Genomic DNA, 253,869 nt, shown 5'->3' on the forward strand with positions numbered 1-253,869 from the left:
GAGTGGAGACAAAAGAGTCTTCTGCTTTAATCATCAAGCCTCTATATAGCCAATCTATCTACCTCTTCCCTCACCATTTTTCATCCTTCAGCTTTCACTCTCTCTCTCCTCTCTCTCTCTCTCTGTGAGTGCGTAGTTTGGTTGAGTTGTGTTACATAGATGTATTTGCTTATGTTTTAAGCTGGAACTGAATCACTGATAAACATGCCTGCTCTGGTCCTCTTCAAACAAAAAGGAACCCAATAAAATGTTTATATGAAGGAAGTGTGACATGTCTGTAATATATTTATTAGCTACAAGACTAAAACTATTTTCACGACAGAACATAGAAAGGGGAGAAGTAATTAATGAGTGAGGTTTGAACTTTGTTGCAGTGAAACAGAGCCCTGAGGAAAAAAGAAAAAGAAAAGGTATCACTAAAAGGTTTTCATTAGTGGCACTTGCGTGTGTGAAGGCCCAACAATTAAAAGATGAGCCAAAAGCTTGTACTACAATTGAATTATGAAGGAACAAAAGAAAATTTACAAAGCCGAATTGGGAAAGTACAAAGAAATGGGTTACAAAAGACTCATAATAATAGTGAATGAGGTTTGCCTTCCCTTGCTTATCTCTTTCTTTTAATCTTTCTCATGATGTGTAAAGATAACTTGTAAATTCTCTTCACTTTCTTCTCTCTCTGTCACATGCTCTTTAATTTTTCTGTACATTGCTCCAATAAGTGATTGGAATATGAATAACATCAAATCAGTGCTTATTTTCCTCCCCTTTTCTGAGCTATTTTACAGGCACATGACAAGATGTAAATTTAAGAATAAATTAGGAACAAATAAACAAAAAGAAGAAGTTCGTCATAGTGCATTCCACATCATTTTCCCTCTAAAGAACCCATATCCATCCCCACCAAAGAAACACAGAGCAATTGATGTGAAGGAGCTTGAAGATGAAGACTCTAAATTTTTTTATGGGTTAAAGGGGATCATGAATGATGATGAAAGCTTGAGGACTTGTTAGGTTTCATCCTGTTCATATTTTACTATTCGGACTGCTAACTAAGATTTATATTAGTATAAAAATAATGAAGCTAAGGCTGGCTACTCAATGGCATTCACAAAATATCTTTATTCACTTGCAATGTGGCCACCATCCCTACTTTGCTTCTCAAATGGGAAAAAAGAATCATTTCATTAGAAAAAGATTGATGTATGAAGAACATATCTAAAGCACTACTTAGCCAAATTGTTTTTAAAAAGGCACACTGTTTAAATAACTTTATAATACACACGCACACCAGATTTGCAACTTTACAAACTTGTACTGTTATATAAAAGGGTTCTTTCTATCTTTAACGTGCTTTATGTGTGTGTGTGTGTGTCCATGAATTTTTTGGTTACATATATAATGAAATTTGGCCCATCATTTCACAATATATGTAAAATAAATTTAAAAAAAAAGGGAGAATCACATTCTATTCTGTTAAGGTGAACAGTAACATAAAACATTCCCTTTTCTGGGTTCCTTTGTGTGATAATGAGATTTTGTTCTAATCTTTCAAATGATGCCAAAGTTTCCCCTTTTCTTTTAAAATTCTAGGAGCAGAGTGCCTTCTTCATGTCCCTGTTTTTTTTCTCTGTTAGAGAGGAGATGCAGGGGAAGAAGATTTCGTTCACACCAATGTTAGAAATACAGAACATGAGTATATATGAACTGAAGCATTTTTTTTTTTTGTTCATTTTGTTTGAGTTATAATGAGAAAATTGAGGCCCACTTTCCATATTCCCTTCTTTTTTTTTTTTTTAAGATTCAGCCCATTAAGGGTTGAAAATATTTTTCTTGAAAAGCATTGAAGATGGGCCGTAAAAATCTAGATTAATATTTAATATTGCTTTTCGGCCCCCTAGTTTCGTTTTCTTGCTATTCCATTTCATTTCACATTTTCTCAAATGGATTTGCACTTGTTTTTGTTTGGAAAATTTCAAGGAAGCCATTTAAGGGCCCAAGTTGGGATGAAGATGCATGCAGTTGGCAATATCTGGCCTTCAGCAAGATCTTCTAGTTCATTCTGTTAGTTATGAGTCAAAAGGCTGAGGCCTAGAATAAAAAATGGACATCAATTTGAGTTCTGTTTTTTCTTTTTTTTGGTCAATCATCAATTTGAGTCCAATCACATGAGAATCGGCTTCCAGGAGACCTCAACCTATTTAATGGTGTTATAACTTCTAATACATCTTGTCATCAAGAACTTTAAAAACAAAATCAAAACATGAAACCCTTTCCACAATTTCAAGTATAAAGACTGAATTAAGAACTTGAACAAAATATTGAACATACTATACAATCTGACGGTCAAAAGAATTTTTTTTTATAAAAAAAAAAAGAAAAAAGAAATATTTTAATAGTCTTTGTGCTAGCCAAGTCTTGTATGTTCTCATATGGAACAAATAGGGAGGTACTAGTTGAAGTGAGTGCCTATGATAAAGAGAGATAAGATCAACGATGCTTTATATTTTCCTTATAACGTGATATTATATCTACTCCTGTGAAAAATTTAGAGAGTGTTTGAGTGAAAAACAAATATAATTTTAAAACTGATTTTATAATATATAAAGTAAGTATGTAGAAGCAAGGAACAAAAAACCGGACTTGACACTAACCGGTTGAGGTAGTGGTTCAAGGGTTATTTGTCAGACCGGGGTCAACTCGGGATCAAACCGTCATATTAAATAATTAATTTAATTAAAAATGACAAAATATAACAATAATAATAATATATAACAAAATATAAAGAAATACAATAAGAATTTGATTGTAATAATAATAAAGTACACAATATTGAGAATTTTGATCTTTAATAATTTTTTCAATAACTAAATAATATTATTGATGCCAAACTCATCATCAAACACAATTCATTTAAATCTATAATAATTGAGATATTAGGAGTTAAATGAGAAAATAGGATAAAATCATATATTTATTTAAACCGGTTCATACCGTTTTACCGGTTTTCACCGGTTCACACCGGTTTGACCGTTTCATCCGGTTTGAACCGTCCCCTCCGGTTTTAGCTTATGAACCGACCGGACCAACTGACCGGTTACCGGTTTACTGGTTGAACCAGCCGGTCCGGTCCGGTTTTTTTTATACTGGTAAGAAGTTTTATCTGAACTTGCATAAAATATTTTTCTGGAGTTACCAAACACTCCCGGAATCTATATTATATATTTAGATATAATATATTATTAAAAAAAACCATAGCATAACTTAAATTTTTATTTGCCAGCTAAATTTATAATTTGATATTCTTTAATGCCTTCATAATTGTAAACTTAACCAGATTATTGATTTAATTGGGGGTTATGGTGGCTGTAATTCGTTACGAGATGAAAAATTAGAACAACGTACTACCTTTTTAATTTAGACTTGCGTAGTTTCATCTCATAAATATAATCGTTGAGAATTGAGATCAATCAAATTATAGTATACTGCAAATAAGATGTTATAATTAAAGCCTAAGTTAGTATAATCTATATGAACTGCGGCTTCTTCAATTTATAAAAAAGATAAAATTAATTGAACTCGACCGTCAACCGAGAAAGAAGGGAAGATCCAATCCAATGGTACTCAGCACCTTTTCTCCGGTATCCCACCCATCAGCAACGACTCTCTCTCCCGCGAAAATTCGTTTCTCAAACTCAAATCCTCTTACACTATGCCTTGCCCGCCACTACCTCTGTCTCCTTCTCTCTGCCTGAAGTTTGTCTCCGGAAAAATACCTTCACTTGTATCCTCAGTGCTTCCCCGACCCAGAATCACATTTACCCCGACCCAATACCCGAATTCGCGGAATCTGTAAGAGTGAATTCTGACGACTGTTATGTGTGAAATTTTCGAGTTGAAAGCTTGTGTTTTTATTTCATTCTATGGGCTAATGCAGGAAACGCAGAAGTTCAGAGCTGAGCTGTTTGAGAGGCTATCTGAGGACAAAGACGAGTTCGGCGATGATCTTCATGCAGTCGTCGATGTTTGTGCTCAGGTGAATGCCGTTTTCTTTCGAAATAATACGAATGTATGTTGTTGAGATACCGTGCGTCATATAAGAAATCAATGTATTGTTCTAGTATTCTATTTCTCGTGTTGGGATAACGTCGAAAAATGGTTATGGTTCACCCGGTTGATGCATTAGTTATGAAGTCGGTGATTGAAGGTGTGTCGTTTGTGCTTTGAGCGTTACATGCTCGAGAAAATGCGTGAACAAGGATAAACATTTCTGTTGTGTCAACGGTGAAAGTTTATGTCACTTGTAATTTTATGTTGCCCACAGAAAAATGATTATTTTGATTTTTCACACCGATTTTGCGCCAAACCCAGTTGGATTTTTATGAAAATTTGATCGTTTAAGTGGGTTTTTAATGTTGAATTGATTAGTCTAATACGAATTTTTAATCTCTTTTATCAATGCTAATTTTTAATTGATTTCGTGCCAAACCCGGTTGGATTTTATCCAAATTTGATCGTTTAAGTTGGTTTTTAACTTTTTTTCTTTGTTGGCCTTTAATGTTGAATTGATTAGTTTAATACGAATTTTTAATCTATTCGCCTAATTATTACAATCTTGGACCTGGTGTTCTCCTGAAGAGAATAAAAGTGTCAAGTCTTCCCAATTACCTATCACCTTTTTATCTAAGGATGTTTTAACTTCTGTTATATTTGATATTGATAGTAGGGGTTATGAAAGAATTCATTTTTTAAGTTCACCTGGAATGCAAGTAATTTTTCATCTTCAATCTTTAGTATTGATTTTATTCCCCGTCTTTTTAATTTTTTTAATTCATGTTACGGTTGTTGTCCTGCCCATGAAATTGATGTTTGGATATAAAATAGGGAAATTAATTGCATGATGATCACTCCGTATCGTTTTCATTGACAAATGGAAAATGAGAGATAAAGTTCATTTAGTTAAACATTAAACGTCATATTACATATTTAGACTTTCTTTTCACTTTGCTTATATTGATGACTTGTCTCGGAAATAATTTAAGATATGCATACTTCCTAATATGTTCTTCCTCATATTTCCCTATTTTAGTTTCAATGCTGGTGTTGTTAACACGAAAAAAGAAAGAACTCTACGTCAGATGTTCACAGCATTAACCTACGGTTTATCTTAAAGAATTATTTGTGAATTGAGTGGATTTTCATCTTGATTGGAAAATAATTGATCTCTTATATTGATTGATCAAGTTTCCCTGTGATCTTCAACATCTCTTTTGAAGCAGCACTGAAATGCAATATTACGGGTTTTATCCTTCCAGCAATATGTATTTCATCTATATCTGAGTTATAACATCCAAAGACAGCTTTGGTTACTCGTATACTAGCCTTGGAAAAATCATCTGCTGTTAAAGAGAAGCGAAAAGGAAAATAGTTCTTTTTCTTCTTTTTTTCTTTGGAAGGATAAAGAATGAAAGAATTTCACCTTTGCTGCTGCAGATATTCTTACAACGAGTCTGAAGCCTGATTTAAATGTAATGTTAACACCCTCATTGATTAACACACCTGAACGTAAAGAACATTCCCAATCATAATTCATTGCTGTGATTCTTGCATTTAGGGGAGCTCGTTCACTAATGCTTGCGGCCAACATTTGTTTCCTGCAACATCAATAAGAATATCACAGATTCTACTGAATAGTGATGAGTCACAATATAGTCCCAATTGGAAGTGATTTCATTTTATATGGACCTTTTCTTTTGCATTTCAGAGTTAATAAGAATTTATTCAGGATTTGACATGTATGTGGTCCATTGTTCACTGGTTTATATATGACAAATTTTTGGGAAACCTAACTTAGGTCTGCCTATTTATGGCTGCATTCACCATTCCACAAGATGAGACAATTTCAAAAGAAAGAAATCATTTCACTCTTAAATCGTTCCCGTTTTCCCCTTATTTGACATTGATTGTCTGGGGCCTGGGCGGACTACTAATTTAGACCTCAATAGGTAGAAATTCCCTTTAATGGGTCCATTCATGTGAGATCCAGCCATATCTGGAAGGGTGAGATGAAGAAAAGTGGCGCTGGACATTATTGATCATTTAAAACGCTATTGAATAAAGTGTGGCTTTCTTTGTTTATGCACCTGTATGTGCTGTGATGTATTATTTCAACACTCCTGGTAGAGAGATACTGTAACAATGGTAAAATTTATTATGAGCTTCAGAAAAGTGAAATTTGCATGCTGATTTTATTTTTATTTTTTAAATGGACGTGCTTGGTGACTACTCCTTACTATATTGGACCCCTGGTTCTTAGCTATTTCACAGCTATTAATCTTGCTTGAAGTGGAGCATGGAAGATGTTGGAGATACGCGGCTAATACCTAATATTTGCTATCTCAATCACAATGAGCTTCAGGTCCTAGAATTCAAAAACATAGAATATCAACGTCTAATTAATTTGAATTGACTTTTAATTTGTCATCTATGAGCAAGCGTTGGATTTTACTGGTACAATCATATCGGAGGCTGAGTTGGTTAATAGCAACATTGCTTAAAAGTCTCCTGATGCACTAATGGTGATATGTCAGTTTGTGTCTTCATTTTGTTGCTATAATGGTATATTGAAGGAATCATTCTCTCTCAGACTTTAATTTTGCCTCCAACAATTAAAAATAGAATGTTGGCCATCCCATTATGAGGATTTTGTGGTTCACAAGACTTTCAATTACGGAAAAACTCACTAATTTCAGCGGCCTAGTCTCGACTAGAGTTACTTATTTCCTTCTACAATGAGCAAATCTTTTCTATCAGGAGGTCTGGCCTGGCCTAAAAGTTTAAAACGGTACAATAATTGAAACGCCTCCTAGGCAAAAGGACTAGAATCTACGCAAATTTCCAGACGTCATCTATCAATCGGAGGGAGTATTTCTAAACTGGCAATGTTTGTATGTGGGCTCTAGTTTGATGCTTGGAGCTAAAAAGTAGAATGGTACTATTTTGAATTCCGTGTTGAGCTATTAGTTGTCATGCTAACTAGCCTTGGCTGGAAAACAGATATATTCAGTGAATTCATGCACAAGGAGTATGGAGGCCCTGGGACATTATTGGTGGAGCCCTTCACAGATATGTTAATTGCTTTAAAGAAGAAGAAATTGCCCGGAGCACCTCTGGCTGCAAGAACATCTCTTTTGTGGGCTCAAAATTATGTTGACGATGACTGGCAAGTTTGGAACTCAAAATTATAGTGACTTCCACTTTATATTTCTTTTCCTTATTATTAGTATTATTATCATAATTATTTTTTTTTCACAAGCTTTTTCTGAGTTGTATGTAAGAGAACCAAGTAAACTGCGTATCTTGCTAAGTAAAAGGAAGATTTGGATTCTGTAACTATATCAATCACAAAACTCAGTTTCACTATTTTTTTTTCAATTTTCATTGCTCTTTTTTTTTTCCCATCTTGGTGATGCTATACAAACATTGAGCCACTGCACCATCTTGTTTCAAACCTCTGTTCTATTTTCTTTACCCTCTATCAGGATTTGAGCTAGGTGAAACTTCTCACACGTGAAAGAGGCAGTCCAATAATGGTGTGAACCACTGTGCTCGCCACACAACTTAGTAGGCACCGTTCAACTTGCAGACTCTGAGATGCTCTGCAAGGAAGGACGCCATGATTTTGACCTAAAAGAAGCAGAATTTATTACTGCCCCTCTTTGCCTGTGCCTCTCTGCTCTCATTGCCTGCAAATCATTATGAAGAAGAATTTACTCACTATTGAAGATGAAGATTTAAAAAACAAAAGCTGCATCAGAAATTGGTTTCTACTAGAAAACGGATCAAAGCATAAAATTATATTCTATTTGGTAGCGACCACTCTGGTATTCTCTCTGTTACATACAAATAGCTGTACTTTAAGGAATGGATTGTGCCAGATGTGCTATGAGACAAGATAAAACTACCAGAGAGGAATAGAATAAGCAGTGATGCAGTAGTAAGGTGAGAGATCAAAGCCATGGTCAGACTCAGATGGGATTAAGGAAACACAGGATATAATTATAATTATATATTGAACAGCAGTGTATCAAAAAGTACTATTCTGATGGATACCTCGCGTGTGTTTCCAGCGTCCTGCTTCTCTCCTTCTGCCTCACTCACAGAACGCTGCTTCTCCTGCACAGTACTCTTCTCCACCGACTCTGCCTGAGACTTCTTCGTCTTGGCAAGCTTCTTTGCCTTCAAGACCTTCATAACCTCTGCAACCAGAAGCGCAAATTATCATCAGAAATCAGACCATGAAAAGAAAAAGAAGCTCAGAGGAACAGAAGTTTCACTTCCACACACACACCTTGAGTGGTGATGAGCCTATAAGCATGGCCGAGATTGAGAGTGTCATTAGGGCGAAGCAGCTTGACACGAGTGAAACGAACAGTCTTGTGTTCTTGGCTGTGTTGTTGTTCATCCTCAGAAAGAGGCAATGGAATAATCAAAGAGACATAATGACCAGGGTTCATCTTCATGATCTCACTCGCAGTCACAGACCAATACAACCTCTCTATCCTCCCACACGGATGCTGAATCACCAGAGCAGCTGCATCCACAGCCTGACAATTCCCCATCTCTCAAAGAAGATGATGATGAAGAAGGGAGATAAGGGAAGGAGGTAAAATAAGCAAAGGTCCCTATCTGGACAGCTTCTGCAACAACCCCACAGATAGAGAGAGTATTAGTAGTAAAACCAGAGAGAGAAGGAAGCAGGCGTTTCCCAACTCACTTGTGCAAGGCAAGTCAAAATTAACCAAAATTGACATAAATAGGATAGGGTAAGGGAAAGGAGCGTGACAAAAACTAAAGCTATATGATTGAATGGATGATTAGTAAATAACTGGGCAAACTAAATTAAGATAATGCCGGGATTTAAATTTAATTTAATTTTTCAAATCTGCAAAATAATTGGCGTGTACTGATTGGCACCGGCACTTGTGTTGGGGTCCGTGCAGGTGCCACGTGGAGAGAGGAGAAGCGCAATGAGATTGGACGGATTTGTTCGGCGATGTCGCCGGGGTCAAGGATTCAATTTAACGTTTGGGTCTCTTAATTTTCTTCACCAACACTAATTATATTATTTTTAATTTTCCGGCCGAACTTTTCTTAATATAAATAATGTCTGTTACATTATTTTTTTCCCAGCTGAAAGTTCATCCGTCACTTCAGTGAAAATATGTGATATTCTGATATTTCTTACTGTGATTCTGTGAAAATTAACGCATAGTTTCAGGTAAAAAAAGAGGATAGTATTAGATTTTTTTAATAAAAAAGTTATATTTTCTATTAATATGATATATAAAAAGTAATATCTATATTTAAATTTTAAAAGAAATTAAGTTCATTTTAAGAACAAACAAATATTATTAAAGTATAATTTTTAACTGCATGGTTTATATTTATATTTTGAAGAAATTAATATTATTTTTGTTTGTCTTTTGAAAACTTCAAAAAATGTATGCATATACATGGATACATATTTCATAATCCAGGAAGTGCTATAAATTAAACATGAGTGAGAGAAAAGAGAGTAATTATTGGTCCAAAAGGAATAAATTAGTCATAAAAATGTGATAAGTAATTTTTTTAAGAAAATGAAATTTTAGAATCTTTTGTCACAAAAATATGACACATCTGGAACATGCAAGTTGTTAAAGGATCGATGACAACATGTTATAGTAATATTCAACTGAAAAAAATATTTATTTACCGAGTTTCAAACTTCGAAGCTTTTACAAGTTCTTATTCGATATTGTTTAAGACTATTTAACTTAAGGGTAATCATATATAAAAGTATCTTAAAGGAGTCTTATCTGCATAAAAAAAGCAAATTAAAAAGAGACAAGAAGGTTTAGAACCAAAGCGTGGGAGTGAATAAGATTCTTTTGGGTGGAAAATTGGACGGGGACACGGCACCATCTTATCCGCGTCACAGAAGCTGCATCACTTGAGTTCCCTGTTTGGTTACCGAGAAACTGCGAGAAAAAGAGAGAAAGACAAGCAACAAGCTTTAAACAATTACGACGTACCTTGGTATTTGTACTTCTTGTTGTGAAAGATTGATGTGAATTCAGTTTGTGATGCATATGCATATACATATATAAACCAGATGGGCGCAACTTTTCTTGAATGCTTCAAAGTCCAATGCAATTCTAAAGCAACCCAAGCTGTGAGAAAACCATGACGCATTTATATATATATATATATATATATATATTTGAGATTGCTGTATACGTTATTGAAGTAAGAATACGTATTGATTTATCAGTTCATATAATGTCTATATCACTATTTTGGAATAAAGAACGAGCTTGAACACCAACAATTTAGGGCTTACGTCAGAGTAATACATGTTCTATCCTAATCTATCCTATCACTTAAGCTCTTCAATAACCAAAGTTATCAAATGGGGTTGTTTTACATGAGGTGTATGGTGTTATTATGATGCGTAGTTTAGTTTCTTACAATTTTAGCAAGGAAAATATCCACTTTTCCTTTTAATGAAGCAAAGTTGATAGATTTTCATGACAAAAGATCAGTGTGATCAAGTACTATATAAAAGATCAGTGTGCTCAAGTACTACCTACGTAGTTCGATATAGGAAAATAAGGTTAATGTCAGCTTATAACCCCACAAGAAGAAGCAAAACAAGGAGAGAACATAACGTTATCGTTTGGTTTTGTTTTTCTCTGAAAAAGAATATCTGCACACATCAGTGTTCTTGGGATAATGACCGAAGGTAATCTTTGACTCTTGCAATAAATCTGCTATATCAATATTAAATAAATAAATAATATTAAAACTGAAAGAGAACAAAACGAGAAGGGGAGGAAGAAGAAGCTAAGGTTTGAAAAATAGGCAAATGATTCAGAAGGAGTAAACATGAGTAAGAATAGTGTCAGTACGTGTAAGCCATGTGAGGTGTTGGAGAAGATAGGTAGATATAATTAATGAGGCATGGACTATTTTTCTTGTTCAAACATGACTCATGTAGGGGACTACATGCTCTTTTATTAATAATTAATTATTTAGGGTCCTAATAAGCTTCTGACTTTTCTATATATACATAAATACACAAGCAAGTTGGATATATATAGAATTCGAAAAGTTCACATTATATACAAATGTTGAATAATGAATACGTGTGGGGGAAAGCCAATTTAAGTTTTGCATCTACATATATAGGTACCCATAGCTAGCTAGATATTATTGGCTTTAATTAAAACATTCTTGCCTTTTTAATTCAAACCGTTCATATCAAACATTAAAGTGCAGAAGGTTTTTAGCTTCTCTTCCATGGTGGTGGGGACTATATATCCAGACCTAGCTGGCTGCTTCTTCTTCTTTTGTTGTTTTGAAGGACATTATCATATCATTGCATTTATATTTACTTTTCTTTCTCCACACTCTTCAATCTCTTATATCATACAAAAACTTTTAACAGTACATCTGTACTGTCTTCCATAATTACATGTCTGCGTCGGCAATATACATACACAATATATATATATATATGTATGTATATAGTCCTTGAAATTATTGAACATGGATATAGAGAGATCTAGAAATAAAAATGAAATTTTTTTACCTGTGAATGTTTTCAAATTTTCTTAGTCCCGACATGGTTGAAAAGTTGAAATTTAGAGACATCGTTGTGTGAGCTTAATTAATCTACATGGATTTGTCAATTAGTGTCTATTATTAGACATGATAATTTAATTAGGATATGTAACATATTTATTTAAGAAGCAATGGGATGGATGGAGTCTTTAAGCAGTGTTTTGTCTGAGACAAGTTTAGTACATTCTTTTGACAAAACCTGCAATCTTCTGGGTAATTTTATTCAGAGCATTTTGGGTTGCGAAACCTGGTCTTCAAATCTTACTTAAGACCCTGTCCTCTTCTGCAAGAATCTCTCTAAACATGTCTTAGATTGCTCTCTATCATTACACCTTCACACGAGTTCTTTAATCAACATTGTTTTAATTAAATTAAGCAGGCAGTACTAATAAAAGCATGGTATTACAAGCTTCACTTACAGAAAAATTCTCATATATGTCAGTAGACTAGCTATAAGATTAATTTCCTTAATCAATATTCTGAATCACAACAGAGGAACCTCTTTGATTGCATCACCAAAAGAATCGTGGGTATCTCAATTATCTTTTATAATTCATTTATTTAGTGCTCATGAAAGTAGCATGTCAACAACATTTCATTTATACAAGTCACCTAATCATTAGAAGAAAATCTATAAACAACAGTGGCGGCAATATATATACCTTCAATGTTTGAGAAAGAGAATCATATTAGAAAGGGAGATTTCATCCTGCAATGGCGACCTAACTTGAATGATTGAAAATTTCTAGAGAATATTAAAATATAATTTGTGCAGAGATTGATGTTTAATTGTCGTGTTGCTTAGGGAGGCACATGATTCCAATATGTTATTCTGTTTTCATCAGTGACGGGTCAACTTAAGTGCATGGGTTATCTGCTCCATAAAATTGTCATGTGTACCTTGAGGCCTTGAAATCGTAAAATTAAATAACAAATATTAATTGAAATCAAAGCCTTCATATGCACACACACACACATGAAAAATTAAACCTGATTTCTTATTACAATTTATCTTGATGATCTTAAATTAAGTTTTTATAGTTTATTTTATTGTAATGGGGTTCATATTTACTTATTTAGGATGAAAATGATTAAAGCAATAATATTAATAATTTATTAATTTCTCAAACCGTCCATCACATCATTTAGAACAGAGACTAATTAATTCAACGGACCAAAAAAGATACAAGTACTGTTATCGAAGATTTATTGATCTTCCTTCTCTCTCTCTCTCGCGCGGTCACTCTGCATTATTGGTTGTCTTTTATTCATTCATGGCGTCGACATATATATAAAATTTTAAAATAAAATGTGCAGAAGGCAAGTGGATGGGATGCCTGAGTTTAGCATGCATGCAAAGATAAGACGTCTTCCCAGGATTCTTGCTTTCCCATGTGGTCATGGTGCCCTTAGCTCCACAGCTACCTAATTGCCCATATGATATGTATAGGTCAAGAAGACTCTAGCATTCAACTTTGTTACTTTCCTACACACATCCCAGGAGCCTGCCAAAGTTTGTCTTCTTCTATCCATATATGAATTTATGTTATTAATGCTTCATCCAATGTTAATTAAAGAATTAGCTAATTCATTTGCAGAGAATAGGAAAAAAATAATTAATTTAGTTCTAATTCTTTTAACTGTTTGCACATGAAACTATTCCCTTAATGAAATACTAGCCATCTTGATATATATGTGTAATCAGTTAAAAAAAAATTAAAAAATTACAAATTTAAAAATAAAGTAAGTTGGTGTCTTATATTTTAAGATTAAAATAAACTCATTTAGTAGTTCTTTTAGGATGGAAGGGAGTAATATTCATATTAATTCAAAGGCACACCTTGTGACCTTCAAGCAACATATTGGCATAATTAATTCCTTAATTAACAGCTTGCGGGTTTTTCTGAGTCTTGATTTCTTCATATTACCACAAAATAACTGTATCTTGTGTATCAGCTTGGAACTTGAAGACAAACTGCATATCCATTATTGATGATGGCCCTATATAGTTCTTGTTTAGTCTGATCTGTAACTGTAGGAGGAAATGTATATTAGCATATAAGAGATCCAACAATTGACTACTTACAAAACCCCAATGATTCTAATGGAAACTTAACCCTTTGGTAACTTATATATGATCAAAATTAAACCATGATTCTGGTTTTGACAAACATGTTTCCAAACACTTAATATGATATACAAACTAAATCAAAGGTTTGAGGAAGGTGTGGTAATAAGATATGAGAAAGCGAAACAGTAATTGGTCCGAATTCAAAGAACGCTGTGTTTGGTCGGATGCAGAAACATGCAAGATTCCTTTATCCGACCACACCACACGACGGATGTGAAAGCCCCTGGTTGGTGCAATGTCCATCCCAAAAGTCCTTCAATTATATATATTACTTGCTCTCATTCATATCAATTAATATATCACAAAAATAATTAATTTTCCTCTATCATCCAATCCCATATCATCACGAATTAAAAGAAAAGAAATGGATCATCACAACCATTTCGGCATAGTTATATAACTGATTAAGCACTTTATTATCACAATACATATGTATAAAGTCGCTGTCTCTGTGTGTTGTGTGTGTGTTTTTCTACTTTTTGACGTGAATTCGACAAATTCATGCACGAGTGGCTAGAGATTTATCAACTTTAATTTCCCTTTCACTTTTTGGTTCGTCCAGTGAGCAAGAGTTTGGCTTTGTGAATGTTCCCTAATGGCAGAAGCAATTGTAGAGAGAAAGATTAAAGCAAAGTTGATTGCAATTATTTGGGTCGACAAGAATAAAAGGAGGATACTGATCGATTAAATATTATGTGAGAGAGATATCAGAAATGGACACAACGATTATTGAGGAAGGTCAACTTTGTCTCCCACATCAATTAGGTTTAATCAAATCACAAGTGGGTCTGTCTTTGTTTTTGGGGACATTTATAAGGTGCTAATGGCATCATTATTTGCCTTAATAGAAAAATAAAACCCATCCTTTAAATTGTTTATTTGGGTGTGTCAATTTTTGTGGCAAAAGCTTTTTGTCTTTTTCCTTAATTAACCCACTTTTTCCATATTTTTCCCCTGGGTATTAATCATCTGTGCTAAACTCTTGGAGATGCTTTTTCAAGATGAACTCAACGTCAAATGGGTAAAAGATTTAAATTGTAAATGAATCATATACGTGTAATTAACCTCTCTATCTTCATATAAGGACAAACTTTTGTAGTTATGCTTTCAATTTCACACTGATAATTACTCATTCATTAATTAATAATTAATAAACTAGTGAAAAAAGATGACGTGTCGTTAATTAATAAATAGACTTTCAAAGTCATTTTTTATTAATTGGTTGAGGATCTCTGGACATGTCATGCTTCCATTAATTGCTTTAGGAATTCATTGCTAATTTAATTAGGAACTAGTAATTTAATTAAAATAAGGGCACTTGCGCAATAATGCACATGATCTCAAATCTAGGAAGTCATTGTAATTAAATATTCTGAGTAATTTCAGTGTGAAATTGAAAGCATAACGGCAAAAGTCTGTCCTTATTTGAAGATAGAGAGATTAATTACACGTAAATGATTCATTTACAATTGGGAAAATCCCTTAAAAAGACGGTTTAATAACCCAAATCCCCATTTGGGCTATTAAATTTCATTAATTCCTAATTAGGTTGCATAGCCCAAATAAGGATTTAAAAATTTAATAAAATTACTGTAATGTCCTTTTATTATAAACCTAAAGAGATGTATATTATTTATCACTCCTGCCTAACGTAAGAGTTCTGAAGGAGCGAACTTGACGTCTATCATTCCAAAGTCGAAAAATCAAACAAGAAAGCAAAGGTAAGTTAGTTTTTTATATTAAGTCTTTTCATCTTAATCCTGAAAATTTCATCATGCTATCTTGGTCCTTCCTTTTCTTAGTATGGATTGTGGGCGATGGGGTTTTTGTAGGGGAGGAAGGAAAATTTGCCGTACAATAAGAAGTGCATCATGAAAATAGCTAAATGAGAGTACGGAGTGTTGCTTTTAGGATGAGTAGGAAGGTTGATGTATCTGTGTGATGCAGCGTTTACAATGAATAGATATGCATGATGACTGATTATATTTGCTTGATCGTAAAAGTTTAATAGAAAAATGCTATGAGGGTTGTGTATGTTGTTAATAGCTAAGTATAACGTGTTAAAACATGATTTGAAGTTGTTAAAATTTGAAGGTGGATTATGTTATGTTATTGTAAGAAGTGATCATGATCATAACTATAAGGGCTATGTTTTATGTCAATAGCTAAGTGAAATGTGTTAAAATCTAAGTTGAAGTTAATAAATTTTGAAGGTAGGTTCTGTTATATTGATTGTAAAAGGTGGAAATTATCATGGTTATGAGAGACACATTAGTGCTAATAGCTAAGTGAAACATGTTAAGATTTAAGTAAAAGTTGTTAATTTCAGAAGCTATATTCTATTTTGTTGATTGAAAAAAATTTATATTATATTTTGTTGATCGAAAAAATTGATAATGATTATGACTAGTTAGTAGTCCCTTTTTTATTGCAGGTTGGCATAAAAAATGGCATCTACTTCAGGATTAACATTAGCAAAAGGATTATTTTGTTATTTTCATGTTGGTGGACAATTTGTCAAGAATCTTGAAGGTGAAATTCAATATGATGGGGGGAGTGTTAGGGTAAGAAACATAAGAGAGGGTATGACACTTGAAGAAATGAGAGTAATAATATATTCATGGATTGGAAATGACATTAATAATAGTGAGATGAAATACACAGTGTCTTTTGATCAAAAGACTCTAATAGATCTTGTTGATGATGAGGAACTTGCAAATCTTTTTCAATATAATGAGAGGAGTGGCCATGTCTATATAGCATGTAAAAGGAATGGCAATGCAGAAGAAGCAAGTGGTGATCCACAAATGTAAGTTAGTTGTTTTTCTCAAAAAAATAAGCTGTTATTTGTTAGAATATTCTTGTTAATAAAATAACAAACGTTGTGGTCATATAATGCAGCATGCATACAAGCGTGAGGCAGCCAGAACAAAGCTCTTTTTCTCCAAGAAATTTCAATAATGAACCTGAACTTGCATCTCATCAAAATGGTGTTACTTATGAAAGCTGTGGGGGACCTAGTAGCACACCATGTGGAGTACAAAGTGCACCCACACCTTTTCCTGAGTTGAACTCATTGAAATGGAAAGAGATATTTTCAGGCTTATCACAAATCTTTCCGAACGCTGATGCTTTCAAACGGCTGCTACACAAATATAGTATTGCTAACAAGTTTCAATACAAGTTTGTGAGGAACAACAAAGAAAGAATGTCTGTGAAATGTAAAATCGAAGGATGTCCTTGGAAGATAACTGCAAATGCAGTAGGAAAGAATACCCCTTTCCTTCATGTGACGCGATTCAATAATGAGCATGTTCACCATGCACAAGATTGTCTTCAAGTAAACCATGGGGGAAGAGCTGCTCTAACATTATCTATTATTATTGAAGATGTAAGATCACACATAGATAAGCGCCCTAGTGAAATTATGAAGACATTACAGAGAGAATATGGAGTAAATCTGACATATAAACAAGCATATGCTTCTAAATTAAAAGCAATGGAGGATATTCAAGGCAGACCAGATCAATCTTATATGCTTATACCATGGATATGTCAACGACTAAAGGAAAGTGATTCGACAACAGTTGCTGAATGGGAAGCTTCAAACAATTACATATTTGAGCGTGTTTTTATAGCATATGGTTGTTGTATTGAGGGGTTCTTGGTTGGGGCAAGACATATATTATATATAGATGGTACTCATTTAAGTGGCCCATATAAAGGAACCTTGTTGTCAGCCTCCACATATGATGCAGACAATGAGTTACTACCATTTGCAATTGCTATTGTGAATGGGGAGATATTAGAGGACTGGACATGGTTTTTATCCAAGATTAGACAGATAACAGGGTCAATTGAGCTGACCATAGTTTTAGACCGTCATAATGCTATAATAGGAGCTGTACGAGTCATATTTGGTAGTGATAGACATGCATTTTGCTATTGCCATGTGAAGGAAAACTTTAGTTCAGAATGGTTGAAAATAAATAGAGGAAGGGGAAGGACAAGTGCTAAGAGTAAGGTTGATGCACTAAAGTTGCTTGATGATATTGCTTATGCAAGACTTGAAACTGAGTTTGATAAGGCAATAGGACATATGAGGGATATGTCTCAAGAGTTATTTGAATGGCTTGTGAATCATGGTGATATTGATAGGTGGGCTTTAAGTCAATTCCCATTTAAACGATGGGATAATATAACAACTAATATTGCTGAGTCATTCAATGCATGGATGGTGAAGGAAAGAAGGCATAATGTTGCACAGTTAATCCATGAACATCGAGAAAAAGTAGCAAAGAAGATGCACGCATCAGCCATGGCAATCAGTAAGTGGAGGAATGGTGTTGGGCCAAACATCGAGGCTGTATTGATGGAAAATGTGATGAGAACTGAACACATGTTTCCTGTATCTTATGGAGGGAATAGGGCATGTGTTCATACAGCTTATGGAGACTTAGAAGTTGATCTAGGTTTACATGAATGCAGCTGTGGAGCATGGCAAATGTCAGGGATTCCATGTGCACATGCTTGTGCAGCCATCAAGCTTGCCCATGGAAATGTGTATGATTATGTTGAGGAATGCTATAAAATTACATCTCAACAAAAGATTTATAATCGGAGCATGATTCCAGTTGTGACAATTGACATGCCAGATATTAATGACTATAGGATGGAAAATATTTTAGGCCAAACCTTCCTCCAACCACCCCGCACAAGTCGACCTCCTGGACGGCCAAGAATTAAGCGACGTGAATCACAATTCCAAAATAAGAAGACTTACTACTGTGGAACATGCCATGAAGCTGGTCGCACAAGAAGGACGTGCAAAAATCCAAACCCATGTTGAAATTTTTTTAGTCAAAAACATATTGCAAGTATGCTATAGGAATAGGGAAGTTGTTAGTTTAGAACTTAAACTTGTTAATATGTAATTGAACTTGTTATTTGTCAAGATTTTATTGTGATCAAGTTTTAGCCCAAGACTTATTGCAAGTGTATCATGAAGACATAAAGTTGTTAATTTAGAATTGAAACATGGTAATTGTGAAATCGAACATGTTAATTTTCGAGGATGCAGTGTGATATGGTTTTTGTCAATACTTACTACAAGTGTGCTATAGAGATAGGAAAATTGTTAACTACGTAGTTGAACTTGTTATTTGTCAAGGTTGTATTGTGATCAAGTTTTGGTGAAAAACTTATTGCGAGTGTGTCATGAAAACATGAAGTTGTTAATTTAGAATTGAAATATGTTAATTATGAAAGAGAACGTGTTAATTTTCAACGATATAATGTAATATGGTTTTTTGTCAATACTTACTGCAAGTATGCTACAAGGATAAGGAAGTTGTTAATTTAGAGCTTAAACTTGTTAACAACGTAATTGAACTTGTTATTTGTCAAGGTTTTATTGTGATCAAATTTTAGCAAAAGACTTATTGTGAGTGTGTCATGAAGACATAAAGTTGTTAATTTAGAATTGAAACATATTAACTGTAAAATAGAATATGTTAATTTAGAACTTAATTGTTGGTATGTTATGTAACCATAAATTGTTAATTTAGAACTTAAACTTGTTAACTATGAAATAGAACATGTTAATTTTTATATACTATGTGGCATCTAAAAAACTACAGCAAAACAATATATCAATCCAATAATTCCAAGAGAAAAATGACAAAAATACAAGGCAAAGTGGCTCCTAAACAAAGCTATCAACTTCAAATACTTCAAAACGTTGCCACCTAACCTATCAGCATACACACAGACAAACCCCTACATCCTACATTCCAAAACGCCTCCTTTTCCCAGGAAACGGGTTCTTTGGATTTGAAAGCAACTTTATAGCATCTTCACGTTTTGAATTTTCATGATGATTGACAAGCCACCACAAAAGATCCCTCCTAAACTTGGAAATTTCTTCCTGCATACGAGTGAAAATTACATGTTAATTTACCAAGTAACATACACATTATAAAATCAAATCAACATTACAAGTCCATAATTGTACGTCTGTGTAATTTAATACAGCGGATGGGTCCCACGATCTCAACCAATATAACACATGGACACCACAATCTCTACTGCACACATAAACCAATAAAAAGTATTAATTCTTCTACTCATAACCACATGCAAAATATCTGTTAAATGATGTAAATCATAACACGTACAGATTATTTTGTTGTGGTACAGCAGCCCAAATTATATCACTCATTGGCTTCTATCATGGAATCTATCTCTCTGCAAACACAATCAATTCAATAATTAGACTACAACTTATTCAAACAAATATATTATCAAAAAATTAATAAAGGCATAAAATATCCATACACATGCTTTCACCTTAGTGATCCTTGGATCTTCTGTGATACTCTCTTTCTTCCGCTTCTTCTTATGTTGGTCATTTACATGACCTTTCAATGAATCTAATACATAAAACTTCATAGTCCTCACCTCAAGAACATAACAAAACTAGTGATTGTCTATAAGAGATGGACCGAATATCAAGTCACAATCGCCTAAATTATATCCCAAATATGTAGGCAAAATTTGCTTCTCATTGTCTGATGCTTTCCAATCATAGGGGTTGATCAACATTTTCATCTACAAACATTGCACATCATCTAATTACAAAAAAATGACAAGATAAAAACTAAAACAAGTGATGGAATAAGATCAAAAACCATGAAGTCAGCATCAAATATGTGTCGCCTAAGTTGTCCCTTGGTTTTCATTTCGCCCATTAATGTTTTACACACCATTGACATCACCTGTGTTTGATGAAAAACATGTTCATATTCATAGGGATAATATATCAATTATCAAAAGTTCATTTCACAAGTAAGATACTGACCCTATTATTTACTTTTTGAATACCACCCAAACATCTAAGGTTGTCGCGAGTCAAGCTGTCATCATACATTTCTACCAATATCTTTTTACCCTCTTCAATCGTGCATGTATGAGAGACCAAGATGGAAAAGATGTCCTTCTCATCCATCTTTGTTTTTGTCCTCTTAATCGGCTTTGATAAAACCCAAGGGGACTTAATTGTTGGCCTTTTAGTCCTCATTGATCTCCGGGGTTGATCTCTGTGCTTAATTTGGTCCTCTTCTTCATTTTGAGATTCTGTACTTGATCTATCCCCTCCATCTCCACTAAACACATCTTCCACATTGATATTTTCCTGGTATGATGCTTCTTCTTCCTCCTCATTTTTAGCTTTAGAATCTGCACTTGATTCATCCCCTTCATCTCCAATAAACTCATCTTCCACATGAATATTTTCATCATCTCCATATCGTACATCTTTATCTTCATCATTTTCTTCATGTCCATGCACCCTTTGCTCTGATTTTTGGTGTCTCTCCCTCTTTAGTTGTACCTTCATGAGTTTCTCCTCAACTACACTAATGAGCCTTCTATGGTTTTCTTCAATCGCATTCATCAAAGTTGAGTGTAACTCCTTCAACTCCTACACAAAACAATTCAAAGTATCAGACGTAACAAGAACTAACACAATAATTATAATAATCATTTCTATACCGGGTCTAGATAGGCAATTGTTGCTCTTTCCTCTTTCCTAGTCCTCATTTCAACACCACTTCCTTCATACAAAATGCCCATACAGCTTGTACTCTCTTTCTTACACATATTCCATACCCTCTCATTAGTCCAAAACGCAACTGCATCCCTAGGCTCATGCTCATCAGCTTTAAGCAGTGGGAAATACTCCAAAAAATAGATCTGCATCATTAATCATACAACTTTAAACAGTATCTTATAGACAAAAAATAGTAGAAAATAGCATAATTGGATATATATATACCAATAATTGGTCAAAAGAAAAATGCATACCAATAAGAAATAGAGGCACCCACCCACGTTGAACTGGCCATCCTTCTTCTTCCTCATCACTTTAACATAATCTTCTATTTCCTTGCATAGCTCATTCATCACATAGGTTGCCCAATCATACTGTTGAAATGCATTATTTGTGCACCACACAACCATTCACTGACTCTTGCACTCGCAGTGGGACATAAAAGAGTCCCAAGAGTGTATAGCACAAACAAAAATTCAAACTTCTCATTATTTACACCAGATTTGATCATGGCCAATATTTTGTTATATGGCATTTTAAAATATTACCCCTTGACCTCCTCATATGCTGGATCATGATCACCTACTTTCATATTCACCTTTGCCCCGCTATGGGGTAGGCCGAACAAAATGTGCACATGTTGCGGTCTCATTTCTTCTATCTTCCCCCGAATACGAAATTGATATGTTGGTGGATCATATGCTCTTATCAAACTTACACAAATGTCACGGGGGAGTCTATCACACAACACATCAAGCAACCTTCCAAATCCAATTTTTTCCACCCTCTCCCTTAAATCATTGTTCGCCTTTACAAATTCAGCCAGATCCTTGAATTGTCGGAGAGAGGTACGCGTTTGAAAAGCTGACTTACAATTCCTTCTGATCTTTTCAGGCCTTAATTGCTTTCCCTTCTCAACATATTTTTCTTTTTCCTCATTGTGCATTCCCTTCCATGCCTTTAACACATCGTTATGTCCTTCCCTCAATCTCTTATACTTCTTTTCAGCTTTATCATAAAAGTCTTTCCTAAACAATGCCAACCCAGTCTTTCCGTGTATGAGTTTTGATGAACCTTCCTCATTCACCATGTTTCTTCTCCTACCAAAACCAAAAATTTAAGAACTACTAATGCTATCTAATCAAACAAAAATTTAAGAACTATTATGGCTATCATTAACATCACAACTTGAATAAAGAATGAACTGGATATTATATTCGAAACTGAAGAACATTCTAGTAGCTAGTTTTTTGGTTTCTTTAAAATCTATTTAGATGAATGATACATTTTGAATATAGGATAAAATCTACGAGTACTAATTCCCAAGAGATTGTGGCATGTTTACCATTACTTTGTTTAAGCAAAATATTTCACGATAAACATGAGAACGCATACTGCAAATATATGTGAAGTATAATGACAAGACGCTTATCATAAGAATGGACCAATTTGGATTTATGTTTATTTACATACTCTCATGTAATTCGATATTGCAATATCAGCTTACATGAATCCCAATATCAGCTTAAAGATCATTCATCCATGTCTGGATTGTGATACCTCAAAAAAGAAAGAGCAAAAGAAAAAAGACGTAGTTCTTTATTTTAAAAGAAGAAAAAAACATATTTAAAATTCAAACAGGCAATATCTAACCATATAATGCATGCTCGCCTAGGCGATTTTCCTTCCAATAACACAATCAAAACCCAATTGATACCATTTTCTTTGCATGTCATGAGCTTATAAAGAAAATCAAGTCCTCTTCAATTAATCCCCTATGCACTCAATTCCTATTTTCTCCTATTTTCTTTTACTATTACCAGAGGTAATACAAGGAAGGAAGGAGTGAAGAACTGAACATAAATAGCCCTTCTATATTTCTAAGACTTTTAACATTTATCTGCAACATACGGAGATAAATACCCATCTTTATGAATATGGGAGAGGACAGGACATATGCAAAATTACAGTAAAGCTTTTGTAGGTCATTCTGTTGTATATTTTCAATATGTTATAGTCATTGGTGTTGTTGAGAGAGCAAGAGTGAAAAAAATTAAAGGTTGGAGGTAAAACAAAGGGAAACTTGAAGCTAAGAGTCTGAATCTCAAATTTCCGACAAGTGTTTGAAATTTTGAATTTTCTCTTTACTTTCTCCTTCAGTAAGATCTGAGAGATAGAGAGAAACATCAAATAATTCAGACATTGAGTTTTGAAGTCTTACCCTCTCTGCTAAAATTTTCACGCTGAAGTGGCCACTTGAGTTTTAAAGCTCCTCTGTATAATGGCAACAACGATGGCGACTCCTCGCGTCTTCTGAGTTTTAAGTCTTCCTAATCACGTTGAAGTCTTACCCTCTCGCATCTTCTGATTTCTAATGGCAGCAACGATGGCGACTCCTTGCGTCTTCTGAGTTTTAAGTCTTCCTAATCACGCTGAAGTCTTACCCTCTCGCGTCTTCTGATTTCTAATGGCAGCAACGATGGCGACTCCTCAAAGCTGCGTTGTGATTTGCAGATTCAGACGATGGCTATGGTGGCTACTCAAGGCTGCGTTGCGTCTTCAGATTCAATCGATGATCTCTCCCTTGATCTGCCTTTTCTGTTAGGTTTAATAAAAGGGCACTACAGTACTTTCATTAAATTTTAAAATTCTTATTTAGGTTATGCAACCTAATTAGGAATTAGAAAAATTTGATGACCCAAATATGAATTTGGGTTATTAAACCGTCTTTTTAAGGGATTTTCCCTTTACAATTTAAATCTTTTACGCATTTTGACGTTGATTTGCATATATTGTGACTACAAATTAAGAAGAGTGTGGTCAATGCTGCATTGCAAGATAATAATATGATTAATAATAATGAAACTAATTATAAGTGAAGAGGGTGTAAAACATATTGTGAATTAAAAAAGATTAAGTATATATGGACGGATAAGCTGACATACTACCACACCTTCATTCACACAAACTCTCTTTGGTTAAGTCCACAAAAAATACACAAATCACTTTGTAAATAATAGATCTTTTACGATTATATCACGGGTTCTTATATAAAATCTAATTTATAGTTATTATATATCTATTGTTTAATGAAAAGGTTTGAAAGAGCGAAGAAGGTGAAAAATATATACAAATAGCATTAATCTGTACACAAAAATAATGTGAATATGGGTGTATGATAATGTGAAAATACGCACACATTTCGGATGTGAATTTAGTGAGAGGTAATGAGATTCTATACATTTGGAGTATTTTCTTTTCAGTGTCCAGTTGAAGGCTAAAGAAGTTATGATTTGCAAAGTAAAAATAGTTAAATAAATATGGCTAATGTTATACTCCTCCGATTCTTAATACATGACCTAATTGTTGAGTTTTTTTTATTATAAATATAAGACATATTTCTTATATTTATTAATTTTTTCTAAATTAGCCTTATTAATACTCCCTGAACCATAATCAAGTAGAAGAGGAGGGAAGATATTAAGGAAACTGATTATAATGTTTTAGAAAAAACATGTCATATTTTTTTAATTAACTAGCTTACCTAACTTCTTTAATCTAATCAAATTAGTTAAATAGGTCTTATATTAAGAATCGGAGAAGTATTACAAATTAACACGAAGAGGATTTTCAGGACAGAGTGGAGAGAAAATGAAAGAGAGGCCCAAAGCTTCCTCTGCAGGTCTGTCTTCATCTGATACTTGAACCTCCTGGAAAGAATCTAAGTTTAAGCAAGCCCAGATACTTTTATTATGCGAGGATTAAGTTTTGGAGTTAAAAAAGATTGATTATTTTATACACACACACACACCCATAAAGAGCTAGAGTTCCCATTGACTGGTAGATTTTGATCATATCCTCACAGGCATATCCAGGAATCCCACTGAGTTGAGTTTCACCAAAAATGAGCTGTTTGGATCAGCTTAAAGAAAGCGCTTTTATATTTTTTGAGACAGATTTACGAATTTTTTCGCATTTAATCCAAACCAAATTTGGTATCTCAGTTAAATCATCGTCTTGAAAATGAGTGAGCACATACCAATTGTAGAATCTCATGATTTGCGATTTGAATCTTACAATTCGAGACAAAATAGACAATAAAATATTCAAATATTTTATTGTATTTTTTTGTGGTCTAAATCATGCGACTCACACTAGAATTGTGCGATTCACATTAGAATCATACAATTCAGGAAATGTTGAGTGGCGCTGGATCAGACTCAACACGTTAAAAAACTTTTTCATATTTATTTTTCTGATTTTTTTGTTATTTATAGGAGAAAATCTGTCATATAAATACTCCATAATGCACTTATCACTTCTAGCTTATCAAATATCAATCAAAACCTTAATTTTTCATTCCTTAATTGATTTTGGGGACTGTTTGTCATTGAAATTTGATATATATTGGCTTTTTTTATTTTTTGTGAGGTGTATAGAACCTAATATCTACAAACTTTTGATGTTTACTTCTATAAAATTACCTATATGTCATTTTTAATAATTATTTATGAATCTTACGATTCATGATAAGTTTCAATTCAAGATTCAAAAAATAGACTTTTTGATTCGCAATTCGTACCATTTTTTCTTTTGTCCGCGTCCCCTGCGTGTATTTCAATTCCCACAGTAAAAATAAATAATGAAATATGGGGTCCCCCCTCGTGCGGAAGGAAAACAAATATTTTTGCGTATAGTCTCTGGATCGTGATCTTGTGAAAACGATCCCCCCAGAGTGAAAGAAAGCTCTGAAATATTTTCATCCATTAGTATAAATTATAATGTACCTTGCATGCCCATCATTGATGACACACAAACATGGCGCAATATGGATTTGCTTTCTTCTGTTACATTGCTCTCAGGCCCTTAATCATTCAGTCCTTTACCTTCTTAAAAGCCACAAATATTATAAGATACACAGTGTTATAGAATAATTTAAGGAGGAATATCTTAAAATGACTTTAGTTGGGTGATGTTAAGTACTAATACTTCACAGTCTCATCATCTTTTAAATCAGAATACTAATGAGCAGATGATGAGATGATTTAAACTTGCAACTGGATTTTATAAAGCAGTGTCATAGGAGATCAATAGAGAGGCAAAAACGAAGATAAGCATATTCTGCCACATCTGATGAGAAGATTAAGGATTTTCTGAGATATGAATCAGATGCAGCAGGGCCCGCAATTAGATAGAGATTGAAGCAGGCTTACATAATAACTAATCTTTGTTTGAGAATCAAACAGATGGGAAAAACTTGTTGAGATTGAAAGGAAGAGAGTAGAATTCCTCACTCCTCGTATCTGTCTTGTATGATCTGAATCTGTCCCACCAGTGCATCCCCCTGTCTTTCCGGGTCTGATTGTCCTTCTTGTGCAGTGTCACGTCCAAGAACAGTGCCAGCATACCAGCCACAAATGCTTCTGATGAGAACGGAACGTTGATCATGTCATTGAACTGTCATTCAAAAGCAAAGATTTCATGAATGAGGAGAAGATATGGTAAACAGAAGGATTCTTATGTTCCTATATTCAAGAGAATGCCTAATATATTTTGGCTATGCTTTTGTGTTTTTATGATTGATTGAGTCTTATTTATTATTTTGGTCATTGGATACATACCCATCTAGCATGGGTGTGGACAGGGCCATAGCCTTTGAATGCTGTATACTCATTGAAGTACTGAGGAACGGACAAGCCCATGTAAACAGAAAAACCTAAGATGAATTTGGTTCTGAAGCTGTTCAGGTTGCAAAACTGAAGGAAACTGAGGCCTGCAGAACCTGTGTGTTGTTGGAGCAATGAAATTAAACAAAGTAAACAATCAATTTTAATGGAGCTATAAGTGACAAGATGAAACTAGGTTCTTAAGTTGAGAACACTTACCCACATAGGCAAAGAAAAGGCAGTACAATGCTGCAACAATTGGTGCTGGGATTGAAGCAAAGACAGCTCCAAATTTTCCTGCATGGCAATCACGTTCAGTACATACGCTTAACATGAAAGAGGCAAATAATTGATTATAATACAAGCATACCGAGTATTGAAAAGAAGATCATGAATCCAGCTGCTATTTGAGCCACCCTTCGGCTACCAACACGTGTCAGAGCCAAAAGTCCAGCATTCTCACTGGGAAAAGCCAAGGAGAGTTTTCATAACAGTAAATATACTGCTAAGAGATAGGTGTTCATAAGAAAATGTTGAGGTTTTGAACTAGAATCTCACACAGAAACTGATGATCCATTCCCAGTCCCAAAGATCCCAGACAACAAAATTCCCACTCCCTGATACAAGGAAAGCCACAATCAATCATGATGAATGAGAACAAGAATGCAAAGATAACAGACTAATTTAAAAGCATTTATATCATATTAATGGAGGAGGATTAAACTATAAATTGGAAATACATTCTGATTTGTTAAGAGAACTCAAATCATCTTAACTGGGAAACTATTTAAAATTCATAACCTATGTTACCTGCCAACCAACACCACGGCTAAGAACTGAAGGTGGTATGGGAGTTGCACTTGCATATCTCGACACAGCAATAAAAGCACCAGTCGACTGTTAAGATGGGGAAAAAAAATTTCATGAGAAAAAACCAATGACGAATCCCATTGGAAAGAACAATTTGCCCACTCAAAGTTGCTCAAGGTCAAACATATATACATATATCGTTCATTGGCTAATCCGAGCAAAATAAAAGCCTGCATGAAAATAGGCAAACCTCCACTAAAGCAACGAATGCAGTAGCCATCATAGCAAAAGTTTCTCCAGCATCAAATGTAGGAGCTCCCCATTGAAAAGGATATGGGACTCTTATCCTGCATAAGATTTTAACATTACTGCAAGTTAAACCACAATTTTTCTGCTAATCTAGGTACAAATTTTAAAAGCATGATCGCTCTTGTACTGATCATGCTATTATTGATAAACTGCACATCCGAATTTTAATAACACGATCCTTCTTACCAAGGGGAACCACTAATAATTCCAGCACGATCAGTTCTGCAAGTCAGTTGAGTTTTAGGTGCTGCATTTTTATAGGCTCCACCCACAGTGAGGAGATGAGCATAAACCCACACAATTGCAACTGAGAATATAACCGCGAAGCGATCAAATATAGGTCTGTCTCCTTTTATCATATGAGGAATGTACTGCAAAAGCACACCACTACTTGTAAATTTAATGTAGAAGACAAACAAACATGGCAAGAATTGACTCCAGAATTAAAATCCTCATGCATGGTGGGTGTTTGTTACTACGAGAAATATGTGCAAATATAAATCTAATGTTGCAATAGCATGAAGACAATCGTGAATTACCTGTGAAAATATTAAAAGCATGACGATTTCTGGCAACCCAATCTCCACGCATTTCGCAAGCTAGAATTACGCAAGATGTAGTTACGTATAAGAGGAAAGTAATATAGTGAGTACTAATGACTGTTTAAAATATACATACCACAGGAAACCCGAGTTCATACAAGCCAAAGCCTGATAGAGCAACCAAGGGAACAGCAGAGAGTGGACTTAAGAACCTAAGCAGATGAAAACCAGATTATTCACCAAGAGGCTGAAAACGAATATATAACTTTCACAAAAATTGATAATATGTAAATCCATTATTAAAGCATAACATCTCTTGACAAGCAGATGAAAAGGAGAAGAGTTACTGAATTGTACAGATAATCTGACAAAGGAAATGCCAAAATAAGTTTGCAAAACTCTGCAGGGGCAAAAACAATGAAGAAGCTCAGAGTACAAAGTTTCAATCAACCTCACTATATTGCGCCAAAGACCACTGAAGCCAAGGACAATTTGGACGGTCGAAGCCACAATGAGAGTACCCTGTGTTGCTCTCATTATCTTCTCAAATTTCTGCATTTTCACCAGAAATCAGGTAAGCAACGATAATGATACAACATAAATGGTTTATAGCCAGAAGCAAGAAGGCAATCCCATGAACGAACCAACCGACCAACCTCGCTAGGATCCACAGTGTCACTGTAGCGACCTGCTAAAATAATTGAAATCGTAGCAGGGACAAAGGTGTAGGATCCTCCAATAATCGCAGGTAGACGAGTCCCAAAAAATGTCTGGAACAAGGTGTTTATTCCAGCCACGAACTGTAGAGTCTGAATCACTTTTGCTTTCTCTTCCTAATGAACCACATTTGCAATTTCTATCAAAAATTGAAGAAGCACATAATCGAACAGGACTAGTCAACACTTGATTTTTTCACTTTCAAGACTTACATTGCCTCCTCCCATTTGAGGAACTAAAGAAGAGGGTATCAGAACAGTTGTGCCCAGCATGACCAGATAATGCTGGAAACCCAGTAGAATCGCCTCCGCTTCATTAATAAAAATTCTATACTCAATTTTCCCATAACTTAAAAAAAGGTGGGTTTCCCCGAACCAAAAACAAGAAAGGAACAAGCATCACATTACTAAGAAAATGATCTTACGCCATGGAGGAGGACTTGTTATGCAGTAAGAAACATTGGGCAGCTGTTCTTTCACTGGGTGTGGCAAGAGCTCGTCCTGCTTCGGCGGTGGCGCAGCTCCTCCTCCGGCCATTCTCCAGTACTCTCACTAACCCCCTAGCTTTCAGAACTCAAACGGAGGTAAAACAAAAATATTTACAAGCCCAGACGTAGAAAAAGAAAACCCAGTTTGAGTTTTTTCTTTTCTCAGTGAAGCACAGAAGGATGATGATGATGATGACAGTGAAGAAGAACTAGAGAAAAAGGTGGAGAAAACAAGAGAAGTCACGCAAAATGAAAACTTTCTTCGGTTAGACTCCTTGGGAAATTCAAAGAAGAACGATAACAGTAGAGAAGAAGGGTGGAGGGTGTGAGTGACGAGTGACGCCTTGTCTGTAACGTTATGCAATGCAGTTGTATTTGGCTATTTTGGCAACCCAAGAAGACCACTTGGAGGCCAAGAAACATAAAACGTAAAAGTGAGTGTGAAGATGTGGAAAAAAGCAAAAGAAGTGAGAAAAGAAACCAAAATCTCTCAGAGAATCTCTCAGTTTTGTATTTCTTTTCAATATTCTAATCCCAACTTTAATACTGTTATTAAGTCCCTGCCTTTCTTTTCCTCAGCACGTAAAAGATAAAGCTTGCACAAAAGCATCTTCACCTTACCTTTATTAACCTCAGATTTGCGATTTAACTAATGCTATTAGTTGTCAAAACTCAAAACCACGAATCACACGCAAATAGATTAAACAATGAAGCTAACACTAATTTCAGAGTACAAATTTGACAAGACAGAAAGCCAGAAAGTTCATCTTCTCCACCCCTTTTGGCCCCGACTTCAATGCTGCTCATACTAACTACTGCAAAAATGATCAAAGGCTCTTGTTTTTTTACCTTGACCACCCGGAATTTGCCGAACTTGAACATGAATCAGGAAGGAAAGCTGCTTGCTACTTCATATGGCTAGCTATACAGGCCTGTTTCTTTTTATAATTGAGGAAAAATGACACCTGTTCTCATAACTCTCACTGAGTTGCCGAATTGGTGTCACACAATGTTCATGTGATGATCAAATAATGACAAACAAAAAAAAAATTGCATAATGAGGATTTGTTTAAGAATCATAAAAGCTTCCCATTTTGAAAGATGAAATTAAAATTTTCATAATATACATAATTTGGCTTTTATTCATTTTGGTCAAGAGTAATTGATTAGTGAAGGCCTTTAACGTATTAATTCTGAAGCATGCACGCAAGCCTCGCGGTGGTGTCACGTTTGTTTGGAGGGTGAATCTGCATTATGCATGTTCACTGAGCTGTCTATATATTGGCACCTGGCAGCATGACCTGTGAATCTGGATTTCTCTCCGCAACTTCCATGCCAGCCAAGATTGCTTGCGCTGATGGAATTTCTCCCTAGTTTTAAGAGTCCAGTATTTTTAATATTTAATATAAAAATTAGATAACTAATTTATAAATATTAAAAAAAATTAGTTAAATTGGTTATCAATAAAAATGTGTCTTGTTTTATGCAAAATCAGTAACTCTATGGAAACTCTCATTTTATATATGTAATTAGTGAGTGATAAATATGTGTTGGTTTAATGCCATCAAGACCAAAGCAAATATCTCAACTACTAATGGTGTGTTGGGTCTAGCAAAGGACTAGTTTTTTATAACGTGACGATTTAAGGTTCGAATCCGAGAAACCACATATTTTGGCATTGTCTCGAATATGAATGGTTTCAATAAGCCCTGGAAAAAAGATGAAGCAAATATCCCAATTAGCTTCTCTATTTAGAATGAGAGAGTAATATTCATTTAAATAAACTTAATAGCCAAGAAAATTCTCCACTTGTGTTTGTCTTACCGTTGGTCACAGTACATGTTATCAAAGAGTTAGTACTAGAGATATGTGCCCTATAAAAAATAAAAACATTTAAGTACTAGAAACGTATAACTTATCTGATTTAGGTATATTTTATTTTGTAAATTTCACTGTGAGTTTTCAAATTATAATACTCCTCCAACCCTCAACATAAGATCTAATTGTTAAGTTGATTTTTATCCTAAATATAAGACCTATTTTTTATAGTTATCATTTTTTCCTAAATTACCCTTATGAATATTCTTTCAACCATAGTCAAATAAGTGAGGGAAAAAGAATATTAAGAAAAATGATTATGGTGTTTTAGAAAAAACATTTCATATTTCTTATAATTAACTAACTTACCTAACTTCCTTAATCTAATCAAATTAGTTAAATAGGTCTTATATTAAGGATCAGAGGATATCTGAAATATTCTAATGACCTTTTTTTCATTTCCTTTGAGGCGAGTTGCTATTAAAATATAAACATCCATATCCTACTCAAGATCACGAGTCGGTAATCTTTGTGAAGAAGCAACGAACTGCATTATTAACAGATTATTCTGGTTCTCTCCTCTAGCGCCGCATGATTAAAAATAAAACTAAATGAATGAGCACAATATAATCTAAATTAACTATTTATCTATTTATATAGTGCCTTTTGGGCTTTTTATACTCTTTAATAAATTTGTTGCTTAAATTCAAGAAATTAAAATAACCTTGAGAGTGTAGAACTCAATTGACTTAAGTGGGTGTTTTGTAACTATGTTAAAAAATGATTTTACATTTTAGTATAATGTAAAATTAATTGAAATAAACTAATCGAAATAAGACTATGGAATAAGTCTCACACTAACCTTGCATAGTTGCATGTATGAAGTATAATATAAAATCCAAAAAAATTTTTTTTGTGAATAATGTATAAATTAGTATTAATATTATGCCATAATAATATATTAATCTTGAAGATTAACGAATCTTAATGACATCTGTTAGAAACAAAGAGAAAGAGATATCAATTAATAATCTTAAGTGGATTGACGTATGTTCATTAGTATAATTATTAATTAAACAACATAATCTAAATTCCATATGATAAGAATAAGTGGAAACTTTGTCATGGTTTCATAAAGATTTACCGAGTGTTGCTGAGAAGTAGTAACATTGACTCTTCTTAAATTGTGGCATCATCATTCTTCAGTCTATATAACATCAAAAAGTATTTATTCTTCTTGGCCCCATTTAATTTGATCTTCTAGAAATATGTGTTTAAGGTTCTAGAAATGTTCTCGATCGTTCTCCCCCTTTGTAATAGTTTTAACTACAAATTTTCCAGCATATATAGCAAACTGAACTTGTAATCTTTCTAATGAGTTCCCATTCAGTTCTTGGTTTTACTAATGCCATATCATTCCCTCCTTCTATAAAAGTGATGATCATAACGTGTGTGTGTGTGTGCCAGGAAAAAATATAGAAGAAAAATATTTGCAATGTAATTAGTCCCCAGAAGTATCATATTATTATAAATAGCAAGGAAAAATTATCTATGAAACTCAATATATAACATTTAAACCATAGGTTATGTAGTGGTGTGACATGATTGAAATTTAGGATGTGTTGATTTCATTCACATTCATATTGTTTGCTATGAATAGAAAATCTAATAAAAAAGTATCAATGTATGCATAAGAAAATAATCAATTAGTGCATTAAAGGACATTTTTCTTTTGAAAATATTTACGCGAAGCAGCTGTGGATATTCAAAACTTTTTTGTTACTCAATATCACATTGAAAGTATTAAAAATAGAGCAATTTCGCCCATGCCATTGGAAAGAAAAAGATAACAGTCACGTTAGTTTAATCTTCTAGTAGGTAGGGTAAGATTGCTTTGTTTAATACTCTTTCATTCCTAAATATAACACCCATTTTAAATTACACTAAAAAATAGATCTTATATTTAGAATTGGAAGAGTACTTTTGAGATGATGCTGAACAAAAAATTTCAAATACTTGACAAATATTTTTAGGACGAAAATAACACAACCCATGATTAGTACAAAGTACAACGGTAGGCATGCACTTTGATTTCGTCTTTCTCGTTTATCAAGTGCGCAATGATGCTCCGTCTCTTTCAGACGCGTTTCTTCCGTGTTGTAAGACCAAAAGCGTCCATTTTCATTTGTGAACACTTCATTAAGAGAGAGTTTTAAATAATTTTGTTTTAAAAAAAGAATATACACAGAAGAAAATTGCGTGGTTTGGTCCAATCCAAGCACAGCTAATAATGTGGAAAAAATTGCCTAGGAGGTAGTAGAAGCCAGAAACCCATAATTTAATTATCCAAAATAATGTAGAAGATGAATCTCCGATATAAATGGACGCAAAATCTGGTGTGCCTTTTGACTTGATAAACTGTAATAAGTAATGAAGAAAGACATGTTAAATGATGAACCCTACAAAGCCTCAAACCGACACACCTAGAAATTTGAAGGAAGGTTGATACATTAAAACACAAACATAAGCTTTTACTAAAGCCCCTTTAGGTTTTGCTTTCGGCTGTTTTGTTCCTTCAAAATAAACTATTTCTCTCGTTGACCCATCATTCCTTCACCCATTACCTTGTAATTTTTTTTCCCAAAAAAATAAGAATATCGAATCATTCAACATTGTGTGTCAAAGAATACCCATGTGGTCCTGCCTCTTTGATCCTTATATTTCCGTACCTCTATTTTATCCTACCTCGAATGCTCAATATAAAAAGTAGTTGACTAATTTAAGTAAATTAAAAAAATTTGTTTAAGTTAGTTATTTATAATAAATATGTATTGTCCTTCACATAATACTTTTGCTAATTATTTATTTGCTAGAACTACCATTTAATAAAATCTTTAACATGTGTGACATTATAAGAACTATTTTTTTTAAAAAAAGGTTAAATATGAGAGATAAAGTAGATTTGGATTTTATATTTAAAACCAAATTAAAAGTCAAACTAATTTTTTATATTAAGGACCGGAAATAGTAGCATATAATATGCTACTACCTATATATGCTTTTTCCCTTCTCACATGCAACTATTTCTAATTCCATTCCTTTTCTTCAATTCCTTATATAAACTATTCACAGATCTCATATCTGGTACCCTTTCTCACTGCTTTACCTTCTTACATGTTATTCCTTTGATTCAAAACAAATTAATACTGGTTAAGGTTGAGCTAAGATTATTATTCTAAATTTTAACATCATATTTTGCCAAAGTTTTAACAACATCCAAGTAATGACGGGTGATAAATTGCACGTATAAAAAAGAATCGTGACGTGACGAGAAAAAGGGGTGAATGTTATTTGGGATGGTGACAAAGTAGAATATGGAATTAAAGCGTTGCATATGGTTTGTTGCGGAAGAAGAATGTTGAGTTGGATATTCAAATACTATTGGATGGCACATGATTGGATTGGGACGTCATTTTCTCAGCAAATAAGAATAAATGAGATCAATAGTTAGATGGTCCCCATCTGGTCCTCCCAACATTAAGTTCCATGTCCCAAACCCCTTTTTTTGTTGTCCAAAGAAACCCTTTTAATTCAAAACACACCTCTTTTCGCAAAATGGGACACATGCTGCATCCACCTAATAAACGTTTCATGTGCAGAATTATAACATCAACATCGCTCTTAGATTATTCTTTTCTTGTAAGCCATCAATTTATCATCTCAATTGTCTTGCACTTATGAGATCACACAAGCTAATGTTTAAAGGCTTGTTTAGAATGATTTATAAACAGCTTTTTAATAATAATTTATAAAATATAAAATAAATACGCGATAACAATTTTATCACAATTTACATAAAAACACTTAATGCACTCAAAATAAGCAGGTACAAACAAGCCTTTAAAGCTACCTGCACAACACGCAAAGGGTAACAAGCCCTAAGAGCTACCCGTAAACCACACAGTGTTGACATTCTAACTTGTGTTAATATTCTAGAACAGTGGCTACTGACTAGTGTGCACAAATCCTGTTTTATTAAAGTCATTAACAACTGTTACCATAAAAAACAAAAGTCATCAACAGCTGGCGAGGCATCCTCATTTGCGGTTTGTGAGATTATTAGCAAAATTTAAAATTCTTCGAAAAGTGTTGCCTGCCTACCAAAGCAAAGGATCTTTCCAAAGGAAAGGCAGGATCCCAAACGTCATATGCACACTATCACCTGTTCCAAACACTTGATACGTAGAATGATGAAACCAAGAATTCATAATTAATTTATATTCATCACAGATCTCAGAAACCAAACTTCTTCTGAGAAAAGCATACAATAGTACTTCCTTTGAAATTATCACTCATGTTCTTTCTCAATAGCTATAATTTGATCTGTCAAATACTACAAAAACTCGCAACCATCATATTTCCTTGATATTGTTACTTACAAAATGATAGATCATTAAACGACCTTTAATATGCTGTGGTTATTTCAGGTCAATCATTCTAATTCTCCACCGCTAGCTCAGGAGACAATCCAAGTATTAAACCTGAGCACTGGAAATTCCTTAATCTATTCGATAAAATCTTGTTTACCCTCCATGACCATGAATCAACAGGACACTACTTTTCATCGTTATCATAAACTTGGCATCAAATACCAATCATGTTATACTCCCCTGCAAGCTCAACCATTAGTTACTCCAAGAAGGAGCAGATCATATCATCTCACAAAACTCTAAGGAGGAAACTAAATCTTAAACAGTTCATTTCATCAATAAAAAAAACTAGCAGCCAACTTCAAGAGAATACATTTTCTTAGTGCCTAAGAAATCTGGTGCTCTTACGAAACTCATTGTAATTCTTTAACCTTCACCATGATAAACCTGCAAATAACATGATAAACCCAATCCCTCATTTGGGTTCTTAGCCTCTTACTTCCAACAAATCACAAATTCGATTTTAGCATTTGTTCTTGTGAAGAAACTAGAGGAAATACCCCAAATGAACTCCACAGCAGCAACAACTCGAGAGCTCAAGAACCCATTCAACAGATACCAATAATCAGAAGGATGCCTTGGAAAATCCACTTATTCAGGGCTTGCTAAAAGCAACACAACCCATCATGCTTCCTCCGATGACAACAAGCTTTTTGTGACAGGAAATAGATGCAATATCAAACCTTACTGACCACTGGTACTGCGCAGTTGCAACCTCTTCCTCTCAAGCTCAACCTACAGAGTGTAAATACATAGAATCAACAACAGGCAAGATTCAAGTACTAGAAAGGCATAAATACAAAATTGCTGGCTCTAAATTTATATACCGAGAAGAAGAATGACACCATCTTTCTTCTTACAGTTTAATATCATCCAAGAAGAATTTACAGAACATATATATTAATAGATACCAAAACCAAGATTCGTGAATTCAATATTCGACAAAAATTGGTTTAGGTACCAGAAAAAAGATTGTCAGATACTAGATAGAGGAGAAAAGTTCATGGTGAGCATAAGTTACCTTGCCTAACATACGTTATAAGGCACAATGCCAAACACACATAATGCAGTGCAAAACTTATAATCCACCCGGAAAAAAAAAAGGGAAAAAAAACTGAAGAAAGAAAAGAAAAGCTTCTAACATTAAAGAAAAAGGTTGTTTGAAATGACAAATTAGCGTATCGAATCAAACTACAAGCAAATAGTGAACGTCAGGTATAGTTTTAAGACCATACCACTTTTTTCACTCGCTCATTTGCAGCAGGAGTGCCTCCAATGACAGATTCAGGGAGATATGGGCTGCTGATGCGCACCTCATTCATCACAATTATTACAGTCTTGTCCCAGCGGACTGGAAGCCTGATTAAGTGTTTGTTCCGTCAGTTGAAAAACTCAAGGAAGGCTGATGAGTAGTTCATAAATGATAGCCTCACAAATACATAATTGAGGGATTGGTATCATAAAAAAGTTGAAAAGGTCAAAAAAGCCACCTCTGTTTGAAATTTTAGATACTGCCTTCCCGGTTTGAACTAATGATCCAAGAAGAAATCATTAGACGTAGGAAAGATGGATTAAGCATCTTGCCAACTAAAGTCATTAGTTGGTTAGCTCTTGCTTTCTTTCATATAAAAAGTCAAAACGCCATAAAACTCTGACCACAGAATGATTACATAACTACAGTTGCTCGGTGAAACAGTATCATATTTGTGTGTGCGTGTGTGGGTGCAGGAAATTAACTTGTAATATCATAATTCATTAGACATCAAACTGTAACTTTGATGCAACAGCAAGACAAGAAACTTGAGTCATGTCCAGGATATACTACAATGGCATATGACATAATTTACTACTCACAATTGGAAAAGCACAAAAAGAACCACGGAAACATATCGAGTCTTTGACTAACTAACACCACTAAACGTACAGATGGACCTTTCAGAGTTAGGAATAGATTTATGGATAAAATGAGTGGAGCATCTAAAACATACGGTTACATCAATAATCTAGCATCTATACAACACTAGGCATATGCAAAGTAGAATAAGAAGCTTTTCCCCCTCCTTTTCTTTTGTGTAGAAAATAGGTTTTCTTTGTCTCTTTACTGGGCCATCCTTTAAATTTTAACACCCACTCGTCCCAGGGCCAGAAAAGAAAAAAGCTTTCTTTCCCTGAGACATACAGGCTGCACTGCATGCTGTTCAAATTTTACGGAGATGTTAGAACTTAGAACCTTTTCTTTGGCCAGAACATCAAAAATGTATGATAATTCATGATTTTCCATCTTCTTGCGTGACTTATAAACTTACAATATCCAACAAAACAAAGCTAAAGGAGTTAAACGGGGTAAGACGGTGACTAATTTTTTTTCCAATACTTACGTTTTGGACAAAGCATCAAAAATGCTCTGAGCCTCGCTGGTGACACCAACCCCAATTCTCTCAGCCTCCGCTTCTGCTTGTCTAAAAGAAAAATCATGCTGGCGTAAGAATTATTGTCGTAAAAAACATGGCAAGAATGAAGGTGAGTCGAATTGAATAGGGAATGCAGAAGGCAAAAGAAGAAGAACCTGATGGCGGCTTCTTCCCTGGCTCGAAGAGCAGTGAGGTCAACAAAACAATTGTTTGGATCAAGAGGGTCATCTTCCTGACCCAAAAAGGTGAATTCTTTGATATAATTAGCCTTCAGCATCCTAATATTGCGACGAGGGGCTGATGGCTTGGAGGGCTCCTGAAGAACGAGGATGTTAGAAGGGCGATCAAATGTGATGACCTGAGCTTCAAATTCATCACCAAAGGTGGTCTTGATCGATAGCAAGCACCCCACGCCCAAGTCTTCAGGGTTGCCGCCATCCATCGCCATCGTCCTCTGCAGTCACCGGAATCTGGGAATCTGAATCGCGGATGTGGTTTTATTACATCACTCCATGGAGCCGCTTCACTCCGGTGGGCGGGCTGCACCAGAATTCGGGTTTGCATATTGGGATCTTGGTATGGGCTCGTATAAAGCATTGATATTTGGGCCGGACGTCCATTTATTTTGGGCTTTTAATTAAATGGAAAATATGACCCAAGAAAAAACCTTATAAACGATTTGCGCTTTCAATCCAAGGCACTTCCTTCTTTGCTTTTTTTTTTTCCTGCCATCACCAACTCCAAGGCACTTCACATGAAAAAAGCCCATTAAAACCAACATTTCGATTAGGGGTATTCATACTTGACTCGTCTCGGTCCCGGTCTTATTAGAACGGGACGAGTCCGTTCGAAATTTTTTGGAACGAGACAAATAGGACGGGACAGGACACCGGACGGGGTCGTCCTGTCCTGGTCCCGTCCTGATATATATATTTTAAATATCTTATATTATATGTTAAAAAGTTAAAACAAATAAAATATGAACCGGAAGCCCTTAAGCCCCCCTAACCATCTGAGTATCTGAATTTGACCTGACCGTCTTGCCTCTCTCGGTCTCTCCAGTCTCCATTCCAGTATTCAATTTTCAGTTTTCACTTTCGTTCCCTTTAGATTTCAGACAGCGACGGCCGATGGAGCATTGAACCGTGTCCGGTGTCTCGCACTCTCACCAATCGGCAGTCGCCTCTCAAAGTCTCAGTCTCCGCTCTCAGCTATTCTCTGATCTGCGAAGTGCGAAAGAGGCCGTCGACTATACTCACTCTGCCTCTCTCGTCTCGGCTTCGACTCTTTACTCACGGAGTCACGGTCCCTAGTCCATTGAAGTTGCAACCTTCGCAGCTTCTCTCCAGCCCCCAGTCCATCGTCGGCATCAGTCTTTGTTGTAGAGTGTAGATTGCAGACTGGCCTCATCTCGTCTCCAACCATTCAATTTCATGCTTTCTCTGTTTCTTATACCCGTGAGTTTTCATCCATGCTTGTTGATTTCATCTTAATATCCAGCACGATATTTTGCCTCTTTGTATGAATATGGACTATGGATTGGCTGATTGGGATTTGTCTGATATTCTTCACAAACGAGATAGAGAAAAGAAAATCTTTTGTGAAATGAGTAAAACCCACCGAGTTAATTTGCCTCATTCGCTGGTTCTCTGAATTTTTCTGGTTGTTGAATTCTTTTATAATTTGTATGTATCATTCGGTTGATGGTTTGTGAAGTAGTAATATTAATATATATAATTGTAGATTCAGTGTTTGATTTCTAGATGATGCTATTAAAACTGTACGAAAATTTTACTATAAGTTCTTGAAAGCTAATTGAGCCTTTATGATCATTTTGAAGAACTTCTCTTTGTGAAGAAAGATGAACTCTGTCACAAACACTGCTGAAGGAAACACTCAAACAACTAAAGAAAACACTGAAACACAGTCACAAACTGCTGAAAGAGGTTCAGGACAAGCAGATAATGAAGATCAAATCACTACATCACAAGGTGAAGAAGAGGGGGATGAATCAAATGTTGATGGATCAAGAAAGAGAAAAAAATCTTTAGCTTGGTTACATTTTGAGAAGTTGCCTCCAGAGCAGTGGAAAAATGGAGAACCAAGGGCAAAGTGCAAGTATTGCCCAACGACAATTGCCTGCCATCCTACCACACATGGGACAAGTGGACTTGTTAAACATTTACAGAGGTGTCTTAGAAATCCCCATAAGGCTAACAAGTTGAAGCAATGCATGTTCTCAACAGGGGCTGGTGGTAAAAGTTTGACTCATCATGTCTTTAGTCAAGACTTGTGTAGGAGAGCTCTAGTCAAATTTTTAATATTGGAAGAACTGCCTTTTCAAACAATGGAGGGTGAAGGTTTTAAAGAGCTATTAAGGACACTAGAACCTCGCTTTCAAATTCCCTCAAGAGCAACAGTGACTAGGGATTGTTTAAAGCTGTATTATGAAGAAGCAAGAAGGTTGAAAAGGTATTTTAAAGCTTTAAATGCTCGTGTTTCTCTTACCACTGATACATGGACTTCCAATCAGAATACCAACTATATGTGTCTAACTGCTCACTGGATTGATGATCGTTGAGCTTACCAAAGGCGAATCTTGAATTTTTACGTGGTTGAAAACCATAAAGGTGATACTATTACAGCAGAGATTGAGAGATGCTTGTTATTCTGGGGCATTGATAAGTTGTTTACTATAACAGTGGATAATGCTTCTTCAAATGACATTGCAATATCAACTTTGAAAGATGTGTTGAAACATTGGAATGGTCTAGTACGTGATGGAGAGTTCTTGCACTTGCGTTGTTGTGCACATATTCTTAATCTTATTGTTTCTGATGGTGTGAAGGAGATGCATAAGTGTATTGAAGCCATTCGGAATGCCATTAAATATGTAAGATCCTCACTTGCAAGGTTTCGTAAGTTTAAGGATCTAGTGGAAAAAATGAAAATTGATTCGAAGAGTCTATTAAGCATGGATTGCCTAACAAGGTGGAATTCAACCTACATGATGCTGGAAAATGCTATTAAATTTAGCAGTGTTTTTGAAAGAATGGCAAAAGAAGATAGGGATTACACAAACCACTTCTTGAAGAAGAATTTAATTGGTCCTCCTGATGCATTTGATTTGAGACAAGCTAAAGTCTTCTGTAGCTTCTTGTAAGAGTTCCATGACATTACATTGCAATTTTCTGGATCAACCACTGTCACCTCAAATATATGCTTCCAAAATATAGTTGATGTGTTTACCATTCTAAATGAACATGCAGAGGATCCTAATTCTTTGCTATGTGAGATGGCTATGAGGATGAAGATTAAGTATGATAAGTATTGGGGTGACTTGCAAACTCTTAATCCTCTTTTGGTGATAGCAGTGGTACTTGACCCAAGGTATAACATGAAATATCTCACCTTTGTCGTTGAGGAGATGTTTCAAAGCCAAGCACAACGTGAACACATGTCAAAAATAGTCTCAACCGTCTTGTATCAGTTGTATGATTGTTATTCGAGTGGGCTTGACACATCTCAGTTTCATATGCAAATTCAAAGACAAAGGAATAGACAAGTTGTAAGTGAAACTATTAGTGCATCTACCTGTGCTTCAAAACAATTAGGCTCAACTATAACTTTTGTGCATCCTAAGCAATCAGCTCAGAGGTTTGTTGCCTGATTTGAGACTGAGACTCAATCAGACAAGTTGCAGAGGTGGAGAAGTATTTGCAAGCTGAGTTAGTTGAAGCACATGAGCTTGACTTTGATATTTTGGCCCGGTGGAACCTTAATGCTATAAAGTACAGAGTCCTTTCAATGATTGCACGTGATGTTTTAGCCATGTCCGTGTCTACCGTGTCTTCAGAATCTGCATTTGGCACGGGGGTCGTGTGATCGATGACTTTAGGAGTTCTTTATCCTCAAAAATGGTTGAGGCATTAATTTGTACACAAAATTGGCTATCTCCATCAACAGTGAAGCTGAAAGGACTAAACATTGATGACTTCAATGAAACTGAGATTGTGGCACAGGATAATATCTATCTTTTAGTAGCGTTTGATTGAAGCCAAATTTTTTTTTAACATTTGATATAATTCTCTCATTTTGGTTTGCTGTCCAAATGGGCAACTTCCAAGCCATAACATTAAAAAACGTGGATTTTTTTTCATATAGAACGTGGATTTTTTTATAGTAGTAGCATATAGAACATGGATTTTTTTATTTAGGAAATAAGGTAACTTCCAAACCACCAAAGCTGTGAAAGTATTAATCAATAGGGATATCATTTCCCTGTTCTTTTTCTGTTGGCATATTTTCAGTTCTGAAATAAGAGGGATAGCCCTCTCCAACGTTAGGATTAGTTGCTGATTTATCGTTGATTATTATCTTTGGATTTTCAACTGATTTTCTCTCTGTAATTTATTATAAAAAGGCTATATGGCTGCTGGAATAAACATGACAATTCTTAAGAGAGTATATTTATATTGGAGATCCTCCATCGGTCCTTTAGAGAGAGTGCTGTGAGATCCTTGCTGCTCTTTTTATTGGAATTCTTTGCTGTTACTTTGTTTTTCTTTATTTCCATTAGATTAGGTCCCTACCATTAGCTATTTTTCAGGACTTGCGAAATAACATTAAAAAAAGCAATAACTATAAAGGTTAGTTATGGACTTATGGTCATTATATATTTGGATGCCTTCTCAAGTCAGTGGCACCGGTTGAAATGTTGAATAATTGAATGGTTTTCCAAATCTAGGCATTCCTTCATTTTTCATTTTCATAATTTGTTACGGACAGTTTTAAAATTCCTTTTCTATCTGATTTATTAACTTCATATTAACAATTTTTCTTTTCTTTGTCTTCATTTGTAGAAGAATCAGCTGCCTGAAATTTATTACATGAAGAGGAACAACCAAATAACCCGTAAATGATGGATTGTGTGCTGCTGGATGGATTTGGTTTTGTTATTTTCTGGCTTATTTTTTGAATGAGTGTTTTTGATGATGTAGTGTTGTCATTTGATGATGGACTTATTGCCTCATTGGACATTTGGACTGTTTGTTATGTTTCTTTACGGTTTGAGACCATTTTCTAGTCAATGGATTTGGTTTTTTGTTATTTTCTGGCTTATTACTTGTTAGTTGGTTGTGTTTTGACCAGCACGTTGAAGAGGATGACAGGGAAGGGATCGGTTGATTTGCTTTTGACCTGTTAGCTTGTCATTTGGTTTCTTTTCCCTTTATCTTTTATAGTGAACTATTTCTCCTGGCTCATTTTAGTTAATGAGGTTCCTTTGCTGGTAAAAAAAAAGAAAGATATAAAGCTGTCTGTTATTATTTAGATTGTAAAATTGTTGATATATGAAAAGTATATCTCCTATTGAAGGCCCAACTCATTTAAAATCTCCTATTAAAAGGCCCACAGCATTTTTAAGAGGCCCACAGCATTTTTAGAAGGCCCACAACATTTTTTTAAAAGCCCTAAAGTGTTTCTTAGAAGCCCACAGCGTTTTTTCAAAAAACAAAAGGTATCAAGACGTCCCGGTCCCGTCCCATCCCCGATCGAGACCGGGACAATATCGGGACGGGACGGGACACGGGACAAATTTCTTGTCCCGTTACTATTCATCGGGACGGGTCCGTTCCGATCCCGTCCTGTCCCGTGAACAGCCCTAATTTCAATCTTGCAGCATCCACTAGTGGGCTGCATTTCATTCCTGACTTTAGATTCTAAGGTGTTTGGATAAGAACAAAATAATAATTTTAGAAGTGTTTTTACGATATACGAAACCCGTTAAAACCAACATTTCGATCTTGTAGCAACCACAAGTGGGCTACGTTCCATTCTTGACTTTAGACTAGGGTGTTTGGATAAGAACAAAATCATAGTTTCAGAAGTGTTTTTACGGTATACGAAACAAATATGTGGAGGAATTTACTTCGATTTGTGAAAAAATGCTTCTGAAAAGTAATTATGGGATTACCCAAATACCCCCGAATAAACTCAAGACTTTGTCTTGCCCAAATAAAAAAAAAACCAACATTTTGAAATAAAAACTCATAAATTTCAAACGTTTTATTAAATTTATTCCTTCTTTAATTCTGTTACATACTTTTTATTCCAAAAATTTACCTAGATAATTTTTTACACGCAATAAAATTCAATATTTTATCCCACATGAAACAAGATTTTTTTTTTCAATAAAAGGGGTCCCCACCACAAATATTACTATAGTCAAAGAAAATAGAAAAGGAATCTTCAAGGTGAGTAGTATAATATGCATAAGGGCCTGTTTGGCTAGCCTTCAAAATCATGGTTTTGGTTCCAAACTTGCCAAACGGGGGAAGAAATTGACAAACCATGGTTTCAGAAGAAATGAATTCATTTTGCTTCTGGCTCAAATTAGAAAGTATGATTGTATCTGTTAGAGTAGATCTCAACAATAATATGACTTTAACATCCCTCAATTATTTTTTTATAAACATATTTAATCTCATAGCTTATAAATATATACACTATTAATTATTTATTAATTATGTTGGTAAAAAAATATATTATTAATAATTTTATTCTTTCAAATTAAAATATATTATAAAATCTATCTTTTATGTAACTATTATATTCACTTATGTTTTTTTTAATAATTTGTGTATATAAAAAGTGCTTCTGATAACAACTATCCAAACAGTCTCACTTCTCAGAATCACTTTTTCACAAAAATTTATTATCCAGAAACTATTCTTCAAACTATGATTTGGTTTCATCCAAACACTCTCTGAATCGATGCACCCAAGTGGAGCTGAGCCTATTGCCCCTTGCTATATTTAGATCTGCGAATGCCATAGTCCAAACAAATAGCCAGCCACACTTTTTTATTTATTTATTTATTAACCATATCATCTTACCTCCTGTCCTGAATATAACGTACCCTTCAACGTGATATCTTTAGACTAGAAGTTATATTTGTTAGCAGATATACTTTATCTGATTCTAAATATAAGACCAATTTACATTACAAATATTTAGGACTGGAGGAGCACATTACAACCAAAATTTTATATTTAGAATTAGAAATAATATAAGATACAAACAATATTATATGTGCGCGCTGAGCCTGGGTGTAATAGGTGCTCAAATTATTCACCGGACACCGTTCCAATGCCTAGGAATGAAAATTTTATGCAAGATATATGAAAATACCACATTAAATAAGACTATAAGGGTATTACGAGAATGAAACAACTAAAATTTAATACAGAATACAAACATATTGAGCTTTATAATAGGATTTTTTTCAATTTTAAATATAAGACAAATATTTGGGAGCCAGAGAGTATTTTATACTACGAAAGAAAGAAAGGGAGATGGACTTTTTAACATGCATATGCATTTATAACCTCAGGCGACGAGGCAACGCGGGTGTCCTTTCCCGTGTTCCTCCCAGTTTTCTTCTTTCTTCCTTTTAGGTGGCACGTCTCAGTAAAGTGGTTCAACCACTTGGCCATGCTTTAAATTCTCTTTCCATTAATTAACCTTCAAATTTAATCTCAAGTATAACACATGAAAATAAAGTTATTACAATTATGGGCGAACATCACCGTCAACTTCAATAATGAACGTGAGTCCCCAGTCCGATATTTTGATGCCAAGTGGGCAAATTTTCTTAGATTTGTTTTTATACGTAAGTCCAGTGAATCTCAGTTTAATAAAATGAATCAAACTTTACAGCTTTTTAGTTCAGGATTGGATTAAGTAACCCAAACCCGACGGAAATGTGTGTGTTTTTCAGTATCAATTCCCCCCCTCCCCCCTCTAAAGAAGTAGTACATATAGCATATACATGTCTTTCACTTCTCCCTTCGCAGTTTCACTTTCGGAAGAGATGTTTCTGTGTGATTAACTCAGACGGATAGAGAGAGAGGACAAGAGTGGAAGAACAATGCTTCTGCGATAAAAAGATAGAACATATGTAGCGGAATTGCTGTTACTGTGAATCTGGAGCTCATTCGCTTTTCAGCGCCACCCTAGAGAGTAGAGAGACACCAGAGACCCACATTAAAAAGTTTGAAAAATTGCAGAAGAAAAGGGGAACGAAGCAAGAAGGCCTTGCCTTGGCGAAAAATGGTAACACTCAACTCATTCAAAGATCAAACCCTTCATCTCACCAAGAAATTGCTTCCATGGGCTCTCTATATTCTGCTTCCCATTGCTATCCTTCGCTTATTCTTTTCCCCTCTTCCTTTTCTGCCTTCTCCAACCACCGACCTCCCTCACTCCACCCTCTTCATCGCTTCCTCCCACTCTCCTCCTCCTCCACCACCATCTTCTTCTTCAGGTACAACTATTTCATCATTCATGGGTTTCCCCCTTCCTTTTTCTGTTTGTCTAAGATTCTAATCAGAAAGATGTTTGTTTTTTTGGGGACTATATTCATTGCAGAAGCAGCTAGAGCTGAGCAAGCTTCGATTTTTCCATGTGACTACTTCAATGGCAAGTGGGTTCGTGACAGAAGAGGTCCTCTGTATAATAGTTCGACTTGTGGTACAATTAAACAAGGCCAGAACTGCATCGCCCATGGAAGACCAGATCTGGGTTATCTTTACTGGAGATGGAAACCCACTCAATGTAATCTCCCCAGATTCGAACCTACAGCTTTTCTGCAACTTCTCAAGAACAAACACGTAGCTTTCGTCGGAGATTCCATGGCCAGAAATCAGCTAGAGTCCCTTCTTTGCCTTCTTGCCACTGCGTCAACCCCTAACCTCGTATACCGAAACGGTGACGACAACAAATTTCGCAGGTGGTTCTTCCCATCTCACAATGCGAGTCTCTCAGTTTACTGGTCTCCCTTTCTTGTGAAAGGTATTGAGAAATCAAGCACAGGACCAAATCATAACAAGCTATATCTGGATATTGTTGATGAGAGATGGGCAAGCGAAATGGATCAAATGGACATGATTGTGCTGTCTATTGGGCATTGGTTCTTGCATCCTGCCGTTTACTACGAGGCTGATTCGGTCTTAGGTTGCCATTACTGTCCTGGTCTGAACCACACAGAGATAGGGTTCTACGATGTGTTAAGAAAGGCCTTAAGAACTGCCCTTAATAGCATCATTGAGAAGAAATCAGCAAAAAGGGAAGAAATTGATGTGACAGTGACAACATTTTCGCCTTCACATTTTGAAGGTGAGTGGGATAAAGCAGGCGCTTGTCCAAAGACTCAGCCTTACCGAAAGGGAGAAAAGGAACTAGAGGGAATGGATAGTGATATGAGAAAGATTGAGATAGAAGAAGTGGAAGCTGCAAAAGAAAAAGCTAAGAAGAATAACCATAGAGGGTTTAGATTAGAAGCATTGGATGTGACAAAATTAGCATTGATGAGACCAGATGGGCATCCAGGTCCTTATATGAATCCTTTTCCGTTTGCAAATGGAGCTCAAGAACGTGTTCAGAATGATTGTGTTCATTGGTGCTTGCCAGGTCCTATAGACACATGGAATGAAATTTTTCTGCAAATGGTGAAGAAATGGGAGAATGAGGACAGTATGAAATGAGGTATTCTATTTCTCGCTTGTTTGCTGATTTGGCTCTGTGATTATTTATGAATGCTTTCCTCCATGTAGGGGAGAGGCAATTCTTTTTTTCTTGGGAGTGAATGATTCATTATTGGTTTATTGATTCCTCCGTATGGTGGAAAGGAAAGGAAGAGGATTTGGAAACGCCTGTATTTGATTTTAAAGAGGGAAATTGGAAATGGAAAGGTAGGAACCAGTTTCTACCAGGAGGCAATGATAGTATTTTCGGAATTTATTATGAGGTTGGTTGGCTGATCTCCAAACGTACAAAATGCTTTAAATTAGGAATGTGAAGCTGGATTGCTGGAAGTTGCCCAAAGTGCTTGGCCAATTTTTCTCTGTCTTGCTTCATTGGGTAGTCGTCAATGTTGGGTACTGTTCGTTTTACTCACAAAAATTCCTCCAGGTTGTAAAGTACCCAGATTTCACAGGAGCTTAATCTGCTTAAACCTTAAAAAATTTATTTTGCACAGACTAACTAGAGATATTGTGCAAAATATTAAATTTTTCTTTCTTTTTTGTTTTTTGGTGTTTTTACATATTGTAGTTTTCCATATATTTGTGGGGGCATGATGGTAAAATTCAATTTCCCAAAAAATGAGAATGGATTCCAATACTTGGCGCAGGAATGTAAAAGAGATTCTCATCTCTATTTCTCGCTTTCAATTCCAAAATTATGGGGAAATGGATTGAAGGAAAAAAAATATTTATACTTTGTACAGCATGAGAAAAGTTCTCTTAGTTTTAAAAATAATTCTTATTGTTTTTAAAATAATATTTGTCCTTACTAGTAATTGTAAGATTTAAGCAAATTTAATTACGCACGCATTAAATCCTTGAAACTACCAGTTATTATTCTGCTTTTTTTTGTTTTCCTGCTGTCTATGCCCAATAATATCACACGAATTTGGATTCTCTTGATATACATAATTCTAATTTCTACCCGTTGAATTAATCTGGCGTTTTACATTGATATAAAAACTGATTTTAGTAATTTAGCAGCCTGAGAATCGAGACTGTTTAGTTAAAGTTTTCTGAAGACAAATCCTTTATGCATCTCCAAAGATGAAAAATTATATTGCTTTTGATTTCTTTAAATTAAACTAAAATATTTATATTTTCTTTTTTTAAAATAAAACAATGATCACAATTATAATTTAAACTATATGTATTTTTTTAAAAAAATATTAAAGCAGAATATAATCAAATCGAAATTGTATAATTATGTATAAATTGACAGTATCCATATCAGTCATGAATTTTTTTTTTTCTCCGCCAACGAGACATCAATCTATGTATATAACAAAATCAAGTTCACAATAAAGCATAAACTATGGTTGGGGGTGAAAAAAAACATAACTGTGGAGTTAATAATCAGCTTAGATTCGTGCTTTAGATTATGAGCAGGGAAGGCATATCTGATATCTCTTCCGTTTTTCGATAACACAAAGAAAGGTATATCTCTGCTTAACGGAAGAAGAGAGCAAATACATCTCTGATGAAGATATGCATGTTTGCGTAAAGATATCTGTGAAGATGGGCCGTATAGTCACCTGTCTGGTCATAAGTAGGACTTGGATGGATCCAGTGTCGAGTTAAATTAGGTGGTTGGATTTCGTTCACAACCCTGCTTTCCAGTTTCACCACTTCTCTTTTATCCCAAGATGACCCATGAATGGTGACATACGTTTCTGCTGCTGTTCTCATGACTTCGCATCCTTTCTGAAATCTAATTCTGCTACCCCTGCAAGCAACATTCCCATTTCACTCCATGGCTGCAGCTATTTCACTCTCCCTTCCTTTGGATCCACAAAATCTTCTTTGTCCCTGTCGCCTCCGACCCACTACTCTCTCTAGACCTCTGCAATCTCGTTTCTTTACTCGGTTATCACCCATCTATAAATACCCACTTACTACGTTCCATAGAGAGGGCTTGTGCAGCTTCAAGTCTTCTTCCTCTTCCTCTTCCTCCCACTCTTCAACAACACCCACAACCCCAACCTCTTCGCACCACGATGACCCCTTTCGCACCGGGCGATTTCTGAGTAATGAAGAGCTCGAAAAGCTCAGATTCCTTCAAAATTTCCTATATTTTAAGGAATTGGAATCTGGGTCTTTGTGGGTTCGGGTAATGGGGGCGGAGGAAATGGACATGACCATTGGGTTGCTTGCCGAATCCTTTGCTGAGTCAATGGTATTACCCGTGGGTTATGTTTCTGTGTTGAAGTTTTTGGTGAGGCAGTACTTGATGGAGAGAAAAATTCAAATGCCGCACATGGCTACACTTATCGGTTTTTACAAGGAAACTGGGGAAGGTGGTGAAGAACAAGAAGTGCAGTTGGCAGGGACCGTGGAGGTTTGTTTTAACAAGATGGGTGCCAATGCTTCTCCTCCAACACCAACGCCTCCCAAAGATTCGCCTTACATAAGTAATATGGCCGTAAAAATGTCTTTTAGGAGGTATTCTTTGCCTTAATAGTTTATCAATTAAATAAGTTACCTGTTGGGTCTCTTTTGGATTAATGCTCTTTGTCGAATTTATCACTGTCACAGTATGTATGCTTGATCCTTGTCTAGAAAAAGGGATTTTTTCGATTTTTCTTCTCTGGGGCCTTCTAAACTTCCGACTGCAATAATTTAAAAGCGTGCTGGGCTTATACTTTGTTATTGGAAAATCGGTATCCCGGCTCAGACAAGGCTTAAATTGGTGAAGTGATGAACTAAGTCACTTGATTGATAGTGATTCATACTGTCACGGTTGGAAACATTGAACTGGGCAGAATCTTGAGGGCTTGTTCGTTGATTTATCTTGTGCAACACATAGGCCTAACAGTCGTATATGGAAAAGTTAGTTTGTTATTGTCAGCTTAAGATGCTATTTTGTGTCTTCTACTTGACTTCTGTAAATCCCTCCATGCACTGTAATTTGAAACCCCCCTCCCCCAAAATACACACAAAAAACCCCAAATGAGATAGTTTGAATACGTTCTAATCATTAAAATCTTTATCGAATCGTGAGAACTTGAAATAACTAGTCTTTCAGTCCATGCATTTATTCATTGAGTTTATCTTATATCTCCATCCTCAACTCGTCTTTCAATCTATGCATTTTTGTATGTCCATTCTCCAATTCTAACTTGGGTGTACTTGTCTGCGGACAGATAGAGGACAAAAACAAGTATGACTTGCTCCTGGCTTAGTTCCAGATGTGTCTTTTATCTGTAGCAATTCGAAATTTGAATTAGGAAACATGCAATTCAAACAATAAAACTGCTCATGCCATCACCCACTATGGTGATAGTAATATCATTATCGCAATCATCAAATGGCATCATCCCCAGGGTCATGCCTTTGTCAGAGTATCAGCCCACATGTATATGATTTCCTGTTTCCAAATGTTGGATTTCAAGAAGTTGAGTAAATTTGCAATTCCATGGTCGTGCTGCCACTTTTGCATGTGATGATGTGATCCCTTTAAATTGAAAACAATAGATAATGTAAGCAAAAAGCCCGAGATTCTTGTCATCAATGTCATCCTTCTTTCTTCTTTCTTTTTTAGATGGTTTATTCTGTAATTTTCAAATCAATGTGTTGTTTAATGAGTCTTATACATTCCATAGCATGTACACTCTGAACAAGAAATAGGAATTTTTTTTAGTTTTAATTTTTTGTTTGAATTCATTTCTGTACCATTTCTATCAACTTTGTTCCACGATGATACACATGCTGTGGAACCTAGAACATAATGTTATTCTCAAAAGTCCCAAGCAGTCCTCCTTTTAAACCCTTTAGTTCGTCTGATTAAAGTTTTGGATGACACTGTATTTGAAGTTTGCATCCTAAGTTTTTTTGTTTCTGATATTTCCTTGCAGGAGGGGCATTGGTTGGCATCTTCTAAAGGCAGGCGAGGAGCTAATTTCTCAGATGAGTTCCTCAAGAGAAGTTTATTTGCATTGTAGAATGATTGATGCAGCTCCGCTTAACATGTATAAAAAGGCAGACTACAAAATTGTAAAGACAGATAGCGTATTAGTTCTGCTGATGTTGCAGAGACGCAAGCACCTGATGCGCAAGAAACTTCCTCTCTTGAGTAACCCTCCAGAGTCAGCCGCATCAGAATCTGATACAGAAACGTTTGCATGAGGACAGGCAAGGGTTTAAATTATTTGGTTAAAGCCATACTGTCGTTGTCAAATTTTGGTTGGAAGCTCTGTTTCTTTTTTTTTTTTTTTTTAATTGAACTCCCTCAGTATTATATGCTTGAATGTGCCCTGTGATAGATTTTCTTATTTCCGTGTTTTTCATATTTCAGAAGCAGTAGCAACAATCATCATGGTGGGTTGAATTATGAATAGGGATCAAATAAGTGGTTCAGGGATCCCTACCTGAATCCCCCTATGTATAGGGCTGAGAAACTATGTATAGCAGGTAAATCACATTTAGTCTTCTGGGTTTCCTCCCCTTTAGTTTGGCGAATTACACTTTCTTCTTAAACAGTCAATATTACTTAACTTTTTAATACAAAATAATAGGTTTTATGGTGTTGATCATCTTGTAATGTCCCTCCTCAAAAAAATATAGTAATTGAGTTAGGGACATGTTTCTTGATGAAACTCAGTAGTACTAGAGCGCATGAAGTATGGAAAAGCTAATCACCTTGAATTTTTTTTGATGCAATCAAATATTGATATTATAAGTATGTCTCTACATTTGAGTAATGTTCTTCCAATCTGTGGAATCAAGTCAGTAATTCCAACGCAGCAAAATGGTAATGTTAGTAGATGGACATTTTCCAGAAAAGTGGTTTGTTCTTGTATTGGTCCGGTGGGTACTATTGTCCTGTGACAGAGGGATGGGAGTGGGAGAACAGATGTGGAGAGGCTCCTTTAGGAACATCCAGATTAGCAATGCATCATATATAATTATGCCAAATACTTCTTCCTGGCCATAATTTAGCTTCTTGTCTGAATGATAGCTGTCTTTATTCTCCATAGAAAACCATCATTTACCTGGTTGCTAAACATCGGATTTCACTAGATCATTCTCAAACTATGCATAACCATTGCCAAGCCTTTTGAATTAGTATAGATTATCATTTGCAGCTCTTTTACACATTCTGCCATAGAAGGCCTCTCACTACTGTCAGTACGGATACATCGTGATGCAAGATTGGCAAACATAGCTACGGACTCGATGGTATAAGAATTTCGAGCCATTTCTGGGTCTATCACCTTGCGGAGCCTCTTGCGGTCATTCAGTATGTTCCTCACCTGTATGTCAATGTGAACAATATCAACCCGAACCCTTTTAAAACATGTAAACCAGAATGTTTTACGATGAGAATGCAGACAATTGCCACTCATATTTAGGGATGCAAGGACAAAATTGGGTTACAAAGGAAAGAAAGTCACGAAAAATAGCTAGTTATTACTAATGGCAAATGTTGTGGAATGAATGAAAGTAATAGCGCCGATGACTCTCTAGGTTGATATGTTGCTTTGACATCCTCAAGGAAACATTCAGTATGTATATTTTCTTTTACCTGTAATACAAGGTTTTGATCATTTGGACCTTGGTTTAAATCTATAGCTCGACGTCCTGTCAAAAGCTCAAGAAGAACAACTCCAAAAGCATAAACATCACTTTGTAGAGTGAGTTTCCCCGTCTGTTGTCAAAGGAAATAAATTAATTGTTAGATGCTGTCAAATCTTGGGTGGCAATATCTGGACACAATACTGCTTCATTGTCCCTGGACATGTAGGCTTTTGAGTGATAGGGCAATGTTATGTTTCATTGAGAGAAAAAGAAATAGATAGGTAATGTCAAGTTTACTACCATTACGTGATAAAAGGTACCACTTGTCGTCGCGCCACTTATTTGGATTGTGTTCAATGAAGCTCATATTCAAGCATCACAACAACTGCATGAAACTTTAAACTGGAATCTTGATTATTAGATTTTGGTTGTGTACTGTGAACTACTTAATCAATGATCAGCCAAGTTTTGATAACATGCCTAAAAACCTTTGACGTAAAATCTTGAGCTATTTAAAAAGGTTCTGAAAATTGTCTCTTTTCACTCTGAGTCTCTGAAACAAGGGGATTTTCCACAAACCTTTATTGAAGGCTTTTATTATTATTTTATCCATCTAAGGTCTGAATCGATGGCATTGGAGGGGCACTTGTAATGTAAAAAGAGAAATGAACAAAGCAACTTGGTTTCAAGATCGTCTACAAACAAGATACATAAGGTCCTCGTTGCTTAGACGTGATTTTGTTTAGTCCAAACTGATGTGTTGAGTGAGACATATTTAAGCTCGTCATTCAAACTGACTATTTCCTACGAATTGAAAACACCATTACAAAGATAACCTACTTGGTAAAAAGACTCATAAATTAGAGATTTTGTGGGTATAAAATTTCTCTGTGCCCCTACTTTATAACAACAACAAGCCTTATCCCACTAGATGGGGTCGGCTACAAAAAAAATTGTTGAGTAATAATTACAAAGGCAAAAGATTGAGTGAATGGGAACGTCTTCCCTTGCCCATGCTAGAGGGGAACTGTTAACCTGACTTATCTGCAATAGTGAAAAACTCCTGTTATTATTTCATCCTTATACTTCTGAAGTGGACCGCAATTTTAAAAGTTGACCTATTTCTGCTCTCTATCAGTTGGCGTAATGTATTGGCATTGAGGTTCGGTTTGGTTTTGCTGGCTAATACTTAAGTTGGCACTGTATTTATAGTGGACTTAATCAACACAGCCGCGATTAACAGTCGTTCCCCTATTGTTCATTCATTGATAAAACTCACTTAGAGAAGTTTGGAAATGTTGATATACAGCCTTAATCAGTTATGATGAAACGATGAAAAACTGAATTCCTGGATATTCTGTGCATATAATCCTGTTTTGAGGCATCATTAAATTCCTAAAGATATGATTTAGATGTGGGAAGTCTATTGCATTACAACTATTAATGAGTATTTTCCCCCTTTAATGTTATGTATTGGAGTATAGTTTCATCCTCAATTGTAGGTCTCACTTAAAAAATCCAGCAGAAACTTAATCTAAATAGTGTTGAATCAAGTGGAGAAATGCATAGAAGCATACCGATGTATACTCAGGGTCAAAGTAACCAAATGTCCCAAGCACTCTGGCGGTCACGTGTGTCTCCTGTCCCTCTGGCATTAACTTAGCTAGCCCAAAATCAGATATCTACCAAAAGAAAAAGAAAAAGAAAACAGCTAATTAATTTTATCTCGGTACATAGTATTTTTAGGAATATTGCGAGTCGCTTTGGTTGGGAGCGTATCTATACCTTGGGTTCAAAATTGGCATTTAAGAGAACATTGGTGGATTTGAAGTCTCTGTGAACAATAGGAATTCCAACAGCAGAACTTGAATGGAGATATGCTAAACCTCTTGCTGCTCCCAGTGCCACTTTGAGTCTTTGAGGCCAATCCATTTTTCTCTGCCCAATTCCTAAAATGAGGCATGCATTAGTAGGAGTTTTATATTAGGATTTTTGACATGAATATGGGTTTGAGCACATGACACACCATTCAAATGATCTTGCAGGTTCCCGTTATGCATATATTCATACACCAGGAACCGGTGCTTTCCATCAGCGCAATAGCCTATTAGAGAAACAAGATTCGGGTGGTCAAGTCTACTCAAGATGTCAACTTCAACACGGAACTCTCGCTCTCCTTCTGCTTCTTTAATTGCTGGCAGATCCATTTTCTTGATTGCTACAACCTGTAGAGGAAGACAATAACATGTTAACATGTCTTCGCATGTTGTTACAAAATCTTGTTGGTTTACTTTGCCATGAATTACTGTTTTCTACTGTTTATATTAAATGGTGGTATCACTAACAGTTTAAAAGCTCTAAAGCCCGATTTGTTTATTGAATCAGTATTAAAAGAAGTTCAGGAATCATGATGAGTTTCCTCTAGCTAGGAACTTATATCCAGAAAATATTACCTCTCCAGAACGCAAAGCGCCTCTGTACACTCTGCCAAATCCTCCCTTTCCGAGCAGATTATCATCACTGAATGATCCTGTTGCCTCTTCCATCTCCTTGAGTGTGTATACTGATGACCCATGCTGCCTTTTTGTGGGCCGGGTTGCTTGTTCTTCAAGTTGCCAAAACTCCAGAGGTTTGTAAATCCCTGAAATGAGTATCTAAATGTTAAGGTTGTTGCACAAAGAAACAACACTCTTGGCACAAGTAGCATTAGAAAAAGAGTAGAAAAACAGGAGAAAACAGAAACATACAGGGGTCTGTATGGTCTTGAGACTTGCTTCTGCGACGCTTGTTCCAGGCTGAGACCAACCCAAATGGCATGATGAAACTACCTTCAATGTTTCTTTCTCTGTTTGAGGGTTTTACCTGCAGATTCTAACAGAGGAAACAGGTAATTGGATGGAGATGTTTAATCCCATAACACCCTCATTGATACAAGTAAGATCACACTGGAATGTTTTACATGCGTTTTGGAGAATATCCCATATAAGGATTTGGATAGCAAGGGAATAATTTAAGGAGTACGTATGGAGCAAGTGAAGTTCAATTAGAATAATACTCAACAACAAATCTCACAACAACCTGGCATTTTTTCTGGGACAGAAGCAGCACAAGGAGGAAGAGAGAGAAACAGAGATATGTGCTTTAAGGAAAAGAGAAGGCCTGAGAAAGGAAAAGTAGGTATGGGGCTTGCTTACCTATAGGTGGTGGGAAGAAGTGGTGGTGGGCTGTGCTTATAGTATGAAAAGGAAATGCAAACTGCAACCTCATTCTCCATTATCATCACTTATTACGTCTTACCGTTTACAAGGAAATTGAAAATGAGGTGAGGGTTGGCAGGGCCTTTTCATTTGTTCTCTTCACTGCAGAAAAAAATTATATTTGAAAACACCGAGATCTTGGTTTAACTAATGGGAATTGTATTAACTTAATCAGAAGTCTTGAGTTCAAATTTTAAGAGCGTAGCCGTATTAAATACTAGTTCACAGATTTTTGCGGTTTTTTAGTCCTACCTAATTGGATTCAGATCAGTTTAGGTTTCGTTGAATTCTTCATAGTGATGCATGTTTAGAATACTATATGAACTAATAAAAGGGAAGCAAATGTTTGAACCTGTTTCTATGTTCTCTTTCTTCTTATGTATGGTGTAACTGTCAAGTGTTATCAATTATGTCTACCCTCCATCGTCAGCAATTGACTATGACTTTGCCTTGGACACCGAATAATAAACCATACACCATGAACGTGGGACCCAAGGTCAGTTACCATCTGGAATCGGATCCGGGTCGGGTACCATCTCCAGCGAGTCTACGTCAAAGGAAGGTAAAAAGATATACAGAAGAAAAGGGAGGAAGCATATAGTATATTTTATATAGCTGTCAAGCCAAAAGATTGATTAAACTTGCAGGCAAACTAATAGTGAAAATAAGGTCGGAAAAGTCATGCATGCGTGGAATAACATTTATGAGGGGTTGTAGAAAATAGGGAGGATGATGAACATTTCTTGGTAGAAAGAATTAACTCTGTTTCTTATACTATATGTCATTAATTACTTGCATTGAATGAAAATATAAAATAATAAAAACGTTTGGTTGATGTTAATGGTCAAAGGTGCATAATTATGTATTTGTGGCTTGTTTGTTTGAATTTGAAATGGAGTTTTGGGGAAGCAAAGGACATAATAGAGAATAAAGGCTTTTTTTCCCTGAAAGAAACGAATGGAAGCTTACTCCCGAATTGGAACCCATTGCCTCCGGAAAATGCGATGAAGGAACTCCAAACCATGTGACCCCTTGGGGTTGGGATCCATATTCCAGAACAAAAAGCTATTGCTGCTCTTCCCCTAAATTGGCGTACTGGAATGGATTATTTAAAAAAATAGAAATGATAGTCTAGTAATTGACTAAATTACCCTTAACATTAAAATATGATTATAAATGAAATTCCCTATAAGGTTCTGGCTTATCCTTCCTATTCCTTCCATGAACAGTGTTAAGATGTCAAATGTGAGTAGATTTGGCTTGATTTGTGGAAAAGTATTATATCGGTGGACTAGAAAAGAAACGTACAAGTGAAAAGGACCTATGCAATCAGTGATTTAAGATTTGAGTTAAAATATGGTGTCATATCCACTTCGATGTTTTTTTTTTTATGGCTAAGTGCAGATAGTTTTTTATTGGAGGTAATCTTGCTTGAAGTATTATCAGAAACTTCTTTCAGTACGAATTCAAACCTCGATTTGTTACATTGTGATAGACTAGCTCTTTTTGCTAAATTTAAGGGTATTTGGGAATCAAGAAAAGTGCTTTTTTAAAAACATTTTTTCACAAATCAAGATAAACTTTCTCACATATTTATTCCGTATATCGTAAAATCACTTTTAAAACAATAGTTTTGATTCCATTAAAACATCTTCTTAATTGTTTTGATTACTTCTATGTTTCTTTTTCTTTTTTCTTGGTTACATAAGAGGGCAACGCCCAAAACAAAGCAAATTAAGTAGGCAGGGATCTAGATCCCAAACACTCTTCAGAAACTAACGCCCTCAGATGAGAAGGACATGAAGCCAAAAAGTAGATTTGGATAACCTGTCCTTTGCAAGAGAGTCTGCTACTCGGTTTTACTGTCTAGTGATTTTCACCTCCCAATGAAGCTTTAGCATATTCATAATCTGAATGATCATGAGACTGTAGATGGACTTGTTCCTATTTCCAACAATTATGTCTACCGCTTTTTTTGAATCAGATTCAAGAATTATTTTTTTAAACCCCATATCCTGGCTAATTTGAGACCTTTATACACAGCCCATTCTTCTAACTCAAGAACGCTGCACAAACCAAGAGCTTGTGAAAACCCTACAATCCAATTCCCATATTCATCTCTTATCACTCCTCCACAGCTTCCTCTACTTGTTGATGCTGACATTGCCCCATCTACATTGACTTTTACCCAATCAACAGGGGGAGTTGCCATTTAATAGAGCTACTAGACAGTGATTGATTCCCCATAGTAGGGATTTCATTTATCTACACAAATAATTTCCAAGTTTGCATAATAGTGAAAGCGGGATTTTTTCTGGTTTCACAAAATCATCCATAAAGATAGTATTGTTTCGCCATAGCCAAAGTGTCCAGCAAGCAACTTCACAGATAAGATTCCATCTTGAAGACAAATGTCTTCCTAATTTCTTTTAAGATTCAAGGTAATCCATTCTCTCAAAGATACAGCAAAGAAGGCATTATGAAATTTAGAATCCACAAGTTGTAACCACATCTATGTAGCATATTGGCAATCTCGAAGCACATGTAAGATATCCTCAACCTCTAAATTAGAAGAATGACATGAAGCGGATGTGGCAGACCACTTACTATGTGAAGCATCAGTGGGTAATCTATTATTATAGACTAACCACATAAAACTCTTATTTTTTCAAACTCCTGGCCAATGCCAAATCAATTTATAAGTAGAGCTATATAAATTAGGAGGGTTCCTCTCAATCAAGAAATAAGCACTTTTCACAGTGAAATTACCATGGTTAGTACCGTTCCACATCATCACGTCATTTCCAACATTTGATAATGGTGGGAGTCTAGCTATAAGGCGTTGTTTCAGTACCAAGCCTCGTGGAATCCCATGACCCATGAGCAACCCAATCAACTACTGTCGAACCATTCTCCTCCTTTGATAAAGGTCTTAAACACAACTCCTTTATTTTTTAATCTGGAAATAACCACTTATCATTGAAGAAGTTGACATAAATTCCATTTCTGACTTGCCACTGTATGTATCTTGTTGTTGCAGAGCACAATTACCGTTCAAAATGTTATCTAGGCCTAAGTAATTGCTAGCAAAAGTAGGATTAGCTGTTATCCCCTCCCTTTTGAGATACTCTCTGGACCCAAAAAGTGGTACAAAAGTTTTTTTTGTTCGGGGGAGGTGTTTAGGAACAAAAAACCTGATTGAGTACTAAATCGGTTGAGATAGTGGTTAAAGGTTAATAGGTCAGATTAGGGGTTGAACTGGGGTCAGACCGGTAATTATTTAAAAATAAAATTTAAATAAAATTTCAAAAATATTCATTTTTTATTATAAAAATATTTTAATAAAAATAATATTTAAAAATATCCTATTAAATGAACATAGGGAGTGGATGACTGAGCTTTGGAGAATGAAAAAAGGAAGAAAAAGAGTACTAATACTACCTGCAACACGTTAACTCTGTCATTATTGCCTTGTCCATCTTTTCATTTTCATTTTGAATCCTAGGACTGTGGCCTTATTGGAGCTTCTTCCTCTCTCAATTTTCCGATCTTCATCTCACACAACGACACTTGAGTGCTCACCTCCTGAAGCATATTCTCTTCCCTCTTCCATGCTCTTTACCTTTTAAAAATTTCACTTCATTTTTCATCATGATTTTTCAGGAGTTTTCCCTTCCAGTAAGTTATTTTTTGTATCTCTTCCTCTATTTTCCTTCTCTTCTTTCTCACCCTCTTTTCTCTGTTTTTCAGATGGACTTTCTTTTATTTCTCATGGCTCTTACATGTGAGTAGGGAGCCTTGCCTTTGATTTTGACTTGGCTGTCTGATTTTTTTTTTCCAATGTTAAACGACATCCTTTCGTAGGATTGGAGGTTTTAAAAAAAAAATTACGAACCAAGCAACCCATCTAACCGTCCACCTACTCGATTTTGACCGGCTATTATCGTCGAATCGGTTTAAAAACGTTCATCCCAGCACTAGTTTTTTTAGCAAACCAGACAACCAACCACCGTTCACACGATTTTCCGGTTGAACCGGCCGGTCCAGTCTGGTTTTTTTCCTTGGGTGTTTGGGTAGCAGAGGCACCTCTCCCTGTGTGCAGGCAGAGGAAATCATATGAATATCTCTGTTTTTGCTTTTTTGGGCAAGTAAGTGGATTGAAGGAAAAAATAATTAGCCTAAAAAAATCGTAACATAGAGAAATTTGAGGAACCGTAAAAACTTGTGTACGTCCTCTACTTCATTCTCTCTCTTTCTCCCTGCGAGGATGATAGATGTAAAGCCTCTAATGAGAGTTTGATATCTCATATATCTCTGTATTTCATTGATTCTAGTGTGATTTTTATGAAATTATATGTTTAATTTTGAAACTAATTGTGATGAAATAGTAATAATTACTTGGAAGGAGCGTTTTGTAATTTCATGAGAATTCAGGTTCAGAAATCAAAGAAGGAACATTCAGGGACTTAGTGTGCAAAAATGGCAGACTTTCTATAAAAGGTGCCACGGCGGATTTGAATAAGCACCGCGGCGAATTTGGTTCAATAGGCAGCTCAAAGTCACTCATCTAAATGACACAGTTTTGGACGTGCGCCGAGGAGGATGATCATAGGTGCTGCAATGGATGACGGATATCAGCAATTTAAACCAGAAGAACGTGCGATAGATTCTGGAGAAGGAATGGAACTGGATCTTGGAGCTATTTTGGTTAGCATGCGGATCCTGAACTAATTTCAGTTGGGAGGCATTAGTTACAAGTGAGTGAAGTATTTAGGGAGGATTATTCAGTTTTTCAGAGAGAGGTTTTTCATCTTCATCTCTATTTTTTTTTCTCTCAGAGAATCCTTTGTACAGATCTGCCACATTCCATTCATCACCATTGCTGCGATGAAGTTTACATTCACCAACTTGAATCTTCCACCTCCATGTCTAGCTAAGCTCCAAGGATTTCTAGGACCTATAATGGAGCCCAAGCTATAGTTTTAACAGGGAAGAGTTTAGAGTTTGTAGGTGTTTAATTTCAGTGACATTATGATTGTGTTGTCAATCTTTGTTTCTGGATTCAGACTCATGTCTATCTACTTTTGTGATTTGAGATTTGGTTAATTGTATTCAAAGGTTATTTTCTTGATTTAGAGTAATGATGTGTGATTCTGTAGCTAGGTCTAGTTATGGATTTATACATTGTGATTGAGTTCTTGAGAAGTATTGGTTGATATTTCTTTTGGAAGTAGCTGAATCTCCATTTAATCAATCTCATCTCATTAGAAATCAATTCAATTAAAGCTTTTAAACTCTAATTAATGCAAAAAGGCTGTGAAGGCAAAGTTATATCTCCTAGGAATCATTCATCTCGTTGATTTCCAAGCTCAAAACATTCTCTGCTCTGAAGTTTTGAATTTCTGTTTAGTAGCATTTGATTCAAGTTCCAGAAATGATTTCATATCAGTTGCCAATGCATTCACCTAATTTCTACCCTAATTTGTGACTCAATCACTTAACAACACTATTAGACATTTGAGTTCCTTGAGATCGATCTCTGGTTAAGCATCATCTACTGCATTAACAAGAGTAATTAAATTTGGTTTTAAGTGACATAAGATCAGAGTTGCAAAGTAAAGAGCAGTCCGGGGGTGAGAGGGATGGATGAAATATGAGGTGACAAAAATGCGGCTAATCATTCATCCAATGATACAAAGCTCCAGATAAGTATGTGAAAAGAGTTTTACTTTTACTTGCATAAACATATTTTTTTTAAATGCTTATATGGGATGCCAAACTCCCCCTACTGTGCCTGCAGTAAAAAATAAAATCACTTTTGTAAATCGTAAAATACACACGATTGTATGAGTTTGCTCGAATGACTATTGGAGTCTTTAGAAGTCGTTTTTTATTTATGATTTATGTTTTACAGGATAAAGGTGTGAAATAAATTTTGTTTGATTTACGTAAACATATTTATGATAAGCAACTTTGGACAAATACTTTACTTTTGACCTTTTAGTTTTACAACTCCCAGAAATAAAATAAATTGGTCAATCACACCGGGCTTCGCAATAATAAACACAAGATCTACATTTCAAATAATGTGATCAACCGCTGGCAAAAAAAATAAAAGGAATAATATGATTAACTTATATTGTTAAATACTACCTCTTGTGAATAAGGTCTTATAATTAGGATTGGAGATAGCAATAAAAATGGTGGTCAAAAATTAAAGGAAAAAAAACACTAAAATATCTTCAAAAATATTAAAGGACAAATGAAGGTAAGGAATTTAAAATCCTAATTCTGACCCCAGGTATCATTTTGAAATTTTTGAATCTTGTAAAATTACACAACACTATTTTTTTCCTATTTTTTTTAATACTGCCCTCTCAGCACTTTAGCCGCCAAAGCTCTGGCGACATGTCATCAGAACTCCAGTGACTGCTCTTTTTTTATGCATTGACTACTTTTTTTTAGTTTTGATTACATTTATTTTTAGAACTATAATAATTACTCTTGTTAACTACTGATTACTCTCATATTGTGATTGACTATTTTATTTTTAAAATTTTGGCGACTACTCTTATTTAGCTATTGACTACTCTAGTTTTGCTATTGACTATTTTGTTTCAAAAATTCAAAAAATACATTAAGTATTATTAGAGATCTAGTGACTATTTTTTGTTTAGTTATTTACTACTCTTATGTAGTCAATAGCTATATAAAAATAGTCACCGAAACTTTGAAAACAAAAGTAGTCAATAGTTAAACTAGAGTAGTTAATAGCTATATCAAAGTAGTCACCGAGAATAAGAACAATATTGGTACATAAGAACAATATTGTCACTTCACTATTTTAAAATTTTAAAATAGTACCTTAGGTCTAATTTAAAATTTTAAAATTCACCTACTCTTATTTATTTTTTAATATTTTTGAGGGTATTTTAGTTTTTTTTTATAAATAAATTGAGACCGAAATAAACTACGAGAAGTAGTGAGATCCTCGATGTCACACGCCTGTCACATTGTAAAAATTAATTTGGATGGCCCATTTGCTATTTCTCGCTAAATCTAACGGACTGTATTTCACCCCAAAAACGAAAAGGGGACTATAATTTATATGGTCATGGCCACGTCACCGACCGATGCCACCATGCAATTGCTCTTGCACCAACCTCACATTGTTACGCTTAAATAATGAAATCACACCTATTCAGACTCTTAACCATAATCAATTATAAAATAAGAAATATCATTATTTCACGGTCGACCAATTTTATATTATCAGTATATTTTAAAAAAATTATCATTAACTTCAATATGAAAACTTCATGTTTAGCAAAACAGAAGGCACTGCACAAATAACTCAACGATTTTATTGCATAAAAAATATAGATTATATAAATATTTGTTTTCCCATCAATATCAACATGTAATGTAAAATGCATAACAAGCTGTTCAAAACGCACTTTCTTTGTCAAATTCCATTTAAAATATGGGGCTTGTGAGCAGCAGCAAAATAGTAAATGGAGGGGGATACATTTCTATAGCATCAATTAAATGAAAAGAAAATATTTTTGAAATAAAAAGATATCACATATAAATTAATAAAAAATTTGAAAAACCCAATATACATTACTCTTTTCACAACTAGACTAGTGGAACGTATTGCACATAGCTCAAAGGGAACTATACTATTTTCCCCTGGTAAAGTTATTGTCGTTGCATTAGCATATCACATTTTTTTTTCCTTATTTAATGTATTATCAGATATTAAATGTAATGTCCCTCTTAGCGGGGATTCAAATTTTGATTCGTTACCCTTCCTTTCATTAAATCTAATCTCTGTTAGTGGAACAATATTCTACTTATTCTTGAATATTTGACGCGATTCATGCACTTACAGAATTACAAGTTTCATATCAATCATACAGTTAGGCCAACACACAATCAACAGGCCAGTGCCCAAAGTTCACGTTTTCCTTTTCTTCTTTATTTTTGCCAGGAAAAACAAAATCAAGTCTTCAGTAATTCTAATTACTACCTTTAATCTTTAATACAAGAACTAGTTGACTAATTTGAGTATATTAAAAAAATTAGTTAAGTTAGTTATTTGTAATAAATATGTGTTGTTTTTCTTAAAATATCTTTGTTAATCAAGTATATTGATTGGAACTTTTATTATCATAAGGACAATCTTGAAAAAAATATATAGATATAAAAAACAAAGTAGATTGAGATCTTATATTTAAGATCAAAATAAAAATTACACAAAATTTTATATTAAGAATAAACAATGAAAAAGTGCTTTAAATATGATACAAAACTCTCAGCTACCCGTCTCTTGACAACATTACTTCTGGGGTCTTAACTATCAATTTCTCATGAGGACCATCTTGTAAATTAAGATTTTATATTTAAAATTAAAATAAAAATTACACAAACTTTTATATTAAGAATCAAATAGCATAAACAATGAAAACGCTCTATAAATATGATACAAAACTCTCAGCTACCCGTCTCTTGACAACATTGCTTCTGGGTCCCAACTATCAATTTCTCACAACCAATTTTACCTGCAAAATTCAACTTTTCCCCCCCCCCCCACCGTTCCACAAAGTGGTAGTTCAACTACTCCTTATAGTCATCATAAATTCACACGTATCGATAAAAATCGTTAAAATTATTAAATTTGTTATAAAATTCAATTTATTTTTAATATTATCCTTATTAACTATTACCTCCAATCTTATTTATAAAACCTCATTTGTAGACTACAAATAAAGTCTTATAATTACAACCAGAAGTCTTATATTCAATTCCGACATCATATTACTTCCTCCGTTCCTTATTATAAGAGACAAATAACCGAAGTACATTGATAAAAAAAAAGTTAAAATTAGTTAAGAACAATTATTGTGTAAAAAGTATAATTTTTTTCCAAAAATGCCCTCATTAATAAGGAGAGAGAGCATGAGAGAGAACAATTAAATTATTAAAAGAAAGAGAAATGGGAGAGAGGAAGAGTGTGAGTTGGAGATAATAAATATAGTAAAATAGGAAATCAACACAAAAAAGTAGAGACAACTTTTAAGTGTCTCTTATATATAGAAATATGTCATAAGCATTAAATGTCTCTTATAATAAGAAACGGATGGAGTAATTTTTACTCTCTCTCACTACTCTTATTAAATATAAATATATACGGAGAAAAAATTTAATGCTAATTGAAATTATCACAAGGCCTTATGAAAAGGATGAACTTTTTTTCCTCTAGAAGATGTCTTGTACTCCTTCCGTCCCTTTTTATAAACAACATTAAACTCCATTACATAGATCAAAAAGTTAGTTAAAAACAATAAATAAGTAGAAATTAGAAGTTTTTCCCTTGAATATATTTATTTTGGGGGGGGGGAGAAGAGTATAAGAAAGACGATAAGAAATTATTATAAAAAAGAGAATTATAAAAGGAAAAAAATGTGTGATAGAGAAAGGTAATAGTTTGAAAAATGAGATAATAAATATATCGAGTCTTAAAATAAGTAATTAACGGGATAAGATAAGAAATTTGCTATAAAAATTTAAGACAACTTGTAGATATTATTTATATCTAAAATAAAGAGAGGAATGGTAGTTATTACTTATAAACTGAAGACTAGGGAGTGATAAGGAGCAGAGAGAGAGAGTAGCTCCTAATGAATTTATTATGCCTCTTGTCCTCACGCACCGCGTCATTCCTATTTATACTTCGTCCTCATTTTTCAATTCCTAACATTCTACATTGTGTCTCTTTTATTTCTTGATTCCTTTCTGCTTCACAGAATTCCATGGCTACCGCTGGAAAACTTGAGGTAGAAGTGCAGGTGAAGTCTCCTGCAGACAAGTTCTGGGCAACCATTAGGGATGTAACTATCTTCCCCAAGGCCTGCCCTCAGGACTACAAGAGCATTGAGATTCTTGAGGGTGATGGCAAGTCTGCTGGTTCTGTCCACCTCGTCACTTATGGTGAAGGTAACATGAACTTACATTCTCCTCTTGTTAACGTAGTCATCCTGTTTGTTCATTGGTCTCTGAGAAAATCATGCTTCAAACAGCAAAACCTTCATTTCCCTATCGGTGCTAAAGTAAACCCTAGTCACAGGAAGGATTATTCTTATCTGTGTTTATCTTTGGTGAGTATCACATCTAGCTATCATGTAAGCCTTGTTTGAGTCTACATAAAAGGAGTATAGATCCAACATTATTATTGGACTTAGTCTTCATCATGCAAGTCTTCATCATGCAGGTTTTAATAGTGATCAGTAGGCCTTTTGCCCAAAATGGTTGAAGCTTTCCTTAACTCTTTTATAGCCTTCTAACTTCTCTTCTGCCACCAACGTGGGACATTTCCGACACATACATGCGCAATTTGCATCTTAAACCTTCTTTTTTTTTTGGATGGATTATGTTTATGTTTCAGGATCCTCACTTGTCAAGACATCAAAAGAGAAAATTGAAACTCTTGATGATGCTAAGAAGACACTGTCCTATAGTGTCGTTGGAGGAGACTTGCTGACGTACTTCAAGCTTTTCAAGGCACACATGAGTTTAGAAGCCAAGGGGGAAGGGAGCCTGGTGAAGTGGTGGTGTGAGTATGAGAAGGCAAGCGATGAAGTTCCCGATCCAGATATGGTCAAGGACTTTGCAATCAAGAACTTCCAAGAGGTGGATGCCTATATTCAGAAGGCATAGAGAGGGTAGATATGCCTTTGAAGGACTATTAGATGGATTGATAAATAATGTGGCTGTGCCACTTCCATTTGATGCTATCTTGGACTTGGTTAAAATCACAGGACATGGCTTTCTTCATGCTTCTGTATTGTATTGATGAATTGTTTCTCCTGTTTGGTGCCTTTTATCCCATTATTGATGAGTTTCAGAATAATAACAATGTTGCAAATGAGTAATGTCTAAGAGCAAGTTTGTGTTACTTCTTCAATCCTAAATATAAGACTCGGAGGAAATATATTTGAAAAATGGATACACAAACATATACTAAGTCAAGTCAATAGTTGAGATTTGATAATATATATTTAAACTGCTTGATAAGTCGCTTATATAGAGCAATGAAAATGACAATATACTAATAGTAATTAAATTATGATTATAACCCTAATAACTCATACGATATGTTAAATGAGTTGCGCTGTTCATATGAATGATATGATTTCTTATATAGTTTATTCCATAAATATGTAACAATACTTCTTTAAAAATTCCACTTATGACAAAATAACTAGTAATTATAAATAAAGATGTACAAAAATGACAAGAACAAGAACAAAAAGACGGAGGGGGAAAAAACAAAAGCAGAGCAAATGAAACATCACAAGTTCAATCTAATTATAATTGGCCGGCTCTTCCATTTTTATTTTTATTTTCCTTCTCTCTTAATATTGTCTGCTTCATTCACTCTTTTCGTGCAAACACATCACAAGTTCGTTGATCAAACACTCTGTTCATTTTCTCACTGGGTCCATTAATATGTTACTGCTTTAACACTGTTTCTCTTGATTCTTTTTTTTTTTAAAAAAAAAGAAAAATTACAAGTATTCTCATCCAGGTTTTTCTTCCCATTCAATTAAAAGAATTTTCCACTAAATTTAGCGCCATGATCAAGTGGGTCAGTTTTTTTGTTTGGACAAAAGAACTTCATATGAACACTTAGATCTAAAACTTCAAAATATTTACATGTTACAGCAAATGAAACCTCAAAGACAATCCCTTTGCGTATATATACACAGACAGACAGACACACACACACACACAGAACTCCAATTACAAGGGAACAGAGGGGAAGCTTCTGGATAATAATTGACTTCCTCTAGCGTTCTGAAGCTTTGTTTATACTTGCATTTCCTTATTTTCTTTTAACAGAGGAGCTTTCTTGTCCAAGGAATCTGAGCTCTCGTCACAACCAATTTTGTCTTCATCTTCCTTGATTTGTCCCCACATGACACTATAATACCCTATTCCAGTTATAGTTGTTCCTACCACACTGAAAACACATATTTTAGTACCAATATAAAAATAGCATTGAACATGAACATATACTGATATACATACGTACAAATGTAGAATATAATATATTAAATGAGAAAAATCTAAGGTACCTTCCAAAATGAAGGCTATTAGGAAAGAAAGTGACCCCAAATATAGTTGCATAGGCAATTCCAAAGGGTTTGAATATTTGAAAATAAAATGGACCCTTCAAGCGTGTGAACCAGACTTGGATGGTGGGACGAATCACACCCCCAAATAAAGCCTATATAATGATTTTAATATGCCATACAATCAGATTCCTGGTCAGTATGTGTTGGCCTGTCATTATGAAAGAGTTTCTGAATCTAAATGATAAATAAACTAATGCTTACAGTCAACACAACGAGAATAAGCTCCATCTTATGCTTCAGCTTCCATGCATCTGAGTCTCTCTCAACCATTATCGATACAATTGCACTTGAGATTGTCCCAAGGAAGTTATAGTAGCAGATCACCTTCATTGGTTCTGGGTAGAGTTTAACAGTTCCCTTCTGAAGCAAAGAACGAAGTTTGATCATGCAGAACCAGAAATCAAGATATGCAGATGAAAACAGGTACAGTAGTTGAAACTTGAAAGGTGCATTCCTATGAGTTTCTTGGAAAAGGATTCGCACCTGCATAAAGTTCCAAAGTGAAACTGAGAAAGAAGCAGCAGCAAGCAAGAGTCCACCAAGAACCCAGAACTCTGGGGTTGAGGAGAAGATGAAAAAGTGCTGAGCATGGCGAAGTTGGTGAGAAGAGGGCCTTATGAGTGGGCCCTTGAAGAACTCAGCTAGAGCTGCTCCCATTATTGATATCAGAGTGCCCATCACTTGGAATAACGTAGCAGAGCTTCTAAAGTTTAAATTTTTCTTCCTTAAATAGTATCAATTAAGTCGAATCAGGAAGATTATCATCAGAAAATAAAAAGGAGCACCAGAAAATGAGTGTTAGAAACATGCAAAAGCCACCTGAGAAAGAGAGAGAGGAGGAAATTGAAGGAGGGGATCAAAAGACCCATCGCACATACGAGTATCGGTGAACTATAGCCAAGACCCAGGAATGAGAATGTCTGAGACAAAGTTATCCTGCAAAACCCATCAATGGCGGGGGGGAGAAAAACAAGAGAAAGATGATAAATATTCATTTCAGAGCATATTCAAATGGAACAGTATTGATTCTTAAAACTGGGAAAGAGAATATACCCTGTAATTCCCAGGAACAAGAATCTCATAAACATGGAAAAAGAAAAAGGTGGCAGCACAGATCTGTCATTAGAGTGTATTAGATAGGAAAAGAGGAAGAGTATTAAAGTGGCCAGAGAATTGGTATATACAATGAACACAAAAGGACTCATTCCATTAGTTAATGCACTTTTGGCGAAAATAGTTAGTCCAATAGTGCATCCTTCCATGATCACCATCACTATAAATGGCATCACTTCCCATGTCTGAGTCTTAGCCTCCATTAATCTTCTGTTTCTTTTGCTGACAAGTTATATGTCAGTGATAGAAACTGAACAGAAGTCTTCTCTTATAATAGCCAGAGAGACTTCTGAGGCTGAGAATCTATACCCTATGATTATGCGAGAAACCTGATTGATTCTGTGTGTTTGATGATTCTCGTCAAGATATAAAAACAGAGGGATGAAAAGAAGATTCATGAGGAATTGGGATAACCCTTCACAAAGTGGGGAAGCTACTCTTAAGAGAAGCAGCTACTCGAGTGTCCCTAGATATTAAACAAGGGATCAAAAGCTGACGTCTGAACTAGTTTTTTTTGCTTTTAAATCATCAAATATTGATCACACATGTCGTGAACGTATTTCCCGCTTAGGTTTACTTATAATTTTGGGTTTTTGTTATCTTTCTTTTATAGTCAGGTTCCAAGAAATTTAGTGGTGATGTATTTAAAATATATGCCACACCGTGGCCTATTCAGACGTTGTTTTATGAATCTAAGTGACCCCACAGAAAAACAAATGATTAATTGTGGAAGGGTTTTCTGATATGAGGGAGAATGCTTTCGTGGTAGGCATTAACAGAGGGCCTACCTTGAAATGATTAGTTTAACATATCAATGGAGCTCACTCTTTTAGTTGGCGTGTAATGAAGAAGCACTTTAATTAAAATATTTTTTTTCAAGATATATGAAGCGTCTATCATGCTTCTTGTGTCATTTAATTAAAATATCAGAGTCTGTGATTTTCAAATTGAATCACCCTTATCGGGATTAATTTTGTAAGATTTGTTTAGAGGTTGAACTGTAGCAAATTAGCAATTGTGCCAGTACTAATTGAGTTGAGGCTGAAGACTCACAAATTGAGGTGATTGGAAGGGATTTGGTTTCACATAATTTTATAAAGTGCTTCACTGCAACGTATCCAAGGAGAAATCTATTAGTAGTATAAGTAAGATAAAAATATGAAAACAATATCTTAGCTTTTGATCTTGGTAAAATGAATATTTGAACTTTGGAGACATCCAATTATCCAAACACAATCCCCTGGCTGCTTTTGATCCTCAGCAATTTGAAACTTGAGACGTCCCAAGCATATTAATGTGACTAAGTTGTGAATTTCCATTCTCCTTGTATTTCCTGATATAGGAGATTAGATTCCCCCCAAGATTACAATCTCTAATACTTAATATAAAAATTCACTTAACATTTAATTTGGTCTTAAATAATAAGATTACAATTTACCTTGTCTCTCATGTTTATCTAATTTTTTTTAAAATAGTTCTTATAGTAGTTATACATGTTAAAAGTTTTATTAAATTGTAATTCTAGCTATGATTAGAAATGAAATGCTAAGAAACACAACACTTAATTATTATAAATAACTATCTTAACAAACTTTTTTAATTTATTCAAATTAATTAATTAACTCTTATATTAAGGATTGGGAGTGATATTCTTTAGCTTTTGTAGTTTGTATCATTAGAGTTATTAGTCACTGAAATTTCTTTTTTTTTTTTTTTTTGAGCAAACATTAGTCACTGAAACTTAAAACTGTACGTTAACGGAGTTAAATTTCTTTGGTGGAGCAAACAACTGGATGATATTCTCCTTTTGCCTCCTTCCACCGCAACGCCATCTCTCTCCTCTCTCGTTCGCTCATTCATTTTCTCCTTCCCCACCACCAACACTGAGAATTTAGTTTGGATCTGAATGGAAGAATTTTCTTGATTCGACCTGCTCCATTGAAGCAATCCCCATTCAAAAGTCTTGCTGAGTCACTCAAACAATAAATTTAAGATGATATAAAATGAAGTTGATAATTTTATAATGCTGTTTTAACAAAGCATATCCATTCACTATTACATTCATACAGGCATGCTCCTCCGGTTCTCGATATAAGACATAAGGGTTTTATATTTAGTACCGGAGGAGTATTGATTTGGAATGAAAATGAAAACTTGGCACAGCGAGCAGCTGCTCTGTTCTCGGTATTGAAAGACCAAATTTCTTCATGTCCAGATCTTTTGGGGTCATCTCCGGCGGAAGCTCCCGCCGGAGACAATTGATCAACTGAGCGACCACCAGCTTCACCGTGCACAGCTCCAACTGCATCTCTGGACACCCTCTCCGACCAGTCCCGAACGGCATGGACATCAGACTATCTCGTCCTCGAAAATCCACCTCCGTCTCCAAAAACCGAAACTCCTCCGCCTTAGGATTTCGTCCCAATGCCCGCATGTTCACTATGATCAGAGAAGTCGAATTTAAGGATGGCTTTTAATGTTGGGGAAGGAACGGTGAGCCATTTAATGGTGGGGAAGGAGAAGATGCAGGAACAAGTGAACGAGAGAGCAGAGAGACGGCGTTAGGGTGGAAGGAGGCAGAAGGAAAATATTCTAGCTGCGTGCTTTCTAACGAAAATTTAACCGTCAGTTCTCATCAAGGGCAAAAAGTTAGGGAATTCAATATGGGGGGGGGGGGGGGACAAATCAAGGGCCTAATTCAAAATCGAAAGAAATTCGAAGATCTCCACATTAATTTGCCCCTGATAATTTATAGGTTTTCTCAGAGGTTGCGTCCGCCTTTCCCCAAGATTTAAATTCTATTAAAATAAAATATGCGGAGCAATATTAGAGTAACGAAAAAAAATAATTAAAAAACGTCCATGGTTTGCTTTTTATCAAGTATGAACTGTCCACCAAAGGATAATAAGCGCATTCAATTACAACATGCACGTAACGATATTATAATAGACCAAAAGTACTAGATAATAAAATAAGAGACTCAGTTATACAACTTAATACTCCTCCGGTCCTAAATGTAAGACCCTTATACTAGTGTGTATAAGGGTCTTATATTTAGGACCGGAAGAGTATTATTTTATTATCAGATGGACTTCATTTTGTTTGATTTAATTTTTTTTTTATTAGACAGCAAATATTTAAGAAATTTTTCTACCTCCATTTTCTTTTCATTTTAAATTTAGACACATCACCACTAATGAAAAGTCACTCAACCATCATGAATCTCTCTCAAGATACTAAAGGCAAAAACTAGAACCCTGTTAAGTGCTAACAAATAACATCATACTTTTAAATGGAGAGTGCTATACTTGGTGAAAGATTTGGTAAATAAATCATATTTACAACTTACAAGCTTGAAGTTGAAACCAGAAATTATGTTTCAAATGTCCCAGTCCTGGCACCAATGCATGAATAAATAGCTCTAGAGCTTACTCTTCACTCTGTGCAGAGCAATACTACATTAGAACATCCCACTTTTTCGTGTGGCAATATGAATTTGAATAAATCCAAAGCCTCTTCTATATCCCTTAAGCTGCTTATTTTACTTTAAAAGAGGAGTGTTTTCGCCACTTGATTCTGAACTTCTCACGCCAGCATCGTCAATATCTCTGGCTTTCCCCCATAACACAGAATAGAACCCAACAACTATTACAATAGCACCAACCAAACTGCATTGGAATTCAAAAAATACTGTCTTAGAGACAATATCCTCAGCAACACAACCAAACACCAGGAAAATATTTTCTACACACACACACGCACACACAGAGAGAGAGAGCCTACCTTCCAAGATAGAATGAATCTCCAAGGAAGATGACACCTGCAATCACTGAGATAACAATGCCCAAGGGCTTGAACATAGAGACAAAAACAGGTCCTGTCTGGTGGAGGCACCATATAGTAACACCAACTTGAAATGCAGAACCAAAAACCCCCTGCAACATGTTCACGAGGTTTAAGGCTTTTTAAAGGGAATGTGTCATGTGATGTGGTAGTTATCATTGCTAGTAACATTTAGAGTCATTTATAGTTAAATTACCGAGTATAAAACTGCAAGCAATCTCAACATGGGCTGTAAGCTCCATGCACTTGCATCTCTTTCCAGAAACAAGCAGGTTGCGCCGGATAGAATGGCCACAAAGAAACAATAAAAGAATACTATAATCAACTCTGCCGGATATTTCTTTACAATTTTAGCCTGCAAAATCATAAATTGTGGTTAAGAGTTTTTAGAAACCACTGATCATGAAAACTTCATAATCCATAATGATTTTACCTGCATGATGATGTATGCTGAAGCCATCACACAATCTGCCGCAAGAAATAGTCCTCCAAGCATGAAATTAGACTCTTGCGAGAAAAGTTGCAGTCGAGAGGAGCTTGCAGGAGATGGCCTAGCCAGAAGTGGAGGGCCTTTGTATAGAGTTGCAACAAATGCACCAGCAATTGATACTACGGTTCCTAGTGATTTAGCAACGCTACTATAGCTTCTCCAGTCTAACCTCTCCATCCTGAAACCACCAAGTTCAATCAGTTCAGTTTAGCTAAATGAATTGCTTTAAATGACTGATTGAAAACACAACTATATCATCCTTTGCTCTACAATTGATTTTAAGCGCATATTGGACTATATGATTTCTGAAGCTATTTTGCTGTGCGTGCTTATATATGTAACTTGAAAACCAGCGAAGCTCATTTTTATCTTATAAGCAATTGAATAAAGGGCTGTTACAGTACACTTCTCTTCAAAAAAGTTTCTGTCTGAACAACAACTATGTTATTCAAACTCATTTCAAAAGCAAGGCAAGCTTTCAAGAAGATTCAACGAATTTTGTGCGTAGTAGCCACAAGGTGGCCACTAGTATAAGTAATTTATTAGCAAGCCTTGCAAAACTGTACACGGGCTTGCAGTCTATGCAAGTTGTGAGTGTCAACATATAAGAGTAACAAATTACCCCAGTGAAAGTGGCAGGAGTGTAAAACCATATATCATAACTGATTAACGCAAGAGAATCATTTATCCTATGAGAAAAATATAGAAAATGATGCTGCATTATTTAGATGATAAACCAGTGGACAATAGCGAATTGGCATGCCTTAATCAAAAGACAAGCACAACCATTTTAGAGATCTTTAAAATCCACATTTTGCTATTTTCAACAGCCATGAACCTTGTCAGTTCACCAGCGCACACAAGATCAATATGGTCCTATTTTCTCATGCCTCGGTTTGAGGCAGCATGCATCAGCTAGGAATAACAATATAAAAACAGCAATAAAAAATACAAAACCAGAATTTTCAAAAGCATGAAGGAGACGACTAACCCAAAAGCAACAGCAAGGATGAATGTAAAACCAGGGACAAGGTTGAGCAAGGCCGAGCTGAGCGTAGCAGAGCTGTAGTAAATCCCAGCATACCCAAATACCTGCGCCAAATAGCTGGGACCAAAAAGAAATACTGGTTTCAGAGCCCACAAAATGACATGCCTCAGAAATTAGAAATCAAAACTGCGACCAAAATTTACCACATTTGAAGTTCGATATTCATATGGAATAAAGCTGGAATCAAATTACCCGAGCAACCCGAGTGAGAAGAAACCACAGAGAGTAGAAATTGTGATTGGGGGACGCTCAGATCTGCTGAAAATAAGAATCAAAATTTACCACATGTGAAGTCTTGAAATAGTGAGGTTCAATTCTGCAATATCCAATATAACAAACATGATGGGTATGAGAAGAAAGAAAAGGTACCTGTGGAGGAGCAAGGAAGAAGGAAGCAGAAGGAGGGCAGCGAGGGAGTTGGAGAAGAAGACGAAAACAAGGCTGCTCATACCTTGAGACATGACTACTTTGCTGACAATGATTAAGCCAACCTGGGCACACTCCGCCATCACCATTCCCAGAAATGGCAGAACGACCATCCCCATTCTCGTTAACTCTGAGTCGTAATGGAACCAAAACTCAATTCCGGGATGTGGTTCATTCCAAAGGCTTGTGAAACTTGCAAGTCAACTTCCCATCCATCATCCCTATCTCCCTTGCCTACCCTTATCGTCCAGATTCAGACGACGACCGCTGCGCTCTATAACTGTCGTGTTCGTATTGCAGTTTGATTACCCCTCATGTAAACTTAAATAAATAGATATACATATATTACGTTAACATTAATATTCAAGAATTAGATGTGATCATGTGAGGATGAGAATCTCTGGATAACTGGATCCTTTGAATTTGAAATATCTTCATTTTTTTAATTCTAATTAAATAGAGAGAGAAAATAAATTATAAATTCTTTAAAATTTTGTGAAGAGATCATGAGTGTTTCTTTAAGTTCTTTAATTTCATAAATAAAAAAAACGTGAGAAGGAGGTTTTCCTACCGTTTTGGCATGTTTTCTAGCAAAGTTTGTGTGGCAGCAAACTGTGATATTTTAATAATCATGGGGGTGTTTGGGATTGTACAAAAGAAAACACTTTTTTGCAAAATGAGACAAACTCCTCCACATATTTATTTCGTATACCATAAAAGCACTTTTAAAATTATAGTTTGGTTTCTATCCAAACACCCTTATAGTGTGCCATATGTCTGAATGTTTTTCTTACGCATATAAAGTCAGCAAGTATGATGCATTTTTTAATATTAAAACTTGTTAAATCATTGAATTGATAATTTTGAATAAAACTTAGAAAATTAAATTAATTGCTAATGATCTTATAGCCTAATCACATGAGAATTTCTTTGTAAGAGAGATGTCACAGATAAAAGACTAATTATAACTTGAAGTCTTGAACTATACAAACCAACAAAAAAAGAAGAAGAAGAAGAAGTTGCGCGTATGCTAACTATACCTCCATTAATGATGAAAAATATAATAACAGTTCATATTGATATTTCACTTTCACACGCACTGGTTCTGTAGAAGAGGCACTGCATTAGAAGAAGAAGACACAGAGCTACAGATTACTGTTGTCTGGAAAGCCATCTTTTCCTGTTGAGCCTGACCCCATAAAACGCCATAAAACCCAATAGTTATCACTCCACCCCCTATCACGCTGCGTCATCAAAAGGAAATTAAATACAAAAATAGATCAGTTATCCATCATCATTTTATAATTACGCTGTAAATCATGAAAAATTATCCGCTAGCGGAATAAGGCTTGTTATCCGCGGCACTAACAAGTCTAAAAAATATTCATCTTTTTTTACCAATTTGATTTGTCAATGCAATTCGATTCGTAAATATATTCAAGTTTGGCTAATAAACATAAATCGTTCAATTTCACTTTTGAATGACGCAATTCAATTTATAAACATAATTTTTTAAAGCATATATATACATACATATATATATATAATTTTGATACCTAAAACTCTTCACACGTACCTGCCAAGAGAGAGAGATTCGCCGAGAAACACAAGTCCCATGGCCAGTGCGATGACCATTCCTAAAGGAGTAAACATGGCCACGTACACGGGTCCCTTCCTTCCGCATGCCCATATATTTGTCAAGCTTCTCATTGATACCACAATAATCCCCTATATATGTACACATATATTATATATCACTAATTGATCAGTACTATATGCGATACTCCTGCATCACATCAAAAACAGATGCTAATTGGGATTCTTGATAGAAGAGTTTAAGAGTTAGATTTTATCCTGAGCATAACATATCAATTCACCTAGTCTCTTATATTTTTTTTCCTAACCTGATTTACCAAATCGATATATAATCTAATAATGTTACACAAAAGTATTTTAGAGACACCACGCCATACTACCTCCAATTCTTAATATGAAAACTAGTTAACTAATTTGAGTAGATTAACACTATGTTTGGTACAGGATTTTCAGAGGGGAGGAGAGGGAAGTTGCTCCCCTTCCTTTGTTTGGCTAGTGTAATTTTTTAGGAGGGGAGGGGAGTTGGTTAAGATATTTTTTAAAGAAGGGAGGGGCTCTTCTCCCCTCATCTTCCCTTCTACCTTCCCCTCCAAAAGTGGGGTTTTTGGAGGAGAGATGCAAGATAATATTTTAATTCCTCATATACCCTTTTGATTTGTTAACCCTTAATCAGTCGTAAATATTTCTACATAAGAGAGTTCTTTTGAGTATCTAGCAAAAGGTTGTTGAGATAATTGTCTCCAAAATTACTAAGCATTTATAAACCTTTTTTTCTCTCCTCTCCTTCTAATTCCAAGAGGCCGTCAATATTTTCTTTCACCTTCAATGTCTTTTCTCTGATTGAAATCTATCACTCATGACTTTTTATCTTGATATTCTATAAGTGTGTGACTGTGTCTTGTAAATCAAAATTGGTGAATTGCATTATATATATATATAGTTATATCTTAACAAAATAAAAAAGTGAGAAAATTCATTTAAATTTTATGAGGTTAAAATAGTCAATTTTCTATTAGAACAAAATAAGGTATTATTAAAATTGCTCCCTCCTCTCCCCTCCTCTCCAATCAATCCAAACAGGAGATCATTAAAATCCCTTTCTCTCCTTCCTCCTCCCTCCCCTCCCCTTTGTAACTACCCTCCCCTTTCCTCCCCTCTCCTTCCCTTGATTAAAATCCCTCCCCTCCCTTTCCCTCCATCAAGCCAAACACAGCATAAGAAAACTCGCTAAATTATATTATGTTTGGTATGGGAGTTTTGAAAGGGAGGGGAGGGAAGCTGCTTCCCTCCCTTCGTTTGGCTAGTACATTTTTTAAGGAAGGGAGGGGAGTTACTTCTCTCCTTTTGTTTGGTTGGGATATTTTTTAAAGAGGGGAAGAGTTCTTCTCCCCCCTTTTTTCCTTCTAGTCTCCTCTTTAAAAGTAGGGTTTTTGAGAGAAGAGATGAGAAATAAAATTTTAAGTTTCAAAATTAGCCTAATTAAAATAGTTTAATTCCTCATATTCCCTTTCAATTTGTTAACCCCTAATTAGTTATAAACATTTTCTATGCAAAAGAGTTCCCTTAAATATCTACCAAGAAGCTGTTGAGATAGCTGTCTCCAAAGTTGTGAACGTTATTGGACCTTTTCTTCTAATTTTATTGTTTTATGCCATATTTTCTTTCACCTCCAATACCTCTTCTCTAATTGAAACATATCACTCGCAGCTTCTTATCTTGATATTCTATATATGTCTGACGGTGTTTTGTAAGTCAAAATTAGAAATTGCATTATATATATGTATATCTTAATAAAATAAAATGTGAGAAAATTCATTTAAATTTCATAGACTTCGTTATTTTAGAAGGTTTAGCCAATTCCCATTGGGAACCATAAAACAACTAACACCCTATCTTCTACTCCATACTATGAGCTAGAGGCAATAAAATTGTAATTGTAACGCACCATTCGGTCCAACCCCAATCTCCTTTCATTTTTGAAGATGCTTTCTTCATTGGTAACGAAAATCAATTTCTTATTAGAACAAAATAAGTTATCATCAAAATTCCTCCCCTTTCTTCTCTTCCAAACAAGGGATCCTTAAAATCCCTTCCCTCTCTTCCCCTTCTCTACCCTCCTATCTGTAGCTACGCTCTTCTTTTCTCCCCTCCCTTTTCCTTAATTAAAATCTCTCTCATTCCCTTCTTTTTATCAAGCCAAACACATCGTTGGTAATTTGTAACAAATAGATGTTGTTTTTCCTAAAATATCTTTGTTGATCAAGTATATTGACCAAAACTATCATTATTACAAGAACAGTCTTAGAAAAATAAATAAAAGTGAATTAGAATCTTATATTTAAGATCAAAATAAAAGTCAAATGATCTCTTATATTAAGGATAGCAAGTACTATATGTTGTAAGGATTAAGCTGCAAATTGCCTCGGAAATTTTTGCTCAGGAGCAATGTTGTTTAGGAAGTTGTTCTGGGTTAAAGGTTGTCCCCAAGTATTATAGTGGAGAAATGTTATCCCTTACTGATAAATTTTAATGATCAATGTTAGTTTTTTAACAGTCGGAGGTAATATTGTTATGAATTTAAACTTTTAAAGTGACACCAAACTGGGGGGGAAAAATTTCAAGTACCTTGCGCTCATGAATGAAATTAAAACTTCCCATACAAATTTGAACTTAATCCTTGTTATAGTTAGTAAATTTATATCTAACTCCTTTAATATATTCAAATTAATTAATTAATTAGCTTTTACGGTAATAGAAAGTAATAAACAATCACATCAGATTTTACAAGTTTACGTCAAGACTCTGAAAAAAATATTTATGTAGTGTTTGGTTGTGGCATGCTTACAGAGTATAATATAGCAGCCAACTCCATATCAGCGCGAAGAGTCCATGCTTGAGCATTATCTCCCTCAGCAATAAGAGAAACCATGGCGGATAACATCGCCACGAAGCCGCATGATATGGTTGCTATCATCATAACCTCAGGGTACTCCTTCATTATCCATGTCTGCATTTATCAAGCTAAGTGCGTTTTAATTTTCAATCAAATCAGAGTTTGATGAAAGGCACAAATCTTTTTAAAGTGGTGGATGCACCCAGTAAAGCGTAATTATAAGCAATAATTATGGAAGGGTAACAATGAAAGCAGTCCCACATGATGAGATTGGGAAAGAAAATTGCAGCTAGCAACCAAAAAATGAAGAACCAAGGACTTAACCCTACCTTGACGTTAAACACGACAGAAAGACAAAAGCTGCCGAGTGCAAGGAGAACGCCCCCTAGAAGCCACTCATCTTGTGGCAAGACGATTGCCTTATCGTCTTCCAGATTGGAATCTCCACTATTTGCCTCCCCTCGGTACAGGGTCACCATTAACGCTCCTGTAGTGGACAACACTGTCCCTATACACTTTGCATGACTGCTCACTTGCCTCATCTCCACTTTTTCATATCTGCAAATAACTTAGTCTACCAAACATCTCAATCCAGGTTTCACCCCATTCACTGCACAATAATAAAATTATCTGATATATATCCACAACTTTTGGATTCTTTGCGTTCATACAAACATAAATTTAAGAACTTATGCTTAAATAATGGTCGTGGCCAGTGAAAGAAACTGCGGCCAAAAGGATGCGGGGTATGATACCTGAAAATGATGGCAAGAAGGAAGGTAAAAGCTGGGGAGAGGTCACCCATGACTGAAGAAAGAACAGGAGAGCTATATCCAATACCGACATATACCATTGTCTGCGCTGCACAACTACCACAAATTCCACTGTTAATCCATTAAGTTTCTCTACAATAATTTCACACATAAACATCAGAATTAAGATTGATATACAAATAAGTAATCAAAACAGAGCCTTTTTCTTCATAAAGGATAATATATATACATGAGCAAGCTGAGAAGAAATATTCTGCAGATGATTGAGAAGGTGATGGGGGGAGAAGGTCGGTTTCTATAATAAAAGAAGGAAGATGGAAGAAGAAGAGAGAAAGCCACGGCGTTTGAATAGACAACGAAAACATAGTCGCTCATCCCTTCGTCGGTGGCTGCTTTGATCAGAGTGTTCAGCACTACTTCATTCACCTGAACTGCCACCATTAATATTGTTACTTTCAGATCCTCCATTGATCCTCTCCTCTGTTTTTCTCCGTCCCTTCCTCTGCTTCGCTTTCCTGCGTATTGTGCTCTTTCTTTCTACTTTCACACTCTCCCTTTATTGTTTCCAGACTACTCTATCCAATCCACTTTGCCCGTTTTCAACGATGGAATCATTTATTCGACATACTTTTAATGCACTGACATTGTCTGCTTCTTCATGATTCTCTTTGTGATAAATAAATGAATAAAATACACCGCATTAGGACATGCATCCAGTCGTAAGAAGCACTTAAGAAATACCTATAGATCATCTATTAACAAAATTCTCACGTTAGCAATAAGATTCAAATTTATGATTTTGTGAATAAATTATATATAAATAAATTATTGTAAAAATATCATGTTGAAACGGATTGAAACTTATTTGAATTATATATTAAAAAGTAAGTTTATATATAAAATAACTAAAAAATTGTTATAAAAATAAAAAGAATTAATGCATCATTAAAAAATTTATAAACACAAAAAAGGATATATTTAATGAATAAAAATATAAACATATGTAAATATAAAATTTATAAAATAATATTAAAAAAAATAAAAACATATTTAAAAATTTATTCTACCTTTTTTTCATGACTGAAATATAAGTATCGGTAAACATAATTTATAAAATAATATTAAAAATTTAAAAATATTAACATATTACTCCCTCCATCTCTTTTTATAAGTAATAACTAACTACCATCTCCTCTTGTCCTTAAATATAAGCAATATTTGCAAGTTATTTTAAATTTTTGTAGCAAATTTTCTGTGTTGTTCCCATTAAATTTTTATTTTAATACTCAAACCATCATCTTTCTCTATTACACATTTTCTCTTTTTTATAATTATCTTTATTATAATAATTTTTGAATTCTCTTTTCTCATACTTTCCCTATAAATAAAGGTATTTTTGCGCAAAATTTTTTATTTCTATTTTTTTATTATTTTTAATTAATTTTTTGATTTACATAATGAGATTTAAGGTTGTTTTACAAAAAAAAAAACATAGAGGGAGTAAAGAGTTATTCTACCTTTTTTTTTTTTTGGGAAAATGGCTTTAAGGTCCCACACAAGCATAAATACAACAAAAAAATCCCATGAAATCTCATAATATTTCTGAAGTCCCAAAGGGACTTGTGTACAATTTTCAGAATCATCAAATGACACTCTTGTCCTAACTATCCTCTTGCCCTAACTATCAAAAACAAAGACGGTGGGTGAGGAGTTTCCCGATCAATATGGTTGAGAGAGAAGACATTGGGAAAGAGGGAAGGAGCCATTAATGATGAAGTATCTTCTCCATTATCATTAGTGAACTCCAAAGAGCTTCCATGTGAATCTCCACAGATCTTCAGGTATGGAACTTTCTTTCCTCTCCTCTCCTACCTTTCTTGACAGATTGTGCATTTGTTTGGGAATGAGAAATCAGAAAATCGTTTTTGCCTTTGGTACTGCAAAGCTTTTGTTTTTTGTCTAGGATTCACAAGTTAATCAATAGAGAAGCTGTGTTTTTTGTTGGTGTGTGTTGGTGATTTAGGTTGGGTGTGTAAGATGATCATGGGTGCCCTGTTTTTGGGTTGCTTGTGGGTGGTTTTGCTCTGCTCTGACGTTAGTTTAGTGGCAAAGGAAGAAGAAGATGAAGGTTAGTGTGGGTAGAAACCCTTAGCACGAAATGGGATATTGTGTTGTCAATCAGGCCGCGATAGTTGTCAATGTGTGCCGCAACACTTGTCAATATAGCGCCTTGACTTGTCAATGACAGTTGCGTGATTCTTGATGTAGGTTCAAATTACTGATGGTGAGTACATCTGTAAAGTATCTATTTTGCTTTGTTCACATAGGGGAAAATTTATAAATGATAGAAAAGATGATATGAGATATGTGGGAGGTAGTGTAAGAACAACAAATATAAAGGAGGGCACAAGTTATGAAGAATTGAAGGAGATAATATCATCAGTTGTGTTTGTTCAAAAAAAAACTTTTGTGGAGTTAGTAGATGATGATGGGGTAGAACATTTGATAAAGCTCAATGAAGAAAGTGGTTATGTGTATGTAGAAGAGAATGGAAATAAGGACCACATAGAAGCAACAAGGGATAATACACTGGAGGAACAAGATGTGTAAGTTTAGTTTAACAAAACTGTTATTGTCATTTCTTCATATGTCAGTTGTTACTGTCTTACTACCAACTTGTCAATGTATGCATCTTAACTTGTCATTTCCTGCAGGATTGATCAATCATTTGGAGGTGTCAATGAATTGCTTATATCTCCACCTACCTTATCTGATGTGATTGGAGAGCCACCATCAATTCCTTACGCTGTTGAAATGATCCCAATACTTACACCACAAATATATTGTCTATATCTTCACCTACCTTATCTGATGTTACTTGTCACTGGATGCTCTGTTAGTTGTTAGTGGATGCTGTGTTACTTGTCACTGGATGTTCTGTTAGTTGTCACTGGATGCTCTGTTAGTTGTTAGTGGATGCTGTGTTACTTGTCATTGGATGCTCTGTCCCTTGTCACTGGATGCTCTGTTAGTTGTTAGTGGATGTTGTGTTTTTAGTCACTGGATGATGTGTTACTTGTCACTAGATGCTGTGTTGTTAGTGAAGCCTTTTGATTATATGTTTTTTTACAGATGAACTGTTTCCATACGATGTTGCGTGCTATTAAGCCAGAATTGTTTGCCAATGAGGACAAAATTGACAACGAAGTGAAATGGGCTAAAGTTTATGTGCAGAATGATACGTGACTGTAGTTGTTTTGTTCGATTGTGTTATGTTGTTTTTGTTCACCATAACAATTGCATGGTGCTAACATATTCAATTTCCTTGGCAGTGATTCATGTGGAGTTCATATTCTCTCTTTGCTACAAGAGTGGGATGGCACTGTTCGTGATGATGCAGGATATACAATGCTATGATACTCCAATGGTGAACTACAAGAGTTGAAGGTTGGCTGTTTGTGGTGGTTGGTTACCCATCCAAATAATGAACATGAAAGTGAAGTGATGTCGATGTTATCGAACTACAATAAGAGCAAAAAGAGGAGATAGAGTAGTCTATTAATTTTTTGTTTTGTTAGCCATGATATGTGTTGTAAGATGATTGGCAAACAGGTCATTTTGTAACAAACTAATCAAATTATGTTTATAATATTATTACCTTTGTCATCACATGTTGTAATACTAATTTCTTAGGGTTTTATTACATTTTTAATTACATTTTTGTTTTATATGTGCAAAGATATTAAGGGACAGAGTTTTATAAAATGTTCTAATTTAATGACAAGTGATATAAGAATTTCATAACAAATGAATATATGGATATTAATAATTGATATTCAAAATTTTCACCACTAAAGGTGTCTATATAAATTATGTTACAATGCTCCATTGACAAGTCATACTGTGAACATTGACAAAAGACAGTGTTCTCATTAACAAGTCACAGTGCTCCATTGACAAGTCATAGTGCGACCATCGACAAGGAAGTGTTCTTACTAACAAGTCACAGTGCTCTATTAACAAGTCATAGTGTGACCGTTGACAAGGGACAGTGTCTTCACTAACAAGTCACAGTGCTCTATTGACAAGTCATAGTGCCATCATTGAGAAGGGACAGTGTTCTCATTAACAAGACACAGAGCTCCATTGACAAGTCAGTGTATTACTATTGACAAGTCACAGTGCCACCATTGATAGGGGATAGGAAGAGGTAAGTTTTTGCCACTTCATTAATAATGATTATATATGACAATATAACTAAAATATAATATGACAGAGTGATTGAAAATATCATTTGATGGTAAAAAAGGTTATGTTACTTGAATTCATATTGTTGACAATTTACATCAGCAAATTTATTGACAAGTCATAGTGCAATGATTGACAAGTCATAACAGGTCTTATGACAACGCAGGGTGCAGGTAATGACAACTGAACTGACAGCAGAATCTAACATGCCAATTCATAGTCAACTTTCATTTACACCTTCATATACATGAAACTACACCTATTTCACAACCCATCCCAAAAAAACATAGGGGTTGCATGTAATGTCAAAACTAACCAATGGTGTTTATCTATTTACAAAAAAATTCCTTCACACCTATTTACAAAATATTCTCTTCACATCCATATACAAAAAATAGCTGACTTCAATATGTTCTCAGCTGGGATTTAGGTTCTTGCATGTCTTGTACAATGTTTTTCGGAGAGCAGTGGCATTTGGAAATATTTGTCCTTCTCCAATAATCAAATCCTTCCATTTTGTAAAATTTATTTGTGGTGTAGGTGTTGGGATCATTTCAACAGCACAAGGAATTGATGGTGGCTCTCCAATCACATCAGATAAGGTAGGTGGAGATATAAGCAATTCATTGACATCTCCAAATGATTGATTAATCCTGCAGGAAATGACAAGTTAAGGTGCATACATTGACAAGTTGGTAGTAAGACAGTAACAACTGACATACGAAGAAATGACAATAACAGTTTTGTTAAACTAAACTTACACATTTTGTTCCTCTAGTGTATTATCCCTTGTTGCTTCTATGTGGTCCTTATTTTCATTCTCTTCTACATACACATGACCACTTTCTTCATTGAACTTTATCAAATGTTCTAGCCCATCATCATCTACTAATTCCACAAAAGTTTTTTTTAGCAAACACAACTGAAAATTTCAAAAGAAATGAATTGCTTTCTTTTCCAGCAATTGATGATATTATCTCCTTCAATTCTTCATAACTTGTGCCCTCCTTTACATTTATTGTTCTTACACTACCTCTCACATATCTCATATCATCTTCTCTATTATTTATAAATTTTCCCCCTATGTGAACAAAGCAAAATAGATGCTTTACAGATGTACTCGTCATCAGGAATTTAAACCTGTATCAAGAATCACGCAACTGTCATTGACAAGTCAAGGCGCTATATTGACAAGTGTTGCGGCACACATTGACAACTATTGCGGCTTGATTGACAACACAATATCTCATTTCGTGCTAAGGGTTTCTGCCCACACTAACCTTCATCTTCATCTTCCTTTGCCACTAAACTAACGTCAGAATAGAGCAAAACCACCCACAAGCAACCCAAAAACAGAGCACCCATGATCATCTTACACACCCATCTTAAATCACCAACACACACTAACTAAAAACACAGCTTCTCCATTGATTAACTTGTGAATCCTAGACCAAAAACAAAAGCTTTGCAGTACTAAAGGCAAAAATGATTTTCTGATTTCCCATTTTCAAACAAATGCACAATCTGTCAAGAAAGGTAGGAGAGGAGAAGAAAGAAAGTTCCACACCTGAAGATTTGTGGAGATTCACATAAAAGCTCTTTGGAGTTTACTAATAGTAATGGAGAAGATACTTTATCATCAATTGCTCCTTCCCTCTTTCCCAACGTCTTCTCTCTCAACCATATTGATCGGGAAACTCCTCATCCACCATCTTTTGTTTCTAATAGTTAGGGCAAGAGTGTCATTTGATGATTCTGAAAATTGCACACAAGTTCCTTTGGGACTTCAGAAACATTATGAGATTTCAGGGAACCTTTTTGCTGTATTTATGCTTGTGTGGGACCTTAATGCCATTTTCCCCTTTTTTTTCAGTTGTTGCCCAATACTGTTCTGTGAGGTGAGAAAATTTCTATCTCAACAATGACTAACTGCCCGAAGGGAAGGATAAAGGGCAGAGGAGTAAAATTAACACCGCAACGCAATACAGCGGGGCATCAAAAGTCAAGAAAAATTGCTTTGGCTAATCAACGTGGCATTTGAGACAGAGTGGACATTTTTTGAATAGAAACTATATTTATCACAAAAAAGCAAAATCAAGGTCACAGCAAGAAAGGGAAGCTTATCTTTCATTAAGAAAGATGAAATGTGATTAAAGATACAATAATTTTCTTTTATCCTATATGATAACTTGATAAGATGATTAGTCATAAAATTATTTTCTCTATGGTACAGAGTAACTGTAAACTGAGGGCAGCTGACGCAAACAAGTGAAAAGTCATTTTCGCTAACGGCTGAACCAACATAGGCTGTGTTTGGGATTACGTTTTGTGACCTAAATGTACATTTTCACCGGCTACTTTTTGGATTTTGAAATTGTTGGATTGACTTCTTTTTGTGATGGACTTCTAGGTCTAATGAGCTTTTGAGTAGAAGCTATTTTTTTGCGCTTTTGGGGTAGGGGACGGTGAGGTGTGCAAGACAGAAGGAAAGAAGAAAGAGAAGATATGATACTGGACATGAACAGTTTTTTTTTTGGACATTCACATGTTGTAAAAGTTGAACAATAAATTGAGGATAATATTTTTTTTAGTAAATACTGAACATAAATTATCAAAAAAAAAGAGTAAATAATGAACGTAAATTGGGGGGGATAAAGTACCATGCCATTTATTTACTTAATGTTTATATTATTTTTTTGGTTTTTTGTATAAAAAAAAGATATCTTTTTGTTTTTATTTTATTGCTTAGAACTTACTATTATAATATTATTTAATAAAATTTATGTCTTTTTCAGTCATTTTGTATCTAAACTTATTTTTTTATTATTCATTCAAACAAGTTTCAACTTCTCAAACTAACTTTTCTACAAAAGTTAATACAAAAATAAATAACATCATCCTATCTGACTTTTATCTAATCTGATTTTTGCAAAAATCATATTGAAAAAAGATGACTTCTCCCACCGTTTATCTAAACACACCCATAATAGCTAAGTGAACAAGATGAATTTGACGTTTGGCGAATGGGGCGTCAAAAAAGGAGAGTTTGAATTAAAAATTTTATTAAATTATATTATTTTAGCTATTATTTGTTCTCCTCGGAGTTATATTACGCATAAAAAGTGAGCAAGTAGGATGCACATTTTTTAGTATTTTAACTTGTTAAGTCTATTTAAATTGAATTGAATTGATAAATTTGAATAAAACATAGAAAATCACTTTAATTGCTAACAGTCTTATACTCTAATGACATGAGATTGAAGAGTGTCTGGATAAAAATCAAACCATGATTTTAGAAATAATTTTATAATATATGAAATAAATATGTAGAAAAATTTGTCTCCATTTACTAAAAAGTGTTTTTAAAAAATACTTTTGGAGACATCCAAATACCTTCCGAAAATTCTTTTGTGAAAAAAGGTCACAGGTTTGATCCTATGTATAACCTTATGTTTTTAGTGCCTATTCTTTTAATAAGGAAAAAAAAAGGAAATCAACTAATAAAATTAGTTTTATTTAGCCTCAATGATGAAAAATATAATAACTGATCATATTAATATTTTTATAATAACTGATCATATTAATATTTTTTCACTTTCACACGCTCTGGTTCTGCAGAAGAGGCTCTGCATTATTACAACAAGAGGAAGAAGATGAAGACACATAGCTACAAATTACCTTTTTTTTGTTACTCAGAGTATCTTCCCATCCGAACAATAAGAGACTAATATCTTGGGGTATTGTCAAGTACCGTAACGAGAACCCCCTCCCACTAGTGTTTGTTTCATACACACCATTCTAAGAACCAAACCTAAAATATGGTATTTAAGGTGTCTAAGTTCCTTCGGCTTGGACTTGTTGGTAGCTACAAATTCCTTCTGTCTCATAATTTAATGTGTCTAAGTTCCTTGGGCTTGGACTTATGCTTATAGAAAAAAATTTGGTTTTGGTATTCGGTTGGGCTAGCAGAAAAAAAATTTTACTGGAAAAATACTAAATTCTACCCTAAAGTCATAATGGAATACATAAAAGCAATAAGGGTCAGAGGCGAACCTAAAGGAAAACCCATAAGGAAATTTTACTGGATTTAGGCTATAGATTTAGTATCATCCTTTATGACCAAAACACACAAACTTAGGAAACTGAGGAAAGCAATGCTTGATTACCTTTATGTTCATATCAAATGATATAATATTTGTATTCGCTTTATTAATGTTTGTTATATTAAGTTTTTGGTTTCATGCATTGTAAACAGACTAAGTGTTTACTTCATTTAATGAAATTACTTAAATTATTGTTGAATGATTATTTTGTGAATAATATTTGTATGCTTTTTATAAGTGGGAGCTTTTAGAAGATATGACTTCTAAGAGTCACAATTTTTGAAGTGTTTATATAAAATTCTTGATAGGACATAATGATTATTGCCTGTATCTGTGTGATGAGAGGTACAAACGTATGCTCTTGATCATAGATCTTGCAGTGTCATTACTTTCTGATCAAGGATGACAAAAGTACAAGACATTGTATACTTCGTCGTGCTATATTACTAAAATTTTCTATTTTTTCACAATAAAAAAAAGTAGGATGACAAACGTAATGATACCTAGTTTGCAATAAATAAAAAAAATCTATCCTAACAGTGACTAACTGCCCACAGTGAAGGATAAAGGGTGGAGGAGTAAAATTATGACCTCAATGCAAACAAAGTGAGTAAGGGTGAGCAAAACTGAACCGTAACCAAACCGAATTCAATTTCGATTTTTTGGTTCAGTTATTTTGGTTTTCAGTTACACATTTGGTTTTTATTTTTTAAACAATTTGGTTTCGGTATTCGGTTCGACTAGTAGAAAAAAAAATTTGGTTATAACTGAAAAACTAAAATAAATATATTATATATTTATATTTAATAAATTTTATTATAATAAATATATATGTCGGTTTATGTAAACTCTTTAAATATATTTATATTCAATAAATATGATTATAATAAATTAAATATTATTATAATAAATCACATTGAATGATGAAATATTTATTAATTAATGGTTGTAATTGTGTTTTATTATTTTTTTAATTTAAAATCATTTTTTATATTTATATATTTTGGTTAATCAATTAACCGAACCGAAATATTTCAGTTAGTTCAGTTTTAGTTAGTTCGGTTAATCAATTTCGGTTCGGTATTTAAAATTTGCTCTATTCAGTTATTCAATTAATTTGGTTATCACCGATAACCGAACCAAAAAACTGAATACTCATCCCTAACAGTGAGGCATCAAAAGTCAAGACAATTTGCTTTGGCTGATCAACGTGGCGTTTGAGACAATAACTTTAAACTGAGGGCGGCTAACCCAAACAATAAATGTCAATATAAAGGTCTACCATGCTTTTCACTCAAACAGTAATTTTAATTAAGGCGCGTTTTCTACTTAGTCAAGGGAGTATTTGGATGACAACTAAATTATAGTTTTAAAAATAATTTTATAATATACAAAATAAATATGTGAGAAGAGTTTTGTTTTAACTTGCGTGAAAGTACTTTTAAGGAAACTAAACACCCCCTAAGTGAACAAGATGAATATGACGTTTGGAGAATGGGGTTTCAAAAAAAGAGTTTGAATTAAAAATTTTATTATTTTAATTATAATTTGTGCTCCTCAAACTTATATTACGCATATAAATGAGCAAGTAGGATGCAAATTTTTTTTTAGTATTTTAACTTGTTAAATCTATTTAAATTGAATTAAATTGGTAAATGTGAATAAAACATACAAAATCACTTTAATCGCTAACAGTCTTATACTCTAATGACATAAGATTGAGAACTCTTTTGTAAAAAGAGATGGCAGGTTTGATGCTACGTATAACCTTATGCCTTTAGTGCCTATTCTTTTAATAAATAAAAAAAGAGAAGAAAATCAACTTATAAAACTAGTTCAATTTAGGCCTCAATGTTGAGTTTCACATATTCCCGTTGAGTCCGTTAGATATTATTGGGGGTATGATGCTGACTATACTTCCATTAATGAAAAATATGATAACTGATCATATTAATATTTTTTTCACTTTCACACGCTCTGGTTCTGCAGAAGAGGCTCTGCATTATTACAACAAGAGGAAGAAGATGAAGACACACAGCTACAAATTACTTTTGTCTCAGAAGCCATCTTTTCCTGTTGAGCCTGACCCCATAAAACGCCACAAAACCCAATAGTTATCAGCCCACCACCAATCACACTGCCTCATCAACAAGAAAAACAGAAATAGACGAATTATTCATTATCATTTTATAATACACTGTGACTACATATCGACAATAAGTACCAACAAGTCTCGAAATTTATTATTACTATTTTTTTAAAATTGATCGATGAAGAACACAATTCCACTTGTAAATATGTAAACTTGACTTGTGAACATAAATTGTTAATTAAATTTGGTTTATCAATAACGCGATTCAGCTTACGGATATGCAATGCAAGTTTAATTTATACGTATGGAATTTTTTTGGGACCTAGGTATATTTACTCTCTTTTTTTTTTGTTACCCGGATCTAAGGATAATTTTTTGTCTGTTTGTTACCCACATAGTTACCTTCCAAGAGAAAGAGACTGGCCGAGAAAGACAATTCCCATGGCAACAGCGAAGATCATTCCTAAAGGAGTAAACATGGCGGCGTGCACAGGTCCCTTCCTTCCGCATGCCCAGAAGCGCGTTATTTTTCTCATCCATAGCCCAATAATGCCCTATGAATAAATGTGTATTAGAACAAATAACAAATACTGGTATATTATTTTCAGTCCTTAATACAAGAACTAGTTGACTAATTTGATTCGATTAAGAAAATTAGTAAATTTAGTTATTTATAATAAATAGTTGTTGTATTCCATAAAATATCATTGCTAATCATATGTGTTAGTTAGAATTACCATTTAATAGAATATTTAACATGTACAATTACTACAATGACAATTTTAGGACAAAATGGATAAATATGAAAAACAAAGTGAATTAAAGTCTTATATTTAAAATCAAATTAAATATTAAACTAACTCTTATATCAAGGATCGGAGATAGTATCAGGTTTTATGAGTTGATTAACTTAATTTGTTTGTTGTATGCTTCTTACAGAGTATAATATAGCAGCCAGCTCCATATCAGGGCGAAGAGTCCATGCTTGAGCATTATTTCTCTCAGCAATGACAGCAACAATGGCGGATAACATCGCCACGAAGCCGCATGATATGGTTGCCACCATCACAACTTCGCGATACTCCTTCATTATCCATGTCTGCATATATACATATAAAATCGAGCTAAGTATGTGTATCATTTTTCGTTTATTCCGCACAAAAAAATTATCGGTCCTCTAAAAAAAATCAGAATTAAGGTTTATCTAACACTTTTAAGTATTTTTTTTTCAGTTGCAACTAACACTCTAAACTATTTTATAATTTATCTGACATTCTGAAATATTTAAAGTATTTTATGAGTCCTATCTCATTAACTAGTCCTTGTATATGAAAAATTCTTGCATACTCGGATGTACCTACCACGACTACTATCGATACAATAATAACTTACGTTGGCAAAAAAAGAACTAACGATTTAATTGTTCTTTAACACTCACTTAGAATATATTAAAAATATTTTGAAATGTTAGATGAACATTAACGCAAAAAAATTATTCCAAAGAGAAATTTAATTTATACTTGAATGAATACAAGTATGCGTTGCAGCTTCAAGCGTAATTGCAGACCATATATGTCTGGGTAATTTCTTAATGCTTATCCTCCAGTGTTTAATGTAAGACTTAATTAGAGAATTGATATTGATTCTATATGTAAGACCTATTTTATATGTTTACCAATTTTTTTTCCAAATCAACCCTATTAATATTCTCCAACAATAATCAAATAAGAGAGAGGGGGAGAGAATTAAGGAAAAATGCTTAAATTATTTTTTTAAAAAATGATATGTTGACTAATTCAATTAATATTTTTAATCTGCTCAAATTAATTAATTAAGTCTTATATTAAATATCGGAGGGGTATAATTTTTTATTTTTTTTCTCCTCCCAATCAAAACACATAGAGTACATGATTAAAAAACTACAAAGGTTAAATTGCAACTTTAACAACTAAGTTTACCTTGAAGACCATAAAATTTATCTGGAGAACAACTAAGTTTAACAACTTCCCATTCCTTCCCTTGAACAACCTTCCCTATCATCTGTCTCTCAAACGTTTTTTTCAGTTTCTCTTTGTCACCTTGACCGGCCTTCCTGCCTCCCATCTTCTCTCTCTCTCATAGATTCAGGCCAGACCATGAGGAAGAGATCTTTGTAAGGAAGAGGAGAAATAGAAGTTTGGAGAAGTTGCGCTGAGGAGGACGATGCCTGGAGCCTGGCCTCATTGAAATTAATGGCAGTTGAGGAGGTTGGTCGCGTCATTGATGGAGGATGGAGCAACCTTAGGCGCGGAAATATTGTGGAACCCACACAAAATAAATAAACGGACGTTTAACTCAGTCAACCAAGTGAGAAAATTGCTCCCTTCTAACTTCATGCCCTCAAATAAATTTTATGGGGTCCAGTGGTCCTTGAAAAAAATGTAGTGGTTGTTAAGATTGTACCCAAAACACAAATATATAGAAGCGACCGAGGTGGTTATGAAATTACATTAAAGGTCAAGTGTAATTAAGCAATAATTATTGAGTGGTTATGAACGCAGCCCCACATGATGAGACTGGGAAAGAGACGCGGAAACAAAAATAATGGGAAAGCCAAGGGTAGCTACCTTGACGTTAAAAATGACTGAAACACAGAGGTGGCCAAGTGCAAGTAAAATGCCTCCGAGAAGCCACCCATCTTCTAACTTGGAATCTCCCCCATTTGCCTCTCCTCTGTACAGTGTCACTATTAATGCTCCTGTAATGGACAACACTGTCCCTGTACACCTTGCATGGCTGCTCACTTTCCCCACCTCCACTTTTTCATATCTGCAAATATGCCTAACATCTGGTTTCACTTTTTCATTATCCCATCTCCAGCACTGCTGGATCAGAATTGTCGGGTCTAATTAGGGGTTTATTTTCCCAAGAACGTTCTTCGCATTCGTACAAACATAAACTAAAGTTCAAAAGATGGTGGGTGATATACCTGAAAATGATGGCAAGAAGGAAGGTAAAAGCTGGGGAGAGATCAGACATGACTGAAGCGAGAACTGGAGAGCTATATCCAATACCTGTATATAACAATGTCCGCGCTGCACAACTACCACAAATTCCACCATAAGTGCATCAAATTTCTCCACAATTTCACACACATCATCAGAATTCAGATTGATGATATGCAAATAAGTAATCAAAACAGAGCTTTTTAATTTCTTCATAAAGGATAATATATATACATGAGCAAGCTATGAAGAAATATTCAGCAGAACATTGAGATGGTGATAGAGGGAGAAGGTCGGTCTCTATAATAGAGGAAGGAAAATGGAAGAAGGAGAGAGAAAGCCATGGCGTTTGAGTAGACCATGAAGACATAGTCGCTCATGCCTTTGGCGGTGGCTGCTTTGATCAGAGTGTTCATGCCTACTTCAAGCACCTGAGCTACTAACATTAATATTGTTACTTTCATATCATCTATTGATCTTCTGCTCTGTTTTTTCTTGCTCCTTCCTCTGCTTTGCGTTCATACAAACATAAACTTAAGAACTTATGCTTAAATAATGGTCGTGGCCAGTGAAAGAAACTGCGGCCAAAAGGATGCGGGGTATGATACCTGAAAAGGATGGCAAGAAGGAAGGTAAAAGCTGGGGAGAGATCAGCCATCACTGAAGAAAGAACAGGAGAGCTATATCCAATACCGACATATACCATTGTCTGCGCTGCACAACTACCACAAATTCCACTGTTAATCCATCAAGTTTCTCTACAATAATTTCACACACAGCATCAGAATTAAGATTGATATACAAATAAGTAATCAAAACAGAGCCTTTTTCTTCATAAAGGATCATGTATATACATAAGCCAACTGAGAAGAAATATTCTGCAGATGATTGAGAAGGTGATGGGGGGAGAAGGTCGGTTTCTGTAATAAAAGAAGGAAGATGGAAGAAGAAGAGAGAAAGCCATGGCTTTTGAATAGACAACGAAAACATAGTCGCTCATCCCTTCGGCGGTGGCTGCTTTGATCAGAGTGTTCAGTCCTACGTCAAGCACCTGAACTGCCACCATTAATATTGTTACTTTCAGATCCTCCATTGATCCTCTCCTCTGTTTTTCTCGCTCCCTTCCTCTGCTTCGCTTTCCTATGTATTGTGCTCTTTCTTTCTACTTTCACACTGTCCTCTTTGTTGTTTCCGTACTACTCCATCCATCCACTTTGGCCGTTTTCAACGATGCAGTCATTTATTCGATATACTGTTTAAGAGTTAAGGTGCGACTAGCATCCTGAACTATTTATCCAGATGTGTCCAGTGGCCTAAAATAATTTTAGGTACATCTAATGTTCTAGACTAATTAAAATGGTGCGTCTATATCCCAGACTAACAGAAATGTTATGTTTAACTGTTACTTTCCTAACTCAACTTAAAGTTGACTCCAGATATTCTACATAGTAGACACATAGGCACCCAATGTGTATTACTCTTACTCAAAAGTCAATTTATTTAGAAGAAGAGGAAGGAAATAAATTCAATTTTGAGTAAGAATAATATATATCAAATGTCCATATGTCTACCATTTAGAATATATGGAGTCAACTTTAAGTTGAGTTAGAAAAGTAACAGTTAAACATAACATTTCTGTTAGTCTGGAATATGAACGCACCTTTTAATTAGTTTAGGATACTGGATACACCTAAAATTAGTTTAGACCACTAAACATACCTGGATAAATAGTTCAGGATGCTGTAAGCACTTTAGCCCTACTTTTTAATGCTCTGACATCGTCTTGCCTTTTCTTTCAGGTACGCTTCGTCACGATTCTCTCAGCAACAAATAAATGAATAAAGCAAGGGAATCAGATAGGCTTTTTTATTGGGAAAAATGATAATAAAATCCTTTCTAAATTTTAAAATGACAAATAAGACATCTAAATAAATAAAATCATAAATAAGGTATGAAGTACTAATTTGAAATTTTGATTTTTAGTCTCAAAATATGTTACAAAATCCATTAATAAAGTAGTGACTCTCACTATAAAAATTGTAAATCCCACTATGTATTTTGTAAAATTCAGCGTGAAATTATATTGTTTTTAACATAAAAGTTACCCAATCCCCCAAAACAGGGTGCAAAATCCATTGACCAAATAATAAATCTCATTATAAAAGTTGTAAATCTTACTATGTGTTTGTAAAATTCTGCGTGGAATTATATTTTTTTACAAAAAACTTGCCAAACCCTTCAAAACAAGTTGCAAAACCCATTGACGAAGTAGTAACTCTCACTATGAAAGCTGTAAATCCCACTGTTTGTTTTGTAAAATTCAAAATCAAAATTCCATATTAGTACTTGGTGCCTTCTTTATTATTTTGTTTATTTGGATGCCTTATTAGTATTTGATTGTCATTTTCTCTTTTTATTGAGCGCGGTGAAAGTGACTTTTATGGCAATTGATTTTTGTAAATTTGAGAATACAACATGTTTGGCAAAAAATAAAATAAAAGAGAATACAACATGATTTATGTTTGTGAATAACCAATTTTATCCGCACTCACAATAAATATTAAATTAAATTAAATAAACAAAAATAAAATAAAAGAATAATAAAATATTAATATCTTCTTTTATTTTTGTTTGGAAGCTAAGTGTGAAAAATTCACTATATGTCAAATTAAAAAAAATTAGATAAGAATATCCCTCTTATAATAAATAACAATAAAATAAAAGATAAGAATTAAAACCAATTAACCTCAAAATTAGGAAATAAAGGCTGGAGTCTTTAAAAAGAATAAAATAAAAAAAATTCAAAAGTCAAAATCAAAATTTTTTTAGAAACATCTTTTGGGGTCATAATTATAAAAAATTCAAAAAAGAAATATTCATAATTTGATAATAATTTGATGTTTAAATATAAAGCTATATTATGAGTTATAATGGAGAGAAATTTTAAAAAAATTAAAAAAAATTTACAAAACCTTAGTTGGAGTCTATAAATAAGAGAGTAAATGTTGGGAAAAAAAACACTCAGAATTTTTTGATAAAAAAGGAAGCAAGTTAATTGATAAGGGGAACATCAAGTATAGACTTCAATTCTTATCTACGATGTTTAACTTGAATTTTGATAAAATATTTTTGGGTATTTTTTTCTCTATTTTCAAAAGTGCTTCTTCTTTATATCTGTACTGTCTGAGGTTTTTAGAATCTCCGCTGCTATCTAAATTCATTAGTAAACCATATTTATAAATAAATAATAAAATAATGTGATTTTACAAATTTTCTATTTGAAATAAAAGAAAAAAAATAATTTTGGGCTCATGTTTATAAATAAATAATAAAATAAAAAGTCTTTTTTAAGTATGTATATATATAATCTTAAAATGTTTTTCAAAGCCGTGTAAAGTTTTTAGAACCCTATAAACTTGAATGATTATTCTCTAGTGTGAAGTTATTAGAACTTCCGTTGAAAGAATTATCCAAAATTTCTTTCAAAAAATATTTTCTAAATAAAAATACAAAATTTGCTTTTATATATTAAAAAATACCAACCCATCAAAAAACACTTTTTTAAACTGAATAGATTTTTTTAAAAAAACACCAACCAAGTAACATGTATTTTTACCCGCGAATTACATGAGTTTTGATTCCTCTAAAGGATACTTAAGCCTTAGGTTTTTATCCTAAATTAAGTCCGGTTTTATAAATAATTTATTTTTTTGTAAATAAAAACTTGTTTTTGTTTTTATCTTTTTTTTTTAGGGTAATTAAAACATAATAAAAATGTCATATTAATTTTGAGTAGTTAATTTAGAGTAACCGTTCTCTTAAATCGGTGTTGTGAGATGCCTAATACCTTTCCCACACATAATCGACTCCGGAACTATATCTCATTTTTGTAGACCACTTTTTTTTTTTAGATTTTTAAAATTAACCTTTTAAAATTTTGATTGCAGCTCCTCTTTTTTTCCTTTTTACGTGATGACAAGGATTCGAGCACGATATTATTTAAATAAACTATGTAAAAATATGAGTTTGACCTATTAAAACTTGTTTAAATGATATATTGAAAAGTAGATTTATACGTAAAATGATTAAAAAATAGTTATTATAAAAACAAAAAGAATTAACGTATTATTAAAAAAATTATAAGCACTAAAAAGGGTATATTTAATCAAATACAAATATAACTGTATGTAAATATAAGATCCATAAAAAAATAATATTAAAAATGAAAAATATCATAAAAACACATTAAAAAAGTTACTGTACCTTTTTTAATGACTATAATATAAACTATAGGTAATTATAATTTATAAAACAGCATTAAAATTTAAAAATATTATAGAATACATACTACTTCCAGTCCTTAATATAAAATCTTATTTGATTTTTATTTTGATTCTGAATATAAAACTTCAATCCACTTTATTTTTCATATTTATGTATTTTTTCTAATAATCGTAATCCTAGCCAATAGAGTTTCTTAGTAAGGATATTTTAGGAAAGACAATACCTATTTATTACAAATAATTAATTTAATTTTTTTTTAATCTTATCAAATTAATTAACTAGATCTTATAATTAATATCTCAGGTACTATTAAAAAGTTATTCTACCGTTTTTTTTTTTTCCGGGTAGTGAGGCGACGATCCTAACAGTGACTAACCATGCGAAGCGAGGGATAAAACGCAGAGGTTGGCATTAAAAAAAAAAAAAAAAGAAGGATAAAGGGTAGAGGAGTAAAATCATCGCCGCAACGCAGCACCACGAGGTATCAAATCAAAGTCAAGAAAAATTGCTTTGGCTGATCAACGTGGCGTTTGAGACAGAGTGACTTTAAACTGAGGAAGGCGGCTAACCCAAACAATAAATTTTTGGAGAATGGAGTGTCAAAAAAGAGGGTTTCAATTAAAAAATTTATTAAATTATATTATTTTAATTATAATTTGTTCTACTCAAATTTATATTGGGCACATAAAGTGAGCATGTAGGATGCAATTTTTTTAGTATTTTAACTTATTAAATCTATTTAAATTGAATTAAACTGGTAAATTCGAATAAACCATTGAAAATCAACTTAATTACTGATAGTCTTATACTCTGGTGGCATGAGATTGCGAACTCTCTTATAAAAAGGAGGCCACAGGTTCGATCTGCGTATAACCTCATGTTGTTAGTGCTCATTTTTTCAATAAAAAAGACAAAGAAAATCAGCTTATAAAAAATTAATTAGTTTGATTTAGCCTCAATAATGAGTTTCGCATATTCCCCTTGAGTCCGTCAGATAGTACTGGGGCTATGATGCTGACTATACTTCCATTAATGAAAAATATAATAACTGATCATATTATTCCTCCGATTCTTAATATAAAGCCCATTTAACTAATTTGATTATATTAAGGAAGTTAGGTAAATTAGTTAATTATAAGAAAAGTGACATATTTTTTCTAAAACACCATAATCATCTTTTTTAATACCCCTCTCCCTCTTCTACTTGGTTATAGTTGAGAGAATATCCATAGGGGTAATTTAGAGAAAATTGATAAATATGAGAAATGGGTCTTATATTTAGGATCAAAACCAACTCAAGAATTGGGTCCTATATTAAGGACTGGAGGAGTAATATTTTTTCACTTTCACACGCTCTGGTTCTGCAGAAGAGGCGACTCTGCATTATTACAAGAAGATGAAGAAGATGAAGACACAGAGCTACAAATTACTTTTGTCTCAGAAGCAGCCATCTTTTCCTGTTGTGCCTGACCCCATAAAACGCCATAAAAACCAATAGTTATCACCCCACCACCTATCACACTGCCTCATCAACAAGAAATACAAAAACAGATTAATTATTCATTATCATTTTGTAATTACACTGTGACCACATATCGACAATAAGTACCAACGAGTCTCGAAATTTATTATTACTATTTTTTAATAAAGAACATAATTCCACTTGCAAATACGTAAATTTGACTTGTGAACTTAAATTGTTATTTAAATTTGGTTTATGGATAACGCGATTCAACTTACGGATATGCAATGCAAGTTTAATTTATAAATATGGAATTTTTTGGGACCTATGTATATTTACGTTGCTTTTTTTTTTGTTGGTTATCCGAATTAAGGATCATTTTTTGTCTGTTTGTTACCCACATAGTTACCTTCCAAGAGAAAGAGATTGGCCGAGAAAGACAATTCCCATGGCCACAGCGAAGATCATTCCTAAAGCAGTAAACATGGCAGCGTACACAGGTCCCTTCCTTCCACATGCCCATATATGCGTTAATGCGTTATGTTTCTCATCGATATCCCGATAATGCCCTGTGAACAAATATGTATTAGAACAAATAACAAATACTGATATACTACTTTTTGTCATAAATATAAAAGCTAGTTAGTTGACTAATTTGACTCGATTAAAAAAATTAGTAAACTTAATTATTTATAATAAATAAGTGTTGTATTTTCTAAAATACTATTACTAATCATATGTATTAGTTAGAATTATCATTTGATGAAATATTTAACACATACAATTACTATAAGGACAATCTTAGGGGGGAAATAGATAAATATAAGAAACAAAATGAATTGGAATTTTATATTTAAGATCAAATTGAATATTAAACTAGCTCTTATACCAGGAACCGAAGATAGTATCGGGTTTTATGAGTTGATTAACTTAATTTGTTTGTTGTACGCTTCTTACAGAATATAATATAGCAGCCAGCTCCATATCAGGGCGAAGAGTCCATGCTTGAGCATTATTTCTCTCAGCAATGACAGCAACAATGGCGGATAACATCGCCACGAAGCCGCACGATATGGTTGCTACCATCACAACTTCACGATACTTCTTCATTATCCATGTCTGCATATATACATCAAATAGTGCGTATCATTTTTTTTTTCCCTTTTGGTATATACCCCACACAAAAATATCGGTTTTTGAAAAAATGGACTAAAATGCAATTTTGTCTAAGAAGTTTGTGCTTTTTGTTGGATCAGTATTACACCAAAAAAGGGTGCAGTATCACCTCTGACTATTAAAAATGTTAATGGTCGGTGTTATTCTGCTAATTTTTTAACCCTTTCAAGAGATGGCATTGATCCAACAAAAACTTTCAAATAGTGGCACGTATGCACTGCAACTTTAACTGAGTAGTTTCCTACAGTGTCCCCCCCCCCAAAAAAAAAAACCAAAAAAAGTCAAAACATCACTATTTGGAGTTGATGAAAGACACACAGATCTTATCAACTTTAAATAAATGGCTAAACATACAAGTTTATAATAACACGGCAAGCAAAAACATGTATAAAAGCAAATATAGCGGAGACAAAGGTGGCCAAGATGAGAAAGATGAAGAAATGTGTAGAGATTGGATTAAACGTAAAGTGTAATTAAGCAGTAATAATTGAGAGGTAGGCCCACATGCGATTAACGTAAAACCTAACCCTACCTTGACATTAAGAATCAGTGAAACACAGAAGCTGCCAGCTGCAAGTAGAATGCCTCCAAGAAGCCACTGATCACCTTGTGACCCCACCATTGCCCGATCGTCTTCCATCTTGGAACCTCCATTATTTGCCTCTCCTCTGTACAATGTCACCATTAAAGCTCCTGCAACGGACAACACTGTCCCTATACATTTTGCATGGCTGCTCACTTCCCTCACCTCCACTCTTTCATATCTGCAAATATATAATACTACCTCCGGTCCTAATTATAAGAGCCAGTTGACTAATTTGAAGAGATTAAGGAAGTAAGTTAAATTAGTTATTTGTCCTAAATAAGTCTTGCCTTTTCTAAAATATCCTTACTAATCAAGTATATTGATTAGAACTCTTATTATTAGAAGGGCTACTTTGGAAAAAATATATATAAATATGAGAGACAAAGTGGATTGAGGTCTTATATTTAGGACCAAAATAAAAGTCAAACTGGGTCTTATATTAAGGACCGGAGGTAGTATAATCTACCTCACATCTCAATCCAGGTTCCACTCTGATCCATTCGGGAAGTTGAATAATATATAATTAGCTGATCTCCTGTACCTCTAAGTTAGATTCAAGTATTGTCGAGTGTAATTAGAAGTTCACTCTCCCAGAAATTAAACTCTTCTTTTTGCATTCATACAAACACAAAATCATGAAGACGTTATGCTTAAAGCGTCATGGCCAGTGAAATAAACTGCAGTTAAAAAGATGGTGTGGGTGATACCTGAAACCGATGGCAAGAAGGAAGGTAAAAGCTGGGGAGAGATCAGACATGACTGAAGCAAGAACTGGAGAGCTGTATCCAATACCTGTATATGTCAATGTCTGCGCTGCACAACTACCACAATTTCCACTATATCAAACCATCAGAATTCAGATTGACGGGCAAATAACTGATCAAAACACAGCCTTTTTCTTCCTGTGGTAAGTTTACGGACGGTTAATTAAAAGATGTGTAGATAAATAACCTGATCAAGCTGAGAAGAAATATTCTGCAGATGATAGAGGGAGAAGGTCGGTTTCTGCAATAAAAGAAGGAAGATGGAAAGAGGAGAGAGAAAGCCATGGCGTTTGAGTAGACAACGAAAACATAGTCGCTCATGCCTTTGGACGTGGCTGCTTTGACCAGAGTGTTCAGTCCTACTTCTACCACCTGAGCTGCTACCATTAGTATTGTGACTTTTAGATCCTCCATTGATCCTCTCCTCTGTTTCGTTTTCCTATTATGTGTGTGTGTGTATTTATTGTGCTCTTTCCACCTTCACCTTCTCCCTTCATTGCTTTCGGACAATTCCATACCCTACAGACGTTTTCAACCATGCAATCAATTTATTCAAAGGTTTAATGGACTTCGTGCACCCTATTTTGTTATTTATCCAACAACCTAAAGTGTCTTAGATTATTTTGTAATATCATTTTATCTTTAAAGTATTACCTCCACTCTTTAATATAAGAGTTACCTGACTAATTTGAGTAGATTAAAAAAGTTTATTAAACTAGTTATTTTTTGTAATAAATAAGTGTTGTCTTTCCTAGAAAATATATGTATTAGCTAAAGTTACCATTTAATAAAATTTTTAACATATGCAACCGCTACAATTACTACTTTAAAAAAATAATTAAATATCAGAGACAAAATGGATTATGGCCTTATATTTAGGACCAAATTGAAAGTTAAACTAGCTCTTATATTAAGCACTAGAAATAGTATTAACTTTGTCAAAAGCATTATGCTCTTAAAGTATTTTTTTAAAAGCAATTTTAATAGAGGCATTAACTCCTCAAATAATTGTTTAAATTTAAAGAAATATACATCAAGTACTCTAAAGTTTTTTTTTTAGTATTTTTAATGGTAAAGGATGGACCTGAAAAAAATACTACAGGTGTTGGATGCATATGAAAAAAATACTTCAATATATTGGATAAACCATAAAATATTTTATAGTGCTGGATACAAACCAATCCTTTATTCAACTATATACGTTTTATTTTTTTGTCACTTCTAACATGTTTGATTTGTACCAAGCAAAATTTTGAATTTTTTAACTGTATTTCAGAATTTAATAATTTTTCAACTTTTTTCTATGAGAAGTACAAAAGAATAAAAATATATATAACAATAAATTAAGAGTGAAATTATACATTGATTTATGTTAAAGACAAAGAAATTACTCTAGGTGGTAAAATTAACCCAAAAAAATTATTATACTCACAATTGTCTCTTAGCATGGGTATAATAATCTATAATTTGGCTGGCATAAAAAAAGTATAACCGTAACTTGGTTTATTTTAATCTTTTTAGATCCGCATATGACGACATCAATTTAGTTGTATGTTGAGTGAGAATTACACTATCAGCTACTAATGCAGCTTCTCGTACAAATTGAAAAATTATGAGTATAGGAAGTAATACCTATAATTGAAAAAATTATAAAAAAATTAATTAAAAATGAGTTAAAATTTCATATACACAAGATGTTGTAAAAATTATAATTGAGAAAATAGAATGGGGCTAGAATTTTTGCTGTGCTTTTTGCGTGACATAGGACCCATGTAATTGTGGCAAAAAAACAAGGACCCGTCTTTTGTTTTTTTTTTTTTTGGTCCAATAATTTACATAACGGAGGTTTGGTACTGGAAACTCTCCCCGTCTCTCACGTATAGTCATGCTTTTTCTTTCTGGTACACTTCTTCATGATTCCGTCTGCGACAACTATAAATGAACAAAATACTCTTCCAGTCTTAAATATAAAATTTTTATACAACACTAATATAAGTGTTTTATATTTAGAATAGAAAGAGTAAGACAACTCGAGTTGCCCGAGCTTTAGTTAAGTGAACAAGGTGGATTTGATGTTTGGAAAATCAAGCGTCATAAATTACTATTATTTTAATTATAATTGATTATATTTAAATTTGAACTAATAACTATTAAAACTAATATGTCCCATGATGGAAGAGTTTTGGATAGAAGTGGAATTAGAATGGAGAGTGGAAGTGGGACTTAAAATGTGTTTGGTATGTTTAGGAAACTAATGTACTCCTCCAGTCCTAAATATAAGATCCCTTTTGTAGTGTAATTACCTAAATATAAGACTCTTTTTGTAGTGTAAATTACACTACAAAAGGGGTCTTATATTTAGGACCGGAAGAGTATTATTTCTAATTTATATATGTAAATAAAATATGAATGAACAAAATTGCCCCCTTTAACCCCAAAAAAAAAAAAAGGAAGCCTCCTTTCCATACCTAAACTCGTCCACCGTGATAGCGCATAGAAAAAAACTTCACCGCTTGCAAGCTCAAAATCTAGCCCCAAAGCAGTCGCAATACAGCAATTAAATTAAAAAGAATAATTTCAATGAAAAATAAATGCCAATTTATTCAGATCTAATCCAGATGTTAACAAAAATTAGGCGGGGAAAAATTAATCCCATTTTCACAACCATTCCTTCATTATCGGAGATGAGCTTCATTCCCATCAAACTTCGCCACTGAAGATTTGCTTATCGTTGCAGAAAGAGAAATGTGACATCATCATTCCTTCACCTGTTGCTAAAGATTGGGGCGGAGGTCGTGACCTTCGTATTCAAAAGCGGTGATGAAGGGCGTCAAACCAACGGGGAAATGTCGTCACTTTCGTATTCTGCAAGTGGATGCTAGAGGGAGATGTGTGCAGATGAGTGTCAAAGACAGAGACAATGGCAACTGTGGGTGTGGACGTCGGTGACGGCCTTGGAGGTAGAGTGATGACTAGCAGAGAAGAAGAGTGTGAAAGATGATGGGTCGAAGTGTTCACAAATGCCAGAAGAATTGAAGGCAGAGGTAGAAAATGGGAAAAGAATTGAGGTAGGAACTCGGTTCCATGGGTAGGAGCATGGAATCAAGTTCTATCGTTTTTGATGGAACTAGGTTCCATGAGGAAGTCGATTCCAGGACACCAAACATGCATATAAGCTGGTTCCACTTCCACTTCCAATTCCTTAATTCCAGTTCCCTAGTACCAAACAGGGCATTACTTCGATACTGTGATATCTAATCATTATGATAGTGTGTCATACCTTTATATGTTTTTCTTACGCACGTAAAGCGAGCAAGTAGGATGCAATTTTTTTAGTATTTTAACTTGTTAAATCTATTTAAATTGAATTAAATTGGTAAACTTGAATAAAACATATTAAATCAACTTAATCATGGTTGGTCTTATACTCTAGTGGCATGAGATTGAGAGCTTCCATGTAAAAAGAATGTTGCAGTTTCGACCCTATCTATAAGCTCGTGCCGTTAATGCCTATCTAACACGATTGATGATTTGGTTATATTCCCTTTGACGTCCGTTAAATATTATTGGACATTTTGATTTCCGTACATCAACAGATCAGTTAAGTAGACTATTTGTGAACACCCTCATACAAAGAACCAAAGAATTATAAAGTTGCGCGTATGCGGACTATACTTCCATCAGTAATGAAAAACAACTGATCATATTAATATTTGGATTAATGTGCAAATTTGTCTCAAAAATTTTCGTTCATGAGTTCCAGGTGTCAGAAAATGTTTTTTGAAATAAATTTGTCTTAAAAGTTTAAAATTATAGCAATATTATCCCTATTTGTCAAAAGACTAACGTTGACAGTTAAAATAATGACGTTAACTATCAATATTTTTAACGGTAAAAGATAATATTGCTACTATTTTAAACTTTTGGGGCAACTTTGCTCTCAAAAATACTTTTAGATACCTGGCATTTGTGAGGGAAAACTTCCAAAACAAATTTCCACCCTAACCCTTAATATTTCACTTTCACACACGTTGGTTCTGAAGAAGAGGCCCTGCATTATTAGAAGAAGAAGACGATGATGAAGACACACAGCTACAAATTGCTTGTTTCTCAAAAGCCATCTTTTCCTGCTGAGCCTGACCCCATAGAACGCCATAAAACCCAATAGCTATCACCCCACCACCAATCACACTGCCTCATCAACAAGAAACACAAAAATATTCGTTATTATCATTTTATAATTATCCTGTAACTATACATATATTTAGGGGGGGAAAAGTCTCAAAATTTAACTTATAAATCTGAAATTTTTGGAACTTATAGGGTACCTTCCAAGAGAAACAGATTCGCCGAGAAAGATAAGTCCCATGGCAACAGCGAAGATCATCCCTAAAGGAGAAAACATGGCGACGTAGACAGGTCCCTTCCTTCCGCATGCCCATATATACATCATGCTTCTCACTAATCCGACAATGATGCTCTACATATGTGTATTTTATATCAATGATATTAGCGATTACTATGGAACATGAATATATATATATATAATGTGCAAGTAATATATATGTGATATATAATGTGTTAGTATTAATTATACCAAATAATGATATCAGATTTTATAAGTTAAATATATGATGCATCTGGTGTTTGTTTGTTGTATGCTTCTTACAGAATATAATATAGCGGCCAGCTCCAGATCAGGGCGAAGAGTCCATGCTTGAGCATTATTTATCTCAGCAATGACAGCAACAATGGCGGATAACACTGCCACAAAGCCGCATGATATGGTTGCCACCATCACAACTTCAGGATACTCCTTCATTATCCATGTCTGCATATATATATATATATATATATATATATATATATATCGAGCCAAGTATGTGTGTATCATTTTTTGTTTATTCCACACAAAAAGAAATATCGGCCCTTTAAAAAAATTAGGATTAAGGTTTATCTAACACTTTTAAATTTTTTTTCAGTTGCAACTAACACCCTAAAGTATTTTATAATTCATCTAACATTATGAAATATTTAAAGTATTTTATGAGTCCTAACTCATGAACTTAGCAGACAAACAATCACTCATGGTCTAAAGGGAGAAAGAGATTGCCCTAACTTCGAAGAAAACTTTAAGTGTTTTTTTTTAAGCCAATACTATAAAGTACTCCTCCGATCCTTAATATAAGACTCATTCAACCAATTTGATTATATTAAGAAAATTAGGTAAGTTAGTTAATTATAAGAAATGTGACATGTTTTTTCTAAAACACCATAATCATCTTTCTTAATACCACCTCTCCCTCTTCTACTTGATTATGGTTGAGAGAGTGTCCATAGGGGTAATTTAAAGAAACTCGATAAATATAATAAATGGGTCTTATATTTAGGACCAAAACTAACTTAATAATTAGATCCTATATTAAGGACCGGAGGAGTATTTTTTTATGGTAAAATTTTATCTTCATAGTATATTAAGGTACTTGGCTCAGGGAAAGAAGTATTTTTTCTGATGCGTCATGTAGTTTTCTGCTTTGAATAAACCACATGGCATGAGTTCGAGCTGATGCCTGTGAGATTATGAAGCACTGAAAGATAATGCCCGGGTTCCTTGTATATGAAAAATTCTTGCATACTCGGATGTACGTACCATGACTACTATCAATACAATAATAACTTAAGTTGGCAAAAAAAAAAAAAAGAACTAATGATTTAATTGTTCTTTAACACTCACCTAGAATATATTAAAAATATATTTTAAAATGTTAGATGAATTATTGCAAAGAGGAATTTAATTTACATTTGAATGAATGAATACAAGTATGCGCTGCAGCCTCAAGCGTAATTGCGGACCCCATATATCTGAGTAATTTCTTAATGCTAATCTTTCAGTGCTTAATATAAAACCTAATTAAAGAGTTGATGTTAATATTATACGTAAGACCTATTTTATATGTTTACTAATTTTTTCCAAATCAACCCTATTAAAATTCTTCAACAATAATCAAGTAGGAGAGAGAGGGTCAGAGAATTAAAAAAGATTCTTAAAATATTTTAAAAAAACATGATATGTTAACTAATTTAACTAACATTCTTAATCTACCCAAATTAGTTAATTAAGTCTCATATTAAAAATCAGAGGAATATGATGTTTTGTTCAATTAAGTTTACTTTAAGAGATATTGGCAACCATAAAATTTATTTGGACGCAAAGATGTAGGGAAGTTGACAAAAGGGAGTAATTTTACCACTCTCATTAACAAACCTAAACCGTGGTTACTTTTAATCTGGTGGTTCTCACATAGTCTCCATGTCATTCATACTCTCCAATAAAAATTCTCCACTCCTTTTCTGTGAGCCCCACAAATTTTTCCCATTCCTCCCTTTGACCAAGCTTCCCTATCATCTCCGTTTCTCAAGCATAAAATATTTTCATCTGTCTTTTCCGTTGTCACCTTGACCGGCCTTCCTGCCTCCCATCTTTACCTGTCTCTCATAGATTCAGGTCAGACCATTCTCAACGACCATTTTCATCTCTCTTTTCAGTTGAAGCTCTTGCTGTTCATCAAGTCCTCTTGTAGCAAGTTTAAAGGATTTGATGCATCAGTAGTTTAAATACAATTTTTCATGAATGGAAATGCCAAGTATTTCACCTAGCCGAAACTAATTTTTAGTTGATAAATGTTTTGAGTCAAGACAAAACCAAAGAGCTCATCTTGATATCAGCATGATCTCCCCCTCCGGCGCGGGTTAGTGCCACCGCGAGCCATCATAATGAGACAGAGAGCGAGATACTCTTCCTAGGCACGACGAAGGATGGTCGAGACGGGGGCTCTTAGTCCATCGCTGCAAGGAATAAAAATTGGAGTCTAATTCGAAAGGGAAGGAGGAAGGAACAGCGGTGGGGGACTTGAGAGCTTCTAGAGCCATGTGACCTGACGTCAAAGTAAGAGAGGGCAAGTTTGAGAGAGAGAGAGAGAGAGAGAATATTATTCAGAAGGCGTTGGTTAATTAGAGTTGAATGGTGAATGAGTTGGAGTGATGAGAGTTGAAGAGATCTTTATAAGGAAGAGGAGAAATACAAGTTTGGAGAAGTTGAGCTGAGGAGGACGATGCCTGGTTAATGGCAGTTGAGGAGGCTGGTCGCGTCCTTGATGGACGATGGAGATACCTCAGGCATGGAAAAATTGTGGGACTCACAAAATCCCCAAACGGACGTTTAACTCAGTTAACCAAGTGATAAAATTGCTCCCTTTTGTCAACTCTATGCCCTCAAATAAATTATACAGGGTCCAGTGGCCTTTTAAAAAAATTGTACCCAAAATACAAACATATAGAAGCGACAGAGGTGCTTATGAAATTAGATTAAAGTCAAGTGTAATTAAGCAATAATTATTGAGTGGTTATGAACACGAAAGGGACGCAGAAACAAAAATAATGGAAAAGCTAAGGGTAGCTACCTTGACGTTAAAAATGACTGAAACACAGAAGTTGCCGAGTGCAAGTAAAATGCCTCCGAGAAGCCACCCATCTTCCACCTTGGAATCTCCCCCATTTGCCTCTCCTCTGTACAGTGTCACTGTTAACGCTCCTGTAATGGACAACACTGTCCCTATACACCTTGCATGGCTGCTCACCTGCCTTACCTCCACTTTTTCATATCTGCAAATTTGCCTAACATCTGGTTTTACTTTTTCACTATCCCATCTCCAGCAGTGCTGGATCATAGCTGTCGGGTCTAATTAGGGGTTTATTTTCCCAAGAACGTTCTTTGCATTCTTACAAACATAAACTAAAGAAGCTGAAGTTCAAAAGATGGTGGGTGACGCACCTTAAAATGATGGCAAGAAGGAAGGTAAAAGCTGGGGAGAGATCAGACATGACTGAAGCAAGAACTGGAGAGCTATATCCAATACCTGTATATAATAATGTCTGCGCTGCACAACTACCACAAATTCCACCATAAATCCATCAAGTTTCTCCACAATTGCGCACACATCATCAGAATTCAGATTGATGATACGCAAATAAGTAATCAAAACAGAGCCTTTTGATTTCTTCGTAAAGGATAATATATATACATGAGCAAGCTGAGAAGAAATATTCTGCAGAAGATTGAGATGGTGATGGAGGGAGAAGGTCGGTTTCTGTAATAAAGGAAGGAAGATGGAAGGAGGAGAGAGAAAGCCATGACATTTGAGTAGACCATGAAGACATAGTCACTCATCCCTTTGGCGGTGGCTGCTTTGATCAGAGTGTTCATGCCTACCTCAAGCACCTGAGCTACTACCATTAATACTGTTACTTTCAGATCCTCCATTGATCTTCTGCTCTGTTTTTTCTTGCTCCTTCCCCTGCTTCGCTTTCCTCTGACTCTTTCTACTCTCAGCTTCGCCTGTTACCTCAGGACACGATTCCTCTTGCCCTGCCCCGCCCGCTTTAGTCGTTTTCAATTTTTTTATTAAGAAAAAGAAACATAGGTGCTCCATGCCCCACTTTCTTTTTAGAACTAGGACCCTGTTTGGTTCAACAAAAGAGAGGGGAAAGAAATTTTAACGGCGGAGGAAATGTTTCTGAACGATGAGCACCCAAGCAGTTTAGATCTATTTCTTAAAAAATATTATAAGGTGTACAAAATCGAAAATAAAATTAATTTTTAATTAAAAATATTTTTTATTCAAAATTATGTGCTAAAAATTTGAAATTTAAATTGTCCAAACTGTATTTAAATAGTATAACCAAATCTTGTTTTTTTTTAATTGTAATTAAGTTTCAAAGAAGGAATTTAATTACCTTAAAGTCTATTGACAACATAAAGAGTATGTAGCGACAAGTTCCACCGAAGGCAATGACAAGTAATTTTTGCTATTCACTTATTATTGGTATTTTAAGGTAATTACATCCTTTTTTAGCATCTAACTACAATTCTTCCTTCTTCTTTTTTCTTTCATGTTTGAAAATAGATAGGAGCATTGCAATAGAGAAAAGTGAAACAAAAATTTCTTGCCCGGCCCCATTTTTTCACTCACTGCATCAGAAAGGAAAAGACCATATAATTCAAGTTTAATGGAAAGATCCGTCTACTTTTTATACCTTGGTGGTCGAATATTATGTAGTGCATCATTTTATGAATTAAAATATGCTCCACTAACCATCAAATTTAGCCAATAATTTATTAAGGCACTCATGAAAGATGACGAATTTTTTTAAAAGATAAGGAGAAAGTAAATTTTCACGGCACACGTTTCAAACATGATCACAAACGAACAAAATCTCTGAAAGCACTTTTTTTTCAAATATTATAAACAAAGGTTATTTTTTCAAAAAAAAAAAAACTATCAGGGCTTCTGTGTGACCCGAGTCCGATATGCCATGGCTGGAAATCGAACAGAGGGCTAGATGGGCTTGTCGCCCAATCGGGGCCTTTGATCGAAGCCCATCAACCCTTCCATCTTTTACAGTTGATAGCGCCCCATCAAATCATGGTGGGTCATCTGTAGGCATACATGATCCAGTCCACGGATTATGGAATTAATCACCAACCATGATGATGAATAGAATGACGCACCAATTTAGATTACGAACTAGTTAAACATTTGGTAATTAATAAACACTCCTCTCCCTTATAGAAAGAGAGTTCTTTTTGTTATTAATATAAATCGCTCAGCTAAATTTATTATATGAATATACAATTTTATTCCCTAATTTATTGTTTTATAGATTATTAACTTCTTAAAAATTATATATATTAAATAACAAATAATAGTAAATTTAAAAAGTTATTTAATTTTATAAATAGAGTTAATAAAATTAAAAAAAATAAAAATATATTAGAAATACCTTATAAATAATATCAAGAGTATTAAATAGTTTTGGGGGACATTCTTTTGCTGCATACAACAAGAGAAAAAGACGGGAAGGAGTGGGATTGATCATTTGATGGGACTTATTAATATATCTCCCTTGCCCCTAAATTAATTTGATTAGATTTTATGACTATGCTACTGTTTTTTTTTTTTTTTTGGGTGTGTGTGTGGGGGGGGTGGGAAGAGATAGCATAAGGAGGCCCATGGAGAGAAGTGGAGGGACTGGGGGGTTAGGGACAGGTGGCAGTCAACCCGGGTTTTCGAGGGGAGGACTGAAATGGTGGCTGTTTGTTTTTTTGTTTGATATTAGGAGTAGGAATACCATAATGTGCGTCCAATTGTCCAAACATGTACGATGTTCCCTCCCATCCACCTTCCACGCCTTTCATTTTGGGACACTCACCCTTAGCTACCAACATTTTCCTACTAAACTCCCTCCTTCCTTCAACATATTACCCCCCCAGCTGTATCGGAACAAAAAATGTATATGTTACCCCCAAAATTGAAATGTTATTAAATTTTAAAACAAAGTCAGTAAGTTTAATTTAAAGTTTTTTTTTAAATTTTGTTAAAACATTATTTTAAAAATGGTTCATGAATAGAGTCAGAAAAGTATATGGTACTCTTCCGGTTCTAAATATAATATTTATTTTGTAATGTAATTCCTTCAATCCTAAATATAAAACTTATATTTTAATGTAATTTACATTATAAAATAAGTCTCATATTTAGGACCGAAAGAGTATAAAATAAGAAAAAAAACAACAACTATAAATTAAATATATTATATTAATTTTGGTGAGTTATGAAAGAAAACAAAAATATGTGATAGGAATGGGCTAGAGAGGCTCCATCCATAAATCTCAGTCGCTACTGAGTCGAGGCACAGCTGTGGGAAGGTACATGACACGCCAATTCTATCCCACTCTGTCCATCTCACGTCCCTTTCACACGCTTCCTCTCTTCCCTCTCATTAATTACCCTTTACCAGACCACCTTCCACACTTAACAACTGACACTAATATTTTTTTCTCCGATATTATTTAATTCCCACAAAATCATTGTTGCGGATACATGAACTCGCTTCCCACATTCATTATTTGTACTTGTATTTTAATTTTCATCTATTTATTATATATAATTAATTACTCCATTTGGTGTGTTTCTAAATAGAAGAGTCAAATACTCTATAGTTACAATTTTTTTTTGTCGGAAAACCTACAATGTTAAACTAGCCTTTCAATTTTTATTATCAATAAATATATGTTATTTATTATCTCTTTGTAATAAATTTTTATTTATATTTTTTATATATTTTTTGTTTCTAATTAAATTTAACTAATATCTTGAATTGTACGATTTTAATGGTTTTTTGAAAAAATGGAGGGAGTAAATAATTTCCAAATTGAAGATCAAAATCTGTCCTCATATGCAATTTACACCGGAGATGATGAAGCAAAATAAATGATTAACGCATTAAGGATGCGTGCCGTCTTTTCAACTTTACTTGACATGACATATTATGAACGCATGCTGTTAAATAAGTCCCAGTTCCCCAAATCACAAGCCTACCCTCTCGTACCTATATATTCACTGAAATCATGAACTACAAAGCATCGTGTTTGTACCATAACGCCACACACACTCCATGCCTAATGCCTTCTTAATATCGGTTAAAAAAAAAAATTCGACTTTCATCTTAACTGATTCTTTTTAAATTAAAATTTTGGCAAGAATTTATTTAAATAATATAATTTATATTTGGACAGGATTTTATAAAAAAAATTATTAATATAAATATAAAAAAGTCGGAAATAAAAAAAGTTACTTCAACCTAGATATGATTTTTAGCCAAAAATCATTTGTCTGGAGAACCATACGAACCATAAATTTTTTTTTTAATTTCAATTAGCTTTTAGGGTTCCAAAAGTCAGCTTGGAGGGAGCTTCCTAGCTGCATTCCAAACAAGCCCAAACGTAATAAACCAATTATTATTTGCAAGCTCTTTGTTGTGGCGAACAGCAGGTATGATGTCTGTTGCATTAAAAAACAAAAACAAAAAAAACACAATCACAATCACAACGTTTTAATTAGTGGATGGATGTCAAAACATTACAGGCTAGACGTGTGGACCTCTCATGTCCAAACGTACGTACGATAACTCTTTGTGTGTAGTGTTTGAATTTTGATGCAACAACATGTCTGTGTGTGTGGGAGAGAGTTGAAGATGGCTGTATATCACACACGCACACACACACAGACAGCAGATAAGGAAACACCTTCATGGGATGAGACTTGAAGATATAATATTGTGTTTGGGGGGAGTGGTAGTGGATGTCACTTGTCCATATTAAAGAGCTAAGCTTGATCAATCGCTTTCAGTTTGACTTTTGGGCTGCATTTAATTAATTTTGAAGTGCATATATATGAATTTTTCTGAAATATATATGTATATATATATATACACTTATACAGTTCACTGTTTCTACAGCACAATATTATATCACAGTGTTAAAAAGAATTTACTAGCTAGTAACTTTGACAGCACGTAATACCAGTCCGTGAGCAGGGCGCATATAGAATTAGTATTTGCGACCCCTCAAATGCTTTTCACTGTAAAATTGAAGTACGTCCGTAAATGCATGCTGCCATTTAGAGGACCAACACTCATTTAGATATATTAATTTTCGTTATTAACTGTAAATTAAAAACGTGTATATAATTATTAATTGAGGGTACTTGATTTGATTAATCAAACATATATAGTATCTTTGTAATGTGCCTCTTCATGTATGCCGAGGATCCAGAGAAGAGTGAGGGTTCAATAATGATAATAGCCTGGTTCTTAATAAAAGAGCTAATTCATTAATGTGAGTAGATTAAAAAAATTTGTTACCTGTTTGTAATAAATAGGCATAGTCTTCTTTAAAATAGCTCTACTAATCGTGTGTGTTAGTTAGAACTATTATTTAATAATTTTTTTTACAACTATTACAAGGACTAGTTTTAAAAAAATAGATAAATATGAAAAACAAAATAAATTAAAATATTATATTTAAGATTAAATTGAAAGTCAAATTAATTTTAATACTAAAGATGTAAAGTAATAGTCGAAAGAAGTCGAGCCGTGTGGCATCCAGCTTCTTCGTTTATTTCAATGTTGGGGGTTGGCTTTCCACTTTAATTTTACAGCTTCTTTCCACCCATATTTGTCGGCTGCAACAACTACTGGTAATAAAAGTGCCCATATATAATTCCCTCCACCCAACACCTAAAATTATTTTTTAAAAGTTTTTTTTGAATTTTTGCACGTGTAATTCATTTTCCATTTAATTATGTATTAATCATATTCGTATTAGTTTTAATCCTATCTTGTTTGTGAAGGCTTAATTTCAATAGTAATTAATATTCTTTGTTTCTCATAAACCATTTGGGAAATGGGAATAAGCCCGACAGGATGAAACTAGAACTTGATATAGGGTCTTCGTCATCATATTTAAATATAATCAGTGCCACCGACAAATACTAATTATGCATGTGTGACGTACGTAGCACCATATTAAAGCAGATTAATACTTATAGTTATATATGTCAAGTGGATTTTTATCAGAACCTTCAAATTTTTAAAGCACCGTACGCGTGGGATGTGTGTGCGTAACCCCAACCATTATCCCAAAAAACTGCCACCAAATTAATTAAGAGACACAACGAGTTGCCGGAGACATTTCTGAAAGCCAGACTTTGTCAATAAATGCTTGTGTTTGGTTTCCCAGAGACACTTTAGCTTTGATGAGTATCTTGATGATTGTATCACTGTTATACTTTCAACACGCAATACTCTTGACCAATTCGATCTCTTCCCGTGGCCTTCTTAATTAATTTGTTTTTCCCTCCCTTGGACTTTTTGTGATTAAATTTTCGTAGTGTTTTCTGAATATATATAGACGTTATGTGTGTGTGACACAAATAATTGATAAACACATCACAAGGCAAGAGTGGAACACAGCTTTCTCCCAATAAACATCCAAAGAGCATTTCAACTGATAATGTTAATGCTTACATCACCTTCTGTAGAATTTGTCTGTCTTGTCCACCTTCATGCCCTTATGATCATCATCCCGTTCGAACCAAACATGATTATGGCAAAGAAAAAGAGCCATAGCTTCACTTTAGCCCTTTTTAACTAAAATCGTTCATTATTATTAATTTGCGCATAGTATCTCGTACGTCTTCTCAATTATGTGCGCCATTTCAATCATTCATTCCTCTCTCTCTCTCTCTCTCTCTCTCTCTCTGGTGCAAACAAACATAATACACAGGCGGAGACAAAAACGAGAAAAACATCTTGTTTGATATGTCCGTATAGTAAATCATGGAGACATATATATAGCAATATATTGTTTTTTACATGCCATGTATATAAAGAAAGAAGATGGTAAATGATAGGTTGTTTGTTTAGGTAATCCGTCTTTTATATGTTATGAATATGAGTTGATGTGCAAAGTCTCATATTAAGTACAATTAAACTTAATTATAACAAGCATCCAGGACAGACCAGTACGTACACAAGGCGCTCACCAAGTGAGACCTGAGAAGGGACAAATATATGCAAACTTACGCTCACAAACGAAGAAGTTATTTTGAGGACTTGAACCTGTGACCTCCAAGTCACATGATAGCAACCTTATCGTTACTTCAAAGCTCATCCTCAATTAAACATCCATGAACATGAATAGGAATTCCACAAGAGCATGCATCTAGTAGGCTAATTACTTTGTCGTCCTTCTTTCAAGCAATGAAATCCTTTTCCAATGAAAAGAAATTAAGAAAGGACGTACTATAATGGCATGCCTAGGTTTTCAGTCATTAAGAACTAAGAAGCTCTCAAGATTCTGCAGATGGCAGTGTGTCCTGAGTATGGATTCGCGTCAGTGTAATATATATATATATATATAATGTGACTATCGCGCCCACCAGTCTAGCTACTTGATTTAAAGTACTAATTCTGATGAATCCAGAACTGTTTATAGAACAAAAGCTTTTAACAATCTCTTTTTTTATGAATCAATTTTTGAAAACATAGAAGTAGCACAGAATCAAACAAGGCCTACGGCCTATATATATTACCCTATGCAAGGTGACCACAAGTTCCCCAGCCAGTCATTCATATTCTCTTGCATTGTGGCATCACAAAGGCCACCAGTACCTCTGATGGATGAAGCAAAAAACAGCAGTGAAGTAAATATAATGACTTTATTTCTGATGCTATTATATTGACTCAGTAATTATCATTATTACCTGCAACTGCAATAATTAATAGAGCACTATATCACACAGTTATCTATGTATGGCTGATACTTCGCTTTCGCCTACTCTCCTTCTATACATATAAGGTAATAATAATTATGGTAATATATAGTAATAGAAAGGAAGGGGGGAAAGAAAAGAAAAGAAAAAAACAGATGCAAAGATTATCATCCTCTGCAAAATTTATGACCTGCAGTATTGATCTGTTTGGATTGAATTTGATACATGGTTGCGGTTCAGGAACTTTTTCTGGTACTAGGGTCAGTAGCTACCTTAAACAGTGTCGGAAAACTGAACGTTAAACGACACACAGAAAAATCACACACACCCCCATTTCATATTTATGCAATGCCTTGAACTAAAAGACTATAAAATACTAAAATGATCTAATAAAAATATAGTTGTTATATACTCCTTCAATCCTAAATATAAAATCTTTTTACACACTATAAACATGATCTTATATTTAGGACCGGAAGAGTATATTATTATGTGAGTAACATTGGCTATTTTGTTTCTGACAGCTGTACATGAACTTGGGTGAATATGAATTTCAAAGAAAGATGAAAACTGAGGTCTTATAGGAACTGAGAAGGAAGCAGACTGGTGGGGTCCCAGAAAAGCATATAAGATATTATATTAGCTCCAATTTTCACCCTCTATACCCCACAAGAAAATGCGAGCGTGATGACTGATGAGAGAGAGATGGAAGAATAAATGTGAACTTTCCTAGTTGGTGGGTTTATATAAACGAGGATGATGAAAGTGAAAGTGAAGAAGAAAGATCAGATAGAGCATCTGTAATTGGTTGTATAACTGAAGGCTATGGAAGAACATGTCAGTCCACTGGCTGCTACACATATTCTTCAACACACACTGAGAAGCCTGTGCATTCATCAAAATTCTCAGTGGGTATATGCAGTCTTCTGGAGGATCTTGCCTAGAAACTACCCACCACCCAAGTAAGCATCAGGATTTTGTCACTGAAATAAAAACACAAACATAGTATTAGTTCTGTGCTAATGATTGTGTTTGTTGCATGGTCGGATTGGTAATAGATGGGAGTGGGAAGGTCAAGGGACTTATGACAGATCAAGAGGAAACAGAAGGAACTGGTACCGGGGCTTGGTTTCTGAATTATGTTATTGTAATTATATACTGTTTAAACTCGTTATAATGCATAATGCAGGATATTGGCGTGGGAAGATGGTTTCTGCAATTTTGCAGCTTCATCATCTGTTTATAATGGGAATTACTATCAAGGGTTGCAACCTGAGCTGTTCTTCAAGATGTCGCATGAGATCTATAACTATGGAGAAGGGTAAGTTTGTATAATATCCATTACTAACCTAATTACCCAACTATTGCACTGTACTACTGCATTACTCCTTACTTCTTTAACTGTTTTAAAAGAGTTCTTAATTAGCTTTCATGGACCAGCAGGTTGATAGGAAAAGTTGCTGCAGAACGCAGCCACAAGTGGATATACAGCGAACCTACTCAAGATCAAGAAATCAACTTGGCCTCCGCGTCTGCAGAATCGGTGAGAATTCAAAAACCCCACATATGTAAACATGTTCTTCCTCAATCCAACACAATAAAACCATAAATTTAATGTCAAATCCATCAACTGTTCTTTTTTTTTTTAAACAGTATCCAAGGACATGGGAAGCCCAGTTCCAGTGTGGTATAACGGTATGAAACTGTTACTTTCCACTTCATCATTTAGAGAGAGACCCTCCTTCATAAGATTCAGTGAGATCATCGATCGATGAATATATGTATATATTTTGCAGACCATAGCACTGATTAGTGTGACAGAAGGTGTTATTCAACTGGGAGCAGTTCAGAAGGTGATAGAAGACCTGAACTACGTGGTCCAATTAAGGAGAATGTTGAGTTACATAGAGAGCATCCCAGGAGTGCTATTACCACACCCATCATCATCGTCTTCGTCTTCTTTTTCTCATGGATTGGGTTGTGGAGTTTCAGATCAACAACGGCCAGGGCCTGAACTTCTCTATGACCCATACTTGAATTTAAGTCCTTCAATGAAAAGCCTTGAGGCCTTGCTGTCTAAACTACCTTCAGTGGTGGTGCCGCCGCCGCCACGGCCACCACTTCCGCCACAGTCAGAGTCTCTGTTTTTATCATCTCAGGTGATGAAGGAAGATGTTGAGGATGAATATAAGCCTCAAATGATGGAGATGGGTGAGACAAGCAACTCCATGCATAAAAGGAATATGATGGGCTAGTAATTGAAGAGTACTGATGGGGGATTTTGAGTAAGTAATTAATTAACAAACCCATGTTAGTAAACATAAATTTAGGCTTCTCAATCATGGGAGGGATCAAAATTAGTTCTGAGTTCTAACGTTGTTGTAAGTAGTTAAATTAAGTATTATTGGAATTAATTTTGGCATCTTGTGATTCTCTGCATGCTCCTTAGTTATTCTTCCTTCATAATTATAAATTAGTTATCCAGAACGCAGTTAGAGAGGTATACAAAATAAATATAAAAAAAAATTAGTATCATATACAATATCAGTTATTTCTATCGTTTTCATTACAAATATTCCATGACAATAATAAATTTAATTTGATCAAACCTTAGATGAGGTTTAAAAAAAAAAACAATTTTATCATTCTTTATAGTTAATATATAAGATTTTAAAAATTAATTATGATACCCACGCCTCATATCACGTTCCTCATGTCAGAGTACCAATCATATTTTTTTAAAAAAAAGTACCGTACATTGTGAATCCCGAAATTGGAAGTGAGGAAAAGGATCCACAAAATTAAAAGGGAGAGATATTAAAATATTTTTTTTCAAAATGGGAAATCCTTTAACTTAGGAGTCAGGCAGGTTATATAGCGTGGCGCTTTAGGCTTTAAACGTTGGATGTGGTCAGGTAATTATTCAGATGAAGATACGTTAAGTTAGAATGATTTGGGATAATTTTTTTTCAATACCCCGATTATTCTATTGACTCTCTTTTTTTTTTGCCTGACTATTGACTCTACTCTTATGATTTTTTACAGGTCAATTTCAAAGTCTTTATTAAAATTTATTAGGTCTGTTTGAAAACTAATAAAATTTTCAGATTCATCCTTGCTAAACCCATCTTTTAGAATCGAAAGGGCCAAATTTAGAATATATAAATGGACATTAATAAAGGTAATTTTAAAAAATATAATAAATATTTCATATGATACCTTATAAAAAATATCAAAAAAATTCTCCTCTAAATGCCTTATAAAAAGAATTGGATGGAAGTGTTAATTTCCTTTTCAGTGAAAACATTGTAAAATAAATAGGCATAGTAAAAAAAATAACTAATAAAAAAATATACATTAATTAAAAGCTTATATTTAAAATAAAATAAATTCTTAGTTAGTTCCTGCAAACAAAAAAAGAAGCACTACTAAATTTTACGCTGAAAATAACATTGATTGAAATTAAATATGAAATCATAACGCTAACCAAACACATGAATCATCAATTCAAATAATTTCGGGATGATTCTGCCAAAAAGAAAAAGAATTTTGGAATAAAATTTTCTAAACCTTAAATCCTGCCTTTAAAAAGTCAAATCCGGTGGAGCATGTGATAGATTTTCAATCAAATTTTGTTACGTAGAAATTCAGTTTTATATTATATGACGAGTTTTAGATACTTGGCTATTTGCTAAGCTTGCAATGATTTGATTTAATTGTTCAGTATTTTCCAGAAGTCACTTTTTTTGTTGGTACAAAAATTTTAGGAAAGGGGTTGGACTCACACACGATCTAAGGACAGAGCACCTAACGCTTAATCTATTAGGCATATCCCTTCCGGCATGGGAGCATAACAAGTAAGTTTTTTTTTTCTAGCTCAATAGGTAAAATTCTCTCAACTTCACTACGCTGTGGAGATACCTCTCTAGCGTTGTGACTAGAGTCACAACAAAGTGACACTCCTCAAGATCGAACCCCTTCTTTTTAGTGAGAAAGCCTAACCCTTTCGCGAGCTGAACCTATGAACAAGGGTTCCAAACGTCACCTAATTGGTAACCATTACGTCACTTTATTAGTGGACTTTCAGCCCATGAGGCCCAGAAGCCTGATGAATCATATAAGTCAGAAAAGCTGAAAAACCCAACTGTATTCCGCTTGATTTCTGATAATAAACCGACCGGGCCCTGTTGGCCCATTGAAGCACTTATACTGGGCTCCCAAGAGCTTTTTATATGAACCATCAGATAACCGAGTCTGTGGGCTTTGTTGTCAGAGTGGGGGAACAGAATCTGCAAGCTCAAAAGGTTCCATCAAACTCAAAGGTGTCATCATAGGTTGGGTTTAATAAAAAGAGAATTCCTTCGCAACGTAATGGATTAATATTTAAATTTTTGTTAAAAAAAATTCACATTTAATGACCAACAATACATTGAATATAATTGTCTCCAATAACAAAATACCTATGCGTAGTCGAAAAAAGGTATCATCATGAAAAACGTTCCGAGTTCTTTAAAAAAGTGTAAAATTGAACTAATAAACCAAAAGACTAAACTTAAAAGCTTTCGTCAAAAAAAAAACTTAAAAGGAAAAAAAAATCCTCTAGAACCATACATCAGGAGACGGAGATGAAAAAAAAATTGTTTTAGTCCACGCCTCATAATTATAGGTGCCCGCTTTTCTATCTATTTCTCTCCTAGTGAATCATATACACTGTGGGTAATGTATTAAGATATTGAAAATCACTTTCATAAAAAAGTTTATTTTCTTGATTGGGGCCTAATATGACTTGAATTTGAATTAATCACTAGTATTAAATATTAGACGAAACTACACCATCTCCATTTACTTTTGTGTATATGGAGGACATCAGCTGAAAATGTTGGTCACCTTGATTCAATTTTATTAAAAAAAAATATTTTTTATTAATCAATGCAAGTTGTCCAGTGGGATATACTACTTCCGGTCCTTAATATAAAACCTTGATTGACTTTTATTTTGATCCTAAATATAAAACACCAATCTATTTTGTCTCTCATATTTATGTATTTTTTTTCAAAATAGTCCTCCTAACAATAATATCTCTAGCCAATACAATTGATTAGTAAGGATATTTTAGGAAAGATAACATCTATTCATTATAAATAACTAACTTAACTTCTTTTCTTAATCTTCTTAAATTAGTCAATTAGCTCTTATAATTAGGACTATAGGAAGTATATCGTATGCAGGGTGTGTGCGCGTGCGCGTGTTGTGTTGTACTCATATGAGATATAGTGATATAGCATATGCATTGTGTCCCATCTGCTTCACTTCATATTAATTTCGACAGTAAAATAAATGGGATTCTTTTTTATCTTTAAGGGAATGGGAAAAATGTCTTATAGATGCTGTGGTGACGGGACATTTTTGTATCTTTCATTCGATTATATTTTTTAAATAGTTAATTGAGAAGAAATATCGAAAATTTGTGTCACTGTAGATATTTTATCCATGCACGTAATTTTATTTTATAATCTTATGTTTGCTTTTTATGGGTTGGCTTTGTGTAAATAAATATATATACATATATGTTTCCCCCATCATGATGGAAGATTATGCATATAATTAAGTAGTAGGTTTGACTTCACGCATTTCAATTCTAAAGCCAACTCTATTTAATATCACATCTGGTCCTAATTATAAGATTTCGTCATTAAATCTAATGATTCAAGCTTTTATATATAACTAAGACCAATCTAAACGAGTTTAAACGATCTACACATGACATGCAAATTTCTTCACACACAAGTACTTATTGAATCACTTTTCTTTAAGATTAGTGACTTATGAGTTATTTCACTCGTCATATATATGGATGTGTGTGTGTTTTATTAAGCTCAATTCTATCCGATATGAGACTTATCATCTCAAGTGAAATCCACACACTTTGACATATCTTAACATACATATTGAATGAAAGGAGGGTAGAAAGCGTATGAAGTGTAGTTGAGGGGTGAAAGAAAGAGCAAGGAAGGAGGAAAACAAGGGAAAAGCATGTGCGTAAGGTTGGAACAACAAGATCCAGCTAATATGCAACTTCCCTCACTCTTATCACACGCAATATACCAACATCTTCCTCTTCTTCTCACCATATGTATCCATATATATCTCATACGTCCAAATCCAACCAAATGATATTATATACCCAGACCATCATTTCCAACATCCACAAATAATACCCTGCCTCACTCTCTAGTTACCTTCCTTTTCTCTTTTATGAACTCAACACTTTTCACACATATGTGACCTGAAAAACCAAATAAATGCCTGCACACAATTATGAATTAATGATTCTGCTGCGCATGCTCACAGTAAAAAGATACATAAAGCCTGTGCTCACCGGCCGGACAATCCACGTACGTATATCCATGTGGTTGATCGAGAATGACAGAAAATGACACATGATTTATATTATAGCTGCTATCACTTTATATGGGTGTTCACCATTTTTGTACAATGATGAGACTCTGCGCCTGTTTACGTTTCACCCTTTGCATATATATATAATTTATGATAGTACATTTTGTGATCAGGTTTTGTAGGTCAGAAACTTACCAGAAGATATTACTGCTCCCTCATAAATTCTCTCACACAGATGTACTAATAGCTAGCTAGCTCGCAGCCACGTCTCTAAAGTTCATTTCCACCATTGCGTACGTTCCCGCTGCATGGTTTCATTAAATTCATCGCAAACTTCCATCGATCAGTGAACCTCTGATAAAAAGTGTTTGCTCGGAGCTCAAGGCAAACCCTAGCTAGCAATATGGGTGAGAGAAGAATAGGACTGGTGTGAATAATTAAAATCTTATATTTGAGACTAAATTGAATTCTTCAACTAGATTTTATATTGCAAGAGAGTAGTTAATTAATTAAGCTGAGTTAAACTTGTGTGATGAGTGATTAATGAATGATTGGGGCGTGATGACGGATAGGAAGGAGGGAGACAAGGCGTGGAAGTGAAGAGTGTGATGAGTTATAAGAGATGGACCCAAATGGACCACACAGGCATATGAGCTTAGCCATGCTTCCGCCCAACACGCTCCCAAATATCCAGCTTCACTTATCTTCCCCATCATCTCTTCTTTTCTTCTCCATTAAACTTTCACCACCAACCATCCATATATTACGAATCTCACTCTCTCCATTCATGTCGCTTTAAATTCTATATTATTATACATGTTCTAATCATGATGTTACTGTTTCCTGTATGGCCATTCTCCAAATTTGCTCTGTTATCAATCATATTATCTCACTTAAATCTCATAACACATTGTTTGTTTTCTCCAACTATATATATGGATACACTATTTGTGAAGGAATGGTAAATTTAATTTAATTAATTATATCGTTTGTGTTTAAGCAATTAATTAATAGCTTCAGTTAATTAATATCAAGTGATTAGACGTTGATATATATAAGCAATTAGGTGAAAGCGTTAAAAGTTATCCAGACTTTTCATGGCAACTATATATATAACATTAAGGGCACTTAGCTTGATGTTGATTTATTTTATACTTTCTCTTGTGCTAAATGTATGGGTTAGTTAAGAGGTTTGTTTTAGTTATAAATGTAGGACTTCAATTCAGTGATTAGCTTTTAAGTTGTTCCTTTGCACGCATATAAATTAAAGGGAATTTTTGCCAATGAGACTAATAATTAAAGGAGATGTTTTGAAGAAATCAATAAGCATTTATTATAAATAACTAATTTAATTATTTTTTTAAATATTTATAATTATAAATAAGTTATCTGACTCTAACATTAGGATTAGATGAAGTGTACCCCCACGTAGGGTCCAAGAAAAGAGCAGTTTCATAACAGCGATTAGGAAAATTATATTGAATTGGGCTGAAATGAGCTGTACAAAAATGACATGCAGGCATGCATGGGTTAAATAATTCATGATTGGCTTATTTGGTCGGCTCCAATATCGGTCGATATGTCTCATCGATCGTTCATATGCCACAAAATCTTAATAGTCCAGGAGTATTTCTGAAACAATTTCAAGGCCCAGAACCTTCTATAGCTGTGATCGATGAAACACAACATAGTGCCACACGTCTGCTTAGTATTTGATGACTTTCATAAACTAAAATTGGATCATCTTTTCAAAGGTGTGGTGCTGGAACCTAACCGAGGAGAGGGGGCAAAAATAAGTGAGACAACGCACGTGAGAGATATAGGGAAAAGTGGGCAAACCCCACATGCACGAGGAAGAACAACATGATCATCACAAAGACGACAGTGCAAGTACCTATAGCTCCACCCATAATCACTAATAATAACATGACGTATATAAGGGCGACCCAGTGCACAAGAGTCTTAATAGATGAGGTCTCAAGCTAGATAAACATACATAATCTTAGCCCACAAATGCAGAGAGACTGTTTTCAGAATTTGAATCCGTAATCTCCAAATCGCATGACAACAATTTTACTGTTGTTTTAAAACTCACTCTCAATAACACGACTTGCATTTATAAAGAGGCAATAAATATATGAATGTGAAGCTCAGGTACGAACGCACCTGATTTATGAGTCTCTTATAATCTGTCTAAACAAGTCGCCATCAGGCCCTCACATGGCATTGAGGTTTCAATAACTCTCTGCAACTTTCTCAGCCTTCAAATAGGGGACCCCCCATTATTTGAGTTTGCTTTTCATTGATATAAACTCATAAATATTGTGGATCTGTTTACTTAATATATATATAGCTGTAGCTATATATATTGCTATAGCTAGTTATAGCTAGGGATTGAGTGTGTGAATGGGGGAAAAAAAGTGAGTAAAGGTTACATTGAATTGAATATAGAGTTACTAGATTAATTTCGCAAAATAAAATGCAACATAACATCAGTACTATTGTTCTAGTTTTAAATGTAAGACTCATTTTATAATGTAATTTATATTATAAAATGAGTATTATATTTGGGACCGAAAACTAATTAATGATGTTTTAAGAGCACTTTTCATTATTACATGATTGATTTCGCGAAACACTAGTCATTATGTGAAAAACTTAAAAGTTGAGATTTAATTCCATCTTTCGTTTTTACACTTCACATTTGTTATAAATAATTAACTTAATTATTTTTTTAATTTTCTCAAATTAGTTAACTAGCTCAACATATCATAGTATAGATATATAATATATAATGATTTTATTAACAACGCCATTTATGTCCAATTCTACACAATGCAAGAAATTAAAACAGAGTGGAACACCCAATGCGGTTTTTTTTCCCACGCTTAAACTAGGCTCCTTCTGCGTTTAATGAATTGGAAAATATGTTGGGAGGCCTTTACGTACGTGTATATACATAAAGTCAAAAAAATGTAAATAAGTTCTGAATAAGGAAATTAATTATTGACAAGTTTTTCGGAGAATGACGCTAAAATCCCAAAAGATCAATTTAATACTAGTTATATGTCCTAAAATTTTGTTGGGAATTGAGTTGCAAATACAAACATAAACACAATTGTAAATCAGCGACTATATTTAAGTTGTACATATTCTGATATACATGGCTTCTCACTGTGATGTTAAAATGAGGGAGAAAATGAAAGAAATCAGAGAGCAAGAAGAGCAGAGAAGAGGGAATAGAAAGAGAAGGCAAGAGAAAAAAAACTAATAACTGCAATGTATTTTAAATTTTCAATCCAAGGATGCCCTCAAATAATAATAAGAAGTACTTATAATAAAATAATAATAAGAAGAAAATGAAAATGGCAACAATAATAACAATTAATTCTAATAATGAAAAATACTAAATTACTGATAAAAATAAATCAAATTAAATCAGATACGGCTGCTTCACATTATCTGTGATCAATTCATGTGGTTAATTTCATGATGGATTAATTAAATCGATTTTAATAATATATGATTAAGGGCGTGGGGAAATATCGGTACGCGCATATATATGTATATTAAAAAAAAAATTGAACCGACAAAAAGTCATGATGATTTACGTGCAATAATATGATAGCTTATCTCATGCTCAATGTTGGGATATGGGAACATGCATGTTTCTTGCATCCTCAAATTACATCACTTTGCCATCAATTTCTCGACAGCTAATAATTATATTACTATTTTAAAAAAATTAGATCAAGCATATATATATATATATATATCTATAGACTTCAAATCAAATCATCGAATATATATATGTAAGCCTCGTCCCTATGTTTGATTTTGTGGACTTTATACCAACAGTCAACATTTGACCCCAAAATTAAAAACATTCCCTTTTAAGAGGCAAATTCTATATTTATCGCAGTATATACCGCACCATAGTTTAGTGTAGCTCCATTTTCCTCCCAAATACTGTTCTCTGGATTTCTTTTTGTTTTTCGGTTTAATTTTCAGAATTTGATATAAAACATTCCGTAGGATATATATCTAACGGTAGAAAATATTTGAAAAAATAAAATAAAACATTTATTATGTTATGGTTGATAACATGAGGTATTATTTAGAATGCACGCCCCTGTATTACTGATAACAAAAAAGAATTGGATTTTCATAATTATAATATACCCATTTCTGAGTACAACTACTCCTCCGTTCCTTAATATAGGACCCAATTGTTAAGTTAATTTTGGTCCTAAATATAAGACCAATTTATCATATTTATCAATTTTCTCTAAATTACCCTTATGGATACTCCCTTAGCTATAATCATGTAGAAAAGGAATATGGAGTATTAAGAAAGATGATTATGGTATTTTAGGAAAAACGTGTCACATTTCTTATAATTAACTAACTTGTCTAATTTCCTTAATCTAATCAAATTAGTTAAACAGGTCTTATATTAGGGATCAGAGGAATATTATCTATTCACATGCGTGAAGCAATATTTGCAGTAATTGGCAAAAATCTTGCCCATACCCTCTCTTTCGCTCACACACACTTTGATATTTTAGTCTAATAATCTCCATATGATATAGTTACATGTTCTGACTCAAATATATCACATGGATGGCCCATGTATACCCATCTTCCTATTTAATTAAAGCCAAACTTAAACGCATATAGAAGACAGAATAAAATATATAGGACTTGAGATCAAATTAAAACCAAATAGACGTTACCAGGGGGAGTATATAATTATGAAATTGGACAAATAAAAAAACAAACGTAATTGTTAATGAGATACTTTTTACATTCAGTACTTGTAAAATACGAGTCTCTTCTGGACTACCAGAATTCTTTACAAATCTCGTTTGGGATATAAAAACCTTGTGAATTTTGGTGTGAATTAATCTTATTATATTATGCACAGTCCTTTAATTTATTTTAAAAAGGCCACACTTGATGAAAGACATTCTTCATGAGTTCATGTATATATGTCTGCAAAATAATACTACCTCTCTTAATTATAAGATTTTATTTTTAATCTATAAACAGGATCTTATAGTTATGACCGAAATTGCTATAATAATACTCCTCCGGTCCTTAATATAGGACTTAATTCTTGAGTTGATTTTGGTCCTAAATATAAGACCTATTTCTCATATTTATCAATTTTCTCTAAATTACCCCTATGAATACTCCCTCAACTACAATCAAGTAGAAGAGGGAGATTGGATATTAAGAAAGATGATTATGGTGTTTTAGGAAAAATGTGTAACTTTTTTTATAATTAACTAACTTACCTAACTTTTTAATCTAATCAAATTAATTAAATGGATTTATATTAAGGACAGAAGGATTATAATAATAACGATGACAATGTTAGGATAAGTCTATCCAGTTATGCCAGCTAATTAAACACAAATAATAATGATGATGATGAAGAATATGAGGATGAGGGAGGGAAATCCCAAAGGGTCAAAAAGCTGTCCCAAGTTGTGAAGGTGGGCCCCGTCAGCTTTAAGATTTTTGAAATCTGATCACATCACGCACCGTGGATGCAGCTAAGCTCTCTTCTGGAACCTGGTTGGACCTCACCACCTTCGGAAACCGCGCATGTGGCCCCGCACGTGCCTCCCCCACCTTTCCTCCTGTGGTCCCTCCATCCATCCATCGGCCGCCACATTTACTGCTACCTTCGATCTTCGGTTACCATGGACCGTCACGCAACAGATCATATTCTTTATCTGGAATCATCATAGTCTCTCTGGAGCTTCTTTCTTAATTTTTCTTTTGAAAAAAAAAACTACTTATAATTTTAATTATAAGTACTAATTGAGAAGATTAAAAAAATAAATTAAATTATTTATTTGTGATAAATAGGTGTTGTTTTTCTTAAAATATTTTTATTAATCAAGTGTGTTAATTAGAACTACTATTATTAGAATAATTATTTTAGAAAAAAATACACCAATATTATAGATAAAATGGATTGGAGTCTTATATTTAGAATCAAAATAAAAATCAAATAAAGTCTTATATTAAAAATAAAAGATAGTAGTACATTTTGTTGTTTGTAGATTATACAGATAGTAATATTATAATAATAAATTAATAAAATGAGGAGGTCGACACGTGCGGGGGAAGAGCCACTGTCCGGATTCGAGGATTACTAGGACACGCACGATTGTAACAGAGAGAAGGTAGAGCCAGGAAGCCATCTGGCACGTGCTTGTGGGCCCTCCTGAGCCCTCATGATCGGACCCCACCTTTCCCCTAAAGCGCCTAGACTATACGACAAGCAAGCCATACGTGCGATCGACTCAAATTTTCCCTTCTCATTTTTCGGCTACATCTTCCTTTTTTTTTTTAATAATACTACTTCTGATTTTTAATATAAAAATTGGTTAATTAATATGAGTAAATTAAAAAATTAGTAAAATTAATTATTTATAATAAATAAGTATTATCTTTCTTAAAATATTCTTATTATTCAAGTATATTAGCTAAAATTATCATATTACAAGGACTACTTTAAAAAAATTAGATAAATATGAAAAACAAAATAAATTTATGTCTTATATGTAGGACTAAAATAAAAATTAAATGAGTTTTTAAATTAAACATATGAGATAGTAATAATAATGCAATGACAGACATATTTATAAATCAAATAATGACGCATTTTGAAAAGTCTGTGTCTGTTGTATTTACAGTAATATAAATGTAACAAACTGTTTAGCATCTCTTCTCTCTCTTTTTTCATTTAAAGGGGTGAAATTAAATTCATAAATAGTTATTAAGTTGTTTTAGTTTCTAATAAAATTAAGCTATATATAGTGCATTGGTCTTGAGGGAAGGGATTTTGTATGCTTAAACAGAAATTACAGAATGTCTCAAGTTCATGTGAATGCAAAAAAAAAAAAATTAGAAAAAAATCCCCACCTATACCGGACAATGCTTAAATATAGCGCAATTAAATAGTCATATGTAAAAAAATATTAAGTTATATATCAATCATGATCACTCACATGTGTTTTATTTTATCCATGCCCTTCATATTTCAATTATATTGAGCAAGAAAAGTGAAAAGTGAAAAGTGAAAAAGATGGAGTGGGATACATTGTCTAAACTTCCTTAATATAAAAAGAAAAAATGAGCAGTAAAGTTGTTGATCACGTCTTTAACGTAAAAATTTTCAATTGAATATAAAATATTTCCATAATTTAAACACCTTAACATATATGCGTGTATTATATATAACTTAGAGAAATCAATTTTATAATGTTGCAGATATTAAATATCTATATATCATAGTCCAATTAATCAAATCAACAGCAGTATTATTTAAATGATGGGAGATGTGGATAACAGGAGAAGGGATGATGTATGAATAAGAATTAATGTATAATTATTTATGGAAATGAAAATCCCCAGTGCATCTTGTACAAGATATTATTGTGGTTAAGTATAAATCCAAGAAGCCAAGGAAAAAAGAACTATATTGCGGCTCGGCTCACATGGCCACACCAATAACTCAATAACTCCCCAACTTGGTCTTCCCTCATCATATCATTTATAGCCCTCTCATTTCTCATTTCCTCTTTACAACGTCCACCTTCTTCTTCTTCTTCTCCTGCTCCTCTTCCTCCTCATAACCTTCTCTTTCCTACGCATTATTGCTTCTTCATTTCCTATTCTTTCAAGTTACATAATAATTCCTTTCGATCGGTTTGGATCCATTATCAATGGGTTCCAAAGATGTATCGAAAGCGACGTGGAGGAGGAGGAGGCAGATGGAAGGCAGGCGGAGTAGTCGTCGCTCCACCGTGAACAGGAAGATAAAGAAGTTGCAGAGGCTGATTCCCGGCGGCAGCCAGCTGAAGGCGGACCTGCTGTTTCTCCGGACGGCAGAACACATTTTGCAGCTGAGGCAGCAAGTGAATATGTTGAAGGCTCTTTCCAAGATCCTCAAGCCAAAATAAGCAGAGATAAAAGGTTCTTAATATGTATTGTTCATTTTGTAATCCTTTACTTTAGTGCAACCGTATCCATAATCTTCTTTCTAAATCTCTGTAAGCTCTCTCTCTCTATATAGAGGAAACCCTTCGTTCTTAATGGATATATCTTCGATATTTATCTTGCCAGTGCGAATAATTTAATCCAGAATAATGACAACAAGAGTTGCAAGCAAAAACTGCACTTTAATTAATTGAATGAAATGGTAGTATCTGTGTTCCTTTATTCCTCGTATAATTACTTTTGTTTTTCACTCTCATATATAAGCCTTATATTTGCAGATTGTAGAGTCAACACCCCCTCTCTCTATTTTCCCCCTTTATTATATTCTGGGTTGTTAACTTCAAAAGTTACAGTAATATATTATCAATTACTAGGTTTTATATAACATCCAAATGTTTACTGAATTACACAAATTCGTATGAAACTAGAAGCTGGCCGATGACCATTTTTCCGTACTTAATAATGCACATATCGCAGAGAGCTTCGTCATTTTGAGAACAAGTCTGTTTATATGTATAATTGGTTTGTGTTAGTAAAATTGGCTTTTTGATGCTGTAAAAGTTGGTTATTTTTAATAAGGCTATAATGGAAACATGTTTTGCTTACCAGTCAACCCATAGGATCAGTAGATAAACACAAACCCTTAACAAACACACATTATTGTAGTTTCGCATCATCTCCACCTTTTTGTCCTGTCTTTAGCTACTGTATATATTATCTCCCATCATTAGATACAAGAGCCATGGATAACTAATTTGATTATTTGTAGTAAATATATTTTATCTGTCCTGAACAGCGTCATCTAATCATATGGGAATTCTTTATAATTAATGAGGATATTTTTTTAAAAAATTATAAATTGAAAAAACAAAGTGAATGGAGGTCTTATATTTAAAATCAAATCTAAACCTTCAATTAACTCTTATATTAAATACTAGAGCTAGTATTTATATATATACGCACACCTATATTTTTGCTGTTACTTGAACACGGCACCAAACTCAGCAAAGTCACCCCGACCTACGTTCAGTTTTTTTTTTTTTGCTCACTTTTGGCGATTCAAGTCAATTAATTGTAACTTAATTATTAATCATTTGACTTTCGAATGTATAGCGTTTATATCCCTCTTAAGGAAACTTATAAATATGATGAATATAAAACTATATATATGTACAATCACCGGAAAGAGTAATCCCTATATATCTGTACAATCATCACGCAGCCTAGGAGCCCAGAGCTCCTACGCTGGTTAATTAAGTGGGGTCTGGTGATAATTAAAGCGTGCATTTAATTATAAGCTCGCAAAACATTTGATGGGCACCATGTTGCACCAAACGCTTAATAAGGTTAATTATCAATTAGGATTATATCCAAGGCTTGGATCAAAGTGTGCTTAAAGGTTATTATTAAACTTTGAAGATTTATTAAACTTTGAAGATTTATTAAACTTTGAAGATTTAAGGCTACATCCTCAAGGCATTAATAAATTTGTAAACCTTTTTCTCCCCCCCCCCCAAAAAAAATTTTAGAAAACCTTTTCATTTATACAGTATCTGTCGACACTTCATACATATACATACATGTGTGTGTGACTTCGTCTATATGTTATTTTCTTTTTGGTCGGAATTACCACGTTTCACACAAAATATTATGATATTATAACCTTACCATTTGTAAAGAACAACACAGCATCAACTTCCTTGATACGTGACAAAGGGCAAAAAATCCTGCAAACAAATTTAATGCAAGTAATGGCTATTAGAAAGCTGTTCTAATCGAAGAGATTGAGGCGCATGCTAAATACTATCTCTGGTTGTTAATATAAGAGTTTGTTAACTAATTTGAGTATATTAAAAAAACTAATTAAGTTAGTTATCTATAATAAATATGTGTTGTTTTTCTTAAAATATCTTTTGTTAATTAAATGTATTAGTTAAAATTACTATTAATACAAGGATTATTTTAAAAAAATAAATAAATATGAAAGATAAAATAAATTGAAATTTTATATATATTTAGGAGTTAAATAAAAGTTAAACAAATCAGAGGCTTAAATTTGATTATATGGCATTTCTCTTATAAAATATGTTGCGATCTCGATTCTGATAAGACGTTGGAAAATAATGGAATAAGCATATTCAACAGCGAGTCTTAACTTTGGACCTAGCCAGCTTTAACCTGCCGCTAGGTGGGCTTCAAGTAAAGAACAATTTGATGATCACAGCACATTGCAGTATGTCTATTGGTTTCCTTATTAATTGGTGGTAATTACATTATATTATTGGACCAAGAAATTTAGTGATAACAGATAATGCCAAATATGTTCCTTTCTCTAGGTTAATTAAAAATAAAAATTACTACTATTTCTTCGCAGCGGACAAAAACTCAAGAGTTCAGCCACAGCCAATCTTAAACCAACACCTTGTCCAATCAAACCACGTCCACGTCCACAAAATGACAGGACCAAACAGCCCTTTGATGAATGGCATCATGGGGCCCCTTATTAATTTGCCTCTCTGTTGAAGATTAATCAAGTGCCACTATTTACCATAAGTTTATTTTATATTTAATTTCCGAGCGACCAATGAAATGTAATGAATAGATAACTCATAAATTTATTAAAAGACTAGGTTCATTTATGATGTTAATAAATACTTAAATCAATGCAAAAATATGATGGCAAAAAAAAAAACAAGAAAAATAAAATCCACAGTGATAATAGATGTGGTGTGTGTGTGTGTGTAGACCTTGAAGTGATACTTCCTGAAGTAAAATAACTCTTCAATTAAAAAGCCATATTTTTATGTTATTTCATGAACAAATATAATTCTCATAACTACTGGCTATTTAAAATATTTTGTTATGAAGAGTAACATTAATTTAATATGTTCAAACAGTGTTAAAAATGTTCAAAGACGAAATCAGACAAGCAATTAAGTCAAAAAAGTGTGTTTCCTTGACCTTTGCAGATATATTCTATAATCACATGGTATATCAGATTCGATTAAAATCATATGGAAAAGACAATGACCACTCATCAACCCATAACAAGCAAATCATCATCATGAGCCTCATAATTTGGTGGAGTTGCTTTTTATTACTAACTCGTATTCTAGATATAAAGATTTACACTATAAGTTAGATTTTATATCCAGAAGAGGAGGTAGTATTTTGTGAATTTATGAAGACATTTTGTACATATATGGAAGCATCATTATTACGTCTTTTAATTTGGTTGTTCGTTTACGCACACTCTGTCAAGTAGTCTCTCTGTTATTTCTAGACTCTACTGAGATGTGAGTTATTACTTTATCTTTTTTTTTTTTTAAAATTTGGTCAAAATGATTACTTTATTCTTGATTAAAAAACGATTAATCAGTCGTATATGTGGTGGAATATGAATTCAGTCCCATCCAACCGGGCCATACAAGTTTTCACTATTTTTTTTTTACCTGTACTTTTCTGGTATCCATATTCAAATTATCCATTAATTTGTGGAACAATATGCAGATATACGAAAATAACCTAATCTCTGAATCGTTTAGTTAACTATTTTATCCAATATGAGGATATATGAAAAAACCCATCGTTATAGTGCAGCTAAAATAAACAAGTAAAAGGTAATACTTAAATATTATCGTCTTGTTAAAATCGATACGAGAAAAATAGGACACATGACCGTGCTTAGTTGGAGCATTTGCCATAATAAATATAGAACACTTGATCTAAATATTATTCATAAATAAAACTTCTTGGCAAAGACAATACACGTCCTTATTAACTTTTTTTTAAATACTACATCCGATCGTTAATGGAAGAGTTAATTGACTAATTTGAATAGATTAAAAAAATTAGTAAGTTAGTTATTTGTGATAAATTGGTATTATTTTTCTTAAAATATCCTCACTAATTATATGTATTAATTAGAATTATTATTTGTTGAAACCTTTTAATATGTACAACTATCACAATGGCTATCTTAGAAAAAAATGAATAAATATAAAATACAAAGTGAAATTAAAATCTTATATTTAGAATTAAATTAAATATTAAACTAGTTTCTATATTAAAGACATGAGATAGTAGGAATTTAGTTAAAAGGGAGAGAGAATGGGTCTCAGTGGGCTTCTTCTAGGGCCATCACCTTGGCAAATATTTGTCAATGTTTGGGCCTGTACTTACTATTGATATGGGCTCTCTCTCTGGGCTATAAATTGATCCAATACGTTTTCACGAGAGGAATCCCCGCCTTGCATCTGTGCATACAGTCACACACATTTGAAATTTGCATATTGGTGCGTTTTCACTTCAATTACAACAAACTAGTCTGGACTGTCATTTTTTCCCTTTCCTCCATATTTTTGTTACGTATGCTTTAGTTGTAAGTTTAAGATATTAATATTTTTATTTCTCAAATTTATAATTTTTTTTAAATATCTTTATTCATTGTGTATATTAAAGGGGCATTTTAAGAAAATTAATATATCTTTACAAACACTTAAATTTTCTTAATACTCACAAATTATTTAACTTCTACATATAACACGTGAGGAAGTATTATAAAGGCATGCAAGAATGGAGATAGTGCTTTGTTTAGGGTAAAAGGATAAATCATTTAAAAATTTTATTTTTAAAAAATACTACTTCTTTTGGTCCTAAACATATCAGCTAATTAAACAGTTTATTTTTTATCCAATTTTTTTTCCTCAATATTTTTATCCTAAATTTCTTGGGGATTTCATGGGCTTACTTCTCTCCTCTTTTCACCCAGGCCCATTTCACACTTTGAAGCAAGATTCATAATAGTGATCGGGCCTTCGTTCATCGATCTCGTTTCGTTTTTCAATTTTTGACAACAAGTCTTGGGCCTTATATCGGCCCGACATTTTGGTTCATTAAAAAAAAAAACAGTTATTGGAACCTTTTAGGTTACATGACAACCAATATTTGCTAGTATAAATGTCTGTTCTTTAAGAATGCACGTTAGGGCTCAGAGAGGCAGAGGCCTTAATATTTTGAATATACAATTAATTGTCTTTATTATTCTGGCCAAAAAAAAAAAGTCTTTATTATTGTTCACAGAGACACAACCAGCTAGTCTGAACAGATTTTCCAAGGCCAGAGATTCTCACTTCTTTTTATCTCTTACTACTTTATGTCCAGCTACCTAAGCATTACTAAACGAACTCTATCTTATTTTTATTCTAGTAAGAATTAAAAACATTTAAAAGTTATTAGTTTTTTTTTTGGTGACACATTTGAAAGCTATTAGTGGAAACAGCGTGGCAGTGAAAGTTACAAGATTTTGCTTTTGTCCTTTCTAATATGTCCTTTGTGAGCCATTGTCGCTTCTCTTATCATATTCAAAAACAAAACAAAAACAAAACAAAACAGAAAATAGCAGTTAAAATATTAAAATCAGACTAGAAGCTTTGAACATATTCATCCGTATGGAACAGTAATTTTATCCGCAAAATGAACAAAGATTATGTTTTTTTCCCTCAAATAAAATCAAGTGTTTGAATTTTATGAATAAATAAAACATATTAAAATAATTTATATAATAATTTATCTTTAATTAATTTTGACCATGCATAAATTTAATATGATAATAAAATATATTTTCTTCAAGTTTTTTTTTTAAAATACAAATAACTGAGATTCATTGACTCATTGATAAGTCAATGACTACCAGTATATCTAATAATTCAAGTGTCGGTGATTAGGTAAATTGTCAATAATCCAATTGACCTTTTTGGGGCTTAAATTTTTCAAACTAAAACGATTTTTCTTTTCAATTTATTTTCCATCCAAAATATGAATTGATTGAACATGGGAAAAATCTCGGAACTAGCACAATCCAACTTGTCTTGAGAAAAGAAAAATTAAACAATTGGGACTCTTTTCTTTAGATGATTCAACAACTTTACTTGCTGATAATTTTTTTTTAAATAAAACAAAAGATATGACAAAAGGAAAAGAACATCTTGTAAGGCCAAAAAAAAAATCAGGATGTAAGAGTGAGACCAGTCTCCGACTCCCTTAATTAACAAAAAGTGACACGTGCTAAGCTTTAGGGCCAGCTTTTTTTTTGTTGTCCAAATGACAATTTTGGCACTACCATTTTTGAAACAACAAAGAAAAACTTTTATTTTCTCAATATTTTCACTTACTAAATTGATTTGAAGTAATGATAATTTTAAGTAATACTCTTTCGGTTCTCAATATAAGACTCATTTTGTAATGTAATTTTAACTGTAAAATAGGTGTTATATTTATATTTATAATAAGAGGAAGTCATTTTTTTAACGATATAATTGTTTTTGTTTTAATTTTTAAATTTGAAGTTTCAAAGTTTGGGTCTTTCTGGGTGATTTGCCCTTGACATGTTGCTTCTTCTGGGGCTGGAGGGACCTACGAGCTTGGATTTTGGAAGCTTTACGCTTTTACCTGTGGCTCTCCTCTTCACTTTTCAGTTCATTTAGAAAGAGAGTATTGGGAAAAAAAAAAATCCATAACTTGAGTGCTTAGGGTTTCTTTCACAGAAAACACTAATACACGGAGAGGACCATCCCATTCCCAGGTGGGTTCAACCAATACCTGATTAGTACCCGAGATTTCATCAAATTGAGGTAGGTCAACCTCAACCTTGACGTTTCTGAAACCCCCACTTTCTTTTATGTTTAGGCCATGAAACTCCGGCTTCCTTTAAATCCTATTGTTTCACTCGAATCTTGAGCTTTATCACACTGGAAGAGAGGATTTTGACTGTAATTGGATATTTCTTTTCTGTGAAATCATCCTTTGGGTTTCTCTGAGGTTCTTGAAATAATGTGGGTACTGCTTGTTTCCCACAATGTACGAGGGGGTGATTCCCAAATGAAGCAAGACAGGTGACGCTCTGCTTTGAAATTCAAAATTGACAGGTTGTAATTTGAATGCCATATTCTGCAATGTCTTGGGTTCACTCTCAAATTCTGCAGAATAATGGTGACATGGCTGGCCAGCCTATTCTTTCTCCATCTCCTTCTTCTCCTTTGCCTTACATTTCTAACTTCCAGAAGCAAATAAGCCCATCTCCAGTTTCTTCATCTGGGAACAAAATAAGTCCAGCAGTGCTGTTTATCATAGTTGTTCTAGCTATTGTGTTTTTCATTTCGGGTCTCCTTCACTTGCTTGTTAGATTTCTCATAAAGAACAGGTCTTCCTCATCAATTTCTCAATCCAATAGATACCCGGATATGTCTGAATCAGATGCTTACCAGAGGCAGTTACAGCAGCTGTTTCATCTTCATGATTCAGGGCTGGATCAGGCTTTCATAGACGCTCTTCCTGTCTTCTTTTATAAGGAGATAATAGGCTTGAAAGAGCCATTTGATTGTGCCGTTTGCCTTTGCGAATTCTCAGATCATGACAAGTTGAGGTTGCTGCCCATGTGCAACCATGCTTTTCACATTGACTGTATAGACACCTGGTTGTTGTCTAATTCAACCTGTCCTCTCTGTAGAGGGACTCTGTATACACCAGGATTTCCCTTTGAAAACACGGCTTTTGACTTTGAAGACCCAAGGGAAGAAGACGGGGTTTCGACAGGCACTGTTGCAGGTGACGCTGCTTCTGTTCACAAACATGCAGAAAATCACATTATGAGCGGAAGAAGGGTGTTTTCTGTCAGACTTGGAAAATTCAGAAGCTCAAATACCAGACAAGAAGTAGAAAAAAGTGAAGGAGAAAGCAGTGCTAGTAGTAGTAATTTGGATGCAAGGAGATGCTATTCAATGGGGTCTTTCCAGTACGTGGTTGCTGATTCAGATTTAAGAGTAGCTTTATGCCCCAGTAGGGGTGATGTGAGTAGTGGCAGTATGAGACAGTTGAGAGTGCGAGTAGCTCAGAATGGGAATAATCCTTCCGCTGATTCTGACTTTGAGGGCAAAAAACTCAACATTGCGAGGAAAGGGGAAAGCTTTTCTGTTTCCAAGATCTGGTTATGGTCTAAGAAGGATAAATTACCAGGTTCTTCAATAACCCATATGGGAAATTCTACTAATGTCACTCCAAATTTGCCTTGGATGAATAGAACTAGAGGTACATGAGGCTACCACTCAATACTTTGTATTTTGATCACTTATATATCAATAAATCTATTTGTTGAGTTCCGGCTTTCTCTCACATTTTAGTTAAATTTCTTTACTGGTGTCTGGTAATAACCTTGTTGATCATGGTCAGTGCTTCAAACATTAGGTGAGCTATAACCTTTGAGTGAGAATTATAATGTAGTGTCAGATAGGCAAAGCCTCCTTTTCAAACAAAGTATAGCACGATTTGTAGCTTGTACTGTATAATTTCTGCTATTTGGTAATTTCGTTACAATGTGACCAGAATCAGAACCTGTTCTGCTCTTTCTTATCGCATGTATTTCTGGGAAAGACATATACTTTGCAGAAGCTATAAGCAAAAAAGAGAAAAAGGAAAAGTTATGTAGTTTTGCACCAGATGATTTTGAGCTTAATAACTAAAGAAGGTGGCCCCGTGATGCCATGTGAGTTTCGTTTTAGTGACTAAAGTGGTTCTTATTTGCAACTTCTGAGTAATGAGTACGAAGATTAAAGGAAGGTCAAATCAGGGCTGCTTTTCGTTATTTTGGATGCTTTGGAATTCTGTGGAGATTGGCTTTTTCCCACTTTCAGGTTAAAAAGAAGAAAAAGTAAAAGAAACAATGAGGGATTCCATAGTCCATCTCCTCCATTACTTCTCCTATCTTGCTTATGACACTCTATTGAATCTGTCTTTTCCTTTGTTGATGGGATAGCGTTTAGGAAGCTAGAAAACGAGAAGGGTAAAAAGCGGGCGTGTAGGAGTTTTCTGATGAGGACTCTGGTCAGTGTCTTGACATGATGATGATGAATCGGCTGGTGGATGGTGGGGTCCTGCGAGAGCGCTCCCAGTCTCATTATTACGGCATTGCTACGTTTCTCTTTGGAAAACTTTCTTTTACCATACATGACATAACATCAGAGAAATAAGGCTACCATATAAGAATTTGGAAATGAAGTTCCTCATCGTGAAATATTATCGCTCACTGTTTTTGCTACCAAACTGATAATAAAATGTCACTATTGAAGTAACAGTCTATAACTTATTAACAGAGCCTGAAAAGAGAAGATAAGCTAAAAGATCAGGGAATTTGATATGCAGTCATATTTTCATATTACTCTCTCTTTCTCTCTTAATGCCTGATTATGATTCTGGTCATAAAATATTCAATTTGGTCCTTAAGAATCTGAATTTCTTACACTCCCATGGGTCGTTACAAATCTGTAAAGTATACCAATACGGTGGGAGCCAACGCCATAGTGAAAGATTAAGTTAACTGTATGTATTTCAGGTCTCTAGATGTGATGATTACTTGCTATATACTCCTCCGGTCCTAAATATAAAACCTATTTTGTAGTGTAAATGGGTCTTATATTTAAATTGAAGGGAGTAATAATTACCCTGGCTAACAGCAACAGGTACAAGGCCGAGCTATAGTATTCAATATTTTGGTTAATTAAAGCATTTGAAGGCGTGTTTGTGGGAAGGTAACATGATTAGGAGATGAAACAAACTAACATGTGGTTAGTCATACATTTTGAAATATTGAATTGTATTTTAAAGCCGTATTAGTGGGCATTTAGCTCACAGATCTGAATATGATGGTGCAAATGAATTCAAATTCTTTTTCGTCTATAGTATAAATTTGACTTTTTTTATCATCGTTACCAAAACATAATGAGACAGCTGAGTCGCAGATCTTAATTTTTTTTTTAATAGCCATTTTTAAAATTGCGTTATATTTGACTACTGCGTCAATGTAAAGTCCAAATCATTAGTAACAATGTATCCCTGCGGCATCTATATAAAATCGCAATATTTGTATATAAAGAAATCACATTGTTCATTAGTTATGAGTAATGTTATTTATTTTAAATTTTGTAAAATAATAAAAAAAACATGTATATTTGATGTATAATACATCTGAAATTTTTTTAGGGTTAATATTATCTTTAATTGTTAAAATTTAATTTAATTTTAATTTTAATTTCTGAAATTTAAAAGCGGTGGTTTTCGCCTCTAAAACCTTGTTTCAAGGACCAAAAACACTATTTCAAAGATAAGAAATTTTTTAGATAAATACAAAAGATATACAATTTATGGACCATCAAACTTCAAAAACTAAAAAGGTACTAGTATATAACAGTATATTTTTAGATTTCGGAAACCTTTTTTTTTTTTAAAGGTACTAGTATATGGCAGTAGTATTGTTGTGAATCATGGGGGAATTACATCAAAGTGAAGAAACTGTTGTGAAGGTAGAAGGGAAGCAGGAAGATGAGAAGGTTGTGGAGTTTGTGATGATTGAACACGGGCTGCTTCTCTCCAAAAGGACAGACAAAGCTTAGGATCCATAACTCCTAAAGATAATCTTTGTTTATTCCAGCAGGTAGTTGCTTATCTTCCATACACAACATGCCAGATATACACACCTCTATTATCTTTTTCTTTTGGAAAGATTGTCTAATCTCTAAAATGGTATCATCAACTTCTTGTTCTTTTCTTTTCTTTTTAATCAAGCCGACCAATATCTGAACGGAAAAATCACCCAAAAAAAACCGTGGAATTGGAAAAATTAAAAATCATCATAACATTAGTATAGGTTTTGACAACAACTTTTATGAACCGTTCTTGTATGCAATTTTCTAATTCTTTTTTTTTGATTTTTCCTATCAGAAAAGGTATATTAAACTAATTTACAGGTTTGTTGTATTATCAACTCTACGTATATTGTAGCAAGAGATTCAAAGACAGAAGAAAAATAGTCTTCACTCAAGTGTATATCACTATACATGTACTTTTGTTGTACTTAATATAAAACTTATTTAACTAATTTAATTAAATTAAGAAAGTTAGGTAAGTTAGTTAATTATAAAAAATATGACATATTTTTCCTAAAACACCGTAATCATCTTTCTTAATATCCCTCTCCATTCTTTATTTGATTATGGTTGAGAAAGTATTCACAAGGATAATCTAGAAAAAATTGATAAATATGAAAAATATGTCTTATATCTAGGACCAAAATTAACTTAACAATTAGGTCCTATATTAACGATAGGAAGAGTATCTGTAACCTATTTTCTATGAATATTACTTGTAAATTTTATATTACATATAAAATTTTTGTTTCAAAATAGATAGATGGGGAAAAGTCAAAATATAAACTAATGATTAAGGGCGATTAAGAGCAAAGAGGTGGTTAAACATAAATTAAAGGGGGCAGTTGAGTGAATTAGGGTTGGATGACAGCACTGATTTGGTAAAGTATTAACTCAGCAAGATCACGTTGTTGCTATATAATAATGAGACTTTATGTGTCAGCAATCTTTCTGGTAGCCTAACATATGTTACTAACTCAACAACTACAATCATCTCCCCTCTTACCACCCAAGCTGCCTGCCAGCTCATTACATTAGACTCCCATACCATTGATTAGTCTTGGTCATGTTATAATTCACCTTGGATCTGTAAATTTTTTATTTTTATTTTTAATGGAATTTATAGCCCCCCATGTGGTACTCCTAAACGGTCTTGGTCTTAGGCATAGGACAATGAGATAGCAAGCAGAAACCATTTAAAATAGTGGTCGATTTTGAATTCTTCACCGTAACAGTTTTGCAATAAATATTGTAAAAGAGAATGATGTGAGTGAAATAAATGCATAATTTTTTCCCTTTTTTATTTCTATCTTGCAATATCATATGTTGAAATTTATTCATGGTGAAAAAAATAAAAAAAATAAACTAACACGTTTTACTACTCAGTTTAATCTGTTCTATTGAATGTCGGTTACGAATATCATTACATTTAGTTTGAATTTTTTCTCTCTTTTAAATTTTCAAGTTCCTGGACAGAATGAGAATCTTACAACAAATCTAATAAGGAAAACATTATCCTCATTCTCTTTTTTTTTTTGTAAAAAAAAATTACATGAAACGGATTCAAAAACCCACAAGAGCCATAACACATACTTATGCTTAAAAGCTTTTTCACAATTTTACAAGTTATGAGCCCACTCCTTAAATAAATGGATGAATAGTCAATTTTGAAATGATGGGAGAAAAAGATACTGTCTACTGTCACAGATCGAGCAGAAAAGCCGGTAACATAATGAGACTAAATTTTACTGATGTCGCGGGGGAAAATGTTACAACAAATCAAATCATATATAATAACATAACAGTCTTCCAGTGCCTTTGCATTCAACAGCGCTATAACCTCAGACAGCATGATGACCATCGAGAAAAAAATAGTGGAAAGCACAAGTTCTCAATGTGACACATGATGAACTCTTCTCTGTGCCCCAAAAGGCAAAATTTGATTTCCACATTTTCATACAGGAACAAATTGTACTAATGTACACAAATCACCTAAGGAAGATGGAAGGCCAAAAAAGAAAGTAAGGGATAGTAAAGATGTGAAGCCCGTCAAGCCATTAAACAGACTTCAAAAATGAGGCAAAATGTGGTCCCGTTGCCCAAGCCATACCTCCCTCATTCGAAGAAAGAACACAAAAATGCACCAGTGAGCGTCGAATGCTGAAAAAGTCAAGGGCCTTGCGAATCTCCATAAACATCAATGACCAGGTTGCTTCATAAGCCACGGGGGAAATTACTGACTTGTCCTTCCTCCAGCTTAGCCTGGCCATCGACCTTGTATGCTATCCTTATGCGCATCACAAGAGATTTCTGAAAAGAGTAATTTCTTAGTGATCAGTTCTTCTCTAAGTAGCACTTAGACACACAGACACGCGTGCATATGATATGAGAACACGATAACTAGGTCAAATAAGAAAATTCTTCTAACGTCTAACTGAATTTGAGTCTCTCCAGGCATTTATTTACACAAACAAATGATTTTTTAACCCCAAAAAAAATTGATTTTGAATTCCGTAACTGAACTGTGCCCACCCCTCAGTGAAATTTTATGAACCACCTACAAAGCCACGCCAGCTTAATAAAATCCAAAACACAAATCAAAAGCCACATTACGTAACATGCCAGAAGCATTTGCCCTGTACAGTACCCATAATTGATGACAACTTTAACTTCGTTGAACAAAAGTACTACATAGAAAACAAAATGAAACAATGTAAACCAACCATTTTAGTATACGTTATTGTGACATATAGTATCGAAAATCAGTACGCACACCAACTACTGATATGTTCACATACTTTTCACTTCTCAGACAAATGGATCAGATGTATTGTCAAGAAGGCGCTTAATATACAGGTGTGGATAAATAATACATATGTAGCATCCACCATCCTTATCAGTCATGATCCCAAAGAAGATATCTTACTCTCAAACTAAGACCATGGATGACAAAATATGCACTGTGCAGCAATCATTGTGATACAGGCCGGCTCCATTAATTAGCTGGTGATTGTGTGTACTATTTGGTAGCACTTTCCGGGGTTTTTGTGATGGCCACAATCATTGTGAACATATATTGATAGGTTTGAAAATTGTAAGCGACAAGGATGACAGCCATGTGATTGGACAGCTTAATTTTAAGAGGAGATTCTGCTAGCCCCTGATTATTATATATGCAATTTGTTTTTGTACTACGCAAGCAAAGCTATGTTTCTCTTGAATTACCAGTAAGCATAACTGGATCAACGATCCTTTTCAAGTTTAAATAAGCACATACATAATTGAATAACACCAGCAAAGCACGATAAGCATAGAAAAAGTGAAACAAAACCAGATGACCAGAAGATAATGTGGCAGCAAAGAACCAACAAATGAGATTTAACAACACCTATGCATGATGACCATGCACAAGGAAAAATACATTTCAGATACCTTTCCGTGCTGGCTATTAGTAACTCTCAAATTTTGTGTGATGGATCCATTACCACTAGCAGGGAGAGTATTGCTGCTAGCTGGTTCTAAGTGCAACTGAAGAAACTGAAAATCAAAGAATTAAAACATATAAGTATCCTGCATGATGAAAAGTACTATAGAAAAAAGAAATCAGAAGAATTTGGGCTTGAAACTTGGCATCAGGTACAACTGTTGATCATTATTAAACGGTAGAAATACAGGTAACTAACAACAGCTTGAGAGACCAAATAGGCTGATGGAGGAAATTAATCATGGCCACTGATAGCTATAAACACAACTTATTCAAGTCCATCTAAAAATAATGCCTTTAAGCTGTGTTTCATCAAGTAGTTGAGCTCTCTCTCTCCCTCTCTCTCTCTCTATATATATTGTCTGAATCTCAATTTACCACACTAATAATGATGATGATGATGTTAGCAATGTATATGATGCACATCGCTCCAACAGCATACTGCACGGCATGCCTTCGGCTGGACCGGGGGGGGGGGGAAGGCATACCTTTGGAACTGCTGCCTGGAAAACAAAATCTGTATATGCGTTAGATGACAAATTGGTAAAGGTAGCCTGGATGATCGTTGTTTGTGGGTTTTCTGGTTGTTTTGAAAAACTGAATGTCATCTTCAAGGAGCCGCTCTCGTGTGCAGTTACAGATGGATAATCTGGTCCTTTGTCCTCTATTCAAAAGAAAGTGACAAGGAAACTCAGTCCCGTGACTTCATTACAATTAAGCAAAACGCCCAAATGTCATAAAGGTTACCATGTTTTGGTGGGTTGAGGGCAAAACCATCCAACAAATCCATCACCGGAGCAGCTCCAGCATTTGAAGTTGCTCTTGCAGAAAGGGAAAGAGATGAGAGATCATCCAATGGTGAAACTGGTGCTTTGCCATTCGTACTAGCAGATAGCATGTCCATTGTAGATGAGCTGCTTTGAGCAGTTGGTGATCCAATGGACAAAAGATCCAAAAGAACGTCAGTGCCACTTTTCGGAGCTTGACCAGCACCTGAAATAGGGGGTAAAGGTCAGACGTGTCTGTCTTGCTATCTAACAGGGTCATTGATTGTCAAGAACCCTAATCAATCAAAATGCTCAAGTCTTAGCATGAAGCATAAAAGCCCAGATATTATTTTATTAATAATATCTCTAAAATTAATCACAAAAGAAACAAACTTAACCTTCCAATCCCCTCTGTCTCTCCATCTTTTCTCCTTAAATACTCTAATCCAAAGTAAGTGGGCTGATTTGAGTAGCAATCTTATGGCTAATCCCCGGTGCAAGTAGAACAATATGTAAACCCTCTCTATTACATTAATTACAACAGAGGTGCAAGGATTTCCAAATTGTAATTAAATGGTCAAGAATAGGCCAGGAGGTAGGAAACATGAAAAGGCCTTTAGAAATATGCTACTGCTAATTATACTTGTAATCCACAGGAAAGAACTAATGGATAAAGATATCATCCTCCTCATGTAGTATCTATTATAATTATAATTTAAATAATATGTAACAAGTACCACTTAGACATACCAGCCTGTTGTGGAGCCGGTGACAAATCAACACCAAGAAGGTCCTGAAGAATATCACTGCCAGAAGAGCTAGGTGCAGGAGCATCATCTGAACTTAGATCAAGCAGATCTACAAGAGGAGATGCTGAAGGTTTGGAAACTCCATTTGGAAGACTAACTGCTGGTCTTGCTGGAGTTGATGCTGCGTCTGGTAATGAGCCAGCTCCCTACCAACGAAGGTTGCCTCATCCAAGACTGGCATCCTTTCAACAAGTGCAGACCTGCATGATGACAAATATTTTCACATATGCAGGTATCCTTTGCCAAAGTGAGATAAGGAAGTCAGAATTCAAGTTCTAAATACTATGATTAAAAAATAAACTCACCTAATATTCTGATGCTTCCCAATAATTGAATTGAACTCTAAAGATCTTTGCTGCAATTCAAGCACAAAGTTTCCTTTGTATTGAATAATTATTTCCCTGATCCTCCTACACACATGATTTAAAGAGATCTATTTTCATTTGAAATTATACAGATGCAGGTGTAACTAAGGTTCTAATAGGTGTCCAAGTAATTGGTGTGGCTAAATCAAATAGAACAAAAACTAATACTCCATAATTTGTGATAGAGCGATGACACTTGTAGCAGATGTTTCAAAATATTGAACCACATTTAGTCAACTTCTACTATAACACTGATTATATTTAATAATGAGATAATATAAGAGTTTGCATTCATTTTAGTTTTAGTCCTTTAAGTTTGGAACCATTACTTTTGGTCCCTTGAATTTACTCCATTAAAAACCGTTAGTCCTATAGACTGAAAAAGACTTGGTCCCAGTATTAATGGTGTTAAGTCTGCTTAGATGTCACTAATGCGGTTAAATTTGTGCTGACGGGGTGAGCTGAGGTGGAAAAATAAATGAGTCAGCGTCCAGATCAAGAGGGAGAAAAGAAACTATTCATCATTATCTTCACTGGGGAACTAGTGACGCTGAAGCTGAGAGGAAGAGAGGAGAGAGCCATTGTTCTGCATCATCTTCTTCATTGAGCAAAGCTGGAGCTCGGTGGTCTTCTCAACAGGAGGAGCAGCGATGCCATCAATCATTGTCCCCCCCCCCCATAGGCACAGGTCTGCATGGGCTGACTCATTTATTTTTCTGCCTCATCTTGACCGGTCAGCACAAACTTAATGGCATTAGTGACACCTAAGCAGACTTAACACCCTCTTCAATCTATAGGGGCTAACAGTTTTTAACAGAGTAAACTTAAGGGACCAAAAGTGATGGTTTAAAATTAGGGGCTAAAACCAAAATGAGCATAAACTCTAAGGATCAACAATTATATTATCCCTTTAATAATTGAATTACATCCCTAATAAACAAAGACAGGAAAAGTAAAAATAAATTCACTCAGAGCTATAATGTAATAGATACTTAAAAAACAATCAGAAAATCAGAACATACTCTGAACAAGATGGGAAGCGTGAAGAGAGTTTCAAAAGTGCAACCAAAGCCATTGCTTTTGTGGTAAGATCTGATGAGTGGCGTTTTATAGCAATTTCAACAACATCAACGGCATCTGATTCAGTCACCTGCTTGCATGAAATAAGCAATTTTAAAAAAGAGAATAAATAAAAAGATGAATTGAACTCTACCAAAGAAAAAAATGAATTAAAAACAGATTCTTTTAGAAGTGCTATCCTTTGTGCAGCAAAGCACAAAGAGATTGTATTAGAAGCAACAACAGTTTTCAGTTTTTCCACGCATAGCAGATTCTCTGACAATAAAAGGAACACAGATGATGGGTATTGGCTAATTATAATAAAAAGAATCAAAGTAAGCAATAAGAATTCTAAAAGAAAGAAACAAGCCGAGATCCTGTAACTATGGTTTTGGCACTGAGTACATATTATGGCCCAGATTGCATCAAATTAGCTGGTGGCTTTGTCAACCGGACAAAAAAAAAGGCTGGTGGCTTGGACCAGTATCTTGCAGTATGTTCCCGATCCTTATCAATCAAGCAAAAAATATTCCAGAACTTACTGCAATTTCTTCCATAAGTTATAAAAAAATATATCTAAAGTAACAAAAAAGAAATTATGTCAGCTGCAACCATGGACAGAGAACAAGGATTTCATTGCTTCATGACACAGTTATCGACCCTCTAATCAGAATCACATAAATAAGCCTCTAGGAAATGATATTGTTAGAATATCTTTTACAAGTAGCTTCGATGACCAAACATAGACATTATCTGTTGCTCATCATCAAGTGATTAATCATTTTCTGGCAATATGAAGAAACAGTAGACAGCTAAAAAGAAAATTTTCAAGCTGATAGCAACTCACAGTCATGGGATCTTCTATGTCAAGCATTTCGATATTATTGACTAACATTTCACCATATTCTCCAATGCACCATACCGCAACTCGGACAAAACTTTCCTGATGAAAAACACCAGGCAATATTATTATTCAATGGATTAAGGAAAGAACCAACAGCAGGCATAGATTTCATCCAAATAGAAGCAGGCACCTGTTCAGTTGATGTCTGGATTGCCCTGTATAATGCCCTTACTGTATATCCTTGAAGTTCAGAAGCATTGCTTATCACCACAATGAAGGCATGCCATGTTTCATCTTTCACAAAATTTCCAGCCTACTAACATTGCATAAAGATCAATACTTGCACTCAATGGAGTTAAATGAAAAATCCCAAGATAAACGCAGACATAAAAAAGATTATTTCAATACCACAACAAATTTAGTGATGACTCATGATTGTGACTGCTAAATAGAAGTTGCAAACAAGTGATAAATATTCATGAAATCATATATAGGATGCAGTTTGGGCATTGATACGTTAATCACATAATCAGGAAGTCATAGCATTATAAATGGTCTGGTTGAGATAGCTGTGGATCACTGCTCATTTTGAAACCACCTTGATTTTTCCGATAGGTGTTCTACAAGCATTGTGAGAAAGAAACAATTTCTATTTGGCAAAATCATTTGATAAGCATTTTTAACAAACTCATGGCATTTGGTGAATCTTTCAAAAACGTGCTTTTGCTGTCAAATTACTAAAAAGGGCATGTGTTAAAGAAGATAGGCAGAAAAGGGTTAGAGTTAATTATTGTAATTAATGATTGAGTGGGGGTACAAAATAATTTTCTCCATCAACCTCTGCTTCAAAGGAGAAATTTCAATTTTCTACCTCCTCCTCGCAAAGAAAATCTGATTATGCTACGCACCAAACACCTCATTTAACCAAAAAAAAAAAGTACTTTTTCGAAAAAATAAATAAACAGCCAGCTTGTTCTCCTATAAAAATTGGCCAAACAAGCTACAATATAAATCCATGCAATGGCAAAAGATAATACGCTGCTACGGTACTCATTTTTCCATGGATGAGAGCCAAATAAAGATAAATTAAGAAGAAATGAAACTGCCACAAAGAAAGCATGACTGAAAGTACACATATCCTAAAATAACTAGTGTAAGACCACGGGGTAGGACTTAGGAGTTTCCCTTGAATGCTTAAATTTACTAGAAAGCTTATGTACTATAATTGTACCTCAGACAGAACCTTGAGCATCTGATCAATGTACCATATCTTCTCTGGGGAAAACCTGAAGCACCAATTCACAAAAAGTCAATCATATTGCATTGATCAAAGAAACGTGTTGCCCTCTGTATGTAGGGCAAAAAGAAGCTATACGAGGACATTATCTAATTGAAATAAATAAAATATAATCCCCAGAACTAGGGAATAACCATAATTACTGCCTATATTAAGATTACAACAATTAACCGTCAAGGAAGGGATTGAAATAACTACACAAACACAATAGCTAAGATGATTACAGCTGCCCTACACACAGGATTTTCCCTCACCAATGGGCTAGTGTTAGTCAATAAAAGACATCTCATACATGCAATTTATAGAATCTCTAGGAGCAACAGTCCTATCTAAATTGATAAAAATGAAGGATAAGGCCAACTTGAAAATGACTTCCAAATGAAAAGTTGTAAATTAAGCTTCTTAAGGAATTAACTGGTCTCTGTAGGGTACTGAACATCTTAAATTGAAAATTCTTAGCTGCATTAATTATAAACACTCCAGACAGGAGGATTCATTCAGAATCATGACTCACTTTGCAACTATAGAGCAAATTTTGGCAGTAAGGTCCCCCTTGAAATCTTGATCACTGACTTCAAGATAATCTATTAGCTCTTTCGTTAAAGGTTTTACATTACTTTCATTCACCAGCACATAAACAAGATCAAGGGCTCTTCTCCGAATAGAAGCATCTGCATCCTGAAGCAAAAATTCAGGTCACCAACTTCTCAAATCTCAAGCTATAAAACAATATCTTTCAATCTCACTGCGCAATAGACAGCCTTGTTATACAATGAGGAAAGGAACAAGCCATGCAACTCATACCTTGACACATTCCAAAATTGTCACCCGATGCCTTTGCACTGCCTGAGCATCAACCATGACTGCCTTCATCAGCATGTTTAATGCCACATATCTATAGGGAGAAAATGGGAAGCATTAAATTTTACATGGTAATGGGGTGGAATCTCAAAGCATAAAGTCCTAAAATACCTGATATTGTTATCACGATTTGACAAGAATCTTCCCAGGATATTGATGGCAAGCACACGTAAGCCGCCATTATCTTCAATGCTCATTATTGTTTGAACACACTCATACAAAATGGCATTCCCTGCAACTTTGTTTGACTCAGTCTTTGTAGCCACCTGAAAATAAGATCAGCGAGTTAAAAAATAATAAACACCAATTTCCAAAGTACATGGTCATTAACAAAATAAGTAATAGTTGATTAAAACTCATCAGTTCATTTATAGAAAATAATAGATATTAGTTGCTGCAGCACATAGACTTTGACCACATACACACAACTAACCTGAGCAAGTATGTCATTCATGGAGTCACTAGCATCAGCATCATCTTCACCTAGCATACGCAACAGTTTAAGCAATCTGATATGAAGAAAAGGGTCGGTGATGCCAGCAATGTCATACTCTGGTGCATAAGGACTGTTCGCTAGATCCTTCAGAGTTTTGACCACACCCTCTGTGCATTTCTACAATAATGGTTGACATTTTTTGTTACCACAAACACTGAACAAATTCCAGGCATACTTTGTATAAGAGCTCTTCACATGCAACACTTACAAAAGTAGAGTATGAAATTTAAATTAGTTGAATATAGGAAAGACTGTCAAAGAACGTGTAATTTACATAAACCACAATAACAGCCAGGAATAAAAGATCAAACAGAATTTCAAAAAGTTAAAGCACGTTACAACTTTTGTTAAACATATACTAATACTCAATCCAGGATCAATTACAAATACCAGATTCCAGAAAACAAGTTAATAATATTCAAATAAAACTTGCCAAGAAGTAAATTCATGCATTCATGACTCCTTTTTACTCACTAAGACTGAAAAATATATATTCAGATGATGTGGTACAGAATATTTTATCGTGATGAGTCAGCAGTAGGTAAGTTCACTTAAATTAAATCAAAAGTGACTACTAAGAAATACACAATGCTATAGGTAAAATGGTTATAATAAAGACACCCAATTACCTTCCTAAAATATTCAAGAGCTTCGGTGCTAACTTTACACAGATCTGTACAAAGCTGAACCCCAGAGATCAAAACTCCATGATGTTTCTCCCTAAGTAAGGAAGCAGCAGGATTTATAAAATTTTCTGCCAAGTCTGGAACCTTCCTTATGATTCTTATAGAGCACAATGCTGCCTATATAACAACAGTTAAATTCAATTCAGCAGAATGAACAGCGACAGATTAAGCAGTTTAACACAAAAGGTTTAGTCAGAAACTCAGACAACAAATAATTAAAGCTACTATTTTAATAAATGGGAGGGGAAGAAACACTAAACATTAGGGTCAAATGAGCAAGTTTTGGAGGTCAAGTATTTCATGCACATCACAAAAATTAAAAAAAAAATAAAAAACCAAAGTGTTTCAACTCAAAAAAACAAAAAGAGAGAAAGAAAAACTTGATGAATGAGTACGATCAAAACACCAAACATTTCATTCATTGAAAATAGTGATATCTAAAACCACCACATCTTTAACATTTACTCTCATAACTCAAGCTATTTTTAGCATTCTTTAAAACTCTGAAACCACGCCAGAAACTAGAAGAGAGAAGAGAAAGGTAGAGGTGAAACACAATGTCCCATGCAGGAAAAATAGCACCTCCACAAGTATGTGGATCAGTAACTTTACTACTTTATAAGGACCAGAAAACCCAGATGGAATTTAATTTTAAATGTTATAAATTCTTTATTGGTTACTGCCTTGCCATGTCCATGAAAACAACACAAAGAAGCAGTTCCATATCACTGAGTGAGGTCGGCTATGGATTACAACAATCATGTTCATGTAAACAATTTCTTACGTATTACAACAAACTTTGGAACAAGGAAATAGGCCATCTTGAAGGGGAAAGAAATGGACAAGTTCTATAGGTACTCACTTTGAGTACAGAACTGTAAGTTACAGCCATGAATAGGAATCACTGAAGCAATAAAAAGCAATCAAGGCATCTTCTCTCCTTCCCTTAGCATGCATCAATATATCAACATCCATATATAAAATCCAAAATATGAGAGACACAAAAAAACTTTTAGAAGGAACTGAACAAGCCACCTTCTTACGAATATTTGGATCTCGAAATTGCATCAATCTCTCAACCTCAGGTGCAAGATCACGAGCCATTTCAGCTGAACAAATGTTTCCTAAAGCACAGAGAGCAAGTCCAACTATATACTGATTTGTGTGATTAAGATCTCTAAGACTGTGTTAAGGTGGCTATTGCCCATCATTGTTTCAGAAAGAAAATAACTTTTGACAGCACAAAAACAAGAAAAATGGACTTGAAGCTGGATACTGTTTTAAGGAGTTTGTGACCAACATCAGAACTTCTTGTCTTTCATCAAGAAGTAACATAAGGCCAAGGTAACCTATCCTCTTCTCAGGAAATCCAGGAGATGCAATCAACTTGAGGCACTCCATTTGACCAAAATGTGTGGGATAACCAAGCATGTGGATGAACATCAGCTTAGCAATATTCCGATGCCGATAATCAGGATCATTTTCATTGATTGCATCACGAATGGAAGCACATTCTTTTCTAACAACAGCTCGTTCTTCTGCTGCAGTTTTGCAAGCACGAACAGCCCGAATCATGTCCCTAAAAGTATGAATGAGCCAGATCATTAAAAAATAATTATTAAACTTTACAGTATAAATTAAATTGACAATTTATCATCTATGAGGAAAAATTGCCGATACATCTGATTGCCTGCTTATTTTGCAATCACTGGACATATTGGAATAAGGGTGTCAAATGCAAAAATGCAAAGACAAGCACTTACACACCCACAAACAAAAGTAAGAAAGCAAAATAAAGCCTAAAAAGTGATAGTGTAGAAGGATTGAAAATTGAAATTCCGATTCTTTGTTACCATGTTTAATCACATAGTTAAAGTGGGAATAGAAGGGGAGGACAAGAGAATCTTTCAGTGTAAATAAGAAAGTAAAACAATTAAAAAGTGCTTTCCAATCTCTCTCTCTATACACATCACAATTAACCCTCTGGGACAGACCAAGACCAGAACAACATAAAGAAGCCTAATATACAAACTCTAAATGCGTAAACGGCATAGCCTCATAATCTTTACACTCCAACAGCTTAACCAGATACCAAAAAGACCTGAAAAAACGCACATGGGGAGAAGTTCTTCATCTTGCTCCCCCTCCCAAAAACTAACAAGAGTATAAGGGGAAAAGACAGCTCCAAAATCTTAGGATGCCCCAGATTGAAATTCATACCAAAAGATTTACTTTCCAATGCCATTAACTCTTCTAGGAAGACAATGTCAATGACGTATTCTAGGTATTCTTAACCATTTGTTTTTCAATTTCATGAAAAATTACATATAAATGAACTCTGATGACAATAAGTATGGAGTGCATTGACATGCGAGTTTCAAATCCATCTTGTTTGTGCTACTATATGGGGTAATCAATGATCTTTAGCAGATGCAGAAGCCAGATAAAAGTCACATTATCAGAGTCATGAGCTCTAATAACCATGAATATTATGCTCGCTCTTTCAAAATGTATAGTAGCAGCTTGGAATATTGGAACCAGATTTCTGTAAGTTAGAGGTAAAGTGAGGATTTCATTTTGAAAATATTGAGATATTTCCATTACATCAATAATCTTACTCTTTTCCAATTAAACAATAATGGAAAGATCCGTAACGCGTACGATGTTTGCTATAATTTGGAACTTGATGGCTTAGGTTAAAGCACTATGCTAGAATATGCAGAAGAAGGCTAACATGCACTGGAATCCCTCTAGCTTACATAAATGTGCACACTAACCTCCATCCCCCAAAGTTTCTGATTTTAGTAATAAACTTCCTTGACAAATCAAATGGTGGCAGTAGAATTATAGTAACATTGCTTGATTAGGTTTGTATGAGCACAATTCCAAAGAATAATCAGGGAGGAATAAAAGCCCATCTTATTTATTCTCTTTTAACAAGTTGAGAGTATATAAATAACCTTCGAAGCTCTTTTCTCTAATATATGATTGTATCTACTAGGCCACATCAGCAACCATTTCAATCTCACATTGTTTCTTTCTTTTCTTCTAAGAGAGGTTGCCATGCCAGTAAAGGAGCAAACACAAAAGACAAAAACCGCACACAACCAAGTAAGATCAGATCATAATAGCTTCTGTCGAAAGTAGATCATGGTGAACCCTGTCATCAATCTTGGTGAAAATACCACAATAAATCATGCAGTTAAATCCTTTAGTGGTTGTGTTGAGCCTAGTGTGTGGAAATGTGGGGCTATCCCGTCACTGTGAAGATAGAAAAAACTTCAAGAGCAAGATGGCTATCAACAATTAAAGAACAAGGCTTTATGGCAACCGATGGATTTTTTTCCCCCAATTTTCATTTCTCCAGCATTCCTTTCTATTCCCCTTTAGGAACATCTATAGGATGAAAGTGATCAATCGTCATTCACAAGGATGAGACCATGTTGCGAATTGTGATCCATTCAAGGTTCACAGGGGAAAGAAAATAAAATCATCCCCTAACTAGAATCAATTGGAGAGTTCAACCGACAATTCAGGCACTAAAAGCAAACCTCACCCCATCTCACAAGGCAGCGTGACACTAAATGGATTCTGAGCAAATATTACCAAGTCTAGCGAACCCCATTTTACCCCAATCTCCCATTTCTATCAACCGAAATCACAATCACAAAGCATAACTAATAGGCCAACCAACAAATCAGAACTTTAGAGATGTGCCAGTAGTTTCCCATACAATTACTTGAAGCAATATAAAATTGAACACAAGGAGAAATCAATCTAACCAAAAAAGGAGAATGGGCAGCCAGGAATCGAAAAATCTAATCCAAGTCCTAGCTATAATTGAGCATGAAGAACAAATTACTAAAGAGACATGAGACACTTAGTATGTACAAGCGTGCGTTACTTTTCTGTGCACTTGATCCAACAAATGGGAACACCAGTATTCATTGCTTACCTCAAGCTCGTCCCTGTAGAGAAGGGATTCATGATTGGGTTCGTGGTGAAGCTCTCTCAAAGCTAAATCGGATCCAACCCAAGTGAGAGAAAACAGAACAAAAGATGAATCACGAACAGACCCACTGAAGACAGAAAATTTCCGGCCTAAATATTGAGACCGAGATCTGAATTGTTTAGGCGATGTTCAACAGAAAACGAAGCTTAGGAGCATGGAGGATTTGGATCTGGGACGTAGTATGTGTATTTACGAGCCTGTGAATTCCGGGGGAAAGAAGCACTTCTTCCTCCCACTTACAACGAATTTTTTTGTTTTTTTTTTTTTTCTTTTACTTGAATTTCATGGCATAAAGAAATAATTTTTTTTAGGCGTTTACAGGACCGGCCACCCCGCAGAGTGACACCACCGTGAAATTATGCACGAGTAATTAATTATTTATTTCTTGTAAGATTTGTTTAGATTTTAATAATATAATATAACATATAAATGATATTAATAAATTCCAATAAAAGTCCATGTCGAATTTTTTCCTCAAAATAAGATAGGCTGCGTTTATTTTGGAAATTAAAAGACAAAATTTATGAAATATTTAAATAAAATTTAGATTGAATAGATGTTTAGATGGAAACCAAATTATAGTTCTAAAAATAATTTTAAGATATACGAAGTAAATATTTTATAGGAGTTTTACTCAAACTGAATGAAAACAATTTTAAAAAATATTTTTCTTATGAACCAAACACCCTCAAGCGTTAAGAAAATCCATAATTTACTATTAATATACTAAATTACATACATTAGAAGACATAATTCTCATTAAAGGACTTGTCCAAACTATTAAAAATTAATCAACATTTTTTTACACTATTTCTTTTATTCTTTTATTTTTTAAATTGAGTTTATTAAAAAAATTTCTTTTCCTAATTTTTCTCGTCCATTTAGTTCTCTTATTTTTTTTTGGGTTGAAAAAATAACTTACAAATTAATTATATCTTCATTTATAGTTATGTAAAGTAATTGGAAAAATTGTAAATAAAGACTCCTTAATATGTAAACTTGTGATTTGGGATCTTAAATATGGAAAATAGCAATTAATGACCTGGTTTCACTTTTGCCAATATGAAAAGTAGATGAAATGTTTGAAATATCCCTCAACCAAATTATGATTTGGTTTACTGAAATTTTATTTGTTAAGATGAACTTATCATTTCTCATAATCAACTCGTTATTTGGTATACCCTTAGCCAAGTTGTGATTTGGTTTACTGAAATTGTCATCTCTTATTGTCAACTTGTCATTTGGCAGAAAGGCATTTTAGACATTTCATCACAATTTCATATTTACAAAAATAGGACTGGGTCTTTATTTACTATTTTTTAAATTGAGAATCCTGAATCGTAATTTTACATATTATGGAGTTTTTATTTGCAATTTCTCCACAGTAATTTGGATGCGTGCAGAAATGGCGGGATCCGTTGTCACAAGACAGGCGAGCTCATGGGTTGAATACTTGAATTTGATTGGCTGTGATCAGGGCTCACATGAAACGTTGTAGTTCTTTGCGTTGACACGTATGCTTTGTGGTTTCTCGGTTTCTCCCGTCACTGGCGATTCAAGAATTGTCCCTCGCCTTGCGGAGAATGTTTTTCGTGTGTGACTCCGGAAAGGCAACTTGTTTTAGTGAACTAACTCTCAATACTAATGTAAATTTTTAATATCAGAACTAGTTTTATTTTTAATTTAGGTTTAAATATAAAATTTTAATTCATCTTATCTCTTATATATATTTATTTTTTTAAAAAAATAATCATTATAGTAGTTACATATGTTAAAAATTTTATTAAATTGTAGTTCTAACTAATACACATGATTAGTAAGGGTATTTTAAGAAAGATAACATCTATTTATTACGAATAACTAATTTAATAAATTTTCTTAATCTATTCAAATTAGTCAACTTGCTCTTATATTAAAGATTGAAAGTAGTATATTTTATATTCTTTTGATAATGCTGCAAATAATTTAGTTTTTATTGTCATTTTGCATCATAAAATGCATGTTGGTTTTGAGTTTTGATGTTCCTAACTCGCTGTGGATTGATGTATTGTGTTATTTGCATGATTGTATAACTATAGTATATGAATGATGCTGGTTCTAAGTTATCTACTAACTTTGTGTGGTGATTAATGTTTAGTTTTGATTGTGCTGTTATCTTGTGTGTATTGGTATTTTTAGATTATTTAACCTATATTTTTATGTATTGCTAATATCACAAATTTTTATGGATGGCTTTCACGTGGGCATCGCCCTTCACTTACCTTTGCGATCACCAGCCTGTTTTGCGTTCCCCTCAAACACCAAAAACAGTTTTCCTTTTAAAAAAAAAACCACATTAATGCCTATGCAGCCAAATATTACTCTTTTTAGTCATTAATATAATATAATACTCAGCTAACTAATTTTAAAAAACTTAAAAATTATTTAATTATAACATATGTTATATAATCTTTTTGAAACAAGTACACGTATTATTAGATTATATTATCAATTTATAAGTTAGACGAATTAGTTTAAAAATAATAATAAATATAATATTTTAAAATAATTTATTTAATTTAATTAATTTTTTCAAATCAGTTAATTAAGTTTTATATTAAGGATTGAAAGTAATACTATAAAATTGTCACGAATAAATTTTTTAAGTTACATTAACCACGATTTGTAAACAGTATTACTTCCTGTGAATTACATATTTATATTGATTGATTACAGGACCAATGATAATACAGTAATACTTGTGTCTGCTCGGTATACTTATTAGGGGAAAAAACATATTGAACAAGTCCTCCGTTGTTTTTCCATGACACATTAGGGGGGGGGGTTACGGAATATTTACAAAAAAAAAGAATGGTATAAAAAAAGTTGAAAATTACAATATTTCACTTTAAATGCCTAAGGCTTTAAAATCACAGGAAAAGGAAATGATACCTAATCACGTATTTTGTAAATATAATTAAATGACAAAACTGTCATTGTAGCAAAAATTTTTTTAACAAATTGTGAAATGAACGTACAGATAATGCAGATTATTTATTAATAAGTTGTGAACTGACAATCATAAGTGTTAAACAACTAATGATAATAAACATATTGGCAATGATAAATTTTAGAGTTTTTTTTTAAAAAAATTCACGGATATAAAGACATTTTAGTTATTCAACTATATTTACAATATACTATATCAAACACCACTTCTTCATCTAGGATTTTGAATTCTTAAGTACATGTGTTTGAATTGAGATATTATAATTTTCAACTATTTTTTATGTCATTTTTTTCATATTTATAATAATGCTTTATTGTCCATACCTTATTTAATACTGCTAATAATAATACCACGTTATCATATTTCCATTCTATTTCCTGCCATTTGATTATAGCATATATATCATTACACCTTTCTCCTTATTTCGAGTGGGAATAGAAATAGAGAGGACAGAATACTAGGGGGGAAAAACTCCTAAAATTTAAAAGTTTTTCCTTGATAATATTCTTCTCTTCTTATTTTTCTCTATCCAAAATAAAGTCTTAAAGCGGAGGATTGAAGAAAAAGGACGGTGACTCTGCGGAGGGGGAAGGGCTGAAAAAAACAGAGTACTCATACCATGCAGAACTCGTACCTAATTATTACTGCTACAATACTTAATATAGATCCTAATTAGAAAGTTATAAAACTTATTTTAGATGTTTATCTATTTTTTTCCTTCAAATTAGCCTTACTAATATTTCCCAACAATAATCAGATAAGAAATAAAAGAAAGAAATTAAAGAAGATGCTAAAGGTGTTTTCAGAAAAAAAAAATTATATTAAACGATTCAACTAACATTTTTAGTCTACTCAAATTAATTAATTAGGTCTTACATTTTATATTAAGGATCAAAAGATTATTTATTTATAGCGAAGCATGGTACTTTGTTGCGCCTGATGCCATTATTATGAAATTGGACATCCTCTAGAACCAATATTATGAAATTGAGCAAGGAGTATTAGCAAACAAATTCTCAATTTTAGTCATGCTTTATTAACAATCAAATATTTAGATATATTATTCACCAAAATATATTGTTCAATAATTTTATTAAGTATTCTCTTTTATTTTTTATTTTTACCTTTTCTTTGATTTTCTCCACAATTCATGTTATTATCTGTTTGTTTGGAACAACTTATAAGTAACTTATAAATTGCTTTTCAATAGTGATTTACAGAATACGAAACAAATATGTAAAAAAATTTTATCTCGATTGACGTGAAATATGTTTATAAGGAATTTTAACTGTCCCGCCAAACGGAGCCATATGTCATTCAATTCCCTTGTGTCCGAACGAGCAGTGATGACACGTGCCATATCAAGGGCAAAAGCTTTTATCACACCAGTGCCTTTAATTTCCTCCATATTAGTGATTTTTTTGACCTTTTCTCACGTGACTTTTTTTTTTTTTACCAGCCTCGTGTGACTTAAAACTGATAAGTGAAACCCTCTTCGTTAGTGTCTTCAATTTTCTCCATATTTTTTTTTGGCCAACATCATTTCCTCCATATTAAATACTCCTCTTGTTCTATTTATAGGACAGAGAAAAAAAGTTTTTTTTATCCTATTTATAAGTAACTTTATTAAATTTTTATCAAGAATATATTATATTATTCTTTATTTATTATATTATAGATAATTATTTTTTTTAAAGGTGTATGTATTAAATGAATGTAAAATTGAAAATTTGATATATTTTAATGAAGAGTTAATACAGTTTAATATTTTTCTTGGCCTATGTAAAATGTGTTGAAAATACCTTATAAATATGACTAGAGGAGTACTGGACCAACCCTTTTTTTTTTTTTTTAATTTTGGAATGCAGGCTAACTCTTCTTTATACGTATTTATTACTAATCTCACATTTTATGGATTAAACATGCATCGATCTCAACATCTTCTTATTTGTTATCCCTACTTTATATTATTGTTGTATCTTTAAAACCAAATAATACTTTGTTGGCCAAAAATACCCAATAACAATTTGATAAAACTTTATATTTTTTGACGATAGACAATTCATGTAAACTTTCTCAAATTCAACTATCCAAATTGTAGTAGTAAAAAGTGTTTAAATTAGCTTTTTAAAAATAATTTTATGGAATACAGAATAAATACATAAAAAAATTTATCTCAACTTATATAAAAAAAATTTTAAATTTCTTTTGAAGGATGGCAAACACACCTTCATACTTGCAGCATCCTAAAATTTTAGCAAAATTTTTAATTTTTATGCGACTACTGAAAAATGTTGGAAAAGAAAAGGCACGATTGCGGAGATTTTTTTTTTTTTTTCTTTTTTAATGGGCAGAACAAAACTTGATGTTGACTCTGATATCACAAATATTCGGTCTTCCGCCCTGCATCCTTAAGCGCGAAGCATTGGCCTCTTTATCCTTTTGTTTTGATTATTTTTGCCAACGAATTTGATTCCTTGATATTACTCACATTAATATCAATTAATCAATTTGCACAGTTTACAATGCAAATAAGTCATGCACAGTGAAAGTGCTAAAGTGTGCTCATAATACTATTAAAACACATTTTTATTTGTGCACTTTTTTTTTTTTTTGCCAACTTTTTATTTGTGCACTTTGCTTCTGCTAGCAAGGGACACTCACTGCTTTCTTTGTGCTTTCCATGGCTTCCTGTGTGTTTCTTACGGTTCCTCTCTGTCTCCTTGTCTACATCGTCTCACTTCACGGTAACATCATCAAAATTATCATCATCCGCAGTTCATTTATTTCGTTTGAAATTTGATTGTTTTATTCTCAGACTTCTAATTTTCTTTTTTTTTGAAAACCCCCCGTTGTTCAGTTTCGGCGGAGGTCATCCTTGAAGATGGCTACACGGTGACCACCGTCATCGACGGTAACAAGCTCAACATCTACCCTCATTCCGTGCTTCAGCTTCCCGGATCGTCCGATCTTCTCGTTCTCGATCATGTCAATAGTGCTTTCTATACCGTACAGTTTCCCACATCCCAAGGTATCGTCTTTCTCCAACTGGGGGTGTTAAAGTTTTCTCCTTTTTTGTTCTGGAATGACTGTTTTCCGTTGAGGTCTTGCAGATAATGTTGTTAAAAGGTTTGCTGGTTCTGAAGCGGGATATTCGGACGGTGGGGTAGGTTCTGCTCAATTTGACAAACCCAGAAGCTTTGCTGCTGATTTGAACGGGAACGTGTATGTTGCTGATAGGACCAACCGCGTTATCAGAAAAATAAGCCGCTCTGGTATCCTTACGCGTAACCTTCCACCAATCAATCTACGCTTTTGTTAATTGATCATCCTATGTTGCAGATTTAAGTTCCTTTTGTCCCTTTCATTACTTGTTTTATTTGTATTGCTATCTGTACGTGCACAACAAATGAAAAGAGGGAGGAAATTAGATTGAGACTGCATGCGTTCTTGAAAATAGCAACTATGTTTTTAAAAGCGACATAAATAAATGGGAAAGAAAGAATATAACTAAAGAGATCATGTACTTAACTGCACTTGCATAAACTCTGGCATGAAGAATAAAGGCCAAACACTGGGATTCTGGGAATTGGAAGCATTTGCACATGCTCAGGTGTTAATGATTCTGAGCTCTAATATTAACTTTGCATAAAACTGGCAAAAATAATTGTTCTCAAATGCAATTTATGGCATTCCTTTAATGTTTTTGGATCATGACTAGGGGTAACCACAATTGCTGGGGGTTTCTCACGTGAGAAAGGTAGAAAAGATGGGCCAGCCCAAAATGCAACATTTTCAGATGATTATGAGCTAGCATTCATTCCTAGCAGATGCCTTTTACTGGTTTCTGATCATGGCAATCGATTAGTTCGCCAAATTAATTTGAAGAAGGAAGACTGTACTCCTCCTCAATCAGGTCAGACTTGGAAATTTGGAGCATATAAATTTCGCCTAGTGTGTGATAAGGCCTTTCACTTTTCACATTTTCATTTCCCTCTGTGTCAAATTGGATTTTCTCCATTCATGTATTTGTGCATTCGGAGGAAGATTGATACAAAAAAATGTTATTGCATGTGGGGTAGACATCTCATCATTATGCTCATCCATTATTTCCTCACTATCTCTCTCTCTGAAGTTGCCCTTTAGATTCATTTTTTTTAAAAAAAAATCTAGAAGATCTGAATTACCTCTATTTACCACATTTTCTACAAGCTCATTTTTTTAATCCTAATAACGTATTGAGTACTCATTAAACCAGCACTTCTTCCTGTGTTTTGGGGAACAAAAGGCGACCTCTGAAATTTGTACCATGTTTGGTGTTATACCAAAATTACCCTTAGCCTGAATGTTCATTTACAACCTGTTAGGCAGTGTGGTGCTTGTTTGTACTCATGATACTATTACAGTTAATGCTGCTTTCCTTTATTTCTGGAGAAAATGAGGTCTAAGGACTTTAACTTTGTAATTCAGATTGAAGGATCTTAAAAACTTAAATCTTCAGAAGGACCAATGGAACTGAATTTATCCCTGCAAGGGCGGAAATACCTCTTGTAATTTTGGGGAGTTGACATTACTGTTCACCCTTCCGAATGTTACTTCCCGTATTTATCAAGCCGCTGCTCATTGTTTAAGCAACGGTTACTTATGTTTCTTAAAGTTATCAGTGTTTCGTGTTTGTTACCAATACTTAAGTCATTAGCACTTGTATATTTTTGAAGTTATTACTCCTGCTTCTTGAAGTCACCCATTCTTCTAACATAACCATTTACGCCTCCACTAGTTATTAGGGATCTTTGGCAAAAGTGTACCTATGGTCTTTCAACTTCACATAAGATTTCCTTAATTTTATAAAGTGTCCTTTTAGTCCTCTAATCCTAACATAGTTTCATTAACCAAAAAAAGCAAGACACTAAAATTTTAAGTATACTTTTGTACAAATAAGAGACCAAACTAAAAACTTCGATAAAGTTAGAAGACTAAAGATGCACTTCTGTTGAAATTTTTTTCCTCCTTGCAGGATAAAGTTTAGGTCGTCTGGTTTTACAAAGAAATTTCGAATTTTGAAGTTCTTTAATGTCAATGTTGCAGAGTTTGAGTCCTTAGATGCCATTTTCCCTTAGGTCTCGTTTGGCATGAGGGGAAAGGGAGTAGGAGGAATTTTGCTCCTCTCCCCTTGTTTGGGTTGCTAAGATTTTTAGGAGTGGGGGAAAATTTTTAAAGATTTTTCCTCCTCTCCCCTCATTATCCTCCCCTCCCAAATTGGAGGGATTTGGAGGGAAAGGGTAATATTTTAGTTTATTGTGACTAATATGCCTGTAATTAATTCCTCCTCTCCCCTCATTATCCTCCCCTCCCAAATTGGGGGGATTTGGAGGAAAAGGGTAATATTTTAGTTTATTGTGACTAATATGCCTGTAATTAGTTTTTAATATTCCCAAGCCGGGGGGGAGGGAATGGTAACTGTTGCACTCTTATCAGATCATAAAAAATCCCTCCCCTTCCCTCTCCCCTCATTAATACAAAAGACAATATTAAAGTGCCTTCCATTCCATTAAAACCCCTCTCCTCCCCTTCCCTCTTTTGAGCCAAACACTATATTACCCTGTCCGTACTCCTTATTCTCCTATTACTCCAAACTTCAAACCTGCACTGCTTATATTTTCTGAAGTGTTTTTTTTTTTTTCGTAAGAAAAATTATGAGCTTCTTCATGTGCAGATATATCCTTTATTGTTGATGACTAATTCAGAACAATCCATTGCCTTCTTTACCTTCTAGGGGGCTTTTTAAGAGTCTTGTATGACTATGTCTTGCTTAAATGTTTACTTACTTCCCTTTCCTCTGTCTAACTCTAACTACTATAGTTTAATTTGAACGAATACTTGAAATTATTTCTTTTGCTCAGGGCTTGGTACAGTGCGTGCTTGGACTCTGGGTGTGGTGCTTGGACTCCTGTGCCTGGGCGTAATCTATTTTGTTGCAGTCCGCCCTTGTATCAATTCTCGTGTAAGTCCAAACATTTCAGAAAAACTCTTTCTTAGCAGAAGTCATCCAAAGATATAGATAAATCAAGCGAATCATAAATAAAATCTAAACTCTTAAGTGGGACCTGCTTTGTCATTGCTATATTCATATTCTTGACTGATTATTTGACCAACATATCTCTGAAGGCCATGTTTCACCAAAGGTCTCAATTTTTGACTTGATGAATTTTGTAGACAGCAAGGCTCCAGGGTCGTCTTGATCATGGGGACATGGAAGAACTCCCTAATCAATCTGGGGAAGATAGTAGCGACACACTGCTTCGCCATCAAAAGCGAAGCTGTTAACAGTAATATCTCTTCATTTATAAGCTTCTTGAAGAAACTCTGGAGTCTGAGTCTCTCTCATCTTTTTCTTATGTTTAGAATAAACAGAGCAGCTTCTCCTAGACCTTGCATTGAGCAAAGGCCTCTGATAGATTTAGATTCCTACAGTTGTGAGGTAAAAGAGCCAAGCAAGTACGATAATCAACTGAGAGATTTGATTAGTGCAGACTGCATTGGAGCTGATAACATAGAGAAAGATGATGACGTGGGCTTTGCAGAGACACCAAAAGATAGAGTTTTACTGCCAGAGTCGTCTATGAGTAGTAACTATGGTTTGGTGAAGAGGAGATGAGCAGTTGTTTATAACTCAACTTTCTAGTCTATATTATGTAACGTGTGTGCATAAACTTACCACCTAGGACCATCAGCTTAGAATTCTGTCGGTTAAATTGCTTTCACTTCTCTTGGATTTACTCTAAAAGCGAGTCTATAAGTTAAACATGTTTTTGTTTAGTATGACGGTATTATTGTAATTATTAGTATTAGTAGTAATAATTGCAGGCAAAAAAATTATTAGTAACAATAATGTATATGAATAGCACATCTAGATATAAAATAAAAAATTCTAACAAGTTACACTTCTTGATTTTGAATCGTTGTCATTTTTCGGATTCTACGTTAAAATTCCCGCTAGCTAGTTAGTACTAGTAAATTACTAAATTAGATAAAGCTACAAAAGTTTTAAGATTTTTTTATTGGAAACTAAAAGTCTGAAACATAACGAAATAATTAATTTGCTATTGAGATTTTCTTTTATAGAATGCATCACTGTAACAAAGCGATGCTAAAGTGACAGTGCGGTAGACTGGTGGAGGATTTATCCAATTTACCCTCTCTCTTTTATCCACATTATCTATCTATCAGGAAGATATTTTGACCACAGTTTGCACGGAAAATGTGGACTTGTTGAGCAGTTAAGCTTAAGATCACGTCATTTCCCCTTAAGATTATAGATATATTTTATTTAATTTGTATAAAATTAGAATGTAATTTTTTAAAGTCTTACCTTGAATCTATACATAACATCTCTATATATATAATATAAAACTTACAAGTCGTGCCATACGGTATACATATAATTTAGAATAATAAAATTCACATTCTAATTATTCATATTTTATAAACATTTTAAAAAATCTGAAATTGATAGAAATAAACAGCAAGAAGTTAATTACATCAATGACAATTTTTTTATAAAAAAAAAATAATTGTGGAACCCAGACATAAAGGAAGAGGCACAGTCATATCATTACAACCACAAAAAGAAAAATAAAGAGACATCGAAAGAACCAAACAGGTCACATCGTAATCGATTTTCTTTAGAAAATTGTAGCCACTTGCAGACGAGTGGGGGTGGAAATTTAGACTTCATACACCCTGGCCGGGGTCCGCCGTCACGTTAGCATTACAATCCATAGTCAATTATTGCAACTCTCACAAATCACAACTCCCAGTGCCAGTCCACATCATAATAATGTGGAGTGCATAGTATCTTCAGTCACCACACACCAATAAATAGCTCAAAGTTAAATGGAAATAAAAACAAGAAAACTAGGTACTATATTATAATTTTCTTTCATAGATTTATGAACTTGACAACTTCATCACTGAAGAAAAAGGATCCCAAAATTTCTTTGATCCCACCCTCAGAGATTGCCAATTTGTCCACACCCCTCCATTGACCCAACTACTTGGCAAAACTGTGAGCAAACAATTCATAGTACGAAGATGAGCTTCTCCTTACTAAAATCCCATTACACTAACTGTACTTTATGTCGACCTCCTCCCTCCTCCTATATAATCAAGCTGGAACTCAGTCTTTACAATACTCTTAAACTTCCTAATGTATATATACTCAATACCTGGGGGGATATCCCATGTAGTTAATTCTAGATCGAATGTTGTGATGATCATACAATGACTCGCCATAATCCACAGGCTTGATTACCACGGATTCCTTCTTCCCTTTTTGCTCCTGCACAGCCCCAAATACGATTTCGTTTGTTGTCTCGTTGCTTTGCTCATAATAGGTATGGGGGATTGATGACCTGTATTCATGGCGATGATGATGTTTCTGTTGCTGCTGGTATTGTTGATGTTGCGGCTGCTGAATATCTCCGTCCCATCCACTGTAGAAAGCTCGGCTTTGCCGAAGTTGTTGCATTTTTTCAGCATCCTTGGACATGAAAGGATAGGTTTTTCGAGGGGTCGGGGCTCTGGTGTCAATTGAAGGCGGCTCATCTTCATCAGGAATCACGAAACTTTCCTGCACAGGCCAAGCATTTGTGTGCTTTTGTGGCTGATGGAGCAATGGCTGGCTCTGAAATTGATAGATCGCCGGTTTTTTCCTAAAACCAGGAAATAATCCTCCCATGATCTCCACGATTGATGCCCCAGCATTGGCAAGAAGCTTCCCCAGAGATCCAAAGAAACCCTCCTCTTGCTTCTCAGGTTCGTTCTCAGACGGAATCAAAGGAGGTCTGACAGATTTCAAGGGCTTCTTGTATGGACTAGAAGAAATTCCGGGCATTGTTGGACTTTGATCCTACAAGAGCAAAGCATAAAATCATTAATGGCAGCCATTTTTTTCATCTTTGGGAAGATATTCAAGCAGAATTGACTAGAAGTTTCTGAATATCAAAAGTGGCCTAGATCTTCACTGTACATCTGCAGCACTAGGATGCCATACGGGCATTGTGAAAGGTATCACATGGTTAAGAAATGATCGCTTAAAAGCTGTAACATGATTCTGGACTGGAATGACAAACTCGTTTTATTGTAAGATTGAAACAGCATTTTTTAAAAACATTTCTGGAGATCTATTTCATTTAAATTTAGTCACAATAGTATTAACATGAAGAATCATACTTATTTAACATCCACTAGGTCATTGCGTGCTCCTTAACTGCCTCATGTAATATAATACCAAAAGTGAAAGTCAAGAGCTAAAGAACTCACATCCTGGGATGCTACAATTGTACCAAGTCTTCGTTGCAGCAAAGCCAACATGTAGCCAAAGAAGCCAGCCCCAACCAGCATTGCAATCCCTAAAACATCGAAAGGAGTCAACCTCAATTTCTGATCACCAGAATTTCTCAGAATTAGGACCTGTGCTGATTTAGTTTACCTAGTGGAAACCCGCTTCCATATTGATAAGCACAGTCATCGAAATGGAGCTGAATCTCTCTGATGGCTTGGTTTCCTCTGTCTATGACAAGAAGAGAACAACTACTTCCAACATAAACCACATCAAAGTCATTAGAAAATTTAGCTTCTTCACTTGGCCCATCAACATGGCCTCCTCCACGGCTCCATTTTCCTCCAGCAATTGTTGTGACCCCTGCAAATAAAGATCTTAATAGGAAATTCTTACCTGACTCAACTCTGAAAAAACATACAATTTTAATATTATTTAACCAAAAACCCTGATGAGAGGACGCGTGCGTGCGTGCATGTTGTCAAGAATTTCTAGAAAGGAAACTATGTTCATTATTATCTGGGTAGCCATCTTTGAATTAAAGGGTCCAATAGATATCACATGAATAGCCATACTTAGGAACGGTTCAAAATATTATTCCAAGTATTAACAACCAAATGCCTACCTGAATCGCTGATTTTCCTAATTGCCATATTCATAGTATCTGCAACATAGATATTTCCTCGATCATCAACTGTTATTCCCTTTGGGTGGTTCATCCTGGCCTCCCTGACCCTCCCATCAACATGTCCAGAATATCCTTCAGCAGATCCTGCTACCAGCTTCGGTCTACTATCTGCAGAATTGATATAAGCAAATATAATTGTAAAGCAAATCTCTACCAGAGTAATTTACCAATAAGTCAAGCTCTATAGAATTACACTACAGGTATGTTTTACATCATCACGAAGCTCAAGCATAAACTAGAGAGACATGAGGCCATATTTGATATATAGGAAGAAAGAAATGTAAATGAAACGATCTTGGATGCACATTGCCTTCCTAATTGTAGGTTTTCTCTCCTAATGGGAAGGGGGTAGCACAGTCACACATTGCTTTTCTGTTAATCAGTGAAGCAATAATGCAAGATCCTCAAAGTTGCAGAATTTAGATACTTAAGCTGATGGAATGAAGCATGCGAGAATTTTAGCGACAAAAAACAAAAACAAAACATGTGAGAATGAGCTTATAGTAGGTCCTAATCAGATAACTTTATCAAGTAATTATGTGGCATTTGCATATAGCAGTCTCAGAATTACAGAGACAAAAGACTGCCGCCCAAGTTGCAGAATTACTCATTTGCAAAAAATTCGGGAGAAGTGTTGCGGTGACCTACGATAAAGAAAAAAGCATACGAATTTGCCAGCGTTGTCCTGGCTGAAAGAACAAGTTCGGAAAAGCAGAAGCTAATTTATTCCAAATTCAGAGTAAGTTAAATATATGTGGACATTAATCAACGGAATGCAATGTAAGGAAGGGATCATGAGGAGGAGAAGTTAGCTATGCTCAAATCACATCAATCAAACATCAAGTCTCCCTAAATGAGCGAAAGAGGTCGTTTGGTTTTATCGCTGACAGAATCAGCGACAGTGACAAAAAATTAGTGAACTTGAGCAAGTAGTCAGAATGATAAGCGATCACAGTCGGCACACTTACACAGAGAAAGGGACGAGGAAATCCTGTAAATGTTACTATTAGCTGAATCTAGAATCAGAAGCTCTCCATTGGGCAGCAGCTCAACAGCATAAGGCTCGATTCCAAGCTTGCTTCCATCAAACACAGTCTCAACAGTGTATCCACCTTCAAACTTCATCATCGGCCGGCCAGAAACCGCTGCAAAGTGAACAAAACAATCAAATCAGCATTTCAGTTACGATCAACAATCACCGGACGAAGAAGAGGAGAAAGAAGTTATGAGGAAATGTGAGCAGCATTGCGCTAGATCTATACCTGTTTTGGTCGTAGCTTTGAGTGACCACAGCCATTTCGTGAAAGCAGGCACGGCATTCGAGAGAAATCCACTAACAATCTCTGAAGAAAACACAGATGCAAAGCCGAAGTTCAACAAAATTTTAGCTCGAAAACCACCAGGTTAGTGAAATGTAAGAAGCCAACAACACAGGTGACAGACTTACTGGCAGGGAAGTAGTGGAAGCTGCGGAAGTGACGCCGCCAATAAAACCAGAACCGTAAGAACCAACACAAACAGATTCCTAGCCATTGATTGAAAAGCGAAATGAAGCACGAAGGAGTTGCTTTGAAGCTGGGAAATGCAAGCTCTTAGCAATGACGGGAACCCTAATACATAGCTGCAGAAGAGAAAGGGAAAAGCTTGAAGGTGAGAAAACAGAGAGGCTTTCTGGGTTTTGGGGGCTGGGAAGGCAAGCTGTGGGTTGGAGTGGAGAGTGTGGAGTGAATGGCGAGAAATGGGAAAAGGCAAAGAGACAGCAGAAAAAAGGAAAAGCAAAAAAGATGGGAAAAAAAGCATGAGAGGAGCACCAGGGGCCTGCGTTGGGAGAGAGAATCGTGTATACCGCCATTAATGTCTTAAATTCAATTTGATTTTATGATTCTTTTTATTTAATAATCACGTGTCCATAAGGGATGATTACGTATTACTATATTATTCACAACTTTTTATTAATATACTAAAAAAAAAAAATATTAGTATATAGTACTACCTCTGATCTTAATATAAAATTTTATTTAATTTTTATTTTGGTCTTAAATATAAATTATAATTTACTTTATCCTCCTATTTATATATTTTTTCAAAGTAATCCTTCTCATAATGGTAGTTATAAACCAATATACTTGATTAGTAAGAATATTTTAGGAAAGATAACATTTATTTATTATAAATAACTAATTTAATTTATTTTTTAATTTCTTCAAGTTAGTCAACTAGCTCTTATAATTAGAATCGAAAGTAGTATATATAGGAAAGATTAATGTCTTCATTTTACAAATTCATGCAGAACAAAATATATTCATCCTACGTAAATACGTAAAACGGTAAAAGCCTCATGGCTTAATCACGTCAAATATCTCTCGAGATTGTGATTCGAATGAAGCCACCGCAAAGAGTACTACAGGTGTGCAATGACAACAAAAAAAAGTCATCATACAAAAATATTATCACGACAAAAAATTAAATATTTTTAACAAATAATCCATTTTTAAAATTTTAATCCAACTAAAGAAACAACTAAGGAAGACTTAGTTCACTTGAAAAAAAAAAAAGGCGACTTAATATCATAATACTTTCTACTTCAATTTTAAAGATCAGTCACTTGTAGAAAAAAATTTTGATTCTAAATATAAATTACTTGCAATATATTCAGTGCTTGTTTTTAAATTTTATCCTTATTAAAATCTTATTGAAAAAAGAGACATAAGAATAATTTGAAAATATATAGAGAAAGAGAACTCTAATAAAAATAAAATTACAAAATTTTGTCAATTTCATACTCGTACAAAAATATTATCACGACAAAAAATTAAATATTTTTAACAAATAATCCATTTTTAAAATTTTAATCCAACTAAAGAAACAACTAAGGAAGACTTAGTTCACTAAAAAAAAAAAAGGCGACTTAATATTCATAATACTTTCGACTTCAATTTTAAAGATCAGTCACTTGTAGAAAAAAATTTTGATTCTAAATATAAATTACTTGCAATATATTCAGTGCTTGTTTTTAAATTTTATCCTTATTAAAATCTTATTGAAAAAAGAGACATAAGAATAATTTGAAAATATATAGAGAAAGAGAACTCTAATAAAAATAAAATTACAAAATTTTGTCAATTTAATACCTTCTTAAAATGTCAGAATATGTTTTAAGTGATTTATATTAAGCAGTGGAATACATAATTTATGAGAAATGGCATTAAATTGCAAAGAGTAACTTCAATCTTGAATTGCAGGATATTAACTCGAGTCTTGAATATAAAAACTAATTTACTTTTTCTAATTCTTGTTATAAGAGGTTCTAGGAGCAAATTATGGTCCTTATTGCAAAGGGTCAACAAGGTCATTAATAAATTTTTTCTAGTTTACCTCTAGTTACAAATTATTATTACCCATGCAAACAACGTTTTACTAGCTCTTCAAAATTTGTTATAAGAGTACGTTTGAAAAAATTTATTCTTTTGGAAACATTTAATAATACTTCTCTGGTTTCATATATAAAATTCTTTTTATAGTGTAATCATAAATATAAGATTTATTTTATGGGGAGGAATATAATTTCTTAGTATGTATGATTGTATGAATTAGCTTATTGATCCTTGTAATAATAACTGGGAAGCGGGGTAGTATTTGGAAGTGGCATTTCATATTTTTTCGATCCTCAATATAAGACTCAATTATTGAGTTTGATTTTAATTCTAAGACTAATTTATCATATTTATCAATTTTCTCTAAATTATCCCTAGGGATATTCCCTCAACCATAATCAAATAAAAAAGAAAAAAGAGTTTAAGAAAGATTGATTATGGTATTTTAGGAAAAAACATGTCATATTTACCTAATTTCTTAGTTAATTAAATTAGTTAAATGAGTCTTATTAAGGACCAAAAGAGTAATATTTATTTTCAAAAAATTAAATTTTGATACAATTCTCTTACGAACTCGGATGGACACGTACACGCACACTAATATGCTCATGCGTAAATAGAAAGATAGTCAGTCGATGGGTTTGTGATTCCGCCTCGGATTGCTTATCGTTTCATGATTTTCTATTTGGTTTCCGACACAAATTCCTGTGTAATTACTACATCTCATTCGCTGCTAATTTATTTTAATATTTTTAGAGGTACAGTTTTTCAATAATTGAAAATGTCCATTCTCGCTAATACTACATTGAAGGATGAGTACGAAGGTATTTAGAAAAAATGTTACCACGTCCAGTTATTAAATATAAGAGCTAACTTTTAAATAGATTAAAAAATTAATTATTTGTTTATAATAAATAGGTATTATCTTTTTTAAAATATTTTTGCTAATAAAATATATTGGCCAAAATTACTATTATCATAAGGACTATCTTTAAAAAAATAGATAAATATGAGAAATAAGGTAGATTTGGGTTAAGATCAAAATAAAAGTCAAATGAGCTTTTATATTAAGAACATGAGGTAGTATTTAATAATCAAACATCAAACAGTAACTTACAAAATAGAGTTAATTTAATTGCTATGTTTTGAATTTGGAAAGTATACATGTCATGTTTTAATTTAGTTTTAATTTTTTATTACCCTCATTGCCTCTCTGAAAATTAATACTACCTTCGGTTCTTAATGTAAGACCTTATTTGATTTTTATTTTGATTCCAAATATAAGACCCCAATTCATTTTGTTTCTCATATTTATCCTTTTTTTCAAGATTGTTCTTTTATTAATAATAGTTATAGCCAATAAACTTTTATTAAGTTAACATACAGTTTCTATGTTATAATTAAAATATCTGTCAAATTCATAGGCGAGGCTTGTATTTTACTTTTACTATCTCCGGTTTTTAATATAAGAGTTTGTTTGACTTTTATTTTGATCCTAAATATAAAACACCAATCCACCTTGTTTGCCATATTTATCTTTTTCCCCCCTCAAATTAGTCTTTGTAATAATAATAATTCAAGCTAATACACTTGATTAATAAGGATATGTTAGCAATGACAACACCTAAATAACTAACTTAACTTATTTATTTAATCTACTCAAATTAGTTAACTAGCTCTTATATTTAAGACCGGAGATAGTATACATATATAAGGAATTTAAATTTGAATAATTTATACCGCAAATAGGATTGTTCAATAGTGGGGCAAGAAAAGAAAAAACAGCCATGTGATGCTCCTGCTTTTCCAAAAGGAAGACGTGAAAGGCGGAAATTAATATAACAGCGGAGTGAAGTAATGTAGTGTAATTGATAAGAGTAATCAATTTTAATTCTACAACAATCTTAATGCTTTAACTAATATTTAAGGGTGACAAATATAATATCACATCCAATTCTTAATATAAAAATAGTTGGGATAAAATTTAATTTTAAATATAAGATCACAATCCATTTTATCTTTTAAATTTATAATTTTTATGCCAAAGTATCCCTATTGACTGTAAGAAGTTCCCACTTTTCATTAAGAGTAGTTATGACGCACATGATTAAAAATGACCGTTTAGGAAAGTACATATACATTATAAATAATTAATTTAACTAATTTGTTTAATATTTTTAAATTAATTATCTCACTAGGAATTAACCTCTATAAAATGAAACCATCTGGAACTTTTTTTTCCCTCTTTTGTGTGTGTGCGTGTGTGGTTAAGGTATGGCTGTACTTTCTAAATTTTCAAGTGGGACAAATTAGTGTGTATTTGAAAACATATCCGATACCTACCAAAACCATGTTTGGTCGGTTGCTTCCATTAAAACCGAGTTTTGAAGAGCAGATGAGTGGTAGATGTGATTTCAACTTTGAAGCACATCCTAAGAAACATATATGGCGAATTTAGATTCATTAAACAGAATTTCTCTGTGACCAAGCTATGCCATCCCAAGTACTAGCTTTGGCTCCTACTGAATCCTTTTTCAGAAATGGTTTTGTGGTCCAAATTCCAGCACTAGAATTCAATGAATGAACCAATGAGCCTGTGTCACTGTCCCCCTCTCTCTGCTCTTTTCCTCTGTCTCTTAGTTTTAACTCCAACCGCTACCTAAAATCTCCAGAAAACCATAACTATACTGATTCATTCATTTGCAGAAGAAGAATCAACCTCAGTTCCCATCAACACTGTTCTGTATATTATTACATAATAGTATATATATGAATAATTTTTCATGAAATACAATTACTGTCATTATTATACTACACGTGATGATGCAGGGGAAGAAGACAGAAGTGGGAGTTGAACTTATTGGTGTGATAATGTGTGATTGTATTGAAGGCTATCATAGGGCGGAGGATCTGACAATGGCAACACAGGGCAGAGCAAGCTGGCAATTATGCCATGCCATGTGATGAGACTGGTGATGTTCACAATATTCCGTGTCAGATTCGACATTTTTATAATCCCTATGGTAGAAAAAAAACAAAACAAAACAAAACAAAACAACACTGCAACAACACAAACAAACATGCCCATATTTTTTTAATTCTGTTATTTCCTCTGTTCCATAAGCATTCTTAAAGAAAACAAAGAAAACAGAGGTTGTCTTGCTCAGCTTCAACTAGATGCAACAAACAAATCAAAATCGTATTGATCAATTGTTGCAGTGACCATCTATAGATATATATACTGACATTCCTAGGGCTCTGGTGCGTACTGTTCCAAAGTATGGTCACGTTCCTGAGTTCCAATGCACGCTCCATCTTCATGTAACACTTCATACTATAGCAGCATGTTGAAATAAGCCTTCTGTTTTTTTGCCGTGTTTCTCTCCCAGATCTTTCTTGGTAAAAATAACATTATTTTTTTCATCTGTCTACTTTCCATATGTGTGCGCGCGCGCATGAAAAGTGCTTGAATTAAAAATATCACGAGGGGTGTGGCTTTTTTGTGGATGACTCTTCAGATATACATACAGCTAAGAGATCTAAAGAAAGCAACAGTCACTCAACTGGCTCAACATATTCGTCTTGGTGCCTTCTGTCGTTTAGTGACTACTTACAAAGAAACCTCCACACCGACGGCCATTTCAGTCCACTGGACTGTTATTAATCCCTTTTGATTCAATTATTGGGGTGATAAGCTACTGATTTAAATAATAAATTTTTTAATATTCTTGGGGCACCTTCTGTATGTTGCAAGGACACGGGAATTTCTACTAGATTGTTAACTATCATGATGTCATTCATCTTCAGCCTCAGAAGTTCTCTGGCCACAAGTCCGGACGAAACTCTACTTCACCAACGAACTACTTGTGAGTGTTTATAGCATATCATGCGCCTCTACAGCAGGATCAACGATGGTGGACTGAGGTGGACCCCACTTCTGGGAATATCCACTTGGGTCACCCTTGCTAGTTGTCAATTGCCTCATTCTATATCAGTGAAAGTTTACATCACTAATGTACCACGTACCTTGTTGCTAAAAAATTACGTACCATGTACCAAAATGCCTGAATGTTTCACCCCATTCCCCCAATTTTTTTTTTTTTTAGCCGTAGATTACCCACCATATCAAGGCAAACAGTTGTCAAACCAAACTGACCATTTTGTATTGTAACAGAAGTATATCTATACAAGTGACTGGTGCCCACAATACTGACAAAACACAAACGGAGTCTAATCTAAAATCTGAAAAAGTTTCAGCAGTGAGAGGCACCAGCAAGTACAGAAATCGAAGTTAACATATACAGAGGAAGAATTGTGGACTCATCCCTGAACTGTACTATTTTAACAAAAACCTTCGCTTTGAGAAGCCAAGTAAACCAATTCAGGTGACAAGGAAGAATTAGCTCTGCTACAACAATGTCCCCCCATGCGTTCAGCTAATGTCAATCAAAAATTTTCTCTCTCATGGGTGAAGAATCCCGGAAGCAGCATATAGTTAATAAAAAAGAAAAACCAATTGTGCCTTCTTGCTCAGACCACAACTCAAACCGTGCTCTCAAAAGAAACCTGGAAATGGGCTAAATGCCTCGGCTTGGGATTTGATGCAATACCAAGGCCCTGAAGCAATTTTACCACTTCAGCAGCATCATCAAGATAATACTTGGCCTTGCTAGGCTTCTGGCCAACGGTGCAGGCAAAGATCTCTGGAGCAACTGGCAATGATGGACAAGAGATTGTCCTTAGTATGCCCTCAAACATGTCTTCATCAGACCTATCATCCCCAATGCACATAACAAAATCTGGCGGATCTCCATCATTGACCATAGTCATAAGAACCTTTTCAGCTACCAAACCCTTGCTTACTCCCTGCGCAAAGGAAAAAGAGACTTGGATAAGCCTATTCCAGCTTCTGACATAAAAAAAGCAAGCAGTCAAGGGTTAGGGAGGAGTTAAAAATTTTCACACCTGTGGCTTAACTTCAACAATATGTTGGCCCCTCTTAACAACAGCCGGCTCATTAGCAAGCACGCTTTCAAGGTGATTCAACAGTTCTTTGGCTTGGCAAGAACCAAAATCAGGGTCAGCATCTTGATGATGCCATACCAGTGCACTTTCCTTAATTTCAATATTAGATCCATCAGTTGCTTCTATGTATGACCTCATTATAGGTTCCACGGCATTTTTCCAATCAAGGTCAGCAGACAGGTGACTTGTCTCCCATGGGGAGGAACTACTCCACCTGCAGATAACAAGGGGAATAAACACTTCAACAAATATATTTCTAGACTGGGTGTAGAGGATGATAAAAAAGTATGTGGCAATAATCTTTATAGCACTTGAGTGACATACCTTAAGAAATACCCATGTTCAGCAGCAAGTCCCAGCAATTTGCATGAAGCAAACCAATCGCTCAACGAATCCCTTCCCCTCCCACTAACAATGAACACAGTGTTCTTGGGATCATTACACAAAGTATTCAGAACAGATATGACTTCAAGGCTGGGGGTTTTATTTATGGAAGATTGTGGTACAACAGTACCATCATAATCAAGAAATATGGCCCTTCTATTGGTTCTCTTGTATGCTGAAACAATGTGATCAACAGACAACTTCCTGAATCCAGGAGTAAGAGAAACAACTCTGAACCCTAGGCCCAGACCAAATCCCCAGCACCTCTTGGTGTAATGATCTTTGCATGCTCTCTCCAAATCTTGCATAAAACTACGAGCCCAATAAGCCACATCATGGGAGCTGACATACCGATAGTGCTTCTCATGCCGCAATTTCTTCTCTGAATCATTCATTGTAATTGCCAAATTCAAAGCTTCCGCAACAGCATCTATATCCCAGGGGTTAACCCTAATTGCTCCACTTAAGGAAGGTGAACAGCCAATAAACTCTGACACAACAAGCATGCTTGTATGAGGAGCATCATTTTTTCTACCCAATGCTTGATCCAGTTTTGAAGTTCCTTGTCTGCAGACAACGTATTTGTAAGGGACCAAGTTCATGCCATCCCTCACAGCATTGACAATGCAACATTCTGCTACAGCATAATAGGCACTCTTCTCAAAACGAGGAACAGGACGGTCAATGAGAATAACTGGTTGATAATGAGGTGAACCATAAGTACCATTGATCCTCTGGGCAATTAAATATGTTTCCTTCTTTGCTTCCTGAACATCCTTCCCAGAACCCCTGGCAGGATTCACAATTTGAACTAGTACAATCTTGCCCAGCAAATCAGGATGCTGATGAAGCAGCTGCTCCAGAGCTAGTAGTTTCAAGCTGATGCCCTTAAAAATATCCATATCATCAATACCAAGAATCACTTTCCTACCCTTAAACTCTTCCTGGATTTCTTTTATTTTAGCAGATGTAGAGGAAAGATCTAATACAGATTCAAGCCTACCAATGTGAATGCCTACAGGCAAAATCTTGATAAATATAGTGCGGCCAAAATAATCAAGTCCTATGTGTCCCCGCTTAGATTCATAGTCCAGACCCAGCATTCTACTGCAACAAGAGAGGAAGTGTCGAGCGTAATCAAATGTGTGAAAACCAATTAAGTCAGAGTTCAACAATCCCCTGAGAATTTCATCTCGTACTGGCAAGGTTCGGTAAATTTCAGATGAAGGGAAGGGACTATGAAGGAAGAAACCAAGTTTAACTCGATTAAATCTCTTCCTCAGAAATGTAGGCAACACCATCAAGTGATAGTCATGAACCCAAACAAAATCATCATCAGGATTAATTATTTCCATAACCTTATCTGCAAATATTTTGTTAGCAGAAACATAAGCCTGCCAAAGCGTGCGGTCAAAGCGATCACCATGATCTGGGCACATAGGTAGCATATAATGAAAGAGAGGCCACAGCTGCTGCTTACAAAAGCCAAGATAAAACTTTTTCTGGAGATCATGAGGTAAAAAAGTAGGCACGCAATTGAAGTCTTCCATTAATTTCTGAGCAACCTCATCCTGCTCACTGGACTCTATTTCAACCTTGAGAGACCCCACATAGATCACCTCAGTATCAGAAGAAAACCCATCTTTTAGTTGCAATAAAATTGAATCATCATCCAAGCTGAAGCACCATTTAGAAGTTTGCAGGTCCCTTTTAGCCTGCAATGGCAGCATGTTTGCCACAATGATTTTCCTCTCTCGACACCCAGAAGAGCTGACATCTGAATCCCCATCATTACAACCTTGACGATCCAGTTCTGAAATAATCCCTGGAACTGTAACAATCCTTGGAAGAGTTCTTGGGGTGTGAGGAATAGCCAATAGGTCTCCACTTGCTAAGTCTAGGAGATTAGCAAATGATCTTGATGCCATGGCCAGTGGAAGGGAAACTTTTCATTAATAGCTTTCTTCTTCCTATTAACAAATACCAAAAGACACAATCTATGAAGGATTCTTCAGATAATTGTTCAATCATCTCCAACTAACAGATGACAAGGGCATATTGTAAATTGAATGAACAAATAATTATGCAGATATTATCTATCATCACACTTACTGTGACTGCACATATTCATAGTTCAGGCCTCTACAGGCTTGAACAAATTACCCATAATCTTCATATCAACTGAAAATAGCGTTTTACTTTTGGATAAAGTAAACTAGTTGGCAAAATGCAGAAGACCTAGAAGATGCACCAAAGATACGATGGCTACAGAACAAGCACCAGAAGACGACAATAGTTCAGATGAAAATGATAGTCGATCATTGGCCAGCAACAATTCAAGTAGGAATGCTCCCTTTAAGGCACATGGATTTAAGTGCAGAAAAGTTCAACTCAAGCTAACAAGGTTCGTCGTGATTGCAGTAACAAAGATATTTATCATATAAGCCACTCCCCCCCCCCCCCCTAAATTTTAAAAAAAAAAAACCTAAAAAACTAAAAAAAGCCCATGTTATTGATAATCCATCGATGTGAACTTCTTGGCGTGAGTCAAAATACGTCAGATAAGCATAGCCTTCTCAATATCAACATTCAAAACAAAATTTTGACATTCTTCTCATGAAATCGGGTTCAATATCACAGATATCACTTTGATAAAGACAATTAAAGCCCCCCAGGTCATAGCGAGCTATTATCAAAACACTTCCACGTTTACCGAACTCTCTATTCTGTTGTGAAATATATCTTCCATCTTAACATAAATCCCAGACCACAAATTGACGCAAGAAAAATTGACTGACTTTGATAACCAATTAAGCCATCATATCACCAAAGTATCTCAATGCATTACTCATAAGAGATTCTCTCACAGATGGTTGACACCTCATCAGCAAATATTCAACCCGATTTTGTGGCATTGATTGGACAATTGAAAGCCGCCTCAACGGCTATCTTAGAAGTCTACTTACAGGTCAAAAAAGAAAAAGTAAAAACTACAAAAGATAATTACTATTTGTGCACAGGAAAATTATGTAAAAATTGTAAAAGAAGTCATATTACATTGCGAAATGCTAGATACCCTACTTTCTCATAACATCCTGCCCTCTATCATGCCTTCTGGCGTGCTGAGATGACATGTCAACTCTCAAGGCCTTAAGGTCCAAAAGTAGGTTTAGAAATAGAAACAAAACGACAAGGATTGAAGAGTAGGATGGAATCACTAAGAGAAAAGCGCTTGAAGCCACATCTAGCCCGACAAAATCATATGGCAAAGCGGTTACGCGTTTTCCTGTTTATAATTGTTCAAACCCGACAAAATCGTTCTGTTAAACCTTAGTCATCTCCTCAACAAGAATTTTCCAGCAAGTTTTTTTTTTTTTTGTTCTTAAAAAAGGCAGATAAAGTTAGGATCCAGGGCATGATCGTGACGGCCTGACAAGTGAGAAATAAAAGAGGACAGAAATATCCCAAAAACTCAAAATCATAGCATGTCGATATGTAAATCCGCTCCGCCAACACGAAAGCAAAGAAATGCAAATTTCGGGTTTTACAAATTAGTAATCGACACCCGACTAAAACCTTACACAAATGAAAATACGAGTTGAGACTCGTACCAGCGAGTTCAAGCTCTCGTCACATTACGAAACTTCCACAACGCTTGATCATCAGCTCCCTGCCAAAACGTCAACGTCAAGCCACAGGGTGAAGGAATACCGCAAAACCACAGGCTATACAAGCATCAAAACAGATTTCAAATCCAAAAGATCGCAAACAAAAACTGCTTGGTTGCCAAGGAAACTTTCAAGGGAAGAGGAAAAAAAAAATGAAAGGCTCAACAACCAAAAAAACCACAAGCAAAGGATAAAAACAGAAACGGCAGCCCCAAATAAAACAGAACCTACGAAAACTACACAGAACCAACTCCAATGACAGACCAGAAACCCAGAAAAGAAAAACAGGCACTGGGGAAAAACACAAGTTCAAAGGCCAACCTCGCCAGCGATCGACGATGCGGTTGAGGATAAACTTCAAGAGGAATATCAAAAGTGACGAGAGAGAAAGAAGACGAGGGAAATGAAGGCTCCTTGGGACATGAACAGAAGAAGGTGAGGAGAATGCAAACGGAAGAAAGAATAAACAGAATCGCTAGAGCGAGATTTTTAATAGCTTGGGGAACATTATGGCTTTGTGGATAGAGTTTTACTTCTTTTTTCTTTTTTTTTCCCCCCCAAAAATGTATCTTTCTGGTTGACAAGTTGGATATTGCAAGACTACAGATAGTCTCTCAGATTTTTACTGGAGTTTGCTTTTGTAACCACGGTTCGGTTTCGCCATCACCTTCAATGTGCATTGACCATTTTACCCTTCTCTTGCATCTAAAATTATGAATATTCTTTATTTTAATCGTACGCATTTTAGATGCTTGCCGTACCGTTCTGGTTCCCATGTAGTAGGTTTTAATTAAATAAGACTTTTTATTTATTACATATTTATAATTATAAATTAATCAAAAATAAATATAAAAATTTATTATTGTTTCTTTTTAATTTATATATATACGACAATTTTTGCGACGGTAAATTTAATTTAAATTGTCTAAATGCTACTATAATAGTATTGTGCCAAAAAAAATTGAAGTACTTTAATGTGTTTTATTGTAATATAAGTGGGGTTGAATATCTTATTGCAAGTAGGTAAGTAGAGTTCATTTTTCACCAAGACACCTAATCCTATAGCCATATATATGGGATTTATTTATTTATTTATTATATAAATAACCTTATCCATCATTGGAGATCTGCTTAATTATTTAAGTAAACAGCTTGTGCTTCATGATTATTTTGCTTAAATAATTTAAAAAATTATAGTCAAAATCACAGAATCCAGAGAGTGGTCCTTCCAAGATTTTTATTCTATTTTCAATGTTTATCTAATAGTATTATAACCCTTTGTCAACCCAGTATGCCTTTAAATTTAAAAAATAAATAAATGTACAACTATAACTAAATAATGACATTTATTTAATTTTTGTGCGTGTGCGTGTGTATGGAGGGTCAAATTAATATTTGGTTGCGCACACCATCACTGGCCTGAAAAAAATCATGGATTCTTGAAATCACGAAAAGCCTCCTATTGTGACTTTGTGAGAATTAAATAATGGTTTGCCACAATAATTAACCATTTTAATACTACATATTAAATAATGAGTATATATAATTAGTTAATTACTACATATTTTATTTCAAACTTCATCTTTTGTGGATTAGAGGAAGTGACGGTGTAATTAGATGGCTCTAACCACGCGCAAAATGCTTCCATGATATTGCGGGCATGTTAAGGATGATGATGCTGAACATTTTTTTAAGAAAAATTAGTCAAATTTTCTGATTTCTTTTAATTAACTGTGCAAGGGTATCTAAAAGTCCAAGTTCTTATGAAAATAAGTTGCATAAAACTTAAAAAAAGTTGCACTAGCTGAGAATATATTTTACTATCTTTGAGCAAATTTTAGAGACCTTTACATGATAAATTTTAGAGTTAATATAGTTTTTGGTTCCTTAAATTTGTTCTCATTTTAGTTTTGAAGTATCAAATTTTAAACCATGATTTTTGTTCTTTAGAGAACAAAATGTTCTAAATCTTTATTAAATTATAAATATCAATATTTTAAATGAAAAAGATCTGGAGAACTAAAAATTATATTAAGCCTCAATTTTTATATTCAGGGGCTTATGATTAATTTTCCTTGTTTAACAACAAGTGATTAAATTATTTAAAAACTTATACTTTGAACGTGGAATTACAGTTTTTTTCATTGACAAGATTTTTACCTAGCACCCATATACGAGGGAGAGAGAGATACACAGAATTGTGTCTGTGAACAGTGAATAATTAATATATACTCTCTGTCCTCAATATTATAAAACGGATCTTATATTTAAAACTGGAAGAGTATATACTCCTCCGGTCCTTAATATAAGACCTAATTCTTGAGTTAATTTTGATTATAAATGTAAGACCCATTTCTCATATTTATCAATTTTCTCTAAATTACCCCTATGGATACTCCCTCAACTATAATCAAGTAGAAGAGGGAGAATGAGGTATTAAGAAAGATGATTATGGTGTTTGAGGAAAAAAGTGTCACTTTTCTTATGATTAACTAATTTACCTAACTTCCTTAATCTAATCAAATTAATTAAATGGGTCTTATATTAAGGACCGGAGGAGTATATAATTAAAACTAACTACTCCTTCGGTCCTTAATATAGGACCCAATTGTTGAGTTGGTTTTGGTCCTGAATATAAGATCCATTTATCATATTTATCAATTTTCTCTAAATTACCCCTATAGATACTCCATCAACCATAATCAAGTAGAAGAGGAAGATGGGGTATTAAGAAAGATGATTATGGTGTTTTAAGAAAAATATGTCACATTTTTTATAATTAACTAACTTACCTAACTTATTTAATCTAATCAAATTAGTTAAATGAGTATTATATTAAGAACCGGAGGAGTATGTTGTACATATTTTGTTTTCTTTAATAATTGTTTGTTAAATCATGTTTAAAAACAATACTTGAATATAAATCAATAATATTTACATGGTAAACAGTTGTGGGGTAAAAATGAGGCCGACACTTACAATTTTTTTTCGTGCCGACAAAGTCTTGGCGGTTAATTAGGTAAACAAAAATAACAAATAGAAAAATAAATGAGGGGAGAAGGGTATATAGGTAAAAAAAAGAAGACAGCGGCGCGTTAAAAACTGAAATGAGACGTGGGGAGACCCAGAGAGGAGGGAGGATGACAGCGAAAGCCAAGCCAGCAAGGTAGAGAGATAAGACGTGGGGGCGACGCTCCGATAATGATCGATAAATATAAGTGAGATAAGGAATAGCCAATGGAAATACCCTCCCAGTCCTAATATAGAAATTACTTTACAGGTTTGCTTTGATATAAATATATAATACTCGTCTTAACTTTAATATATAACCTTCCTAAATATAAGAATTATTTTTCATATTTATCAGTTTTTTTTAAATTATTCTTATTGGTACTCTCTCAACTATAATCAAATATAAAAGGGAGGGAATATTAAGAAAAATGATTATGGTATTTTGGAAAAAACACGTCATATTTCTTATAATTAGCTAATTTTTAGCTTCTTTAATCTAATCAAATTAGTTAAATAGTCTTATATTAAGAATTATAAGAGTACTATCTCTGGTCTTTAATATAATAACTAATTTGACTTTTAATTTTGATCATAAATATAAAATTCTAATTTATTTTGTTTCTCATATTTATTTACGTTTTCCAAAGTAGTCCTTATAGTAGTTATATATATTAAATATTCTATGAAATAGTAATTCTAGCCAACATGAATTATTGGCAATAGTATTTTAAAAAAGACAACACATATTTATTACAAATAACTAACTTAACAAATTTTCTTGATATACTCAAATTAGTCAACTAGTTCTTTGATCCTAGTATCAATCTATTTTCTCCTCAGTTTATAATATTTTTCTCAAGCTATTTATATTAATGGTACATGTGTTGAGATATTTTAATTAAAAGAAAATAATTAAATAGGATATTTCAAAAAAAATTCAATGATTGTTTTTAATAAATAGCTTAGTAATATAATTTTCTTAATATCTACAGATAAATTATTTAACACTTATATTAGAGTTAGATACTAAATGTAGTACAACTTTTTTAAATGAGTTTATATAAATACAAAAAACTGTTTTTGAAATAACTATTTTCTCATTAAACACAAATATCTTCTCATTAAAAACTTATTTGAGATACTGTTATGTATTAAATATGAATAATTCTCTCATTGATTACAAGGGGTTAACCCCTTCCATGAAGCTTAATGTTATTGATAAGAGAATGATTTTGAATTGGACTCAAAATCTAAGATTACCTCTAATTGTTAATATGAAATCTCGTTTGATTTTTATTTTGGTTATACATATAATACTCTAATCTATTTTGTCTCTCACATTTATATATTTTTTTAAGATAGTCTTCCTAATAATGGTAATTCTAGACACTACACTTGATTAACAAAGATATTTTAGAGAAGACAACGTCTATTTATTACAAATAACTAACTTAACTTTTTTTTTAATTTACTCAAATTAATCAATTAATTTTTATATTTATGACCGGTATAATATTACTATATATAATGGATAGCCAATAGCACTGGCACGGTAAGTGATAACATGGAGTTGTCAAAAACAAAAAGTGATAATGTGAAAATTCTTGTGAGTTATTATCCGTCTTTTAAGTAAATTGAAAAAAATGGTGTAACGATTATTTTATATGCTACTTTTAGTTTTTAATAAGAGTTAGTTGACTGATTTGAATAGATCAAGAAAATTAATTAAGTTAGTTATTTGTAAAAAAACATATATTGTTTTTCTTAAAATATATTTTATAATCAAGTGTATTAGTTAAAACTACTATTGATATAAAAAATATTTAAAAAAATAAATATGAAAACTAAAATAAAATTTTAAAATTTTATATTTAGAACTAAAATAAAAATTAAATAAATTTTTATATTAAAAAAGTAGATAATAATTAAGAAGAGAGAGTGGGACAGGAGAAAAGGAGAATGAAGGATAAGGAGCTGAGTCAGCTCCACGCAATGGGGCGCATTGACCCACCTCCCCCACAATCCCATCCCCCCACTCACGCACTCGTCTCTTTCCTCTCCTTTTCCTTCCTCGCCTCTCTCTCTCTCTCTCTCAAGCTCGGACGGACCAAGGCGTCGCACGGGGCATCATTTATGTTACTACATTCTTAATTGCTCATGATTAGCTTATTCAATAAAATAATTAGCGTAACTACCAACTTCAGCTATGGCCAATGCTAGCTTATCCTGTATTTGGTGTGAAAGAATTGGAGGGAAAGAAAAGAGAATTTTTTTTAATGAGCTTGATCTATGAAATTGAAAAAATGGGGTTGCAAAATTTTGATAAAAAGAATAGCAAAAATCGTTAAAAAACCCTTAAAATTAAGGACTCATTCATAAAAACTGTTGTCAAAACCTATACTAATGTTGTAATGGGTTTCTATTTGTAATTTTTTTATTTTTAAATGTCTTTTTTTATGATTTTTTGAAAAGAATATGTAAGGTAAAAGAACAAGAAAAATTAATTAAAAGTTTTTAATCCCACTTTTCTAATTTTTTCAATTTAGTTTATTAAAATTTTTTCTTCTTTTACATTTTTTTTTTTAATTTTCCTCATACCAAATGAGTCCTTAATTAGATATTATTATTCAGGTAAGTGGTCCTCACCTTCCTCTGTATAACATCGACCAAATCGAATTAGAAATGGTCAGTTTTTTACTTTCTATATATCTTAAAGAAAATCAGTCTGTGTCATTTGTTGCAAGACAAGCATGTATTCATATATCTCATGTTTATTGCTGGCTTGGAAAGAAAAGTCCTCATGGATGGTGGTTCCTCTTCCAACTACGAAGCAACAAGTAATATTGATAATGATCACTATAAAAAAATACTCCTCCGATTCTTAATATAAAACCCATTTAACTAATTTGATTAGATTAAGGAAGTTAGGTAAGTTAGTTAATTATAAGAAAAGTGACACATTTTTCCTAAAACACCATAATCATCTTTTTTAATACCTCCTCTCCCTCTTCTATTTGATTATGGTTGAGAGAGTATCTAGAGGGGTAATTTAGAGAAAATTGATAAATATAAGAAATGAGTCTTATATTTAAAATTAAAACCAAGTCAAGAATTAGATCCTATATTAAAGATCGGATGAGTAATAATTAAAAATAAGGAGTGCTTAGAGTTAATAGCCATGCCACTTACTCGTTGGCAGGCGTCAATTGTCAAGTGATAATATAATGGGTGTGATGTGAGTTGACTCAGCTCATAAACACACACACAAATATATATTGACCGAACACCGCATAACTAAAGTTAAAATATTGATTCATCATTTGAAAAAACATGGGGATAATATTAGTCAATTAGATTAATTAAATCTCTTAAAAAGCATCGGGTGCATGGTTCACTTTGCTAAGTCACCTATTGGGAAATTAAAGTACATTATCCTTGGCAGGGAATGAAGTAAGTCCCCCCCCCCCGGGCCAAAAAAAAAAAGGTGATGGCATGATCGTGATTTTAAACAAGATTAAGGCTTTTTAAAAAGGCCTGGGTCGGATAAAACGGAACGGATATTCTCGGACCCCTTACAATTTTCCTCTTCCCAGCAAAGGGCCCCCGCGCGCCCATCACCATGAATGAATGACGTCGCGGCACGTGTCTCGTGGTCCCAGAGAGTGGGACCCAGTGAGAGTTACTACTTGAGTCCACGTCATTGGGAAGGCGTCGATGATGCGTGGCAACCACGTGATGTAGGGAGGCTGCGGGGCCGGGTTTATCCGGTAGCCGTGTTTCGCGGAAATGATAAAGGTCGGTGTGGTGATGGAGGGGCCCACTGTTCTGCCTCCCTATCCACAACGTCGAAAGTCAGGTTCGGAATTACTGCTATGCCACTCAGTGTGGGACCCACCTCACCATGGAATGTTCCAAACGTGACTTTCACGCAACGATTCACGCCAGCCAAACCTTCTCCCTTCTCAAACTTCCGTTTCCTCTTGCCAAATTGTCAGCCATGCCTCTGATTAGAATATTAATTATGGTTTTTAATATAAAAATTCATTTAATTTTTATCTTAGTTCTAATTATAAAATTCTAATTGATTTTATTTCTTATATCTATCTATTTTTTTAATATGTTCCTTCTAATAATAGTAGTTCTAACTAATATACTTGATTATCAAGATATTTTAAAAAAGACAACACATATTTATTAGAAATAAGTAATTTAACTAGTTTTTTTAATATAATCAAATTAGTCAACTAGCTCTTATATTAAGAACCTTAGGTAGTAATTTATAAGTCATTTTTTACTCGTAAATAGACCCTTAAAAAATGTGAGATAAGCATCTGAAATAAATTTTGTCTTGACTTATATAAAACATGTTTATAGATAGTTTTGAATACTATTCCAAGTAAATTTAAAACGTAAGTATGGGTTTGTCTTAAGAATTGTAAAAACCTATTTCCTACTGCTTTTCAAATATATAATGCTGGCGTGAGTGTGTGGTTTGGGGACTGCATATAACAAGCCTCTTTCATACTTTCTTTATTGCTTATTTCAGAGTTTAATTTGATTTTAAATACAAGACTCAATTCAACTTATTTTAATCTTTTTCTAAAATATTTTTATTGACGACAAGAAGTTCCCACTAAAAGATAATTTTAATGATCCAATCCATGTGATTGAAAGGAATAATTTAGAAAGACCAACATAACCAGCTTAGATAATTTTCTTGATATTACTAAATTAGCTATCTAAATTTTATGTCAAAGAGTATAAAATTATTATTGATTCTAATTATAGCTAATATTTTTTGTATCGTCATTAAATATATGTTTTTTATATTAATTATTACACATTTTCTCTGACTTAATTTCCTCATGAATAAATGTATACTTAAAAAACAACCATCATTGCTTTTAATTACTTCTGATCAATATTTTAATTTACAGGGTTAGATTAGTTGGTGTCTACACATAAATCCGAAAGGAGTTTGGGAAATTTCGTATGGGACCCTGCTTCCATCGTTTTTGCCATTTCCCATTCTTCTGCTCTGCCTTCCCTCTCTGATAACGACTTCTCCTTATTCCCCCCTCCCCCGCCTTTCCATCTTTTTATCCGCGCAAGAATAAAAGTTTTAATTTTTAATTAGTAATTAATTCTATAAATGAACTTTAAATTATGATGCTTCCTTTTCAAGCCTAGACCTAAAATTATGTGCCTCCAAACAAGATAATCTATCAGGTCCAGCTTGAATCTTGCCGATTCTGGTATATAGTACTACCATACGCAATTACTCTTGTTAGATCACATATTTGTATTTTACTTTCAGATTTGGATACCAATTCCCTTTTTTAAACCCTGGACTCAGTATAAGCCAGAGTTAATTACCTTACAAATATATATACTCCTCCGGTCCTTAATATAAGACCTAATTATTGAGTTGGTTTTGGTCCTAAATATAAGACCCATTTCTCATATTTATCAATTTTCTCTAAATTACCCCTATGGATACTCCCTCAACTATAATCAAGTAGAAGAGGGAGATGGGGTATTAAGAAAGATGATTATGGTGTTTTAGAAAAAGCACATCACATTTCTCATAATTAACTAACTTACCTAACTTCTTTAATTTAATCAAATTAGTTAAATGGGTCTTATATTAAAGACCGGAGGAGTATAAGTGATTTAAATTCTTAATCATGTAATGAAGGGCTTGCCTTATAACATGAATTTAACCATATTTAAAAGGAAAAAAGGATTTAACTATATTTAATCATTTTCGTTGGAGGGAAATTTAGGCAGGGCTTTCGTAAAATATCACTATCACCATCACTATCATATTTTAATATGTTCGAATTCAAATATTTCCGACGAGGAAGCTTTAAATGGAGGGAAAATAACTGGACGACAGTAAGGGTCCCTTCTTCCAGATAATTCCATGAGACATGCACCTCCGCCCTATAAGTTAACCCGTGCTCCTTTCGTTACTTATCATAATTTCCTTTTTCAATTAAATTATATGGTTTAAGAAAATAGTTAAAATTAATTTAAAATAATTAATATGGAGCAAACGTAATTTTTTTAAATATATCTTTATATATAAATGGATAAATGTGAGAAAGTAATAGTAAGATAAATGAAAAAAGAAAATACATTAAATGTATTAAATTAGGGGTACAATAACTAATAATATATTAAATGCTCAAACAAATTCAAAAAGTATCTTATAAAAAGAAAAAGACCCATCCAAAAAATTAGATCTTATAATAAAGGACAGGGGGAATAGTTTTTAGAATATAACTGATTCTTTTTAAAAAGCTATACTTTTTTAGTTGTTTGAAAATTTAATTCACTTTTTATTTTTATTTAAATGAGTCCGGCTCATTTTTTTTAACCTATTCTCTCTCAGTTTTCTTCCCATTCATTCTCTTTCACTAACTTTTTCAGGAATAACAATATATTTAAGGGGGGAAAATTTAAACCAGCTTTTTAATTTATATAATTCAATTATTTGTGTACGAAAGGTTGGATGAGTAAGTAGGATGCTTCGGAATAAAAGGAATATTCCGAGAATGTGGAATCAATGGAGGGGTGGGGAGAGAGACTAAGGCACTGTTTGGGCATTTAATAAACATATAATTAATAATTAGCAATCACCGTGCAGGTGCGTGCCGGTTAAACTTGGACCCTCGCATGCTTGAAGGTGTCATCCCACAAACTGTAATTGACAATTTAATATGTGTATAGACTAAGTATTTCAGTATGACACGGTTGGAATTTTTTTTTCCAAAAATCTTAGTATCACCAAATTTTGGGTTTTTTTTTGCCTCATTATCATGCGTCCATTTTCACAATAGGGTGTTTCTCAATTACGCATCACCTTTCGGAATGTTCATGTCATTTTATATCTGGTTGTCCAAAACAATTTTTAGGCTGTGTTTGGATTATTTTTTCCAAAAAAAATTTACATAAAAGGAGTTTTGTCCATATTTGCATGAAAAATGTTAATATTGTTCAAAGAGCTATAAGGTACTAAATGTGGTCACTTTTCTTATTGGGGGATACAAACATTAAATTATTATATTGTAAAAGACTAACTCTTTCTGTCAGGTTCAACTTCTATTAATTGCCAAAAACATACTTCGGAGGAGCTGATCCAAATACCTTCTTAGAAAGCGGATGAATTTAGCCCGACCTGAGTAAGGCTGATCAAGTTAAGTCGTGAATTGGGTCCGGATGTTGAGGTGATGAGGTGGACCATTCAAGTTGTGACCATGCGGGAATAAAGGATGGATAAAAAATAGGATGAGTTTGACTCAATGCAAAGTAAGTAAATAAATAAAATCAATAGGGGTTGGGTTTAGTAAAAAAAAATTAGTCTATCACAATATAATGAACTAAAGTTTGAACCCTTACTAAAAGAGGTGCTCACATTTGATGTCCGACAATACTTTGAACAGGATTGCACTTGTGTTTAAAGAAAAATAAAAAAAGAAAAGAAAAAAAGGACGGACCGGGGGTGCTAACATTTTTTGAAGTTATAAATAGCTATCAATTATATAATATTCACACATAACGTGTTAAGTTAACAAATCAATTTAAAGCTTTAAATAAAACTAAATTTGTAATTATAGAATATCTTCATAGTGATGACTTATTGCAAGCGATATTCTATGCGAAAATATCCTGTAAAGTTAATACAGACACAAAATATTAGAGGACCCCCCCAACCCCCAAGAAAATCTTTCAGAAAAACAGGGGCAAGAGAAGTCACAAAAAATCTTAATATCAAAATTATCACGGCAGATTTATTTGCGTACTGACTTCTTTTTTTTTTTGTCAAAAAGTATTGACTTAACTCACATGAAAGTATAATTCTTTATCGAATCCTAAATATAATAATTAGTTAGAAAATTTACTTTGATACTAAATATAATAATAATATAATATATCAATTCATTTTGTATACTAAATTTATACTTTTTTTTATTAGTTTTACAAATTAGTTATCTATCCCACATAATCATATATCATACGTGGAAGGAATACAAGGCATAAATGAATAAAAAAAAAACTACATTATGAGTGATTTTTGTTTTGTTTTATAATAATGGGAAAACGGAGGAATGTTGATTTGATGCATCAAAGTGCTTTTGCAGCACGCGGGGAGGCTTTTTCCAAATATGTATGCAATTTTTATATATATATATAAAAAAAAGTAACAACAGATAACAAATCAAAAGTTTATTATATCCTATGTTGGCCACCCCCAAGTGCCTTTTTTTCCCCCTTAAAAAAAAATCACAAAATTGGTAAGTTCACGCATCTTTTGACTTATTTAATACACCCGTACCTAACATTCCCACATTTTCCACACCTTAAGATATTCATGACCATAAAGTAACTGATCCCGTTGGTAACGAACTATTTATAAGTTAAATATTGAGAAATTCATGCGGAAAATGACCACATGCCCCCTGTCTCTTCAGTTATATTATCACATTCTTTTGAGGGCGAAATGGTATTTATAATGTGTGTGCGGGTTATAATTAAAAACTCACCAGCCTTAGTGCCTATAAAGTGGGTTATATAATTTATTCACGAAATTTGGAGTTCGGGTTCAGGCGAGCTGGGGAAAAAAAAGAAAGATAAAAAAAAAAAAATCCTTAGGAAAGTTGCCTCTGATATTCAGATCTAACTTAATGATGCTCAATATCATATAGTTATATAAAAAAGTTTTTAAAAAAATTAAAAGTTTAGCTTTCTTACACCTGACGACAAATCCAGCCAATTCTTTGTATTATTCTGAGCTTCAATTAGATAATTGGGCCAAACTTTTTGAGTCCTTTTCCTTAGAGTAAGATCATTGGGCCACATTATACAAATATAACTTAAATGCTAAAAGGTACTAACAAAAGAGAGCTTCATTTATATCCAAAAAAAAAAGAAGAGAGAGCTTGATTCTTCATGGAACTTGATCATCTCACGGTTACATCTGACATGAATATCTTAGGACCCAATAGTTTTTTAATGGGATTTATACAATGAATTTGAGTTTGCAAAAATTAGGATTAACATGTGCACAACATCTTAAAATATTTTTTTAAGTGTGTCTAATACGAGTAGTTTAAATTATTTCGTAATTCACATGACACCTTAAAGTATTTTTCCAGAAGTGTTAAGCACTATAAAATATTTTGTGATCTAACTTTGTCCTTTAAATAATAATTTTTAGAAGTAATTGTGCCATTAAAGTATTATTTTAGGAGCAATTTTAACATCATTATTAACTTAGCAAAAAATTTGTTAAATGAATGTGCATCAAGTACTTTAAAGTAAAGATTTTATCATGAAAAATATTTCAAGATTTTGGATAAATCACAAAATATTTGAGTGTTAGATAAATATAAGAAAATCTTTCAGGATGTTGAATGCATTATAACTCAAAAATTTATTTGGGTTTGGGGACAATGTTTTTTTTCCCCATTATTATTATTATTATTATGATGTTGATGATGATGATGTTACCTTCTCATCTACGTTCCGCCTTTACTTTCTAGACATTTGTTTGTCTGTGATAATCTGGAAAAATATATATATATATATATATAAAAGATATCTGCGAATGAATGTCAGATCATTTTTATGCTTTTATATGTTTTTTTTGGGTACAAGGTCGTTCCGGTTGAATAAGTTACTAGTGTGGCCCAAATTAGTAAGCCTTAAAGCACAACTTATGGCCCATTTGATATTGATAATGACATGAGAGAATTTGGACCAAAAAGCAAAAAACGATAGCTCATCTCACCCTTCTTTAGTATTTACCATATTTGTTACTTGTTATTAGCTTAGATGGTAAATGTTGGAGGGGCTTAGATAGTGACAAGGGTTTAAAAATTCTTAATTTAACCCAAAAAAAACATTTATTATAGTTTTATAATTATTACTACCTCCAATCCTAATTATAAGAGCCAGTTAACTAATTTGAGGAGATTAAAGAAATAAGTTGAGTTAGTTATTTGTCCTAAATAGGTGTTGTCATTCCTAAAATATCCTTACTAATCAAGTGTATTAAGTAAAACTATAATTATTAGAAGGATTATTTTGAAAAAAATTGATTAAATATGAGAGACAAAGTGGATTGGGGTCTTACATTTAGGATCAAAATAAAAATCAAACAGGATCTTATATTAAGAACCGGAGGTAGTACTATTTTTTGAATTTTTATGGCATGCACAAAGCCTGAGGCGGGTATTAAATACCTCAAAGGGCACATTTTAATTAATTCTAGTCAATCCCTTATGTTCAGAGCGCACGTCGTTTTGTCTAAAAAATGAGATGATACTGCGCACGGCCATACATGTAAGTAATATTCTATCGCATAGTAATGATTTGTATTTGGCTAAAATTTTAATTAATCTTTTTATTTTTTGTCTCTAATTAATTACGCGCGCGCGTGCGTGCGTGCGTGGACAAACTATACTTGATATTCAAAAACATTCAACATGATCCATCATTTAACACAGCCTAACATTGTTGAGTTCCATCGATCTACGTCAACCATCAGAGTTAAATTTGACGTTAAATTTTGTTGGGGACGAGACAAAAGGAGAGTATGAATTGCCCTTTGCTTTCTTTTCAAACTAGAAAGACTGAAAATCTCACCAAAAGTGTATGACACTGAAATGCCTATCTGACAAACAGCAACACAAAGGAAGGGAGACGATCCAAGCCATTGGAACGACAAAAAAGACTAAAATTTATAACAAAAAGGACCAAAATTTATACACTATTTTCATCCACCACTTCATGAAGATGGTGGCTTAGGACTCTGAACATGACGCATTTACAAGTGCAAAACTAAATAGGAAAAGGGGGGAAAATTTAAACTTGGTACATCATCCCTACTTCCAAAGATGATGCATGAGGTACACTATCTACAAAGGAAGGTGATCTGCTATTCCTTCTCAAGAATTCATAGCCAAAATTAATTACCAGCTTCTTAATCAAACTGGACCCTGGTTTTGCCCTCATATAAGAGTGCCCCATAATGTAGGCTACCCCAGATTCCCTCGCTTCCATCAGTTCCTCCAATTCTTCCTTAATGCCATTATCGATCTTTGGACTTTCCGGTATGGCAAACCTCACCCTTTTCTTTGGTTGGATCGCTTTTGGTGACTTTATTTCCCTGACCTCTGTCAAAGGTCCGGCTGACTCTAAGCTGCTATCACTGCTGTTATTGTCCAATGTATCTTCATCACTCATCAAAATTGGGTGGGAAGGACAGCTTCCAACAACTGTCATTTTGTCATCCTTTTCAGCCTCTTCGTTTGCAGCATTGGATCTTTCTGTGTCGGTTCGTATCATCTCTGCTATGCTGCACACAAGATCCTTCTCAAACTCGATGTCATCCTTGTGGACATCACGGTACCCATATCGCACAATGCACCGATAAAGTCTGAAGCCCTTTGGGCCAATTCGACCCACCAGGAATCGTTCCTCAGGTCTGACATGTGGAACTGGGACGTGTTTGATGCAGAGGAAGACGACGACCTGGTGGAATGCTGGAAGGTTGGCCACAAAGTGGGAGAAGATTGCTGGAATTCCAGATACTAGCTCTGTGTGGATAAGGCCAATGCCACGGACTCGAACAATACCTATGCTGGGACCTATGCTGAGGAGCCAGTTGATAGAGACCTTGTTTTGAACATCAAATTCATACTTCTTAAGAGTGCCATAGTGCCAAATATACATGACAGTAAGGAATACAAACGCCAAAGCAATTGGCACCCACGCTCCTTCCAGGAACTTGACAAGAGAAGCTGAGAAGAAGAGAGCCTCAACTGTCCCAAAGATGAAAACAAATCCGATGGCAAGAAAAACACTCTGGTGCCAGCATAGCACGATCACTAGAGACATCAAGCACGTCGTGACCAGCATCACTGTAATAACTGCCAGACCTGTCGTGAATAGGGACATTATGTCAGATTCATGCCTGAATAAGCAATTGCATCAGCTTGATACAGTTGGCTATTTCTCAGTCGTTGTGTTACCTGAGGCATTGCCTAAGCGCTTTGTGTCTCTGAAACCAATTGTGACAGCCAAGCACAAGAACATTAGTAGCCAGTTGATCTCAGGGATATATATTTGGCCATGGGTTTTTGATGATGTGTGTATCACTTTGACTCTTGGGAAGCAACTCAATGCAGAACACTGCTTGATGATTGAGAAAGTTCCAGTGATGATGGCTTGGCTTCCAACAACTGCAGCAAGTATAGCTATCACCAGAACGGGCCATCTTAATTTCTCTGAAATGCATGGGAGTGAAGAATACCAATCAGTCGAGAACTTGTTCAATCATGTTCATTAGTTTACTTCCACGTAAAGAACAAGTTAGGATACCTACCTGGCACAGATACGTAAAATGTGAAGTGATAATCATGTGCAATATCATGATGTTTAGAAAGATAAGCGGCTTGACCCATATATGCCAGAATTAAAGATGGATAAACCACAGCTGTAAAAGCAATCTGCAGAAATTGAACATGCATCAGATCGGATAAGTAATCCCTTTAGCTCTTTAACCAAAAGCAACTAAAATGCCGCATTTACACCCAACTTCGGTGTTTGATGACACTAGCTTTGTTACTGGATATGCATCTATATGCAAAAGAATTCCTAGTCAATAACATTTAGAAACTACAATTCTCATCCAAATAATAAGAAATATTCCAATGAAATCATGAATACATAGGAGATCAGTACCACTTTCACTTGCAACTTCAATTAGTATAAATATATAAATTTATACATCAGAAACTACATATGTCAGGAATATAACTATTGGCCATTCTCTTCTTTCCACAATGCCATCAACTTTACTCTATTTCATCTTCCTATAACAAATCTGCAGGCAAAAAATGGAGTAAGCCGGAGAAATTTTACCCAACTTTTAGACCTTATTCTTAACTCAGGGAGATTTATTCACTGAAATACCAACAATTGATGCCTATTAGATCCAATCACATTATGAAAGTATGCTAAGGTTCATGATAGCTCTGAGAATTTTAAGAACATTATGCATAAGACAGGCCCATGAAAGGAATACAAAACTCAATTGCTAAATAGCAGAAGGCTGATCCACTTAATCCTATATCAAATGGTAGCCAGAAATAAAGTAGAATACCTTGATTGATAATTGTGAAAAGTGCCCGAGATCAGCAAACATGGCTTCTGATCCTGTAAATTGAAGAGTTTCCTTAGAGGGCAATGTGAATATTGACAAAAAAACCAAAGTTGATACATCAGGCAAACGGACGAACCTGTTATGCACAGCAAAATTCCACCAAGAGACATCCAACCTCCTTTTGTGTTTTCCTTAGAAATTGGAAAACATAATAAGGAGACAGGGCTTTATACACATGAGGATTCCAGTAAAATATATTGTATATACCGATGGCACTGATGCAGAAAAGCCATGTGATCACTATAGGAGCAAACAAGAAGCCAACCCTGTGCGTACCAAAATGTTGGAGGGCAAACAAGATTATCAGTATGAGGCATGCAGCCGGGACTTCTACATCTGCCAGGTATCAACTTTTGAGAGTGAGTAATATAACAGCGGCTCACGTATCTTGTCTCAGACAATAGAAAAGAGTGGGATTGAGATCAAAATTCAAAATGCAGAGAAATCATAAGTGCACAACATGATGGGTAAACACCATAAATCAAAAATTTATCAGAGAAACAACTTAAATTTTCCTTTTCTTCTTTTTTTTTTTTTTTTAAATAAAACTATTAAATAACTGAACCTTTGATGCAGTTATAAACCACCCAAAACGAACAAGAAAAAATAAGGCTGGAATTATAAACTAGCAGTGAAAAAGGCATTGGAGGCATGTAAGTCAGGAAAGACCCATCTAACCAGCTGCCGCTGTTCTTATGAAGATTCTTGCAACATCAGAAGCCATATCAGAAGTTATCATGTTTGTTATCTGGTTTATAACTTCCAATATTATAAAGTACTTATAGCCAAGTAACTTGCCCTTCAAATTGCACAAATAATTAGAATAATTTGATTCAAGAGCATACATCAGCAGTATCTTCAGTACACACTTTAGTAATAAGGAAGTAAGGAACACCAACAAGCTGGGCAAATGTGGGCATACGCAAGAAAGGATTTAAGATCTAATAGCTCGATTAATAGCACCAATTACAAAGAGAGAGTTTTGGTGAACATACATCTGTGATGTTCCTTGGACATAGAAAGCTCAAGGCCCGAAACCGCAGAGAAAACTGCAAGCAATTATCAAACAAACTCAGTGACTGAAGGATTTAGGAATTCCTACTTCAAACTAATTTAATCATAAATATGTTGATCAAAATCACCAGAAAGAGCAGGTGTGAGGACGCCATCACCAATCACCATGCACGTTCCGATCAAAGCCAGAACAAGCAAAATATTCTGCAAAACCTTGTGCTTTTCCAACGTCGCCTTCAATCTCGAGGCAAAGCTTCTCTCTGGAGCCTTACAAAAACCATCTTTCTTATACTCAGAAAGCTCCTCGTCTGCCACCTGGCAATTAGGCATCGAGTTGACTCGGGCATGCCGGCACAGCAAAGAGTACAGAGCAAATGTACCCCCTTCGCCATTATCGTCAGCTCTGAGAACGATGAACACGTATTTGATCAGCGGGACCAACGTTAAAGTCCAAAAAACCAAAGACAAGACGCCATAAATCTCTTCGTTGCTCTCTGTGTGTCCAATATCTTCAGCAAATGTGCTCCGGTATACGTATAACGGTGAAGTGCTTAAATCTCCATAGACAACTCCGAGGCTCTGGTATGCCAAAGTCAGAACCGTCTTCCACGATTCTTTCTACGACAAAAAGAAACACAACATTCGGATTAAAAACAAACAACCCAGATGGGAGAAGCAAGCAAACTTTTATCAGATTCACAGATATGCCCAACTCACCTTAGCAACATAATTTTTAGAAATTCCAGCTTCCAGATCCATGGCATGTGCTTCTAGAAATCTAGAAGGAGCATTGTTATTGTAATTTTTAAAAAGCCCCCAATTGCAGAAGAAACGGCCTCCTCAATTGAAGACTACAAAGGAAAAACACTGAGCTAAATGTATAAATGAATTAAATGAATTAATTAATTAATATATGACAACTTCAGGAAGATTCACTATTTCTTTATATTTAAAATTGTAGTATTATTTTCTTCTCCGGGAAGCAGCTTCCCAGATCCATGATGGGGATTTGAACAAGTTCAAGGAACCCGCTTTTCCTCGGAGTAAAATATAAAAGGCATTCAACGATGAACGACTAATGAAAACGCCCCTTCCCGGAAGATACAGACGAAATCTGAGCACAGTATTTTAATAAAAAAGTACAAGAAAACGCCTATGGTCTACCTTTATTTGAGAAGTAGTCTCGTACGGTTGAACAACCCATCAATGGCGACTAGAGGGCAGTAACAAACACGAAAAGTAACAAATAATGAGATGATAAGACTGGGAATAAAAATCTCAAGACTTGAAGAAATATTTTGCGTGTGAGTTTTACAGAGAGAAGGACAGGCAGAGAAAGAGTGTGAGACAGAGAGAGCGAAATCAGAGCTTTGGTGTGTGGTTGGTGGGAATGGTATGATAGGGCTTACGTCCTATTGAGAAGAGAATGAAGATTTACACATGGCCATGAGAAAGAGGAGGGGAATATATTGCTCTGAAAATCTGCCGGCAAAATTGGTGTCTGCAATCTTTTGCTGTAAAAGGGACTAAAAATGAAGCTTTTGCGAGAAACTCTTCAAGAGCCGGTCGAAGTGCGACCAATTATCCACCAAAAACCGAACTTATCACCTTTATTCTTTTCCTTTCAAAATGAAAATCTCAAATGCAAAAAAGATAATAAAGTATTGTGCTGGATCTTAATTGTGAGCCATTTGTTAGTTTCTGGAAGTCATAGTCGTGAGACAGAATTCTTCCATAATTTTACCTGAGTGTTTGTATCGTTCTTCTTCTTATCAATAAATTAATGATAAAAAAAAATTAGGTTGCTTTCTCTATATTGTAGTCCAGAAATATTCGGCTGCTTAGAACCAACTTGATCTTACAGAAATATATAAATGTATAAGAGTTCAATACTTCAATCTTGTTCGCTGATAAAACCACCCACCGTTTGAAATCACAAAACTACTATTTTACTTTTCTAAGGGTTTAATGTTATGGTGTGAAACATCTTTTCAGCCCCCCCCCCCCTTCTCCTCAAAAGGCAAAGCTTTCTCTGATTACAAAAGGCACAAGTTTGAAACTGTGGGCACTGGTAATCAACTCATCATGCTTTTTAGGGGGGAAAAAAAGGACTACGCAAAACTTATTTTTCCGACAAATTAAAAATCAAATTTTTAATCACTTATTTAAAGACAATTTGAAACTGTAACAACTGGGGTAATTCCAGATAAGTATTATTTCACTGATCAAGTTGGTCCGTCAAATCCAGATTCTGCCATGAACAGTGGTAAAGGACACTGTAATGGACATGAAAGTGAGGAAAAATATACAAAGAAAGGGACCCTTTTGAATGAATTATTTTAGAGAGTCAAAGTTGGAAGCATCAAAATTAAATGCAGAGGCGACCTAAAAAGTCTTTGGATTTAGTAGTATATTAATATAAGTTAATTTAAAAAAAGGGCAAAAAATAATAAAAATAATTCAACATTTTGTAATGAGTAAAAGCAGGTTTTGGTGGTGATTATGGTGGGTTTGAATGAGACGATATTGAGTTGACTAGGAATATCTTTTGTGGGGTTTTTGATAGGCTATCAGTATAGCAATAGGAACGTAACATAATCTTTCGCTATAAGCGCACTACCATATTTTTCTTTTCCCGTTTCTCCATTGTCGTTTTTTTTTTTTTGGGGCAAAGTGGAATCTCATAACATCGGTGGGCAAAAAATGAAAAAAGGAAAAAGCATCATGATTATTCTTTGTTGAGGAAAAGTCTAGAATAGATTCCTCTTCAAACACTGTTTATTATTTCTCTTTTAGGATTTTTTTTTCACCTTGGTTAATAATATAATATGCAAAATGGAATTGTTTTTTTCCCAACAAAATACTTTTTTATTTACTGTTGAATTATTTTATTATTAGAGTCGCATTTTTTGTGAAGACAGAGAATTGAATTCTTTTTAATATTATGTGTTTATCTAAAAACTTCTGGATACTTCTGAGTTCTGACACGAGCTGTTTTTCATGAAAAAAATGCATGGAGCACTCAAACGCTCCAACTCGCTTGTCTTAGTCTATGAATATTTCTTTAGGGAATTGGAATAAAGACAAATACACTGTTAAAAATAAAAGTTTTTAAAACTATATTTTCAAATTTAAATTCATCATGAACTATTGAACAGTTTTACATTAATTATTTTTTAAGTTTTAATTGATAGTACATTTCAAAATTTTCAATTCTCTTGTTTCTAAAATAAAAAATGGGTCAAGGCATCGATAGTTAAAAATAAGGTAATTAAAAGAGTCCTTTTTAACTAAGTTGTGAGAATGAAAAATAGCTAGGATGAAGGAGTGGCATAATATTAATTTATTAATACAATTAATAAGAAAAGGGAAAATGACAGAAAAATTATTCCTAGATTTCAATATCCCCAAATAATCACTTAAATAAGTAAAATTTTAGTTTAAGTAATCAAATTGAGATTTGTAAATTTGTTGAAATGACTATATTGTCATTTTTTTAAGAAAAAAATCAAACAACCTTATCGGCTAGCCGCTCGTCGGAGCTCCAATGACTAGTCTTTGAAGCTCCAGCATTCAACAACTATTTTTTGGAAAAAAATTTCAAGTCTAGTAATACAATTAACAAGTTTTTTGGCATTTTTAACAAGTTCGGCGTAGTAATTAACAACAGTTTTTTAAAAAAATTCAAAAGATAGCATTTGTACAACTTCAATAACACGATTAATAAATTCGGTATAGTATTTAATAACAGGTTTGTAAAAAAATTTAAAAAGTGGCGTTTTTACAACTTTAGTAACATGGCTAACAAGTCATGTAACGTTACGATATTAACAATTCTCATAGTGCCAATACAAAATTTTCCTATGAAAGTTGATGTTTTTAATATTAACTCCCCATGAATGTTGTAAAACGAAAATTTCCCATTTATTAGTCAGCCAGTATGATTATAAGAGTCATTAATATCATTACATGACTTATTATTAGAGGTGTTAATAGCATTATGAGAGTTGTTAGTATCGTTATAAGTCTTGTTAATCGAGTTCTTGAAATTGTAAAAATACACTTTTTAAATTTCTCAGAAATTTGTTGTTAAATGTTATGCTGAACTTGTTAATCGTATGAGTAAAGTTGTAAAAATATCACTTTTTAAATTTTCTGAAAAATCAGTTGTTAACTACTATATTGAACTTGTTAATATTGTTAAAGAATTTGTTAATCACATTACTGAACTTGAAAAAATTTTTAAAAAAAAGTTACCAGCCACTGAAGCTTCGATGACCCGTTAGTGACCTGTGGCCCACCTAAACTTTAACCGTCGTTGTCGACATCTGAGCTCTAATGACAGACCAACAGGTGAGGGTGTTTGTTTGTTTTTTTTTAAAAAAACAATATGGTCATATCAGTAAATTTATAAATGTTAATTTAGTTATTTATATCTAAACTTAAATTTTGTTTATTTAGATGGCTATTTGGAAGTTTCATTATTCAACTATCTTTTTTTTTTTTGTCTTTTTCCCGTAAGAAAATTGACAGGGGAGAGATTAAGCGGCAAAAAATTTCTCACATTTTCTTGTGAAGATAAAAGGAATATGAATGCAACTTTTGACGGTTTAAACTTCTAATGTGAAACATGCAATGCAAGACAAGATAACCCATAAAATGGCCGACCAAGTTGCTTTTTGAAAAACGTCACCTGTTGAGAGTTTCACACATAAATGTTGCATCAATCACACGTCAAGTCCATGTTGTGTGTCATTTAATTGAGCTCCTTTAATTCCTAATTCAATGTCGGCCCTCGAATTTCATCTGCTTTGGCCTGTGCGGCAAATAGCTAAAATCATGATTTTGGGACTCAAACTATGATTTAGGTAAAAAATTTGCTAAACAGTGAGAAAATGAACAAATGACGGTTTTAGGTTCACAGTCATAGTTTCAAAAACAAAAAAATCATTTTGCTTCTAACTCAAATTAGAAAGTATGATTGTGCCTGTCAGAGTAGATCCTAACGATAATATGACTTTAACACCCTTCAATTATTTATTTATAAACATATTTAATCTTATAATTTATAAATATATATACACATATTAATTATTTATTAATTACACTATCTTATATATTATTAATTATGTTAGCCAAAAATATATTATTAACAATTTTATTCCTTCAAATTAAAATATATTATAAAATCTATCTTTTATATAATTATCATGTTAATTTATGCTATTTTTTAGTAATTTGCATATATAAAAAAATACTTCTGATAACAATTATCCAAACACTCTCACTTTATCAGAATCACTTTTTCACATAATCTATTCTTTTAAAAATCTATTTTTCAGAAGCTATTCTCTAAACCATGATTTGGTTTCATTCAAACACCTCCAATTAACAAATATAAGCATAACAGGTTATTATAATTCTCCCCTCTTTTTCAATTTACAAGCTAGTATTTGGACATAAATTATTTTTATTTCAACCGACTTTTATAAATTAAAATTGAGGTAAAATTCAATTAATATAATATGATTTATATTTATATAGACTTTGAAAAAATTGGTTTGATATAAATGTGTTTAGATAATTTATCGAAAAATCACTTACAAAATGTTCAAATATGATAAACAGCTAACAGTCAAAAGCTCATGAGTCAAAAAAATTACTTTAACTTAGAGCTAATATAATTTTTGCCACTAAATTTGTTCTCATTTTAATTTTGATCTATCAAATTTCAAACCTTAAGTTTTTTTATTTAAAATATTAGTCCTAATAATTTGACAAAAATTTGGATTATTTTCCCTGGGAGACCGTTTTAAAACTTGAGAAATCAAAATCAAAATAAGAAAAACTTAAAAGACTAAATATTATATTAACTCTTAATTTTAACTTTAAAATGATTTTTTTCGAAACCACTTCAGACATTTTTTTTTATTCAAGCAAATTTTTTATTTCAACTAACTTTTGAGATTCCCTGTCACTATTTACTATTATAGTATTTTTTCTGTCCTTAATATAAAATTTATTTTATAATATAATTTGTATTATCAAGTAGATCATATGTTAAGGATAAAAACGTACTATTTACCTGTAAACTTTAATTTTATTTTGTTGAAATGTGTGTATATATTAAATAAGAATAAATTTAAAACAAAGTTAGTAAGATTTAACTTTTTTTAAAAAATTTTGATAAATTTCCTTATGATTAGAATGGAGTAGTCAAATTTTTTCTTGATTCATCGAAGAAGTTAGCATCATTAAATAAATAGTTTTTTAATAGGTCATAATTTTTTTTTATTTCTTTGATATTAATGGATATGTTTATATTTATACACACATATTGGTGGAAGCTTCTGGCCAATTGGCCAAGGGACAACTCCGTGGCTGGATTTGTCGTCTTGGGTTACACTCACACTTTACGGGACACGGTGGTCTCCAACATTCTTATCTTGCGCCATCACAACTTGATCATATATCATTAATTATTACTCCTCCGGTCCTAATTATAAGACCCAATTGACTTTTTTGAGGAGATTAAGGAAGTAAGTTAAGTTGGTTATTTATAATAAATAAGTGTTGTCATTCCTAAAATATCCTTGCTAATTCAGTATATTGGCTAAAACTATCATTATTAGAAGGATTATCTTAGAAAAAAATGTATAAATATAAGAGACAAAATGGATTGGGGTCTTATAATTAGGACCAAATAAAAAGTCAAATGGGGTCTTATAATAAGGACCGGAGGAGTATTAATTTTTTGTAGAATTATATTTTTATGCGATACTAATCTAAATTGACAGATTAATTTGTCTTCTATTATTACGTGTTTTTCCATCTGATTTGACTTCTAATTTCTGGAAAAAAAATTAGCTGCACCAATCAAATTATATAGTAGAAATGATTTTGATTTTTTATGTTTGCTTTGAGAGATATTATATAAACTTAAAAAAACATATTTTATCTTCAATAAATATAAGAAATTTAAATCAAGACAATTATGTAAGAATATGACTTGTTATAAAGGAGCTAATTAACAAGAAACTGAATATAATTGAATCCACTGCACATCGCGCGGGTAACATTCCACATGCATGCGCTCCACGTGTAGTTAGATAATTGTGACACCTGGAGGACAGACAATGTTGACCATATTCAAGCATTTGAGACAGACAGTATTTAAACGCAGATACGCTGTTTTATGATTCCTCTGAAAAATGCAACTTCCGTCTCAAAGTCTTAAAGACGTATCGTATAATACTCCTCCGGTCCTAATTATAAGACCCAATTGATTTATTTGAGGAGATTAAGAAAGTAAGTTAAGCTGGTTATTTATAATAAATAAGTGTTGTCATTCTTAAAATATCCTTGCTAATTAAGTATATTGGCTAAAACTATCATTATTAGAAGGATTATCTTGGAAAAAAATACATAAATATAAGAGACAAAATGGATTGGGGTCTTATAATTAGGACCAAATAAAAAGTCAAATAGGGTCTTATAATAAGGACCGGAGGAGTATAATTTATATATTATAAAATAAGTCTTATATTTAAAATATTATATTATAAAATAAATTTTATATTTAAATTATTACACTATAAACTGAGTTTTATATTTATGATTAGAAATAATATTTCTAAACAATAAAGCACATTTAAATTTAGTGTATGATTTTTTATTAATTAACAACATAATAGACGTGTGTTTTCTAATTACTTGGGAAAGTATGCACTTCTTTTTATTAAAAAAAAAAGCCTAGATATAATACACAGTGGATTTTTTTTTGCTTGTGAATTTTATGTTATATATATATATAGGTTATGTATAGTTTTTTTTTTCGTTGATATTGAAAAATGATATGAAATTATCTTATTTTGATTTTGATCGAAAAACTTGTTGTAAATATATATGTACTCCCTTTGATCTTAAATATAAGACACATTTCATAGTGTAATTTATATTATAAAATTAGTATTATATTTAAGACAGGAAGAATACCAATTAAACAAACTACTACCGTGTTGAAAACTAAACAATTGGAATGGACACTTGTGATGTCACTTTTTTTTTTTTTTACACAATTCTCATCTCAGACCACAGCTTAAATTCGGCTAATTATTATTTTTTTTAAAAAAAGAAACTAATATTGATTCTAGAGTATAAGGAACTATATATCACCGCGCGCTTAACTATGACTTAATAATAATAGTGGGTATAACATTTGGATTAAAATAATGAAGCACCGGGACATTTCACTGAATCATTAATTAATACTCCTCCGGTCCTAATTATAAGACCCAATTGACTTATTTGAGGAGATTAAGGAAGTAAGTTAAGTTGGTTATTTATAATAAATAAGTGTTGTCATTCCTAAAATATCCTTACTAATTAAGTATATTGGCTAAAACTATCATTATTAGAAGGATTATCTTGGAAAAAAATGCATAAATATAAGAGACAAAATGAATTGGGTCTTATAATTAGGACCAAATAAAAAGTCAAATTGGGTCTTATAATAAGGACCGGAGGAGTACTATCTATTGTCCTAATTATAAGAGCCAGTTGACTAATTTGAAGAGATTAATAAAGTAAGTTGAGCTAGTTATTCGTCCTAAATAGATGTTGTCTTTCCTAAAACATCTTTGTTAATTAAATGTATTGACTAGAACTATTATTGTTAGAAGAGCTACTTTGAAGAAAAAAAAGTATAAATATGAGAGATAAAGTGGATTGAAGTCTTATATTTAGGATCAAAACAAAAATTAAATAGGGTCTTATATTAAGAATCAGAGGTAGTACATCAATATATAAATATAAAACTTAAGCACTAAAATTAGGGAAAAAAACAGAGAGAGTAGGTACACTTGGCGTCAAATTAAAGTAAATTAGAAAATGTGTTTGATTTTAAGACGCGTAGCAAGAAGAGGCTAAGGACGAATAAAACAGGAAAGTGAAGGTGAGTCATTTTCTTGTTGGCTGCAAATTGCAGATGCGTACGCAGAGAGAGAGGAATTAATTACAATTAATTATATATTTTAATTGAGTTTGTTGAGTTCTCTGCTCATCATTTGGCTTCTTAATTGTTTGTTTTCAAAAAGGACTTGCCTTTAATTATTCCCTCCTTATCAAAACCTAATTATACTTCGCACCATTGATAATGACACCTTCCTTCTTCCCACGCCACTACTATTTTGCTTCATCTTGATCACTTCAATTCATTAAATATTAGCACAACTTATATAATATATCTTCTTCTAATTAATTATGTTAAAAATCATGTGGACCATGATGCAAGTTAAATAGCCTGCGTTGAGTTGTACTGTTTATAGTTTATAAATAATATAGTTTTTTATATAAATTTTATCTATTTTATATTATATTAAATTTTGTGAAATTTATATAGTTTATCCTTTTTGTGAATATTGTGAAATTTACTCTCAATTTTAATACCTGCAATAGAATATGGGGTCCACTTTAAACTAATATAGAAATTAACCTAGGTGGCTCATTGGGCGCTCGATTAGGTAAAGCATGATTATACCCACTAATTAACTTCATTAGCTGGTGGCGAGCTGCCATAATCCGTATTGTTAGTTAGGTCAATAAGCCAAAAACTACGGGCAAATAATATAGAGAGAATTACAATAAGATGAAAAAAAAACCACCAACAAGTCCTAATAATAAGTTAGAAATTATTTTTTTATTCTAAAACTTGTCATTACTGACTATTTAGATTATTATTGGGATTTTTAATAATTATGTTTTTTTTAGAACTTGATTGCAATTCTTCCAATAATATACAATATAATTCAACACGTAATAATTAATGATACCAAATAAAAGGCATATGTGATCTCAGCACACACATTTATAAATAAATATTTCTTCGGATCTTATGTATAAAATATAAATAATGGAATTACATAAATAAAAATGTTATTTAAAATTCTAAATATTTTTTAAGGACATCTTATAAATAAGATCAGAAGTAAGTAAGAGGTATTAGTTAACTGGATTTGTCATCTTGAATGGAACTCTTAGGGAGGAATTTTCAATAAGGTATTAGGAAGATTGTGGTCATAAGACCAAATTAAATAAAGGTGACGCTTGGAAAAAAAAATTAAGATTGATGCGATCACACTAAAATTTAATATAGATTGCATCATTCACGTATCTTTTCATAGTTCATATTAATATATTACATTAATTGATTCTGTCTCAAAACACGAGGATTATTTTATAAATAAAGAGCCAGCTGCCCAGCTGGATTCAGGCTTGCAGCTGCGAGTTAAATGTTAATTATTGTTTAAAATATTTTTTATTAGAATACAGTCAATGTATTATTAAATTAAAGAATAGATGTTAATCTGTAAACACTACTACATACTCATAATAATTTAGTTAAAAAAACTTAACAATGACAACGTAAACAAATATTTCCTTATAAATAATACTCCTCCGGTCCTTATTATAAGACCCAATTTGACTTTTTATTTGGTCCTAATTATAAGACCCAATCCATTTTCTCTCTTATATTTATGCATTTTTTTCCAAGATAATCCTTCTAATAATGATAGTTTTAGCCAATATACTTAATTAGCAAGGATATTTTAGGAATAACAACACTTATTTATTATAAATAACCAACTTAACTTACTTCCTTAATCTCCTCAAATAAGTCAATTGGGTCTTATAATTAGGACCGGAGGAGTAATATATTAATGTACAAGTATAGTCGGTGTTTCTGATAGCAAGATCTTGCAAAATTCTGCCTTTTGTTTCTTTTTGCTGTCGTGCAAGCCGACCTCCATATGATAACATTATCAAATATTAAATGTTATGCACAAATAATATTATTATTTGTAGCTTTGTCGACAAGAGAGGTTATTACCATTTTTCTAATTAAAAATAAAAACATTAATAACAATTCTCATTTTATTAGGTGGGCTAGACCGTATGAATCATACACCGCTGTAATGTTCTATTAATAGCTAAATTTTTAAATAGGCAGTTAATCAAAAAATTTTGCTCAATAACTTTATTACGTGTTTTATTTAATTAGTTTTTGTCTATCCTCTTTAAAAGATTTCACGCAGTTTGATCTTCCCTCCTCATCAATAGATGCTGTTCATACTTGATTTCACCTCAAACGATTTTCTATTTTATTTTCACTGTTTTAAAAGGTACCTGTTAAAGGCAAAGCTGTTGTTCAGTCAAAAAAAAAAGAAGAAAGAAAAGGACAAAGCTGCTGGTTTGTCGCTAAGAGAAATGTTGATGTGTTACTTTGTACATATTTGTTTGTTTATATGATTGAGTTTGTTTGAATACATGTATTATTAACAAGTTATTAGTTGAGATGATAAGTGGTCTCACTCTCGTAATTGAGGAGGAAAACATAAGTTTGAATATCAAAAAGTACACTTGTTGGGAGAGTTTTAACCTTAACGTTCTCGACCTGATAGAGATTGGTTTCACATCTAACGTAGCTTGAGATACCCTGAATTATACTTTAAAAAAAAAAAAGAAGAATGCACGTGTATTAGGCATCAGGAGGGTTTTAACTTTAACGTTCTTGGTCTGATAGATATTAGTTTCAAACTTAAAGTAGCTTGAGATACTCTGAATTATTTTGGAAAAAAAAAAACATGCGTACTAGGTATTGGGTATGGTTGGATTTCTGTTTGTTTTACAAAGTTTGCAAAACGTGCTTTTGGCTCAAACGCGGAATGAATAACAGGTAAGATTACCAGATGATTATGAGGTTTAGGAGTATAATTACTTTTCTTCAAATATGGGTTTAAAAATGACAAACAAACAAAAATTCATAGTTGTTTCGACGACTCTAACGTGAGTTGGAGCCTTGCAAATGAAAACTAGAAGTAGTTTAGTTCTTAATTTGAAATAATTACTGAGAAGGATTTGAACTTGAAATTTGAGACATCTTCCTTGAGTCATTGACAGAACTGTCAAAATATTATGTTCAATCAAAACTTAATCTGGTATGTTTTGTTTGCGATCTAATGAACTAATTAACAACTATTGCAAAATCATACGTCTAAACAAATTGATAAATTTAAAAACTTTTATTATAATCTTTTTAAATTAAAATTAAAAAATTTATACATTCACACGTGATCCTAGATTCAAACAAATTCTATCTAATTTACATTATTAATTTTGATATTAAGGTAAAGAAATGTCTGTGAGAGTTTTATTTTGATAAGACAAATAAGACTTAGTTGAAAGCATCTAAGCCAATGCCTGGGATAATTTTTAAGCTGGCCAATTAAGCACAGTTTGAAAGTACTTAGAAAAGTGAGGTAATGTTAAAATTATTAACTAATTTTCTTAATTTATGTAAAGTAGTAAAATGTATTTTATTCAGAAGAATGAAAGAAGGACAAAAATATGCATAATGTTATATAAAAAGCAAAAAGGTTTTAATTTCTCTCTCTCACACATATTTAGAGATTAATTAATTACTACCTCTACTCCTTAATATAATATCTAGTTAATTAATTTAAAAAAATTAAAAAAATTAGTTATTTGTAGTAAATAGATATTGTTTTCTAAAATACTCTTATTAGTATTGTAAGTTTGAATTACAAATTGGTAGTAAATTCTTAACACATGCAATTATTATAGAGATTATTTGAAAACAAAATGAATAAATATTAAAACAAAATAGATTAAAATCTTATATTTAGGATCAAATTGAAAGTTACATTAAATCTTATATTAAGAGACAAAGTAGCTTATGTAGTAGTATGTATATTTGCTTCACATATCTATATCTGTTTGTCGTCTAGTTAGCTCATTTAATGACAAAAAACTATTGTTGTATTTGCTCAGTCAAATTTGAAGGGCGACAAAATATTATGGGAAGGACATAAAAATCATTATCCTATTTTCTATCCGATGTAAGCAAAAAATTGTCCTTCCAAAACATGTCACACTCATTGATAACAACAGACGATTGAAAAAAAAAGAATCATTCACAGGATATTCCGTTGCAGTTCTAAAAACTTCTATAAAGATACGTATGCATATTTAGACTGATATCCTCTATGTTTTTATTCATCAATCACTTATTATAAGCAATTCATTTTCACATTTATCAGTCATTTTATTAAAGCAGTTAATTTTTTTAATAGTATGCTTAATACAGATATTTCTGAGTACTTATGATGGATAAATTGATTGATGAAAAACATGAATAAGATATAGTTAAGATTTTTTGTATTTAATTAAGAACATTTAAAAAAAGATGATGTAATTTTAAGAATATAAACAAATTTTAAATAATTTTTGTCCATATAAATCAATTAGATTCGACTTATAAAATGAAAATAATAAAAGTGGTTGCAACATTTATAAGTTTGATTTATATAACTTAACTGTAAATGCGGATGGAACCTTGAGATATATTTATATAACAATGTTAATTTTACTTAAAAATAACAAAAATTTAATTTAAGTATTTTTCCACAGGCTTGAATAAGACCAAAGGAGTAGTTATAATAACTAATAAGCCTCGCCTTATTAGACAATTGTATCACATCATTATATTCTACCAATAATTAAATTATTGATTTTTTTGTGAGAATTATTGGACAATTTTGGTAATAAAATAGTTTCACTCAATAATTTCGAGTTTTCAAGGTTCAAGAAAGAGGATGATAATAATAATAATAATAATAATAATAATAATAATAATAATAATAATAATAATAATAATAATACACATATTTTCAGTGAGTGTGGGGTTGAATGAAATTTACATTTGAATTAGTGTGTCTGAAATCTATTTTATTAGCAATTTTTTTTACAAGTAAAATTATTAATATTCTTAGAGGAAGAATTAATGATCTGTTTGCCTTTCTTTAGTAGTTTAGTTTAATTAGAACCAAATTTAGACTTTAATTTATTTCATTTTGGAATTATATGAGGCAATGGTATCCTATCTGTAAGTATCAGTTATCCTGTTTATACACGCAAATATATCATCAATTAAATATTTACCTTATTCGCTTACTTGTATGACTTCTTTTCTTGTCCCATTTGTTTTTGTTATTCAGTTGACCATGCTTTAATTTTCCTTTTGGATTATTAATTGTTGATTCGCATGATTCCATTTGATTTATAAAATTCTGAAACTTGTAGTGTATTAATAATCTTTAATCAAAGTTTATGTACTAGTAAGCCACATGTGAAGTTGACACTCAAGATATGTGTAATGAGTATAGACAAAAATAAGAAGTAAATAATTAAATAAAATTATCATATTTCATAGGTGACATGCAGCGTGATGGAATTTGGTTCTTGGCCAACAACTTTATATAATTGGAAGTTTAACGAAAGTGATGCCAAATTCATTTTAAAAAAAAAAACCAATGAGATCATGATGATGCAATTACTAAGTTTTCCGTTGTAGAAATCAAATTGAAGTTAGAATATGACTAACAGATAAGTTACCCCAAATATTACAAAAATATGTGTAAGGATATTACAAAAAATATAACTTCCTTTTTTTAAAAAAAAATATTTCTTGTGCTTGTTAAATGAAAATATTATTTATAATTAGTGTAGTGACGGGGGAAGAGGAATTAATCCATTTATCACACTAGGATGACAATATTAGATTCATGTAGGCAAGTCACATGTTAGTCAAATTTAATTAGATTCTTTTTTTTTTAATATATAGAATTAAGAGATTTTTTGAAAAAAAAAAACAGAGAGAGGGAATTTTGGAGGGTTTAAAGCTCCATTGGATCCAGAAGCCTTGTGAGAATTGGAAGGCTCATTTAAAACAACTTCAATTGGATGGATCACCTGATACCCAATATTGTGAAGGAGATCATAGATCTTATCGATCATGTGAAACCGATTTATTTGCTTTGGACACATTTTTAGGGAAAGCCAGTAATTGCGTCAACTAGATTAGTTGTTAGACTTGCAGGCCAAAAAAGGACTACTTGTTAGACTCACTGCATGAACATTGACTTTATGACTATTCACAGCCCCCCTTCTTGGATCCTTCCTTTGTATATACAGTAATTCCATGGACTTTCTTTGAAAAATATTGCATTGAATTATTCACTTGTAAATGTGTTTCTAACAAATATTGAGCGTAACAAGCTGTCTCTAGGTCTCAGCGGCCACGATTAGTCCATCTTTTGGTCTTTTGGTTATTCAAGTTGCAGCTTTCTATCTTTAATGCTACCTCCCAGAACTTATAATTAGGATGAGAGGTAGTATAAGAGTAAAATAATTAATTAAAAATACTAAAAAATTGTTGAAATTAGTTATTTGTAATAATTAAATGTTATTTTTTTAAATATCCTTTGATACGGATTAGAATAAAAATCCTTTAATGTGTGCAATTGTCATCAGAATTATTTTAAAAAAATGAATACTTATGGAAGACAAAGTGAGTTGTGTTATGAAATTAACCAACAATGAAAGTAGATTGAAGAAGAGAAGTAGACAAAATGAGGGAATGATATTGTATTCCTTTTCTTGCTTCACTTTACAATGACATGCCTTATTTATAGGCATAGTCTTACACATAAGTTACATTGGTACTTAAATGATAAATAGTGGATAATAAACCACATGAATATGAGTGGGGGGAGTTACAAGATTAAAGGCATAGTGGAAAGGTAATGGAGTAGTGGAAGATTAATGCCTAGTGGAAGTAGTGGGAGTTGATGATGAAGTTGAGAGGAAGAGGAAGAGGAAGAAGAGGAGATGGACATCCACATGTTATAATATTCATAACACTCTCCCTTGGATGTCCATTATACAATATATGTGCCTCGTTAAAAAACTTCAACTAGGAAAAACCCCGTGGGATAAAAACCTAGTAGAAGAAAAAAAGAGTATACATTCACTGATACACTATCCGATGCTGCCTCATTAAAAACCTTGCTAGGAAAACCCAGTGGGAAAAAACCATAGACAAGGGAAAAAGAGTACAGCGTGTATTAACTCCCCCTCTTGATAACATCAATTGATATCCTTGAGCCTGTGACATCTGATATCATGAATAAACTTTTCAAATATTGTAATAGGAAGTGACTTGGTGAACAAATTTGCTAGATTTTTATTTGAACAAATTTGCTGGATATATATTTCACCATTTTTTTTGGATCTTGTGAGATAAATACTCTATTTGGAATTATCAACATGTGAATCAGAAAAGAATCTAGAATTCTATTACAATGTTTTTGGTGAAGAACTATATCTTACCAGTAAGTTAATAGCAAATGGTATGTGACGTCATGCATGACTGATAAGATATGATATGGTATTTCTGGACCTATGATTTGGTACTTCTGGACCAAGTAGTTCTTCATCACCTTCTCAAAATATATAAGGGTCTTTATTCACCTCCACAAATCTCACAACCATCAAAGTACATAATGGATGTAATTTATCCATATAAAAACACTTTAAGGCCTTTCTTGTATCAATTATTTGATACACAAAAATCTTCATTTCTCAAGTGTTCAATTTGAAATTCAAGACAAAACTTTGTTCTTTCCAAGCCCTTCATTTCAAATTCTTTCTTTAAGCAATCCATAGCTTTTGTAAGCTCTTCAGGAGTTCCAATAATATTTATATCATCAGCATAAACAATTATAGCAAACTCACTTTCAGATCTTTTCATAAAAATACATGGGCAAATTGGATCATTTTTATATCATTTCTTCAACCGATATTTACTTAGTCGGTTATACCACATACGCTCTGATTGCTTCTGGCAACTTATTTAACTTAATCATTGTGCTCAAGAACTTAAATTGTATGCTTCTGGCAAGTAAAATTCTTTAGGGAATTTCATATGTTTTGATTCAAAACTATAAAATGGATCATACATACTGAAATTATTTTAATCTTCATAATATTTTATATACTGAAAGATTTTCTTATATATGCTCCTGGCATATTTTTGAATCCTTCAAGGATTATCATGTAAATTTTACTATTTAATGATCCTCATCCAGGGGTCATCTAGCAGGCACATTTCATAATGCCAGACTATTCAAATATGCAAAATGATATCCACCACAAAGTAATATGTCTCATCATAATCATTTGTGAAAATCTATATTTTCACATAAACATCTATCTATTCTATAGAAACTTTATATTTTATGTGTTTGGATTGCAGGCCTATTTTCACATATCGAAACAATATTTCCATCACGTATTTTCCTTTTTACTTTTCTTCTTGGCCAAATTTATCTCTACTTTGCATGATAAATCTATGTGTAAGATCCTCTTTTTATCACGTGATATTCTTATGAAAAATCATTGTCGACAACTTTACCTTTTTCGGTTCTATTTTTTTCTTTTGTGACATAACTTGTCTTTCTTCCTTTTCAAGTACTTGAACCTCTTCTGGAGTTTTACAATTAGTTATGTCTTGACACTCTTCTAGAGTATATGCCTCCTCAATATAACTTTTAAGTTGTATGCTCCTCTTTATTCAAGATATATATATTGGAACCGATTAACCTCTCATGCTTCTGGCATGTCTTAATATTCAAAATAATTGGAGCATTTTCAGCTGGAATAAGAGATTTAAAATTTTTTTATTCAGGTCAGTAAAATACTTTGTAGCATTTCATGAATGCAATTTTGATGAACTTCTGGTCCATACTGATATATTTGAGGATCTATATTTGATAGTAATAATGCATTCCATGCTTTCTCTTTTCCAGTTATTCAATTTCTCCCCCTTATGTTAGGAAAACTTCATCGAATAACAATCGACTAATTATGCAGTATAAATCTCCTAAATCCATTTGCTTCTTTAAGGAACATTGTTTTGTTCCATTTAGAGACAAACAAGAAGAAGGAGGTTCTTACCCAACATATGTCCCAACTTTCTTTTAATATCCATCTATGTGCATTGTGGTGGATTGGTAGGAATAAATATTGCACATTTCAATTTTTTTTTAAATGGAAAATACCTGGCTCCTGACCAAAAGCCAATTTTATTGGGAGAATTTTGTTGCCTTGATGTCTATAAGTGCTGCACTCTATTAAATCAAATATGCCAACACTAAAATGAAAAAAATTGTTCTCATAAATATTGATCAAGCTATTCACGGAGGCATTAACAAATGATTTTGCTAGATCAATTTGTTAAGCAGGCTTTTCAACATTAAAAGCCTGATATATAAATTCACTAGCATTTTTGAAATCAAGTTTTGGGAATCACATAGTCTGGAAATATTTATCTAAATAATTTTGCAAACTTCAGGTTGCAAATTAATATCAATCACACATCTTACCATTTTATATAGATGCATCTATCAAATATGAAATACTTGTATGGCTTATGTGCTTCTAAATGGGCCCATATATATTTCCAGAAATATAGTGATCCATTCAAAAACAAAACATAACTAGTGATATTTTATAATCAATTTTCTTTGAGAACAAGCAGCACATACGGATTCTTAAAAATGTTGGCTATTCGGAAGAATCTTCTGGTTCTTCAATGGATATCAATACATAATCTTCAATAATTATATAGTTTAAGATGATCAAACAAGTCATGCCAACAATAAATCTAATTATATCAGTAAACTTCTGGTTTACTGTATCATGTTTCATTACCAATAATAAACTTTTCAATATAATATATGATTGATGATATCCATTTATGAAATTGATATGAAAAATATATCCAATATCAACTCATATTTGTATTTCAACAGTTTTTTCCCTCAAGATTGAGTCATTCAAATATGATTCATTTATTCATATATTTCATAAATAGCTGCTAGCATAAAATAGGTTAAAGCCAATAACCTATCTTTTGCTTGGAAGTCTAAGTACTTCCTAGTTCATATATAGTTATGGACTTTGATCCAATTATACTATAACATTTACACTCTTTGGAGAACCAAAGCTGTGATATAGATCTATGGGTCATATTTTTCACTATCAATACTTTGTCTGCTCATAAAGAAAAATCAGTATTAGTTCTTCTGGAACTGTATTAATACTATTACATCGAGTTCTTCAGGAACTATATAATTTAAGAGGAATATGAAAGACAACTCTATTTCAATATATTATTAACATAATAACAAATAATTATGAGTATCATAGATTTAACTTGCAAGACACATAGAAAACACACAAAAATGATGGAGAACATTTAAAATGAACTTTTAAAAGTAAAGTACTTAACGTTCAAAACTTCTCAATATTAATCAAGGTACTATAGACATTTAAAATGTTCAAAACTAATATTAAATCAGATCACATAAATAAGATATAAATAAACAAAATATAACTAGTAACTCTTGAGTCTATTTGATCTATTTAGTTTTATATCACACACTTATAAAACTACGAAGATTATTGTCCTTTTAGTTATCAGTTCCACTGATAGAATGTGATCATACTCTTTATCACTCTTATGAATATATTCTTCGCTTTCAATAGCACACCATCAATTTTCTCAAATATTAGTCTTCCGGACTATAACAAAATTTTCAGAACTACGAAGTTCTTTTGTATCATGAGTTTTTAACAATCAATCTCCAGGACTTTGATATACATTATCAAATTGTAACAGTCTTGCCATGCCATCTGTTGCTACCATAAGATGGTCTTTTATCAAATAATCATCAAAACGTGATGTGGCTTCTAGCCATCTAATCACGAAATCAAGAATATAATGATAGTAGAATCATGAAAATATAAGAAAAGTAAGAAATAAAAATAAAAATTTTCATATCTCAATATGATGAATAAAATATTCGATTGCCACTGAATCAATATGGTTAATATGCAAAACCATCATTTGCTTTAAATAAATTGGAGAAATCTTACCAAACTGTTCGGATCAAGCTATCTTCATTCAACGAACAAAACATCAACGTGCATCAACTAGAAGCCATGAACTCTGATGGTAGAGTCTCGTGCTGATAACGTGTTATGAAATTAACCAACAATGAAAGTAGATTGGAGAAGAGAAGTAGACAAAATGAGGGAATGATATTGTATTCCTTTTCTTGCTTCACTTTACAATGACATGCCTTATTTATAGGCATAGTCTTACACATAAGTTACATTGGTACTTAAATGATAAATAGTGGATAATAAACCACATGAATATGAGTGGGGGGAGTTACAAGATTAAAGGCATAGTGGAAAGGTAATGGAGTAGTGGAAGATTAATGCCTAGTGGAAGTAGTGGGAGTTGATGATGAAGTTGAGAGGAAGAGGAAGAGGAAGAAGAGGAGATGGACATCCACATGTTATAATATTCATAACAAGTTGAAAATTTTATATTTAAGGAAAAATTAAATCTTTCATTAACTTTTATATTCAGAATCGAAGGTACTATTTCCGGTCCTTAATATAAGAGCTAGTTGACTAATTTGAGTAAATTAAAAAAGTTTATTAAGTTACTTATTTATCATAAATACGTGTTATCTTTCTTAGAATACTCTTATTAGTAATGTGTACTAAATAGAATTGTCATTTGATGGAATCTTTAACATACACAATTACTATGAGAATTATTTTAAAAAAATAGATAAATATAAGATACAAATTGAATTAAAAGTTAAACTAATTTTTATATTGAAAATAAGAAGCAGTAGTATTTAAGAGGTGGGAAAAACAAAGTGAACGAAATGGAACCGAGGTAGAGGACAGTTAAAATGATGACTACATGAATGGGACGCAAATGCACAACTGCCCCAAAAGTGTCTTTTGATAAGCTTTCATTTAATTCAATTCTAACAGTGATAAATGATAATTCATCTAACTACCCATTTTGTTTCACAACTGAACCCACAGTCTTTCCCATTGGCAGTTCAAAACCCCCCCACCACCCCCCTTCTTTTTCTCCCATAACCAAACAAAACCAAAAGATCATGAACTTCTTTTCCCCCTCCCTTTTAGTAATATTTATAAATTTTAATTATTACTTGCTAAAATTTAAATAGGGTTTTATTTTATAGTATTCATCATTCAAAATAAAAATATCTCTTACTTTCACAAACAAGATTTAGATATTGGATTAAAATAATATGCTACCAAAAAAGGGAAAAAAAACCTTAGTGTTTATGATCAACTTTTGAAACTGAGATAAATGAATTACGCAATCTAAACAATTTTTGAATAATTTTGATAAAAATAAGTTAAAAAATAAATAATTTAATGCTCACTGTTTGAAGACACATCAATCTATCAATATAACACTAATAATGTCATTCATTTCTTAAAACAGAAACAAAGGGTTAAAGTTATTTGTCCGAAAGAAAAAGTTATTTTTATCAAAACTTTATAACTACACTTATCCTTTTTTTTTTTGGGGGGAAAGAATTGAACTCATTAATCACTCTCCCCCTTTTCCAACCAAAGGGTTAAAGTTAAGATAAATACATTGCATTGTGTTTACATCAAGGTAAGTTCTTTGTATTTAGACGTTGGAGATATTTTCCGATCAAAATGCACTCTTTACATGATGATGACTCGTTCATTGTGGATTTGAATGCTTAATTTAGATAAATCATAAATCAAATTTATTATTATTTTATTTTATGTTTTCCAAAAGGAACCCTCCCTTCTCGGTGGGAAACTGATCTGGACATTTTGTGATAGTGATGCAGATTTTGTTGAAGGCCAGCGCACGTGACAGGGACTTTATAAATGGTTTCAGCTATATAAGGATTAAGGATGTCCGAAAGCAAAAGGCACCCTCCTGGATAAACATGAAGAATTTCGATAGAATAAACAAGCAAGGTCCCAAAAAAGATAAAAAGGAAGCCAAAAAAAAAAAGAAGAAGCAAAGGTGAAAATTTGAAGTTACCTCTTTATAATTGAGAATCAAGAATATTGAATTTCAACAAAAATAGGAATAAAGTTAAATACATCGGCGAGATGATAGTTAAAATTACACAACAACAATAATAATTAATGTAAATATAAAATTAATGCAAAAATGTTTACAAAACTGTAAAGCCCAATGCACATGGACCTGGAAAAGAGGGCCAATAGAGAGTTCAGTGGCTTCTTAGCCCATGAACATGAAATGTAAGAGAACCCTAAATTTAACACGTCTAAAGATGTTACTCTTCCAATCTTTAATATAAAACCTAATTATAGAATTAATTTTAATTCTAAATATAAGACCTATTTTTTATATTTATTAGTTTTTTTTTCTAAATTATCCTTATAAATATTCCCTCCACCGTAATCAAGTAAAAAAAAAAAACGATATTAAGGAAGGTGATTATAATGTTTTAAGTAAAACATGTCATATTTCTTATAATTAACTAACTTACCTAATTTTTTTTTAATCTAATCAAATTAGTTAAATAAAACATTAGAAGAGTATAACCCAAAAAAAAAAAAAGCCCAAAGCTGAAAATTGATGTGGTAGCAGAATTTTAAGAATAACTTTTGTAGGGAATTATAAGGGGGGCGCATAGACAGACAAATAATCGCAAAAGCATCTCAGAAAATTATACATGAAATGAACTGGCTCAACGCAGCCAATGACCAAGTCAAAGTACTAAGAGAATTTCTTGGATTCCCAGTGGAGAAAAAGAAACAAAAAAGGAAAAAAAAATTAACCAGGCTAATCATCAACGGACCTGTAAGCACTTTACAATATTTTTCACTGGAGTTCTCTTTTGAGTTTTGATACACTTGTCCATCTACAATTGGTTATGTCACAAATTTTCTATATACCCAAGCTACCTAGGAATTTTTCATGCTTCAGAGATCAGAAAGAATTACATGGATGAATCAGACCATATATGTCATCCCTACTTGAATTATATTGGTGTGAGGTACTCTCATGCTTGCGGTACCTTGTCTGCAATTCTTTCTCAAAAATGCATAGAAATAATTTATCAACAATTTCTTGAGGAAAAAAGAGTCCTTCCTTGCCCTCACATTCCCATGTCCAAGCAAATAGGTGCATCCAGATTCCATCGCTTCTCTAAGGACTGAAAGCTCATATTCAAGACTAGGGTCTTCCTCAGGGCTAGCATCTTCCTCAGATGGCATATAACTAGATGTTATTACAGATGATGCAGCCCCTGGTGCAGTAGGAGTTCTTGTTTCTTGGGAATCTCGACCATGCATAAGAGGAATCCTAAGTTCATCCTCACACCCATCGCTAGAAGGAGGATCAGAATCCCATGATCTCTCTGAAACATTATCTCCATCCTCAGTTAAGTTGCCCTGCATCTCTAAGGCAGTTTCATGAGCCTCCCTTCTCAAGAATTTCTCAAGGCTTTCGATAAGAAGTTGCTCAAACGCATGGTGATCTTCCTTTCTCACATCTTTGTAGCCGTACCGGGCAACACACTGGAACATATGGTAATCCTTGGGACAAATTCTTCGAAATAGGAATCTTTCTTCTTGAGGAACCACGGGAATTGGAACATATTTGATGCAAACAAAGACTATAGTAGAGTGGATAGCTGGGAGGCTCAAAAGGAACTGTGCAAAAATGGAAGGAATGCCTTGTACGAGTTCATTATATAGCAGCCCTATTCCCGGCAGTCTGACAGTTCCAAGATTGGAGCCAAGGTCACGCATCAGATCCAGTGAGATCTTCTGCCTGACTTCACTCTGGTACTTCAACACACTCCCATAGTTCCAGATGTACATCACAGAGAGGAGGAAAGTAGAAAAGACGAGGGGAAGCCAGCCACCTTCAACTATTTTCGATAGGACAGAAGACATGTAAATGAGCTCCACTGATCCAAATACCAGCGGGAAACAACACGCCAAGAACAAGTTGGTCTTCCAGATTAGAAGCATTACAAGTGTCACTAAGGTGGTGCTAACCATCATAACACCTACTTCAGCAATGCCTAAAAAGAGCAATATAAAAAGCGTAAGTAGACATGCCACAAATGGGAGTATGGGACCAAGTATTAGGTATGCGTGCCGTATGCTTTTAGCATGATTTGGTCCATTCAAGTTGTAAATAAAAATTCAAAACCTCCGGATTCATGAGAGCCAGTGGTTGGTGTTATAATTACCATTGTCAAAGTCCCTAAAGACATCTAGAGTTATGCCAATACAAACTTGCACGTGGGTGCAGAAATAGAAGATAAAAGTTCATCTGAATACGAGAGAAGTAATCGATAATTGCAAATTAATCAATATAAGAGGCATTCTGGTTCAAGTAATTCCATTACACGATTTTTGACGCGTTGCCAAATTGTAATTTTGAACTGGTTAAAATGCCGGTGTGAAAACTAGAATGCCGAAATAACCACCAAGCAGGAACCATCATCCTTGAACCAAAGTAGAAACGACAGGATATCACCCAAAAAAAAAAAAAAAAAAAGAAAGTAGAAACAATAGGAAGAAATACTCAGAAAATTGAGATGGTGATTTGTTACCATATGCATTTGCTATGTCAGTAGTGCTCTGGAAGAAGGAAATGACCACTATGCACATGGTCATAAGAAAATAGTTCATTACAGGGATGTAAACTCGACCCATTTGCTTTTTTGAGGTGTGAATTATCTTGAGCCTTGGGAAGCAGCCCAAAGCCATAGCTTGCCTTACGCATGAGAACGTAGCAGATATCATTGCTTGGCTGGCAATCATAGCAGCAAGAGAGGCTATCACAAACACGGGCCAGAAGAGGCTTTCTGCATGAAGAAACAAAAATACAAGGTATAAAAGAGATTATAATACAGAACAAATATCTCTAAAATAGGAGTTTGAAGAACAATGAATCCTATTTACAGGCATAAACAATTATCTATTGACAAATCACCTGGAACAGAAGCGTAGAATATTTTTGAATAACAATTAGGGTACTTCATCAAATAAGCAGCTTGGCCCATATAAGCGAAGAGGAGACATGGAAATACCACGCAAGTAAAAGCAATCTGTAGTATCAATTACATGGAACACTTGAGCTAAAAAATTCGATACTTCATAGGCAAACTTATGGGATCACAAAAAGGTACAAACCTGTATTGCACGTACAGAAAAATGACCCAGATCAGCAAACATTGCCTCTGAACCTGAAGAGAAAACATACAACCAAGTCGTCTAAGTTCCTGGTTCCTTGTCTTTCATACAATTGAAACGGTCGTTTTCATGCTTCACAAATTTCTCACTTTAATAAGAAAGCTTCATGGCTCTAATTAGAACCCAAGTAATTGGCAAGCTTGAAGTCAAGTAATTTATCTTAAATCAACAGAGTCTTCATTATCTGTGCCTTCTGAATGGCAAAATGGTATAAATTAAGCTAATAAAACTATTAATCTTGTGACATTCTCGAACATGGAGAAAAAGACATACCTGTAATACACAGAACACAACCACCAAGAGCAGACCACGCCCTAGTGGTGTTCTTCTTGAAGAAATAATAGATATAGGCTGGATTGAATGCTTTCAGGACCTTAATATCATATGTTAATATATTATATATCCCAATAGAACCCAGAGAGAAGAACCATAAAGCGATAACAGGGGAAAACAGGAAAGCCACTTTGCTGGTACCAAACTTTTGTATGCTAAACAAGCCCAGCAGAACTACGATTGAGATAATGACCACAGCTTCTGCAAGAAACACAAAAAATTTAAGCGATCCACAATGCTAATGCTGTCAATTGTCCACATTGCCCACAGTTCTAGAATAGAGATAAAAAGCAGCGTTCTTGAAGAAACCTAAAACTCAATAGGTCCAGTTAATAGTTCAGACTGAGAGAGAGACAAAAATTTAGCATCTATTTCTCACTTTTTTCTGAAGCACTATGAACAGAGATGTTCACAAATTGTTTTTAAGGCAGAAAAATTACCCAACCTACTCAGGCCAAAGCACTCCTCGCTCATTAATTAGAAAGACTTTTACCTCATGGACATTTGGTCCAGAAAATTTTGAAGAGATATCTGCAATTTCTGAATGTAACTTCTACTAAAATGTCACAAATTCATTTCTTCAAAGATAAGTAATGACTTTAGGCATATCTTCCTGAAACAGAAAAGGAAAAACACACCACGAGGATTTCCATCTAAAGTTAACATGCATGTGAATGAGGTTTTCAGGTACTATCAATCTAACAATGGGAAAGTGACTAGGGATCTTTTCATAAACCACCTCCACTCCCCATTTCATGAGTTTTCGCTTTGATCTCATTATTTGTTTACTAGTTTTTTGTCGAACATGGGCACCAATTCACATATTACAGGAAGAGGCCCAATATCTGAATAGTGGTGCAGATCATGTGAGGGGGTACTCTGGGATTTTCTAGTTGACAATTAGAAGGAGAGACGGCTGTGTGTGTGTTGCATGGGTGGTTGTTTCGGGGAGGGGAGGATATTTTGGATAATCTCTCGGAGAGGCTGTGCCTATCAAAAGCACAGGGTTGTGTTGCCTTCTGTTTAGTTTAGCGTATTCCTCCATTAGACTCACACTCTGGAGAGATTTGCGATTGAATAATACCACCTTGGGGCTGTTCCATCATTTTTCAGCTAGAAATAAAGGTAAATTCAAGGGGGAGAATAGGAAACTATACCCACTTGTACCAATTCCATTTATCTCATCTTGCAGTCCACTTATGGAAGACATCACTGCAACAGAGAAGCATTGTGATTATAATTAAGTTGCAGCACAAACAATCTTGTTTTCTCTAAAATACATTCCAATATAACTTTGAAAAAAGTAAATAAAGATCCCACTAAAGAGATTATAAGGAGGAGTGGAAGCAAATAGCCAATTCAATCAATTCAGCAAAGTCTAGTCCCAAACCCCAAGGGACCCAAAGTACAAGCTCATTAAAGGAAAGTATATATATGTACCTGGTTTGCCCCTAGTAAATTAAAATACTCTGAACTTCAACCAGTAAATAAATGGATCATGCCAAGTGGAATGAAAGCACCTGTTTCAATTAAGGGGGCACTGCAATGCTTGTCACGCAGTGGTAACTGTTTATGGGAGAAAACTTAAGTTTCTAAGAAGTTTGCTATCAAGTGCTCTAATAGAAACATTACATGCGGAAAAAGTTTTTTCAAGAGAACCAATCATGGAATGTTGGTCCAAGGAAAAAATTTACTCATCTTTTTTTATTGCATGGCATAAGTTTAAAAATATGCAGGTATGTTTTCTCCTTGTTTATGCAACTTGATTGACAGAGTTTTTCTCCTCATAACACAGGAGATTTTGAGGAGATTAATTGATTACGTCACATCCTCAGTAAATCTATTTTCCAAAGACTCTCCCCGGGGAGCCCCAGGGGTACTGAAGGCATTGGGTGGCAAGACACATGCCAAATAGACTTCTCTTTGCATAGGTGAAAGAGTTGTTTTATTATGAATTTGGAGACCAATGGGAATACAGCAGGTTATTGTCCATTCCTCGCATCATCTTATGTTAAGAACTAATATATCAATATCTTGGGTCACACGCAATTTTAAATAGCCATTTGACCAATATTAGCGGGGCTTTCATAAGCATATTAACTCATAGAAAATTAATGTATACATTAGTTAACGGTATTCTCACCAAATAGACCGCCTGCAGGCTAACTTGACAAACAGCAAACTTCATATGGTATAGACCTAGAATTTCCAGATATACAGTAATGTTCATTGCCAAAGACATGATTTTTTACCACACACTTAACTTTGAACACAGCAGCTTCTGCAGAATATGTCACAATTAATTTTTTAAATTTCATCCTCTTTTTACTTGTCACAGGATTTCTCACTAAACAATAGTAGGCTTATGTACCTGATATTGCAGGGGTTAGGATACCATCTCCAATAACCATAGAAGTTCCCAGCAGAACCAACAGCAACAAAAGAGTTTTCAAAGATGACCTCCTTTCCAAAGTCTCCTTTATGTTGAGAGCTCTTTCCAGCGCTGGAGTGGGCAGTTTGAGCCTAAAACTAGAAATATGCTCATCAGCTTGCTGACGATTAGGGAGCAGATTCACATTTGCATACCTGCAAATGAGAGAGTATAGTGCAAATGTTCCTCCTACAGGTGAATCCAAATGAATTAAAACTGATTTACGATTACTCAACCAAAGTAAATAATTCATAGTAGGAATATTTATCTATTACCTTCACCATTATCATTTGCCTTGAGGACTATAAATACATACTTTGCTAGTGGAATAAGTGCTATTGTGTACATAACTAAAGACAATGCTCCCAATACATCAACCTCTGACTCAACTGGAACCTTGCTGAAGACATCAGCAAAGACGTACAGGGGACTTGTTCCCAAGTCCCCATATACCACACCAAGAGTCTGAAATGCCATTGCAAGAGTTGACCAAGGGGGAAGATCCTGATTCATATAAGTACTAGAGCTTAAAAAAATTGAGATAGGTAATCTATTTTATAAAACATGCTTAAATTGACATTATTGATTGTCAGTCAAAAGTTGCAAAATCAGTATCAAACATTCAACAACGACTATTTTATCACTGTAGTATGAGCTACGCTACTTCACAAATCTTCAATGTTCTGATTCCACACACATAACTGAAATGGGCTTGAAGGAATTACAAATACGCAAGAGTCTCATATGCATACGCTGCATATTCATTATTTAACCCTGTGTGACATCTTTTAAGTGTTCCCTAACATATCCTGACGTTTTTGGGTTCAAGTCCTAGCACTAAATTCCTTTCCTTTTTTCTTTTTCCCCTTTGAGGCGCGTGGTTTTTCTCTTTCGTTCTATTTATCTCATTAACGCGGGTGGCTTCTAAAATCCCAGTGCGCCTTTTGTAGGTAAGTTCGTTCTCTTATTATCTATTTCATTCGAATGAGTAAAGAATTAAGGACATCTCATTATTTCTCAAGTGAAATATCAAAGAAAGGAGCTCAACAAACAAATACAGAATAAGTGGGCATCTCCAGAATGCTGAGCCAGAGCTTGGAAGAAAGGATAGCGTGATCGAAAAATTACCTTGGAGCGGTGGCTGTAACTACCAGCAATTTCCATAGCTTCAACATCGAATGAATCAACTCTCTTGGGATTCTTCACAAGCCTCCTTCTGATTGAACCATATCCCTCTGTACCCCTATCCTCATTACGGTTTGACCATGGAGGCGATTCCCAGTATACTTCACTGCCATCGACCCACCTATTTCCACCACTCCCACCACTACTGTTACTACCCAGCAATCTCTCGCTGCTCTCTTCGATCCTATCAACTTCCATTCTTCCAGTACACAAACTCCAATTTGTATTTAAAAAATCAACCGCTAATAAACTGTTAGCTTTCAAGAGGATCGAGCAGATTACGAACTGATTCCGCTCATCTTTGAGATAAGCTGACTGTTTCAGCGAAATCTTCTACCATTCTATATTATGGCTATGATCTACGGCTGGATCCGTTGGCAGGGTTGACACTCGAAGCATTCCAACAGCCAGTAAAAACCATGAACGATTATCGTTGAATGGAGAATGAGACAAAGATGCGACCCTCATTTTGGAAGCCGTGCTGTCCAATGAAATTTTTTTAATGATAAAAATATTAGGAAAATGGGAGAAAAATAATCATCAATCTCCGAGTTAGGAATCATGTACTTGTGATAAATGCAACTATGCAAGGTGTGTCCTTTCCACGTTGTTTTGACTTTAGATTGTCAAATTCTGTCATACCCATATCTGTGCTAGCCCTCGGCCGTGCCATTATATACAGGGCCCTTTAAATCTGCGATTAGAAAAATAACTTAATTTTAATTTGATTTTTAAAAAAATTAGATTAAATAAAAATTAGATTAGGTAATATGATTTATATTTAGATTGATTTTTATAATAAGTTAATTTGTGAAAGTAAATTATTTGGATTATGATTGAATAAAAAATTTTAGTTTATAAAATTATCAAAATAAGTATGATTTTTATTAAATAATAAGAATAAAAAATTATCAATTTACATGATATGATAATTTTATATTATTTATAAGCTTTAAATTTGGGGTATGATTTATTTTATTAATTTCAATTTGAATTTATAAGCTCATGCTGATGTCATTTATTTTCTTTTATCTTTTTTTATCATTTATTATAAGGGTATATTTAAAAATAAAGATATAGTTTTAATCTATTTATTAGTTTTAACTAATTTTTCGTTATCCGTAAATTAGTTATTTAAAGTTTATAATAGGAATGAGAGAAAATAATAAATTTTTTAACTTTCTCTCTTCTTATATTTTAAAAGCCAGAAATTATAAGTAGTTAATTTTTACTTATGGCTTAGTTTTTTCGTTTTTTGTTTCACCAACTCAAACATCATAATTTTATAGATCGCAGGTCTTGTCATGCAATCACCTGTTTAGAATGTTTAGACCCTATCCGAAGTGGACTCATAGGTCACGTTTGGTATGGAATATTGAAAATGAGGGATAAGGATTAGGCTAGGGTTGAAAACATGTATTAAGAGGATGTTTAGCATGGGTAGTTTCTTATCATATAAGATTAGGCAATCTCATATAGATAGAATTGAAGAATACCACCTCCCTTTATAGTATTCCCCAGTTCTAAATATATGGGTTTGTTTAATCCCGAGTAGCATATAATTACTCATACTAAACATTCTTTTAATATAATTTTGTATTTTCAATCTCAATCCCTATTCTTTATTTTTAATGCTTCGTATTAAACGAGACTATAAAGTCCTTCTCCAACGGCACCTGTTTGATTAGCCTCCTATCATCCTATGCTCTCTTGGCCCGATCTGTCGCCATGGGATTAAGGGGTATGAAAGTGAAAGTAAAAGTTTGATTTTTAGCCGCTTGGTGTGGCTAAATTCACTTCCATATGTGGAATGTATGAAGTGACTTCCTTATTCCCCCATGAAAAACGTAGGACATGGAACTCCCATTCAATGACCCATTTGCCCTTGTGGCACCCGCAGTGACCGCGGAGCATGGCGGCTGCGGCGGATTGATCACGTTCATCACCGCCCAGTTCTTGATTTTTGCTTCCACGAGAGAGGTCAATCTAGCTCCTAAATTTTTGCTCCATCCTAGAGGTGGTAATACGGGCTGGCGGTACAGATACGGGCCAGCCTGCGGTGGTGCGAGTCCAAAGCAGTTTCAGCCCGCACCTTGACGGGCTGGCATTTTGCCAACCCAAGCCCATCGACATATTCTTTTTTTTTTTTTAAATAAAAACTATTATTATTAGTATAGGTTGAGCTTAATTTGAAATGTTAAAATTAGGTTTCGAATCTTGAATTTGAGTAGTAAGTTATAATAAAATAAAGTGAAGATTAATTTATAATTTAAGAATATATTTTTAAAAACTAATATATTTTTATAAATAATTAATTTAACTAGTTTTTTTATTCAAAGTAATTTAGTTTTCTTATCCAAATTAATTAAGTAGATATTTTATGTATAAATGTATAAGTATCGCATGTTTATTTAATTTTATAAAGGCTTTTATAGTGACACAACAAATAAATGAAAAATAAAAGATGGATGATGATCTTCGTATAACTACACACGGAATCACAAATATATAAAGTGTTTAATTACTTATGCAATGATATGAAAGAAACAATGCTTAATTGTTCATGTAAAATTTGAGGGTCAAAATATTTTAACTATATTAGGAATTATATGAAAAATTAAAATAAAAAAAAAAAGCGGGCCAACCGGCGGGCTAGCCGCGGCGGAGCAGGCTCAAAACGGTGCGGGCTGGCATATTGCCAACCCGAGCCTACCTTTTTTGGCAGGCTGGTGGGCCCAGCCTGTATTACCAGCTCTACTCCATCCTCGCTGCTGGGTTGAAGTTACAACGTGACCTTTCCTTTTTACTAATTTACTATTCATGTTGCCGTAAGCCTTCTTGGCATACAAGTTTTTTCATGCTACATCCAGCTTTAAATATAAAAGCTAATTAGTAGTTCTAAATATAATATTCTAATCAACTCTGTCTTTCAAATTTATAATACTCCTCCGGTCCTTAATATAAGACCCATTTAACTAGTTTGATTAGATTAAGGAAGTTAGGTAAGTTAGTCAATTATAAGAAATGTAACATGTTTTTCTTAAAATACCATAATCATCTTTTTTAATACCTCATCTTCTTCTTCTATTTGATTATGGTTGAGGGAGTATCCATAGGGGTAATTTAGAAAAAAATTGATAAATATAAGAAATGGATCTTATATTTATAACCAAAACTAACTCAACAATTGGGTCTTATATTAAAGATCAGAGGAGTATGTTCTAAAAAAATATCCCTATCAATTGTAAGTTATTTTTATCCTAGTGTAGTTCAAACATAAATAATTGAATAGGAGTAATTTAAAGAACTCAACACCTACTTGTTACAAATAACTGATTTATCTAATTTTGTTAATTAATTTTTCTAAATTAGTTGTCTCACTTTTTTTATTTTGGGTACATGAGAGAGAGAGAGAGACAGAGAGCTTTTATGATATTTTAAGGGGATGTTTGGATGAAACCAAATCATAGTTTGGATAATAGTTTCTAGAGAATAAATTTTGTGAAAAAGTAATTTTGAGAAGTAAGAATGTTTGGATAGCTGTTGTCAGAAGTTTTTTTTTATACATATAAATTAGTAAAAAAGGCATAAGTTAATACTCCTCCGGTTCTTAATATAAGAGCCATTTCACTAATTTGATTAGATTAAGGAAGTTAGATAAGTTAGTTAATTATAAGAAAAGTGACACATTTTTTCTAAAACACCATAATAATCTTTTTTAATACCCCCTCTCTCTTCTACTTGATTATGGTTGAGGGAGTATCCATAGGAGTAATTTAGAGAAAATTGATAAATATAAGAAATAAGTCTTATATTTAGGACCAAAACCAACTCAAGAATTGGGTCCCATATTAAGGACTGGAGGAGTATGATAATTACATAAAAGATAGATTTTATGATATATTTTAATTTGAAGGAATAAAATTGTTAATAATATATTTTTTACCAACATAATTAATAACACATAAGATAATATAATTAATAAATAATTAAAATGTGTATATATATTTATAGGATATAAGATTAAATATGTTTATAAAAAATAATTAAAGGATATTAAAGTCATATTATTGTTGAGATCTGGTCTAATAGGCATAATCATACTCTCCAATTTGAGCCAAAAGCAGAATGGATTCATTTCTTTTGAAACTATGGTTTTGGGCTCCAAAACTATGGTTTTGGCTCAAACCATGATTTCGGATTATTTCTCTAAAATTGATACTATTTGGATGATATCTCACCCAAATCATAGTTTTACCTACCAAACTATGGTTTTGAGAGGCACTCAGGTTGGAAAATACAGTAACATTTTATCGGTCTGATTTCAGGGGATTTTTTCCAGGTAAACAATACAAGCCCTTTTTGCTGCATGTGTTGGTGAAAAACAAAAAGTGCAGCCACATAATATTTTTCAGAGTGGGCCGGCGTATTTGGATTTGAGTTCGAGATCACATTCCACAGCCCACAACACAGATATTTACCAGCCGAATGGGGAGAGGAATCCATTCCCTGGAAGTTTCTTGAAGTGCTCTAGGGTTTTGCCCTTTCCAGGAGAAATTCTTGTGATCTACTTCGATTTGATCTCTCGAGGTCAGGGCTATAATTTTGTGGTCGGCGCAGAAATTTACCCGTAAAATTGCAGTAATTTTATCTATTTTTCTTTGTGAATTTTGTATTTTTCTATCACAGTCTTGTGAACGTGCTGTTGCGAATGTTTGTCTTTTCCTTTTGAGGTATTTGGGGATTTGATTCATACTTCATGATCTATTTACAGGCTGCGGACAATGTCGCGGGTTTATGTTGGGAATCTGGACCCTCGGGTTACTGAGAGGGACCTTGAAGATGAATTTCGTATCTACGGCGTTCTCCGGAGGTAATTTATTCAATATCCTAATTTTCCTCCGCTACTTCTCGTAGTTGAGTTTTCTTCCTAATTTGTTTTCTTCTTGTCTTCCGCGATCATATGTTTTGACATCTTTGTGTTTGTGCAGGTAACTTGCGCCTTCTTTTGCATTTGGAATTTGAGTCTGGGATTTGCAACGGTTTTTTTTTTATTTTGCATATATAGAAAAAAAGGAGTCATTGGGACTCGAATTTCAGGCTGCCCGGGGCGAAAATAATTTTTTTCCCTCCTTCTCTGAATTATGATATATAGTGGCCTCTTTTAGCCCATCTCAACTCTTGGTGTTCGATAAGTTCATGAATGTTAATGGTAAACGAAAACGCATCAGTAACTGATATTCAATGCTGTTGGCAACTCTTTTATGGATCATCTCTTGAGGAGAAGTTTCCTTCTTCCATGTATTTTGGTCTGTTGCATCATAAAAGTAGTTTGTATGGTGTATGTGTTGCTACCATCAAGGGTATATTATATGATCTAGCTTCATAAATTGGGAGGGGAGAATCTTCACATTATCTATGGCAGCATGTCTAACCACTGTGGCTTTTTGCATTCCCTTGGGACATTGCTTGATAAAGGACTTACATTTTGAATGCTTGATTATGATAAACATATTTAATGCAGCGTCTGGGTTGCTCGAAGGCCACCAGGTTATGCATTTCTTGAGTTTGATGATAGGAGGGATGCGCTTGATGCAATTCATGCTCTGGATGGTCAGTATATGTTCTTGTTCTTGTTAAGTTCATATTTATAGCGTTGTATGTGGTCATCTTGCAGCTCTATCTCTATTTTTTTTATTAAAAAAAAAAAATCCTAATTCATGATTCACATGACTGATTGAATTACATGCAGGAAAAAATGGCTGGCGTGTAGAGCTTTCTCATAATTCCAAAGGTGGTGGCGGAAGAGGCGGACGCGGACGTGGAGGTGAAGACTTAAAATGTTATGAGTGTGGTGAGCCTGGTCATTTTGCTAGGGAGTGCCGCTTGCGTGTTGGTTCACGAGGCATAGGAAGTGGGCGCCGTCGTAGCCCCAGTCCATATCGGCGCCGCAGAAGTCCAAGTTATGGTCGCAGGTGGGTTGTAGTGTTTGGATGTACGAGTTGAAGGATTATGCATTTCAAATGAGTTATGTTATATGTCAGTACTTCTGCATGCATAAATTTGTCTACCTTTCAATTGTAGTTTGGAGGGATTCATTGTTTATCAAGATGCTTGATGCATATATAAGGGGAAAACAGTATAAGTTGTAATTTAGGTTTTAGGCTGCTCTGAAGATTGCCATGGGGACGGAAATGTTTTCTATTGAGCATTTCATGATTCACTGCTATCAAAATATGTGGAGGCATTAAATGGCATGAATTGATATTAGCATGGGTCGTTGCAAGTTTAAGTTTCTTCAGCGTCTACTTGGCATTTATGCGGTGGGTTTTTCTTGTGTGGGGTACTTTGTTTTATTTTGCAAATTATTAATAGTACATGCCCACCACCGTCTCTGTTTGCATTAAACTGTTATTGTTTCATTTGGTCAACAGCGTAATTAGGTATCTTCTTTCATTCGGTTCTCACATATTTTTCACCCCGGGGCTTTGCCTTGATGATAAACTCCTCAGTCCAAATCATCAATCTGTGTGGACAGTGGGTCTGGAAAGGGAATGCAAATCTGAAGTACATAGAACCTAAGTTAGCCCCTTGGAGTGTCCTGTTGAATTCTGAATTCAAATCCTGAGGTGCAGTCGGTCAAATTAAGCCTCTGGGAGTGGGTGTAAATAGAATTTTAGTCTCTACATTTCCTTATGTGCATTACACATATCTTGTGAAAGTGTAACTTATCAAGTGGTAATCCTTTAGGATGCTAATACTTTTTTATTTCTCTAACTGTAGTCTCTTTGAAGATTATTGAGACTTGATGCCATAAATTGGTGCATTGAACTTGTTTCATTTTGTCAGGAGTTATAGCCCTTACGGAAGAAGATCTCCTAGGCGACGCAGCATTACACCTCCTCGACGTGGACGCAGTTACAGCAGGTCCCCTCCATACCGCCGTTCTCGCCGTGACTCTCCTTATGCCAATGGGTAGGTTTCGCTGTGTTCAATGCAATTGCTGTCACTGATCTAACTTCATTTCTGTTGATTACATTTATATAAACGTAATTACCTGTTTTTACAGAGATTAAGGTTGGAATATGAATGGAGCAAATGCTGGATGACCTTCAGGAATGGCCTCTGCTGTATTGTATTACCATAGGACTGCTTGAGGAAAATATGCATGTTAGTTATGTTGATATTCTGGTAATGGTCGGTGTTAGATATTTGGTTTTCGATGGCACCTGCAAGGTGTTATAGCCGCCAAAAGGATGCATGGGACACTTTAGCATCTTCTGTCTCTCGTCGACTTGCTGAAACTGAAAGGTCTCTTCCAACTTTATACAGCAACTTATGTTATTTGCTTATTATTAGTTTTAGTATTCTATTTATATGATATGGCACCATAATGTATTGGTATTTATGGATCCTAAAGGATGTTCTTGTTTTCCTTTTGTTGTGAGGTGTGATTGTCGGCAAATCGTCACTCACTCCATCTTTTTGTCTGCTTCTCTGCGCCACAATCATCTCATCTAGTTCCTTCTGCATACAAGTAGACTTAAAGTGCGAAGTCGACAATTTGGTTGTGCCCCATGAATTTTTTGTCTTCTGCAGTGAAGCTGCTGTTTGTTAACCTTTTTACCGGCCCCTCATTAAAGGATTCTACGGGCACCTTCCGCATGAGTTGGAGCAGTTTAGAGGTGGAAGGGTATAAAATAGTGACCTCTGCATCTTCATCATTGAGTCAAATGTGCATTGTTGGTCAATCGCTGCATTTACTGTTCGCTTCACAAAACCAGAATCCTACTTGGTTGCTTCTCTGTAGTTTCATTGTCGGCTGCTTCTTCCAAATATCTGCATATTCATTAGAACGATCTACTAGCCGTGTCTGCATGGTTCTCGAAGGTGAGTGCGATCTTCAACTTGGTCTATGGGACACTGTTGTCTTTATTCTTCTTTGGCATGGCATCTGTTGTTATCCTGCATTGGATGTGCAAGCAATTGCATAATCCATTGGATAAGAAGGATGGGCTGTGTCAAGGATGCCGAAAAACTTGCATAATCCATAGGATGAGAAGGATCTAGTGTTTTGCAAGAACTTGCCTAATTCATTGGTTGGATAGGAAGGATGCTCTGGTAACACGCTGGTGCCTAGGGTCTTTCATTCTTCGCCTTAAGATGGTGTGTTCTTCATGGACTTTAGTGAATCTGCCCTTGTCAGCGGTTGTAATATTTTTGGGACATGCTAATCGTCTTCATCTGCACCCTAGTTTGTCACGCGCTCTCCTGCCCTTTAAGGCCTAAGCAAAATGGATTTGCTACAGGTCATTGCCAGCGTTGGTTGGTTGAGATTGTTTTTGCTCGGTTCCGTCTGTCCATTTATTTTTTCCATTCATATTTTGGGACGGGTTCCTAGCCGCCCTCCTCCCCCCTGTGGCTTTGTTTTACTTAAATTCATTGACAGTAGACACCGGTTTGGTGTATTGATTTTTTGGTTGATAATTGATTGATGACTACACATTTCAATAATCAAAATTTGTTAATCCTCTTGTAGCAGATTATTGCTTGAAATGATTGCAGCAAATTGAAATGGATACCCGTACTTATTTGCCTCCTTTTAGTCCATCAAGTTTGTTTGATTTAACTAATTTGGGAGACTAAGAAAGTTTTTCAGTTGCTTGATTATATATTAATTTAGGTACATTAGTTTGGAAAAAATGATAAATATATATAATCTAAAATAATTTAGTAATTCTTAATTTTTTTCAAATCAGTCAATGGCCGGAAGTGGCATTAATTTGACTCTTGAAGTTTAATTTCGATTAATTAAGTTTTAGAAAAAATTACTATTCCTATTCATTTTGTGCTTGAGGAGTGCAGTTTATATTCTTATTTCGTTGCATTGGACCCTTTTTTGTGTTTGTGATTATTGAAGAGGTTGTCATCGTTGCACGTGTGAAGGATTATTTGTTTTCAAATCATAAGGACAAAATGTGCATGGTCATAAAACTTTAGGGGCTTGTTTTGAAGGATTAATTCTTAAGGATTAAATTGGTAATTAACAATGGGGCAAATTTGAAGGATAAAAGTTTTATAATTTTAATATTTTAATTTAATTTAATGTAATTTGATCGTGATCTCTCTGTTAATGGATCACTGGTGCTTCATGATCAGAGAGCGGATGGGGTTCGGTCGAGTGATAGGTGGAAATAATGCAGTAGCTTGAAACCATTTTTAAAACTGTAACAATTTGCTCTCTCGCTTGATGTATGAGCAGTGCAACTCGTTTCTTAAACTTTGAGAATGAAACATCTTTGTTAAGTTGGCTTGTTTGGCATGCAAATTTGTTGAAGTGGGCGATCAGAATGACAATAGCGAGGAGAGAATTAGGTGAAGATATTAACGTTGTTCATGAGTGAAAACACATTGGGGAAGATTGGTGAGAATAATTTCACGAGTGGGTTGAGTGAGGAAGGCAAGAGTCTCCCTCTCTCTCTGTGGCCCTTCTGGCACTCTCCGGCGTCTTCTAACGCTTTTGCCACCGTCTCTTGTTCTCACCTCCGCCACATCAACAGATCATCGTTTTCAGCTCCTTTTCTTCTGCCGCCGTCGTCGTTACATCGTTTCTTCACCACCGCCTCGTCCTCTCGTCTGAAGTTCCGCCGTCTTCTGTTGTTTAGTTTCGCCGCCTCTTGTTTTTCAGTTATTCCCCTCCGCCGACTCTCCCTTCTCTTCTCCACCATCTGGTAATATTTTTAACGTATGATCCCAGTGATTTTGTAATGCTTATTGAGAGAGAAATCGTAAACAAGAGTTGAATATCCAAGCCAAAAATTAGAAACGTGAGAAAATATTAATTTAAAACTGAGAAGAAAATAACATTCAAACATGATTGTCGCAGAAACTCAGTAAATTCATTCGTCCTGAGATCCTATAAATTTTTGGGAGAATCGTTGCAAAGGCACATAATTGACAAAAAATTCCAATAATAATAGAGTAGTCTGTAATAATTTTTTACGTTCATTAAGATTTTTTGGTATTCTCCTTAAATTCGTAATCCCGCAACAGTAAATGGAATCAGAGGATGGTAGGTGACTCAACCACGTTTGAATGAGGTAAGGACCATAATGGAGCAGGAGTAAGACGAGAGAAAAGAGGTTTTTCATTTAATGGAAGCAGGGGTGATTTTGGAATACAACAAAGCCAATAAGGATACTTCAGTCACAAAATTTGCCTCCCCTTCCCTCTAACTTTTCCAACACAAGGTTAGTAGTATAACTGCGTTTCCATCCCCCGTGTTGCACGAAAGAATTATATGTTTTGACTTCAGGAATCCTAATATGCACAACAGAAGAGCGTGCATAATACTCTCTTATCATTGATGACTTCCCACTCATCCTCTGTGGTTCGAATTAACTTAACTTTTAAGTAATTTTATGTTATACGAAATAAGTAAAAGATTTGATGCTATATGAGGTAAGTAAGTGATTTTGCATTAGAGGCAGATTGCATTTCACAGCGGACAAAAAGCAAGTGTTTGCATCTAAAACTGATCTCTAACACTAAAATCAAATTCCAGACTATAAATGACATCTGAAATCCATCCATTGTAGCCTACAACTAATTTTCGTGATATAAGACTCGCTCTTCATGACAAATTAAAAGCTCTAACTTATTGTTCATAAATGGAATGCAAAACTAAAAGCTGGCCTTCTACAACAGCCACAAATGGTCCTCCAAGCACTCGAAAATCTTCTCACTCTGCTTTCGGTTCAATCACCTTCTTGGCAAAAGATGGCAGACAGAAAGCTGCTGTATGAATCTGTTATTAAATACGAGGATTCGTGTAAGTTGATATAAACAAAGAAACAGTATTTCACCAGTATATAGGGGAAAAAGCGCTCAAGAGAGAAAATGATTGGAGAAAAAACACACCTCGGAGTTGTAAAACTTCAGTGGTCTGTCTGTCTTCTGACTGGGATTTTGATCTATAGGATTCACAGGATGCTTGAAATCAACAGGAGGTCCCTCAGTTGAGCAAAGCATAAAACCAATCACCCCACTGAAATGAAACAGTAAAAGCATCATCATTCGAAACCATTCTCTCACTATCCTTCCGCAGACAGCACCTTATGGCTATGTCTGCACGGAGGGAAAAGTGGGAGGAAAATAAGAAGGCGGGAATGCTAGGAAAGAAAACTTCCAAAAATAGTTAAAAAAATTTCTGTTTTTTGGAGTTTTCCCTTCTAATATTCCTTCCTTTCTATTATTGGAAGTTTCCCTCCTAGTATCCTTTCCTCCCTAATTTTCTCCCCATCCCAATATAGGACACATCTAAAAAAACGACACGCCCAAGTAAAACCAACAACTTCCCTTCAAACGGGAACACGGGAGGGGGCGAAAAAGAGAGATTTCTGCAGCGGCATAATAGTTGAAGCCAGTGCAGTTTCAGTTGACCATTTTTCAGCACAACAAATAAGCCTATGATGTAAGTGTGATCAACATCCTATAGATAAGGCGTTCCTTGCAGACCACTAAAGATAGAAAATAATATAAGGAAAAACCTTGGGTATGTGGGAACTGTAGTCCAAGCATAGTTGACAGAGCCTCTGAATATTTGGCGGCAATTTGCAACTATGTCCTCAATGAGATGCATGTGAAGCCATATACTTTCTGCCTGAGTACACACAACTCCTCCAGGACAAAGAGCCCTAGCAACCGACTGAAAAAAGGGCTTCTCAAAAAGCTCTTGAGCAGGGCCTGAAATATACCAAATGCAGTGTCTCTATTGAGGAAACAATTTGAATTACTCTACAAGATCAAGAGAATTATAAGGCATTAAAGCTCTATCACACCTATAGGGTCAGATGAGTCCACGATAACTGCATCATAAGTTCCTTCAGGAACTTCCTTCAAGAATGCAACACCTAGACCATTAAGAGGTAAGCAAGCATGAGATGAATTCTCAGGAAATGGTAAGCAGGCTGTTAAAAAAAAACTAAACGAAAAGGCTAACCATACCATCGCCAATATGAAGTGTCACACGTGGATCGTCATACCCTACTGCTACTTCAGGGAAATACTGCTTGGAGACCTGCAAAGAATGAAGAATCAAAATTGACGTTCTGCGCATATTACTACAAGTATCAGATGATAACATCATAATTAATTTATGCCAAGGGAAAAAGACCAGCTCCAGCATAGTAAGAACTAATTTTACTCAAGTAAAAATCCCACCCAACATAGAAAAAGTGCAGATGGAATTAACATAGGAATCTGCAACCATTAAAGTTCAGATTTGTTTTAGGGAGGGAAAAAAGAGTCGAAGTATCACTCACATCAACTACCATCTTGTCAATTTCGCAAATGTCTATCTTCTCAACTGAAGAATAGCGTGACACTTCCCGCAGGACGCCACCATCCCCTCCACCAATAACCAGAACCTAGAAAAGAACAGAATGGCAAGAAAAACAGAACTTTAGACTGATAAAGTTGAAAATTTACCATAGGGAGAGCCAGAGTGATATTTCCAAGTGTTTCTGTTTGTTATAGCCCAGTATTTCATTCCCTCAAGACAATTTAATTCCAGTTGTATTCTCGATATCTTATGCCACTCTACTAGTATGATCCTTTCTATTCTCCCCAACAATTGCCTCAACCTTCTAAGATAAGGTCAAAGAAAACTAAAGGAAAAATGAATTAAAAATTCTGAGCAATTTAGACAATCTCATTCCTAAATGGCTAGAAGTTTATAACACCTTCTTTGGATTTGAAATAGAGGAAAGAGGAAGATGAACGATCATCTCTTGGTAGGCACATTCATCCCTTTCGGTGAGCTGAATTACTCCATCCAAAACGAGAACTTTACCATATGTTGATGACTACAAAAAGAAAAACATCGCACTGTTAATATAATAAGGAACACAAAAATGGGTATAAACAATTATAAATTTTCTGAAGCATGCTGAACCTGGAAGACCATGACATCCTGGTAATCAGACTTCCCCTTAAACAAGATCTTTTCAACCTTCAAAGAGTGTGCTTCCCCTGAAAATTTACAGCCAAGCTCAAATTCATAATTCATAAGTAGTATTCCAACAAGAAGTTCAAGATGTATAAGTTCCACTTAATGCAGGAGCAAAAACAACAGGGAATTATGACCTTTTTGGTTTTTCACTTATTAAGTAAAATCGATTTGTTGCCATAAAAAATTGTATCTTCAATCAAATGTATAGACAAATAAGCAAAAAGAACACAATAAATGCAGAAATATACCAGTAGATTCATCAATATCAGAGGAACCTACATAGACCTTGTGGTCTAAATAAATGTCCACACATTTTAAAAACATTTGTGAAAGCACAAAGCAGGACCTTCAGATTTGCCTATCTTCTAGTGTTCCTAAAAAATGAAGAACGTTAAAAAGCAAGGAAAACCAAGCCACTCCATCACGAAGTAAGCATACCAAGTATCAACTTTATGTTCTAGAACCCTAAAATCCATGCAAAGGGACCCAAAGCCTGACACCAAAACTACAATCGAGATATAAAGCACTTTAATATTTACCTGAAAATCAATTCCTTTTCCTCATAAGTGTAACAATTACAAGTTTTAGAAAATTTAAAAGTAAGCCAAACAAGAACCTTGAGAATAACAAGTAGAAGCACAAGTGCAAAGCATTGAATGAAATAGCATTTATGCTCTTGGCTAGATGGTGCCTCTCCCCTCTAGCATGAAATAAAAATGGAACTATTTAAAACAAAGTTTGAAAACCTATAGAAACCTAAAATCGGTGATATATAATATAGTAAAAAGGAATATTAACATTCAAAAGATGGGGTGTGAAAAGGCAATTCAGCATCTGATAAACACTTATTCCGAGAACTTGAAATAGACTTATCTTAGCACCACACGCTACTCCAGCTGAGACCGATGATAAGTTCTTTTTTTAAATTAACAATGGAACATAAAACAGAAACAAAACTTCTCAGGGAACCAAGCATCATCATGAACCAAACTGCTGTATGTTCCGAGATCGATGTGAAAAAACACAACTAAAGCCATGAAAATAACATTACAGATAACAATCATAACAAAACCAACCACACCGTTTCAGCAATTTAATAACGCAAACAAAACAGGGATAAATCAAAGAAGGTGTCTAAAGGGGACCCTTCAGAAAACAATACAACAAATCCAAGAAGCATGAGTGCAGAAACATATACAACAACGAGAACAGAGAATTCTGTAGCATGACAGGGAAAAGGCCGATAAGCAGGATATGATGCAAAAATTGACAGAAATCAAGAAAAACACATCAACCATGAGACAGAAAACTTGAGAAGAATCGGCATAAAATCATTCAAATCACTAAATCCACGTATATTGACATAGGAACGAACTCCATAAGGCTAAAAATCGTAAATTTACTCGTCCGTTTTCTATCGAGCACGTAGAAAACAAACAAACATAACACCTTTGTTTCTCGATAAGCAAACGTATTGAAAGGAGGCAACTTTGAAGGAATCAGATAAAAGGGTTTTAAGAGGAAACTAACCAGGCCACATTGGGCTAATTTCGGAGAACCACCCAGGAATCACAGCTGATACACCATTACCGTCCGCCTCCACAGAGACGGTCGAAGCAGGGACCCCATTCTCTCCATCTTCTCTCTGCCTCTTCACAGGAAAATCGGTAGAGCCAACGACGCCGTCAGATGCCATATCTTCCTCCTACCTCCGCCGAATTCTCTCTCCGCCTCTACGGTCCCTACTTAATGTGAAGACTTGTCAGTACGGTAGGCAAGGCCACACATGATGGTCTTCTTGGCTTTATAAGGGAGCTGAAAAATAGAATAACGCAAAAGTGTGGGGCACGTAGCAAATAAAAAGAATCTGCTTTGTGTAGGACGCGTCTGGGAGGAACTTTTAATTGGGGAAGAACTGTGAAGAATAATAAGATGCATCCAAACAATGCCCTAAGGTTTGCATGTTACGTGATAAGTACAAGGGGAAATGATAGGGCTTTCAATTAGAGTTTCTTTGGGATTAGGGTATGCTCCCGCCTCCACTTCTAGTAGTAGTAGGAGACTAGAGGTTCACATGACTCCGAAAAAACAATTTTTTATTTACCGATTTTCTGTTAAAATTAAAAAAAAAACAGAGAGGATATGTTTGGTATGGATATATCATCATTTTTGTTTTTATATGGATTTTTTATTGATGCCGATATAGTGCTATATATAATATGTTTCCCTTTCTGACACATTCACAAAACAATAATAATTTGAAACGTTCAATAACTTTTAATTTTTAAATATATTGGGAAATATTTAAAAATTACAAAAAAAGAAAAATAAAAACTGCAAATACCTTGAAAAGAACAACATCATTTATCACTTATAGATAATTTTTTTTTAAATAAACTATTAGTGATTCGTGATGTGAGTGGGAATTTTGTTATTGTCATAGTATATTTTTTGTTATTAAGATGTTTGCCATAAGTTTTGTTTTTTATCTAAATAATTTATTTAAAAATTAAAGGACATGCACATGCGTTTTAGGACGAGTTATACAGCTCAAAAATTACAATATAATTACGTTCACAAAAAAAAATTACAATATAATTACTTGTTATTCTTTTTTCCCCACCAATTTCTTGTTATTTAACGATTCAATTTTTAATGATTACATATATAGTTTGGAAATCTATGAATTTGGATTCCTTAAATGGAAGCCCTGTAAATTAAAAAGGTGTTTGGATAAAAACCAAATTATAGTTTTAAAAGTGATTTTACAGTATTATACGGAGTAAATATGTGGAGAAGTTTATCTCAATTTGCAAAAAAATACTTTTAAAAAGCACTTCTCTTAATACCAAAACACCCCAAGTTTCAATTTAGATATAAACTACATCATGAACTTGTAGTCTAATTGATAACAAACAACTTTTTTAAAATTTTTTTTTTAAATGTGAGATTATGAATTCAAAATTTCCATTAAAAACGTATATGAATTATGGTAAAAAATATTCTTGAGGCAAAATTACAAATAAAGACTTCCATTTATTCTCTCAAAAAAAGTTTTTAACTTCCTTCTTTATAGGATATTTAGATAAAAACCAAATTATAATTTTATAAAGTAAGTATATAAGGGAACGGGCCTTTTCGACCCGTTACATCAGTTGAGCGAGCTCAATGATTCAAATCCGATCTCTCTTTCTTCTGTTTTTTGCCAACTGATCCAAAGCAGATCTATGCAATATTAGATATCACATATACAATCAGAATATATGCCTTTATCTTCTTCTTTTTTTTTTTTAATCTTCCCAGCAAACTGAGCCTTTATATATGTGTTTTAATCTTTACAGATTACAGATTGCAAAGTTTAAGAATTTACACGTGTTCAAATATATACAATTTTCGGAAACTTTAATAAAGCATACAGTTTTGTTGTAACTTTTTCTTAGGACACAAGCGTCCTGCCATTTGCACTGCAAAAAACGATTATTAATTCGCAAAGTCATTACTGAACAGATTGAGACACTGAATCAAAAATTATGTTCTAATAAAATTCAAATTACGTCAAAAAGCCCCTGGCCTAGTGGTATAGATGCTGTTTTATAAGTGAAAATTTGTGAGTAGTATTTGCTTTTTCTAGTTGAAAATATGTTTTGAATTATCATCACTTATCCTCATAAAATTAGGACAAATTTAATAAAATATGAGGTGCAAATCAATCCAAATATTTAGAACAGATGGGCTTGAACTAGGATTTAACAAATAGTTTGGATATTGAGAAAAGAATTATAAGATTAACAAAAGTTCAAACTTAAAATAAATTAGTATAACTCGAATAAAAGGAATTGTATCCAATATGTAATCCTAATTAAATCCAATATATGATCCTTTTGCATATAGGGTACTTCACTTTTTGATTTAACCCTCAATTCAGTTTCTTGCACATAAATACTTCTTGATATAAAAAAAAAATTGTTGAATTTCTAGTAGATTGACGGAAAGACATCATTGATGATATTTTTATTTGCGTGGGACCAAAGTTGAAAGAAATGTTAAATTTTTTTAATTAGATAAAAAATAAAAATAAAAACCCTCACTTTAAGTTCACCCTTTTTGACCATTCAATTACGATGGCGAAAGCAAGCAAGTCAAATTTAACATCGCTGATTTGTTTTTTAATACAATTACTGATGCTGATTTTCGTTTCTGGGTCAACAATTTAAGCTCACTGATTGGCTTGACGGAAAAGTACTTCATAATTTTTTTTTTTTTGGGTCTGCGGCCAAGAATATTAGAGCATCGTACATAGAATCAATCAGTATTGCTCTCTTTTGATTCTTCCTTCTTGAATCTTTTTTCTGTTAAAATTTAAAAAGAAGGCCGAATGATTGTGGCATGCGTATTTTCTGAGTCAGCCCCATATCTCCAACATCTCTTTTTTTTTAAAAAAAAAATACTTTTCGCTTTCAATTTAAAAGAAGGTTAGATTAATGGTCAATGCATGTAAACTACTGAAATTTAGATTGTAAAGTTACTACCTTCGATCCTAGTTTATTAAATGTGTTTGTAGTCTTCAAACGAGATCTTATATTTAGAATTGAAGGTAGTACATTTTTACCACTACCACACACAAAAAATCACAAACACACAACTCACCAAATAAATAAATTAGTTTTAACATGTTTTCTCTTAGACTTCTAACATGTTTTATTATAATAAAAAATTTAATTTTTATTAAATTCATGTTAAAATTTAATATTTTCTTAACTTTACTCCTATTTAATACATATACTTTCTAAAATAATAGCAATTTAAAAGGTAAAATTTTGACGTTTGTCTAATAAATTTAACAAGATAATTTATATCTAAAACGAAAAAGTACTATCTCTCCACCCTATAAATCATGATTTTGAAAGCTAGATTAGATGGTGGAATTAGCTAGATTATCAATTATGAGTTCAAACCAGTACTAAATAGTATAATAAATGCGTAAATTATATCACAAATATAAATAGAGAGAGAGAGAGAGGAGAATATACATAGAAAGCCAGGAATTTTTTTGAAAACAACGATATTAGTTAACTATGTGTCAGACAAGGAATCATAAACATTTCATGTTTGGTGCTCAAGAATCTATACTGAATACTTTATTGGAATATGCTCACAATCAACGGAAGGATAAAGACAAGATTAGAAATATTACACTGATTTTTTATTCATCTTAATGTTACTGACTTACTGGGATACCACCTCCAACAAAGAGGAGGAATTAGGTTTTTCTCCCCCCTCCTTTTTTGTTATAACATATACTAAACGTGGACATTTCTCTCAATAAAAATTTGAATTTTAGTTCACCACAAGGAAATAACGGTTATTTGGTAAACCCAACCCTGTTGGTGGAGGACTTAGGTTTTAGTTCACACAATCTATCTAACGATAATATGAGAATCAATTTAAACTTCCGCTTTGGCTGGCGCTTAAAAAAAAAAAAAAAAAAGAAATCTGCCATCAAATTGAAATTTTGGATCCTCTGTACCTTTTGGGTTGACCAGTTGCACGTAAGCCCAGTGAAGAAATGGTTTAGGCCGTCATTAGTTCATGGACCCAATGCTCTGATCATTTTATTGTAGCAAGGCCCAAATAAGATGTTGGGCCGACTCTCATTCTCTTCATTTTTTTTAATCTCCCTTTCCTCCTCTATTTTGATAAACACAGGGACACAAACCCACAGGGTATCCTTAAAAATATATTTGATGTTAAAATGTATAATAATAATAATAAGAATAATATATTAATAGCCAAAAAACGCTTTTTGTTGCTGTTTTGTCACAGGTGTAGCGTATTGCAATTGGGAATTCGTCATACCTTTTTGTTGTGAAATTTTGTTAATTCCTTGGGTTTTTTTCTTCTTCTTTTTTCTGTTACAAAAAATTTAGGTGAATTGAGTCCTGAAAACTCACAGAACTAGAATATGCCTCTAGGTACGTAGATGATATTGGCCTATAGAATACTAATGGTGTAACATTCCCAAAAAAAATATATATATATATATTATATAATATTTTATTATTATTAAATAATAATATTTTATTAATAATATAAAAAAAAACAATACACCCCAACTTTTCCACCAAAGTCGGTGGAAAAGTAGGGTGAATTGAAGGCGAAGAAGAATTTCGATCGGGTAATTAAAGAGGGAGGAGGAAAAAATGGCGAAGGACAATAAATGAAGGAAGAAAATTGATGAAGGATGGTTGGCATGTTAAAGGATAAATAGAAGAGTGTGAGTGTTGTGTAGAGTAGAGAAAGAGAGGTGAAATATTTGACCGTAGAAATTTAAATATTTATTATTAAGAAATTTTAATCGGTTTAGATTTGTCCATTTATTACCTAAGGTATTTAAAATCAAATTTATTTTGTTGAAAAATCTGTCATTTGTGATATATATCATATTTATACTGACTAAAATTAAGTTAAATAATTTATTTGGGTTGTTTGCTATATTATTGAAATTTTAATCGGTTTATAGTTGTTTATTAATTGTTTTGAGAATTTTAAACTAAGATTTTGGTTGGAAAATGTATCATTCAAGATATATAGAATGTTTTTACTGATTAAATTTAAGTTAAATAACTTACTTGGGTTACTTAATATATTATTGATATTTTAATCGGTTTAAAATGTAAAATAGGTTAGGACTATATTATTAGAAAAATTTTGAAACTGGAAACTTAAGTTATAAATTGAGATTCTTATAATATTAGATAAAAAACAATATTTTATAAATATTTATAATTTAAATGAGTTATTTGGTAAAAAAAAAAGTTATTTGAAGTAAGAATTTTTGGATAGTAAATATATGTATAAATATTAATAATAATAAATTCTATGTAATTTAAGTTAATTATTTGTATGTATATTAAATTGTATCTATATTATGTGTAGATTATCTTGTACTTCGGAGTTTGTAATTTGTGCTCTTATTTCTCAAGCTGTGAGGTTGAGCTTGGAGTAGAGGTAACCAGGGTTAATTTATTCTATATACATGCTTTGGATTGTAAGGTGTTTATTATGTTTTTATTTTCTCAAGTTAATTTGTGAAATTATGCCTGTGAATAAAGTGTACATTTTCTTATATGACAAATTTTGGTGAAGTGGGAAGTATGTTGATTTAAGTATGCTTGAGTTGTGTTTTATTGTAAATTTTGTTTTCTTGTGGTGCTGAATTTAATATACTAATATTTTGTTATTGAAAAAAAAATGATGAAAATGTGTCATACTTTGTTTGAAATTATATCATCTTACTTTAAAAAATTATGAGATTTTTAATATATATATATATTGTGACTACGCATGGGGTTCATATGTGGAGATTGGGATTTTGTTATGTGGAGAATAATTGTTCTTGAAGCCCGCGCGGCATGCCTACACTATTGATCCTAGTGTTTGGCTTCTTTTTGTTAGACCCCTGTAGTTTTCCTTTTCCTTGGCCCGGAATTGAGAATGAATTCTTGGGTAGACACCTCTTGCACCATAGCCCATTCTTGGGCGGTGTAGGTACAGGAGGGGGCCTGTTGCTTGATGTGAGTGGGGTGACCTTTGGTCGGGTTACTCAGCACAGAAAGCCCGGGTCCTTGTCAAGGAGTCATAAGGAGGAGCAAGGTGATGGGAGGGCATATTTCATTATGTTGTTGCATATATGTACTTTTATATGAATTGTGTTGTGGATGGAGAGATATACTCTTTTTATGTGATTGTATCTATTAAAGTACTATTTATTTCTTAAACTATATTTAAGCACTACTTCACCAATTTACCATCCTACTTGTATATGTCATAAATTAATACTTGGTTACTGGGACTTTACGTCTCACCCCACTATTCATCAATACTTTTCAGGAGAGCCATCTAGTTTGGCTCGGCGCGAAGGGAAGCAACCAGAGGCATAGGCGAGCATAGCCTAGCAGTCCTCTTCTGGTTTAGGCACGTAATGTTATGTATATTGCCATCTTAGGGCCCACAACTGTGTTGATGTATACTTTCTTTTGTTTGGATGACTGTATTTGATGGAATGCTGTTAAAATGGCTGAAGGCCATAAGACTCTGCTGTATGTGATACTCTTAGATGTATGCCTTATGGGTTGGGTTGAGCAACCTATGTTTCTTGTGCCCTAAGTCTTCGTGGGATGAATATTATATTGGGCTTGTGGGCGGTTACTGTACCCTGAGACTTTGTTCTACGTTGTTAAACCCATGGGTGTTTTATGTATCCTGAGCTACTTGGGATGTTTTTAAAATACATCAAACTCTTTATAACCACGGTAGTATTTTAACACTCTAACTCAATTTTTTTTCTACCATGGTTATCATTTTAAAAATAGTTTTATAATTATGTATTAAGAAGAGGTCTTTTCAAATGGCAATTTTTTTTGTCTTTAGTTAGCTTGTGATACAATTTGTTTGAAAATTTGTTGCGTTTATACAGATGACTAAAATGTAGATTAAAAACACTTTGGAGTAAGGGATAGTTAACTACGTCTAATATCTTAAATTATTTTGTAATTTATCTCAAACTTTAAAATATTTTTTAAATGTGTCTAATACCTTAGAATGTTTTTCTAGGTATATTTGACATTTTAAAATATTTTGTGGTATAAATATGTACTAAAAAATTAAAATATTAGTCTAAAAAAAATACTTCAACCTGTTAAATGAATCGCAAGATATTTTAAAATATTGAATATATCTGAAAAAATATTTTAAGATACTAAATCAACACAAAGTATTATAATACCTCTGGTGTTGGATTTAGCATAATTTACATAACAACTTAGTTTTAAAATAGTCGTATTTTTTTTCCCTCAGAATCTAAAAAATTTATATGAATTAAATTAAATTTTAGGGATCATTTTGAGATCGTGAGGGAGGTCTTCAGATGTCCTTTTATTCCCATTTTTAAAGAAGTACGACTACAATCGCGCACGTGAGCTCAGCAGAAAATCAAATGAGCTGAAAGAGGCATCTGCCGCCGCCGCCGCATAAGGCCACATGAGAGCGAGGAATTCTTGTATGCTCCGGGAGCACCACATCATTTGTGCTTTGACCAATAAAAACGTGCCATCTCATTAAATGTAATCTGAGATGTAAGCTTATCTGTCAGCCTTTATTTAATTTCACAACTTTGCTTTTAGAAACTCTCGCCCATTTTTTTTACTCGCTCCTCTCTCAGAATCCGTCATCTCTGGCTTCTGCTTTCATAAACTCATATTTCTCTATCTACCTCTCTAAGCAAGAAGCTCAGAAACAATGTCAGTAACAGTCAAGTCTCTCCGATGTTCCCAACAACTGGAAAGATGAGAGGATCTGCTTTTGAAAACCCAGAACCTTCTTTGCTGAAAGTAATTTGCACTGGGCAAGTATGAATGAAGACGAAGAAACAGGGGAAGAAGATGAGGGCAAAATCGAAGATAAGAGGAGAAGCAAGCATTCAAAAAACAGAGCAAGGATTTTTAAATCTTCAAAATCAGGGCTGGGTTTAACTATTTCTGTCATTGCAGGTCGTCTTCTCGTGACAGAGAGAACAACAAGGAAGTAACGATGGGGAAAGGAGGGATTTGGTGGACAGAGTAGGCAGGTTTCTTGTGGGGCCGCATTTGTAAAATGGTTGAGGGCTTTGCAATAAAGGGAAGCTTAAAGGGGAGAGATTGAGTTGGTGGTGGATGATGAAGAAGATGAAGAAGATGATAGGCTAGAGAGAAGTAGAAGAAGACTTGTGTTTGAGGATACTGAGATTGATACAGATAAGAAGAATGAAGAGGAAGAAGAGACAAGGTGAGGATGAGCATATGTGCTTCTCTTTGTTGATAAGGTGCAGATCTGATCCTGTGAAAATGGCATCCAAGAGAAGAAAAAGTTAACAAGGAGAGAGAGTATGTGAAAAATGATGGAGCCGGAGATGACGGACTGTGAGAGAGGAGAGAGTGAAAAAAATGGGCGGGATTTCTAAAAAGAAAGTTGCTAAATCGAATAAAGGATGACAGATAAGCTTACATCTCAGATTAAATTTGGTGAGGTGGCACGTTTTTATTGCTCAGAGCACAAATGATGTGCTGCTCTAGGAGCATGCAAGAATTCCTCCATGAGAGCAGCTTGGGGCTCCTTTGTATTGCTGCTGCAAATAATAAAAGCACACGCAAAAGCATGAAATTGAGGTTTGTGGTTTATTGTAATTTAAAAGATTGTTTAGATGGGTTTTTTTTCTAACTGGCTTATGGAAAAATTATGCAAAGCTTACGATCTAATTAGTTATGGATTCTATTTACTTTAATTAGAAACCAAATAAATTTTAATTTATATTCATGTTTATCTATTATGTATATTTAATTAATTATCTATAATGTATTTTCAAATTTTTCTCCCTAACAAATATTTTTATTCTATAATTTCACAAATAAACTATTTATATTTTATCATAATAATTTTACGTGTTTTTTTAAACTATTATCACATTAAAAATATAACATTTCAAACACTACTCCATGTTCTTTTCTGTCATTTTACAATTAAACTAACTTTTCTATTAATCATTCAAACAACTTTTAATTTTTTTAACTGACTTTTTAAAAGCACTTATCCAAATATAAATTACATTACACTAATTGACTTTTATTCTAATTTCAGTTATAAAAGTCAGTTGGGTTAGAAGTCAGTTTTGCCAAACTCCAATCCAAACATATCCTTAGTCAATAAATGTTGCTTTCCAAGATTTTATGATTATATTTTGATTTTGAAGGCGCAAGGGAAAAATATCTTCCAGCTGTCCTTGCCCCCTTATTGGATACCTTCTCAATTTGTTTTGGACTTTTGGCCAATGGCGCCCCGTATTATCATCATTATTTATTATACATTTTCCACATCCTGAGAAGTGGAGGAAAGCTACTTCATTTTGAATTGGTATCGCATTAATATTCTTCGCGCCGTGCTCCATTATTGCTTTCAATAATTCCACCTATGTCCGGGAATAGCTCTCCCGAGCAACCATCTTGTGCTTTAATTTTGATTTGATTCTTTTATTTTCCTCTTTTTTTAACGAGATACGCATCTTTCAATTATCGAAATAACAACCACGACTGCAATGATAGGAATAATATCATTATTTATTATAATTAATTTTATGCACACACTTTTTTTTTTTATATAGTTATGTGTTTCGGTATTTCAAAGGAAGTCTTTCTCTTTTACTATTATTGTTTTTGTTGTGTAACATAATTAACATCCGCATGGTAATTCTGATTTGCGTA

At 33.8% G+C, this 253,869-nt stretch overlaps 21 protein-coding genes and 1 pseudogene across 40 annotated transcripts; 9 read left to right on the top strand and 13 right to left on the bottom strand.

Moving 5' to 3' along the window:
- Positions 1–7,361: 7,361 nt before the first annotated feature.
- LOC114713936 (uncharacterized) lies at positions 7,362–8,762 on the bottom strand. Its single transcript, XM_028898621.1, has 3 exons — positions 8,348–8,762; positions 8,110–8,255; positions 7,362–7,742 (listed from the first exon to the last, which is right to left on the bottom strand). Exons 1-3 carry the CDS (start codon positions 8,616–8,618, stop codon positions 7,632–7,634), a joined length of 528 nt encoding a protein of 175 aa, XP_028754454.1. The 5' UTR covers positions 8,619–8,762; the 3' UTR covers positions 7,362–7,631.
- Positions 8,763–16,446: 7,684 nt separating this feature from the next.
- Positions 16,447–18,644, top strand: LOC114713905 (uncharacterized). Its single transcript, XM_028898583.1, has 2 exons — positions 16,447–16,604; positions 16,697–18,644. Exons 1-2 carry the CDS (start codon positions 16,447–16,449, stop codon positions 18,642–18,644), a joined length of 2,106 nt encoding a protein of 701 aa, XP_028754416.1.
- A 7,801-nt stretch (positions 18,645–26,445) lies between these two features.
- On the bottom strand, positions 26,446–30,089 carry LOC114713934 (nucleobase-ascorbate transporter 6-like). Its single transcript, XM_028898619.1, has 14 exons — positions 29,873–30,089; positions 29,661–29,758; positions 29,388–29,564; positions 29,183–29,283; positions 28,868–28,943; positions 28,729–28,788; positions 28,376–28,560; positions 28,131–28,227; positions 27,881–27,967; positions 27,629–27,687; positions 27,441–27,532; positions 27,290–27,367; positions 27,026–27,186; positions 26,446–26,861 (listed from the first exon to the last, which is right to left on the bottom strand). Exons 1-14 carry the CDS (start codon positions 29,982–29,984, stop codon positions 26,643–26,645), a joined length of 1,602 nt encoding a protein of 533 aa, XP_028754452.1. The 5' UTR covers positions 29,985–30,089; the 3' UTR covers positions 26,446–26,642.
- A 5,927-nt stretch (positions 30,090–36,016) lies between these two features.
- On the bottom strand, positions 36,017–39,132 carry LOC114713928 (uncharacterized). Its single transcript, XM_028898614.1, has 4 exons — positions 38,810–39,132; positions 38,622–38,702; positions 37,479–37,602; positions 36,017–36,978 (listed from the first exon to the last, which is right to left on the bottom strand). The coding sequence occupies exons 1-4, from the start codon at positions 39,100–39,102 to the stop codon at positions 36,928–36,930; spliced, it is 549 nt and encodes a 182-aa protein (XP_028754447.1). The 5' UTR covers positions 39,103–39,132; the 3' UTR covers positions 36,017–36,927.
- A 1,383-nt stretch (positions 39,133–40,515) lies between these two features.
- On the top strand, positions 40,516–41,817 carry LOC114713914 (zinc finger BED domain-containing protein RICESLEEPER 2-like). Its single transcript, XM_028898595.1, has 2 exons — positions 40,516–41,126; positions 41,247–41,817. The coding sequence occupies exons 1-2, from the start codon at positions 40,516–40,518 to the stop codon at positions 41,815–41,817; spliced, it is 1,182 nt and encodes a 393-aa protein (XP_028754428.1).
- A 4,516-nt stretch (positions 41,818–46,333) lies between these two features.
- On the top strand, positions 46,334–48,426 carry LOC114713927 (protein ALTERED XYLOGLUCAN 4). Of its 2 annotated transcripts, XM_028898613.1 has the most exons (3): positions 46,334–46,980; positions 47,085–48,200; positions 48,344–48,426. In XM_028898613.1, exons 1-2 carry the CDS (start codon positions 46,767–46,769, stop codon positions 48,197–48,199), a joined length of 1,329 nt encoding a protein of 442 aa, XP_028754446.1. In that variant the 5' UTR covers positions 46,334–46,766; the 3' UTR covers position 48,200; positions 48,344–48,426. The 2 variants fall into 2 exon arrangements, with proteins under 2 accessions (XP_028754446.1, XP_028754445.1); XM_028898612.1 differs by having other exon boundaries at positions 46,335–46,980; positions 47,085–48,426.
- A 1,354-nt stretch (positions 48,427–49,780) lies between these two features.
- On the top strand, positions 49,781–56,151 carry LOC114713938 (uncharacterized). Of its 2 annotated transcripts, none has more exons than XM_028898624.1 (4): positions 49,781–50,680; positions 52,093–52,369; positions 52,533–52,648; positions 55,801–56,151. In XM_028898624.1, exons 1-2 carry the CDS (start codon positions 49,992–49,994, stop codon positions 52,361–52,363), a joined length of 960 nt encoding a protein of 319 aa, XP_028754457.1. In that variant the 5' UTR covers positions 49,781–49,991; the 3' UTR covers positions 52,364–52,369; positions 52,533–52,648; positions 55,801–56,151. The 2 variants fall into 2 exon arrangements, with proteins under 2 accessions (XP_028754457.1, XP_028754459.1); XM_028898626.1 differs by lacking the exon at positions 55,801–56,151 and adding an exon at positions 53,323–53,654.
- Positions 52,883–57,325, bottom strand: LOC114713937 (probable serine/threonine-protein kinase PBL28). Of its 2 annotated transcripts, XM_028898622.1 has the most exons (7): positions 56,503–57,320; positions 56,209–56,396; positions 55,782–55,980; positions 55,541–55,704; positions 55,333–55,437; positions 53,763–53,885; positions 52,883–53,490 (listed from the first exon to the last, which is right to left on the bottom strand). In XM_028898622.1, exons 1-7 carry the CDS (start codon positions 56,570–56,572, stop codon positions 53,254–53,256), a joined length of 1,086 nt encoding a protein of 361 aa, XP_028754455.1. In that variant the 5' UTR covers positions 56,573–57,320; the 3' UTR covers positions 52,883–53,253. The 2 variants fall into 2 exon arrangements, with proteins under 2 accessions (XP_028754455.1, XP_028754456.1); XM_028898623.1 differs by lacking the exons at positions 52,883–53,490; positions 53,763–53,885 and adding an exon at positions 53,892–54,799 and having other exon boundaries at positions 56,503–57,325.
- A 9,425-nt stretch (positions 57,326–66,750) lies between these two features.
- On the top strand, positions 66,751–67,924 carry LOC114713944 (MLP-like protein 423). The gene is made up of 2 exons (XM_028898632.1): positions 66,751–67,011; positions 67,460–67,924. Exons 1-2 carry the CDS (start codon positions 66,828–66,830, stop codon positions 67,729–67,731), a joined length of 456 nt encoding a protein of 151 aa, XP_028754465.1. The 5' UTR covers positions 66,751–66,827; the 3' UTR covers positions 67,732–67,924.
- A 751-nt stretch (positions 67,925–68,675) lies between these two features.
- LOC114713945 (WAT1-related protein At1g70260-like) lies at positions 68,676–70,611 on the bottom strand. 2 transcript variants are annotated; one of them, XM_028898634.1, is made up of 6 exons: positions 70,266–70,611; positions 70,032–70,148; positions 69,696–69,936; positions 69,414–69,569; positions 69,153–69,304; positions 68,676–69,037 (listed from the first exon to the last, which is right to left on the bottom strand). In XM_028898634.1, the coding sequence occupies exons 1-6, from the start codon at positions 70,526–70,528 to the stop codon at positions 68,884–68,886; spliced, it is 1,083 nt and encodes a 360-aa protein (XP_028754467.1). In that variant the 5' UTR covers positions 70,529–70,611; the 3' UTR covers positions 68,676–68,883. The 2 variants fall into 2 exon arrangements, with proteins under 2 accessions (XP_028754467.1, XP_028754466.1); XM_028898633.1 differs by having other exon boundaries at positions 69,414–69,572.
- A 2,951-nt stretch (positions 70,612–73,562) lies between these two features.
- Positions 73,563–76,394, bottom strand: LOC114713926 (WAT1-related protein At5g40240). Of its 2 annotated transcripts, none has more exons than XM_028898610.1 (7): positions 76,076–76,394; positions 75,899–75,964; positions 75,650–75,763; positions 74,602–74,836; positions 74,365–74,523; positions 74,109–74,260; positions 73,563–73,993 (listed from the first exon to the last, which is right to left on the bottom strand). In XM_028898610.1, exons 1-7 carry the CDS (start codon positions 76,249–76,251, stop codon positions 73,867–73,869), a joined length of 1,029 nt encoding a protein of 342 aa, XP_028754443.1. In that variant the 5' UTR covers positions 76,252–76,394; the 3' UTR covers positions 73,563–73,866. The 2 variants fall into 2 exon arrangements, with proteins under 2 accessions (XP_028754443.1, XP_028754444.1); XM_028898611.1 differs by having other exon boundaries at positions 73,867–73,993; positions 75,899–75,961; positions 76,076–76,251.
- On the bottom strand, positions 76,364–111,451 carry LOC114713924 (WAT1-related protein At5g40210-like). 7 transcript variants are annotated; one of them, XR_003737393.1, is made up of 7 exons: positions 81,624–81,906; positions 81,377–81,490; positions 80,951–81,179; positions 80,574–80,735; positions 77,709–77,860; positions 77,173–77,376; positions 76,364–76,412 (listed from the first exon to the last, which is right to left on the bottom strand). XR_003737393.1 is itself a non-coding variant. In XM_028898606.1 (6 exons), the coding sequence occupies exons 1-6, from the start codon at positions 111,411–111,413 to the stop codon at positions 77,223–77,225; spliced, it is 1,050 nt and encodes a 349-aa protein (XP_028754439.1). In that variant the 5' UTR covers positions 111,414–111,451; the 3' UTR covers positions 77,155–77,222. The 7 variants fall into 7 exon arrangements, 5 of the variants coding, with proteins under 5 accessions (XP_028754439.1, XP_028754442.1, XP_028754438.1 ...); XR_003737394.1 differs by having other exon boundaries at positions 76,384–76,453; XM_028898606.1 differs by lacking the exons at positions 76,364–76,412; positions 81,377–81,490; positions 81,624–81,906 and adding exons at positions 94,806–94,919; positions 111,175–111,451 and having other exon boundaries at positions 77,155–77,376.
- Positions 111,452–119,057: 7,606 nt separating this feature from the next.
- LOC114713884 (protein RICE SALT SENSITIVE 3-like) lies at positions 119,058–120,699 on the top strand. The gene is made up of 6 exons (XM_028898551.1): positions 119,058–119,228; positions 119,325–119,381; positions 119,456–119,587; positions 119,710–119,809; positions 119,920–119,961; positions 120,063–120,699. The coding sequence occupies exons 1-6, from the start codon at positions 119,092–119,094 to the stop codon at positions 120,519–120,521; spliced, it is 927 nt and encodes a 308-aa protein (XP_028754384.1). The 5' UTR covers positions 119,058–119,091; the 3' UTR covers positions 120,522–120,699.
- An 18,526-nt stretch (positions 120,700–139,225) lies between these two features.
- On the top strand, positions 139,226–140,836 carry LOC114713935 (RING-H2 finger protein ATL46-like). The gene has a single exon (XM_028898620.1). It carries the CDS (start codon positions 139,623–139,625, stop codon positions 140,775–140,777), a length of 1,155 nt encoding a protein of 384 aa, XP_028754453.1. The 5' UTR covers positions 139,226–139,622; the 3' UTR covers positions 140,778–140,836.
- A 4,048-nt stretch (positions 140,837–144,884) lies between these two features.
- Positions 144,885–158,048, bottom strand: LOC114713908 (AP-1 complex subunit gamma-2-like). The gene is given in 19 exon segments (XM_028898584.1): positions 144,885–145,469; positions 146,592–146,696; positions 147,132–147,307; positions 147,391–147,636; positions 148,161–148,364; positions 148,367–148,419; positions 148,525–148,629; positions 149,607–149,734; positions 150,491–150,586; positions 150,678–150,800; positions 151,719–151,773; positions 152,299–152,462; positions 152,589–152,679; positions 152,757–152,911; positions 153,079–153,258; positions 153,771–153,944; positions 154,863–155,004; positions 155,104–155,406; positions 157,783–158,048. Coding segments are annotated over 19 exon segments (2,628 nt in total). The 5' UTR covers positions 157,815–158,048; the 3' UTR covers positions 144,885–145,373.
- Positions 158,049–163,475: 5,427 nt separating this feature from the next.
- LOC114713909 (uncharacterized) lies at positions 163,476–167,704 on the top strand. 2 transcript variants are annotated; one of them, XM_028898586.1, is made up of 6 exons: positions 163,476–163,575; positions 163,689–163,859; positions 163,942–164,103; positions 164,550–164,744; positions 166,732–166,832; positions 167,045–167,704. In XM_028898586.1, the coding sequence occupies exons 1-6, from the start codon at positions 163,512–163,514 to the stop codon at positions 167,153–167,155; spliced, it is 804 nt and encodes a 267-aa protein (XP_028754419.1). In that variant the 5' UTR covers positions 163,476–163,511; the 3' UTR covers positions 167,156–167,704. The 2 variants fall into 2 exon arrangements, with proteins under 2 accessions (XP_028754419.1, XP_028754418.1); XM_028898585.1 differs by having other exon boundaries at positions 167,049–167,704.
- Positions 167,705–168,593: 889 nt separating this feature from the next.
- On the bottom strand, positions 168,594–172,448 carry LOC114713885 (uncharacterized). The gene is made up of 7 exons (XM_028898553.1): positions 172,307–172,448; positions 172,122–172,202; positions 171,828–172,004; positions 170,797–170,967; positions 170,322–170,534; positions 170,153–170,241; positions 168,594–169,739 (listed from the first exon to the last, which is right to left on the bottom strand). Exons 3-7 carry the CDS (start codon positions 171,985–171,987, stop codon positions 169,050–169,052), a joined length of 1,323 nt encoding a protein of 440 aa, XP_028754386.1. The 5' UTR covers positions 171,988–172,004; positions 172,122–172,202; positions 172,307–172,448; the 3' UTR covers positions 168,594–169,049.
- Positions 172,449–178,349: 5,901 nt separating this feature from the next.
- LOC114713913 (probable alpha,alpha-trehalose-phosphate synthase [UDP-forming] 9) lies at positions 178,350–183,738 on the bottom strand. 4 transcript variants are annotated; one of them, XM_028898591.1, is made up of 5 exons: positions 183,632–183,738; positions 183,254–183,312; positions 179,583–181,612; positions 179,199–179,472; positions 178,350–179,099 (listed from the first exon to the last, which is right to left on the bottom strand). In XM_028898591.1, exons 3-5 carry the CDS (start codon positions 181,568–181,570, stop codon positions 178,776–178,778), a joined length of 2,586 nt encoding a protein of 861 aa, XP_028754424.1. In that variant the 5' UTR covers positions 181,571–181,612; positions 183,254–183,312; positions 183,632–183,738; the 3' UTR covers positions 178,350–178,775. The 4 variants fall into 4 exon arrangements, with proteins under 4 accessions (XP_028754424.1, XP_028754425.1, XP_028754426.1 ...); XM_028898592.1 differs by having other exon boundaries at positions 179,583–181,615; XM_028898593.1 differs by having other exon boundaries at positions 183,224–183,312.
- A 13,183-nt stretch (positions 183,739–196,921) lies between these two features.
- On the bottom strand, positions 196,922–202,180 carry LOC114713900 (potassium transporter 6-like; annotated as a pseudogene).
- Positions 202,181–223,048: 20,868 nt separating this feature from the next.
- On the bottom strand, positions 223,049–230,060 carry LOC114713898 (putative potassium transporter 12). 3 transcript variants are annotated; one of them, XM_028898572.1, is made up of 9 exons: positions 229,510–230,060; positions 228,657–228,885; positions 228,322–228,570; positions 227,112–227,162; positions 225,891–226,151; positions 225,558–225,610; positions 225,358–225,472; positions 224,975–225,229; positions 223,049–224,437 (listed from the first exon to the last, which is right to left on the bottom strand). In XM_028898572.1, the coding sequence occupies exons 1-9, from the start codon at positions 229,762–229,764 to the stop codon at positions 223,359–223,361; spliced, it is 2,547 nt and encodes an 848-aa protein (XP_028754405.1). In that variant the 5' UTR covers positions 229,765–230,060; the 3' UTR covers positions 223,049–223,358. The 3 variants fall into 3 exon arrangements, with proteins under 3 accessions (XP_028754405.1, XP_028754406.1, XP_028754407.1); XM_028898573.1 differs by having other exon boundaries at positions 228,657–228,901; positions 229,510–229,656; XM_028898574.1 differs by lacking the exon at positions 228,657–228,885 and having other exon boundaries at positions 228,322–228,536; positions 229,510–229,656.
- A 3,974-nt stretch (positions 230,061–234,034) lies between these two features.
- LOC114713904 (serine/arginine-rich splicing factor RSZ21) lies at positions 234,035–238,145 on the top strand. 3 transcript variants are annotated; one of them, XM_028898580.1, is made up of 6 exons: positions 234,035–234,207; positions 234,341–234,439; positions 235,091–235,179; positions 235,319–235,541; positions 236,416–236,541; positions 236,636–238,145. In XM_028898580.1, the coding sequence occupies exons 2-6, from the start codon at positions 234,351–234,353 to the stop codon at positions 236,640–236,642; spliced, it is 534 nt and encodes a 177-aa protein (XP_028754413.1). In that variant the 5' UTR covers positions 234,035–234,207; positions 234,341–234,350; the 3' UTR covers positions 236,643–238,145. The 3 variants fall into 3 exon arrangements, with proteins under 3 accessions (XP_028754413.1, XP_028754414.1, XP_028754415.1); XM_028898581.1 differs by having other exon boundaries at positions 234,035–234,196; XM_028898582.1 differs by having other exon boundaries at positions 234,035–234,156.
- Positions 238,146–240,023: 1,878 nt separating this feature from the next.
- LOC114713902 (spermidine synthase 2) lies at positions 240,024–244,356 on the bottom strand. The gene is made up of 9 exons (XM_028898578.1): positions 244,109–244,356; positions 242,522–242,598; positions 242,310–242,432; positions 241,890–241,994; positions 241,573–241,645; positions 241,407–241,478; positions 241,116–241,311; positions 240,487–240,613; positions 240,024–240,373 (listed from the first exon to the last, which is right to left on the bottom strand). The coding sequence occupies exons 1-9, from the start codon at positions 244,272–244,274 to the stop codon at positions 240,308–240,310; spliced, it is 1,005 nt and encodes a 334-aa protein (XP_028754411.1). The 5' UTR covers positions 244,275–244,356; the 3' UTR covers positions 240,024–240,307.
- Between the last annotated feature and the right edge of the window lie 9,513 nt (positions 244,357–253,869).

The sequence above is a fragment of the Neltuma alba genome, unplaced genomic scaffold (genome assembly GCF_004799145.2).
Source record: "Neltuma alba isolate B1F8T4 unplaced genomic scaffold, ASM479914v2 tig00011479_pilon, whole genome shotgun sequence".
Taxonomy (NCBI): domain Eukaryota; kingdom Viridiplantae; phylum Streptophyta; class Magnoliopsida; order Fabales; family Fabaceae; genus Neltuma; species Neltuma alba.

Coding starts and splice junctions, on each gene's coding strand:
- LOC114713934 (XM_028898619.1), bottom strand. CDS start 29,984: ATGGCCGGAGGAGGAGCTGCGCCACCGCCGAAGCAGGACGAGCTCTTG. Junction 28,789..28,867: donor ATGAACTCGGGTTTCCTGTG/GTATGTATATTT, acceptor GCGTAATTCTAG/CTTGCGAAATGCGTGGAGAT. Junction 27,368..27,440: donor GATCTTCTTTTCAATACTCG/GTATGCTTGTAT, acceptor ATTGCCATGCAG/GAAAATTTGGAGCTGTCTTT.
- LOC114713904 (XM_028898580.1), top strand. CDS start 234,351: ATGTCGCGGGTTTATGTTGGGAATCTGGACCCTCGGGTTACTGAGAGG. Junction 234,440..235,090: donor ATCTACGGCGTTCTCCGGAG/GTAATTTATTCA, acceptor TATTTAATGCAG/CGTCTGGGTTGCTCGAAGGC. Junction 235,542..236,415: donor AGTCCAAGTTATGGTCGCAG/GTGGGTTGTAGT, acceptor TCATTTTGTCAG/GAGTTATAGCCCTTACGGAA.
- LOC114713902 (XM_028898578.1), bottom strand. CDS start 244,274: ATGGCATCTGACGGCGTCGTTGGCTCTACCGATTTTCCTGTGAAGAGG. Junction 242,433..242,521: donor AGGATGTCATGGTCTTCCAG/GTTCAGCATGCT, acceptor TTCTTTTTGTAG/TCATCAACATATGGTAAAGT. Junction 241,995..242,309: donor CTATTTCAAATCCAAAGAAG/GTGTTATAAACT, acceptor GTTCTTTTCTAG/GTTCTGGTTATTGGTGGAGG.
- LOC114713928 (XM_028898614.1), bottom strand. CDS start 39,102: ATGGCGATGGATGGCGGCAACCCTGAAGACTTGGGCGTGGGGTGCTTG. Junction 38,703..38,809: donor AGGGAAGAAGCCGCCATCAG/GTTCTTCTTCTT, acceptor TTTTTCTTTTAG/ACAAGCAGAAGCGGAGGCTG. Junction 36,979..37,478: donor ATGAGCGAGTGAAAAAAGTG/GTATGGTCTTAA, acceptor TACACTCTGTAG/GTTGAGCTTGAGAGGAAGAG.
- LOC114713926 (XM_028898610.1), bottom strand. CDS start 76,251: ATGGGGATGGTCGTTCTGCCATTTCTGGGAATGGTGATGGCGGAGTGT. Junction 75,764..75,898: donor TTCTCACTCGGGTTGCTCGG/GTAATTTGATTC, acceptor TTTTGGTCCCAG/CTATTTGGCGCAGGTATTTG. Junction 73,994..74,108: donor GATTCATTCTATCTTGGAAG/GTAGGCTCTCTC, acceptor ATTCCAATGCAG/TTTGGTTGGTGCTATTGTAA.
- LOC114713937 (XM_028898622.1), bottom strand. CDS start 56,572: ATGCCATTTGGGTTGGTCTCAGCCTGGAACAAGCGTCGCAGAAGCAAG. Junction 56,397..56,502: donor TCAAGACCATACAGACCCCT/GTATGTTTCTGT, acceptor TACTCATTTCAG/GGATTTACAAACCTCTGGAG. Junction 55,705..55,781: donor CCTGCAAGATCATTTGAATG/GTGTGTCATGTG, acceptor GCCTCATTTTAG/GAATTGGGCAGAGAAAAATG.
- LOC114713898 (XM_028898572.1), bottom strand. CDS start 229,764: ATGGAAGTTGATAGGATCGAAGAGAGCAGCGAGAGATTGCTGGGTAGT. Junction 226,152..227,111: donor GATAAATGGAATTGGTACAA/GTGGGTATAGTT, acceptor TGTTTCTTGCAG/AAGCTGTGGTCATTATCTCA. Junction 225,230..225,357: donor ATTCTACGCTTCTGTTCCAG/GTGATTTGTCAA, acceptor TTCTTCATGCAG/AAAGCCTCTTCTGGCCCGTG.
- LOC114713924 (XM_028898606.1), bottom strand. CDS start 111,413: ATGGAGGATCTGAAAGTAACAGTATTAATGGTAGTAGCTCAGGTGCTT. Junction 77,861..80,573: donor TGGCTGCTATATTATACTCT/GTAAGCATGCCA, acceptor GTACATATATAG/GGGATTATTGTGGTATCAAT. Junction 77,377..77,708: donor GAATCTCTCTCTCTTGGCAG/GTACGTGTGAAG, acceptor TTGATGACGCAG/CGTGATAGGGGGTGGAGTGA.
- LOC114713936 (XM_028898621.1), bottom strand. CDS start 8,618: ATGGGGAATTGTCAGGCTGTGGATGCAGCTGCTCTGGTGATTCAGCAT. Junction 8,256..8,347: donor TAGGCTCATCACCACTCAAG/GTGTGTGTGTGG, acceptor TTCTGGTTGCAG/AGGTTATGAAGGTCTTGAAG. Junction 7,743..8,109: donor ACGCTGGAAACACACGCGAG/GTATCCATCAGA, acceptor AATGATTTGCAG/GCAATGAGAGCAGAGAGGCA.
- LOC114713945 (XM_028898633.1), bottom strand. CDS start 70,528: ATGGAGGCTAAGACTCAGACATGGGAAGTGATGCCATTTATAGTGATG. Junction 70,149..70,265: donor TTGTTCCTGGGAATTACAGG/GTATATTCTCTT, acceptor TGGGTTTTGCAG/GATAACTTTGTCTCAGACAT. Junction 69,305..69,413: donor TTATTCTCGTTGTGTTGACT/GTAAGCATTAGT, acceptor ATCATTATATAG/GCTTTATTTGGGGGTGTGAT.
- LOC114713884 (XM_028898551.1), top strand. CDS start 119,092: ATGGAAGAACATGTCAGTCCACTGGCTGCTACACATATTCTTCAACAC. Junction 119,382..119,455: donor AGAGGAAACAGAAGGAACTG/GTACCGGGGCTT, acceptor TGCATAATGCAG/GATATTGGCGTGGGAAGATG. Junction 119,810..119,919: donor CCTCCGCGTCTGCAGAATCG/GTGAGAATTCAA, acceptor TTTTTTAAACAG/TATCCAAGGACATGGGAAGC.
- LOC114713905 (XM_028898583.1), top strand. CDS start 16,447: ATGAAATACACAGTGTCTTTTGATCAAAAGACTCTAATAGATCTTGTT. Junction 16,605..16,696: donor GCAAGTGGTGATCCACAAAT/GTAAGTTAGTTG, acceptor CATATAATGCAG/CATGCATACAAGCGTGAGGC.
- LOC114713935 (XM_028898620.1), top strand. CDS start 139,623: ATGCCATATTCTGCAATGTCTTGGGTTCACTCTCAAATTCTGCAGAAT.
- LOC114713885 (XM_028898553.1), bottom strand. CDS start 171,987: ATGATGAAGTTTGAAGGTGGATACACTGTTGAGACTGTGTTTGATGGA. Junction 170,968..171,827: donor TTCCTCGTCCCTTTCTCTGT/GTAAGTGTGCCG, acceptor TCAATTCTGCAG/ATAGTAGACCGAAGCTGGTA. Junction 169,740..170,152: donor CAATTGTAGCATCCCAGGAT/GTGAGTTCTTTA, acceptor TTGCTCTTGTAG/GATCAAAGTCCAACAATGCC.
- LOC114713927 (XM_028898613.1), top strand. CDS start 46,767: ATGGTAACACTCAACTCATTCAAAGATCAAACCCTTCATCTCACCAAG. Junction 46,981..47,084: donor ACCACCATCTTCTTCTTCAG/GTACAACTATTT, acceptor TATTCATTGCAG/AAGCAGCTAGAGCTGAGCAA.
- LOC114713938 (XM_028898624.1), top strand. CDS start 49,992: ATGGCTGCAGCTATTTCACTCTCCCTTCCTTTGGATCCACAAAATCTT. Junction 50,681..52,092: donor GTAAAAATGTCTTTTAGGAG/GTATTCTTTGCC, acceptor ATTTCCTTGCAG/GAGGGGCATTGGTTGGCATC.
- LOC114713914 (XM_028898595.1), top strand. CDS start 40,516: ATGAACTCTGTCACAAACACTGCTGAAGGAAACACTCAAACAACTAAA. Junction 41,127..41,246: donor GAAGCAAGAAGGTTGAAAAG/GTATTTTAAAGC, acceptor AGCTTACCAAAG/GCGAATCTTGAATTTTTACG.
- LOC114713909 (XM_028898585.1), top strand. CDS start 163,512: ATGGCTTCCTGTGTGTTTCTTACGGTTCCTCTCTGTCTCCTTGTCTAC. Junction 163,576..163,688: donor CTACATCGTCTCACTTCACG/GTAACATCATCA, acceptor CCCGTTGTTCAG/TTTCGGCGGAGGTCATCCTT. Junction 164,745..166,731: donor CTGTACTCCTCCTCAATCAG/GTCAGACTTGGA, acceptor TCTTTTGCTCAG/GGCTTGGTACAGTGCGTGCT.
- LOC114713944 (XM_028898632.1), top strand. CDS start 66,828: ATGGCTACCGCTGGAAAACTTGAGGTAGAAGTGCAGGTGAAGTCTCCT. Junction 67,012..67,459: donor CCTCGTCACTTATGGTGAAG/GTAACATGAACT, acceptor TTTATGTTTCAG/GATCCTCACTTGTCAAGACA.
- LOC114713913 (XM_028898594.1), bottom strand. CDS start 181,570: ATGGCATCAAGATCATTTGCTAATCTCCTAGACTTAGCAAGTGGAGAC. Junction 179,473..179,582: donor GAACATGGGTATTTCTTAAG/GTATGTCACTCA, acceptor TGTTATCTGCAG/GTGGAGTAGTTCCTCCCCAT. Junction 179,100..179,198: donor TTGTTGAAGTTAAGCCACAG/GTGTGAAAATTT, acceptor TCCTTTGCGCAG/GGAGTAAGCAAGGGTTTGGT.